The following is a 288,358-nucleotide window of genomic DNA, read 5'->3' on the forward strand; positions in this document are numbered from 1 at the left end:
ACACTAATATCTCTGTTTTTTCCGGTGCCAGAAATATGAGTATGTGTGAAACCGGCCTAAGATTGCAAAGTAGAGGAGACGCTTTGTAATTTGTCTATCCATCTGTGAAAAACACTGATGAGATACTGACGGTAAGAACAATCACAAGGATGGCACACTGATGACCACACTGATAGTAAAAACGGACATGGATGACACACTGATGGTAAAAAAGGACACACTGATGACATTAATGGTAAAAATGGACACACTGATGGTAAATAAAGACACACTGATGACAAACTGATGGTACATATGGACACACTGGTGACACACTGATGGTAAAAATGGACATACGGATGATACATTAATGGTACAAATGTACACACTGATGGTAAATACAGACACAATGATGACACACTGATGGTAAATATGGACACACTGGTGACACACTGATGGTAAAAAAGGACACACTACTGGTAAAAAACAGAGATACGGATGACATATTAATGGTAAAAACAGACGGTCTGATGTTAAAAACAGGCACACGGACAACATACTGATGACACACTAATGGTAAAGATGGACATACAGATGATACACTGTTGGTAAAAACGAACAAACTGATGGTAGAAAAGGACATACCAATGACATACTGATGGTAAAAAAAGGTCACACTGATGACACATTAATTCTAAAAACGAATCTACGGATGACACATTAATGGTAAAAATGGACACACCAATGGTAAAAGCAGTCACACAGATGACACACTGATGGTAAAAACGAACATACGGATGACATATTAATGGTAAAAACCACGCTGATGGTAAAAATAGGCACACTGATAACAAACTGGTCCAAAGCGCTGATGCTACTGGTATAATTTAATCACATACATATTTAAGCACTGACATATGAATGAGATCTACAGTAGGGACATTAGAGATTAAGTACATATTCATTCTTTAGTTCACTTGATGAATATTTTGTGAAGATGTAAAGGCAATAAACAATAACCATGAAAAAAAGAAACACTTTGCACTGTAAGCCTGATAAGTGCGGACTCTACATATCCTTGTTAGAAGTCTGACATTATATACACATAATGCCCCTTCTTGACCTTTTCCGGTATCCATGAATGGTGTGAGAACGTTTCATAGGGTGAACAAGTGGTGTTTAAAGTAAAAATGTCTAAGGACAGAAGTGACAGATTTATGACCCCTAATAACTAAACTGTCCTTACACAAAAATCAGCTAATGTGAAGAAAACACTTTCATCTGTCAGGTGAAAATAAATATGTTCTGCGAGTGTTCATCAGTTACCCTTATCTGTGGAGAGGATAAGTAGAAACTGATCTAGCACTTGGGGTCGCTTGTCCACCACATGTAAAGAGGGTCGTGTTATCTGGTAATGTGCTCGTCGTGACCTTAGCCTGTATACTGCAGATGGTGCATGTAATTGCACTGCACAATCTTCCCATGTGAGTCCAGTAACAAATGAGCACAATAATGCATCACTGCAGATGGAAATAAAATACAAAGAAATCATATATTTTCATATAATATAATTTAAAAAAATAATAATATAGTTTTTCATAAAATAATTAACTGAGCTGTTTCTCTCCCTAGGTCCAGAACTAAATTTCCACCATTGTTCTGGTCTTTGTTGACAGGCTGCAGCAGTAACATCACAATTTTAGTGCACATGACTGCTGCAGCCAATCACTGGGCTAAGCGTCTCATCGATGTAGACAGCCGATCCCACTAGCCCAGTGACAGGCTGTAGTGGTCACATGTGCCGTAATCATGAGGATACTGTTGTAGCCTATCAATAAAGACTGAGGAACCAGCAGAAAGGCAAAACTTAACCTGCGGAGGCTGAGTAACAACTTGTATTCATATTATTTTTTATACATCTGCATGCAATTGGGGAACTAAAATTTTAGCCTGGAAATCCTCAGAAATCTGTCAGTAGGATCAATCCTGCTAAGCCATCCATATGGGCATGTAGGTAATAGAAAACTGAATATAATGATATTTTGATATATGTGATTTGATGTCTAATTCCTGAGAAATCCAAGTTTTTCTTATATGTAAATGTTAATATATATGGGGTGAGATATAAAGGTGGAGAAGTCATCCAAACACCCTCTCTGAAGACTTCTCTAATGTTTTCTATGGACCTGCTGTCTTATTTGACAGTTATGTGGTTTCATATTCAATAGCCTGCAGCAGCTTGTTATTGCCAGCCCAGATGAGAAGGCATAACTGGACCATTTGTACAGGAAACTAGTTCCTGCTACAGGAAAAAAAATGGATCCAGCAAATGTTGGTGCTGGATTCGTTTTTTTCTCATAGACTTGTACTAGCGACGGATTGTGACGAATGGTCTTCCGTTTCATCCATTGTATGACGGATGCGTTGTAAAATCTGCGTCCGTTGGGTGGAAGCAACGCACATAGAAACGATTTTTGTGTATGTCAGAAAATCACGCAGCGACGAATCCTACACTGTCCGTCGTTGGCTATAATGGAAGCCTATGGATGCAGGATCCGTCGCTGTGTTTCAAAAGACGGAATCCAGAGTCAGACTCCGTTTTTTGAAACTGAGCATGCCTGGAAAGATTTCTGATACTTTTCAATTCAGGCGAAATCTCTCTCTCTCAGGGCGCCTGAAGACGTGTTGCCACTGGTGTCGCTCATTGTTGGAATGGAGGGAGCAAAAAAGTGCAAAGAACTGCCCAGCCCACTAGAGATCCAGCCCAGAAGAGCAAATGCCCAGAGGCAGAGACCCAGGTGTGATGGAAGAGAAAGTCCTGCATGCCCAGGAATAGTAATAAATGGTGAGCTCAGGACGGGTGGCTGAGCGTGGAGATTGGTAAACTGACTGGTGATGCAGCAGACTCATCAGAAGTTTTGTTCCCGAAAAGGGAGCCTTTGCTATTACCCTGCTTGCCATCACGATTAAAGTAGCGTGTGAGTCTTGCTGAACAGATGGCATCTGAGGGGTTTGCCCTCTGGACAGCGGAGGACAACAGCGAGGATATGGGGCTGTGTGCCATATTTGCAGAGAAGTAAGCGGTGGAGGCGCTAGAGCAGATCATCATCCCTGGTGTGCACATGGTAGAGGAGACCCGCTAGGCCAGTGATTTTCAACCTTTTTTGAGCCGCGGCACACTTTTTATACTTAAAAAATCCCGGGGCACACCACCAACCAAAATGGCGCAAAATGACACTAAAACAGTACATATTATACATATAGTTAATAATATAGATTCTAAATGTATTTATATTCACTCAGTGTGAAACCTGGGCCTGTTTCGATAAACACAAAAGGGATATCCTAGCAGGAATGGTGGAAAGACACACACGAAGCTCTTCCTCAACAGTTCTCAGTCTCTCCCTGTTTTTAGTTTTTATCACAGTCAAGCTTGAGAAGCCCAGCTCACATAGATATGTGGTCGAAAATGGGAGCAATGTCAAAATAGCTTTGTTGGCCAGAATGGGGAACTCCTTGGCAACAGATAACCAAAAACTGTCCAAAGGAAGATCAGCAAACTTTAGTACGGCCCATACTGTCCAGATCTGTGCCCCCATAACATAATGTCCAGATTTGTGCCCCCATACTGTCCTGATTTGTTGTGCCCCCTTAATGTCCTGAAACACATCCGCATTCCCCCCCATATCATGATATGTTCCCTCAGACCAGTCTTTCATCCAGCTGAGCTGCCTCACCTGCCCCCTTGGCTAAGGCTTCACAGTGACAGTCGTCAGACTCACATTCTCACAACAGTCTGACAGTCTCCAGAGACAGAGTCACAGACATAGATACCGTATATACTCGCGTATAAGCCGACCCGAGTATAATCCGACCCCCTAATTTTGCCACAAAAAACTGGGAAAACTTATTGACTTGAGTATAAGCCTAGGGTGGAAATGCAGCATTTACCGGTGAATTTCAAAAATAAAAATAGATCATTATTTCTCCATAGCTGTGCCATATAGTGCCCTGCACCGTTCATTATTGCCCCATAGCTGTGCCATATAGTGCTCTGCACCGTTCATTCTTGCCCCATAGCTGTGCCATTTAGTGCTCTGCACCGTTCATATTTCCCCATAGCTGTGCCATATAGTGCTCTGCACTGTTCATTATTTCCCCATAGCTGTGCCATATAGTGCTCTGCACTGTTCATTATTGCCCCATAGCTGTGCCATATAGTGCTCTGCATTGTTCATTATTTCCCCATAGCTGTGCCATATAGTGCTCTGCACCGTTCATTATTGCCCCATAGCTGTGCCATATAGTGCTCTGCACCGTTCATTATTGCCTCATAGCTGTGCCATATAGTGCTCTGCACCGTTCATTATTGCCCCATAGCTGTGCCATATAGTGCTCTGCACCGTTCATTATTGCCCCATTGATGTACCATATAAAGCTCTGCCATTGCTGCTGCTGCAATAAAAAAAAAATGCCATACTCACCTCTCTTGCTTGCAGTTCTTCAGCGTCCGGTCCTGGCGTCTCTCCGCACTGACTGATCAGGCAGAGGGCGCCGCGCACACTATATGCATCATCGCACCCTCTGACCTGCACAGTCAGAGCGGATAGACGCCGGGAAGATGGAGCGGTGCCCGGCGGCTGGAACGGGGACAGGTAAATATGCGATACTTACCTGGTCCCGGCGTCCGGCTCCTTCTCACCGTTCATATTTCCCCATAGCTGTGCCATATAGTGCTCTGCACCGTTCATTCTTGCCCCATAGCTGTGCCATATAGTGCTCTGCACCGTTCATTCTTGCCCCATAGCTGTGCCATTTAGTGCTCTGCACCGTTCATATTTCCCCATAGCTGTGCCATATAGTGCTCTGCACTGTTCATTATTTCCCCATAGCTGTGCCATATAGTGCTCTGCACCGTTCATTATTGCCCCATAGCTGTGCCATATAGTGCTCTGCACCGTTCATTATTGCCTCATAGCTGTGCCATATAGTGCTCTGCACCGTTCATTATTGCCCCATTGATGTACCATATAAAGCTCTGCCATTGCTGCTGCTGCAATAAAAAAAAAAATGCCATACTCACCTCTCTTGCTTGCAGCTCTTCAGCGTCCGGTCCTGGCGTCTCTCCGCACTGACTGATCAGGCAGAGGGCGCCGCGCACACTATATGCATCATCGCACCCTCTGACCTGCACAGTCAGAGCGGATAGACGCCGGGAAGATGGAGCGGTGCCCGGCGGCTGGAACGGGGACAGGTAAATATGCGATACTTACCTGGTCCCGGCGTCCGGCTCCTTCTCCCGGACAGCTGGTCTTCGGTCCTGCAGTTCTTCCACTGTCCAGCGGTCCCACGTGACCGCTGAACAGGGAAAGAGCTGCAGCACCGAAGACAGAGTCAGACTGTGATGTCAGCCGCTGCTGGCGCTTCCCTGATGCGGAAGTGCCAGCGGCGGTCTCAGCGGTTGTCAGGGGCACTGAAGGAAGGGACTCACTTGTCTCAGGCAAGCAAGCGAACCGGAGGGGGCACCATAGTTTGGGGAACGTTCCCCGCGGCACACCTGACCATGTGTCGCGGCACACTAGTGTGCCGCGGAACACTGGTTGAAAATCACCGCGCTAGGCCATCGGAAAAGGCCATGGATGACTGGGCAAGTACTACAGTATATTCTCTGTAGTGAGTTCCAGGGGCTCTGCTTCAACTGGGAGAGGCCGAAGCATGTACTGGGCAATACATCTGAAACTGAGGCCTGGATGCCAGCAACACACTCAGTGACGGAGCTTGCCAGCTGCGCTGCCAGTGAGTTGGGAGTGAGGTGGAGTTTTGGGAGGAAGCGCTCTATCAGAAGGGATGAGGTGTGTGACCCCGCAGACCCAGATCAGTGTCCCTTGTCAGCCAGGTATTCAGTGGCGCTAGAATTGCTTGCCTACTGGGAGGTGGAGAAAGGGCAAGTCAGGAAGGCTGGGGCCCCATCTCTCCTGCACCACTCTACGTGGAAGGGCCGAGTTCCAGAAGTTGAGGCCTATGCCAACCGGACAAGGAATGGGACTCCTGAAAAATTTGGTGGACTATACTATGGGGTGAATTGGTTTATCAGAGAGAAGCGAGAGGCCAGCTAATGGGTCGGCAATGGTTTTAGAGATCTTGTGCAATGAACTTTGAGAAACAGTTTTGATATTCAGCGTGGGTTCGGATTCATCTGGGGATACTGGACGATGTTTTTGTGAACCGAAATGAGGTTAAACACGACTATCTCCCACAGAGGATACATAGCCTGTAGGCAGGTGAGACAGTGACCTTCATGAAGATGGATGGACCATGAGGCTGGTATGTCGTTTGTGCTGCCGACATGGAGAAATGGAAGAGAGGAGAAAACTCAAAGGATAGAAAAACGGCCCCGGGAAATGGAGGAATGGGTGGAAGGAGAAAACCGCATCTGCCAGGGTCATCGACAACCAAGAGAGGAGACATGTCTGACCACCTCATCCATGCAGACGAGAACAAGTTATATTCTTCCAATACAGCCAAAGCCATGGAACACAGGCTTGCAACAAACTCAACAAACGTCCAGGTGACCAAACACAGAGTGGTTTATTTGTGTGAAGATCTCCATTCAGACCCACTACTAAAAACAGTAAATCCATACAAAAACATTAGAGAAGTCTTCAGAGATGATATTTTGATAACTTCTCCACCTTTACAGAGTTACCAGTATGAGACATGTAATGACTGACAGTCTGCTCTTCTGACCTACGTCTCACACTGATAATGCCCACTTTCATTTAAAATAAGCTCTGGAGGCAGATTCTCTTCTAGATTTGTGAATATATCATTACATTCAGCTTCCTATAACCTGCTTGCCCAAACAGGAAGGTTAGAAGTGTTGATCCTACTGGAAGATTCTCTTTAAGAATGTCTCAATACCTTGAGGTGCATACCAAAAGTTAAGGGCATTGGGCTGCCTTTATTTCACTGTCTAATCTTCAGTTATATGTTTACTTATATATTAATAAATTGTCAGTTCAGGAAGGCTGCTAAAATAGCATACAACATAAACTCATACAACTCTTCAGAGAAGGAGATTTACTGTCAATGGATTTATGTTAACTGTTATTTTAGACAAATAACTGAAATAAAACACAATCATAGTATAACAGAAAACAAGATGCAGTTATGGTACATTGCCAAGTAATAATCCTGTGGGTATTGTAAAGAACCATAAAATGCTACTGGAGACCAGAAATTGCAATGATCTAGAGATGAGCTGAGCTTTAGAAATTCCAATTAATCAACTTCACCAAATTCTCCCAAATATTTTATTTGCGGTGAATAAATTTGTGCAAATCTCAATCCTGGAAAGCTTTTAATTGCGTGGAAAATACATGTGGAGAAAAGGAAAGAGAGAGAACCTCACTCATTATAAGAACTTACACTCTGCAGGTGAGAGAGTCTAACCAAGTGACTCTGGAAATGGAAAATTACTCTCCGTACAGTTATGCTCCACTGGTTGTGATGGTGCAGGTCCTGACCACCAGTGTACAAGGTAACCAGGTAACCGGTTGTTACAGTGATGTTGCCTTCCCTTCGGGGAGGGTGATATCATGCTTGGAGGCAAGGAGGATTCCCTTTATCAGATAAAGCACCTACATGCAACACATTCTGAACCCAGGCCAGTAGGAGGAGCTCTGAACCCGGATTCAAGGGGAGCTTCCCTCAGACAGGCTCGGACTGGCCCACCGGAGAACCGGAGGATTCTCCAGTGGGCCCAGGCACTGACACCTGCTGGCATGCTGGCCAACAGCTGCCTAGGGCCCCCACTGCTCCAGGAGCCCCCAGCCAGTAGCTATGGGGCCCGAGTCAAGGGGGCCCACCCTGTGCCAGCGTAGCAGCAGCTGGAGACAGGCTCCTGTCCCGATGCTAAAGCAAAATGAATATTCACGCTTCCCCACGCCCCTATGGGCGTGAAGAGGTGTGAATACCATTTCTCTTTAATAGCGGGCAGCGTTAGCCGCAGGCTGCAGCTAACACTGCCCGCATGTAAAGCCCCACCACCGCACCACTCACACAAAGCACCGCACCACATGCACACACACACACACACAAAGCACCGCACCACACACACACACGCAGGCACACACAAAGCACATCCCGGCATCCTGCTTCCTGTCTGAGACAGCCCAGCTGGATAACATCATCATCCAGCGCGCTGTCTCAGACAGAAAGCTGCCAGTGAGGAAGAGGCTTCCGGGATGTGCTGCTGCTGTGGGGAAGTGAGCTGTGCTGTGTGCGGTGGGCAATGATGGTGAGGGGAGGCAATGATGGAAGTGATGGGCAATGATGGTGGGGGGATGCAATGATGGCGGTGATAGACAATGATGGTGGGGGAGGCAATGATGGAGGTGAGAGGCAATGATGGTGGAGGAGGCAATGATGGAGGTGATGGGCAATGATGGTGGGGAGGCAATGATGGAGGTGATTAGGCAATGATGGTGGGGAGGCAATGATGGAGGTGATGGGCAATGATGGCGGTGGGGGGGCAATGATGGAGTGATGGAGGTGATGAAATGGGCAATGATGGTGGTGGGGGGAGGCAATGATGGAGGTGATGAAATGGACAATGATGGTGGTGGGGGAGAAGGCAATGATGGAGGTGATGGAATGGGCAGTGATGGGGGTGGTGGGAGAGAAGGCAACGATGGAGGTGGTGATAAGCACAATGATGGGGTGGAGAGGGGCTGCATTATACTTTCTGAGGGGGCTACATTATATTCTGTGAGGGGACTGCATTATTCTCAGGGGACTACATTATGTTCTGGGGGCTACATCATACTATATGAGGGGGCTACAGTATACTCTATGGGGGCTGCATTATATTCTGTGGTGGAGCTGCATTATTCTCTCAGGGGACTACATTATATTCTGGGGGATTACATCATACTATATGAGGGGGGCAGCATTATGCCCTATGAGGGGGCTACAGTATACTCTATGAGGGGCTGCCTTGTATTCTGCGGTGGGCTGCATTATACAAGATGAAGGGGCTGCATTATATCCTATGAGGGTGCTACATTATTTTCTATGGTGGGGACTTCGTTATACCTGAGGGGGTTGCATTATATTTTGTGGGGTGCTGCATTATATTCTATGAGAGGGGGCTGCATTATATTTTATGAGGGGGGCTACATTATATTCTATGAGGGTGGCTACATTGTATTCTATGAGGTGACTACCCCTCCATGATTCTACACCAACCCCTGCTACATAATTAAAATGTGTACTACCTTATATTATACCCTGATATTAGCATGTTTTACCACACAATTGGTGGTCTTGTATTTATTGCTATGTAGCTACATAGTGGGCCCCAAGAATGATTTTCTCTGGTGCTCCAGTCTGACGCTGCCCCCAGATATATGTATTCTGGTCTGGAGGAGAAGTTAGTTGGTAGGAGAAGTGGAAGAGAGAAGAGAGTGGGGCTGTGCAGCCACGTGTGTGCTGCAGCTCCAGGATCCGAAGATAACCTGAAGGGTTGGAATGTAGTGAGCATCTGAGGAAAGGAGCAAAGGAGAAGGAAAGGGCTTAGAGGGGAACTGTGACCGGGCACCCTCTGAACTGAAGCGCAGGAACCGGGCACTGGGAGCCCGAGGTTGTGTTGAACTCTAGGTCGCACAGCAGAACCGGAGGGCAAAGGACTTTAAGTAATTTGCCTACACACAACCCTGAAGGAGAAGCAATACACGAAGAGCCCAGGTCGTGATAGAGACCCTATAAAAAGGCTTGCACGGTAACTGTCCCAGGACAAGAGAGAGAGGGCTTTGTCAGGAAGCTACATGCTGCAGGGACCTCGCATATGAGCGGGAGTAGAAAGGCTTATGGACCTCACCTGGGAGAGGGACCCACCATCACCTCCAAGCTGGCCAGACGACATCACCACCTGTTGCTGGTACCCTGGACTGTGGCCTGATTCAACCAGTAAACCAGGTAAAGACGTTACAACCCTGTGTCCTCCGTTTATTTGCCGGCATACACCATCCCTGCCCAGCACACCGGGAGACCTGGGGACCCCACTTCACCTGTGGGAAGTGATACAATCTTGCTGCCGTACCATTACCCCCAGAGGACCCCTTTAAGCAGCGCCAGTCACCTCTGACCGAGTACCACAGGTGGCATCACAAACTTTTATTGCTTTACAACTCCCTTTAAAGACCGCCACTTATACTTGGGCGCCCAGGGCCACGGACTCGGTCGCCGCCACCATGACATCCCCTTTAAGCACTGGACCTGGTACCGAGTACCCCTAGGCCCTTGCGGGCGACCCAATAGTCCATAAGATGTCATAGATGCAGGTCATTATAGGAAAACCCGTATGGCATCGCAAAATGATGTTAGCCCGCTCTCTGATGCTTCAGCAGTGCGGAAAATGGTGTTGGGCAAGTTTTTTTTGTGAACCGTGGATCAAATCTGAAATTCGACTCGCAATCTATCTTCTGTGGATCAATCCACTCATCTCTATAGATTCTCAAATTGATTGGTTGACGACTAAGGCTACGTTCACATTTGCGGTTTGCGCCGCAGCGGCATCGCCGCAACACAACGCATGCGTCGTGCGGCCCTATCTTTAACATTGGGGCCGCATGTACATGCATTGTCATGCGTTGTGTTGCGTTTTGCAACGCATGGGTTGTCTTGCCGCACCTGGCAGGGCGCGGCAACCGCAACATGTTGCATTTTTTCGGCGTCGCCTACTTTTTAAAAAACGCATGTGTCGTGTTTGCGTCGTGTTTGCGTTGTCGATGTGCCTAAATCCCCATTGAAGTGTATTGACAACGCAGAGGACGCAAGTACTTGCGTTGTCGTGCGCTGTAAGACGCATGCGTTTTAATTTAAAAAACAAGGAAAAGTGTCTAGACGGTGTCTAGACACTGACAAAAGGTCACTATATATATATAAAGAAAAGGGGTTGGCATTGTCTTTCACTAGGCTATTCAACAGAGAAGAGAGAGAGGAGCAATCTGCTTTCAAAACCTGTAAGTATATACGTAATTTCTCATTGCATTTTTATTCTGTGTTTTATTTCTTGATTTTGAATGTATTTGTGCAATGTTTGGTCTGTGCTATTGTACGGTTATGCCACTGTGTGTTATTATTGAAAATTTATCTGGTTTAATGTATTTCTGACGTTATACGATGGCTTTTCTTGTCTCCGGCCTTGCTGGTTTTTAGATTTGTTTTAATGGATTTTGGGTTTTTCTGGTGTCATGCGGTTGTTCAAAATGATTTTTTCTTGTTTAATTTCTGGTGCATGTCTTGTTATTATTCTGGTTTCTATTTTTTGGGGTAACCGTATGGCGTTTTCTTGGCTCATGTATTGTCTTTGGTGTCTTTTCTTGGTGGTGGGGGGCTACATTTATGATTGGGTTGTTCCGTGCGGCTATATGCCTTTTTATTTTCCATTGTATTGTTATGTTTTATTTTAATATTTTTTTTTTGTTTTCTGTATCTGATATTTCCGGCGTTTGTAACCATATGGCATATATCTCCTTCCTTGACTGTTTGCATTGTAAAGTTTTGAGTATGGATGTAAATTTATTTTTTTTGTTGGTGAGCCTGTAATTTTTATTTTTTTTCATGTTTTTTTTTTCGCTTTGACTATGGTTTATCTTGTATTGGGTTGCTGTAGATTTTAACAGCGGCAATACCATAATGTTTATTGCTTTATATCAAATGGTTTTTATTATCTGTTTCTGATGTATTTCTGTGGTTCTATGTCACAAGATGGTGTTGTTTTGGATCATGTCTTGTTGTAATTGTAAAGTATGGCGTTTTACTCTAGTTTGCTAGTTCTTGGGCCATATTTTTTGTTTTATTTTTTTAAAACACGAAAGGTATGTGTCATTTTCTTCACAAATTTGTACCTAGTGGTGTCTTGTAGCTGAATGTTTTTTGGTCTATTCTGGATGATACTTTTTGCTTTACTCTGCATTGTGTTGTATCTGCTATTGTATTCAATTGCGATGTATGGCGTTGTGGTATGGCTTGTTGAGTTTGCAATGTCCTATGAGTGAATATTCCATTGTGGTAGTAATGGTTTTTTTGTTTAATTTTTTGCTATGTTATTGTATGTGGCAGTGTTTGCTTTTGAATAATTTTTTTTTTTCTTTTTTTCCTTGCAGAATAACTTGCAAGAATGGCGTCGGATTCACCAGAGAGCCAATCGGCACAGGGGAGTGTGGTGAGTAATTATGTCCAGTTGCTTACTATTCGCTGTCATTTGTAGCCTTGGCACTAATTTTAAAACAATTTTTACAGGCTTCTTCAAGTGAGGAGGAAGGGACCCAGCAGGAGCAGCGAGCTTGGGGCCAAGGTGTGGCGTCAAGCGGGCAAGTATTTTTTTTTTTTTTTTTTTATTTCTTTTCTTTACTAACATCCAGCTGTGAGGAAGGATGGCTATTCTTTCACTTGTGATGTTGACAAAGCTTAGGGCTGCAAGTATTGGGGGAAGGAGACATTTTAGGTGAACTCCCAGCACAAGAACAAACATAAATACATAGTAACCAGAGAACAGTTACATACATCAGATGGCATATACTTCAAATACAGGACAGGGCAAAAGTACATATCATGACAGGTGCTGGTGGTTGTTGTTAATATTTTCAAATATTTAACCTTACTGTTTTCCTATTATTCTAGGTTTCACAATGGGGACACGAGAGTATTGATGTTGACCTCCTAATTACAAGCATGCAGGAGCGTGGCCCGTTGTGGGACAGCCGTGACCCCCGGCACGCGGACCAGGTGGTGTTGAGGCGGATGTGGGTTGAGGTGGCAAAAGCGCTGTGGGATGGCTTTGACAGCGCTTCAGCCAAGGACAAAGGCAACTTTGGTGAGTATTGGTGATACGCCGCTATCATCAGGCCAGGAAACAACCGTGTGTGATGTGATCAACGCCTTCAACTTTGCATCACACACGGTTGTGTTATCATTTTTAAATGTTAAATATTTAACCATTTTTGTTGTTTGCATTCACAGTCAAAAAGTTGAAGACCAGATGGCGATCCATGAAGGACCGTTTCAATAAGGGCCTCCGTACTGAGGAGAAGCAAGCTTGCAGTGGTGCTGCTGCGGCCAGGTCTGTGCCCTACAAATACAACAGGGCGTTACAGTTCCTGAGACCGATCCTTGGCCGCCGACAGTAAGTATATACTGCACAATATGCATTTCCACTTACCATATTGCCCAGCCACATAGCATATTGCACAGCCACATCGTACATTGCCCAGCCACGTACATTGCGCATCCACATAGTATATTGCCAGGCCACTATATCGCAGCCACATAGTACATGTTCTAGCCACGTATCCACACAGTATATTTTACAGGCACACAGTGTATTTGCCATCCACGTAGTCAGCGTAGCATATTGGGCATCCACGTAACTTTTTCCTTAGTGGGATGGTATATTGCTAGTGTTGTGCGATAACTTCTGATACTTGAAAGTATCGGTATCGGATAGTAGCGGCCGATACCCGAAAAGTATCGGATATCGCCGATACCGATACCCAATAGCAATACAAGCCAATGGGACACAAAGTATCGGAAGCTATCCTGTATGGTTCCCAGGGTCTGAAGGAGAGGAAACTCTCCTTCAGGCCCTGGGATCCATATAAATGTGTAAAATAAAGAATAAAAATTTAAAATATTGATATACTCACCCTCTGACGCGCCCTGGTTGTAACCGGCAGCTTCCGTTCCTTTGAATGAGCGCTTGAAAGACCTTAGATGACGTTGCGACTTGTGATTGGTTGCGTGAGCGGTCACGTGACCGACACGCAACCAATCACAAGCCGCAACGTCATCTAAGGTCTTTCAAGCGCTCATTCAAAGGAACGGAAGCTGCAGGTTACATCGGTAAAGTCCAGGTTGCGTCGGAGAGGAGAGTATATCAATATTTTTTATTTGTATTTTTTAATTTAATATCGATCCCGATACCGATTCACAATATCACAAAAGTATCGGAACTCGGTATCGGAATTCCACAAAGACTGAGAGGCAGAGGATTGTAATCTATTGTTGTGTGACGTAATTTAAACATTATTATTACAGGATTTGGCGTATGTGAGAGGTTATTATTTGTAGACTAATGTTGCCCTTTTCTTTTCACAGAACACACAGCAGCACCCTCGAGCCTGGCCCATCTGGAGCGGTCCGTCATGAATCGCCATCTGACCCGTCACAGCCATCCCACAGCGCGAGCAGGCCTGTACCACTTTCTGGTGAACCGGCAGCCGGACCATCAGGTGTTCCCCTGCCCGAGGCCTCTGGCGCTCCTTCTTTCGGGTATTCCCGTCAGCGTCAGCGGGCCTCGGACAGGCCGCTAATGCCCGAATTTTTGCATTTGGGCACGGTGTTCCAGAATTGTTTCAAGGCGCTGGGCGATAGAATGGACACTGCTCTGTCCAATATCGACCGGCGCCTTGAAAAAATGGAATCCGACCTCTCGAGGCCGGCAAAACATTTTTTTAGTACCATTGCTACGGGCATGGTGGAACACCTTACGCCGGAACTCCAGATTTCGGTGATGCCGGCCTGCAACACTGCCTATGTGAGGGCTCTGCAGCAGGCTCGGAGAATGCAGTCAGCGACTACAATGCCCGTAGTACCATCGCTGGCTAGCATGATTCCGACTCCTGCTGTAGAGCCGCTCCAGCCATCCCACCGAGGTCCGCGTGCGGAGGGACGTCACCACAGACAACATTACTTCGAGCCGCCGACTCCTGCTCCTGCCAGGCCCTCAACCTCCAGTACCCGTCATGCTGTGGAAGGAAGACAAAAAAAGAGGAGGAAGACTACAAGATCATCATCTGAGTCTCTGGCTGCTCCAACACAAACACCCAGATCTCGGCTGGGGTCGAGCCGGAGCAGGAGCAGCCAGAGCCAGTCGAGAACAAGTGGGAGACTTGTTTTGCCTCCTCCCTCCCCTACAGAGGTTGCTGTCTCGTCGCCAGCATACATTGAGGGCTTTGAATTGCCCTCTAGCCTATTGGAATATGGCTCCACATCCTCATCCTCTTCCTCTCCCCACTCCCAAGCAGAGACTTACCACTCACCCATGATAGCTGAGGTTGATACACCATAGTTTTATTTCCCACCTTTTTTCCTGTTTCCCCAAATAAAACTTTTAGATTTCAAACAATATGTGGTTTTATTGGGCAGTATACTTCTCGGCAATTCACACCGTGCGCCGTCTACACATATCTTGTGTTTCAAAACACCTCATATATATGCAATGTCAGACACAATTTTATCAATTTTACATTTGCCCTTTTTTTGGGTGTCTCTCATTGCTGTATGAGGTGTTTACAAACACTTTATTAGGCCTGTTTCACACGTCAGTGTCTCCAGTACGTGAGTTGACAGTTTCCTCACATACCGGAGACACTGACACACGTAGACCAAATCAATGCATCTGTTCAGATGTCATTGATTTTTTGCGGTCCGTGTATCCGTTTTCCAAACACGGAGACATGTCAGTGTTCGTGGGAGCGCACGTATTACACGGACCCATTAAAGTCAATGGTTCCATGTAAAACACGTACTGCACCCGGACGTTGTCCGTCTGCAGTCCGTGTGCGTGCAGGAGACACCGCTACAGTAAGCGCTGTCCCCCCCCACATGGTGCTGAAGCCGCCATTCATATCTTCCCTGCAGCAGCGTTTGCTGCATAGAAGATATGAATAATAGTGTTTAAAAGAAAGATCTGTCGCCCTCCCACCCCCTGTGCACCCCCCCTGCTGTTCTGAAAATACTCACCCGCCTTCCTCGCAGTGTCCTGTCCTGGGTGCACCTTCTACTGTATGCGAACACGTGGGGCCGCCGATTAGAGTCATGAATAGGCGGCTCCACCTCCCATACTGGTGGACCCTTCTATTCATGACTGTAAATGAGCATCCCCACGTGACCGCATACAGTAGAAGGTGCGCCCAGGACAGGAAGCAGCGACAGCCAACGAGGGACCCGGGTGAGTATTTTCAGAAAACCGGGGGGGGGGGGGGGGGGGGTAAACACAAGCAAAATGGGACGAATTCATCTCTGCCAGGGTATATATACACACAATTACATTACACCCACCCTCTTCTATCCATTGGTAGTCTTTATCTAGTGTCTAGACACAATTTTTTTTTTTTTAAAGAATGACATCAATTAAGGAAAACGCATGCGTCTGAAATTGCTGCGTTTTTTGGTCAAAACGCGATTGTTCAACGTTGCGTTCAACGTTGAACGCATGCGTTACAAAACCATGCGTTTTGCATGCGTTTTCATTGCGTTGTGCGTTGCGGCGACGCCGCTGCGGCGCACACCGCAAATGTGAACGTAGCCTTATAAAGGTGAATTTGTTCAAAAGCTTCAATAGACATTAGAGCAAAATCAGTTTAAAGCCCCCAAAAACATTACGTAGGAAGACTTGGCTCGAGCAAGCATGCCAGTGTTCTCTGTCCTCCTCCAGATCATTGGAGATCTGGTGTGCCACATCCTTCTGTGCCTTGGACATAAGCCGTCTTTGGAAGACTGGGAGGCCCCATAATCATTAGACTGGGTAGATACTGCTGACATCCGCGTTTTTGGCTAACTTTAGACCATGTGTATGGGATCCTTATCCCAGTGATCTCAGTGCATGCTATGTTGTTTTTTTTCTTAGGAACAACTCCCAGGATTTTCCTCATGTCGGATCCTTCTACCCACTGGCATCTTCCTTCAAGAGAGAGTGGGCACGAGATCCAACAAGGGCAGGTTGGCCCACCTGTGGCATTATGTGCATGGGCTCCTCAACCTCTGTGACACCGATAGTTAGTCATTAACAGAATGAAGTCATCCGGATGAACCTGTAGCCTGTTAAACCATTAACTTTATGTTAAAAAGACAGAATAAAGACTTGCTATGAATTCAGAAGCCTTTGGTTGTATTGTTTAATAGTAGTTATTTTTATATGCCTATAAAATGATTAGGTGATCATGAGCTGTGTGTGATCCCTGTACATGGTCGCCTCTGAGACCACCTTTACCCCAGATTGTAGGGATTTCCTGCACTTCACATGCAATGCTGGGCATTTCTCTGATGTAGGGCAATGCTCTTCTATGAGGTGATCACACCTCCACACACAGGACTCCCCTCTCCCCTGTGCCCCCCTGGCAGCGCAGAGCAGAGGGTCCGCCATCCCTGGCTCATGTGCAGCCCCCTCCCCCTCCTGGCCGGATCCGGCACTGCACACTCACTCTGACTCACAGGACAGGAGCAGCACACTCTGCGGAGGGCTGTATCCCCGGGACGGACGCGTGAGCTCAGCACCTTACACATGTGGACGCCTGTGAGGGAGCCTGTGCCCTGACCGCCGCCACCCTGCACCTCTTCTCTGGACAGCTGGCACCAGGTAAGTCACTGACTGCACCGTTATCTGGCTGCTTTACCGAGGGATATGCCGCCGTGCCGCTTCTCCGGGGAGGCAGTATATGCTGCCCGTGACTGGCACACACCGGGCAGGCTGACCCTCCTCTGGGGGCACAATGTGTGGCGGCCACGTTACACGTGCGGTGTCAGAGCCATTATTGCAGCCTGGAAGTTTTTAGGTGAAACTTTCTCCTATTGATATCAGTGTCCTGTACTGATGATGGGGAACGGAGGAGGTGACAGCCGGGCAACATAGAGTTAATCTGTAAGATTCCGGCGAGAATGATTCCTAGTACTCAAGTAATTGCAGAGATTTCCTGATATTGGAGGGTGACGGTGTGGGTCTGGTGCCAGGGTGCTGGGACTGTGGCTGCGGAGCCTGGAGGGCTGGTGTGCTGGGGGTTATAGTACTACACAACCATTTACATACGGGGAAGGGGCTGTAGGGCCTGCAATGTCTACTTACAGGGAGAGGACACATTGGGGTGGCAGGAGGCTGGGGCAGGTGTGTAAGGGGACAACATAGTGTGCAGGTGTGTGGGGGGGCAACATGGTGCAGGTGTGTGGGGACAACATGGTGTGCAAGTGTGTGGGGACAACATGGTGTGTAGGTGTGTAAGGGGACAACATAGTGTGCAGGTGCGTGGGGACAACATAGTGTGCAGGTGTGTAAGGGGACAACATGGTGTGCAGGTGTGTGGGGACAACATGGTGCGCAGGTGTGTAAGGGGACAACATAGTGTGCAGGTGTGTGGGGACAACATAGTGTGCCGGTGTGTAAGGGGACAACATGGTGTGGAGGTGTGTGGGAACAACATGGTGCAATGTGCAGGTGTGTGGGGGGCAACATGGTGTGTGGGGACAAGATGGTGTGCAGGTGTGTAAGGGGACAACATGGGTGCAGGTGTGTGGGGACAGCATGGTGCAATGTGCAGGTGTGTGGGGGACAACATCTTATTATAGACAGAGAGAGAGAAGATGGAAGGATGAATAGATAGATTATAGATAAATATGTGATTCATAGATATTAGATAGATAGATAGATAGATAGATAGATAGATAGATAGATAGATAGATAGATAGATAGATATGGGATAGACATAGATATTTATTGATAGATGGATAGATATAGAGAGGTGGATAATTATAGAAAGATAGATAAAACACATAGAAAATAGATATATAATAGTTACATAGATAGGTATAGAGACAGATAAGAGATAGATAAATAGATAGTTAAACAAGAGGTAAATAGATAAGATAGATAATGTGTACTTATGAAAGAGATAGATATGAGACAAATAGATAGATAGATAGATAGATAGATAGATAGATAGATAGATAGATAGATAAGGGCTAGATATAATAATAATAATTTTATTTATATAGCGCCAACATATTCGGCAGCACTTTACATTTTAGAGGGGACTAGTACAGACAATAGACATTAAGCATAACAATAAACACAGATAAAAACAGATACCAGGAGGAATGAGGGCCCTGCTCGCAAGCTTACAAACTATGAGGAAAAAGGGGAGACACGAGAGGTGGATGGTAACAATTGCTTTCGTTGTTCGGACCGGCCATAGTGTAAGGCTCAGGTGTTCATGTAAAGCTGCATGAACCAGTTAACTGCCTAAGATATGAAATAGATAGATAAATAGATATAGATAGATAGATAGATAGAATATAGTGTGAGGCACAGGCTGAGTGTTATCTCATATGTTTTTCCAGAATCTCCTAATTACACTTGTCAGTGACTGGCTGTATTAGCTATAGCTGGAATAGACCCCTTTCTCTGCTGCTCGTATAGGTGTCCGGAGTGATAGGTCATGGCGCTCCCCAGGTGTCAGTCTCCGCAGCAGGAGACGGGTCATGTGTATGAGGTAATGCTTCTCCCTGCCTCCTCACACAAGTCTGCTGTCTGTTATTCATCGGGAACTAAGAGAAGGACCTTTAATTTTTTTTCTCAGATTATTTATTTTTCTATAATTTGTAGCATTATTGACACATATTAGGTAATTGTTCAGTACTTGTTGATGAATCTTTCTACAGTTGTATTTGTTACAGGGTGGAGTGGATGCTGGATATATTCATGTTGTTGTTTCCAAATTCTGGCCGTTTTAGAAGGTGGAATGTTCCCTGCCATTACCACATAACAAACATTCCTCGTTTCTGGTGAAAAGAGTTTTTAAACTGATAAACTTGATATCTTGACGTCTACTTTCTTCTGACAGCGCCACCACCGCTTTGTTGCTTGTTCCCTGGCATGGTGGTGTCTCATCCTATGATATGACATATTGTGCTGCAGCAATAATGATCACCGAGCCTGTGACTGACAAAGTAGTGGACCAGAACAGAATTATCCAGCCTCTCTGGTTCATATACGGTATATATATATATATATATATATATATATATATACACACACACACATTTATATACCTGTCCACTGAGGTCTACAATCAGGTTCGGAGGGGCTTTCCAGCATTTTTGGTGCCTGAGGTGACGAAAGTGATATGATGTTGTTCCTTTCAAATGGGAGGGAAAAGAGGGCTCAACCCTATGGGACCACTGCCCCTTGGGCTCATGATTTTGTACTTTTGCGCTGGGAACAAACGACAGCTTGCATTAGTTACACCTGACATGGCATAAATACCCGATACATGTGTAGATGTGATTATCTTACTTAGTTAAAATAAGAGGCATATTATAGATTCTCCCAATCAAATATATCTATTTGTCAATGCAAACATATTTCCAATATCAATATTTCATTTTTTAGTAATAATGTTTGTAACTGAGCAGGTTTACAGCTCCTGGGTCTCTGAGCAGTGAATACCCTGTACCAGGCCCCCAACTATCATCTGTCATTTATAGTGCTGATATTGTCATATTCCCTGAAAGATTATGATTTCTCTCTGGAGATTAAACCCCTAATACAAAATTAGCAACTAAAGCCAAATAAACCCCTGACTCATTTATCCTTTATTGCAGGGCTGTGGAGTCGGTAAGCCAAACCTCTGACTCCTCAATTTCCATGACTCCAACTCCACCAAAATGGGCTCCGACTCCACGACTCCCAACTCCACAGCCCTGCTTTATTGTTTGCTTTTGGTTAATTCTGACACTGTCGCAACCTACTCTAAAATACTTAAAATTTTATTCTATGCCAATACTTGCCCTATGTAAGCCACCCCAGGGCTTAATGAGGGCACAAGGAGCATCCAGCCTATGTTACAAGCATTGCAATTTGTTCCTGGTGAAAAAGACCAGCCCACCATTACAGAAGTGAGAGTAGTCACAGCAGAGGCGCGAGCATTCTTCCAAATACTGAAACGTGTGTCCTCTAGGTAAGTGATGAATAATCTGCCAGAGGCTTGAGTATCATGCCAGAGGCAGCAAGGAGACTGGTGGCAGGCAGTGAGGAATGCTGCCAAAGTGCAGGACATTGCTGCCAGGAGAAGTGACCAAGACAGAAGAGGTGTCAAACCCTGTGCTGTACTGCAGGTGAAACAGAGAATGTGCCAAGCTGGAGAAACTGATGCAAAGATTACCATCAGACTGCAGTGACGGTCAGCAAAATTCGCAAACATTTCATAGCTTCATACTCATTAATACTGAAAAAAGATGAAGGGCCATCAAGTTTAACCTAAAAATCAGCCCAATATTGCAAATACCAATTGTCTTCCTCTGTTTCAGTCAATTTGTTATCTTTTTGAAACTGTTGTGGTCACAAAGCTCATTGCCTCATGTAAAACCACAAAAGATGTCATCTGATTCTCGAGGGCTCAGACAATGGAGAAGATAGAGAAATTAAGTTCTCCGTCTTCTCCACACCTGCGCTGTGATTCTCTCATGCGATAGAACTGGATCACAAGGAGTGACACTTTGATCAAACTTGGATCAGAGTTTGATTGGACTGTCATTACCGGGGCTGGACTGGCCATCTGGTAAATGCCAGAAGGGCCTGTCTGGTCATGGGCCGCCTTGTCTGCTACGTTTGTTAACAGAATCCATGTTCTCAAGATACCCATACTGTTAAGAGTTGTAACAGGGCACAAAGTGGCTGACTCAGTCACTTACCCCAGCAGACCACGGGTATCATTAGAAATATTGGTCTTGTAGTAAATCTTCCTTTCCTCCATCCAGGGTAATATTAGTAATAAATCCCATCTGGTGCTTGAGAACGGGGACAACATGGGCCTGTGTGATTTCAAATGCCAGGACTGAATTTCAGCCCCAGTCCGCACTTGGTCATTACCATAATCAATCTGATTCTCTCTCATGATATAATCAATGCTCGTGTGACTCCGGCCTCAAAGTCACACACCGGCTTCTTTCACAATGTCACCTCACAAAGCAGGTCTTAATGGGCATCAACAGTTCAGAGAAGACAAGTGCTCTGTGAGAAAAAGTGGTTCCAAAGATATTTAAAACAGGAGATCCCTGATTTACTGCAGGGGAATTTGCTTGCTCTGTTTTTATCTTGGGTTTCTGCCTGTTTAGTGGCCAGTGTGCACATGCACTTACACGCTGCATGCACACCAATTTATATTCCAGTTCATCCCATTAGGTTTTCTGTTTCAGTCTGGTTGCACCCAGTGCAGATAAAGGAGTGGCCTGCTTTTTCCTTGGGCTGGACATTACATTCCTGTAGTTCCCCATCACTGCTTGTCCACTACCCGGGTTTCAGTCCTTCTCAGTCCTTATCCACACTCATGTCACTTGACAAATGGTAAGGTTTTAGTATTAGAGGTTAGGACCATCCTAAATAGGGTCACCGTGACGTGGTGGGATGACTTTTACATTTTTTTTAATCAAAATTATGTTAACTAACCACCATATATTATTTTCAGGCACTATTGCTGTTTATTTATTGACTGCAGAGTATTTGCTTATTATGTTTTTATCTTGGGTGCTCCTGCACCGCTGTAGACTAAACCTTTTAATTTTTTTCTGATGGCGCAGTGTCTTAATCACCTGACCACTGCTGCTAGTAACAGACTTCAGCGGTGCTGGGGCGGGAAGTGTACATTCCTACATTTATTAAGTTTAATCAATCCATTACTAACGGAAGAATAGTAATGGCAACCCCAATATTGCTTTGGTATATTATTTCGAAGAATTAAACTTATGATACTGGGAACTAATAACTTTATAATATGTAATATAAGGGTGGTTTTGGATGAAATATTAATTTAATAATCTAATAGCATAATATTTGTGCTAGATTCCATTCCAGTTTAGACTTTAAATGGAAAGTTCTAGATTTGCCACAGGAATTCATAACAAGATAAAATAGATGATTCCTTAATTAATGAATTCCCTCTACCCCTGGCGCCCCTTCACTAGCAAGACCAGGATTCAAGCCTTATCACAATAAAATGTGGTTATCACACATGCGAAATGTTGCAATGTATACCGTATACTGAATAACAGTGGTTGAATCTTAGAGGTGAGAAGATTACTGGTAAATAGTGAAAATCTGAGGTTCCAGTAATTCTCCTTGAGTTTGAGAGGTATCATATGCAAATCAGACTGTTGACGCCATCTTTCTTAGGCTTCTTTCACACTTCCATTTTTACAATCTGCACAGGATCCGTCAAAATGTTGAAATGACGGATCCTGTGCAGATTGTAAAAAACGTGTGCACTGGGCCCGTTTTTATGACGGACCCGTCGAGGCTATGTGCACCTGTTGTGTATGCGTCTTCGCAGCGGTTTTCCGCTGCAAAAATGCATACATAACACAACCCATGTTAAAAATAATTAAAAAAATAAAAAATCACAATGTTCTTACCTTCCGGCGTCCCACGCAGCGTCCCAGCAGCTGGCGTTCCCAGTAATGCCTTGTGTGCAATGACCTCTGATGACGTAGCGGTCTCGAGAGACCGCAACATCATCGGGACATTTCGCAATGAATTACTGGGAACGGCAGCTGCCGGGAGCATCGGTAACGCTGCGCGGGACGCCGGAAGGTAAGAATATTGTGATTTTTTATTTTTTTAATTATTTTTAACATTATATCTTGTTACTATTGATGCTGCATAGGCAGCATCAATAGTAAAAAGAGAGAGAGAGCAAGCGAGAGATAATTTCCCGTCAGGGAAATTCTTCCACGCATGCTCAGTTTCAAAAGACGGAACCCGTCGCTGGATTCCTGTGTTTGACAGTCAGCGACGGATCCTGCGTCCATAGGCTTCCATTATAGCCAATGACGGGCAGCGAAGGATCCATGGCTGAGCGATTTTCCGACGTTCCGACGTTTTCCGACGTTCCTCTGTGCGTTGTCCCCACCTGACAGACAGCGATTTTCCGACGGATCCAGTGCACGACGGATGAAACGGATGGCCATCCGTCACAATCGGGCATCTCAGTGCCCTTGCCTTACCCATTCCTCCTACCTTTTGTTGTGTCGATGCTACATTCAGGCACTTTTCTTGGGGAACTTCATCCACAGGCTCAGGTTGTATAGGTCTCCTTTGCCTCCTCATTTAAGGGGATTATCTCTCCAGTTTGGCAAAAGGTTGACACTGTCTTTTAAAGGGAACCTGTCACCTGAATTTGGCGGGACTGGTTTTGGGTCATATGGGCGGAGTTTTCGGGTGTTTGATTCACCCTTTCCTTACCCGCTGGCTGCATGCTGGCTGCAATATTGGATTGAAGTTCATTCTCTGTCCTCTATAGTACACGCCTGCACACGGCAAGATTGCTTTGCGCAGGCGTGTACTATGGAGAACAGAGAATGAACTTCAATCCAATATTGCAGCCAGCATGCAGCCAGCGGGTAAGGAAAGGGTGAATCGAACACCCGAAAACTCCACCCATATGACCCAAAACCAGTCCCGCCAAATTCAGGTGACAGAGTCCCTTTAAGCATTGTTTGGTCAATTTATATGCTGTAATAGCAGATTATGCCTTCTTAGATAGTGCACTATGTGGATTCTATGAGTATTAGGCTCAGGCTATTTTTTGAGCATTTACCTGTTTCTTTTGCCCACAGGGCAGTGCCTTGCATATATTTCTGAGTTGCAACATATTGATAGGAGGATTGCACATAATTTACATATACCTTTTGGGTGATTATTGGTATTGTGGAATTTGTTGATATAAAATCTGTTGTTATATATTTGGGGTGTGGCAAGGGCATGACCCTATTGTGGGTCAATGTATAGCTGTCTTTGCATCATGCAATTTTAAATGTAATCTTTGGTTCCAACTACCGTGTCTTTGTGCGACGCAGAAAAGGTGAACGGATGGACTCTACATGCCTGGTTCCCACCGTGAAGCATGGAGGAGGAGGTGTGATGGTGTGGGGGTGCTTTGTTGGTGACACTGTTGGAGATTTATTCAAAATTGAAGGCATACTCAACCAGCATGGCTACCACAGCATCTTGCAGCGGCATGCTATTCCATCCAGTTTGTGATTAGTTGGACCATCATTTATTTTTCAACAGGATATTGACCCCAAACACACCTCCAGGCTGTGTAAGAGCTATTTGACTAAGAAGGAGAGTGATGTGGTGCTACGCCAGATGACCTGGCCTCCACAGTCACCAGACCTGAACCCAACCGAGATGGTTTGGGGTGAGCTGGACCGCAGAGTGAAGGCAAAAGGGCCAACAATTTCGAAGCATCTCTGGGAACTCCCACTCTTTCAAAATTGTTTGAAGACCATTCCTGGTGACTACCTCTTGAAGCTCATGAAGAGAATGCCAAGAGTGTGCAAAGCAATCATCAAAGCAAACGTGGCTACCTTGAAGAACCTAGAATATAAGACATAATTTCAGTTGTTTCACACTTTTTTTGTTAAGTATATAATTCCACGGGTGTTAATTCAGAGTTTTGATGCCTTCAGTGTGAATGTACAATTTTCATAGTCATGAAAATACAGAAAAATCTTTAAATGAAAAGGTGTGTCCAAACTTTTGGTCTATACTGTATATATATACACATATTTCACCACACTTATAAAACAAAAACCACTGTATATCCTGATATACAGTGGGTAAGAAAAATATTCAGACCCCTTTACATTTTTCACTCTTTGTTTCATTGCAGCCATTTGGTAAATTCAAAAAAGTTCATTTTTTTTCTCATTAATGTACAGTACACTCTGCACCCCATCTTGACTGAAAAATAAACAGAAATGTAGAATTTTTTGCAAATTTAATAAAAAAGAAAAACTGAAATATCCATGGTCATAAGTATTCAGACCCTTTGCTCAGACACTTATATTTAAGTCACATGCTGTCCATTTCCTTGTGATCCTCCTTGAGATCATTCTACTCCTTCCTTGGAGTCCAGCTGTGTTTAATTAAACTGATATGACTTGAATTGGAAAGGCACACACCTGTCTATATAAAGGTACCGTCACACATAACGATATCGTTAACGATATCGTTGCTTTTTGTGACGTAGCAACGATATCGTTAAGGAAATCGTTATGTGTGACAGCGACCAACGATCAGGCCCCAGCTGGGAGATCGTTGGTCGCTGAGGAAAGTCCAGCACTTTATTTCGTCGCTGGATCTCCCGCTGACATCGCTGAATCGGCGTGTGTGACGCTGATCCAGCGATGTCTTCACTGGTAACCAGGGTAAACATCGGGTTACTAAGCGCAGGGCCGCGCTTAGTAACCCGATGTTTACCCTGGTTACCAGCGTAAACATTTAAAAAACAAACACTACATACTTAACCTTCAGCTGTCTGTCCCCGGCGCTGTGCTTCTCTGCACTCCTCCTGCATCCTGTGTCAGCACCGGCCAGCCGGAAAGCAGAACGGTGACGTCACCGCTCGGCTTTCCGGATGACCGGCGCTGACAGTGCAGAGGAAAGCAGAGCACCGGAGGACAGACAGCTGAAGGTAAGTATGTAGTGTTTGTTTTTTTAACGTTTACGCTGGTAACCATGGTAAACATCGGGTTACTAAGCGCGGCCCTGCGCTAAGTAACCCGATGTTTACCCTGGTTACCGGGGACCTCGGGATCGTTGGTCGCTGGAGAGCTGTCTGTGTGACAGCTCTCCAGCGTCCAAACAGCGACGCTGCAGAGATCGACATCGTTGTCGGTATCGCTGCAGCGTCGCTTAGTGTGATGGAACCCTAAGACCTCACAGCTCACAGTGCATGTCAGACCAAATGAGAATCATGAGGTCAACGGAACTGGCCAAGGAGCTCAGAGACAGAATTGTGGCAAGGCACAGATCTGGTCATGGTTACAAAAGAATTTCTGCAGTTCTCAAGGTTCTTAAGAGCACAGTGGCCTCCATAGTCCTTAAATGGAAGAAGTATAGGACCACCAGAAGTCTTCCTAGACCTGGCTGTCCAGCCAAACTGAGCATTCGTGGGAGATGAGCCTTGGTGAGAGAGGTAAAGGAGAACCCCAAGATCACTGTGGCTGAGCTCCAGAGATGTGTGACGCCCAGGAGACCGGGATACCCAGCACCGGACCAATGGGGTCTGTCTCTTGAGGGGGATGTCACAGGTGGCTTGACCCGGTGCTGTGGCCTCAGGCAATGCACAGTGTAAGGGGTATCGTGAGGGGACAGGCACTTACTTGATCAGCAGCAGGTTCTCCCAGCGGTGACGATCCCGATCCTGGATAGATGGCTATTGTCCAAATGAAAGACTGAGGCACTGAAACGTTTAACCAGTTTACTTTAACATAAAAGGATTTACAACCAGTCCTGTCACCAGAGTCTGTATGGGAACTCTGAGTTACTTTGACCCTGCCGGGGTCTTCGCCTCTTATTGTGCGCAATTTCTGTGTGGCCCTGCTGCTGTATGTGAACTGGCTGCCGGCCCAATCTGTCCCCTCCGGGTCCTGGTTCGACGGGCAACCCGAGTCCTTTTATCGGCTTACCCCCTCCGGGAGTACCGCTGAACTCTGTGTCTGTTGCTGCGTCCGGCCCTAGTGAAGCTGATATCACCTCACGTTTTTCCGGTTGCTGTATTATATATAATGAATACAGCCACGGATCCGGTATCCGTCTTTGCGCCTGTTCTGGGTAGTGATTAATGCTACCCGGTTCTCACAATGTCTCTTTTCTCTGTCCCTCTTCTCCTCAGGCCGGTGATTTGGGCCTGGAAACCGTCATAGGGCTGTTAGAAATTCAGCTGTATGACCTCTCACTTTCAGCTCCTTAGCCCAACTGCCATTTCTTCTCTCAGACCAGAATGGATTAAGGGGAGTCTCTGGAGCTCCCGCTTCTGGCCGGAGGTGGTAGTGCAGTTTTGCTATCTTAATATTTGTGTTTAGTGTCAGTAACTATTTTTGTGGCAAATACCCCTAGGGGTGCCACAGATGCATTAAGGATATGGGAGAACATTCCACAAAGTCAACTATCACTGCAGACCTCCACCACTCAGGCCTTTATGGAAGAGTGGCCCGACAAAAGCCTCTCCTCAGTGCAAAACATATGAAAGTCTTCATAAAGTTTGCTAAAAAACACATGAAGGACTCCCAGACTATGAGAAATAAGATTCTCTGGTCTGATGAGATAAAGATAGACCTTTTTGGTGATAATTCTATAATTGAGAAAACCAGGCACTGCTCATCACCTGCCCAATACAATCCCAACAGTGAAACGTGGTGGCAGCATCATGCTATGGGGGTGTTTTTCATCTGCAGAGACAGGATGACTGGTTGCCATTGAAAGAAACATGAATGTAGCCAAGTACAGATATATCCTGGATGAAAACCTCTTCTAGAGTGCTCTGGACCTCAGACTCTCAGAAGGTTCACATTCCAACAAGACAATGACCCTGAGCACACAGCTAAAATAGCAAAAGAGTGGCTTCAGAAGAACTCTGTGACCATTCTTGACTTTCCCAGCCAGAGCCCTGACTTAAACCCAATTGAGCATCTCTGGAGAGATCTGAAAATGGCTGTCCACCAACATTCACCATACAACCTGACGGAACTGTAGAGGATCTGCAAGGAAGAATGGCAGAGGGTCCCCAAATCCAGGTGTGAGAAACTTTTTGCATCATTTCCAAGAAGACTCATGGCTGTACTAGCTCAAAAGGGTGCTTCTACTCAATACTGAGCAAAGGGTCTGAATTCTTGTGACCATGTGGTATTTCAGTTTTTCTTTTTTAATAAGTTTGCAAAAATGTCTACATTTCTGGGGGGTTTTCAGTCAAGATGGGGTGCAGAGTGTACATTTATGAGAAAAAAATGAACTTTTTTTGAATTTACCAAATGGCTGCAATGAAACAGAGTGAAAAATGTAAAGGTGTCTGAATATTTTTCGTACCCACTGTGTATCAGGATATACAGTGGCCTGTGTTTTATAAGCACTTACTGTAGCAAGCATTCCTATTTACCATGTTTTGACAAACCATTTAAAGAGTATACATAATAATTATAACTTTATTTAAATAACGCCAACAGATATGTATAAATAAATATATATATATACATATATATATATATATATATATATATATATATATATATATATATATATATATATATATATATATATATATCAGGTTGGGGGTCCAAAGTTTGCTCCAGGCCCCATCAGACTCTGGTTACGCCACTGAGAACACTTTAAGGTCTAGAAAAATTTGGATAACAGATCATTGTATTAACTAATATAAAGATCTAAGCTACCAATCTTACATATCAATGCCAGAGGAGAACAGAAAATATTATCTGTGTTAAAACATGACTCCTTTCCAATAAAAAGAGCACCACATCTGTCCATAGGTTGTGTATGGTATTGCAGTTCAGCCATATCCGCTGCAGTGGAGCTGGGCTACAATACCATGCACAGCTGTCTTTTGTTCTTCCCTCCATAACAAACCAGTATATGGTAAAGGAGAGTGTAAAGAGCAATTCTATAATATTCATACATTTGATATGGGATTTTGTCTCTGTATGAGCATTTAGAGTATTAAAGGGAATCTGTCACCTCATTTTGGCCCTATAAACTGCGGCCACCGCCTTCAGGGGCTTATCTACAACATTCTGTAATGCTGTAAATAAGCCCGTGATGTAACCTGAAAGATAAGAAAAGCAAATTAGATTATACTCACCCAGGGGCGGTCCGGGTATGATGGGCGTTGCAGGTCCAGGTCTGGCGATGACGTCCTCTGGCTTCTGTCGCGGGTCCTGCGCAGGCGTACTGATTTGCCCTGTTGAGGGCAAAGCAAAGTACTGCAGTGCGCAGTCACCAGGAAAGGTCAGAGAGCCCCAGAGAGTATTACATTACGCTGCCCACGACAGGGCGCAGGAGTCGCGACAGAAGTAAGGAGGATGACAACATCGTATGAAGATGGGAGGCGCTGGACCCGGACCTGCGATGCCCATCAGAACGGACCACACTGGATCGCCCCTGGGTGAGTATAATCTAAAGGCCCCTTCACATTAAGCGACGCTGCAGCGATACCGACAACGATCCAGATCGCTGCAGCGTCGCTGTTTGGTCGCTGGAGAGCTGTCACACAGACCGCTCTCCAGCGACCAACGATGCCGGTAACCAGGGTAAACATCGGGTAACTAAGTGCAGGGCCGCGCTTAGTAACCCGATGTTTACCCTGGTTACCATCCTAAAAGTAAATAAAAACAAACACTACATACTTACCTACCGCTGTCTGTCCTCCAGCGCTGTGCTCTGCACTCCTCCTGCACTGACTGTGAGCACAGCGGCCGGAAAGCAGAGCGGTGACGTCACCGCTCTGCTTTCCGGCTGACTGACGCTCACAGCCAGTACAGGAGGAGAGCAGAGCACAGCGCCGGGGGATAGACAGCGGTAGGTAAGTATGTAGTGTTTGTTTTTTTTTTACTTTTAGGATGGTAACCAGGGTAAACATCGGGTTACTAAGCGCGGCCCTGCGCTTAGTTACCCGATGTTTACCCTGGTTACCAGTGAAGACATCGCTGGATCGGCGTCACACACGCCGATCCAGCGATGTCAGCAGGAGTCCAGCGACGAAATAAAGTTCTGGACTTTATTCAGCGACCAACGATCTCCCAGCAGGGGCCTGATCGTTGGTCGCTGTCACACATAACGATTTCATTAACGATATCGTTGCTACGTCACAAAAAGCAACGATATCGTTAACAATATCGTTATGTGTGAAGGTACCTTAACTTGTTTTTCTTATCTTTGAGGTTAGGTTGGGGGTTTATCTACAGAATGCTGTAGATAAGCCTCTAATGGCAGTGGCTGCAGTTTATAGGGCTAAAATGAGGTGTCATATTCCCAAAGCTGTTGCAAAGAGAAAAAGTGCAGCAATGATCAGATTCCAGTTTTCTCTTTCTAATGCAGGGCTACATACAGCTCCTTTACTGTATAATCTACATTAGCTGTTATTTATTAGGTATGTTCCATGATGGGCTGCAGGGCTTTTTAATAACCTGCAATTATTGGCATGCACAAATGTTTACCCCCTGCACATATTGCAGTGTGCGATTCTTGCTACCTGTTTTCTGCCTTTTAAAAAGAAAGAACTCGGTGGATTCCAACTTTATGCTGAAGATCAAAGGTTTGTGAGCTGTACAATCCTAGTAAGCTTCCCACATCTCACACACCTGTTGTTAATGTTTAACTAAGGAAATGTATTGGCAGCCCCACTCTCAGCTATGCAGAAAAGTAGACTGGAGCAATAATTAAATACCAGAATTTTCTTAGTCATATTTACTGCTCTACAGGAAGGGAGGTGCATTTTTATTGTGTTTCATTAAAAAAAAAAAAGTTTATTAACCCCTTTACCCCAAGGGTGGTTTGCCCTTTAATGATCGGGCCAATTTTTACATTTTTGACCACTGTCCCTTTATGAGGTTATAACTCTGGAACGCTTCAACGGATCCCAGTGATTTTGACATTGTTTTCTCGTGACATATTGTAGTTCATGTTAGTGGTAAAATTTCTTTGATATTATCTGCGTTTATTTGTGAAAAAAATTAAAATTTGGTGAACATTTTCAAGATTTTGCAATTTTCCAACTTTTAATTTTTATGCCCTTAAATCACAGAGTTATATCACACAAAATACTTAATAAGTAACATTTCCCACATGTCTACTTTACATCAGCACAATTTTGGAACCAACATTTTTTTTTGTTAGGGAGTTATAAGAGTTAAAAGTTGACCAGCAATTTCTCATTTTTAGGCTGCCGTCACTTTAGCAGTATTTGGTCAGTATTTTACATCAGTATTTGTAAGCCAAAACCAGGTGTGGGTGATAAATGCCGAAGTGGTGCATATGTTTCTATTATACTTTTCCTCTAATTGTTCCACTCCTAGTTTTGGCCTACAAATACTGATGTAAAATACTGACCAAATACTGCTAGTGTGACGGCAGCCTTACAACACCTTTTTTTTTAGGGACCACATCACATTTGAAGTCACTTTGAGGGGTCTAAATGATAGAAAATACCCAAGTGTGACACCATTCTAGAAACTGTACCCCACATTCAAGAAGTTTGTAAACCCTTCAGGTGTTTCACAGGAATATTTGGAATGTTTAAAAAAATAAACATTTAACTTTTTTTCACAAAAAATTTGCTTTAGCTCCAATTTGTATTATTTTACCAAGAGTAGCAGGAAAAATTGGACCCCAAAGGTTGCTGATACCCCATATGTGGGGGTAAACTACTGTTTGGGTGCATGGCAGAGCTCAGGAGGGAAGGAGCGCCATTTGACTTTTCAATGCAAAATTGGCTGGAATTGAGATGGGACACCATGTCGCGTTTGGAGAGCCCCTGATGTGCCTAAACATTGAAACCTCCCACAAGTGACACTATTTTGGAAAGTAGACCCCCTAAGGAACTTATCTAGAGGTGTGGTGAGCACTTTGACCCACCAAGTGCTTCACAGAAGTTTATAATGTAGAGCCGTAAAAACAAAAAATATTTTTTCACAAAAATGATATTTTTGCCCCCAATTTTTTTATCTTCCCAAGGGTAACAGAAGAAATTGGTCCCCAAAAGTTGTTGTGCAATTTGTCCTGAGTACGCTGATATCCCACATGTGGGGGTATACCACTGTTTGGGTGCATGGCAGAGCTCGGAAGGAGTGCCGTTTGACTTTCCAATGCGAAATCAACTGGAATTGAGATGGGACGCCATGTCATGTTTGGAGAGCCCCTGATGTGCCTAAACATTGAAACCCCCCCACAAGTGACACTATTTTGGAAAGTAGACCCCCTAAGGAACTTATCTAGATGTGTGGTGAGCACTTTGAACCCCCAAATGTTTCACTACAGTTTATAAACAAAGAGTCGTGAAAATAAAAATTCTTTTCTGTCTAAAAAAATTATTTTTTTAGCCCCCAGTTTTGTATTTTCCCAAGGGTAACAGGAGAAATTGGACCCCAAAAGCTGTTGTCCAATTTGTCCTGAGTACGCTGATACCCCATATGTGGGAGAAAACTACTGTTTGGGTGCATGGCAGAGCTTGGAAGGGAAGGAGCGCTGTTTGGAATTCAGACTTAGAAGGAATGGTCTGCAGGCATCATTGCGTTTGCAGAGCCCCTGATGTACCTAAACAGTAGAAACCCCCCACAAGTGACCCCATATTGGAAACTAGACCCCCAAGGAACTTATCTAGATGTGTTGTGAGAACTTTGAACCCCCAAGTGTTGCACTACAGTTTATAACGCAGAGCCGTGGAAATAAAAATTATTTTTTGTCCACAAAAATTATTTTTTAGCCCCCAGTTTTGTATTTTCCCAAGGGTAACAGGAGAAATTGGACCACAAAAGCTGTTGTCCAATTTGTCCTGAGTACGCTAATACCCATATGTTAGGGTAAACCCCAAGAGCTCGGAAGGGAAGGAGCACTGTTTTACTTTTTCAACGCAGAATTGGCTGGAATTGAGATTGGACGCCATGTCGCGTTTGGAGAGCCCCTGATGTGCCTAAACAGTGGAAACCCCCCAATTCTAACTGAATCCCTAACCCAAACACACCCCCTAACCCTAATCCCAACCCTAACCACACCCCTAACCCTAATCCCAACCGTAAATGTAATCCAAACCCTAACTTTAGCCCCAACCCTAACCTTAGCCCCAACCCTAACCCTAACTTCAGCCCCAACCCTAATCATAAGTTTAGCTCCAACCCTAACTTTAGCCCCAACGCTAAGCCTAACTTTAGCCCCAACCCTAACCCTAACTGTAGCCCTAACCCTAACTTTAGCTGCAACCCTAACCCTAACTTTAGCCCCAACCTCAACCCTAACTTTAGCCCCAACCCAAACCCTAATGGGAAAATGGAAATAAATACATTTTTTTAAATTTTATTATTTTTCCCTAACTAAGGGGGTGATGATGGGGCATTTGATTTACTTTTATAGCGGGTTTTTTTTTTTAGATGATTTTTATGATTGGCAGCCATCAAACACTAAAAGACGCTCCACATTTTGAGAGCTATAATTTTTCCATATTTTGGTCCACAGAGTCATGTGAGGTCTTGTTTTTTGCGGGACGAGTTAACATTTTTATTGGTACCATTTTCGTGCACATGACATTTTTTGACCGCTTTTTATTCCGAATCTTGTGAGGTAGAATGGACAAAAACCAGCTATTCATGAATTCCTTTTGGGGGGGCGCATATACCATTCCGCGTTCGGTAAAATTGATAAAGCAGATTTATTCTTCGGGTCAGAACGATTACAGCGAAACCTCATTTATATCATTTTTTTATGTTTTGTTGCTTTTATACGATAACTAGTTTATATAAAAAATAATTATTTTTGCATCACATTATTCTGAGGACTATAAATATTTTATTTTTTCGTTGATGATGCTTTTTAGCGGCTCGTTTTTTGCGGGACAAGATGCTGTTTTCAGCGGTACCATGATTATTTATATCCGTGTTTTTGATCGCGTGTTACTCCACTTTTTGTTTGGCGGTATGATAACAAAGTGTCGTTTGCCTCATTTTTTTTTATGGTGTTCACTAAAGGGGTTAACTAGTGGGACAGTTTTATAGGTCGGGTCGTTATGGACCCGGCGATACTAAATATGTGTACTTTTATTTGTTTTTTTTTATTTAGATAAAGAAATGTATTTATTGGAACAATATTTTTTTTTAAAAGAAGTAAAACACACTGGCGCTCGCCACAATGTGGGCAAGTGCCCGATGCAAGGGAGAATAAGTGACGTACTATATACCCTGGCTGCTTGGATCACTAACAGGATCTGTGCCTATCCTGGAAATAAGTAATGTAATACCACAAGAAAGTGTGATGCCGCGCTTAAGGGTTAAATACTAGGTGGTGCTGGAAGGCGTATAGCCGGCAAATAAGACCCGCAAGTATGAAAGTAACGGAAGAAAGTAGATGTTGATAATAGTAATAGTACTAAATACCCCTTAATAAAGTGACTAAAATGTACGCATGAAACTGCACTGCGAGACGGTGCTTACCCCGCTGGTGGTGCACGTGTAGTCTTGGTGTGATGACTCACAATGCCTCTGGAAGGTGTATCCAGTCGGCGTGGGTATGCGAAGGGGGAAAAGAAAAGATCCGGAGTCCGCTACTTGCTGCTGCTGAGTGTGCAGGGAAGAGGGAGCACGAAGGCGTATGGCAGCTGACGCGACACCTAGGGAGCCCCGGCCGGAGGCGTCCCTGGTTACCGCTGAGAGGAGATGGCTGCCGGCGCCTGCTCGCGCGTGCCTGAACTGTGACGTCACAAAAGGTACGGAGCGGCGTTGGAGCCAAGAAGGAATGACCTAACCAACGCATTTCGAAGGCAGACGGCCTTCTTCATCAGGGCTCCGTACAGCACTTAAATAACAATTAGTCCATCATACTCTTATATGATCTAAAAGTAGGCAACTTAAAAAAAAGTTGACTTTTCTTTTGGAGGAGTTTTGGCTGACTGGATGAGCCAGACAGTAATGTATACGGTGATTCTTAGGAAGTAGGAAGCGTTTTATGTTTAGTTCCCCTGGTTGGCACTAGCAGAGGTGATTATTAGGAATTCTAGGCGAAGATCTTGAAAACCAAATAAAGATGAAATTTATAAATACAGAAGATAGTTTACTAGTATATGCACACTGAGGGTTTTTTTTTTGCTGAGTTTTTGGATCCAAAATTAAGTAAGATTTTAAGAATTTCCACTCAGTTTCTTATTTTAAAAAATCATCAGAAAACTCTGCATGCACATATCCTAAGGCCACGTGCACACCTTGAGTATTTGTTGAGTTTGTTACCTTAGTATGTGTAAGCCAAAACCAGGAGTGGGTGATAAATGCAGAAGTGGTGACATGTTTCTATTATACTTTTCCTCTGATTGTCCCACTCAAGGTTTTGGCTTACAAATACTGACCAAACACTAATGGCCTAATTAGACTGTATTTATATGCAATTTGTTTTTTTTACGGCTCAATAAACCGCTTATGTTTATAAGTAACTTTTAAAAAAGACTGCATGACTAATTTTTTTTTATTTTGGAATTTTTTTGTGTTTTTTTTTTTATTTTCGGATTTTTTTTTTTTTTCAGAAGTCACATGATCTGGGTATAGTGTTTTTTTTTCTTTTTCCTTTCATGTTTTTCCTTTTGGGTTACTTGTTAAACTTAAAAAATTCCTGAAATTAAGTAAACCTTGTTTTTTTTTTTTACAAGCTTTTAAAAGTGCTACAAAATAACGTGTGCATCGACTATTTAGTATAGCTGCTGGATTGTAATCTACTGGCCCTTGCTATGACTGAAATGAAGAAGGACGTTACGGCCAAGCTTTTACCGTATTTTTAATTTGTCCTTTCGACAGCACATAATATCAGCATAAATGTTTCTTCTTCAGCAGTTTTCTGTACCAGACTTGCTCTCTGTGTCATATTAATGTCAGCATCATCTTACTATGATGCCTGGAAATTCAGCAGATATGTCGTTCTCATCAATTCTGCCTCAGATTTTTGACCTGTACTGATATATTTTGATATCTGCTTGCATCTTACAATGGGCGACATTTATTAATATTCATTTTATGCAGCAGACCGCTTGTGATTATACGAAAGGAAACAGCGGGGATTTTCTTATGCAGATATGTTGTGCTGCTGTCTCCTATGAGACATTGTTGCTACCAGCTTGACAAGTCATATTGAATCAGATTCTTTCTAGTTTGAGCTCCAGTAGACATAATGTACCCCCTGTAGCTTTCTCTTACATGCAGGCACAACATTGTTCTACCCAAATTCAATCCTATTAAATGGATCCTTGCTTTATTTGACTGAGAGAAAGCTTTAGTTGTACCATCCATTTATGTTGCCCAAACTGGGAGTAACTGAAGCGTGTCCCTTGTCGACCATAAAGTCTGCAAATTTCTGTAGGTTGATCAGCTTTTGGTGCGCTGTGCCCAATCTTTAGGCTAAAGATTGATTCTTCTCAGTGGGACAAACAAATTAATAATCTGGTAGTTATGATACCTAATAACTAACAAAAATAAAATAAATGCTGATACAAAGCAAACTTTCAAGGATAATTAGGTGTCTTCATCAGGCATGGTATTAAAAAGAATCTGAGGAAGCAAAAATATACATAAAAGGAGCAGGGGCATTACGCCAGGTCTCTGCTCCTTTTGTGTTTTTTTTTTAACTGGCTAACAGGTAACAAAACACAAGTCAGTAATACAGTACAGCAGCCAGTGGTGTGCACTTTTGTGTAATTTTATAAGACCTTTAAAGGGGTGATCCTCACTGGCTCTGATGAGAAATGATGAGCTGGAAAGAGAGTGCACTGTCAACTTACATTTTATGAAGATGACCCTGTGAGCAGAAAAAGCAGAGACCAGCCCCACTCCCAAAAGTGATGTTGGCTTCAGACCCACTCCTTTTTGGAGATGTTTTTGAGAAGTTGAACATATGCATGGCAAAGAGGATTGAATAACAAGTGAGGGTAAGTCATTCGTTTTGTAGAAATGGAAAACTCCTTTAAATACCATGAGAAAGATGGCTGTTGGGCCTGATTCATCACGACCTGCATTGTTCATGCTAGTCTTGATGAGGGGACATGCTGAAGTCAGACACTCCTGATTTATGAACAAGCTCATGCCTCTTCTTGAATCAGGTATATAGAGGTTATTTGGCGTGCACTCAGCCTGTATATGGCGAGGTGCTGGTGTAATGGACCAAAGGCCCGAATACAATAGAGAAACAAAATTCACCGCACTCTCTATGGATCAAATGCAAAAGGTGCCGAAATTTATTAACATAAACTAGGAGCGTAACAGAATATTGCAGTATATGCGATTAACAACGTTTCGGCTCAACCAGAGCCTTTATCACGTATCGCTGTGGAAAGAAAAATACGCAAAGAAACAAACAAAAATAAATAACATAAATAAAATAACATAATAAAATAAAATAACAATGATAAGTCGTCCTTGAGATCAAGAGACATAAGTCCACCAACAGACATATGCGGGTGTCTGGAGAAGTGAAGGATCAGGGATCAGGGTAGGGTGCAAAAAGAGTCCTGCGTATCCTGTGGGTAGGGATAGTATGGTGAGTATACTACGATATAGAGATTCGCCAAAGAGAAAGGAGATAATCTAAATAGATTGTACAAAACATACATACACCCCATAGCATATAGAGCCCATGATCTGAGACAGTCGCAAAGGTGGTTACCTTGTTCCAGTAATGGAATAGAGTGTAGAGTGGGAAAAAAATCCCAGCAATAAAGTGTAAGTTCTGTAGAAGATAGTAAACAAGGATTAGCTAGGATAAGTTAGGAAGAACGTGCCCATAGACACTGATAAAGTACCTTAAGTAATGAGTACGCCTAGAGTACATATATAGAGGCTTCCTACAGGAATTGTGGACCTGTTTAGGGTAAATGGTATGATTGTAATGCCCCTGAAGAGTTAATGAAATAGTGCATAAGAGTAAGACGCTGTGCCCATAGAGACTAACTAAATACCTTGCAGCAATGTTATAGCTACGCTAGTAGCAGCTCAATAATGGATGGTATGGACCTGTTGAAGAAAACGGAATGCTGGTAACTCTAATGGGTTGATCAGATATCTACCAAGAGGAATGTAAGTGGTCTAGGTAATGTACCTGTGTTAGAGCGGCGCTCCCGCGCTGTGCTCTGGTGCCGCGTGTGCCTGGTCTGCAGCTGGGGCGGCATGTGTATGTTAAATGGCCGCCGCACCGGAAATGGAAGGTGCGGACCGGAAGTGACATATCGCTACTCACTAGGATCCTAATGCGCATGCGCAGCCCTGTTGTGACAACCCAGTAGCTATGCATTTGTCTATGGCTGGGAGTACAGCCCTGTGTGGATGAATGAGAGGCTCTGGCGGGGATATAGTATGTATGGGGACTGTGTAATGGTCATAACAGTAGTAACTCTAAGTAACCGCTACAGGATAATAAAATAAATGAGACCAGAACATCTAGAATCAAATGAGATTATAATAGGAACGGATTAAAACAAAGGAGGAAGGATAACAAGAAAGGGGCTGGGGGCAACTCACCCAGTTCAGTAATAGTAGGTCTAATGCAGTCATGAATTATCGGGTCTGAAAGAAAAGGGATATAATTATTCAGTAAGCTACATTAACAAGGCTCATACTGACCAATCAATCTCTCTATTGAGTCCTTTGGGGGTCAGGGTATCTAATTTATAGATCCAGTGGGTTTCACGTGCTTTAAGAAGTTTAATGTGGTCACCCCCTCTTCTAGGGCGAGGGACATGTTCGATGACTTGAAATTTAAGCTGGGCCACAGTGTGTCTGGATTTTGTAAAGTGGTCCGGTAGAGGTAACCAGTTTTTGCCGCATCTGATTGTAGACTTGTGGCTGGCAATTCTATCCCTTATGTGTTGCGTGGTTTCCCCTATATAAAGGAGGCCACATGGGCATTTTATAAGGTATACAACGAAATTTGAGTCACACGTGTGGAATCCACGTACTGGAAAGGACTTTCCGGTTCTGGGGTGGGTTACAGTGTCTGATTTAATGACGTTTGAGCAGGCTGCACAGTTGAGGCAAGGAAAGGTGCCATTACGTCGGGTGCTTAATACTCTCTGCGTAGTAGTAGGCCGTTTACTGCCAGCATCAGCCCTCACGAGCTTATCCCTGATGTTGGGTGGTCTTTTATTGCATACCAGGACTGGTTCTTTGAAAGGAGGGATGGAAGGATAGGATTTGGCCAAAAGAGGCCAGTGCCTCTTGATGATGGAGTGAACTTTTGGTACCAATGGGTGAAATACATGTACGAATGGGATCCTATCTTGTGTGTTTCTCGGAGGTCGGGGTGATGGGGGTGAAAGGATACGTGTTTTTTCTTCTATGAGGAGTTTTGCAGGATAATGTCGTGCTTTGAATTTGGAGGTCATGTCATCCAGTCTGTCACTCAGCGTAATTGGATCGGAGACAATACGTGCTACCCTGTTAAACTGGGAACGCGGTAGACTGTCTTTCAGTGAACGTGGATGGCAGCTGGTGTAAAGAAGGAGACTGTTGCAGTCGGTAGGTTTGCAGTAAATGTCGGTAGACAAGTTTCCGTTAGAGTCTTTGAGGACCATAGTGTCTAGAAAAGGTACAGAATGGGTGTTGTGATGAATGGTAAACTGGAGTTCCGGGAGGATAGAATTTAAGTAGGAATGGAAAGATAACAGTGTATCTGTGGTACCCGTCCAGATGAGAAAGATGTCATCAATGTATCGGTGATAACATGCTACGTGTTGTAAGAAGAGACCACTGGTGAAGACATGGATAGTTTCAAAATGGTTCATAAACGCGTTGGCATAAGCCGGCGCGACGTTCGAACCCATAGCGGTACCGCACTTTTGGATATAGAAAGTATCTTCAAATAGAAAATAGTTTTCATACAACACTAGGGTAAGCAGGTCCAGGCAGAACTCGATGGCGTCTTCCGATAGTGAAGACTGACATAATAGGTGTCTAGTGGCCTCAATGCCTTTGGTGTGCTGAATTGACGTGTACAGGCTACAAACGTCTAATGTAACCAGGGTACTATTGGATGGTATCTTGGCTAGCTGTTTGATGACGTCAAGGAAATGTCCGGTGTCCAAGAGAAAAGATCGAGTGGTTTTGACTAGTGGTGTAAGTATTCTTTCCAGAAAGACCGATAGGGGAGACAAGACGGAGTCTGTTGAGGCAACTATAGGTCTGCCAGGGGGATTCTGTAGTGATTTATGAATTTTGGGTAACACATAAAAGACCGGTGTCACAGGATGAGGGTTAGTGAGAAATGATGCTGTTTTCTGATCGATGGTATATCTGGTCAGATATGTGTCAATAACCGTTTTTATTTTCTGACTAATGGCTGTAACTGGATCTCTGGATATGATGTCATAGGTATTGGTGTCTGCCAGTTGACGGTAAATCTCACCTATGTACTGTGCACGATTCATTACCACAATAGCTCCCCCTTTGTCCGCTGGTTTCACTACAATAGATGTATTAGTATGAAGAGAAGACAGAGCTTGTTTTTCAGTGGAGGTAAGATTAGAGTGTGAAGGAAACAGACCAAGCCGTTGTTGGTGGATAAGAGAATCGACCTCTCGGTCCACCAGAGAAATAAACGTTTCTGTGGCATGATAGATCCTAGGAGGACAAAAGTTGCTCCGATTACGGAGCCCAAGGTTAGTGATGGATAAAGTTGGTAGCATACCATTGTTGGTTGGAGGTGTCGGAGTACCAGTAATGTCCTTATTTAGTCCAAAATGAGTCTTTAATCTGATTGTCCGATAAAAACTCTCCAAATCCTTTTTGAGTTGCAAGGCGTCCCAGTTTGGAGTAGGGCAGAAAGAAAGTCCCTTCTGGAGTGCTGAAAACTCTGCGGGGGAAAGAAGGTGATCCGATATGTTGATCACTGGGTTAGTGGTCTCACCTGTGATCTTGTTATCATTTTTTCGCTTTGCTCGCCTGGTGGGTCTCCTTGGTGATGTCCTCCTCTGGGTCCCTTGGATAAAAAACGCCGGCGACTGGAATTGGTCGAGGAATCGCTTTCGGAACTGTGAGATCCATCCCTGCGTGGATATCGCGATCGGCGCCAGGTGGAGGTAGAGGAATCGGTCCATTTGTAAACCTTGTTGCTGGCGTAGTCCTCAGAGTCGCGTTGGAATTTGAGTCTTTTACGTTCTTGTAGAACCTTCTGGTGATCAGCAAGTGCTTTATCTGTTTTGATCTTGAGGGAAGACCACTCCGTGGAAGAAAGGGTTGTAGAGAGTTGTGCCTCTATATTCTGAATATTCTGTTTAGTCTCCACTATTGCCTTCTGGAGAAACTCTATTGTCAGTATAATTATATCCAGAGAGCACTTGTTGAGAATTTTTTTGTATTTCTCACAATACTCCGGATTATCGGAAAAGAGGGTGGGATGTAAGTTGCACCTGAGCCCCCTTTGTATCTTGTTTTGCCTGTGGTACTCGGCTAAAGTGGTGCAATGTAGGTCGTAGGAGATAAGTCTACGCCTCTCTTTCTCAAAATCCCTGGTCCTCAGTTCATGGACTGGGGTCCGGAGGAATTCACTAGAACCTGTCACATGGGACAGTATGTCAGAGCTAGTGGCCACATCATATGCAAAGGTGTCAGTAGACATGAGAGTACTTGCAATGATGTAAAAGGAAAAGCCAGTGCAACTGCCAATCAAAATAGTATATAGAGGTTATTTGGCGTGCACTCAGCCTGTATATGGCGAGGTGCTGGTGTAATGGACCAAAGGCCCGAATACAATAGAGAAACAAAATTCACCGCACTCTCTATGGATCAAATGCAAAAGGTGCCGAAATTTATTAACATAAACTAGGAGCGTAACAGAATATTGCAGTATATGCGATTAACAACGTTTCGGCTCAACCAGAGCCTTTATCACGTATCGCTGTGGAAAGAAAAATACGCAAAGAAACAAACAAAAATAAATAACATAAATAAAATAACATAATAAAATAAAATAACAATGATAAGTCGTCCTTGAGATCAAGAGACATAAGTCCACCAACAGACATATGCGGGTGTCTGGAGAAGTGAAGGATCAGGGATCAGGGTAGGGTGCAAAAAGAGTCCTGCGTATCCTGTGGGTAGGGATAGTATGGTGAGTATACTACGATATAGAAATTCGCCAAAGAGAAAGGAGATAATCTAAATGTGTAATGTAATATGTCTGTTGGTGGACTTATGTCTCTTGATCTCAAGGACGACTTATCATTGTTATTTTATTTTATTATGTTATTTTATTTATGTTATTTATTTTTGTTTGTTTCTTTGCGTATTTTTCTTTCCACAGCGATACGTGATAAAGGCTCTGGTTGAGCCGAAACGTTGTTAATCGCATATACTGCAATATTCTGTTACGCTCCTAGTTTATGTTAATAAATTTCGGCACCTTTTGCATTTGATCCATAGAGAGTGCGGTGAATTTTGTTTCTCTATTGTATTCGGGCCTTTGGTCCATTACACCAGCACCTCGCCATATACAGGCTGAGTGCACGCCAAATAACCTCTATATACTATTTTGATTGGCAGTTGCACCGGCTTTTCCTTTTACATCATTGCAAGTACTCTCATGTCTACTGACACCTTTGCGTATGATGTGGCCACTAGCTCTGACATACTGTCCCATGTGACAGGTTCTAGTGAATTCCTCCGGACCCCAGTCCATGAACTGAGGACCAGGGATTTTGAGAAAGAGAGGCGTAGACTTATCTCCTACGACCTACATTGCACCACTTTAGCCGAGTACCACAGGCAAAACAAGATACCAAGGGGGCTCAGGTGCAACTTACATCCCACCCTCTTTTCCGATAATCCGGAGTATTGTGAGAAATACAAAAAAATTCTCAACAAGTGCTCTCTGGATATAATTATACTGACAATAGAGTTTCTCCAGAAGGCAATAGTGGAGACTAAACAGAATATTCAGAATATAGAGGCACAACTCTCTACAACCCTTTCTTCCACGGAGTGGTCTTCCCTCAAGATCAAAACAGATAAAGCACTTGCTGATCACCAGAAGGTTCTACAAGAACGTAAAAGACTCAAATTCCAACGCGACTCTGAGGACTACGCCAGCAACAAGGTTTACAAATGGACCGATTCCTCTACCTCCACCTGGCGCCGATCGCGATATCCACGCAGGGATGGATCTCACAGTTCCGAAAGCGATTCCTCGACCAATTCCAGTTTTTTATCCAAGGGACCCAGAGGAGGACATCACCAAGGAGACCCACCAGGCGAGCAAAGCGAAAAAATGATAACAAGATCACAGGTGAGACCACTAACCCAGTGATCAACATATCGGATCACCTTCTTTCCCCCGCAGAGTTTTCAGTACTCCAGAAGGGACTTTCTTTCTGCCCTACTCCAAACTGGGACGCCTTGCAACTCAAAAAGGATTTGGAGAGTTTTTATCGGACAATGAGATTAAAGACTCATTTTGGACTAAATAAGGACATTACTGGTACTCCGATACCTCCAACCAACAATGTTATGCTACCAACTTTATCCATCACTAACCTTGGGCTCCGTAATCGGAGCAACTTTTGTCCTCCTAGGATCTATCATGCCACAGAAACGTTTATTTCTCTGGTGGACCGAGAGGTCGATTCTCTTATCCACCAACAACGGCTTGGTCTGTTTCCTTCACACTCTAATCTTACCTCCACTGAAAAACAAGCTCTGTCTTCTCTTCATACTAATACATCTATTGTAGTGAAACCAGCGGACAAAGGGGGAGCTATTGTGGTAATGAATCGTGCACAGTACATAGGTGAGATTTACCGTCAACTGGCAGACACCAATACCTATGACATCATATCCAGAGATCCAGTTACAGCCATTAGTCAGAAAATAAAAACGGTTATTGACACATATCTGACCAGATATACCATCGATCAGAAAACAGCATCATTTCTCACTAACCCTCATCCTGTGACACCGGTCTATTATGTGTTACCCAAAATTCATAAATCACTACAGAATCCCCCTGGCAGACCTATAGTTGCCTCAACAGACTCCGTCTTGTCTCCCCTATCGGTCTTTCTGGAAAGAATACTTACACCACTAGTCAAAACCACTCGATCTTTTCTCTTGGACACCGGACATTTCCTTGACGTCATCAAACAGCTAGCCAAGATACCATCCAATAGTACCCTGGTTACATTAGACGTTTGTAGCCTGTACACGTCAATTCAGCACACCAAAGGCATTGAGGCCACTAGACACCTATTATGTCAGTCTTCACTATCGGAAGACGCCATCGAGTTCTGCCTGGACCTGCTTACCCTAGTGTTGTATGAAAACTATTTTCTATTTGAAGATACTTTCTATATCCAAAAGTGCGGTACCGCTATGGGTTCGAACGTCGCGCCGGCTTATGCCAACGCGTTTATGAACCATTTTGAAACTATCCATGTCTTCACCAGTGGTCTCTTCTTACAACACGTAGCATGTTATCACCGATACATTGATGACATCTTTCTCATCTGGACGGGTTCCACAGATACACTGTTATCTTTCCATTCCTACTTAAATTCTATCCTCCCGGAACTCCAGTTTACCATTCATCACAACACCCATTCTGTACCTTTTCTAGACACAATGGTCCTCAAAGACTCTAACGGAAACTTGTCTACCGACATTTACTGCAAACCTACCGACTGCAACAGTCTCCTTCTTTACACCAGCTGCCATCCACGCTCACTGAAAGACAGTCTACCGCGTTCCCAGTTTAACAGGGTAGCACGTATTGTCTCCGATCCAATTACGCTGAGTGACAGACTGGATGACATGACCTCCAAATTCAAAGCACGACATTATCCTGCAAAACTCCTCATAGAAGAAAAAACACGTATCCTTTCACCCCCATCACCCCGACCTCCGAGAAACACACAAGATAGGATCCCATTCGTACATGTATTTCACCCATTGGTACCAAAAGTTCACTCCATCATCAAGAGGCACTGGCCTCTTTTGGCCAAATCCTATCCTTCCATCCCTCCTTTCAAAGAACCAGTCCTGGTATGCAATAAAAGACCACCCAACATCAGGGATAAGCTCGTGAGGGCTGATGCTGGCAGTAAACGGCCTACTACTACGCAGAGAGTATTAAGCACCCGACGTAATGGCACCTTTCCTTGCCTCAACTGTGCAGCCTGCTCAAACGTCATTAAATCAGACACTGTAACCCACCCCAGAACCGGAAAGTCCTTTCCAGTACGTGGATTCCACACGTGTGACTCAAATTTCGTTGTATACCTTATAAAATGCCCATGTGGCCTCCTTTATATAGGGGAAACCACGCAACACATAAGGGATAGAATTGCCAGCCACAAGTCTTCAATCAGATGCGGCAAAAACTGGTTACCTCTACCGGACCACTTTACAAAATCCAGACACACTGTGGCCCAGCTTAAATTTCAAGTCATCGAACATGTCCCTCGCCCTAGAAGAGGGGGTGACCACATTAAACTTCTTAAAGCACGTGAAACCCACTGGATCTATAAATTAGATACCCTGACCCCCAAAGGACTCAATAGAGAGATTGATTGGTCAGTATGAGCCTTGTTAATGTAGCTTACTGAATAATTATATCCCCTTTCTCTCAGACCCGATAATTCATGACTGCATTAGACCTACTATTACTGAACTGGGTGAGTTGCCCCCAGCCCCTTTCTTGTTATCCTTCCTCCTTTGTTTTAATCCGTTCCTATTATAATCTCATTTGATTCTAGATGTTCTGGTCTCATTTATTTTATTATCCTGTAGCGGTTACTTAGAGTTACTACTGTTATGACCATTACACAGTCCCCATACATACTATATCCCCGCAAGAGCCTCTCATTCCTCCACACAGGGCTGTACTCCCAGCCATAGACAAACGCATAGCTACTGGGTTGTCACAACAGGGCTGCGCATGCGCATTAGGATCCTAGTGAGTAGCGATATGTCACTTCCGGTCCGCACCTTCCATTTCCGGTGCGGCGGCCATTTAACATACACATGCTGCCCCAGCTGCAGACCAGGCACACGCGGCACCAGAGCACAGCGCGGGAGTGCCGCTCTAACACAGGTACATTACCTAGACCACTTACATTCCTCTTGGTAGATATCTGATCAACCCATTAGAGTTACCAGCATTCCGTTTTCTTCAACAGGTCCATACCATCCATTATTGAGCTGCTACTAGCATAGCTATAACATTGCTGCAAGGTATTTAGTTAGTCTCTATGGGCACAGCGTCTTACTCTTATGCACTATTTCATTAACTCTTCAGGGGCATTACAATCATACCATTTACCCTAAACAGGTCCACAATTCCTGTAGGAAGCCTCTATATATGTACTCTAGGCGTACTCATTACTTAAGGTACTTTATCAGTGTCTATGGGCACGTTCTTCCTAACTTATCCTAGCTAATCCTTGTTTACTATCTTCTACAGAACTTACACTTTATTGCTGGGATTTTTTTCCCACTCTACACTCTATTCCATTACTGGAACAAGGTAACCACCTTTGCGACTGTCTCAGATCATGGGCTCTATATGCTATGGGGTGTATGTATGTTTTGTACAATCTATTTAGATTATCTCCTTTCTCTTTGGCGAATTTCTATATCGTAGTATACTCACCATACTATCCCTACCCACAGGATACGCAGGACTCTTTTTGCACCCTACCCTGATCCCTGATCCTTCACTTCTCCAGACACCCGCATATGTCTGTTGGTGGACTTATGTCTCTTGATCTCAAGGACGACTTATCATTGTTATTTTATTTTATTATGTTATTTTATTTATGTTATTTATTTTTGTTTGTTTCTTTGCGTATTTTTCTTTCCACAGCGATACGTGATAAAGGCTCTGGTTGAGCCGAAACGTTGTTAATCGCATATACTGCAATATTCTGTTACGCTCCTAGTTTATGTTAATAAATTTCGGCACCTTTTGCATTTGATCCATACAGAGTGCGGTGAATTTTGTTTCTCTTCTTGAATCAGGAGCACCAGACTAGCAACATACAGCTATGTGTGTGCCTCGCCACAAATCATACTCTAGCCCCTGCTGCAGTAAGATTTGTAGCTAAGGCCGCTCCTCATCATGAATTAGAGGCGGTTTCCACACCACCATCCCGTCATGAATTTGACTAACAGCGGTCTCCACATCCCCATCCAGCCCTAGATTTGCCAATTTTGTTGGCACTGCGAGAAACTGGTGTTAAAACGTCAAAAGTCTCAGAAATATGGCCCAACTCTAAGTTGCACCTTAATTCTAAATTTTATATCGTTTCAAAGCTTTTACACCACTTTGATGAATGGTGCCCATTGTGTTCCCTGCAGTAACACCTACATCATATAGTATAATTAGTGAGGGGTGCCTATAACAATTGGCATCATTTAGCAATAGCTGGTTATGAGCCTCTGTCCTCTGAATCTGCTGATGCGGAGCACTTTGGAGCGATCATTATTATTATGATACCTATTTGCTCAGCCTGATAATACCTGCAGGCTTCAATTAATACAAGAAAAGATGTTTCTATTTGCAAGCTGTTAAAAGTAGATAATACTTGCTACCCATCTGAACATGAGTCAGTGTGTACGCTGCTCGGTGTTTCGTATCGTCATAAAGCATTTCACCCGAGCTTCTCTTTAGATCAATTGAGAAGACAGACTGCTGCATACAACACAATGGAGAGTGGAGGAATTTCAATGAGCACGTTACCGTGATGAATCACTTTGCCTCTTTTCAGATTATTGAAGATGTTAATTGTCTGTCTGCCAAGCTATTATTCTCGCTCCTCAACAAGTTTGAAAGATGATTTATATTTATTTTGCTCAGTAATTGAAAAAACAGCAGCAGGTAAATAAACTCGACAGCAAATAGAGCTATAAAGAAACAGCAATACAAAGCTGACAGTACATACTAAAGCTGATTGTAAGACCACTTGTCAATAAATGTAAGGGATGCTCAAATTGAGAGGATATGCCACAAATGTCTGACAGATGCAGGATCCCACTAATGGGACGACACCTGTGTTGAGAACAGGGCCCCATCTGGAGTGGAATGGAGAGGTGGCTGCTCTTGCACGATTCTATTAGTTTATTGGGACCGCCAAAAATTGCCAAGACCAGTGGGATCTGCATCTTTTGAACCTTTACGGTGTATCCTTTCAATGTGCCATAAATGTCCCAGATGGGACATCCCTTTAGTGGAGTTCACTGTCAGATATGATAGTGCTTCATCTTCCACAAAGTAATCTTCCAAAATGTATGGAAAATCACTCATTCTCCTAGAAAAAGAATTTCCTTCATGCAGTTTCTTTGCTTCACGTGTGCAAAGTGCCATGAATTTTTATTAGTATTATTAAGCGGTTTTTTTATGTTTTTTTTTTTCTTTTATTCAAACAAGCACTCTATAATTGGTGGCCTCTACCTAGGATACTTTAGGGAATGGCTTCACTGCGGTGACATTATTTTTGGATGCTATCATTGGCATTGCACCCATCAGCTGTAGCTGTCACCTGGAGATTTTTCCGACCTGCATGAAATAGTAAAGACTGAGGTATAAAATTAAGGGCTCTTTCAGACATCCAATGTTCTCACGTATGAGAAAAAGGGCCCGATTATTTCGATCAGACTTTGATCAGAGTTTGATGAGTGTGGTCCAAGTGTTACCAGTTTTTCTCGTACATGGAGAAAAAACGTTTCTCCACCTCCTTTCTGACAGTCCGGGAAAATCGGACAGCACTTGGATGTCTGACATCCAACAATCCAACACCAGTGATTGGCTGAGGCGGTCATCTGTTGAACATTACCACTGCAGCCCAAAAATGCTTTAATGGGATTTATCAAAATATCACATGATATCTTTTTACAGCACAGTATTATGGAAGTATTCAGACTATGCAGACAAATGTGATTCAATACCTCGGCATTATCTGCTGGATCGTGCTGGTAAATGCAGAGGCATTTAAAATAAAAACATCTTTGTCGAGACGTTCCGTTTAAACTTTAGCTTCCCCACAAAGCAACTATCTATCTACCCAGTAGTAAGCTAAGCAAACAAGGACATCCAGTTACAGGAACTTTGGATAGCAAATATGGAGCACAACTGACATTGGTTAGTGTGAAACCAATAAAGGCATAAAAGCATAAAGCTTGGCACACGGCATCGGTGGATAGACTGCCTTGAAGCTGAGAGGGAGTTACCTAACACTCATGCTCTTTGCCAGATTATTACTTAAGCAAACATATTTGTATAATATCATACTCAAATAAATCTTGGGAGAAATTTACACCTAATTGCACAATGATCTGAAGTTGCAGTATTCTAGATGCCGTTTATCTAAAAATCTAGCATTAGACATCATGTACATCGCATAAGCAAGGCATCGATGCCTAAAAGAGTGCATGCAGCATTACAGCCCCGTAGTAGACTGTGTGGATAAGCTCTGCATTCTTCCCAGGATCTTCCGAAGAAGTCTCCACCAGCCTGTAGATATATGTAAGGCCTCATTCAGACGTCATTGAACACAGGGACTGCTGATCATCAGTGATTTGGATCAGAGTTCAGTGTTTGGTCCTTGTGTGTCAGTTTTACCATCAGTGATTTTCATTCTGAAAAAATATATTACACAGCTTGTCCTATACCTTACAGGGTTAATCAGGGACAACACACTGATATCTTCCAAGTGCCGTCCATGATTTTCACTGAGCCATAGACTTGTATGGGTAATTTTCATCCGTGACAGGGATTAAAAACTGACACGTCCTCGAATTTTTTTTTTTGCGGACACAAGGTGTGAACAGCTAAATACAGTGTGTAAATGTGCTATTCGTGAAAACCACAGATAGAACACATACGCGATTCACAGACATCTAAATAAGGCCTAAAGCTGGCCACACACATTAAATATTGACCAAACCTACCAATTTCATTCAAGAGGACCTCTGTAACGTAAAGCACCACTCCAGCGTTATTTTTTATTGCAGTACTGGAGTGGTGCTACTAATGAAAGATTCCTGCACCTAATATTATACTTACCACTCGCCATCTTCTGCTCTTCCCGGCATCGCTCCGATCCAGCGCCGTTATCTTGTGTCTGCAAATCTGACTGTCCAAAAGTCATTGGTAATGCTTACAAGCTCTCAATGTCTGCATTCAATGACCGGCAGGTTACAAACTGCCTCTAGATAAACCAGATCAGGCATTAGACATCAGAAAACGCCAGATGGTTAAGTATGAGATTAAGTGCAGAGGCCTTACATTACTATCACCACTTTAAGGCTGCCGTCACACTAGTAGTATTTGGCCAGTATTTTACATCAGTATTTGTAAGCCAAAACCAGGAGTGGGTGATAAAAACAGAAGTGGTGCATATGTTTCTATTATACTTTTTGCTCTATTTGCTCCACTCCTGGTTTTGGCTTACAAATACTGATGTAAAATACTGACCAAGTACTGCTAGTGTGACGGCAGCTTATCACTGTAACAAAAAAACTCCACTGGAGTGGTACTTTAAAGGGAATCTGTCTCCTAATTTTAGCCCTATAAACTGCAGCCACCGCCATCAGGGGCTTATCTACAGCATTCTGTAATGCTGTAGATAAGACCCCGATGCAACCTGAAAGATGAGAAAAAGACGTTATATTATACTCACCCAGGGGCGGTCCGGTCCGATGGGCATCGCTGTCTGGGTCCGGTGCCTCCTATCTTCATACGATGACGTCCTCTTCTTTGCTTCCTGCTGCGGCTCCGGCGCAGGCGTACTTTATCTGCCCTGTTGAGGGCAGAGCAAAGTACTGCAGTGCGCAGGCATCTTGAAAGGTCAGAGAGGCCCAGCAACAGAAGCAAGGAGGATGACGACATCGCATGAAGATGGGTAGCGCCGGACCTGGAACTGCGACGCCCATCGGACCCGAGCCGAACCAGGACCGCCCCTGGGTGAGTATAATCTAACCTCTTTTTCTCATCTTTCAGGTTACATCAGGGGCTTATCTACATTATTACAGAATGCTGTAGATAAGCCCCTGATGGCGGTGGCCGCAGTTTATAGGGCCAAAATTAAGTGACAGATTCCCATTAAGATATGTGTACAATAGTACTGTTCTCTCCTCTGCCCTCAATGACAACCATTCTCTTCCATTGATGTATTTGTGACCTGTAACCTTCATCTCTCTGCCTTATAAACTATACTCAGACTTGAAAGGTAATGAGAGGGAAGATCCGGATTTACTGCGACGATGAGACACCTGTTCAGAATAGATCAATTTCACAAGGAATCCCATTTTTAGCTTGTCCTGGGAAAGTTCAGGAGGACAAAAATAAGGAGAAATTTGTGCAGATCATCAAAGTGACAGATATTCTTTTAAATTCTGTGTACTTCAGTCTGCATGGCCTTGGGAGAAAATGTACACTCTTATCTGCAGGTTTAGGTTACATATACATAGCTACATCAGAACCACAAGCCCTCTAGCCTTAGGGAAAGAAAACAAGACTTCTTACCTATCAATGTTAGTATATACAACTGACATCAAAATACCAAGTTCAATGCAAAACTGCAAAAATATTCTTTCAATGCAAAAACATTCAATCAGAAGGGATAAAGCGCATTCCCATAATGCATCAGTCTTCCTGTAAAATAGCTATTTGATCAGCTGATTATCCTAGAATTACTTCTGATGTTGTAGAAAAATACATTTCTGGTGAGAGCCTGCGTACAACTTACACCTGAACTCACAAACTCCATTGCCAACAATTGATGTTAACCCATGTGTCATTAATTACTTGTAGTAAACACTGCTATCATTAATCAATTGCAGGAAAACGCACTACTGTTAGCTTTATGATATGGTCATGTTACCGACAAGGTCACACGAAAGGACAAGAAGTGCTATGTATCTCTTAGTTCATGTTAGTACGCAAAATGTTAGGCATGTAACTCACTCATACATGGATAACGGAATACTAAAGTCTACAATGCAGAGAAGCCGCACCCACACCCTACTGCTCCCTGTACAATCTGTCTGTACTAGACAATCCCTAGTCTCACAACTGAAAAAACAACACCTTGGACCTGGCTTCTTAAAAGGCCATTGAGGGGTGTCTTGTACCTACTGAGGAACCAGAGAGGGGCCTCTGTGCTCAGCTAACCAGGAGAGGGAAAGTGTGCAGAGGGATACAAGCAGCGTCGGAGTGGACTATTTTGGGCTCACCAGAGGAAATCTTTTGACCCACCATGCATAAGTGGTACTAACAGCAGAGTCTGCCCTTGTCTTTATCTCACATCTTGTCAAGCTGATAATTGGGGAATGAGAATTCAAGCATTCATAGAAAGTATTGTTCCCAACTATCGACCTGTCCAAAAAATCCATTAATCACCTGACATATTAGCAAACCTTTCATTTCTTGGGTGCAATGATTTTTAAACTTGCTTTAAAATAATCATTCTCAGCAGCATATCGTTCTGTGTGAACAGTAAGTGTACTGCTGCAATGCAGTGCCTGCCAGGGCCCACTGGAGGATCCGATGCTGGATACGAGGACCCAGGGTGAGGAAACTTAAAGCACGTGCATAGAGGGGAAATAGGGAGAACTGAGGAGAATAATAAATGAAAGAAGAATAATCTCCAACCAACCTAGCTGAAAGGCAGAAAGGAAAGGTACTGGGAAGGCAGACAAACAAACACACAGCAGAAACACAGGGAAAATCCATTTACTCAAGAGCTGGCACTCCTTAGCACTAATCCACTTAGACATATAGCCAGCAAGGAAGTATAGTGAAGGGAATATATATAGCACACCCTAAACTGTAATAGGGCAACCAAAATGGGACAATGGGAAACACCTGAAGAGGAGCAAACCCAGAAAGGAAAAATAAAGGCAAAAGGAACCATCCATAAGAACAGGGAAGAGAAGGGCAATAACTCAGCAGACAGAAGAACCAACCAAGGAAAAGAGGTGACTGAATCATATCGACAAACCGAGGCATGACACAAATTTAGAACATATGTATTTCTACCACTTTACAAATCACTAGTCAAATTGTGCAAGGAATATGCAATGCTGTTTTCATGTAGTTTTAAAGGTAATGCTAGAAGGGGATTGTAAGGGAAGGTGGTTGTATACAGGAAAGACATTTCTCTTTTTCTAATCCACTGTTAGTTTGATCTTCAAAACAGCCCAGAAAAAGCTTCCTGAAAAAAGCTGATATATTGGGGAACTATTTAAATAGCATTATCATGATATCGTGGTGTGAATTGACTAACCCCTTTAAAGGGAGCCTGATATGAAAAAAAACGCTTTTAATCTGAAGTTATGGGATTAATCTGTAGGTTGATAGCATTCTGAACCTGCATGGCACCTGCACTTAGAGCTGCACCTGTGACTGAATCCGGACTCATGCCTTAAAAAGTAACGTTAATTTCCTCCTGGCAGGGGGTCTCTAAGTACTGGGCAGGTTTAAAATCCTATTAATCTGTAGATTAACCCATATCTGCAGGTTGATAGCTTTTTTTTTAATGTGACAGGTTCCCTTTAAATGGTAAGAGCTTTGCAACAGGACTGCTGCATTTCTCGGTCTGCGGCATGTTGGCCAACAATTCCGAAATTCCTGGACAGTTTGGAAAAATAGGGCAATTTTTTTACCTATTCCTAAAAACATGTAAAGGCGCTTCATTTTTTGAAACTTGGGAAACCTGTATCGATAATTATGACTGTAATTGTCATCATGTTGAAGTTCATGGTGAATGCAAATAATGTCTGCATATCAGAGTTTTGGGCAGTAAACACATCACTTAGACTCTTAATGATTGTTTATGGTTTGGAAGCCTATTACCTGTGAACCATAGGGTACCGTCACACAGTGGCATTTTGATCGCTACGACGGCACGATCCGTGACGCTCCAGCATCGTAACAATATCGCTCCAGCATCGTAGACTGCTGTCACACTTTGCAATGTACGACGCTGGAGCGATAATTTCATGACGTATGTGCGATGTAGAAGCCATTGGTTACTATGCGCACATCGTATACAATATCGTGCACACCTTTGTTACACCATGCGATCATGCCGCCACAGCGGGACACTAAACGACGAAAGAAAGTTTCAAACGATCTGCTACGACGTACGATTCTCAGCAGGGTCCCTGATCGCAGGAGCGTGTCAGACACAGCGAGATCGCTGGAACGTCACGGATATATCGCTGGAACGTCACAAATCGTGCCGTCGTAGCGATCAAAATGCCACTGTGTGACGGTACCCATACTTAAAGGGACTCTTGTCAGCACAAAATGACTGTTCAAACTGGTAAGTCCTGCAAGTCAGCGAACAGAGGTGTGTCCAATCATGTAAATGCACCTTCTCTCCTACTTGTTTTCCCTCGATCTGCACCCCCACCTCTTCTTTGACAGATCTGGCTTTCTAGCACCAGAGGAGGACGGACATAGTTAGAAATCAAGCAGTTGGGAAGGTGTATATGAATGATCGGCCCCACCATGGGGCACCAAGTGCCTGTACTTGGTTTGCACAGTCATTCTGTGATGACAGAGTCTGTTTAAGCTAGACAAAATTTAGATTGCTATTGCCTAACATGCATGTGTTTTGAATGTGGTCAAAAGGCCAAAAATTGAGAAAAGAAAAAAATGGAGTACTTGGGGTAATTAGTATAAAAAGAGGAGCTCACATTTTAGGGTATGGTTTAATGGTGTGGCCCAGCCCTTATGAATAGGAAAGTATGTAGCATATGTTCCTTTTCTCCTTGGACACTAGTTGACAAACTTCGCCAGAAATTGATGAAAATGGAAACAGTTTTTAAAAGCAGGAAAACTATGTGTTAAATTAAACCATTATCTAGTACAAATCCAAATCTTATTGTTCAACTTTTTATTTTAATTTTAGTACCGTAATTTGTTACTGCTTTTAGCATCACATTTATCAGGTATCATTACATCTTTGGGAGTCATGCCATTGAGTTTTTCCAAGTATCTTTCTAAGAATTATTTTTATGCATCCATTGTGTTTTGAATATGGAAAAGGGAATGGGCCACTGCCAGGCAACTGTGCTGGTAGATTGTCTATACTGATTTATGGGCAGCATGGCAGCACGGCGGCTCAGTGGTTGTTATTATTATTGCTTTGCCTTGCTGGGGGACAGTGGTGATGATATCTGTAAAGTGCCACAGTATATAAGCAAGCATAGTCAATCAAAAGAATCAGGCATGTTGAAATCCAAAAACCCCAATACTTTCCACCCCAGCCACACCCTCAGCATCTGCAGTTGAAGGACAATCGGGATACCGATATACATGGTTGCGAGTTGTAAAGTTTGACATACATTAATGGGTAAGACCACCTATTGACAACAGTCTCCGGCTAAACAGCCTATAAACTTTTAAGGAATTGATGGGGAATGCTGCTGTTTCATCAGGGCTCTACCAGTGGGAACCCCCATGATCTTGAACAGAAATGGATGGCAGTGCTGCTTTGAGATTATGCTACACATTGGTATAATTCAGTCCCCTGCACAACAGAAGAAACAAACAGCTAAGGCCTCTTTCACACTTCAGTCTTTTGGCGTCAGTCTAAAACCGCCATTTTTCTCAAATAGCGGATCCGCCATTTTTTTTTTGTGGATCCGCTATTTTCCCATAGACGTACATTAGTGACGGATTGTGGCGGATGGTCGTACGTTCCATCCGCCATGTGACGGGTCCGTCGAGATTTGGCGGACGTCATCTAGACATTGACGGACATTATAACGTTTTTTGTCTACGCCGAAATGGCGGTTCGCGACGGATCCATCACGTCCCAATCCGCTTTTCCAATTGTGCATGCTCCAAAAAGTAGATACTTTTCCCTGACAACCCCCAAGTAACGGATCCGTCAAAAAAACGGATCCGTTAGAACCGTTTTCTCAACAATTGTGACGGATCCGTCGATCCATCACTATGTCGGAGCAGACTGACGCCAAACAACTCCCGACGAAGCTGTGTTTGACAGCGAAACGCGCGTCGAGGCGTTTATTGCACGGGCGTCATTGACATCATGTTCACAGGTATAGTTTGATATATTGCTTGCCCGCATGTAATTTGTCATGTCTATATAGGGCAATATAGGCTGTCTACGGATCTATTTATGTTATGCAGTAATGGGTATGTGGCCAGTTAGACAGCCTGCTATATTTGGTCAAATTTTGTCATTATATTGATGGATGGACATTTTTAGATTGGTGAGCACTTATGGTAAACACTCATTGATACTTTATAGATATATTGCTTTCACCCAGGGAGTTAATATTTTGTAGTCCATCCAGTCTTGACATGGTATTAGTGATGTCCTTAGTGTAATATTTGGTTTTTGTGCTATGTCCCTCTATATAATGTTATCCATAGTTTATGTATGTATGTTATGATTAAATAAACTATTTGTATTGAATTTTTACATATTGGATCAGTGCTCCTTTTTTCCTCCAGTAGTCTTATTGATAGTTTGGAAGGGATCCCTTGGATATAGTGAGGAATTTGATTGGTATCACAACTGTGTGAAAGAAGCCTAAACAAGCACTGTGGCTTTATTAAAAGAAAATTTGACTGTTCCTGTGCATGAACTAAAGTATTCAGGGGCGTAACGATTACAGTCACAGAGGGTGCGACCACAACCGGGCGAGTGTGAGGGGGAGGCCTGCCTACTTCAGTGCTTATTTCAGCTGAATGCGTGTCCTCATAAGCACATCCAGCTGAAGTGTATTGCATGGGGAACATAAACGCTGTTGGCCAATCAGATGCCAGGATGCTTTGCTATAAGACACGAGGTGACTGAATGACTCTACTTGTCCTACAGTATTCAGTTGTCTGATTTCTCCTATCCAGCGTACTGTCTGAAGGATATTTTCAGTGGAAGCGTGAGGGTGGCTCATCAAGGAATGAGTATATGTTTTTCACGATCATTGTCTTAGCAAACATCTTCTGACTTCTGATTAATTTTTACACAAGAACTAGAACAACATGATGTCACATAATGTTTGCGACTCTCGTACTTGTGTAAAGCCACAGCCCAACTCCTTATAGAGTATAAAATGTCACATTGCTCACCAGTCTAAGCCACATCAAACCGCAACATAGTAATTTAGGATAAAAGAAAAGTGTGAGCTCTGTAAACCTAGTCAGTGTAGGGGTAAAATTAGATCTGAAACCACATGAGACAAGGCTACTATTGTTTAATATTGAGTTAAGGCCAGTTACTGTATATTGCTGTGTTAAATCTCAAGGAAAACTTCATTCGTTTTCCTCCTTTTGCCTTCTAGACATTTGCTCATTTTTTTTGCTGTTTGTTCACCTTCCTTCAACTTTTGCTTTTCTTCACCCAGGTACATTACTTCAAGATGATAAGAAATGTCCCTGCTACCTCAATACTAATAATTGTCTTTGGATTACTGCAATATAGCCTGGAACAATGTGAAGATGCAACCCAGATGTCAGAGATGAATCTGGATCTAAAATACAACTTTAAGTCCTTCACCACTGAAACACCGATACAAAATGTTCTGCAGCACAAAGGCTATGTGTATGTGGGGGCAGTAAATAAAATCTATGTGCTCAATGAAAACCTCGTGAAGGTTTCGGAGTATAAAACTGGACCTGTGCTTGACCATGGAGGCTGTGGGTCACCATGTGAAGGATGTCTGAAAGAGGTGCCTTCATTGAACAGCACCTGGAAAGACAATGTCAATGTGGCACTACTTTTTGAAGACTTCTATGACGATCAGCTTATAAGTTGTGGAAGTGTAAACCAAGGAACATGTCAACGACACATGCTCGACTCTGAGAAACCCTGGGACATATCGACTGATGTTCATTGCCTGTATTCTACTCCGGTTAAAAACATCACGGGCACCTGTCCTGATTGTGTTGTCAGTGAGCTAGGAAGCAAAATCCTGGTGACCGTAAAGGACAGATTTGTCAAGTTCTATGTAGGTAACACTGTATCGAAGTCACAATCCAATATTCATTCCTTGTCAGTCAGAAGACAAAAGGAGACACAAGATGGCTTTGAGTTCCTCACGGATCATTCCTACTTGGATGTCCTCCCACAGTTCAGAGATTCATATCCAGTCCGATATATTCATACATTTGAAAGTGGAAATTTCATTTATTTTTTAACAGTACAAAGAGAATCAATTAATTCTCCAGCCTATCACACTAGAATTATAAGATTCTGTTCTGCAGACCCAGAGCTGCGCTCTTATATTGAGATGCCCATAGTTTGCTTTTATACAGAAAAACGCAGAAAGCGATTGGCCGACAGTGAGTATTTCAATATATTACAAGCTGCATATGTAAGTAAAGCGGGCCGTACCCTGGCAAAAGAATTGGGCTTCAATGAAACTGAAGATATTCTATATGCTGTGTTTGCACAGAGTAATACGGACTCTGCTGAAGCCACCAATAGATCTGCTCTGTGTGCCATGTCTATAAAGATGATTAATGACTACTTCGACAGTGGTGCAGAGAAAAACAGCCAGTGTCTGGAGCATTTCTATGAAAGCGACAACTACCAAGCATGCATCCAAAAAGTAAGTTTCATATATTCCCTCATTCTTTTTACTGTGTTGTAATACAGCTCACTGGCCTGTAGCTGCGCTGGAAAAATGTGTGGAGTACATATATACAAGATAGATCCACGCTTTATTCCACCCCTATATGTTGTACTGCAGAATTAAGCTGGGATTACACACAAAGAATTTCTAATTTTTCTTTTTTCAAAATGTTTCTTTTTTTTGTTACACACAAACAATTGTCACTAGTCAGGCTGATCTAACAGATACTTATTTTTCTCGCTTACATAGCATCATCATATCCGGCAGCACTTTACAGACATTATTGGCACTGTACCCATTGGGGCTCACAATCTAGATTCCCTATCAGTATGTCTTTGGAGTGTGGGAGGAAACCCACGCACACATGGGAAGAACATACAGACTCCTTGCAGATGTTGTCCTTGGTGGCATTTGAACTCAGTGTTAACCATTGAGCTATGCTAGTATTAACCCCTTCCCGACCTGTGACACAGCGTATGCGTCATGAAAGTCGGTGCCAATCCGACCTGTGACGCATATGCTGTGTCACAGAAAGATCGCGTCCCTGCAGGCCGGGTGAAAGGGTTAACTCCCATTTCACCCGATCTGCAGGGACAGGGGGAGTGGTAGTTTAGCCCAGGGGGGGTGGCTTCACCCCCTCGTGGCTACGATCGCTCTGATTGGCTGTTGAAAGTGAAACTGCCAATCAGAGCGATTTGTAATATTTCACCTAAAAAAATGGTGAAATATTACAATCCAGCCATGGCCGATGCTGCAATATCATCGGCCATGGCTGGAAATACTAATGTGCCCCCACCCCACCCCTCCGATCGCCCCCCCAGCCCCCCGATCGGTGGTCCGCTCCCCTCCGTCCTGTGCTCCGCTCCCCCGTCCTCCTGTCCGCTCCCCCGTGCTCCAATCACACCCCCCCGTGCTCCAATCAAACCCCCCCGCACTCCGATCCCCCCCCGTGCTCCGAACCACCCCCCCTGCACACCGATCCCCCCCCCCTGCACACCGATCCACCCGCCCGCACACCGATCACTCTCCCCCATGCTCCGATCCCTCCCCCCCCGTGCTCCGACGCCCCCCCGTGCCCCGATCTCCCCCCCCTGTGCCCTGATCTCCCCCCCTTATACTTACCGATCCTGGCGAGGTCCGTCAGTCTTCTTCCCCGAGCGCCGCCATGTTCCAAAATGGCGGGCGCATGCGCAGTGCGCCCGCCGAATCTGCCGGCCGGCAGATTCGTTCCAATGTGAATTTTGATCACTGTGATATAATCTATCACAGTGGTCAAAATAAAAAAACAGTAAATGACCCCCCCCATTTGTCCCCCATAGATAGGGACAATAATAAAATAAAGAATTTTTTTTTTTTTCACTAAGGTTGGAGTTAGAACTAGGGTTAGGGTTAGGGTTAGGGGTAGGGTTAGGGGTAGGGGTAGGGTTAGGGTTAGGGGTAGGGGTAGGGTTAGGGGTAGGGGTAGGGTTAGGGTTAGGGGTAGGGTTAGGGTTAGGGGTAGGGTTAAGGGTAGGGTTAGGGTTAGGGTTTCGGTATGTGCACACGTATTCTGGTCCTCTGCGGATTTTTCTGCAGCGGATTTGATAAATCCGCAGTGCTAAACCGCTGCGGATTTATGGCAGATTTACCGCGGTTTTTCTGCGCATTTCACTGCGGTTTTACAACTGCGATTTTCTATTGGAGCAGTTGTAAAACCGCTGTGGAATCCGCAGAAAGAAGTGACATGCTGCGGAATGTAAACCGCTGCGTTTCCGTGCAGTTTTTCCGCAGCATGTGTACAGCGATTTTTGTTTCCCATAGGTTTACATTGAAATGTAAACTCATGGGAAACTGCTGCGGATCCGCAGCGTTTTCCAAAGCGTGTGCACATACCTTTAGAATTAGGCTATGTGCACACGGTGCGGATTTGGCTGCGGATCCGCAGCGGATTGGCCGCTACGGATCCGCAGCAGTGTTCCATCAGGTTTACAGTACCATGTAAACCTATGGAAAACCAAATCCGCTGTGCCCATGGTGCGGAAAATACCGCACGGAAACGCTGCGTTGTATTTTCCGCAGCATGTCAATTCTGTGTGCGGATTCCGCAGCGTTTTACACCTATTCCTCAATAGGAATCCGCAGGTGAAATCCGCAGTAAATCCGCAGGTAAAACGCAGTGCCTTTTACCCGCGGATTTTTCAAAAATGGTGCGGAAAAATCTCACACGAATCCGCAACGTGGGTACATAGCCTTAGGGTTAGGGTTGGGTTGGAATTAGGGTTGTGGTTAGGGTTAGGGGTGTGTTGGGGTTAGGGTTGTGGTTAGGGGTGTGTTGCGGTTAGGGTTGTGGTTAGGGTTACGGCTACAGTTGGGATAAGGGTTAGGGGTGTGTTGGCGTTAGAATTGAGGGGTTTCCACTGTTTAGGCACATCAGGGGGTCTCCAAACGCAACATGGCGCCACCATTGATTCCAGCCAATCTTTTATTCAAAAAGTCAAATGGTGCTCCTTCCCTTCCGAGCCCCGACGTGTGCCCAAACAGTGGTTTACCCCCACATATGGGGTATCAGTGTACTCAGGACAAACTGGGCAACAATTACTGGGGTCCAATTTCTCCTGTTACCCTTGAGAAAATAAAAAATTGCTTGCTAAAACATCATTTTTGAGGAAAGTAAAATGATTTTTTATTTTCACGGCTCTGCGTTGTAAACGTCTGTGAAGCACTTGGGGGTTCAAAGTGCTCACCACATATCTAGATAAGTTCCTTGGGGGGGTCTAGTTTCCAAAATGGGGTCACTTGTGGGGGGTTTCTACTGTTTAGGCACACCAGGGGCTCTGCAAACGCAACGTGACGCCCGCAGACCATTCCATCAAAGTCTGCATTTCAAAACGTCACTACTTGACTTCCGAGCCCTGACATGTGCCCAAACAGTGGTTTACCCCCACATATGGGGTATCAGCGTACTCAGGACAAACTGGGCAACAATTACTGGGGTCCAATTTCTCCTGTTACCCTTGAGAAAATAAAAAATTGCTTGCTAAAACATCATTTTTGAGGAAAGAAAAATGATTTTTTATTTTCACGGCTCTGCGTTGTAAACGTCTGTGAAGCACTTGGGGGTTCAAAGTGCTCACCACATATCTAGATAAGTTCCTTGGGGGGTCTAGTTTCCAAAATGGGGTCACTTGTGGGGGGTTTCTACTGTTTAGGCACACCAGGGGCTCTGCAAACGCAACGTGACGCCCGCAGACCATTCCATCAAAGTCTGCATTTCAAAAGTCACTACTTCCCTTCTGAGCCCCGACGTGTGCCCAAACAGTGGTTTACCCCCACATATGGGGTATCAGCGTACTCAGGAGAAACTGGACAACAACTTTTGGGGTCCAATTTCTCCTGTAACCCTTGGGAAAATAAAAAATTCTGGGCTAAAAAATTATTTTTGAGGAAAGAAAACGTATTTATTATTTTCACTGCTCTGTGTTATAAACTTCTGTGAAGCACTTGGGGGTTCAAAGTGCTCACCTCACATCTAGATAAGTTCCTTTCGGGGTCTAGTTTCTAAAATGGGGTCACTTGTGGGGGGTTTCTACTGTTTAGCCACATCAGGGGCTCTGCAAACGCAACGTAACGCCCGCAGAGCATTCCATCAAAGTCTGCATTTCAAAATGTCACTACTTGACTTCCGAGCCCCGACATGTGCCCAAACTGTGGTTTACCCCCACATATGGGGTATCAGCGTACTCAGGAGAAACTGTACAACAACTTTTGGGGTCAAATTTCTCCTGTTACCCTTGGGAAAATAATAAATTGCAGGCTAAAAAATCATTTTAGAGAAAATAAAATTTTTATTTTATTTTCATGGCTCTGCGTTATAAACTTCTGTGAAGCACTTGGAAGTTCAAAGTCCTCACCACACATCTAGATTAGTTCCTTTGGGGGTCTAGTTTCCAAAATGGGGTCATATGTGGGGGATCTCCAATGTTTAGGCACACAGGGGCTCTCCAAACGTGACATGGTGTCCGCTAATGATTGGAGCTAATTTTCCATTTAAAAAGCCAATTGGCGTGCCTTCCCTTCCGAGCCCTGCCGTGCGCCCAAACAGTGGTTTACCCCCACATATGGGGTATCAGCGTACTCAGGACAAACTGGACAACAACATTTGCGGTCCAATTTCTCCTATTACCCTTGGCAAAATAGGAAATTCCAGGCTAAAAATCATTTTTGAGGAAAGAAAAATTATTTTTTATTTTCATGGCTCTGCATTATAAACTTCTGTGAAGCACCTGGGGGTTTAAAGTGCTCAATATGCATCTAGATAAGTTCCTTGGGGGGTCTAGTTTCCAAAATGGGGTCACTTGTGGGGGAGCTCCAATGCATAGGCACACAGGGGCTCTCTAAACGCGACATGGTGTCCGCTAACAATTGGAGCTAATTTTCCATTCAAAAAGTCAAATGGCGCGCCTTCCCTTCCGAGCCCTGCCGTGTGCCCAAACAGTGGTTTACCCCCACATATGAGGTATCGGCGTACTCGGGAGAAATTGCCCAACAAATTTTAGGATTCATTTTATCCTATTGCCCATGTGAAAATGAAAAACTGAGGCGAAAAGAATTTTTTTGTGAAAAAAAAAGTACTTTTTCATTTTTACAGATCAATTTGTGAAGCACCTGAGGGTTTAAAGTGCTCAATATGCATCTAGATAAGTTCCTTGGGGGGTCTAGTTTCCAAAATGGGGTTATTTGTGGGGGAGCTCCAATGTTTAGGCACACGGGGGCTCTCCAAACACGACATGGTGTCCGCTAACAATGGAGATAATTTTTCATTCAAAGAGTCAAATGGCGCTCCTTCCCTTCCGAACCTTACCATGTGCCCAAACAGTGGTTTACCTCCACATGTGAGGTATCGGTGTACTCATGAGAAATTGCCCAACAAATTTTAGGATCCATTTTATCCTGTTGCCCATGTGAAAATGAAAAAAATTGAGGCTAAAAGAATTTTTTTGTGAAAAAAAAGTACTTTTTCATTTTTACGGATCAATTTGTGAAGCCCCCGGGGGTTCAAAGTTCTCACTATGCATCTAGATAAGTTCCTTGGGGCGTCTAGTTTCCAAAATGGGGTCACGTGTGGGGGAGCTCCAATTTTTAGGCACACGGGGGCTCTCCAAACGTGACATGGTGTCCGCTAAAGAGTGGAGCCAATTTTTCATTCAAAAAGTCAAATGGCGCTCCTTCCCTTCCAAGCCCTGCCGTGCGCCCAAACAGTGGTTTACCCCCACATATGAGGTATCAGCGTACTCAGGACAAATTGGACAACAACTTTCGTGGTTCAGTTTCTCCTTGTACCATTGGGAAAATAAAAAAAATGTTGCTAAAAGATAATTTTTGTGACTAAAAAGTTAAATGTTCATTTTTTCCTTCCATGTTGCTTCTGCTGCTGTGAAGCACCTGAAGGGTTAAAAAACTTCTTGAATGTGGTTTTGAGCACCTTGAGGGGTGCATTTTTTAGAATGGTGTCACTTTTGGGTATTTTCATCCATATAGACCCCTCAAACTGACTTCAAATGTGAGGTGGTCCCTAAAAAAAATGGTTTTGTAAATTTCGTTGTAAAAATGAGAAATCGCTGGTCAAATTTTAACTCTTATAACTTCCTAGCAAAAAAAAATGTTGTTTCCAAAATTGTGCTGGTGTAAAGTAGACATGTGGGAAATGTTATTTATTAACTATTTTGTGTCACATAACTCTCTGGTTTAACAGAATAAAAATTCAAAATGTGAAAATTGCGAAATTTTCAAAATTTTCGCCAAATTTCCGTTTTTATCACAAATAAACGCAGAATTTATTGACCTAAATTTACCACTAACATGAAGCCCAATATGTCACGAAAAAACAATCTCAGAACCGCTAGGATCCGTTGAAGCGTTCCTGAGTTATTACCTCATAAAGGGACACTGGTCAGAATTGCAAGAAACGGCCAGGTCATTAAGGTCAAAATAGGCTGGGTCATGAAGGGGTTAAAGCTCTTATATAATTTATTTATTTTTTTGGTTTGTTTTGACTTAATTCCTTTCCTATAAGATGGAGACTCAATTAGCAGAACGTTAAATATTTATAACATGTAAATGATCCATAGTATTCATATTACAAAATAAACAACTTATCGTCATTTTATTAAATTCTTTCTATGTAGGGCTATGGGTCAGCATTGAGAGTAGGTGGAGGGTACAGCTTATTTATGTAGAACTTGAACTCTTAAACTTTACATTTTGTTTGAGAAATGGGACTCTCCTGAAAGTGATAAGGGTACATGATGTGTTCTCTGTGGTAGCATGAAGCTGGCGTATACATCCAACTACATGTATTACTAGCGGTTTAGTCTGCATATAGCCTAGTGACTAAGGTCATTCTCAATGTAATATCAGTCAGGTTTCAGCAGAGTCAACCAATATTGGCAGTATCAATACAAAACAGGATATTCCCCTTTTTATCTTTTTGTTCTTATGTGCAAGTCAGTTGAAGATAAGAGAAGAATATTTAGTAACAAGGGTGAACATAGACAGAAGAGAGACCATGTGCAAGAACAATATATGGGCTTTTTGAAGTCCAGTAGCTCATCATAATGCAAAATTCCTGCTGCTTTGGAGTTAGAAGTGGCTCCCTTATCTCTTGGGCCTCTGTGTAGCTATAGAGGTGGCACCAATGGTATGTCCACCCCTGAGTAACAAGGAGAATCCTTAGATCTTTTGATTTCTTTAAAATGGGTAGCTAGTGACGACAGGGGCATACATAAAAACAATGGGGCCCAATAGCAGATGTTCTAATTGACGGGGTAAGAGAAGAGCATATCTCACAACTTTGCAGCCTTTGCAAAGTAATGTTACTCCTATTGAAGCCTTTTCATTGCACCCATAAAGTATGATGTCAGCAAAAGTGCCCCACAATCACTGTATGACATCCACACAGTGAATTCCTCCACAGTACCCTGCAAATGCAGTGTATGATTACCCTACTGTACCCTATGTCAACTCCCCTGGCAAAGTATGGTGACCTCAACACAGTATGATCCTGTAACTGTGGCCCCCACCCAGCCCTCCATGCAGTATTATTGGACTAAATTCAGCATAAAGGCCTCTCACCTCACCGCACTATATAATGGCCCCCACTAGCCCTCCAAACAGATAAATCGCCCCCACATAGCCCTCTATTAAGTATAAAGTCTCCAATATAGCCGTACAAATACTATAATGGCCCCCAGATAGCCCTCCAAATATTATAATTGCCCCCATATTGCCTTCCATATAGTATAATGCACCTCATAGTCTTTCATATAGTATAATGCACCCCATAGTCCTCAATATAGTATAATGCACTCTATAGTCCTCTATATTATATAATGCACTACCCATGGTCCTCCATTTAGTATAATGGACCGTATAGTCCCTCATATATTATAGTGCACCCCATAATTCTTCATATAGTATAATGCACCCCCCTTAGTTCTCCACATAGTATAATGCACTCCCCATGGTCCTCCATATAGTACAATGTACTACCCATAGTCCTCCATAAAGAATAGTGCAACCATAATCATTTAGTATAATACACGCTTTATAGCCCTCCATATAGTATAATGCACTCCTCATAGTCCTCAATATATCGTAATGCATCCCATAGTCTATGGGACGGACAAAAACGGTTGACTTTGATTTCTTAATTCTACTTTCTTCATCAATTCCTTGAATATTTGTGTAGAGTAATAGTGATCTCTTGAGACCACTGACTGCTCCATTTAAACTGGAGATGTGGAGCCCCAATCCTCGGTACAACCATTTTTATAGTAAAAATCTGTCATGCATACTGTATGTATTTCACTGAGAAGAGGGGAAAAACTGGTTCAAAGGATTGAATATAGGGAAATACAGCATGCTGAACTTACTTTCACCAACATATGTTTGTGACGAACTACTAGGTTGACCCCATAGATGAGCTCCTATTACAGCTTTGAGCTATTGTATTTCCAAAGCAAGAAACAGTCTATGTTTTAAAAAGGATTTTGACCCCAATTCATTAAGACTGAAGTTGTGTATGCCAGTCTTAATGGAGGCAGCACTGGCAAAAGATGTACCAAATTCATTAAGAGGCACATTCCTTTTAAAGGGAATCTGTCACCAGGTTATTGGTACCACATCTGAGATCATCATAATGCAGGAAAACCCTGTAGGAGACCCTGATTCCAGCAATGTGTCACTTAGTTTACTGGGTGCAGCAGTTGTGACACAATGTGAGTTTTTATATGTAGAAGGCAGCAGAGTTGAGAAAGCTGCCCCCGTCCACACCATAGCTTTCTATGTACATTGTCTATTGACAGTGAGCTGCTTATCAGAGGACAGGAGTGGTTGGACCAGGGCTCATGTGCACTATAATCAGAACAATGCTAGTCTCCTAGTGATAAAACCTTCATTGTAAGTGTATAGCACACAGCCTGATAAATCACACATTGCTAAATTCAGTGTCTCAACTGCTACATCATGCTGTCCTCAGATTTAATGCCAACAGATTACCTTAAATAAATTTGGCACATCTTGCAACTCACGTACACCTTGCCAGAAATGTTGCTCCAGCTAGGGACTGGTGCACACTTTTGGTTTCATGGCACTTTTTGGTGTACATTATATTAAATTTAATGGAGGAGCTTCTTCAAGGTAGTTGTTATTGGCATAAAAATGCCAATGTCACAAAATTTTATGCGCTGACATTTTGCAACATTTCAAAGAGAATACTAGTTACAACTACCTGTTGAATTGAGAGTTTCTTCTCTCCATAATAATGTAGCAACTTGGTGAAGCTGTTTGTTAAAGTGAATCTGTCAGCAGGATTATGTTAACTAAACTACAGGCAGTATCAGGTTGGCACTGTTATACTGATTAAAATGATACCTGGGGTGAAGAAATCTGCCTTGTAGTTCTTGTGTAATCAGTGTTAGAAGTTTTCAGTTAATGTGATGCCACTGCTCCAGGGTGGGACTGTAGGCAGGATCCTGCTCCAAGCTAGAAAAACCAAAAAGAGACCTGCCCACAGGCCGACCCAAAGCATGAAAGGTCTGTCTCTATGATGAGGAAGATGTTTGTGCTTCGGGGCGGCCCGTGGGCAGGTCTCTACTTTGTTTTTCTGGCTTTTGGCAGATAGATAAGACTCTGCCTACAGTCCTGCCCTGGAGCACGAGCCTCATTAACTGAAAACGTCTAACACTGATTACACAAGAACTACAAGGCAGATTTCTTCTCCCCAGGTCTCATTTTAATAAGTGTAACAACGCCAACATGACAATGCCTGCTGACAGGTTCACTTTAAACTGTCAAACGTTCATACAAAAGAATAAAACAGAACTGTACTAGAACTTTGATAAGAACTAATACTAGGTTGACCACTAAGAGCATCTCATGATTCTATAGAAGTGCCGATGATATTAATTAGATCCTGAGGTCAGCAGACAAATCAGTGGTGTTATTATAATTCACACAAATTAATCCACCCAGAGGAAGTGCATGAATACTTGAAGCAGATAAAAAACTTTTGTGGAGTACAAGTGAGTACAACCAAAATCAAACGATCCCCTGGTATCCCACTGTGTCTGGTCAGCAGCTGCTGTCCCTGGAGAGTTTATTAAATGATGATAAAACATGTCTTGGGGGAATATCGTGACACCAGTGCTCAGATAAGATGAACCCTTTTTCTTTCCGGCTTACATGGCAGATGTCACATCAATCCAACCTCTGGTTTTGAAGGTGCTCATAAGAACTGACGATTGTGCCAACTTTATGTCTTCTCTTCAGTAGCACATTTAATAACCATGTTTCCGTTCCCTTTATGACAACAGTCCAGTGGCTAAATAATAACCATAATGACTAACTTGATGACTAAAACTCTTTCAAGGCTATACAATAATTCCTCCTAAAACAAAATGTTCTATTGAAGTGGCTTAACTGATGTTATGTCCAGTGGTGAACATTTGCCTGCTAAGGGTTCATTGCTCTGTCTAATTTATTGGCAGAGTTGACCCCATAGGGCTCACAATTACACTTTATTTGATGTACTATAAACTGAATTTTTTTTTTTATTCTTTATTCTTTCTTTTCTCATTCAGTTTTTATGAACTCATTGTACTAACACAGATTAGTAGAAGAAGAGATCATTTAAACAAATCTCCAATAACAACAAGTCTAAAAATTATCACTTCATGATGATATATGGATGGGCAGAAATAGTAAACATAAAAATGTGTGTACGCAGCGAGAACTTTGAAGAGAAAGCAATCAGATTTATAATACACAGATATTAATGAATTATTTCTAAGCTTTGTAACTTTAACTACTCACGCTACTCCTACCTTAGGAATGCGATCCTTTATCTTTCAAAGTACAATTTCTGTTAGGTGCAGTTTTTCTTAGCATAAGCTCTCCAGTGTACAAGATATATTGAGCAAGGCGAGGTGCATGGAAGGATCAGGCTGGCTCCTGAGCTGAAATCATGGAAGAATTAGTGGAAAAATCCAGACACAGCAAAAAAAAAATGTTTTTATGTATAAAACATCACATTTATTTGGATGAGGCTAAAAATAAAGAACAAAATGAAGATAATATAAAATAGTATGTTGGACACTGGGTCTATGTGCAGGGCTCAAAACACGTAGACCCGGTGTCCACCATGCTGTTTTATATTATCTTCATTTTTTCTCTATTTTTAGCAGTTTTTCTTAGGCCTGTGTGGGGTAAAATGAGCATATGAAAAATCGTCCAATATTCATCCAGAAAACTTGGATGATTTTCATCCGTATTGTTATCCGTAAGTCATATTTTATGTCCGTGTGACATTTGTGTGGAATTTGTATTCATACATCAACATTTTAAAATGTACAAGATGAAATACAGTTTCCTAGTTTAATAGTGTATGGGATGTGATTTTTTGTATTTATTTTCCGCACCAATAGACTTGAATGGGAGATTCCGATAAAGAACAGAATAATGCATGCTGCACTTTTTCTGCATATGAAAAAATTATAATCTGAACAGCCCTATCGAACTACATTGGATTGGTCAGAGTGCTGTTCGATTTTTATTCAGATCGCATACATCCATAGTATGCTCTACTGAACAAGCCCGAAATGATGCCCGATACCCTAAACACCTATTTTTGCTCTTTTGCATTACCACCCCCCATTACGCCCGGCTACTTTATAAGTTGGGCTGGGAGGCTACATTTTATTTGTCCAAAATCAATGTAATGAAAGGTAATAGCTGTTGGAGGTTTGGGCCTTTCATTTGCTTTTGCTACCGACGACAGTGCTGAAAATCCTGGGTTTCTGAAAGTTAAGTGAAAATTCAGTCAGGAGAATTAGTTCAATTGAACCTTCTCCTTATTATGTCAGTGATTCTGGTACCGTACCCCAGACCCACACCTGTAGATGTTATGCACCTTCATCTAATGATGTATCATGAAAGATAAGAAAAAGAGGTTAGATTATACTCACCCAGGGGCGGTCCCGGTTCTGTTCTGGTCCGACCAGACCGCGACACCCATCGCATCGGACCGCCCGCCCAGGTGAATATAATCTAACCTCTTTTTCTCATCTTTCAGGATACATCGCGGGCTTATCTACAGCATTACAGAATACATTACAGAACAACTCTGTTCAGACATATGAAATACTTTTTCAGTCACAGCTACGACTAAAACTGAATATTTCAAATGTGAATGGACCTTCACTAGGCGGAATAAAATTGAAAGGTTGCTAAACGCAAGGCTTTATTAACACCGGACATATTGAATTTTAGAAATGATCTCTAAAACTATTTTGAATGTCCATTTTCTTACTTCACTCGCATATAAAAGGAATTAATCACCAGACTTTTGCCAACCAATCTAGGAGGATCATAAAGTTGATACAAAGACTCTGATTCCAGCAATGTGTTACTTATGGGCTTGTTATTGTCATTTTGTTGAAACCGCCGTTGAGCACATATATTAATGAGTTCTGTATAACCCCGCTGCCACCAATGATTGGCAGCTTTCTGCCTATGCACAGTGTACACAGAAAGCTGCCAATCAATAATGTGGGCGGGTTTATACAGAGCTCAGCATTCCTAAAACTACTAGTCCTGCAGCAGGTAAAACAGTGATTTTATCAAAACTTCAGGCAGTGGCTCAATAAGTGACACATCGATACATCAGGTTCTCAACCCTACATTATGCTGCTCTCAGATGGTGTAGCAAAAACCTGGTAACAAATTCCCTATAATTTTGTTCTTTAAAGCCTATATGTAAAACTAGTTAGCTGCACTGCATAATCAAACTGTAGAATGTTATTGTATAGCAACATTTTAAGACAAAACCTTCTTTGTCAGTGATGAGTAAAAACCTTTTCATGCATCGTCTGACTCCTTTGTTTCTTCATTATGATATGCACATGAGGTCTAGATTAGTAAGGAGTTAGTTTATCATATTAGTGACAATCCATGCAATATCAGGAATGTTATATCTTAATATATCTTCTTTTTGTCAAAGATTATACTGTTCCGGGGCAATATATTTTTAAATAGGGGATTTAATGGTTATTTACTGAATTAAGTATAAGACATCTATGAAATACCATAAAACATGTGCAGTGACTTTCACTAGAGTAGTAAATCCTCAGTGTCCGAGCCTTTGTACATTTAAAAAAACTGTAGTTAGCAGTGAAAGTTTATACATGTGTGCTCATTCAGCAGACGGATCATAATGTAGAACTCAAGACTTTTTACATGGGAACCAGTTTGGTTGTGAGGCTCAACAGAGAATAGATAACAAGGCCTGATGACCTAAGAAAGCAAGTGTTCCTTTGTTTTAGGCTATGTTCCCACCATGAGATTTTCGGGAGTTTTTGATGTTGCAGATTTTCTGCACCTAGTAAGTAAATTAGGTTACTTGCATTTTTTCATTGTGTTTTTGAGGGCGTTTTTACAGCATTTTTGATGCTGTGTTTTTGGCCTCTTGTTGGTATGTCATGTTTTAAATAAAGCTGTTTTGTTTTTAATACTTTTTATTATTTTGCTTTGACAAAACTTTATTAATATAGTCATGTGTGGATTACATGCTTTTTTGATGCATATACACCGCGAAAACACACTAAGAGTGCATGTGGGTTTTCTTACCCACAATCTGCAAATAAAACTCAACGAAGACACAAGAGAAATTGACATGTTGAGGATTTGAAGCACTGAGCGCATGAGGTTTCTATAAATTCCAGCCACTTTGCTGAAACTTTGTAAGACACTATGTTTTTGGTGAGTCAAAAACCCATCTTGGGCACACAGCCTTAGAGGCTTCCATGCTTTTAGGCTACATTTCCACAAAGAGCTTTTGATGTTGCAGACATTCTGCACCATTTCTGCACCCATAAAATTAGGTTACGTGCAATTTTTCAAAAATACAAAGTGTAGAAATCTCACCAAAAACACATCATGGGAACATTGCCTTATATTGCCAGATGAAGCCAAGATAAAAAGGAAGTGTTTTACCCAAACGTCTGTCATTTGGATGAATCTGAGAGAGGCTTCATACAGTATATCATACAATCATAGAAAGTTAGAGTTGGAAGGAACCTCAAGGGTCATCATGTCCAATATATGACTTCGGGCCTCATTCACAAGTTCATTTTTCATAAACATGTCCACATTTTTTACAGAATACATATTCATTATAATCCACAAAAAATTGAGATATGCAGAATTGTGATCCATTTCGCAGTCCCACCCATTCAAGTCAGTAGGACCATGACAAAAATGGACACCACACTGATGCAATATACACTACTAAAAAAATAAAGGGAACACTAAAATCCAACATCCTAGATATCTATGAATGGAATATTCCAGTTGCAAATCTTTATTCATTACATAGTGGAATGTGTTGAGAACAATAAAACATAAAAATGATCAATGTAAATCAAAATTAATATCCAATGGAGCTCTGGATTTGGAATGATGCTCAAAATCAAAGTGGAAAATCAAATTACAGGCTGATCCAACTTCATTGGAAATGCCTCAAGACAAGGAAAATGATGCTCAGTAGTGTGTGTGGCCTCCATGTGCCTGTACGACCTCCCTACAATTCCGGGGCATGGTCCTGATGAGACGGCGGATGGTCTCCTGAGGGATCTCCTTCCAGACCTGGACTAAAGCATCCGCCAACTCCTGGACATTCTGTGCGAGACATGATGTCCCAGACGTGTTCAATTTGATTCAGGTCTGGGGAACGGGTGAGCCAGTCCATAACTTCAATGCCTTCATCTTGCAGGAACTGCTGACACATTCCAGCCACATGAGGTCTGGCATTGTCCTGCATTAGGAGGAACCCAGGGCCAACCGCACCAGCATATGATCTCACAAGGGATCTAAGGATCTCATCTCAGTACCTAATCGCAGACAGGCTACCTCTGGTGAGCATATGGAGGGCTGTGCGGCCCTCCAAAGAAATGCCACCCTACACCATTAATGACCCACTGCCAAACCGGTCATGCTGAAGGATGTTGCAGCCAGCAGATCGCTCTCCACGTCGTCTCCAGACTTTGTCACCCCTGTCATGTGCTCAATGTGAACTTGCTTTCATCTGTGAAGAGCACAGGGTGCCAGTGGCGAATTTGCCAATCCTGGTGTTCAGTGGCAAATGCTAAGCGTCCTGCATGGTGTTGGGCTGTGAACACAACCCCCATCTGTGGACCTCGGGCACTCAGACCATCCTCATGAAGTTGGTTTCTAACTGTTTGTGCAGACACATGCACATATGTGGCCAGATGGAGGTCATTTTGCAGGGCTTTGGCAGTGCTTCTCCTGATCCTCCTTGCATACAGGCTGGGGTAGCGGTCCTGCTGCTGGGTTGTTGCCCTCCTATGGCCCCCTTGTCTCATGGTGTACTGGCCTGTCTCCTGGTAGGCCTCGAGCCTCTGAACACTATGCTGACAGACACAGCAAACCTTCTTGCCACAGCTCGCATTGATGTGCCATCCTGGATGAGCTGCACAATCTGAGCCACTTGTGTGGGTTGTAGAGTTCGTCTCATGCTACCACGAGTATGAAAGCACAACCAACATTCAAAAGTGACCAAAACATCAGCCAGAAAGCATTGGTACTGAGATGTGGTCTGTGGTCCCCACCAGCAGAACCACTCCTTTATTGAGAGTGTCTTGATAATTTGCAATAATTTCCATCTGTTGTCTATTCCATGTGCACAACAGCATGTGAAATTGATTGTCAAACAGTGTTGCTTCCTAAGTGGACAGTTTGATTTCACAGAAGTCTGATTTACTTGGAGTTATATTCTGTTGTTTAAGTGCTCCCTTTAATTTTTTGAGCAGTGTATGTTGCTTCCTAGTGCTGTCATTTCTTACTGTCTAATGGCTGGGAGAAGCTTGGAAACTTTATTCTTGCATGCAAGAAAAATGGATGCTAAACTGCTAGTGAAAACAGACACAGACTGAAAAATAGATGAAAATCGGATAAAAACATTGATCAAAATCGGTGACTTTTCATGTATGCAAAAAAAGAACATATAAATGAGGCCTAAAATATTTTTTAATACATGACCCTCTCCTGCCTCACTGTGTTTCAGATATGTTATGAGTTAATTGCTTATGTTGTCATATTAGTTTTCTAATATTTGTGTCTGAGTAGGCTCAAACAAGCCAGAATTTAGGTTTACTCAATGTCCCATTTTAAATGTCCCATGATAGAGTTGCAGAATATTTGTGTGCTGTGTAAATAGAAGGTGGAGAACAAAGTGCCATATGCTACCAAACTGCTAGCTGCATTTTAAACATATCATCGGAAATGATAATGCAAGAAAACTTGACTCTCATAACTCAACCCTCTTAAGATTTGTGATTACATCATTAATGCTTTTGTTAATATTGGAAATGGCATTTATTGGCTTTGGTATGTTAACTAAGATAGGTTAGAATGATCACAGATATACAAGGTCATACTAAGGTTATGTCCCATAGTGTCCTGCACTGAAATTACATCAGAAAAAGCAAATGTGTTCCATGTGTTTTAAAGCTGAAAACGAGTAAATCAAAATACTTTCAGGTCCTCTGGCCCTAAGCTTTATACTTTAATACACTCTGACATACACATGGAACATACTTCCTAAGCCTCAAGTCAGGACATTGAAAATTTATCTTATTATTTAATGACATAATTTTTGACTTATGGGCCTTAAAGATGAAAAGCCATCATGAGCCAGGATTACCGTATGTAATGAATTACCAGTGCTGTACTAATTATCACTGTTTTACACCTTGAATATAAATAGAATAATTTTCAAAAAAACCATTACAAATGCCAAGTCTTATAATGCATTTTAAGGGAATGTGTCATCAGAAAATGACCCACTTTAAAGTCAGGTTTTTATTTATTTTACTTTCTTTTTAAGTTACAACTTGTAATAAAACATAAAATGAAATCTTGTAATTTTGACCCTGACCAATGTGGTCAATTTAGACTCACATCTCCTGTTCCTTACTGAAGACTTTTCAGAACACTCATTATCATCACAGGCAGGATTACAAAAGACAAGTAACACACAGTTGATAACACCTATTGTGATGTAACAGCTCCTCTTGTACTTCCTCCCTTCACAATGACCTTTGCAGCTGCTCATTAGATCCTAAAATACAAAAGAGTCAGTTTGATTCTGCAAATGTACATGTGGATTTTATAAAATGACCAGCCAAATACAGTAAGTGTAGAATAGCCACAGAGACCACTGTGAAAGTTTCAAGATTTTCATTTTTTTTAATGCAGATCTTGATATGAAAAATGGCAAAGAAAAGTTAAAATATAGAATACATTTTTAATCATACATGATTAGTGATGAGCGAGTGTACTCATTGCTCGGGTTTTCTTGAGCACGCTTGGGTGACCTCCGAGTATTTATGACTGCTCGGAGATTACGTTTTCATCGCCTCAGCTGAGTGATTTACAGCTACTACCCAGCCTGAGTACATGTGGGGGTTGCCTGGTTGCTAGGGAATCCCCACATGTAATCAAGCTGGCTGGTAGCTGTAAATCATTCAGCTGAGGTGATGAAAGCTAAATATCCGAACACTAACAAATACTCGGAGGTCACCTGAGCGTGCTCGGGAAAACCCGACCAACGAGTACACTCGCTCATCACTACTCATGATCCTTCCTCACCTAGTGCTGCTTGCGCTTCTTGGGTCCCCTGATGGTCTTCGTGCTTGTTGCTTATTTTTCGAAAACTACTACCATGTGGGCACTGTAGATAATCACTGGCAGTGACCAACAATCAGTAATTGGCTGCAGTATTCAGAACCAAAACAAGGTGGCCACAACAAAAAACTACACAAAAATTGTGGAAAAGGGAGTGCAACAGGTAAATTGTGCAACCCACTTGGGTTCTACCTCTTGTTTTCTAAGGAACGGAAAGTGCTAAATATCAGGAAATAGATTCTGTAAGCTTGGAAAGATGTCACTGATGCAATAAATATTGAGAAGAGCTGCATTAGTCTCCTGATAGCATACCGTAGTTAAAGTAGTGGTTAGGAATACACCAACATGTCATTTTTCTTTGGAGTATAGTGTAAAAAATATCAGCAACTGAAGAATTAGAAACAAGCAAGTATAAACCACTTTAAGTTTATTTTTAATAAAAAGATGATATATGAATTGCATTAGTTTTGTTATGCAGTCTAATTGAAGTATACAATTTCAGAGTTCCATAGGAAAAAACCACAATAGCTCGTCTTGATTTATCTTCCTCTAGGCTTGTCCAATAAGATAAAATAAGCTAAACTAAGACAAATGGTTCCTTGGGGACCTTATCGCTGAATCCCACACATCATTTGGTCTAGTAATTTTGACTAAATTAAAAGTAATAACACAGCTGCATAATAAAAAGCCTTCACACCGATCACAGCCATCTGACAGCAGTAATATAAAAGTTAGTCAAAATAAAAGAGAATAAGTAGAAAAAGAATAATGTTTCAATTTATTAGAGAAGATTAGAAACCTGGTGTTGCCCCCCTACTCGATAACAAATACGCCATATTTTATAAATAAACAAAAGGATGAAAATAACATTTGACAATTAATTTACCAGTACTTCTATCTGGATCTGCCATTCTTATTTAGCCAAGTAAGGCAAAATATGCAGATAGAATGCACATAAAATAGAATCATAGAATAGACTCAGTCATAATATCATCATACAGCAGGATGGTGCCCTTTTGCTGGCTACTCCCACCATTTCCATAGATTGCTGGGTGCTACATAGTAACCAGTATAGATGATTGGATCAGTCCACAGAAGATCGAGTTTGAAATTCACAATTTCACATAGAGTCGAACATTTTAACCTCGAATCGCGGATCACAAAAACAAAATTAAACTTGTCAGACACAATTTCCAACACTGCTGAAGTATCAGAGAGCTGGCTAACGTTATTATGCGTTGCCTTGTCAGCATCCCCATAATGTCCTGCAGCTATGATATCTTTAGTATTATCATACCTGGCACAGTGGTGGTGAGTACCGGGGCAATTACAGCTAAGCAGAGTTGGTACAGCAGAGTCGTTTTCCAGCTTCAGAGTCACTAGGTAAGTCTCCCATTTATGCTTCTTCACATGTACGTTTCTCCGGTAAGTGTGGCATCTGTCTTCACGCTTATTGGAGACACGTATCTACATGCATCCATAATCTATGAGCTGCTATCATGTCCGTGCTTTCACATGCACCGTGTGTCCATGTGACCCACATGTAGACTTGTCCGTTTTTAACTGGCAGCACAGATTACAAGGACCAACATAAGTCCCGGGGTCTGCGTAAATATGTACTGCACATGGATGACATCCGTGTGACATCTGTGTGCCATCCGTGTGATACGTACTGTGTTACACTTACCAGAATAAAATGCATTCAAGAAATTGTTGATTTTTATGTGTTAAAGATGTGCAATGATATTAGGTAGGTAGATAGATAGATAGATAGATAGATAGATAGATAGATAGATCGTCAGATATAATTTGTGCCTTGCATGTGTAGCTTATTGTACACGTACTGGCCAAATAAATAAATTTAAAAAATGATGTTGGGTCCCCCCTATGTTATGTAACCAGCAAAGCCCTGGTGTTAGTAATGGAGAGGTGTTTATCAGACACCCCATAACTAAACCAGTAATAAAAAGGAAACACACAAAAAAAACTTTATTTAAATAAACACTCCCCACACTTGTTAACTGCTTTAGTAAAAAACAAATCCCATTTAGGCCCAAGAAGTGGAATATCTCGTGATGCTCTATTTCTCTGACGCCCATGACGGCACCACGAAGAGAGGGGATCCGCCCACCAAGGACAGGAAACCTACAGATAAAAAGGCGGTACCTCTCTCCCGCATAAGTTGGTTTCCTGTCCTTGATGGGAGACCTACAGACTCACCTTACAGATGACGTCGTCCTGGGATTCCGGGGCCAATCAGTCCGATTCAGGTAGCTGGGGTCCCCCTGCCTCGGCTGTGTAGTGACCCGAAGTGCCACCGCTGGGGCTAGTGGGCCTCTAGGGTGCGCGAAGAGAGGTGGCAAGGAATCAGAGCCACCTCTCTAGGTAAGAGCAGCAGCAGTATCCAAAGGGACTCCCTCTATGGATGGGGACCAGCACACTGCCTCTCCCAGCGTCAGTCTGCCGGCTGAAGCTCCCGGGGGTTTCGGGATCCAGCACAAATGTGGGGCGATGCGCTGTGCCATCTTGGATGGCATCTTCTGTCTGCGCATGCGCAAGATCGGGCGAGATTTCGCGTGGGTCACACTGCCCACGCGCAGCCAAATCGATTCACCGCGCATGCGCGGGATAAGGATCTTGATTGTCGTTCACTGCGCATGCGCGAGATTAAAAATGCGATTACGTGCAGGGTGACTCACCGCACATGCGCAGGCATGCAAAAAGACGCACAATCCACTGCTGTTTAACAGGAGCACACCTGGGCGCAAACGCTTCTAATGGAGGTTGATCAGCGTACGCTGGCCATGAGCGATCTAGAGCAGGCATCTCCCCTATCCAGGTCACCTCCACCGCCACAGCAGCAGCAGCAGCAGAAGCGACGACCCCAGAAAGGACACCAGAATGCTACTGGTAAAGGACGCTCTGGATCACTGCATAGCAAGGAGTCCAGTACAGCGTCCGGCACAAGGCATAAACTGATGACAGACTCGGATCATCCCCAACCGATATTTATGGGTCCATAAGGTGGTAAGTGATCTCTGTGAAAGCTAGTGATAGTAAGGGCCTATATTTGTCTTTTCTTGCTATAGGGGAAGAAAAGCACAGGCAAAACTAAGCATAAGATATGCGCTCTGTGTAGAGAGGATCTTCCATGTACGTGGGAGAAAAGACTTTGCAGTGTATGCATACAACAGACCGTGTCTGAAGGGCTTCCCGAGTTCGCCGCAGACCTTAAAATCCTGATCAGAGACCAGGTAGAAGATACTTTTAGATCCCTTAGAGGGGGGAAAAAGCAAAGGAAGACCAGGCACAGATCCCGACTCCTGAATCCAGCGATTCAGGAGAAGATGTGGATTCAGATACGTCTAATTCCTCCTCATCATCATCTTCATCTTCCTCTGGAGGTCGTAGTTGCTTCCCTCTAGAGGAGACGGACAATCTTGTTAGGCAGCATACAGGTGACCAACAGCACTCAATTGTAGGGGCGCTCGTTTTAAGTCCAGGGAACCCTCCTGGAGAAACGTATATCCAGAAAATAGGAAGAACAGCGCTCCAAATGGGTGTTATTGTCTAAAACAAGAAGTCTTTATTCCAGCCATGGCAGAGGCGTAGCTAGAGCTTTTGCCGCCCGGGGCTGTTCCCGAGTTTGGCACCCCCCCCCCCCCCCCTCGGCTCAATACACACAAAGGTTACCAAAAATGGTTTTCCTGTTTTGTAGAACTTAAACTGGGCCTAATAGTGTCACCCCCACATGCCAAACCTGTGACTTAATACCACCACACCATGACCAGACCACATAGTGACCGAATAATACTACATACAAGGGACAAATACCACCGCACCATTTCCAGACCACATATTACCACCACATAGTGACTGAATACTACAATACTGATCAGTAATAAAAAAAAAAACACAATACTATCACCATAAGTGCCAGTATTCACAGGAGATCTGTACTTAGCATGCAGTGTCTGTGTAGAGGTAATACAGAGATCACTGGTGGTATTATACACAGGAACTCTGTATATAATGTATAGATAATAAAGTGATCACTGGTGACATTATACACAGGACCTCTATATAGTATACAGTGTATAGTGTCAGTGTATAGGTAACACTGACTCACCAGTGACGTCTCTAGGTGAAGTCCTTCATCTTTCATCCAGCACAGACCACCATCATTCCTTCCAGCCAGGACTCGTTTCTGCAGGAAATAACACAGTTATTTCGAGCTCCGCTTGCAGAACACATTACTTAATTTTTCACAACTTCTACATTACACCACATGAAGAAAAAAAGGTGACATAGTGTCACTGCACAGTAACAGGACCGCCCCCTCATTTAAAACAGTATACTCAAAAAATAAAATAAATACATCACTGCAGTAATAATATCCCTTAATTACCCCCTATGGTAATACTATTCCCCACCTTGGCCCCGTTTATCTCATTCCTGGCTCCAGCCATATGTTCTCGCATCCTGCCCTCATGAGTATCCATTCTACCCCATATGATCTCCCCATCCTGCCCCACCAGCCTCCATCGTATCCGTCCTGCCCCATGATCCAATCCTGCCCCATGATCCAATCCTGCCCCGTGTCTCCAATCATGCCCCGTATCTACATTCTGCCCATGCCTCAAGTCCTGCCCCCAGTGTGTCCAGCATATTACCCCCATGTTGTCCAGCATTGCCCCAGTGTGTCCAGCATATTACCCCCAGTGTGTCCAGCAATCTGCCCCAGTGTCCAGCATTGCCCCAGTGTGTCCAGAAATCTGCCCCAGGGTCTCCAGCATTGCCCCAGTGTGCACAGCAATCTGCCACAGTGTGCACAGCAATCTGCCACAGTGTGCACAGCAATCTGCCACAGTGTCCAGCATTGCCCCAGCGTGTCCAGTAATCTGCCTGTTATGATAAGGTAATTCAGTACCACAAGGGACATAGAAGTCAGAGCACATGCAGTGACCTGACAATAACCCAAAAACATAGAACGAGCTCTGAGACGTGGGAACTCTGCTGACCGCAATCCCTAATCCTCTCCAACCACACAAGAGGCAGCCGTGGATTGCGCCTAACGCTCCCTATGCAACTCGGCACAGCCTGAGAAACTAGCTAGCCTGAAGATAGAAAATAAGCCTACCTTGCCTCAGAGAAATACCCCAAAGGAAAAGGCAGCCCCCACATATAATGACTGTGAGTTAAGATGAAAAGACAAACGTAGAGATGAAATAGATTTAGCAAAGTGAGGCCCGACTTTCTGAACAGAGCGAGGATAGGAAAGGTAACTTTGCGGTCAACACAAAACCCTACAAAAACCACGCAAAGGGGGCAAAAAGACCCTCCGTACCGAACTAACGGCACGGAGGTACACCAGAGCTTCCAGCAAGCAAGAAAACAATATTAAGCAAGCTGGACAGAAAAAATAGCAAACAAAATAGCAAAAGCGGAACTTAGCTATGCAGAGCAGCAGGCCACAGGAACGATCCAGGAGGAAACAGGTCCAATACTAGAACATTGACTGGAGGCCAGGATCAAAGCACTAGGTGAAGTTAAATAGAGCAGCACCTAACGACATCACCACATCACCTGAGGAAGGAAACTCAGAAGCCGCAGTACCACTCTCCTCCACCAACGGAAGCTCACAGAGAGAATCAGCCGAAGTACCACTTGTGACCACAGGAGGGAGCTCTGCCACAGAATTCACAACAGTACCCTCCCCCCTTGAGGAGGGGTCACCGAACCCTCACCAGAGCCCCCAGGACGACCAGGATGAGCCATATGAAAGGCACGAACAAGATCGGGAGCATGGACATCAGAGGCAAAGACCCAGGAATTATCTTCCTGAGCATAACCCTTCCACTTAACCAGATACTGAAGCTTCCGTCTTGAAACACGAGAATCCAAAATCTTCTCCACAATATACTCCAACTCCCCCTCCACCAAAACCGGGGCAGGAGGATCAACAGATGGAACCATAGGTGCCACGTATCTCCGCAACAATGACCTATGGAATACGTTATGTATGGAAAAAGAATCTGGAAGGGTCAGACGAAAAGACACAGGATTAAGAACCTCAGAAATCCTATACGGACCAATGAAACGAGGTTTAAACTTAGGAGAGGAAACCTTCATAGGAATATGATGAGAAGATAACCAAACCAAATCCCCAACACGAAGTCGAGGACCCACACAGCGTCTGCGATTAGCGAAACGTTGAGCCTTCTCCTGGGACAAGGTCAAATTGTCCACTACATGAGTCCAAATCTGCTGCAACCTGTCCACCACAGTATCCACACCAGGACAGTCCGAAGACTCAACCTGCCCTGAAGAGAAACGAGGATGGAACCCAGAGTTGCAGAAAAACGGCGAAACCAAGGTAGCCGAGCTGGCCCGATTATTAAGGGCGAACTCAGCCAAAGGCAAAAAGGACACCCAGTCATCCTGATCAGCAGAAACAAAGCATCTCAGATATGTTTCCAAGGTCTGATTGGTTCGTTCGGTCTGGCCATTAGTTTGAGGATGGAAAGCCGAGGAAAAAGACAAGTCAATGCCCATCCTACCACAAAAGGCTCGCCAAAACCTCGAAACAAACTGGGAACCTCTGTCAGAAACGATATTCTCTTGAATGCCATGTAAACGAACCACATGCTGGAAGAACAATGGCACCAAATCAGAGGAGGAAGGTAATTTAGATAAGGGTACCAAATGGACCATCTTAGAGAAGCGATCACAGACCACCCAAATGACTGACATCTTTTGAGAGACGGGAAGATCTGAAATAAAATCCATAGAGATATGTGTCCAAGGCCTCTTCGGGACCGGCAAGGGCAAAAGCAACCCACTGGCACGAGAACAGCAGGGCTTAGCCCGAGCACAAATCCCACAGGACTGCACAAAAGAACACACATCCCGCGACAGAGATGGCCACCAAAAGGATCTAGCCACTAACTCTCTGGTACCAAAGATCCCAGGATGACCAGCCAACACCGAACAATGAACCTCAGAGATAACTTTATTCGTCCACCTATCTGGGACAAACAGTCTCTCCGTTGGGCAACGATCAGGTTTATTAGCCTGAAATTTTTGCAGCACCCGCCGCAAATCAGGGGAGATGGCAGACACAATTACTCCCTCTTTGAGAATACCCGCCGGCTCAGATAAACCCGGAGAGTCGGGCACAAAACTCCTAGACAGAGCATCCGCCTTCACATTTTTAGAGCCCGGAAGGTACGAAATCACAAAGTCAAAACGGGCAAAAAACAGCGACCAACGAGCCTGTCTAGGATTCAACCGCTTGGCAGACTCGAGATAAGTCAAGTTCTTATGATCAGTCAAGACCACCACGCGATGCTTAGCTCCTTCAAGCCAATGACGCCACTCCTCGAATGCCCACTTCATGGCCAGTAACTCTCGATTGCCAACATCATAATTTCGCTCAGCAGGCGAAAACTTCCTGGAAAAGAAGGCGCATGGTTTCATCACCTAGCAATCAGAACTTCTCTGCGACAAAACAGCCCCTGCTCCAATCTCAGAAGCATCAACCTCGACCTGGAATGGAAGCGAAACATCTGGCTGACACAACACAGGGGCAGAAGAAAAACGACGCTTCAACTCTTGAAAAGCTTCCACAGCAGCAGAAGACCAATTGACCACATCAGCAACCTTCTTGGTCAAATCGGTCAATGGTTTAGCAATACTAGAAAAATTGCAGATGAAGCGACGATAAAAATTAGCAAAGCCCAGAAACTTTTGCAGACTTTTCAGAGATGTCGGCTGAGTCCAATCATGGATGGCTTGGACCTTAACAGGGTCCATCTCGATAGTAGAAGGGGAAAAGATGAACCCCAAAAATGAAACCTTCTGAACACCAAAGAGACACTTTGATCCCTTCACAAACAAAGAATTAGCACGCAGGACCTGAAACACCGTTCTGACCTGCTTCACATGAGACTCCCAATCATCCGAGAAGATCAAAATGTCATCCAAGTACACAATCAGGAATTTATCCAGGTACTCTCGAAAGATGTCATGCATAAAGGACTGAAACACTGATGGAGCATTGGCAAGTCCGAATGGCATTACTAGATACTCAAAATGGCCCTCGGGCGTATTAAATGCAGTTTTCCATTCATCGCCTCGCTTAATATGCACAAGATTATACGCACCACGAAGATCTATCTTGGTGAACCAACTAGCCCCCTTAATCCGAGCAAACAAATCAGATAACAACGGCAAGGGGTACTGAAATTTAACCATGATCTTATTTAGAAGGCGGTAATCTATACAAGGTCTCAGCGAACCATCCTTCTTGGCCACAAAAAAGAACCCTGCTCCTAATGGCAACGATGACGGGCGAATATGCCCCTTCTCCAAGGACTCCTTCACACAACTCCGCATAGCGGCGTGCTCAGGCACAGATAAATTAAACAGTCGACTTTTTGGGAATTTACTACCAGGAATCAAATCGATAGCACAATCACAATCCCTATGCGGAGGTAGGGTATCGGACTTGGGCTCATCAAATACATCCCGGTAATCAGACAAGAACTCTGGAACCTCAGAAGGGGTGGATGACGAAATAGACAGAAATGGGACATCACCATGTACCCCCTGACAACCCCAGCTGGACACAGACATGGGTTTCCAATCTAATACTGGATTATGGACTTGTAGCCATGGCAACCCCAACACGACCACATCATGCAGATTATGCAACACCAGAAAGCGAATAACCTCCTGATGTGCAGGAGCCATGCACATGGTCAGCTGGGTCCAGTACTGAGGCTTATTCTTGGCCAAAGGCGTAGCATCAATTCCTCTCAATGGAATAGGACACTGCAAGGGCTCCAAGAAAAACCCACAACGCCTAGCATACTCCAAGTCCATCAAATTCAGGGCAGCGCCTGAATCCACAAATGCCATGACAGAATAAGATGACAAAGAGCAGATCAAGGTAACGGACAAAAGAAATTTTGACTGTACCATACTAATGGTGGCAGACCTAGCGAACCGCTTAGTGCGCTTAGGACAATCAGAGATAGCATGAGTGGAATCACCACAGTAGAAACACAGCCCATTCAGACGTCTGTGTTCTTGCCGTTCAACTCTGGTCAAAGTCCTATCGCACTGCATAGGCTCAGGTTTATGCTCAGATAATACCGCCAAATGGTGCACAGATTTACGCTCACACAAGCGTCGACCGATCTGAATGGCCAAAGACATAGACTCATTCAGACCAGCAGGCATAGGAAATCCCACCATGACATCCTTAAGGGCTTCAGAGAGACCCTTTCTGAAAATAGCTGCAAGCGCACCTTCATTCCATTGAGTGAGTATTGACCACTTTCTAAATTTCTGACAATATACCTCTATCTCATCCTGACCCTGACACAGAGCCAGCAAATTTTTCTCTGCCTGATCCACTGAATTATGCTCATCGTACAGCAATCCGAGCGCCAGGAAAAACGCATCGATATTACTTAATGCAGGATCTCCTGACGCAAGAGAAAATGCCCAGTCCTGAGGGTCGCCACGTAAAAAAGAAATAATGATCCTAACTTGTTGAACTGGGTCACCAAAGGAGCGAGGTTTCAAAGCCAGAAATAGTTTACAATTATTTTTGAAACTCAGAAATTTAGTTCTATCTCCAAAAAACAAATCAGGAATAGGAATTCTTGGTTCTAACATAGAATTCTGAACCACAAAGTCTTGAATATTTTGTACTCTTGCCGTGAGCTGATCCACACATAAAGACAGACCTTTAATGTCCATCGCTACACCTGTGTCCTGAACCACCCAAATGTCTAGGGGAAAAAAAAGGCAAAACACAGTGCAGAGAAAAAAAAATGGTCTCAGAACTTCTTTTTTCCCTCTATTGAGAATCATTAGTACTTTCGGCCTCCAGTACTGTTATGATAAGGTAATTCAGTACCACAATGGACATAGAAGTCAGAGCACATACAGTGACCTCACAATAACCCAAAAACATAGAACGAGCTCTGAGACGTGGGAACTCTGCTGACCGCAATCCCTAATCCTCTCCAACCACACTAGAGGCAGCCGTGGATTGCGCCTAACGCCCCCTATGCAACTCGGCACAGCCTGAGAAACTAGCTAGCCTGAAGATAGAAAATAAGCCTACCTTGCCTCAGAGAAATACCCCAAAGGAAAAGGCAGCCCCCACATATAATGACTGTGAGTTAAGATGAAAAGACAAACCTAGAGTGTTGTGAATTCTGTGGCAGAGCTCCCTCCTGTGGTCACAAGTGGTACTTCGGCTGATTCTCTCTGTGAGCTTCTGTTGGTGGAGGGAAGTGGTACTGCGGCTTCTGAGTTTCCTCCCTCAGGTGATCTGGTGAGGTCGTTAGGTGCTTCTCTACTTAACTCCACCTAATGCTTTGATCCTGGCTTCCTGTCAATGTTCCAGTGTTGGACTTGCTTTTCCCTGGATCATTCCTGTGGCCTGCTGCTCTGCATAGCTAAGTTCTTCTTTGCTATTTGTTTGCTATTTTTTCTGTCCAGCTTGTCTAATTTGTTGCTGGAAGCTCTGGGACGCAAAGGGTGTACCTCCGTGCCGTTAGTTCGGTACGGAGGGTCTTTTTGCCCCCTTTGCGTGGTTTTCTTTAGGGTTTTGTGTAGACCGCAAAGTTACCTTTTCTATCCTCGATCTGTTAAGAAAGTTGGGCCTCACTTTGCTGAATCTATTTCATCTCTACGTTTGTCTTTTCATCTTAACTCACAGTCATTATATGTGGGAGGCTGCCTTTTCCTTTGGGGTATTTCTCTGAGGCAAGGTAGGCTTATTTTCTGTCTTCAGGCTAGTTAGTTTCTCAGGCTGTGCCGAGTTGCATAGGCAGAGTTAGGCGCAATCCACGGCTGCCTCTAGTGTTGTTTGGAGAGGATTAGGGATTGCGGTCTGCAGAGTTCCCACGTCTCAGAGCTCGTTCTATGATTTTGGGTTATTGTCAGATCACTGTATGTGCTCTGACCGCTATGTCCATTGTAGTACTGAATTGCCTTTCATAACAGTACAGGAAGCCAAAAGTACTAATGATTCTCAATAGAGGGAAAAAAGAAGTTCTGAGACCATTTTTTTTCTTTGCACTGTGTTTTGCCTTTTTTTTTTTTCCCCTAGACATTTGGGTGGTTCAGTACACAGGTGTAGCGATGGACATTAGAAGTCTGTCTTCATTTGTGGATCAGCTCTCGGCAAGAGTACAAAAGATTCAAGACACTATTGATCAGAAAGCTATGTTGGAACCAAGAATTCCTATTCCTGATTTGTTTTTTGGAGATAGAACTAAGTTTCTGAGTTTCAAAAATAATTGTAAATTATTTCTGGCCTTGAAACCTCGCTCCTCTGGTGATCCAGTTCAACAGGTTTTGATTGTTATTTCTTTTTTGCGCGGCGACCCTCAGGACTGGGCATTTTCTCTTGCGCCAGGAGATCCTGCATTGAGTAATATCGATGCGTTTTTCCTGGCGCTCGGATTGCTGTACGATGAACCTAATTCAGTGGATCAGGCAGAGAAAAATTTGCTGGCTCTTTGTCAGGGTCAGGATGAGATAGAGGTATATTGTCAGAAATTTAGAAAGTGGTCCGTGCTCACTCAATGGAATGAATCTGCGCTGGCAGCTATGTTCAGAAAGGGTCTCTCTGAAGCCCTTAAGGATGTCATGGTGGGATTTCCTATGCCTGCTGGTTTGAATGAGTCTATGTCTTTGGCCATTCAGATCGGTCGACACGTGAGCGTAAATCTGTGCACCATTTGGCGGTATTACCTGAGCTTAAACCTGAGCCTATGCAGTGCGATAAGACTTTGACCAGAGTTAAACGGCAAGAACACAGACGTCTGAATGGGCTGTGTTTCTACTGTGGTGATTCCACTCATGCTATCTCTGATTGTCCTAAGCGCACTAAGCGGTTCGCTAGGTCTGCCACCATTGGTACGGTACAGTCAAAATTTCTTCTGTCCGTTACCTTGATCTGCTCTTTGTCATCGTATTCTGTCATGGCATTTGTGGATTCAGGCGCTGCCCTGAATTTGATGGACTTGGAGTATGCTAAGCGTTGTGGGTTTCTCTTAGAGCCCTTGCAGTGTCCTATTCCAATGAGAGGAATTGATGCCACGCCTTTGGCCAAGAATAAGCCTCAATACTGGACCCAGCTGACCATGTGCATGGCTCCTGCACATCAGGAGGTTATTCGCTTTCTGGTGTTGCATAATCTGCATGATGTGGTCGTGTTGGGGTTGCCATGGCTACAAGCCCATAATCCAGTATTAGATTGGAAATCCATGTCGGTGTCCAGCTGGGGTTGTCAGGGGGTACATGGTGATGTTCCATTTCTGTCAATTTCGTCATCCACCCCTTCTGAGGTTCCAGAGTTCTTGTCTGATTACCGGGATGTATTTGATGAGCCTAAGTCCGATGCCCTACCTCCGCATAGGGATTGTGATTGTGCTATCAATTTGATTCCTGGTAGTAAATTCCCAAAAGGTCGACTGTTTAATTTATCCGTGCCTGAGCACGCCGCTATGCGCAGTTATGTGAAGGAATCTCTGGAGAAGGGGCATATTCGCCCGTCATCGTCACCATTAGGAGCAGGGTTCTTTTTTGTAGCCAAGAAGGATGGTTCGCTGAGACCTTGTATTGATTACCGCCTTCTAAATAAGATCACGGTTAAATTTCAGTACCCCTTGCCATTGTTATCTGATTTGTTTGCTCGGATTAAGGGGGCTAGTTGGTTCACCAAGATAGATCTTCGTGGTGCGTATAATCTGGTGCGAATCAGGCAAGGAGATGAATGGAAAACTGCATTTAATACGCCCGAGGGTCATTTTGAGTATCTAGTGATGCCATTCGGACTTGCCAATGCTCCATCAGTGTTTCAGTCCTTTATGCATGACATCTTCCGAGAGTACCTGGATAAATTCCTGTTTGTGTACTTGGATGACATTTTGATCTTCTCGGATGATTGGGAGTCTCATGTGAAGCAGGTCAGAACGGTTTTTCAGGTCCTGCGTGCTAATTCTTTGTTTGTGAAGGGATCAAAGTGTCTCTTTGGTGTGCAGAAGGTTTCATTTTTGGGGTTCATCTTTTCCCCTTTTACTATCGAGATGGATCCTGTTAAGGTCCAAGCCATCCATGATTGGACTCAGCCGACATCTCTGAAAAGTCTGCAAAAGTTCCTGGGCTTTGCTAATTTTTATCGTCGCTTCATTTGCAATTTTTCTAGTATTTTCAAACCATTGACCGATTTGACCAAGAAGGGTGCTGATTTGGTCAATTGGTCTTCTGCTGCTGTGGAAGCTTTTCAAGACTTGAAGCGTCGTTTTTCTTCTGCCCCTGTGTTGTGTCAACCAGATGTTTCTCTTCCGTTCCAGGTCGAGGTTGATGCTTCTGAGATTGGAGCAGGGGCTGTTTTGTCGCAGAGAGGTTCTGATTGCTCAGTGATGAAACCATGCGCTTTTTTTTCCAGGAAGTTTTCGCCTGCTGAGCGAAATTATGATGTGGGCAACCGAGAGTTGCTGGCCATGAAGTGGGCATTCGAGGAGTGGCGTCATTGGCTTGAAGGAGCTAAGCATCGCGTGGTGGTATTGACTGATCATAAGAACTTGACTTATCTTGAGTCTGCTAAGCGGTTGAATCCTAGACAGGCTCGTTGGTCGCTGTTTTTTGCCCGTTTTGACTTTGTGATTTCGTACCTTCCGGGCTCTAAAAATGTGAAGGCAGATGCTCTGTCTAGGAGTTTTGTGCCCGACTCTCCGGGTTTGTCTGAGCCGGCGGGTATCCTCAAGGAAGGAGTAATTGTGTCTGCCATCTCCCCTGATTTGCGGCGGGTGCTGCAAAAATTTGAGGCTAATAAACCTGATCGTTGTCCAGCGGAGAGACTGTTTGTCCCTGATAGGTGGACCAATAAAGTTATCTCTGAGGTTCATTGTTCGGTGTTGGCTGGTCATCCTGGAATCTTTGGTACCAGAGAGTTGGTGGCTAGATCCTTTTGGTGGCCGTCTCTGTCGCGGGATGTGCGTGTTTTTGTGCAGTCCTGTGGGATTTGTGCTCGGGCTAAGCCCTGCTGTTCTCGTGCCAGTGGGTTGCTTTTGCCCTTGCCGGTCCCGAAGAGGCCTTGGACACATATCTCTATGGATTTTATTTCAGATCTTCCCGTTTCTCAAAAGATGTCAGTCATTTGGGTGGTCTGTGATCGCTTTTCTAAGATGGTCCATCTGGTACCCTTGTCTAAATTGCCTTCCTCCTCTGATTTGGTGCCATTGTTCTTCCAGCATGTGGTTCGTTTACATGGCATTCCAGAGAATATCGTTTCTGACAGAGGTTCCCAGTTTGTTTCAAGGTTTTGGAGAGCCTTTTGTGGTAGGATGGGCATTGACTTGTCTTTTTCCTCGGCTTTCCATCCTCAGACTAATGGCCAGACCGAACGAACCAATCAGACCTTGGAAACATATCTGAGATGCTTTGTTTCTGCCGATCAGGATGACTGGGTGTCCTTTTTGCCTTTGGCTGAGTTCGCCCTTAATAATCGGGCCAGCTCGGCTACCTTGGTTTCGCCATTTTTCTGCAATTCTGGGTTCCATCCTCGTTTCTCTTGAGGACAGGTTGAGTCTTCGGACTGTCCTGTTGTGGATACTGTGGTGGACAGGTTGCAGCAGATTTGGACTCATGTAGTGGACAATTTGACCTTGTCCCAGGAGAAGGCTCAACGTTTCGCTAATCGCAGACGCCGTGTGGGTCCCCGACTTCGTGTTGGGGATCTGGTTTGGTTATCTTCTCGTCATATTCCTATGATGGTTTCCTCTCCTAAGTTTAAACCTCGTTTCATTGGTCCGTATAGGATTTCTGAGGTTCTTAATCCTGTGTCTTTTCGTCTGACCCTTCCAGATTCTTTTTCCATACATAACGTATTCCATAGGTCATTGTTGCGGAGATACGTGGCACCTATGGTTCCATCTGTTGATCCTCCTGCCCCGGTTTTGGTGGAGGGGGAATTGGAGTATATTGTGGAGAAGATTTTGGATTCTCGTGTTTCTAGACGGAAACTCCAGTATCTGGTTAAATGGAAGGGCTATGCTCAGGAAGATAATTTCTGGGTTTTTGCCTCTGATGTCCATGCTCCCGATCTTGTTCGTGCCTTTCATGTGGCTCATCCTGGTCGGCCTGGGGGCTCTGGTGAGGGTTCGGTGACCCCTCCTCAAGGGGGGGGTACTGTTGTGAATTCTGTGGCAGAGCTCCCTCCTGTGGTCACAAGTGGTACTTCGGCTGATTCTCTCTGTGAGCTTCTGTTGGTGGAGGGAAGTGGTACTGCGGCTTCTGAGTTTCCTCCCTCAGGTGATCTGGTGAGGTCGTTAGGTGCTTCTCTACTTAACTCCACCTAATGCTTTGATCCTGGCTTCCTGTCAATGTTCCAGTGTTGGACTTGCTTTTCCCTGGATCATTCCTGTGGCCTGCTGCTCTGCATAGCTAAGTTCTTCTTTGCTATTTGTTTGCTATTTTTTCTGTCCAGCTTGTCTAATTTGTTGCTGGAAGCTCTGGGACGCAAAGGGTGTACCTCCGTGCCGTTAGTTCGGTACGGAGGGTCTTTTTGCCCCCTTTGCGTGGTTTTCTTTAGGGTTTTGTGTAGAAACGTTACCTTTTCTATCCTCGATCTGTTAAGAAAGTCGGGCCTCACTTTGCTGAATCTATTTCATCTCTACGTTTGTCTTTTCATCTTAACTCACAGTCATTATATGTGGGGGGCTGCCTTTTCCTTTGGGGTATTTCTCTGAGGCAAGGTAGGCTTATTTTCTGTCTTCAGGCTAGTTAGTTTCTCAGGCTGTGCCGAGTTGCATAGGCAGAGTTAGGCGCAATCCACGGCTGCCTCTAGTGTTGTTTGGAGAGGATTAGGGATTGCGGTCTGCAGAGTTCCCACGTCTCAGAGCTCGTTCTATGATTTTGGGTTATTGTCAGATCACTGTATGTGCTCCGACCGCTATGTCCATTGTAGTACTGAATTGCCTTTCATAACAGTAGAGATTAAATAGATTTAGCAAAGTGAGGCCCGACTTTCTGAACAGAGCGAGGATAGGAAAGGTAACTTTGCGGTCAACACAAAACCCTACAAAAGCCACGCAAAGGGGGCAAAAAGACCCTCCGTACCGAACTAACGGCACGGAGGTACACCCTCTGCGTCCCAGAGCTTCCAGCAATCAAGAAAACAATATTAAGCAAGCTGGACAGAAAAAATAGCAAACAAAATAGCAAAAGCGGAACTTAGCTATGCAGAGCAGCAGGCCACAGGAACGATCCAGGAGGAAACAGGTCCAATACTAGAACATTGACTGGAGGCCAGGATCAAAGCACTAGGTGGAGTTAAATAGAGCAGCACCTAACGACATCACCACAATACCTGAGGAAGGAAACTCAGAAGCCGCAGTACCACTCTCCTCCACCAACGGAAGCTCACAGAAAGAATCAGCCGAAGTACCACTTGTGACCACAGGAGGGAGCTCTGCCACAGAATTCACAACATCTGCCCCAGTGTCCAGTATTGCTCCAGTGTCCAGAAATCTGCCCCAGGGTCTCCAGCATTGCCCCAGTATATCCAGAAATCTGCCCCAGTGTGTCCAGAAATCTGCCCCAGGGTCTCCAGCATTGCCTCAATGTGTCCAGAAATCTGCCCCAGGGTCTCCAGTATTGCCCCAGTGTGTCCAGCATTGCCCCAGTGTGTCCAGCATTGCCCCCAGTTTGTCCAGCAATCTGCCCCAGTGTCCAGCAATCTGCCCCAGTGTCCAGCATTGCCCCAGTGTGTCCAGAAATCTGCCCCAGGGTCTCCAGCATTGCCCCCAGTGTGTCCAGCATTGCCCCCAGTGTGCACAGCAATCTGCCCCAGTGTGCACAGCAATCTGCCCCAGCGTGCACAGCAATCTGCCCCAGCGTGCACAGCAATCTGCCCCAGCGTGCACAGCAATCTGCCCCAGCGTGCACAGCAATCTGCCCCAGTGTCTCCAGCATTGCCCCAGTATGTCCAGAAGTCTGCCCCAGGGTCTCCAGCATTGCCTCAATGTGTCCAGAAATCTGCCCCAGGGTCTCCAGTATTGCCCCAGTGTGTCCAGCAATCTGCCCCATGGTCTTCAGTATTGCCCCAGTGTGTCCAGCATTCTGCCCCATGGTCTCCAGTATTGCCCCAGTGTGTCCAGCAATCTGCCCCATGGTCTCCAGTATTGCCCCGGTGTGTCCAGCAATCTGCCCCATGGTCTCCAGTATTGCCCCAGTGTCTCCAGCAATCTGCCCCATGGTCTCCAGTATTGCCCCATTGTCTCCAGCATTGCCCCCAGAGTCAGACATAAAGAAAAAAAAAATCCTCACCTCTCCCGTTCCTAGCGCAGGTCCGGTGCAGCCAGTCAGCGTCTCTCCGGCTCTACAACGCTCAGGACAGAGAGGCTGAGCGGCGCGCACAGTGATGACGTCATCGAGCCCTCTGCCCTGAGACGTCGCAGAGTCAGAGGGCGCTGAAGACGCTGCAGCTGCCGCAGGAACCAGGAGAGGTGAGTATTAGAGCGGAGGGCGGGGGCCGGGGGTGGGGGGAGCCTGGTCTTGGCGGCGGGCGGCGCCGCCCGAAGATTTAAAGTGCCCGCGTCTTTTTTTTTTTTTTTTCCTTCCTCCTCCTGCAGCGCCGGCCGCCCCCCGCATTGTGCCGCCCGGGGCGGCCCGCCCCCCCCGCACCCCTCTTCCTACGCCACTGAGCCATGGTGAGGTAGCAACGTTTCGGCCGCACATCCGGCCTTTTTCAAGCATACAACATAGTGCTGAGGGCTGTCTTAAATAGTGTGCACTCCACGCAGGGAGCCAATCACCATTCAGTGCCAGCCCATCATTAAAACATACAAAAAAATATAAGCAAAAAAATAAAGTGCAAAACAGACATCAGATATATGTAAACATATAAATCATATGCAAATAGGTCACCGCTGTATATGATAGTATAATAATCACTTCATAAATGCAAAACATATAGTGTTTATTTCTGCCCCATATGTTTCCATGATGCATGTTCATCTCCATAACAACCATTTGTCAGTGGGTTCGGCATCATGTCAGACTTCCTGTGTTGTCCCAGTCAGTTGCAGTAGTTGGCGCTGAAAAACTTAAACACCCAATCCGAACTTCCAATACATCGGTGTACAGCCCAAACCACCAATGCAATGAGATCATACATTGAAACATACTTACAGCGTCATCGGTAATGTTCACCCTGGTCTTCCCCATGCTCTTCCGGTCTCAACACAGGGCGCGGTGTGCTTGCATCAGCGCCCCACGTCATTGCTGAGTAACCCCGCCTAAACGGGGAGGAGCTCAGCGCCGGCATGATGCGTCCCAGCAACGCACACCGCAAACCCCACGTGATCGCAGATCACATGGATTGCCAAGGAAACTCCGATGCGCCACTCTGGTCAGCTGTAGTATCCATAGTAACCGCATTACACTGCTAGCACTACATAACCGCAGATCGCATAGGTTGCCGAGGGAACACCAATTTTATGCTCTATTCGGCTATAACATCCATAATTATTATTCAAAGCGCTCGTATTTCACCATAATGTTAGCCCATAGTTTAGTGAAGAGTCTAACCCGCTTATATGGGCATATTAGTACATAGGGTGTAGCTTAATAATAGGAAAACCGCATCTAACTAAAAATAATCAGAGCATATATTCTATCTATATTATCAATAATCCAAAAAGTCTTACAATCATGGAACAACCATAGAGCATCATGATTATTAATACATATATCATGATGGCAGTTCAAATGGGACAGTCGGGGAGAATCCCAGACTGGACAAACCAGAATATTAATATATATGATATAGGACTGTATAAATCCAGTATTTAATCTTAGTAAAGGATCCTAATATTCCATGCACCGACTGTCGCATTCGCTGTCCATCTGGTGACACACAAAAACAAAAAAAGACACATATATGTTAAAAGCAATATCTGTACATAATAAAAACAAAGACGATGGCGATCCTTAACAATCTTGTTAAGGCAGTAAGGAGCACTATGGGGCTAACAGACCCTCATTTGAAAAGATCGGTACAGGGCATAATGTATGGAGGTCTCGACCAAAAAGAAGGGCCTTTCCTCTTAACGAGAAAATCCTAGCATTAATTAAAAAGGAGTGGAAAAACCTATAAGAAAGGCATTACTTACGCCAAAAAGAAAATATCCATTTGATGACCAATCTTGCTCCTTCTGGGAAAAAGCCCCTAAGCTGGATGTTGCCATCGCTAAGGCATCTAAAAAGTATGTCCTTCCACTTGAGGACATTGGGGTCTTGAAAGATCCAATGAACAAAAAGGCAGATGCTTTCCTCAAAAGCTCATGGGAGGCAGCTGGTGGAGGGCTAAAACCGGCGGTTGCTGCCGCATGCACGTCCCGTTCCCTAATGGTCTGGTTACACCAATTAGAAATCCAGCTTAAGAACAGGTCATCTCGTGACTCGATCTTAAAGGGAACCTGTCACCCCCGTTTTTTCAGATTGAGCTATAAATACTGTTAAATAGGGCCTGCGCTGTGCGTTACTATAGTGTATGTAGTGTACCCTGATTCCCCACGTATGCTGAGAAATACATTACCAAAGTCGCCGTTTTCGCCTGTCAATCAGGCTGGTCAGGTCGGGTGGGTGTGTTCACAGCGCTCTTTTCTTCCCCAGCTTTCCGTTGGTGGCGTAGTGGTGTGCGCATGTCCAAGGTCCGAATTCCCTGCGCCTACGTGAAGACACAGCGCGCGATCTGCGCTGTCATCCCTTTCATCGGTGGGGGCGGCCATCTTCCTGGGGCCGCGCGTGCACAGATGGAGTGCTCTGCTGCACGGGGCTTCAGGAAAATGGCCGCGGGATGCCGCGCGTGCGCAGAAGAGATCGCGGCGGCCATTTTCCCAAAGCCGAGATGCAAACTCGGCTTTGGGAAAATGGCCGCCGCGATCTCTTGTGCGCACGCGCGGCATCCTGCGGCCATTTTCCTGAAGCCCCGTGCAGCAGAGCACTCCATCTGCGCACGCGCGGCCCCAGGAAGATGGCCGCCCCCACCGATGAAAGGGATGACAGCGCAGATCGCGCGCTGTGTCTTCACGTGGGCGCAGGGAATTCGGACCTTGGACATGCGCACACCACTACGCCACCAACGGAAAGCTGGGGAAGAAAAGAGCGCTGTGAACACGCTCACCCGACCTGACCAGCCTGATTGACAGGCGAAAACGGCGACTTTGGTAATGTATTTCTCAGCATACATGGGGAATCAGGGTACACTACATACACTATAGTAACGCACAGCGCAGGCCCTATTTAACAGTATTTATAGCTCAATCTGAAAAAACGGGGTGACAGGTTCCCTTTAAACACCTTGCCAGTAATGCGTGGAGCTGCCGCTTTCTTAGCAGATGCCTCCGCGGATTCGATCAGACTATCTGCTAGGTCAGCAGCATTTTCTAATGCTGCAAGACGAGCCCTTTAGCTAAAGTGTTGGCCAGGGGAATTCTTATTTGGACCCACTTTAGATGACATCTTGGAGAAGGCAGGGGATAAAAAGAAATCATTCCCCTCCCTTGGTTTCCCTTCCTACAGGAGGCCCTTTCGGAGCAAGAGGTTTTTCCGAAGGCAGCCGGGGAAAAACCAAGACAAGTGGGAAGATAAGAGAAACAAGAACAAGGGATTCATATTCAATAAGAGCCCTAATGACAACAAAAAGCCCACCCAATAAATGTTTGCCCCAGGTGGGGGAAAGACTGTCCCTCTTTCTCTCGGCCTTGGAGAAAATTACCAGCAGTCCTTGGATTTTGAACATAATAAAATCAGGACTAAAGCTAAAATTTCTCAAACCTCCTCGTCTCTCCTTTATGATGACATCACTGAGGTCTTCGGGGAAGGAGCAACTAGCATTAGAAAAAGAACTCCCCTCTGTTCCTGAGGAAAAAAAACGGACGGGTCATTCAGGACTATCATAAATTTGAAAAGTCTAAACAAATTTCTAGACGTCCAGTCGTTCAAAATGGAAACAATAAAAATGTCAATAAACATGCTGTTTCCACTGTGTTTCATGGCAGTTCTGGATCTGAAGGACGCCTACTATCACGTCCCTATCCACAAAGTTCACCAAAAATTCCTCAGCATAGCAGTCTACATCAGGGGGTGATATACCATTTTCAATTCTCAGCTCTCCCCTTCAGGCTGGCCATAGCTCCACGAATCTTCACAAAATTAGTTGCAGAGGTAATGTCTCACCTGAGGGAACAAGACACCCTGGTTGTGTCATACCTCGACGACTTCTTGGTAATTGGCACCTCTCCCCAACACTGCGGAAGACAGCTAGAGACAATTATGCACTCATTAGAAAACCTGGGCTCGTTGGTGAACTTAAAAAAATCCAGGTTGTTACCGTGCCAAATCCAAAAATATCTGTGTCTTACTTTGGACTCTATAAAACAAGAATGCCGCCTTCCAGCAGAAAAAATCCAAAACATTATGGGACTAGTATCCAGAATGCGAGATCTCCCCTCCATAACCCTCCGCCAAGCTATGTCCCTCTTGGGATCCATGACGGCCTGCATCCCTGCAGTCCAATTGGCTCAGCTCCATTCGAGGGACCTTCAATGGCAAATTTTGTCAGAAGAAGTCTCTCTAAAAGGGAATTTAGAAAGTCGGTTCAGTTTATCTCCAAACACGATTCTGTCACTAGATTGGTGGACATCGCAAAACAATCTTTCTTGAGTCCCATGGGTAACTCCTGTCTCAAAAATAGTAACAACAGACGCAAGCCCCAGCGGGTGGGTGGCACACCTGAACGACCTATTAGCTCAGGGGACTTGGATGCCGGATCTAAAAAAGTATCCTCCAACATGAAGGAACTGCTGGCAGTCAAGTTTGCACTTTTGCAGTTTCTGGGTCCCCTTCAGTCCCACCATGTCAGAGTTATGTCGGACAACATAGTAGTGGTAGCGTACCCGAATCACCAAAGGGGTACCCGTTCTCAGAGTGTGATGGAGGTAACCAAATCGATCTTCCATATAGCCGAGGGCAACCTTCAATCTCTGTCAGGCCTTCATATAAAGGGGGTGGACAATTACAGAGTGGATTTCCTGAGTCGTTCCCGCCTGAAGCAAGGGGAATGGGAGTTAATTCAATCAGTGTTTATCCAGTTTTCAGAAAAATGGGGGGTACCGAGCATAGATCTCTTCGCAAACAATCTGAACAAAAAATGGACACCTTTTGCTCAATAACACCATTGGGGATTCCTGTATCACTGGATGCGTTCCTGATTCCTTGGTACCATCAGCTAGCATATGCCTTTCCCCCAATTGCGCTGATTCTGGCAGTGCTGAGGAAGACTCGGAAGGACGGGGCTCACGTAATCTTAATAGCCCCGTTCTGGCCAAAGAGGCCTTGGTTTTCTTGGATGATGAGAATGTCCATCTCCGACCCTTGGGTACTGCCAGACCTCCCAATCCTCCTCCCCGAGGGCCCAGTTCATCATCCGCAGGTTGCAAGTTTACACTTGACAGCCTGGCATTTGAAAGGGAGCTACTAGAAAACAGAGGATTTTCTCCGGGGCTGGTTTCTACACTATTACAAAGTAGGAAACCCGTTACAACCAAGCAATACGGAAAAATATGGAAAAAATTCCTATCATCCTCGGGCGCCAAAATAGATGAGGGAGTCCCTCTTAAGGCTATACTAGAATTCCTGCAAATGGATTAGAAATTGGTCTGGCCACAAGTACCCTGAAAGTCCATGTAGCAGCTTTGGGGGCTCTATTTAACTATGATTTGGCAGGGAATCGGTGGGTTTCCAGGTTTATCAGGGCAGCCGGTAGATCAAGACTTCTTCCTGTAAAAATTACCCCCTCAGTGGGATTTAAATTTAGTCCATGAAGCCCTGACTAAACCTCCCTTTGAACCATTAGCGGATGTCCCACTAAAAATCTTATCCCTCAAAACATCTCTGCTGGTCGCTCTCACCTCTGCACGTAGAGTTAGCGACATACAGGCTCTATCTTCCCACCCCCCTTTCAGTCAATTCTTGGATGATAGGGTTGTTCTTAAAACAGACCCAGCGTATCTCCCAAAAGTAGCATCCCGATTTCATAGGAGACAAGAAATATATCTTCCCTCCTTTTGTCCTAACCCTAAAAACAAGGAGGAAGAGTCCTTACATATATTGGATGTTAGGAGATGCCTGATGCATTATATAGAAGCCACTAGAGAGAGTAGGGAGGACGGCTCTCTTTTTGTGTGCTTTCAGCGTTCCCGGAAGGGGAGGAAAGCTTCCAAAGGCACTTTGGCAAGATGGATCACGGACGCCATCAGCCTATCGTATTCATCAAGCAGGGTACCCGTCCCGGGAAATATCAGGGCTCACTCAACGAGAGCAGTTGCAACCTCATGGGCGGAGAAGGCCGGAGCCTCAATCGATCAGATATGTAGAGCTGCTACCTGGTTTTCACCATCTACATTCTATAAGCACTCTAGATTGGACCTTATCTCCTCTTCAGACCTTACCTTTGGTAAAAGGGTTCTGGAAGCGGTGGTCCCTCCCCGAATGTACAATCTCTGCAATTCTCCGTGGTACCGTCATGGGCGTCAGAGAAAAATATAGTTCTTACCGATAACTGTATTTCTCTGAGCCCATGACGGCACCCGTACATTCCCTCCCTTCACTTATGGGTGTGCACATTAATATAGTGCCCTATGCCAGTTATTTAAATAGCCACGCGGTATCTCAATTAAGTTTTTAAGTAATGTTAAAATTAAGGTTCTATTCCTTAGGCGCCCATCATTCTTAAACAACTGATGCGGGAGAGAGGTACCGCCTTTTTATCTGTAGGTTTCCTGTCCTTGGTGGGCGGATCCCCTCTCTCCGTGGTGCTGTCATGGGCTCAGAGAAATACCATTATCGGTAAGAACTATATTTTTCTCGGGCAACTGCAGGCTGGTATTTTTAGGTTGTGAAAGATGCAATTACCATGGACAGCCTGATATACCTCTGAGCTCTCTACTTTACCTTTGCTATTTACAAAAAATGGAGGGACCGCACATTATTATTTTCTATTTATACATGTAATGCACAAATTATGTATCTCACATCTATGTATTGACATCTGTTATCTACAGTATGTATTATCTTTGCACATATTTAACACATAATAAATAAGAATTTCTTGAATACATTTTATTTCAGTACATGTAACACAGGTGGCATATGTAGAAGACATGGATGTCAAACAGATGTCACATGGATGATACTATTACACATGTACAGTATACATATATGTCATACCGATGGTACACACATGGGTGGCCAACAGGAAACCACAAAGTAAACTGAATGTCTCATGGGTATGTTTTTTTAAGCGGACGTGTAAACGGGGCCTTAAAATCTAATCTCTTATGGTCAGAAGTGTGCTCTCTCTCCTGTAGAAAGCAAGCTCTTATAATCAGTGGGGTCTACTCTTCTGTAGAGTGTAATCTCTTATGATAAGCGGGATTTTCTCTCTCGTAGAGTGTAAGCTCTTATGGTTAGCGGAGTCCTCTCTCTTGCCTGTATAGTTTAAGTTCTTATGATCATTGGGTTCTACTGTCCTGTAGAGTTTAACCTCTTATGGTAAGCTGGGTCTTCTCTCTCTCACTCGTAGAATGTAAGCTCTTATGGTCAGCGGGGTCCTCTCGCCTGTAGAGTGTAAGCTCTTACTGTCAACAGGGTCCTCTCGCCTGTAGAGTGTAAGCTCTTATGGTCAGCGGGGTCCTCTCGCCTGTAGAGTGTAAGCTCTTATGGTCAGCAGGGTCCTCTCACTTGTAGAGTGTAAGCTCTTATGGTCAGCGGGGTCCTGTCGCCTGTAGAGTGTAAGCTCTTATGGTCAGCGGGGTCCTCTCGCCTGTAGAGTGTAAGCTCTTATGGTCAGCAGGGTCCTTTTGCCTGTAGAGTGTAAGCTCTTATTTTCAGTGGAGTCCTCTTGCCTGTAGAGTGTAAGCTCTTATGGTCAGTGGAGTCCTCTCGCCTGTAGAGTGTAAGCTCTTATGGTCAGTGGAGTCCTCACTATCTCAGCTGTAAAGGGTGAACTTGAATGGTCAGGAAAGTTCTCTTTCCTCTCCCTTATGTGATTTATCTGAGCAATTACAAGCTTTCTAAAATTGAGATTTGTACAAATTTATTTGCCATGAACTGAATTTTGGGCTGGAAATTTGGCAAAGTCAGCAAAGTCAAATTTAAAATATCTGCTCATCTCTAGTAACAAGTCACAACCTGTGTAAGGCTAGGTTCAGATTGCGTTAGTGCAATCCGTTTAGCGCCTAGCGCTAGCGGATTGCGCTAACGCAATGTCTTTTTCGTGGTCGCGTTAAACGTCCCCGCTCTCGCAGATCTCCGATCTGCAAGAGCGGAGGACGGACCGCGGGCGCGCCTCGGACGCTGCAAGCAGCGTCCGCGGCGCGCCACAAAACACCGGCACATCGCTAGTGATGCGCGTCCCCATTGCTGTTAATGGGCGCGCTAACGGACGCGTTGCACGGCGTTAATTTCGCCATGCAACGCTGTCCGTTAGCGCAGTCCCATTAACGCAATGGGAATCTAGCCTAAGAAATGTATTTTTGTCAAATATTTGAAAAATAATTCTAACACTTGGCTCCTGACTTTACAGTAGGGATTGTCCCAACTTTAACTATTCATTGCATAGATGTTAAAAAAAACTAATGGTATATAATATGCATTGTACATATACCCAAAAATATTATTGTATGTATCAATTTGTCAATTATATGCTGTTAAAAAAAATCCAGTGAAGGCTTGTTGTATTTTTTACATCAGTGTTCCCCAACTCCGGTCCTCAAGAGCCACCAACAGGTCATGTTTTCAGGATTTCCTTAGTATTCCACAGGTGATTGAATTCTTTCCTGTCGTGGTGATGCAATTATCACCTTTGCAATACTCAGGAAATCCTGAAAACATGAATTGTTGGTGGCTCTTGAGGACCGGAGTTGGGGAACACTGTTTTACATAGTAGGATACCACCTGGTGTTCAAATTATATAGCAGTGTGACAGTCAACCTAATGGGCCGAGAGCTGCTGGACGCGCATGCTTAGTCATTTTCCCAGCAGTATACACAACCTACTAATAATATACTTGTATTAAGAAAAGTTCTCCAATCTCATGATATCCAAAGTGGAAAATCCCTTTAAAAAATATGGTGTAATATACAGTATATAGTTATTAGATATATAGAAAAATGTGACATATGTCCTCTGATGGCAAATTGGACAATTGCGTTTTATATACAGAATTCATTTTATCAATTGAAAATCCCATTTACATGACAAATATTAATGCTTAGCACTTTTCTGTAAACTCTGACATTTCGCATTGGTGAATCAGGGCATGGTCCATGGATGTGAGTCAGTACCACTAAGCTGCTCTAGGGCAATGCAGATTAATGTAAAAGGAAACCAAATAACTGGATAAGGAAAGAGATAGACAGCACTGTCAGAGCATTAGAATGGTAATGTGATCTATTCTACCCTCAGTAAGATGAATGCTGCCGACATTTATTAGATTAGTGACTGATTCAGCATTTATTATTTTAAACTGCCACAAAATGACACTTTAATTCATTATGCGTGCTTTTACTAATCCGCCAATCAATTATCTGAATGTGTAGTTACGTTATCATAACAGATCATCGTTTTTTTGTTTCTTTTCTTTTTTTTTCCCACCTCAGCAGTAAGAGTATATGACATTCCCATAGTACTCGTCAGTTTTTGGAATTCATATGGACTTAATCCTCTTTCACATCACTGTCCCAACACATCTGGATTTATTAGGTTCTGAAACTTGGTTACGCGGATTCACTACCATAATTGTACGGACAGCCACATTGTCATTGTAAGCTGTAGCATTAGGACTTGCCTTTACCAGAACTCAGACCATTATTGCTCTTCAACTAACCTATGTAGTAGACACTATGAGCCCGATTCATCAAGACCGCCATTGTTCACACCGCTCCTGATGGGGGAGATGGGCAGAAGTCAGATGGTTCTGGTTCATGAAGAGGTGTTTGCCTCTTTAGGAATCAGGATCTTCTGACAAGTGCTGTACACCTCTTTGCGTGCCTCACTACAAATCCGACTCCAGACACAAAAGTCACAACATTTTAGTGCTGCTTTGAGTTGCATGAACATAAAGCGGCTTTTGACAGCTGGCATAACAGTTTTGATGAATCAGGCCCTATGCATTTAATCAAGATGTAAACTGTACAAGGTTTGTTCAGTCCCCTATTCAGTCCCTTCCGACTTGCAATGTGATGCCGACTGCAATGATTTTTTTAAGCCGCATAGAAGATATCACAAAATGAGTGTTTTGCTCATTCATTGGCTGATCACTGCCATGTTTACACAGGTCAATTATCCGAAACGATTCTACTAGTGATGAGCAGGTGTGCTCAGATATCGTGTTATCCAAGCATGCTTGGGTGTGCTCCGGGTATCTCGGGCGTGCTCGAGTAATATGTTCCAGTCCCACAGGTGCATGATTTGCAGCTCTTAAACAGCCACTAAGCATGCAGCCGCGGGGATTCAAACATATTACTCTAACACACCCATGATACTCGGATAACAGTATGGTCAGATAACATGATATACGAGCACGTTCGCTCAAAAGGGCCTTTATCTACAACTTGGCACCAATTTAGTTGAAATGAGCATGTGCTATTAAACCACAGTGCTACAAGTAAGGCTGGGTTCACACTTCAATATGGGCGTCCGTTAGACGGACTATGTTACACCGTGGCATAACGCGGTGTAATGTAGTCCGTTAACGCCGCCATTAATTCCTATGTCGGACGCATCATTGGCGCACGCCCACAATTGGCGTGCGCTTGCGATGTGCCGTCATTGAGTGACAGACCCTGGGACGCGGGCTGCAGCGTTTCCAGGTCCGTCACTGCTAGCGCAGATAGAGCATCTGCTAGTTCTATCTGCGCTAGCGCGATGACACATCTGTACTTGCGCATGTGTTGAACGGGCTGCTGTTAACGCAATGTGAACCTGGCCTTAACTGTATCATACATGGGTATAGGGTGGTAGTCAATTGAAGCTGACATAAGCCATATTTAGTATAATGTAGGGCTGCCCATAAAATCCACAATGATTCTATTATTTATACTGATTTCAAATGGGAAAAGAGAATCCGTCATGTTGGATTTCAGCGGACCATGAAATCTTTTACTTTGATGACCCACAATAATGTGTGTTCCTTCACTGGTATATTAATTTTATAACATTGGGAATCTCATGCACAAATAGATTGAGTCTACACCAGGCTCGCGTGACATTGTATCAGGGAATTGCATTGTTTGCTGCTTCCGATAAAACTATATCTCACAATTAGTTTTCTGCTTATAGAACAAACTAATTAGTGTATTATATTTGTCTGAGTCAATAACGTTTAATTCTGCTGCACTAATCAAATTAGTATCTACAAAAGCGTACATCTCCATATGATAAGCAGATAAATCTCATCACTGTGCTCATGACGTGCTCATTTGTTTTTGGTGATCCTTTGCAGTAATGTGTAAACTAATGTGCACATTCTGAAATAAAATGAAGTGCTGCTCCGTAAATAATCCTAAGTGGGAATTGGAAGGGTGACATGTGAATAGTAAAAATACTACAACATTTTTTCAGGCAATGTACATGGAATTATATAAAATTTTAACTTAAAGGGTTTGTCTTAGTGTGACTTCCATATTCCAAAAATTATTAATGAGATGAGTCTTAGGGCCCCCATGCATATTAGACTGTTGGCCAGACCTGCCGCTATCAATAGGTTCAGCTGAAGTTCTAATTTCTATGGGGGTGCCAACTGAGGGTCCGGTGTGATGTCGATCTTGCCAATCTGATTTTGGACTGCCGATCTCATTGTGCTCACAGAGAGAAGTTGCCGGCCAATAAATCAGCCAGTGTCTTTCTCAAGAAAGTCACGGAAGTGCTTGACCAAACAAGGACTACTGTGTATGGGAGAGTTGGCTGAGATGGCTGTCGGTCAACCAACAACCATCTAATATGTATTGCCGGCTTAAGGCTTGCAATTCTCCTCTGGGAACCAGACAGGAGTCACTAGGTATGAGCAGATCCCACTCTGTCTGGCCAGGCATGTTAAAATATTAAAGTGGATCTGTCATCAAATTTCACAATATAAACTTTATGCATTTTTAAATATAACCCTCAAGCCTGGTGTGTGTGGTGCATTTACATTAGAATTACTGCAAAATCCACACTTTAAAATGAGCATTTTTATGAGTCCAGTTAAAGAGTGAATTCAATCACCTAACACTTATCCTGAAGGACAGCTGCAGAGTGTACTGAGCAGTGTGAGTAGCAGGGAGGAGGGACGATCAGGCTAGGTGAAGGAAAATTGAGTAGAATTTTTTAAAAGGATTTTATAGTTATTCTGAAATATATTTTCAAAGTAAGTATACCAGCCTCATCTACTCTCACATTTTTGTAATTATTTGTGCAGTTTGTATTGTAAAATCTCATAAAAGATTTGATTAAACAGAAAACCACTCATTTGATTTTCTGGCATTTATTAAAAAAAAGCAAAAAACTTTTATTTATATTGCAACAACATATTCCGCAGCACTTTATAATTAAGCGGGGACATATACAGACAATAAATTCAATACAAGGTAGGACAGTTGAACAGTTACAGTAGGAGTGAGGGCCCTGATCGCAAGCTTACAATCTACAAGGAAATGGGGGGAACACAGTAGGTGAAAAGTGCTTGTTATTTCAGGTCTGGCCATTATAATAAACTAGATGGTAGCTCGATTCTAACGCATCGGGTATTCTAGAATATGTATGCGTAGTGTATAGCATAGCCCACGTAGTATATTGCACAGCCACGTAGTATATTGCACAGCCACGCAGTACATTGCACAGCCCACGCAGTAAATTGCGCAGCCCACACAGTACATTGCGCAGCCCACGCAGTACATTGCGCAGCCCACGCAGTACATTGCGCAGCCACGTAGTATATTGCCCAGCCATGTAGTATATTGCCCAGCCACGTAGTATATTGCGCAGCCAACGTAATATATTGCGCAGCCCATGTAGTATATTGCGCAGCCCACGTTGCATGTTGCGCAGCCCACATAGTATATTGCGCAGCCCACGTAGTATATTGCGCAGCCCACGTTGTATATTGCGCAGCCCATGTTGTATATTGCGCAGCCCACGTTGTATATTGCGCAGCCCACGTTGTATATTGCGCAGCCCACGTATATAGCAATGTGGGCATCATATCCCTGTTAAAAAAAAAGAATTAAAATAAAAAATAGTTATATACTCACCCTTCGTTGGCCCCTGGATCCAGGAAGCGGTTACCGACGCTCCTCGTGTGCTCCGGTCTCAAGAGTGCATTGCGGTTTCGCGAGATGATGACGTAGCGGTCTCGCGAGACCGATACATCATCATCTCGCGAGATCGCAATGCAATGAGCGGTTATCGGAGCGTTGCGAGGAGCAGGAAAGGCGCCGGAAGGTGAGTATATGATGATTTTTTATTTTTTTATTTTTAACATTAGATCTTTTTACTATTGATGCTGCATAGGCAGCATCAATAGTAAAAAAGTTGGTGACACAGGGTTAATAGCAGCGTTAATGGAGTGCGTTACACTGTGGCATAACGTGGTCCATTAGCGCTGCGATTAACCCTGTGTGAGCGCTGACTGGAGGGGAGTACGGAGCAGGCACTAACTGCGGGGAGGAAGGAGCGGCCATGTAGCCGTCGGACTGCGCCCGTCGCTGATTGGTCGTGGCAATGGTCGTGGGAGTTTTGCCACGACCAATCAGTGACATGGATTCCATGACAGACAGAGGCCGTGACCAATGAATATCCGTGGCAGACAGACAGAACGACAGACAGAACGACAGACAGAAAGACGGAAGTGACCATTAGACAATTATATAGTAGATAGGTATTTTCATATAAAGCTGCATGATCCGGTCATCAGCCCGTGTGTTTAAGTGCAATTATCATCTGCAGTTATTATGTGCATGGAGGATGAGGAGACAGATGAATAGGAGGGAGCAGGTTCTGAATAATATTTAAAAGGTGGGGACAGGGAAGAGTTAGATTAGTGAGTTGAAGTGATAGGCTTATTTAAAGAGAGGTGTTTTTAAATCGCGCTTAAAAATGGGGCTAGGTAATGTTAGGAGTCGAGTTTCCTCTGCTGCACAGGGGGAATCTCGATCCGTGTCTGCTGCGGTCTCCCATTCTGCATTGGCCGCACTGGAGCCTGCTCAGCGGAGACGTCGCTTCCAGCGTCTCACTGAGACTGATACTATGCAAAGGGTTACTACTGCCTCTCCAGGCTCTGCTATTGTACCCTGCACTGATCTACGGCGAGCAGGCTTTTCTGGGACTAAGTCCTGCTTTGCACACACTGAGCATGCCCAGGGCAAGATCTCTCAGTGGAGATCTAGGGTCACATGCTCAGGTACCACAGCAACTTCCATTGGTCCTTCTTGGAAGGTCCTTGTAGGTGCTAGGACTAAGTCCTGCTTGCACTCTGAGCATGCCCAGGGCAAGATCTCTCAGTGGAGATCTAGGGTGACATGCTCAGGTACTGCAGCAACTCCATTGGTCCTTCTTTGAAGGTCTTGTACGTGCTGCAACTATTTAAGGCTCGCATGGCCGCACGGCCATGCGCTAGTATCTTCCTACGTTATGTGCTTTGCACCAGTGTGGTCATGCATTTGCATGTGTTCAGGGACCCGGCTGAAATAAGCCCCTAGAATGCTGGCACCTCCGGCGAGGAGATTGTGTTTGTGTGTATTCAGGGACCCAGCTGAAATAAGCCCCTAGAATGTTGGCTCCTCCGGCGAGGAGTTTGTGTGCATGCATGACCACTTGACAGCTCTCATTTGGGTAGTTAGCCTGTGCCTCTGTGAAAGTCTAACAGGGCACAGAGCTTTTGCTTTCTCGGCTGCTCTGTGAAGCTAACAGAGCTGGTTCATACCGCCATATAGTGCCGCCATTTACTTAGCAGCAGGTTCCTTCCTGCACGGTGGATCCCGGGTTGCGAACGCACCAATCCCATCTAATAAATATATTCGTGCTTTCCGCCAACCCTAACAGGTAATAGTTGGATTGTTTGGGGTAGTGCATTCCAGAGAACTGGCACAGCACAGGAGAAGAGGTTCGGATTATGGAGGATATTAGTCTAAGATCAGTTTCAGAACAGAGGGCAAGTGTAGGGCAATAGATAGAGATGAGGGAGGAGATATAGGTCGGTGCAGAACTGTGTAGGACTTTGTGGATGATAGATATGAGTTTATATTGTATTCTATATCGGATTGGTAGCCAGTGTAATAACTGGCACAAGATGGAAGCATGAGTGAAGCAGCTGGACAAAAATATGACCCTGGCTGTGGCATTCAGGACAGATTGGAGAGGAGGAAGCTTAGTTAGAGAGAGACTGATCTGTAGAGAGTTGCTGTAGTCCAGATGAGAATGAATAAGAGCGACAGTAAGAATTTTTGCAGTTTCAAAGGTGAGAAAAGGTCGGATTCTGGAGATGTTTTTAAGATGCTAGCGACATGAGCGAGCGAGTGATTGGGTATAGGGAATAAAGGAAAGTTCTGTGTCAAATATAACCCCAAGACAGAGGGCGTGCTGCTTGCGAGTTATGGTTGAACCCTCCAGGGTAATTTCACTGTCAGGTAGAGTTAGGTTAGTAGAGGGGAAAAACACAAGAAGTTCAGTTTTGGAGATTCCGTTTCAGATAGAGGGAGGACATGATGTTAGAGGCAGTGGACAGACAATCCTTGGTATTTTGTATTAGGGTGGGGGGTGCTGTCAGGGAAAGAAGTGTATAATTGCGTGTCATCAGTATTTAATACTGCATTGTCACTGCTGGAGCAGAAATATGTGACCAGCTACAACGTCCACCAGGGATAGCACCTGATTGCCTGGGGGTTCAGCAGCAAAACCCATGTCAAGCATTTGAAAAAAAAGTTCTACATGAAATGGAAAAAAATACATAGTTTATGCTATTATTATATTATTACGTAATGTGCAAAGTTCATGAACCAGACCTCAAAATGGGAACAGCATATTTTAACATGTATACCTATGAAAACAAAACGTCTTATCTGTCCCCTAGAGGGGTATTCCCAGAATTGAAAGTTATCCCCTATCCATAAGGGATAGGTGATAACAGCTGGGGGTCCAACAGCTGCAAAAAGGAAAACATAGCACCCAGCTATTACTGGCAGTCCCATCGGTTCAATAGATAATGAATCTACCAAGCGCTCTAATAAAGACAGGGCTCTGAAATTCTGGGAAAGCTTCTTTAAAGACTCGTCTTATTTCTGTATTTGATGAGCTACTAGAGAACTAGTAAAATCAGCGAAAACCAAGTACTGCATTCTTGTGCTGGTTAAGATCTGTACATAATAGTATAAGTGAATGTGAGCTTACAACAGTAGGAAAAATAGCAAACCACAAGCTGAAGACTGCTTCATTGATGTGTTTCCTCATGAGGACTTCTATACGTGGCCAGTATCATCTGTCTGAAATGAAAGCCAATCATCAATATTAACTACATTACCAATTAATAGATTCCGATTGAATTTTCAGAGCAGTTAACATGCTCAGAGAGGAGGATTGTGAAGCACAATACACTGCTGCAGAATATAAATGAACTGTCTAGACTATATGAGGATGAAACCTATGAAGAATCAAATAAGGCATTAGTGGAGTTTATTGGAGGTGTTTGCATAAAATCACATTAAACACCTGAAAAAATAGCACAAAATGTATCACAGTAGAACTAGTACAGACTAATTACTGAAGTGCTAAAGTGCTAATGGTTTGTTCATAGTTGTACCCATAGATAGATACAGTATATATATAGATATTAATAAGATACTTAGTCTCCACCTTTATAACAATACCATATATTTTAACATTTTGTGGAGTTGGGGAAAAACTAGGAAGACCTCTGCCTTTTGGTCCCCATATAAAAAATAAAAAATCAAGGCATTACAATTATTTATTTCATAAAATTTCGGTAATATTAAATAATTCTGAAAAGCTAGCAAAGTTTGTAACTACTTTTTAGATGAACATTGTCCAAACCACTTATGTTGGCAGTATTGGCCAACAGTCCAATGAGCTAAGTCAGCCATACATATTAAGGTACCGTCACACTCAGCGACGCTGCAGCGATATAGACAACGAGCCGATCGCTGGAGCGTCGCTGTTTAGGTCGCTGTACAGAAGTCAAACACAGCAGCTCCAGAGCGATGCAGTGACGTAACGGCGACTCACTTATCGTTCTCGCTGGTTGCTAGCTCCATGTAAAACATTGCTGGCATCGTTGCTTTTGCTGTCAAACACGACGATACACGCCGACCTGACGACGAAATAAAGTTCTGGACTTCTAGCTCTGACCAGCGATATCACAGCGGGATCCAGATCGCTGCTGCGTGTCAAACACGAGATCGCTATCCAGGACGCTGCAACGTCACGGATCGTTGTCGTTCTCGTTGTAAAGTTGCTGAGTGTGAAGGTACCTTTAGACACATGTTATCCAAACCTACTGATATCGATAGGTTCAGCTGACAGTCTAATGTGTATGGGGATCCATTGTGGGAGTTAAGGATCAGACTTTGGACTGCCGATCCTATTGTTCTCCTGAAGATAGACTGGTGGTTCTCTTAATAGAGGACACGGGAGCTTGACCAAGCAAGTGCTCCTGTGTATGGTAGAGACAGTCGAGGTGGCTGTCGGTCAGATCAGCCAAAACAAACCTTTATTTAGCAGACAGCCATCTAATGTGTATTGCAGACTTTAGTGAGAAACCTACCAAATGGCGAGAAGGATCTGTTTGCTAGATTTCGACATTTTAAATGAAGGCTATGACAAGTTGCTCTGTCTGAAACATGTAAGTCTGTCGGAAGATATTCCTTTTTATAGATTGTTATATTTGCAGTACGGTGGCTCAGTTGTTAGTGCTGTTGGTTTGGATTCCCTTTGGTGCTGATTCCTTTGTTTTTCTGCTGTTGTGACTCAAAAGATGTTTTTAGCTCGGTATATGGCGATTTTACAATTTACAAAGGCAGCACAAAAATATACGGTAACTATATTTACTTATTTTCTGCAGAAATGTTTTATTCTTCTTGAAGTTGGAAATGTTTGAGGTGGATTTGCACCAACTTTACATAAGATCCTGCTGTATATTGTATATGTCTGGTAAATCATTTTTTATTTCCTTTCTAGACTTATTTGAAGAATGTCTCCCACTGTTCATCACCAATTGAAGAGAATCGATTTGAAGTTACCTCGCCAATACAGCGCCTTGATTTATTAATGGGCCAATTTAACAATGTGTTGCTGACATCCATTTCCATCTTTATTCAAGGTGACCTTACCATAGCTAATCTCGGCACTTCAGAGGGACGCTTCATACAGGTAAACTCAATAGACATGATATTACCAATTTACAACAACCAAAGAATTAAGTGTATGTTAAGAGAGAACTACGGTATATAACTTATAAAGGGAATGCGACAATTGAAATAAAAGATTCAAATGGTTTATTTATTAAATAACTTAAAGAAATATATAATCTTTCATTCATGTAATATGTAAAAGACTACACGGAATAAATAAACACAACAGACAGGTGAGCAGAGAGATTGGGTATATGGATATGTAGACAATGGGTAGAGTCAATATCTGTTAATCAATACAATTTGAGATTCAAATTCATGTGTATAATTGTTTAAGTGGCTACAAGTAGATACGAGAAAAATTCATATATATCTTATAATGTAAATTACTCAGTCTTGATCTGATACTTGTATTTATTTTGTTTAAGAATTATATTCCCACCAATTTTGGTGTATGTTATTCAGTATAAAATGCACATAATGTAGAAAAACACACTTAAATAACTTTCACAAGTTTATTTCAAAAATATGAATAGTGGACAAAATTTTAATTATAATTTTTCACAGAAAACACCAAAAAATCTTTTTTTTTCCCAAATTTCACACAAAGACATGAAAACACACAAAAAAGCATAGAAATCTATAGCAAACTAGCTGCAGCTACATTTTTATTCTAACTTTATTTTCTATTATATTAGTCTTCCAAACAATTCTGACATGTTATTTTTTCAGAAGTTTTGTGCAATTTTTGATAAATATGTTCCAGATATAACTGATAGGGGCTAATTTGTCTGTTTCAAACCTCGCTGCACGAGTTCGCTTATCATCAAAGCGAGTGATTCTTCTAATTTCCTCATATCTGCCCACTGACATTGTCGCCTTATAGTGTGGATCAGAAAGTGGGTCCAGAAATAATTCTCATATTGGGACATCATACGATTTTTGACTCCCTGCCAGCAGTAAAAGTCCAATATATGCATAAAGTTCCTCTTTTGAGATATTTTTCCAGGACTTATTTTTTGCAGAAGCGATACATCTTCATTCTAGGTTTGAACATAATAGGACCTCTTCTGCAATATTGTCAGAAAAATAAGTACAGAATACATCTTTAGGGGTAAAGTAACTGGGACTTCCCACAGCTCCTTGAGCCTGTCTCACAATATTGTGTGTTGTAGGATTACTGTCCCAAAAAACATTCGTTTTGGATGTTCTGCTTATCACTTCTTGAGGATCCACTAGATTCACTTCTTCATCATCAGAAGGATCACTGGATGAGGATGTTTGATTAGCTGTTGGCAGATATTCTTCATCAGACAAAGATAGCTCACTTTCATCATCGCTTTGAAACATAATCCGTTCAATCTCTTGGTCAGTCAGACACTTGGAGGAAGAGTGTGCCATTGCTGACTAGATGTTAGCAAACTAAAAGAAAAAACAATGAACAGAATCAGGGTTGTCCACTCTTTGCTTGTGTGTGACACACTGTAAGTGTAATGTCCCCCTTTTTCCTCTCACCCTCAGCAGCTCTTACCTTTTATACTTTAGGTGGTGTACAATTCTCTGGATTTTTGTGGCTCACAAGCTCTAGCCTTTGCAAGCTTCTTAGAAACAGAAATTGAAAATGAATCAGATTTCCTCTCAACAGCTTATCTTATCACAGGTCCTTCAGCAATTAGCTCACAGTGTATACTGTCCTCAGTACTCTATACACAGCTCATTACTGTGTTCTGAAGGACCTGAGGTGATGTCATGGCCTTATCACTCCCTCCAAAAATCACATGACATCCTCACATGTTATTATCCACACCCTGGCCCCTCCACCAGCATTACTGAGTACAAATAAAGTAACTTGAGACACAAACACTACTGAGAACATGATAAAAATAGCAGGGGCCTGAAAGGCCCCCAATTCATACAGATGTAGTTTTCACCAAACAAGCATTGTTACACCATAATGCCTATGAAAAAAATTATATGAACAACTGGATATTATCAACAACGACATACTTGAGGAATACCTGGAGTTTCAAAATTCTAACTAAAGTAATTTTGCAGATAATAGCAAAAATGTTAAGTATGGGGGCCTAAAAGGCCCCCAATATGTGTTCTAGGGTTAACTAGGTCACACTACATACATACTATATATACACAAAAAAACAGATGAAATCTATAAAAAGGAGTGCCAATATTCATGAGTCGGAATACAAGAATTATTGTTTCTCCTTGCGGAGAGTGACATGCTAAGCATGCCGAGATGAGGAGACTTAAAGCAATATTCATGAGTAGAATATACATATGTTATTAAATTACAAAATAAGAGAAGTAAAAAAATTAATTAAAAGAAGCTTCGTGTGAACATGGAGACGCAGTGGCAAAAAGAGTATATTTGACATAACATCCTTTCCAAAGGTGAATAATTAAATGGTAAAAAAGTACATAAAAATTTGTATTCACTCGTCCTGTGGAGAGCAAAGAATCTGATTGTCAGCAGGAAGTGAGTATAATCAAGACAGGAAAAGCATAGTGCTGTAACCTTGTTTAGTAAAACACCTTTTAGCCGCAAAACATCAGAAAAAATGTATCAGACCACAGAATCATCCATAAACCTCTCAACCTTTGTGACTAGATGGGGGTAAATTGTGATTTTTACCATTTAATTATTCACCTTTGGAAAGGATGTCATGTCCAATATACTTTTTTTTCCGCGCGTCTCCATGTTGACACGAGGCATCTTTTAGCTAATTTTTTTTACTTGTCTTAAGATGTATTAATGGCATGCGTACCCTACAAAGCTAATTTTACCATTTGTGTTCAATATATTTCATACCTTGAAATGATGACCAAAGTGTCTCCTTACATGTAGTTCAGAGCAATGTTTCATAGTTACATATGCTGAAAAAAGGCCTAGGTCCATCAAGTTCAACCTTACTCCACCAATTGTATATTTTGTTACTAATTTGAAAGGGGTTGTCAGGTTAAAAATAGAAAAGTCTGCAGTCACTCTGTGTGACTGCAGACTTATGATTGCCGGGATTTGCCAGTTTCAGACCCAGGATTGGAGGGAGTGTATGAGTATGGACGCAGCCTCGCTCTATACACTTGTATTGAGCTGAGGCTGCGCTCCGTCCAACGGCACAGCCGTCTAGTAGGCGTGACAGACTAGAGGGCACGACATCGCTCCATACAAGTGTATGGAGTGAGGCTGCACCCAGCGAATCACCACAGTGCACAGTGCGCTGGGGGGGTTCATACTTCTGCAGTCATACAGAGTGACTGCAGACTTATCTGCTTTAATTGGACAAACCCTTTAACTATAACCCACAATGTTATGTGTACTGAGGAAATCCTTCATCCCTTTTTTAAAAGCTGTTAGGCTATGTGCCCACGTTCAGGAAAGTGTGCAGAATTTTCCTGAGCAAATCCGGACTACTATCGCAGGAAATCCACACGTGTATTTTTCACTTTTTTGTGCGTTTTTTGTGCTTTTTTTGCAGATTTTTCACGTTTTTTTCCCCGGAGCTTTCCAATGCAATAATATAGCGGCAAATCCGCTAAAAATCCGCAAATTTAATGAACACGCTGCGATTTTTGGGCATTCCACAGTCTGACTACTCTAACTGTATACAGAACCCTATAATTACAAAGAGGATCTTTCACCAATTTTAGCATGATAAACTAGGCATATCATGGAATAATAACTGTAGAGCTGAATAAAGCATAGTTTTTATTTTTTATAAATTTCTCATCTCCATTGCAGATATAGTAGTTTGGAAAGCTTGGGTTATAATTTTTGATGAGTCCAAGGGGATTTAATCAGAGCTCAGTTTAGTTGTACTGACCCTTTCCCTAAACCAACTTCTGGAAGATGAAATGTGTGTGTAATCATACACATCTCTGTTCTAAGCAATCTATAATCACACACAGTTCTGCAATGAAATCAGTGAGAGAAAAGCTATGTGTCATTACATGTGTCACACAGGAGAAAGCCTGTTCTAAGCTAGATCAGGGCCGTGGTCTTTCTTCCCCTCTATGTTGCAGTCTGCTTATGATTGATCAATATGAAGTACACACTTCCAAATAAAAATCTCTGGTTATATCCCCTTGGATTTATCATAAATTATAACCTAAACTGTACAGGCTAATATTTCCACAACAGAGGCTATGTTTTACTCAGCTCTGCAGCCATTCATATAGCTTGCAGATTATACCATTATGTGTCCAGTTTAACAAGCTCAAACTGATAAAGATCACCACACATAGTATAAGCCAATCTAGTCGCTTTTTACCATTTGGTTTCATTCATCATTTTGGCCTTGGCAATTACATAATTTTAGATGTACAGTATAGGCATAGCCATTTTTAAAGGCCCATTACACAAAGCTATTATTGTTCATATTTTAATGATTACTAATATTTAGTGATATGAAAATATCGAAGGCTGACAATATCAGTCATGCAGATATTCATGGATGATTATTATTTATTTTTCACTATACTCAAAACTTTTAATGGACAAATCAATATTACTAAAATAGCCACTGACCACTTCATGGCAAGTTACTTTACAGTGAATGTTATTGTCCATTGGCTGATTGAAGGAGAGCAAAAAAATAAATTCACTGTATAAAAACCGGTGTAAATATGATCTAATTGTGATTCACAGTAATATTACAATTGACTTCCACATATTTCAGCTTCTACAAAGCATATATCACACACCCTGATGTAATGTCTGTACTGACAATACGAAAATAAAGCATGACTGCCCAGTTACATTTTTAATAATAATAAAAAAATAAATAGCTACATTATTATGTATTATTATACTCTTATTATTATCATTACATTGAAAAACATTATTTTGTGTTTATATAATTTAATTATAGGTATTAAAATAAAATAATAGATATTACAGACATTCCTCTTAATATATAGAATACTATAGCTTGGAGATAAGGCTTTTTTAAAAATACTTGTTGAACTCCTATATAACTATTTGGCTTATTAGAATACTATGTTGATTGATTTCACAGTGATACAGATGAGTAAAAATTCATTAGGTCTATACTTGGACAGATGGTTTTAGTGAGAAGCCTGGAGATGTTAATAGTGGCATATTTAGTGGGATGTTTTGGCTCCAGAAGTGTTGGGGTCTGTCTTCTGCTCACTAGCAGCTCTTTATTAGACAGTGTGAATATGACAACGTAGACGGGTAATATAGTTCTTGAGGCAGCTGCCAAGTAGAAAGAGGAAAAGAGAAACAGCTTCACTTCCTTCCTATGCTGGACTTGGTGAAAAGCTTTACATGCTCGGTTTTTTTCTGAAACGTTGCAGCTGTTTGGGTTTCTCACATTGTTAGGGTCCGGGCTGCGGCTGGAAAACAGTGCTAGGAGTCCAGCTGTTGGGTGCAAAGTGAATGAGGTATTTCACAATGGGCTTTTTTTCTGGAAAGCGTAAAACCGAGCAGCATTGCCAGTTAACATCACTCCTCCGCTGTTACAAGAATGTCAGCAAGGTAATTAGATATTTCAGCAGAAATGGGAAAGATCCGTCAGTATTTATTTCAGGATGGACTTGTTAAGCTGTAGGTTGGGTCACTTATTAAAAGGTAGCAGTTGTGTTCATTATCTCCGAGAACCAGAGCATGAAGCATAAGAAGCATCAAGAAACGGTAGACACAATGACAGCTTTCTTGCTCAATGAACTTTATGGAAATACTTAAACATGGTCTTCCACCCCCGGACTGGTCTTATGTCTCCTGCTCAATTATTGCAAAGTAGAATTTGCTTGAATTCTACTAAATACATTTCTTAAAATTAAAGAAACCTTGATACACACCATGATGTCACATGCCAAAGTTTTAGAGAGGTTTTCCAAATCTTCCATATAAATAATTAGTACTTACGCATTGCATGCCCCACTGTTCCATCACCACCACCACTCCAGTGGTCCTCAGTGGTGCCAAAAGTGGTGTTGACACCCTTTATATCGGTCACGTGGCCACAGTCGCCAATTATCGGCCTCAGCAGAACAGAATTTTATCACTTACTGTGCCAGGGAGTGTGACCAAAGTGGAACAACAGTAGATTCAATGGCTAAATAATGCGGATTTTTTACTTTATTATATGTCCTGCCCTGTGACAAATTTTGCAAAATCAAGGAAAATCCCTGTAAGTTTTGTCTCACCTTTCTTAGTGTAGATGAACACATGCATATAAGCTATGCCAGAGGTACTGCCAAGGTTAAGGGGGGTCACCAACAAGCTAATTTGTTTGCCTCGGTATCTAACACGTAACATTCCCAGGTTACTAAATGGTTATATTTTCAACTGTTGTAAGCAGCATTTAATTGTGGACAGATATGTTATATGAAATATTAGATTCCCAAATATTGTAAATATGGGATAAGTGTTTGCTAATGTTGCTCCAGATTTTCATTTACAGCATTTATCTACCACTACAGCCCCGATTCATTAAGGTTGGCGATTTTCACGCCAGTCCTGATAAAGGAGCATTGTGGAGTCAGATTTATCTTCATAAATCTGGGACGTCTGACAAGTGGTGAGCGCTTCCATGCACTATGACCAAAATCTTACTCCAGTCACAGACTGGAGTGAGATTCATGACATACGGAACGCTACAGCGGATTATGAACGCCGCCCAATACACTCTCTCCCGCCACAGCTCCTCCGAATTGGGAAAAATTGGTGTGTAACTGCCTAAAGATGCAAAATTTTGTCGCACCCTTGAGTTGAGACAAAATTTGGAGACTTTTCAAAGCTTTTACAACACTTTTTTGGCGTAAAATCTTTGATGAATCGAGGGGCCTATGTGCTTAGTCAAAATATGCATCAAAATAAAAAAATTTCTTCATTAATATGACGTGACCACAAAATGTATTTGCTGTTTTTGTTTTTAGGTGGTTGTTTCACGTTCTAGTCATGCTGAACCCCACGTTAATATTCCACTTGATGCACATCCTATTTCTCCAACGGTACTCATTAATGAAACATCCAAGAATAACGGATACATCTTAGTTAGCGCAGGAATGAAGGTAAGACATCACCAACCAGAGTTCTCCGCTGTGACAGATACCATTGCATACTCAGTATGACAATAGTCTGCATTACTGAAACATCATAATGGATATAATAAAATGCATTGTGATTGATCCGTATATGTCTCGACAAAATGTTTTATTCAAGAGCCATTTCTCTTGATATATTGGATTGCATTCATACAGTTAAAATGATTTTGTACAGTAGGTCACTAATTTCTGCCATGGCAGTAAGTCAGGCATAAACCAATAGTAGGCTTATGTCATCACCACCCTCATTATCACAGGAAAGGGACCATTGTACTTCTTACTGTTTTTATATCTGATTACTGTGAATGTTACTGTGGCAGTATTACTTGGCAGGAAAACTCCACTATAGTAAAACTCCGCTATGTTCACGTTCTCGATTATGTGAAATCAACAGGAGAACAGAACTATTTTAATGTTCCTGCAAACTGGAGCACACCAAGAATTCACACATAGCATTTTCTTGTAACATATTTAGGAGGATTTTGGTTAGTGTTTTTCACACAGCTAAATTTTTTGCAATTAGTTCTCATTAAATATTGTCACCATTTGGCTTTTACAGTCTTCTTTGGCCTGCACATTCAACTTTTAAGTTAATGGGTTGTCCGGTCCAAATCAATAAGTCTGCAGTCGCTCTGTGATGTTATTTGTACATTGAGATGTTACTTTATAAAGTGTTTTTGTTTTAGCTGTCTATGGGATATTTTTCTTATTTTAGTTTTTTTTCTATTTCTTCTTTCTAAAAGTGCACACAAGTAAGGAATCTATTCTAAGTGTTTTTCCCATTGGCTTTTCTATGTGAATTGAAAAAGCCGGAAATAATGCATTTTTAATAAGCTACAAAAATTATAATTCCGAAATATATTATAAAGTAATTGCAATAATGGTGTTAAAAATGCTCAAAGCGCTCAGTGTTTTCATAAGCAGTTTTTCAATATGATGATGGTTACCAAAAACGGCAAATGTAAAAACACTGCTGTGCTATCAGTCTGTGTGCATGGATTAGCCATGATGTCAGCGAGTGAAGGCAGGATCTATTCACTTGTCTATATGTGTATTGCAGATAATAAAGGTGCCATTATTAGGCCTGGGGTGTGAGCAGCACAGGTCCTGCAGCAGTTGCATCTCGACACCTACATATATGAAGTGCGGCTGGTGCAAAGACCATTGTTCCACAAAACAGGACTGTTCTAATGAAGAATGGACTCAAGAAATCTGCTCTCCTGTCGTGAGCAAGGTAAACAGTATACCGATCACACTAGTTACTTACATATGTCAGAATGTAGGTGAGATTTGCATTAACACAATTCTTTTCTGGCTTTATTGTATGTATATTATTTGTTGGAGATGATTTCCTCCCATATTACATGCTTCCTATCTTTCCCCAAAAAATCACTGTAAAATCACTGTTTTATCAGCAGGAGATTATGACTAGATGACTTGTAAACCTGCTGACATGTAGTCCTCCATATTCATGAGCTCTGTATAACTTCACCCCCCACACTTACTGGCAGCTTTCTGCCTTTGCACAGTGTACACAGAAAGCTGTCAATCAGTATTGTGGACTATAGAGCTGAGCATTGAGAGAACTGGTAGATCAGTAGATTGAAGGAATTTCCAGAATGGAGGAACAAAGGAGTAGCTGGGGAAAGGTGGATTGGTCGGAAAGCCTTAAGGATGGATTGGAGAGGTGCAAGAGTGCTAGCAGGGAGGCAACAAAGGAGGACTTTGCAGTAGTCGAGGTGGGAGATGATGAGGGCATGCATTAGCATTTTAGTAGATTGAGGGTTGAGGAAATGTATATAAAGTACGGCCAACACTATAAAGCCCACTACGCAGGCGCACTTCTCTCTTCTCTGCTGAGGGCAGAGCATTGTACTGCACATACACAGGCTTTACCTGCAGGTCATTGTGTTTTTGGTCTTTCTCAGTGTATGTGCACTACAGTGCTTTGCTCTCCCCTTAGCTGGGCAGATACATGGACGCCTGCTCAGGTGTGCGATAGGGTACACTGTGTGGATGATGTAGGACGCATTATCCACATCAAGCAGAGAATTATTATTATTATTTATTTATATAGCACCATTGATATTAGCGAAGGAAATGAGGATGTCGAGTCCATATGGGTCGAAATTCATGGAGGGAAAAATGGTAACAAAATTCTCATTGGGGTCTGTTACAAACCCCCAAATATAACAGAAACCATGGAAAGTCTACTTCTAAAGCAGATAGATGAAGCTGCAACCCATAATGAGGTCCTGGTTATGGGGGACTTTAACTACCCGGATATTAACTGGGAAACAGAAACCTGTGAAACCCATAAAGGCAACAGGTTTCTGCTAATTACCAAGAAAAATTATCTTTCACAATTGGTGCAGAATCCAACCAGAGGAGCAGCACTTTTAGACCTAATACTATCTAATAGACCTGACAGAATAACAAATCTGCAGGTGGTCGGGCATCTAGGAAATAGCGACCACAATATTGTACAGTTTCACCTGTCTTTCACTAGGGGGACTTGTCAGGGAGTCACAAAAACACTGAACTTTAGGAAGGCAAAGTTTGACCAGCTTAGAGATGCCCTTAATCTGGTAGACTGGGACAATATCCTCAGAAATAAGAATACAGATAATAAATGGGAAATGTTTAAGAACATCCTAAATAGGCAGTGTAAGCGGTTTATACCTTGTGGGAATAAAAGGACTAGAAATAGGAAAAACCCAATGTGGCTAAACAAAGAAGTAAGACAGGCAATTAACAGTAAAAAGAAAGCATTTGCACTACTAAAGCAGGATGGCACCATTGAAGCTCTAAAAAACTATAGGGAGAAAAATACTTTATCTAAAAAACTAATTAAAGCTGCCAAAAAGGAAACAGAGAAGCACATTGCTAAGGAGAGTAAAACTAATCCCAAACTGTTCTTCAACTATATCAATAGTAAAAGAATAAAAACTGAAAATGTAGGCCCCTTAAAAAATAGTGAGGAAAGAATGGTTGTAGATGACGAGGAAAAAGCTAACATATTAAACACCTTCTTCTCCACGGTATTCACGGTGGAAAATGAAATGCTAGGTGAAATCCCAAGAAACAATGAAAACCCTATATTAAGGGTCACCAATCTAACCCAAGAAGAGGTGCGAAACCGGCTAAATAAGATTAAAATAGATAAATCTCCGGGTCCGGATGGCATACACCCACGAGTACTAAGAGAACTAAGTAATGTAATAGATAAACCATTATTTCTTATTTTTAGGGACTCTATAGCGACAGGGTCTGTTCCGCAGGACTGGCGCATAGCAAATGTGGTGCCAATATTCAAAAAGGGCTCTAAAAGTGAACCTGGAAATTATAGGCCAGTAAGTCTAACCTCTATTGTTGGTAAAATATTTGAAGGGTTTCTGAGGGATGTTATTCTGGATTATCTCAATGAGAATAACTGTTTAACTCCATATCAGCATGGGTTTATGAGAAATCGCTCCTGTCAAACCAATCTAATCAGTTTTTATGAAGAGGTAAGCTATAGGCTGGACCACGGTGAGTCATTGGACGTGGTATATCTCGATTTTTCCAAAGCGTTTGATACCGTGCCGCACAAGAGGTTGGTACACAAAATGAGAATGCTTGGTCTGGGGGAAATTGTGTGTAAATGGGTTAGTAACTGGCTTAGTGATAGAAAGCAGAGGGTGGTTATAAATGGTATAGTCTCTAACTGGGTCGCTGTGACCAGTGGGGTACTGCAGGGGTCAGTATTGGGACCTTTTCTCTTCAACATATTCATTAATGATCTGGTAGAAGGTTTACACAGTAAAATATCGATATTTGCAGATGATACAAAACTACGTAAAGCAGTTAATACAAGAGAAGATGGTATTCTGCTACAGATGGATCTGGATAAGTTGGAAACTTGGGCTGAAAGGTGGCAGATGAGGTTTAACAATGATAAATGTAAGGTTATACACATGGGAAGAAGGAATCAATGTCACCATTACACACTGAATGGGAAACCACTGGGTAAATCTGACAGGGAGAAGGACTTGGGGATCCTAGTTAATGATAAACTTACCTGGAGCAGCCAGTGCCAGGCAGCAGCTGCCAAGGCAAACAGGATCATGGGGTGCATTAAAAGAGGTCTGGATACACATGATGAGAGCATTATACTGCCTCTGTACAAATCCCTAGTTAGACCGCACATGGAGTACTGTGTCCAGTTTTGGGCACCGGTGCTCAGGAAGGATATAATTGAACTAGAGAGAGTACAAAGGAGGGCAACAAAATTAATAAAGGGGATGGGAGAACTACAATACCCAGATAGATTAGCGAAATTAGGATTATTTAGTCTAGAAAAAAGACGACTGAGGGGCGATCTAATAACCATGTATAAGTATATAAGGGGACAATACAAATATCTCGCTGAGGATCTGTTTATACCAAGGAAGGTGACGGGCACAAGGGGGCATTCTTTGCGTCTGGAGGAGAGAAGGTTTTTCCACCAACATAGAAGAGGATTCTTTACTGTTAGGGCAGTGAGAATCTGGAATTGCTTGCCTGAGGAGGTGGTGATGGCGAACTCAGTCGAGGGGTTCAAGAGAGGCCTGGATGTCTTCCTGGAGCAGAACAATATTGTATCATACAATTAGGTTCTGTAGAAGGACGTAGATCTGGGGATTTATTATGATGGAATATAGGCTGAACTGGATGGACAAATGTCTTTTTTCGGCCTTACTAACTATGTTACTATGTTACTATATGTATGTATGATTCCACGGTGCTGTACATGAGAAGGGTTTACATACAAATAACAGATATCACTTGCAGTAAGCAAACTAACAATGAGAGACTGATACAGAGGGGAGAGGACCCTTCCCTTGCAGTCTTACATTCTACAGGATGGTGGGGAAGGAGATAGTAGGTTGGGGGGTTGAAGCAGCTCCGGTGTTTGTGAGGCGGTAGCTCCGGTAGTGGTGAGGAGGCAGCGGAGTCATTGCAGGCTGTATGCTTTCTTGAAGAGGTGGGTTTTCAGGTTCAGTATGAAGGATCCGAATGTAATTGATAGTCGGACGTGTTAAGGCACAGAATTCCAGAGGATGGGGATATTCGGGATAAGTCTTGGAGGCGATTAGATGAGGAGCAAATAAGTGTGGAGGAGAGGAGGAGGTCTTGGGAGGACCGGAGATTACGTGAGGGAAGTTATCGGGAGATTAGTTCAGAGATATGGATGAGACAGGTTATGGATGGCTTTATAGGTCAGTATTAGCAATTTGAACTGGATACGCTGAGGGAATGGGAGCCAGTGAAGAGATTTGGAGAGGGGAGAAGTGGAGGAGTAGGGACGAGAGAGTTGAATTAGTCTGGCAGCTGAGTTAAGCATGGACTGGAGAGCTGCGAGAGTGTTAGCAGGGAGGCCAAAGAAAAGGATTTTTCAGTAGTCAAGGCAGGAGATGATGAGGGCATGCACAAGCATTATAGTACATTGAAAATTGAGGAAGGGACGGATTCTGGAAATATTTTTGAGCTGAAGACGACATGAGGTGGAAAGAGCTTGGATGTGCAGTTTGAAGGACAGGGCAGAGTCAAGGGTTACTCCAAGGCAGCGGACTTCCGGTACAGGGGAAAGCGTGATGTCATTTATTGTGATAGATACATCAGGTGAGGAAGATCTCTGAGATGGAGGAAAGATGAGTTCAGATTTGTCCACATTGAGTTTGAGGAAGCGAGAGGAGAAGAAGGAGGATATGGCTGGTAGACACTCCGGTATTCTGGACAGCAGAGAGGTGACGTCTGGACCAGAGAGGTAGATCTGAGTGTCATCAGCATAAAGGTGGTACTGGAATCCATGGGACTTTATGAGTTGTCCCAGGCCAAGTGTATAGATTGAGAAGAGTAGGGGTCCTAGAACAGAGTCTTTGGGAACTCCAACAGAGAGAGGGTGGGATGAGGAGGTAGTGTGGGAGTGGTAGACGGTGAATGTGCAGTTGGAAAGGTATGAGGAGATCCAGGATAGGGCGAGGTCTCTGATGCTAAAGGAAGAGAGGATCTGTAGTAGGAGGCGGTGGTCAACTGTGTCGAAAGCAGAGGACAGATCTAGAAGGAGGATTATAGAGTATTGTCCGTTAGCTTTGGCTGTAAGTAGGTCATTAGTGATTTTGGTCAGGGCAGTCTCGGTGGAATGATGGGGACGAAAATCCACCGCGTAGTTCTCGTGCCTCCTTCTCTCCCACTTGTCGGACTGACCTGCCATTCAACACGGGCTTATATATATATATATTCCCTGTTAAACTCACTACAATTTTGATGCAAACTAACTAATCTCTACCGGGGTTCTACCATTTATACCATTTTCGTTACATTTTAGCACACTGATGAAGGTCCATTGCAGACCGAAACGTTTGTGACTACTGTATGTATATTAAACAAACTCCTTTGCATCACATCTATTGGAGTGTGCTAGTTGTTAATATTCCACGTATTAAGGTTTGGGAACCTATTTCTATGCACCTCCCCCTGTGAGGCTGTGCTGAACATTTTTTATACCATAATTTAACAATGCAACCTGACCTAATAATGCATTTTTCTAATGTATATGGGAATGGTTTACATGATGTCTAGGTAGGCAATAGTTAATTTGAATTAGCTATCCCTGCCATGCACGGATTACAGTGCTAGTAGGAAATGTCTATGTATGGTGTATATAAGAGAATTTCCACTGGCAATGGATGTAATTAGGTGACCTCACAGCGCATGCACATATTTAGGCATTGTTTCCTATTTTATACTATTTTTATTAATGGGAATGCTTTAATTAGATTCATTTCTAGATGTAGTGAGAATGATTAATGCAACAAGACAAATCATTTTTTGTGACGATTCATTAGCCGGACTGCTTATATAAATTGCATCTGTCACATTGTGATGACAGGAAGATTTTACTTGCTTATCTCTCAGTATTTTCTCCAAGTCCCTTGAATTTTAACCATTTATGACAACATGAAAGCATTAGAAAGCGTTTTTTCACTACATATCATAAATTGTGAGCCACCTAGAAAATATGTACGGTAATTATTATGTAATCTATGATAAATACATATTGAAGAGGTTTTATAAGATTAGAAAAACAATGGTGTGAAGGTCAAAATTGACACCATGATGGGAGCCCTATAATGAACTCTTAGGCTATGTGCACACGTTGCGGATTTTGCTGCGGATCCGCAGCGGATTTGACGCTGCGACTCTGTAGCTGTTTTCCATGCGGTTTACAGTACCATGTAAACGTATGGAAAACAAAATCCTCTGTGCACATGCTGTGGAAAAAACTGCACGGAAACGCAGCATGTTTTTTCCGCAGCATGTCAATTCTTTGTGCGGATTTCACAACGGTTTACACCTGCTCCTCAATAGGAATACGCACAAAAATCACGGTAAATCTGCTGCAAATTCGTAGTAAATTCGCAGTGTGGTTTACCTGCGGATTTTGCAAAAACAGTGCGGAAAAATCCGCACACCAATCTGCAACGTGTGCACATAGCCTAATATGGGGTCCTCTCGCTTCTTGATAAACTTTTTTTCTCAGACCTGCCTGACTTTGAATGTAAAGATGTTCAGAGAATGCATTCCCATTCTTATGTTGGGGCCACTCGCTAGAGATTATTACTAACAGTATGCATTTACGAGTGATCTTGGGACTATTAAAAAAATTCCAACTGCTTTCTTCCCAAGAGCCCACTGTTAGAGCTGTATTGTGAATGTGTTTATGCCCTTCGGTACTAGATGTAGATTTTGTAGAAGTGGCTGTCTAAACTTCTCATACATGCTTTTAGCTGCTTGATAAATTTGGAACAAGTCATTCACGAGAGTTCCCAGGACTCTTTTATTCAAAGATCTCTTTTACAGCACAATGATAAATCTTGCGCACTGTGTCTTCTTTTGACTTTTCTGAGATGGGAGATTTACCATTATATTATCTGGGTTTCTAAGAACTTTGGTAATTCCCACAAATTTTTGGACATGGTAGTTATGAAATCTTACAATACTTTATTTAGCGGTAGTTATTCCCCTTTACATAATCTACATTGAAATACCATTTCTACGCAATAATTAGAAAACAATTAGATATATGTAAAAATTAAGAAAATAAATGAAACAAAGGATGTTGGTTTATGGCGGCACCATATGATGATGCACAGAATACAGAAGATACAGTGCCTTGCGAAAGTATTCGGCTCCCTGGAACTTTTCAACCTTTTCCCACATATCATGCTTCAAACATAAAAAGATATCAAATGTAAATTTTGGGTGAAGAATCAACAACAAGTGGAATACAATTGTGAAGTTGAACCTAATTTATTGGTTATTTTACATTTTTGAGAAAAATTAAAAACCGAAAAGTGGGGCGTGCAATATTATTCGGCCCTTTTAACTTAATACTTTGTTGTGACACGTTTTGCCGCGATTACAGTTGCAAGTCGCTTGGGGTATATGTCTATCAGTTTTGTACATTGAGAGACTGAATTTCTTGCCCATTCTTCCTTGGCAAACAGCTCGAGCTCAGTGAGGTTTGATGGTGATCGTTTGTGAACAGCAGTTTTCAGCTCTTTCCACAGATTCTCGTTTGGATTTAGGTCTGGAGTTTGACTTGGCCATTCTAACACCTGGATACGTTTATTTGTGAACCATTCCGTTGTGGATTTTGCTTTATGTTTGGGATCATTGTCTTGTTGGAAGACAAATCTCCGTCCCAGTCTCAGGTCTTTGCAGACTCCAACAGGTTTTCTTCAAGAATGATCCTGTATTTGGCTCCATCCATCTTCCCATCAATTTTAACCATCTTCCCTGTCCCTGCTGAAGACAAGCAGGACCAAACCATGATGCTGCCACTACCATGTTTGACAGTGGGGATGGTGTGTTCAGGGTGATGAGCTGTGTTGCCTTTACGCCAAACATATCGTTTGGCATTGTTGCCAAAAAGTTTGATTTTCGTTTCATCTGACCAGAGCAACTTCTTCCACATGTTTGGTGTGTCTCCCAGGTGGCTTGTTGTAAACTTTAAACAACACTTTTATGGATATTGTTAATAAATGGCTTTCTTCTTGCCACTCTTCCATAAAGGCCAGATTTGTGCAGTGTACGACTGATTATTGTCCTATGGACAGACTGTCCCACCTTAGCTGTAGATCTCTGCAATTCATCCAGAGTGATCATGGGCCTCTTGACTGCCTCTCTGATCAGTCTTCTCCTTGTTTGAGATGAAAGTTTAGAGGTACGTCCGGGTTTTGGCCGATTTGCAGTGGTATGATACTTCTTCCATTTCAATATGATCGTTTGCACAGTGCTCCTTGGGATGTTTAAAGTTTTGGAAATCACTTTGTATCCAAATCCGGCTTTAAACTTCTCCATAACAGTATCACGGACCTGCCTGTTGTGTTCCTTGGTCTTCCCTGAGACTATCACAGAGCAGGTGCATTTATACGGAGACTTGATTACACACTGGTGGATTATATTTATCATCAGTAGGCATTTAGGACAACATTGGATCATTCAGAAATCCACAGTGAACTTCTGGTATGAGTTTGCTGCACTGAAAGTAAAGGGGCCGAATAATATTGCACGCCCCACTTTTCAGTTTTTGAATTTCCACAGAAATTTAAAATAACCATTAAAGTTGGTTCAACTTCACAATTGTGCTCCACTTGTTGTTGATTATTCACCAAAAATTTACATTTGGTATCTTTATGTATGAAGCATGATATGTGGGAAAAGGTTGAAAAGTTCCAGGGAGCCGAATACTTTCGCAAGGCACTGTATGTGTACATAGTCCCCAGCAAGGATGGACCCATGGTTGTGTCATGACATACGGTAGTGTTGTGTCATGACATACGGGAGTCTGTTTTTAGAGAAAATACCAAAAAGGTTTACCATATCTCTTGTATGAATATAAAAAAATAAGTAATTTCATAATTTATCATGTAAAATGTGTTAATAACATGGAGTATAATTTATTTGTAATCCTCCTTGGTTGCCTAAGTACTCTTCATTTCATTTAGTAAATTCAGTTAATTATGATGGCAGTCATACATTTTAGAACGGCAGAAATGCTTAGCCGGTTTTCTCATGGCAAAACATGAAGCTGTGATGATGACAGACATGTAAAATTTATTACAAGACATCTGCTATCTGTCTTCTTGTGTTAGAGGTTGCTGCATGTTGGAGGCCAAGGATGAGACAGAGTAATGTGTGCTTCATGTATCATTACCTCCACCATAAGTAATTATGTAGCTCCAAATATATGTATGACGGGAGTGGTGATTTTAATTAATTGTGTGTCTTTGATAACCATCAATTCAGACTAGGAGATTGTGCTAAAGTTTGCTGTCATAATTTTCACGTATTCCATAAACTTTACCTACTAATAGATATCATGGTCTACTCATTATCTATTCATATGTACAAAAATATTTGCTAAAGGAAATCTTATTAAAAAAAAACCTAAATGTAAATAATTAAATCACAATCGTGTTGCGTAAAGAGATAATAACTATAGAATTAAAATCACTGGCAACTTGTTTAACTGAGTTAACTGAGAGAAACCTGACCTATAATGTTAGCATGGGTGCCTGTGTGCATGTGCAGTAAGAAGGAGTAGGAGCATGTGCAGTAGAAATCAGTAGGAGCATGTGCGGTAGGAATCAGTAGGAGCTTGTGGCAGTAGGAAGCAGTAGGAGCATGTTCATTAGGAAGCAGTAGGAGCATGTGCAGTAGGAAGCAGTAGGAGCATGTGCAGTAGAAAGCAGGAGGAGCATGTGCAGTGTTGTGAGCTGGAAATACTTACATTGTTATTCAGTAAGATAGGGCACACAGAAGTGTGAGCGGCTTCTTCTTACTTCAGCACCCCTGGTATCTCCAGTGGTATTAGTGGAGCACATCTTCCTACATATGAACTAGATGGAGCTTCCGACTGCACATGCTCACTGACACCCGTCCCAACATTCCTGGTAAGTTTTTTTCTCAGTCAAACAACATGGCTGTGGCTGCCATTACAATAGTGATTACTTCCTTAGACAAAACTATTGTGATTTGTTAATTAAATGTACTTAGGAATTTATGTATAATTAGATGGTGGCCCGATTCTAACGCATCGGGTATTCTAGAATATGTATGTATATAGCAGCCACGTAGTATATAGCACAGGCCATGACATTCTTGAATACCCGATGCGTTAATACACGCCACGCAGTATATTACAGTAGCCATGCAGTATATAACACAGCCCAAACAGTATATAACACAGCCCACGAAGTATATAAAATTGCCCACATAGTATATAACACTGGTCACATAGTATATAGCAGCCATGTAGTATATAACGCAGCCCACGCAGTATATAACACTGCCCACATAGTATATAACACTGCCCACGTAGTACATAGCAGCCATGTAGTATATAAGGCAGCCCACGCAGTATGTAACACAGCCCACGTAGTATAAAGCAATGTGGGCACTATATGCGTGGTTAAAAAAGACTTAAAATAAAAAATAAACATATACTCACCTTCCGTAGGCCCCTTGAAGTCCTAGCACCTGTGTGCAGTGCACGCGGCAGCTTCCCGTCCCAGGGTTGGTATGGGCGCAGGACCTGTGATGACGTCGCGGTCACATGACCGTGACATCATGGAAGGTCCTTCTCGCATAGCATCCTTAGCACCGGAACCTGCTGCTTGCACTGCCGAGGACAGCGCCACGTCGGAGGGTGAGAATAACCTTTTTTTTTTAATTATTATTATTTTTAACATTAGATCGTTTTACTATTGATGCTGCATACGCGGTCCATTAACGCTGCTATTAACCCTGTGTGAGGGCTGACTGGAGGGGAGTATGGAGCGGGCACTGACTGTGGGGAGGAAGGAACGGCCATGTTACCGCCGGACTGTGGCCATCGCTGATTGGTCGGGGCAATGGTCATGGGCGTTTTGCCACAACCAATCAGCGACTTAGATTTCCATGACAGACAGAGGCCGCGACCAATGGACAGAAAGACAGACAAACGGAAGTGGCCCTTAGACAAATATATACAGTATATATATATATATGTATATATATATATATATATATAAAACGCATTGGGTATTCTAGAATATGTATGTAGTTTATTTATGAAGATTTTAGAATAATACATTGAATACACAGGATTCGGCCGGCCACGACCAATTAGTGAAGTGTGGTTCAAATCCCGCGCCAATTCGCGGCCAGACTGTGCCTGTCGCTGATTGTTCGCAGCCGGCCACGTATTATATAGCACAGCCACGTAGTATATTGCACAGCCACGTAGTATTTAGCACAGCCCACATAGTATATAACACAGCCACGTAGTAAATAGCAGAGCCACGTAGTAAATAGCACAGCCACGTAGTATATTGCACAGCCACGTAGTATGTTGCACAGCCCACGTAGTAAATAGCACAGCCCACGCAGTATATAGCACAGCCTATGCAGTATATTGCACAGCCCATGCAGTATATTGCACAGCCCATGTAGTATGTTGCACAGCCCATGTAGTATATTGCACAGCCCACGTAGTATATTGCACAGCCCACGTAGAATATTGCACAGCCCATGTAGTATATTGCACCGCCCACGCAGTATATTGCACAGCCCACGCAGTATATTGCACAGCCCACGTAGTACATTGCACAGCCCACGCAGTACATAGCACAGCCCACGTAGTATATTGCACAGCCCACGTGGTATATTGCACAGCCCACGTAGTATATCGCACAGCCCACGCAGTATATTGCACAGCCTATGCAGTATATTGCAGAGCCCACAAAGTATATTGCACAGCCCACGTAGTATATTGCACAGCCCACGTAGTATATTGCACAGCCCATGCAGTATTTTGCACAGCCCACGTAGTATATTGCACAGCCCACGCAGTATATAGCACAGCCCACATAGTATATTGCACAACCCACGTAGTATATAGCAATGTGGGCATCATATCCCTGTTAAAAAAAAGAATTAAAATAAAAAATAGTTATATACTTAATTTCTGGAGCCCCCGGATCCATCGTTTACCAATGCTCCTTGCGCGCTCCGGTCTCAAGAGTGCATTGCGGTCTCGCGAGACCACAGCATCAATAGTAAAAAGTTGGTCACACAGGGTTAATAGCAGCGTTAACGGAGTGCGTTACACCGTGGCACAACGCGGTCCGTTAATGCTGCCATTAACCCTGTGTGAGCGCTGACTGGAGGGGAGTATGGAGCGGGCACTGACTGCGGGGAGGAAGGAGCGGCAATTTTGCCGCCGGACTGTGCCCGTCGCTGATTGGTCGTGGCTGTTTTGCCACGACCAATCAGCGACTTGGGATTTCCATTACAGACAGACGGAAAGAAAGACGGAAGTGACCCTTAGAGAATTATATAGTAGATGACATTTCCTTTCGTTTTTACTTCTGCATCATAAATCTACAAAAAAAATTTACTTAAAAGCAGGAAAATTCTTATACTAATTTTATATTGCATCATGTATCTTCTATATTAAGCAATAAAGGCCCTTGTTTTGTCTTTAACAGGGCATCTCCTCAGTATTAACACATCCAGCCTAGAAGATACCTTTTATTTAAATCATAGCTTAAAAAATTCAGCAGAGCAGCAAGAGCCCAAATCCAAACGTAACACCTACTATGAGGATGCTATCAACCACAGAAAAGCATTCGCATGCTTTCTTTAATTTGTGATACTAGTACTAAATGAGTAAAATGTCACACAGCAGTATGGAGAAGGGTAAAGGAAGACAAATTGTGGTATTGGTATTTTTGGGCATCATACAGTTAGGTCCATATATATTTGGACAGAGACAACATTTTTCTAATTTTGGTTATAGACATTACCACAATGAATTTTAAACAAAACAATTCAGATGCAGTTGAAGTTCAGACTTTCAGCTTTCATTTGAGGGTATCCACATTAAAATTGGATGAAGGGTTTAGGAGTTTCAGCTCCTTAACATGTGCCACCCTGTTTTTAAAGGGACCAAAAGTAATTGGACAATTGACTCCAAGGCTATTTCATGGACAGGTGTGGGCAATCCCTTCATTACGTCATTCTCAATTAAGCAGATAAAAGGCCTGGAGTTGATTTGAGGTGTGGTGCTTGCATTTGGAAGGTTTTGCTGTGAAGTAAACATGCGGTCAAAGGAGTTCTCCATGCAGGTGAAACAAGCCATCCTAAAGCTGCGAAAACAGAAAAAACCCATCCGAGAAATTGCTACAATATTAGGAGTGGCAAAATCTACAGTTTGGTACATCCTGAGAAAGAAAGAAAGCCTGGTGAACTCATCAATGCAAAAAGACCTGGGCGCCCACGGAAGACAACAGTGGTGGATGATCGCAGAATAATCTCCATGGTGAAGAGAAACCCCTTCACAAGAGCCAACCAAGTGACCAACACTCTCCAGGAGGTCGGCGTATCAATATCCAAATCTACCATAAAGAGAAGACTGCATGAAAGTAAATACAGAGGGTTCACTGCACGGTGCAAGCCACTCATAAGCATCAAGAATAAAAAGGCTAGACTGGACTTTGCTAAAAAACATCTAAAAAAGCCAGCAAAGTTCTGGAAGAACATTTTTTGGACAGATGAAGCCAAGATCAACCTCTACCAGAATGATGGAAAGAGAAAAGTATGGCGAAGGCGTGGTACATCTCATGATCACAAAGCATACCACATCATCTGTAAAACACGGCGGAGGCAGTGTGGTGGCTTAGGCATGCATGGCTGCCAGTGGCACTGGGTCACTAGTGTTTATTGATGATGTGACACAGGACACAAGCAGCCGAATGAATTCTGAGGTATTCAGAGACATACTGTGTGCTCAGATCCAGCCAAATGCAGCCAAACTGATTGGTCGTAGTTTCATACTACAGATGGACCATGACCCAAAACATAAAGTCAAAGCAACCCAGGAGTTTATTAAAGCAAAGAAGTGGAATATTCTTGAATGTCCAAGTCAGTCCCTGGATCTTAACCCAATTGAGCATGCATTTCACTTGTTAAAGACTAAACTTCAGACAGAAAGGCCCACAAACAAACAGCAACTGAAAACCACAGCAGTGAAGGCCTGGCAGAGCATCAAAAAGGAGGAAACACAGCGTCTGGTGATATCCATGAGTCCAAGACTTCAGGCAGTCATTGCCCACAAAGGGTTTTCAACGAAGTACTAAAAATGAACATTTTATTTAAAATTATTGAATCTGTCCAATTACTTTTGGTCCCTTTAAAAACAGGGTGGCACATGTTAAGGAGCTGAAACTCCTAAACCCTTCATCTAATTTTAACGTGGATACCCTCAAATGAAAGGTGAAAGTCTGAACTTCAACTGCATCTGAATTGTTTTGCTTAAAATTCATTGTGGTAATGTCTATAACCAAAATTAGAAAAATGTTGTCTCTGTCCAAATATATATGGACCTAACTGTATATCTTCTCCCAAAAAATCCAACGCTAAGCTCAGATCTCTGCAAGTTGCTTCTGGTGTATTGCATGGCAAAAAGGGATTAACAACGGGACTCTTTCAGAATTTATACTAAAGCTTCAAATTTGAATGGAAAAAGATAAATCTCATATGAGTTCATAAGAAGTACAGTAATATTTCTAGAGAGACTTAATCAGGCATGTGTATGGCAAATGTGAAAGACAATATTGCAGCCTAAAGTAAAATTCACCTCACAAATGTGAAATTTCTTGCACATGCTCTAGATAAGGGATGTCAAACTCAGATACACAGAGGATCAAAATTAAAAGCTTTGAAAGTTAACCTTGAAATGTATTTAAAAAATTTCTGCACTCAAGTAAGTTTTTCATTATTGTAAAAAATATAACCATTAACTTTTCCATATGAAAACAAACTTAAAGGGGTTGTCCCACTAGCAAAGTACATTTTATTTATTAGATCTAAGAATAAAATATTGGAATCATATCATATGTTATGTAAGAGCAGTAAAAAGCATATGGCCCAATGACCTAATTTAAATATATAATGAAAAATGGTTAAAAAAAAGTTGAATAATATGGATAATAAAGTATGATCCAAACAAAAGTGCCCCTCAAATACAGTAAGAACCACCATAGTACATTCACAGTACCTTCCACACGCACAGTATGATGACCCTGGTGTACCTCCCCTCCCTCAAGTCCATTGAAAAAGAATGGTGACGCCCTCACAGTATGATTCTCCTACTGTAATCCCCACACATCCCTCCATGCAGTATAATGCCAAAAAAAGTGCTCCATACAGTATATTGGGCCCCACATAGTCTTCCTTACAGTATAATGGGCCCCAAAACAGCTGACATGTCCCTGGAAAGATGTGGGCTCACCTCCGGAGCCCACATCAAAGGGAGGGAGTCCGATATCGGCGTACTATTAAAGTACCGTCACACTGACCAACTTCACAACGATATCGCTAACGATCCGTGACGTTGCAGCGTCCTGGCTAGCGATATCGTTGTGTTTGACACGCAGCAGCGATCTGGATCCTGCTGTGACATCGTTGGTCGGAGCAGAAAGTCCAGAACTTTATTTCGTCGCTGGACTCCCGCAGACATCGCTGAATCGGCGTGTGTGACGCCGATTCAGCGATGTCTTCACTGGTAACCAGGGTAAACATCGAGTTACTAAGCACAGGGCCGCGCTTAGTAACCCGATGTTTACCCTGGTTACCAGTGTAAATGTAAAAAAAAAAAACACTACATACTTACATTCCGGTGTCTGTCGCGTCCCCCGGCATTCTGCTTCCCTGCACTCCTCCTGCATCCTGTGTCAGCGCCGGCCAGCCGTAAAGCAATTACAGCGGTGACGTCACCGCTCTGCTTTTACGGCCAGCACTTACACAGTGCAGGGAAGCAGAAAGCCGGGGGACGCGACAGGAATGTAAGTATGTAGTGTTTGTTTTTTTTTACATTTACACAGGTAACCAGGGTAAACATCGGGTTACTAAGCGCGGCCCTGCTCTCTAGCGACCACACAACGACGCTGCAGCGATCGGCATCGTTGTCGGTATCGCTGCAGCGTCGCTAAATGAGGAAACATGCAAATGTTTTGTATTGGCCTACTCAAAGCTCAGACCTTAATCCAATTGAGAATCTGTGGTCAGACTTGAAGATTGCTGTTCACCAGAGGAAACCATATCACTTGAAGGAGCTGGAGCAGTTTTGCCTTGAGGAGTGGGTAAAAATGACAAGATGTGGAAACCTCATAGAGACTTATCCAAAAACAGCTTCTCTTCCTCTACAACATGATGTCTGCAGATTAAAATGTATGTTCATGATGACAGGTTCCCTTTAAGATATGTAATTTATATACAGAGTTTCCCAACTTTATATGTAAATTATATACATATATATGAACTATAACATCTGAAATGACGGTGATTGTAATACTCAAAAATCACAGAATAGTGCATTTTGAGTAATTTCTTCTACTGTAATTATTAGTAATATTAGTATTTTCTACTATGGTAAGACTACCGTGATAGTGCCACATAATGAGCTTTATTGGCACAGCTTTTGTAAAATCATCTACACATGTTTGTATTTTTCCCACCATTGTTATAATTTTAACACAATTTACAATATAGAAAAAGCCCTTCCTTTAATAATTGTCACTGCACAGCTTGGCTTATTTCACTATTTCTATTACAGAAAGAATAGAAGGTAAACAAAGTTCAGAGGAAGAATGGCCATGTGTAGGGGGTGCAAAGAAATCGGAATATGGTTTTTGTCCTATATATACCTAATTGAGCAGCACACATTTGGGACTTCCTTCCATGCAATTCATTGTTTCTTAATGTCTTTTCAGGTTACAGACATTAATTGTTTCATGAATGCAAATAAACATGAAAATATTTGCTGCACAGAAATATATAATGTCTACATATAAATTATATATCTGTATCATATATATCTGTCTATTTATTTCATTATCTATCTATCAATCTATCTATCATCTATCTATCTGTATTATATCTATCTATCTATCTGTCTATCTCATTATCTACAGTGCTGTGCAAATTAATTGAGAGAAAGCAACAACACACCTATTTTTTAATATTTCATAATAAAATGATATAATGCACTGTTACATACTAATTCTGAAAATTACCTTTTTCCACTGGCTAGTTGACCAAGATTTATTGATTATATATTAAAACTGGTTTGAATCACTGACTGGTAACCAACTTACGATTTTACGGTACTTAAAAAATGCTTTGCCCCAATTAATTTGCATGGCACTGTATCTATCTATTATCTATCTATAGATCTATCTATCTATCTATCTATCTATCTATCTATCTATCTATCTATCTATCCCATATCTATCTACATCATATCTATCTATCTATCTATTCCATATCTATCTATTATCTTTCTACAATCTATCCATCCATGTAATTATCTCTCTGTCTGAAATGGACTTTCTCCGAAACACCGAACTACATTTGCATTTGAATGTACATATGCTATAAATACAATATGGAAGATAAGTGAACTACGGGAACTATGTCCTCAACTTCTTTTTTATTTCTTGCTGTATCTTTCTATTTCCCAGATATTTCCAGTGGCAGCTCCAATTGACGGCGGCACTCCCTTAACAATATGTGGATGGGACCTGGTTTCCAGAAAAGATAGTTTTCGATTTAAGAACGCATCAGTCATTATTGGGAAAAATATGTGCAGAATAGATGGAAAAAATAGCAAACAAAACACGTAAGTACTATCCATACTTCTCAGCTAATGAAAACCTTCTCTCTCCATGAATGATAGCATGCGGCTTACCTACATACGATTTTAGTGTACTCCCTTTATTTTGGGGAAATGACAGGCTTCTTTTGCAACCATAGCGTAGGATCCACATAGTCACACACAGTGTATACAGTACTATACAGTATGTAGTAATTCTTCCGTGGTCATTTACTGGACAGGCAACTGTTCTCATGCCGCTAATGACATGTGTAAGTAAGTGATATTAGAAATCAGATGGAAAATCTTACAGTATTCAGTACCACGCTAACTAAAGCGACACATAGCCATTATAAAAAGCATTTTAATAAGTGAATATTGGGAACATCTGTGGGAAAGAATGTAAAATTAAAAAGCCAGTATATTAGTGATCTCCATATAATAGCTTCTCATAACTCACAGCACAGACACCTCTTCAGATTATTACCAGGTCTCATATAACAGAGTGAAATCCCTGTTAGGTGGTAATATGCCACGTACAGATTTTCAGTAGATGCCACGTTTTAGTCTCGGTGTTTGGTGGCATACTGTACTTGCCACTAGCATGGGACTGAAGGTGGGGCAGAGCGCTAATCTATGTTCCCATGCCAGAGCAGAGCTTGACATTTACATTGGGCAGCAATACTTCAGATCTTAGGGGTGGGGAGGTTTAAGGTATGGTTTCTAATTTTGCAGTGAGGCTGTAAAGTACTGTCTGTGATACTATGAGTTATAATCCTATCTGTCACACACACATTTTCCTAGGAAACAGCAATCTACCGAGGTACGTTTTGTGCTACTTCTGATAAATTTAATAACTATATACCAGCGCACTACCAATATAGAAAAATATATATAAGGGGTGCAAAAGAAGCAGTATAGAACCATGGAAAAAAAGGAGAAGACAAAAAAGGAACCGCTTCATATAAATGCACACCACAAAAATGAATATAGGTAAAAAGGTAAACTTTTATTGACACACAAATAAAAACAATTAAAATGGCATCATACCATCATCCCCACACATGCCCGCCAAAACAATACAACATGAACAAATAAAGGCGCAACAAAATACTGAATAACCATAAATAACACAGCACACTAATCAATGTACTGTAAGGCACGACATAAGCATATCAGACCTGAGATAACATAAAGAGTACAACAAGCACCCCCACAAAATGAATGCAGATATAGCCAGCTGTGGGACAAAAGATAGGCCCATACACACTAGTATAGCGTATAAGGACAAAGGGGTTCCTATTCAACTGGACCCAGACCCAATGATGACAGCAAAAAAATGCCCATCCGTGACAATGCCCATGTAAAATGATAGCTACCACATGGAAGGAAGGTGTATCCAGGTCCCAGGTCCGGCCAGACAGAACGCAAGAACGTGCTAAGAAAAAACCCACATGAGGGTATAGAGCGCCAAAGGCAGGGCGGGCGTGGGGAGGAAGCCCAACGCGTATCGCCGTCGCAAGGACGGCTTCGTCAGGGGAAGATGCGCTGCAATGGCCAACACCAGTTTAAATACCTTACATGAGGAAATGCTGAGGGACGAGCTACGCCGGGAGCCGGAACCGGAAATGACGCCGAGAGGGCGGAAGTATATGCAATGGCAGACGTCTCTGCCAATACTACACAATGCGCATGCGCCGGAACTCTCCAGTGCCGCGCATTGTGCAACCAGCTCAGAAATACCACTGATAGCAAAGTGGGTGGGCTAATACCTAGAGAGAACGCCTAACTGGACACATACTAACAGTGAGGAGTCTTGGAGTTGTAAGAAATCCTGGATTGATGAAATAGACATGACATATAACATAGAACACCCAGACAAAACGGAATACATGACGGAATTCACAGGGGGACAAGCATACATAATAATGTTAGGGTATAATGGTACCCAGATACGAACAATGCAAGAAAACATCGGAGAATGATGTATCCATTATAATGTGACAAACAATCAGATGCCACATACCTGAAAAAACAAAATAATAATACAAACAAACAGGCCACATGATTATGAGAGTTTATTCAATATTTTAGAACGCACACCCTGTCGCTCCTGCTAAATATAAAGATCATTTTATAAGAGCACTGCTGACGAAAGATAAAGCAGTATATAGGAGGAGCCTAGGGCACGTACCACCTAGGACAATACCGAAGGATAACGACATGGCCAACGGACCTGGATACAAAACAAAAGGACAAGTAGCACATTGCAGGAAACGTAATAAAACAGTGTGTATGGACCAAAAGGTAAGGTAACACCCCTAAAATGGAACTACCACTCTGTACCGCATCCAGATACAGATGAGGGCAACAAGCCCTCACACGGTAGCAAATTGAATGCCGGTACCCAGGTAAATGATAAATATGGATCCACTGAACACAGTGTAATGCCCAAAAAAGGGGGGAGAAGTCACGTCCCACTAACTTGTAGAAGATAAATCTTCGTCCATATGGAAAGAAACAAATAAAAAAATAAATAAAAAAGATTTCCAGGCACGCCAAGATCCAAAAAGCGCACCAGAGGGTGCCGAGCCTTTATAGGTCTGCCAGATGGATATAACCTGGACGCCAATACCATGGCATATAATAGCGCTACGGTCCTCTAGGAAACATAAACCAAAAATAGAGAGAAATCTTGTTGAAATGTCCAAGCGGTCCACACATTGCTTGTTGCCAGAAACAGAGTCCTCATCCATAAACACAGGGACATATATCAGGGGACTTCTGATAAATTGTGGCTGTGCTGAACATAGGATTTTATTTTATCTTTAAGGTTGGTCTGCAGGTTAAGTCAAGAAGATACTGCAAAATTTAATATAAGCAGCACTGTGTCAAACGGAAGGAAGACCATCCATTTTAACACGTTCTCTTTTGTGGTAAGCGTAATCGGTAATGAAGTACATAACACCTACAGCAAACAATCAGGACCCAAGTACTAAGCAATACAAATGTCTATTGAACAAAAAATAAACAACCAACAAACATCAAAAAAACAAATAAAAGTGAACCTTTATGGACGGCAAAGAGGAGAGCCAAGCCACAACATATACAATAGTTTAAAAGTAAAATACAGTATTGGATAAAAATTGGCTGGGAAGATAATGAAGCCTCAAATAGGGACTTATTAAATGCAACTATTCCAGATGTGGTCAGCAGTATGGCAACGTTAAGAGGGCCAGATTTAATTAATTAAAAAGGAGGCTGTGTACAAAAAAAATGTATATAATAGCAGTTAAATCCAATGCATGAATGCAGATGGCATTTTGCAACATGATTAGAGAAAAGTACTTACATATACTAAATGCAATAGATATTTACAGATTATATATTACTTTAAAAGTATATTTTTTTGTTTGTGGTTCATTTATTTTTTTGTTGTTAAATTCTTTTGGAGTACTTACTGTATTACTTAGTATTTGATTCTCCGTTGTTTGCTGTAGGTGACATTTATATCATTCTTCTATTTGGGGCTGCATGTTTCTGTGGGAAAAGTGTTGTATAGTCAAGTACAGTGCCCATATATTGTTTTATTTCACATATATGTATTATAATGATATGTTTTCCTTTATCAGAATCCCGTGATAGAAAGCATTACACCAAGTTATGGACCACAGTCTGGTGGAACTTTGCTTACTGTTAATGGACATTACTTGAATAGTGGACAAGACAGGACTGTTTACATTGGTAATGACATCTGCACCATCAGGAGGTAAATATGACTTGCCAAACAAGTCCTTTATTAGCAGATTATGATAGGATAGACCAGTCATACATAGTATACTTTTTATATTGGCAGCTTTCTCTTCCCTCACCCATATAAACATGCATTCCATGATAAGCATGCATGACCATTTCCAGGGAAATAACGCCGGCTGTTAGACATTATCAGCTATGTTGAAATCCAACGTTTGCAAATCTTGCCCACACAGAAGTCGCCATACGCATGACATCGATTATCAGATTACATCTGTTACCTATCTTTTATGTCCAGTTATAGACCCGTCGCTTGCCCTGAATCATCTGTTCTGTATTATTTACGTTTTCATTTTTTGTTACCTTTTCCATTTTATTACTCTGGTTTTTCTTCTGTATTTTCTCACGTCTCCTGCAGCGTATCCAGTACAGCTATTGAGTGCTATACGCCAAGAAAAAAAAGTAACACCTATCGGATTATGCTGAAAATTGACAGCGCTCGTCGAGACTCAAGCACTTTGTTTACTTATAGAGATGATCCTGTCATTTCCAAGATACACCCAGCCAAGTCTTTCCTCAGGTAAGTGCGTAGGTGATGGAACAGCTGTCAGAGGTTACGTAGACCCTATCAAGTAGAAATAGATCCAGACATGTTACACGTCGCAGATTCATACTTCTATAACAGGTCATCAAAACGATAATAAAAGTATTTACGTGGTATATCGACAGTAATAATAAATAGAGCAAATTCTGGGGCACACGTCGACAAAAAGATGCTTGTACTGTCTATAAAAAAGTACCATTTTTACGCGTAACTGGGTTTACGACATTTACATGCAACAAACTAGTCAGAGGTGGTGGCACCAAATTTATAATGGTAAAAAAGCTTCGGTATGCGAGATTGTGAAACCCACTGGTGATAGGGACAGATGCAAGGGGGTGAATTTTCTGTAGTATAATCTGTAATCTTGTACTGTATTAATTGTGAGAATTAAATAGAGTGATTATTAAATGGTAATCAGGGAATTGAGCCCAATTTATTTCTGCACACTGCCCGCTATTCTCGCTTCAGAATACTCGGAAGCAGAGAGCAGGCGAGATCTCCAGGATACGGTGTTCACAGTTTACCATCTTATCATCCATAGTTGGAAATAATTGTATTGACGTGAGATCTTCCGCATTTAATCCACTCTGCAGTACTATATCACACTGAGTGAATTTATTGCCGCTGTCATTATCTCTAGACATAATCAATAATTCTAGATGTGAAGGGTGGCCTGTCATTTTGCAGATTGGCAGGAATTTTGGGGGAGGTAATGGACATATCATTCCTGACCTGGGAGGCTATTAGTATCAGCAGATTCCTCCCTGAATAGTTCATGTGGTTGGATCTTCATAGAAATCAGATGAGTTGTGTGCTCAGCTCTCTGCCTGGTGTCTGGAGACAAAGACTAGGCACATGAAAGCCATATCAATCTACAGGGCCGGCATTTTGGGCGTACTCTATATTGTAATAAATTAGATGTTTCATACTAATCATATTTTGCTATCCATATTCTCCGAGTTGGAATGGTAATAACATTATTTACCTGGAAAATATGCTAATGCGACTGGTTTTCTCTCCCACCCACCCTGACATTATATTTAATGGCACCCACAGTGGAGGAAGCACAATAATTGCACAAGGAATGAATCTGAATGTCGTGGCCTCTCCCCGAATGGTAATCCAGTTATCCAAACCGAGCACGCAGTACAATATGGTAAGTACACAGTATTATGGCCGAATGGTATAAATGCTCATGTCTATGTGTAAAGGAGCTGATCTTGTGTAATTCACATTATATTTTGATAATATATAATAATAATAATAACGTGGTGAGTTGTACTCTTGCCCCTCTACCTTTATATACTACCACGGCAGTATACAGAGTATGTGCTGCGGCATTACATACACATTTTAGGTGAGATCGATGTGATGACCCCGAGCTTTTCATTATTTTGTCTCATGATACATGTTTGGATAACTAGATTTTATACTAAAATTGATCAGAAATTCCAGGCGTGTGGTTGCAGAGCAGCATGGCTTACTGAGGATAAGGAAATGTTATTTTAAAAAGACATTTATTCTTTCGTAAATCCACCTTATCCCTCTGTTCTCTTACAATTCCCTGCAATAGAAGTCTCTTATTTTTTGTCTAAACCGATAGCATTTTCATTCTGAACACTGGTGAATATTCATAATGTCAAAACTATATCACTGCTAGAAACAGTGGCACATGGGCAGTGCGCGGGGTCAGGGGTAACCCTGCTGGGCAGAGAATTATACCAGTCAGAATCAAGACAAATCTAATCAACCACTTAGCGCATTGAAATGGCTGCCATACAGGGGCGGATTAAGAGTAGCCAGGACCCCGTCAGTTTAGAAGGCGTAGTCCCTCCAGGTATCATGTGACATGTCACATGATCCCCTTTGATAGATCATGTGATAGGTCATGTGAGTAACACACAGGTGCTCTGGTGCACATCTGCAGATAGAAAAGGACATAGATAGCATATACATAATAGAGCAGGGGTGCAATATTAATTTTCCCAAGGGGCTATATGAGAGACTCTGCCTCATTATAAAGAGGGCAGTCTGGCCATGGATCCGTCCAGAGATTGCCCTCATTATAATCTGCCTATGCTGCCACATTTTCCTTTAGAACTTGATGTTGTAACGGCTTGAATACTATTGACTTCTTTAACTTTATTTAAAAGAGATCTGTCTCTAAGTTTTTGCTGACCACATCCGAGAGCAGCAAAATGTAGAGTCAGAGACCCTGATTTCAGTGATGTATCACTCCCTGGCCCGCTTGCTACAGTTTTGATAAAATCACAGTTTTATCTGCTGCAGATCTACCAGTTCTCTGAGCTCTGTATTACCCGGCCCACTACACTGATTGTCAGCTTTCGGTGTACACTATGCATAGGCAGAAAGCTGCCTATCAGTGGTGGCGGGCAGGATTATATAGAGCTCATGAATATGGAGGATAAAAAAGCAGCATGATTACTAGTTGATTGTGTAACAACTCACACAGAAAATAGGTAAAATGCAAAAAATACAGCAGCTGACCCTGCTGATTCCTGTACAGACTAGAGATTCTGACCCCGCAGTCACTATTGGTATCTACATGGGCTGGAATAGCCCTAACAACAGATTAAAAAATGACAGCTTGGACCTTATGCTGCCTAAAAGGACGTTGAGAGCTTCATGTTCCTCCTAAGGAACCGGAGGGCAGAGCAGAGTGCAATTTACCTACAGAAGAAAAGGAGTGCCGAGATCGAAAGAGATCCCAGAGTAAGTAAAGGAAACCACAAAATACTAAATGAAAAGATAAGGTATGTACTGCTAGACAGTATGTCGCCTACCTCCTAAACAAGAAACAGAAGGTAGGTGCAAGGCAAAAAGCATAATCAGCAGAGCGATAAGCCCTAGCTGGTCTTTCACTGACTGACATAAACAACGGCAGTATGGCTGGACACCCAAATGAGAATATCATCAGCAGGAAATGCCAGCAGGGGGAAAGTATATATAGCTGCACCCAAAAGGTTATAGGGCAGACAAATGAAAAAATGAAAACACCTGTTACCTAAAAAAGACTGAAGAGGGATAACAGACAATAAACACCCAGAGAAAAGGTGTATCTGTTGTGGCTCCGCGGATAGAGAAACTAACCACAAAGCAAAGGCTCTGATAAATTGATAATCTGTTGATGAAACTTTGATTTTATCAAATTATAGCAAGCAGCCCAGTAAGTGGTATATCGCTGGAATCAGTGTCTCTGTCTGTACATTATGCTGCTCTCAGATTAAGAGGCAAAAGTATGGGGACAGATTCCCTTTAATAGAAAGCCGTAAAAAAGTGTAACAAACAAAATGCAATACAAATGCATTTCTGGTGAAATAAAACTAATTTTGGCTTTATATTAATGGAAAATTGTATAGTTGAGTATAGTTTAGAGAATGTATTCAAGGGAATTAGGTGTGTGTGTGTGTATTTGTGTGCGTGCGTGTGTGCGTGCGTGCGTGTGTGTGTGTGTGTGCGCGCACGTCTGATATATATACAGCTCTGGCAAAAATTAAGAGACCACTGCAAAATGTTCAGTTTGTCTGATTTTTCTCTTTTATAGGTATATTTTTGAGTAAAATGTAAATTGTTCATTTAGTCTATAAACTTCTGACAACATGTCTCCAAAGTTCCAAGCACAAAATGTTTTTTTTTTTACAAAGAAAAATGGTCACAATTAACCAAACAGTGCTTTCAAACCTCAAATAATGCAAAGAAAACAAGTTCATAATCATTTAGAAACAACAATACTAATGTTTTACCTCAGGAAGAGTTCAGAAATCAATTGTTTGTGGAATTACCATGATTTTTAATCACAGCTTTCATGCGTCTTGGCATGCTTTCCACCAGTTTTTCACACTGCTTCTGGTGCAAAAATGTAAGCAGTTCTTCTTTGTTTGATGGCTTGTGACTATCCATCATCCTCTTGATTACATTCCAGAGGTTTTCAATGGGGTTCAGGTCTGGAGATTGGGCTGCCCATGACAGGGTTTTGATGTCGTGGTCTCTTAATTTTTGCTGGAGCTGTATATCTAAAACTGACTATTGTATATGGGCATTGTGCTCTTCAATTCAGGAGTCAGCATGATTGCATTTGCATATAGTACAACATGTATATACTATATAACTACTAGATAGATAGATAGATAGATAGATAGATAGATAGATAGATAGATAGATAGATAGATAGATATGGGATATATAGATAGATAGATAGATAGATAGATAGATAGATAGATAGATAGATAGATAGATAGATAGATAGAATTCCAAAAAAGAGGCAGCACTCCATTGTTTAAGTGGAAAAATGTGCAGGATTTTAATCAACCCACATGTCTGGGCGACGTTTTGGCTACAAATGAGCCTTTCTCAAGCCTTTGTAGCCGAAACGTCGCCCAGACATGTGGGTTGATTAAAATCCTGCACATTTTTCCACTGAAACAATGGAGTGCTGCCTCTTTTTTGGAATTCTATGAAGTTTGGATAATTATTGGACGGATGTCTAGGGGTCTTGCACCCGAAGATAAGTATTTATACTGTGCTGTTCCTTTTTTTGTTTCTAGGTAGATAGATAGAGATATGGGATATTATTTGAAAAATGGAGGCAGCACACCATGAAGGGTCCAAGAAAAAAGTGCTTAGTTTAATAACCCATGACAGCGACTTTTCGGCTCATATTGAGCCTTTTTCAAGCCAACTTTTGTGCTGCTCTTATTTTTATGTTTTTAGATATTAGATACAGTCATGGCCAAAAGTATTGACACCCTTGCAATATTGTCAGATAATACTCAGTTTCTTCCTGAAAATGATTGCAAACAAAAATTCTTTGGTATTATTATCTTCATTTAATTTGTCTTAAATGAAAAAAACACAAAAAGAATTGTCCTAAAGCCAAATTGGATATAATTCCACACCAAACATAAAAAAGGGGGTGGACAAAAGTATTGGCACTGTTCGAAAAATTATGTGATGCTTCTCTAATTTGTGTAATTAACAGCACCTGTAACTTACCTGTGGCACCCAACAGGTGTTGGCAATAACTAAATCACACTTGCAGCCAGTTGACATGGATTAAAGTTGACTCAACCTCTGTCCTGTGTCCTTGTGTGTACCACATTGAGCATGGAGAAAAGAAAGAAGACCAAAGAACTGTCGGAGGACTTGAGAAACCAAATTGTGAGGAAGCATGAGCAATCTCAATGCTACAAGTCCATCTCCAAAGACCTGAATGTTCCTGTATCTACCGTGTGCAGTGTCATCAAGAAGTTTAAAGCCCATGGCACTGTGGCTAACCTCCCTAGATGTGGAAGGAAAAGAAAAATTGACAAAAGATTTCAACGCAAGATTGTGCGGATGTTGGATAAAGAACCTCGACTAACATCCAAACAAGTTCAAGCTGTCCTGCAGTCCGAGGGTACAACAGTGTCAACCCGTACTATCCGTCGGCATCTGAATGAAATGGGGACTGTATGGTAGGAGACCCAGGAAGACCCCACTTCTTACCCCGAGACATAAAAAAGCCAGGCTGGAGTTTGCCAAAACTCACCTGAAAAAGCCTAAAACGTTTTGGAAGAATGTTCTGTGGTCAGATGAGACAAAAGTAGAGCTTTTTGGGCAAAAGCTTCAACATAGAGTTTACAGGTATATCGTTCAGTTTGACAGGCAGCAGCGATCAGGATCCTGCTGTGATGTCGTTGGTCGCTGCAGAAAGTCCAGTACTTTATTTCGTCGCTGGACTCCCTGCAGACATCGCTGAATCGGCGTGTGTGACGCCGATTCAGCGATGTCTTCACTGGTAACCAGGGTAAACATCGGGTTACTAAGCGCAGGGCCGCGCTTAGTAACCCGATGTTTACCCTGCTTACCAGCGTAAAAGTTAAAAAAAACAAACACTACATACTTACATTCCGGTGTCTGTCCCCCGGCGCTGTGCTTCTCTGCACTGGCTGTGAGCGTCGGCCAGCCGGAAAGTACAGCGGTGACGTCACCGCTCTGCTTTCCGGCTGCTGTGCTCACAGTCAGTGCAGGGAAGCAGAGCGCCGGGGACAGACAGCGAAGGTAAGTATGTAGTGTTTGTTTTTTTTAACTTTTACGCTGGTAACCAGGGTAAACATCGGGTTACTAAGCGCAGCCCTGCGCTTAGTAACCCGATGTTTACCCTGGTTACCGGCATCGTTGGTCGCTGGAGAGCTGTCTGTGTGACAGCTCTCCAGCGACCAAACAGCGACGCTGCAGCGATCGACATCGTTGTCGGTATCGCTGCAGCGTCGCTGAGTGTGAAGGTACCTTTAGCCTAAAGGTACCGTCTCACAGTGGCACTTTGGTCGCTTCGACGGCACGATCCGTGACGCTCCAGCATCGCACCATTATCGCTCCAGCGTCGTAGACTGCGGTCACACTTCGCAATGCACGACGCTGGAGCGATAATTTCATGACGTGTTTGCGATGTAGAAGCTGTTGGTTACTATGTGCACATCGTATACAATATCGTGCACACCTTTGTTACACCATGCGATCATGCCGCCACAGCGGGACACTAGACGACGAAAGAAAGTTTCAAACGATCTGCTACGATGTTTGATTCTCAGCGGGGTCCCTGATCGCAGGAGCGTGTCAGACACAGCGAGATCGTAAGTATATCGCTGGAACGTCACGAATCGTGCCGTCGTAGCGATCAAAATGCCACTGTGTGACGGTACCCTAACACAATCAACTATCATTGTTTTTAAGTCTACGCTGTTATCACTGTATTTACACATAGAGATAAAAGAGCACTTGAACAAGCACACAGTTCAGTACAGTGAGAGTGATGATGCTGGGTGCCAGGGGATTGTGATTCTACAGGACTGATAAGAGCAGCTTAGTCAGGATCTGAGTGGGAGGGGAAGGGAGATGACCGGGTAATTGTTTTATAGACACCATTTCTATTAATCAATCAATAGGCTGGAGAGAGCTGACTGTTTTTAGGAATTAACATCCCTCCTGGAATGTAACCACTATATACCCTAGGCTAAGCTCCATGAAAACAAGCTGTATACTATGTAAGAGAAAAGCTCTGATTGCAGGATAATGAAAGCAGATAGGACAAGCAAGTGATTTGCAAACCTACTTATTTTCAAGCTAACTACAGTAAAGGCCCCTTCACATTTAGCGACGCTGCAGCGATACCGACAACGATCCGGATCGCTGCAGCGTCGCTGTTTGGTCGCTGGAGAGCTGTCACACAGACCGCTCTCCAGCGACCAACGATGCCGGTAACCAGGGTAAACATCGGGTAACTAAGCGCAGGGCCGCGCTTAGTAACCTGATGTTTACCCTGGTTACCATGCTAAAAGTAAAAAAAAACAAACACTACATACTTACCTACAGCCGTCTGTCCTCCAGCGCTGCGCTCTGCTTCTCTGCTCTCCTCCTGTACTGTCTGGGAGCCGGAAAGCAGAGCGGTGACGTCACCGCTCTGCTTTCCGGCTCCCAGACAGTACAGGAGGAGTGCAGAGCGCAGCGCTGGAGGACAGACGGCTGTAGGTAAGTATGTACTGTTTGTTTTTTTTTACTTTTAGCATGGTAACCAGGGTAAACATCGGGTTACTAAGCGCGGCCCTGCGCTTAGTTACCCGATGTTTACCCTGGTTACCAGTGAAGACATCGCTGGATCGGTGTCACACACGCCGATCCAGCGATGTCTCCAGGGAGTCCAGCGACGAAATAAAGTTCTGGACTTTATTCAGCGACCAACGATCTCCCAGCAGGGGCCTGATCGTTGGTCGCTGTCACACATAACGATTTCATTAACGATATCGTTGCTACGTCACAAATAGCAACGATATCGTTAACAATATCGTTATGTGTGAAGGTACCTTAACTAAAACAATTTCATGGCTAATTATATTTCTAGCAACTAACCGTTCAGTAATCTTATATATCTATGTTGTGGATATGCAGGAGTTGTAGCTGACAGCTCAGTCAGTACTACAACTAGAATTCTATTTTTGCCTTGAACTTTTTCTAAAGACGCTCGATAACCACAAATAGACTTAAAAACTGTGATATCTTAATGTAACATACACGCACATAACCTTCATCCCTACCATTCTGTTCCTTCCTGTCTTACCCCGGGAAGCTGTGGCACACATATGAATAACAATATTTATCACCTACATGACTCTCAATATAAGACAGTGTGAGCAGAACTTGGCCAGACAGAACCTTTTGTTTAGCTTGGCGCAGTTACAATTCTAGAGATTCATGGGAATGTTACTCTCTGGTCCTCTTTGCGGTCCTTGATATTGACAAAAATATAATTTTCAGATTTCTCCTATAACACAAACACGTAGAGGGGAAATTCAGTTTTTCCCATTAAAAGACACTTAATTGAATCATAACCAAAGGTGCTGCTTTGTGGCCAGTATTCTAATTGAGTAGCCAGTAGATTAAATTACCGCATTTCCTCATTGTTCTGCAATCCAATATTTCTTGAAAACTAAAACCATCGTATTCTTCAATTGCTAAAACCAATTTGGAGCTTAAAATGTCATGTCAAATCACATAACAGCAAGGTCATCGCAAATGAGATTTTCCTGCCCCTACCAATCAGTCATATTGCATCACTTCTAAGGAGCATTATTAGATTTTATCATTCCATAAGAGCATCTACTTCACTGACCCGCCTGCTAAAATGTGTGGTCTGCACTCGTGAACCGCTTCTATAGAACAGCCTCAAACAGACTTACATATACCACCATTATTAATTTAAAGGACATCACTACTCTTCAGTTGATAACTAGAGCAATGAATTCACCAATAATACAATAAAAAAGAAGGATTACAGAATATACGAGCCCGATACAGTTCAAGGAACACGTGAACCTCTTCTCAGACGAAAGGGCTTGGTGTCAGCGTAAGGTTTGAAGGCAACAAACCAGAAAAAATGATCTTTCTTTGTGCAGTAGTGTTTGATTTTAAAGTTTTTTAAAACTATTGATTATTTGACAGTTTCACATACCGTAAGATCACAATTAATCCACTTGCACTCAATGGAGACACAGCAAAGAATAACAAATAACATTTCATACTAAAGTTGATTGGAGCAAACTAATGCTATTGTCTATTAGCAATTAATCCTAAGCAAATAGAATTCTCTGTTTTGCCAATTTTTAATTTAGAAATTGCATTAATTAACCTTAATAGATGCAACTGGAGATACATTACCAGATCTGCGAGAATACTGCCACCTACTGGCTGTAGCATACAGTATGATATTGCTTTGATGACCTCTACTGTTAGTCATATATAAACACGCTGACCAATACGTGAAGGAGCTTTGTGGAATTAGATGCCTATAATGGATATAAGTCATCATCCCTCAGTGTGAAAAATCTTGTGACTGCGATGGCCAATAATATACAATATAACCCACAAGCTAAATCCATCCAAGAAAATAAATATGACCATAAAATGACTTATTCAGAAAGACAAAACTACAACTGAAAGACCAGTTGAGAAGAACACGTCTAACATATGGAAGTGTATTGTAAAGTGGCATTTAAAAGTTTGGGCACCTGTGGTCAAAATTACTGTTATTGTGAACAGTTAAGCAAGTCGAAGATGAAATGATCTCTAAAAGGCCTGATGTTAAAGATGAGACATTTTCTTTGTATTTTAGGCAAAATATATATATATATATTTTCATCTCTTACATTTTAACATAAAAAAAGAAAAATGTGCTGATGCTAAAGTTTGCGGAGATTTGTGTGCTCAGATAACTTTTACCAGGGTTTCAGATGTAGTTAGCCTGTTAGAGTTATGGCTTGTTCACTGTGATTGTTTGGAAAGGCCAGGTGATGCAAATTTCCCAGCTTTTAAAAACCCAGTCTCCTTTAACCTTGTGCCAACAAACAGCAGCCACGGGATCTTCTAAGCAGCTTCCTAGCACTCTGAAAATAAAAATGGTGGAGGCCCACAAGGCAGGGGAAGAGAATAAGAAGATAGCAAAGTTTTTTCAAGTTGCCCTTTCCTCAGTTTCAAATGTAGCTAAGAAGTAGCAGTTAACATGAACAGTGGAGGTCAAGATAAGATCTGGAAGATCAAGCAAAAAATTTCAGTGAGAGCTGCTCGTAGGATTGTTAAGGTACCGTCACATTTAGCGACGCTGCAGCGATCTAGACAACGATGCCGATTGCTGCAGCGTCGCTATTTTGTTGTTGTGTGGTCGCTGGAGAGCTGTCACACAGACAGCTCTCCAGCGACCAACTATGCGAAGTCCCCTGGTAACCAGGGTAAACATCGGGTTACTAAGCGCAGGGCCGCGCTTAGTAACCCAATGTTTACCCTGGTTACCAGTGCTAATGTAAAAAAAACGAACACTACATACTTACATTCCGGTGTCTGTCCCCCGTCGCTGTGCTTTCCTGCACTGACTGTGAGCGCCGGCTGGCCAGCGCTGACAGTGCAGGGAAGCAGAACGCCGGGGGACGCGACAGACACCGGAATGTAAGTATGAAGTGTTTTTTTTTTTTTTACATTTACACTGGTAACCAGGGTAAATATCGGGTTACTAAGCGCGGCCCTGCGCTTAGTAACCCGATGTTTACCCTGGTTACCAGTGAAGACATCGCTGAATCGGCGTCACACACGCCGATTCAGCGATGTCTGCGGGAGATCCAGCGACGAAATAAAGTTCTGGACTTTCTGCTCCGACCAACGATGTCACAGCAGGATCCAGATCGCCAGTGTCGGACTGGCCCACCGGGAGATCGGAGAATCCTCCGGTGGGCCCACCCCCCAGGGGGCCCTCCCCCTCACCAGACTCCTGCTCTGTCCTGTATTTTAGCGCATTATGATTGCATGCATGATGCACCCAGCAGTGAGTGTTATTCCATACCTGGTGCCGGCCGCCTGCACTGCTCAGTAACATGTGATGTGAGGTGAGAGCTTTCTCATCACCTGCTGCGGCTTCTACTGATGTCTTGGCGCCGCTCTTTCAGCTGCGCAGTGCTCATGAGATCAATAGAAGCGGCAGCAGCAGGTGATAGAAAGCTCTCACCTCACATCACCTGTTACTGAGCAGTGCAGGTGGCCAGCACCGGGTATAGAATAACCCGCACAGCGCCACTCACAGCACAGAGCCACAGGCTGTGAGACACTGCACACAGCGTCTAGAACGGAGTTGATTTTTTGAGGGCATGATGTCACTGGAAGGGGCGGGGCCTCCTTCAGACCAGTGACCTGATAACAGGAAGCAGCGCTGTGCTGACTGAGGCTGCTGGAGCCCTGTGACTACTAGAGGACCGAGGGGGCTGCACTATAGAACTGTGGGAGGAGAGGAATGAGGGTCTGCACAATGGACCCTCACACAGATAGAAATGAAGACCCAGGACTCAGTGTGAGTGGTCAGAGGATGAATTTATTTGATGTAACTTGAAAGGGGCTGTGTGGAGAAGGAGGGATGCTGAAGGGGCTGTGTGGAGAGGAAGGGATGATGAGGGGGCTATGTGGAGAAGGAGGGATGATGAGGGGGCTGTGTGGAGAAGGAGGGATGATGAGGGGGCTGTGTGGAGAAAGAGGTATGATGAGGGGGCTGTGTGGAGAAGGAGGGATGATGAGGGGGCTGTGTGGAGAAGGAGGGATGATGAGGGGCTGTGTGGAGAAGGAGGGATGATGAGGGGGCTGTGTGGAGAAAGAGGAATGATGAGGGGGCTGTGTGGAGAAGGAGGGATGATGAGGGGCTGTGTGGAAAAGGAGGGATGATGAGGGGGCTGTGTGGAAAAGGAGGGACGATGAGGGGGCTGTGTGTAGAAGGAGGGATGATGAGGGGGCTGTGTGGAAAAGGAGGGATGATGAGGGGGCTGTGTGGAAAAGGAGGGATGATGAGCTTTGTGGAAAAGGGGGGGTGATGAGGGGGCTGTGTGGAGAAGGAGGGATGATGAGGGGGCTGTGTGGAGAAGGAGGAATGATGAGGGGGCTGTGTGGAGAAAGAGGTATGATGAGGGGGCTGTGTGGAGAAGGAGGGATGATGAGGGGGCTGTGTGGAGAAGGAGGGATGATGAGGGGGCTGTGTGGAGAAAGAGGAATGATGAGGGGGCTGTGTGGAGAAGGAGGGATGATGAGGGGCTGTGTGGAAAAGGAGGGATGATGAGGGGTCTGTGTGGAAAAGGAGGGACGATGAGGGGGCTGTGTGTAGAAGGAGGGATGATAAGGGGGCTGTGTGGAAAAGGAGGGATGATGAGGGGGCTGTGTGGAAAAGGAGGGATGATGAGGGGGCTGTGTGGAAAAGGAGGGATGATGAGCTTTGTGGAAAAGGGGGGGTGATGAGGGGGCTGTGTGGAAAAGGGGGGATGATGAGCTTTGTGGAAAAAGAGGTGATCCGGGGCTGTGTGGAGAAGAGGGGGGAGTGAGAAAAAGCCCATTGGTGAGTTCACCGCCTCTGCATTGTGGGACTCTCTCACTGCGCTAGTGGGGATCTCACCAAGGTCACCGCAGTTCAGGGGCCTGGCTGAGAACATAGCCTCAGTGACTTGCCATAACCTCGATGAGGTTAGCCGACGCAGTGACCGGAGGTAAACTTTATACCTCCGATCACAGCTGTGGGCTCACATCATTTGACAGCGTGTGAACATCAGCTGACTGGCGGTAATGATTTTACCGCCGATCAGAAGCAGTGTTTGCTGGTCTGTCTTGCATCTGACAGAGTGGTAAACACTGGATGTATTGGCCCCCCATTCAAATGAATAGGGTCCAGGTACTGTTCTGGTACCCGAACCTGGACTCATTTTTAACTGTTCGGCCGGACCCGAACATCTAGGGGTCCGCTCATCTCTAATCCTGTGTCTAGTGTGTGACTGGTGTATGTATGGTGCGTGAGTGTGTCATGTGGCCAGCGTGTGACTGATGTGTGTGTCACATGTATGTATCCTGTGTCTAGCGTGTGACTGGTGTGTATGTGTCGTGTCTATTGTGTGTATGTGGCACATATCTAAATAATAAAATCTTTCTGTGCTTATAGAATATCATTGTTCTAGGTTTTACATAAAATTATCTGCTGCCGATAAGGGTGCTTAACTAGATGGAAACTACGGCTACTTTCACACTTCCATCTTCAAAATCTGCACAGGATCCATCAAGATGTTGAAATGACGGATCCTGTGCAGATTGTGGAAAACGTGTGCACTGGGCCCGTCTTTCTGACGGTCCCGTCGAGGCTATGTGCACCTGTTGTGTATGCGTCTTCTCAGCGGTTTTCTGCTGCGAAAACGCATGCACAACACAAACCAGGTTAAAAAAAATGAAAAAATCGCAATATTCTCACCTACCGGTGTTCCCGTGCAGCGATGCTCTTGGTAGCTAGCGTTCCTAGTAATACACTGCGAAATCTCGCAAGAAGTCGCAATGTATTACTAGGAACGCTTGCTGCCGGGAGCATTGGCGACGCTGCGCGGGAACACCGATAGGTGAGAATACTGCGATTACTGCATCAATAGTAAAAAGAGAGAGAGAGAGCGAGCGAGAGAGAATTTCCCTAACGGGAAATTCTTCCACGCATGCTCTCTTTGAAAAGATGGGACCCATCGCTGGATTCCTGCTTTTCACAGGCAGCGACGCATCCTGTGCCCATAGGCTTCCATTGTAGCCAGTGATGGGAAGCGCAGGATGCGTCGCTGACCGATTTTCCGACGTGCAGAAAAAACGTTCCTCTGAACCTTTTCTCTGCCCGCGGACCGTTTTTTTTATGCAGGATCCAGTGAAAAAGGGAAGACTCTGCAGCTAGTACCCCTTAACCCCTTAAGCATGGTGGGCCCTTAGAATGATTTTCTCTGGTGGGCCCAAACTACTCCAGTCCGACGCTGCAGATCGCTGCTGCGTGTCAAACACAACGATATCGCTATCCAGGATGCTGCAACGTCACAGATCGCTAGCGATATAGTTGTGAAGTTGGTCGCTGTGAAGGTACCTTTAGAGAGGCAAATCAGAAACCCCGCTTGACTACCCCCTACCTATACTTACAGGGATACTTATAAGGAGAGACTGATTAGTCAAGGAGAAAGGGCAGGGAGAAGCCAAAGGGACCTGCCTCTTTGACTAGTCGCTTCATCCTTTGCCAGGTTACATAAATATTTTTTCCCTGAAAGGCTGCAGCATTTCAGAGTAAAAAATACATGGCTGAAACAGAGCTTGTCTTTGCATTATGCTGCTTATGGTTTGAGCTGCATTAGTCAGCTGTCAGGTTGCCTTAACAGAGGACTTTAAATATCTGGTCCTTCAGTTCTCTATAGATACAGCTGAACAAGTAAAGCACCACTTAGCCTGCAGAATGTCTACTTTGACTTTTCTTACTGAAAACATAATAAATGTAATCAGTGGGGTAACTTGAAGCTCATGGGCCTCAGTGTAAAATTTCCAACAGGGCCCCTTACTATCATGGGGTGTGTAAAAGTATTAGTCTTCGCATATGGGCTAAAAGGACCATTTGGCCTCCTTAGGCTCAAGGGCCCAGGTGCGACTGCAACCTCTCCTCTTCCTCTCTTGCAATTGCTATAATTATGAGAAATGGGGTCCAATTCACCATTTGCTGTTTACATTTTTGTATTTTATTTGTCTTGTGATTGTCTAAGGGTACCGTCACACTATACGATTTACCTACGATCACGACCAGCGATATGACCTGGCCGTGATCGTAGGTAAATCGTAGTGTGGTCGCTGGGGAGCTGTCACACAGACAGCTCTCCAGCGACCAACGATGCCGAGGTCCCTGGGTAACCAGGGTAAACATCAGGTAACTAAGCGCAGGACCGCGCTTAGTAACCCGATGTTTACCCTGGTTACAAGCGTAAAACAAAAAAAAAACAAACAGCACATACTTACATTCTGGTGTCCGTCAGGTCCCTTGCCGTCTGCTTCCCGCACTCACTGACTGCCGGCCGTAAAGTGAAAGTGAAAGCACAGTGCGGGAAGCAGACGGCAAGGGACCTGACGGACACCAGAATGTAAGTATGTGCTGTTTGGTTTTTTTTAGTTTTACGCTTGTAACCAGGGTAAACATCGGGTTACTAAGCGTGGTCCTGCGCTTAGTTACCCGATGTTTACCCTGGTTACAAGCGAACGCATCGCTGGATCGCATCGCTAGATCGCTAGATCGGTGTCACACACACCGATCTAGCGATGACAGCGGGAGATCCAGCGATGAAAGAAAGTTCTAAACGATCTGCTACGACGTACGATTCTCAGCAGGATCCCTGATCGCTGCTGCGTGTCAGACACAGCGATATCGTAACGATATCGCTGGAACGTCACGAATCGTACCGTCGTAGCAATCGAAATGGTATAGTGTGACGGTACCCTTAGAAAGTCTTTGCACCAAATCACTCTGGGTGGGCAGAAGAGGATCTGGAAACCCAAACCCTGCCCACAATGACAAACAGAAACAATAAAATAGGTTAACACAACAAATAGGATTACATTACAACAAGGTACAATTTAAAAGTTAGGAGCAAAAAAAAAACACCAAAAACTAGACACAAAAAGGTGCAAATACGATAATGAATCAGGCCCATAGTTCTCATCCTAGAAGAAACACCAAAGAGAGCAAGCCTAATCTGTTTTTGAACATCAAAAGAAAACTAAATATTCAAGAGCCAAAATAAGAGAGAAAGCAATGAAGACTTGAGAAACGAGCACAACGTCCTATGCAGAAATGAAATGGAGGATGACAAGGGACAAATACATACCGTACATGTTTATACAAAACACCATCTATTAATTGGTTTTATTCATTTTTCATAATGTTTTTGGCTACACACATAAATATCATTCTTCATTGAACTGTGTTTGTCTTTTAAATTATTTCACATGTAATGAATATTAAAATAGATTCTTGTGATTTACTATCAACACTCGTAGAATAAGAATTAGGAAGCCTTCCTACAGCCAGCCAGTTCTTCAAACATCTGAATTATGTGAAATTGATACTGGCAATTAATAAGTGCCCACGCTCTCTACTGTCATCGTATTTCATGAGGCTGATAAAAGTATTTATTGAGACAGGAAATTATTGTGCGTTATTGGTATTAAACTTGTATTAATACTGTATATGTTAGTGGGTGATAAATATGTATGCATAAAGTGTACTGTGCAAACGTTTCAGGCAGGTGTGGAAAAGTGAGAATGCTTTCAAAATAGAAGTGATAATAGTTTTTTTTTAACAATTAAAAGTGAAAGAACAAAAGAGAAATCTAAATCAAATAAATATTGTGTGCAACCATCCTTTTTCTTCAAAACGGCATCAATTCTTCTAAATACATTTGCATGCATTTTTATAGGAACTTGGCAGAGAGATTGTTCCAAAATGCTGGGCAAACTAACCACAGATCTTCTGTGGCTGTAGGCGTGCCCCCACCATGCTTTCTCTTCATGTAATCCCAGATAGACTTGATGATGTTGCAGTCGGAGCTCTGTGGGAGCCATATCACTCCTCATTCTTCTTGGTTCTGGGATTGTGTCACAAACGGCTCCCCATATCTGACAAACTCCTCCCCCAAACCCGACCAATTACCAACCAAATAAAACAACTCACTGCCTGACGTTGGATGTAAAGGCCACAGCAGCCTCATTTATTACATAACAACAAACAGTATATATAATTGTAAATACAAATCAATGTGTATCCATAGCATAAACCATACCATAGCATAAACCACCTAGAAAAGGAGGAGCGGGGAAATTGAAAGCTTCCTTTTTTCAACAAACAGCTCCTACCACTGCCCTCAGCCACACCACACTGGCTCGAAGGCACCCGGCTGAATGTTGCCCATACAAAATGTCCTGCTGAGACCTGAGCTCTGTAGAGACCCGCCCATCCCAGTACAGGGTTCTAACCCTTCCATTAGTGAAATCCATCTCCTTCAAAATCTCCCCTCCTCTTTCTGCATACTGCTGTGCCAAGTAAAACAATCTCCACTCCCTTCTCTTTCTTATTTCCCCTAGATGAGATTCATAACAGAGTGGGCTGGATGTTGAAATTACAGGTACAAAGTTACCAGCAGAAGTCCAGCTGCAGAATAACGGACCCCTCAATATCAGGCCCACCCATCCACCAATCGCAAGCAACCCTATATCTAAACCCACCTATTCTCGTCCCCCTAACGTAACACTTTAACCACCAAAACAAGGTCTAGCATGCCTCTCCAGTCATGACATCCTCCTTTAAGCCCCGGGGGGGCATGCAGTCCGATCTCTTACTTTACTCTGAATATAGTTCTTAATGACATTGGCTGTATCTTGTGATCATTGTCTTGCTGCAGAATAAACCTTATTAAACCTAACAGGGCACACCTGTGAAGTCAACACCATTCCCGGTGACTACCTCTTGAAGCTCATCAAGAGAATGCCAAGAGTGTGCAAAGCAGTCATCAAGGCAAAAGGTGGCTACTTTGAAGAACCTAGAATATAAGACAGAATTCCAGTTGCTTCACATTTATTTGTTAAGTATATAATTCCACATGTGTTAATTCATAGTTTTGATGCCTTCAGTGTGAATGTACAATTTTCATAGTCATGAAAATACAGAAAAATCTTTAAATGAGAAGGTGTGTCCAAACTTTTGGTCTGTACTGTATATATGTATATATATATATATATATATATATATATATATATATATACCGTATATACTCGAGTATAAGCCGACCCCCCTTACTTTGCCACAAAAAACTGGGAGAACTTAATGACTCGAGTATAAGCCTAGGGTGGGAAATGCAGCAGCTACCGGTAAACTTCAAAAATAAAAATAGATACCAATAAAAGTAAAATTAATTGAGACATCAGTAGTTTAAGTGTTTTTGAATATCCATATTGAATCAGGAGCCCCATATAATGCTCCATACAGTTTATGATGGGCTCCATAAGATGCTCCATATTAAAATATGCCCCATATAATGCTGCACAAATGCTGATTATGGCCCCATAAGATGCTCCATACAGACATTTGCCCCGTGTAATGCTCCACAAATATGGATTATGGCCCCATAAGATGCTCCATACAGATATTTGCCCCCATATCATGCTGCACATGGCCACATAAGATGCCCCATACAGATATTTGCCCCCATATCATGCTGCACATGGCCACATATAATGCTGCACATGGCCCCATATAGATGCCCCATACAGATATTTGCCCCCATATCATGCTGCACATGGCCACATAAGATGCTCCATACAGATATTTGCCCTATATAATGCTGCACATGGCCACATAAGATGCCCCATACAGATATTTGCCCCCATATCATGCTGCACATGGCCACATAAGATGCTCCATACAGATATTTGCCCCCATATCATGCTGCACATGGCCACATAAGATGCCCCATGCAGATATTTGCCCCCATATAATGCTGCACATGGCCACATAAGATGCTCCATACAGATATTTGCCCCCATATCATGCTGTACATGGCCACATAAGATGCCCCATACAGATATTTGCCCCCATATAATCCTGCACATGGCCACATAAGATGCTCCATACAGATATTTGTCCCATATGCTGATGCCGCGATTAAAAAAATAAAAAAATTACATACTCACCTCTCCGGCCCCCGGCACTTGCTATAGTCACCTGCTCCCCGTTCCACTGCTGACCGCCGCTGTGTCTTCCCCATCCTCTGCACTGACATTCAGGAAGAGGGTGGCGCGCACTAATCGCATCACCGCGCCCTCTAACCTGAGCGTCACTGCGGAAGACACAGCGGCGCCAACGGTGGAACGAGGAGCAGGTGACTATCGCGCACTGCCCCCGTCATACTCACCTGTTCCTGGCGCCGTCGCTGCACGTCTGTTCCCCGGCGCCGAATTTTCTTCCTGTAGTGAGCGGTCACCGTTACCTCTCATTACAGTAATGAATATGCGGCTCCACCCCTATGGGAGGTGGAGCCGCACATTCATTACTATAATGAGCGATACCATGTGACAGCTCACTACAGGAAGAAGCTGCAGCGCAAGGGAAGCAGGCAGGGACCTGCAGGGACCGCGCCAGGAGCAGGTGAGTATAATTAGACAGCCTCCGCTCCCCCTCCCCTGCCGACCCCTGGGCATGACTCGAGTATAAGCCGAGAGGGGGACTTTCAGGCCAAAAAAGTGGGCTGAAAATCTCGGCTTATACTCGAGTATATACGGTATATATATATATATATATTTATTTATTTAATATGATGTGTGCTCTTCTCTTTTAGCACATATAGTATGAACTATTAAATGTGGCAACTTTGCCAGACTGGAGAAAATCTCCGGAGTTAGAGACGGTCTGCTGGTGCCAAAACATATCACAATGAAAATGTAGTATTTCACAGAATTTTTACATTTTAAGGGCAATGGCTACCTTTTGCTCCCTCTATGACATCTATATGTTCTAATAGCTATAAGTACTAGAGATCAAAAAGATTTGCAGGTCTGTGATTGTGCCCCTCATCCTACCTGCTGGTATTTCCAGATCCTCTTTTGTCTTGTAATTTGCGCAGCATCATCGTTGCGGCGTCATGCAAGCTTGGCTTCGCGCAAGGCCTAAAAATCAGAAGAGGTACTGGAGATGCAAATCTTTTTGCTAAATTCTAAGAAATTCTAATTCTTACTCTAAGTTCTTTTTTTTTAACAGATTGGATTTCTGTCTGCACTGAAAAAACTTCAGTCAGTGAAAGGACAAGTTATAAATAGATGAAAGAGTACACATTAGAATAATCTACCATTTACCACTCACATCAAAACGTTTGATGTTAATACAGACTCCTTCACTTGGCTATAGGTCTCAAAAAGTCAAATTATTTCAAAGAAGTACATTTCCTATGCAGTAGTTCCTTTATGGACTTGTGGTGACGGGTGTAGAGTTTATTTGTATGACTAAGTCATCCTTTGAAACCTTGTACGATGAAATGCTACCTTGTTGATGGCAGCTCCTTGCGGCTTTTTATTGGCAGTTTACAATGTGTCAACCACAGTTTTACATTATGTTGTACTGTACGTCTGATTCATTTTAGAAACACAAGGGGAAAGTGAACCGATTTCATGTTAACCCTATATAACCGTATAGCTGCTCATGATTACGGTAAAACAAAAACGATATATTGTATAATATTTTGGAATTTTAGTTCTACATGTCCAATGGAGAATAGTTCTACCGAAAACATCAGAAAGCAAAACTGTTTTTTTTTTTACTTTTAGAGTGCAAAGGCAAATTGGGCTTATTGCACGTAGGGATTCCCCAGCATGAAAAAAATTGTTAGCAATATGTCCAAAAATGTTATTGGGGTTGCCCAGTCTAAAATTAATAGTTTGCAGTTACTCGGTTATGAATCTCCCCAAGTTCACACACTTTGCACCTCAAGGATTTGCTGGTTTCTGAGCCAGGAATGGCGGTGCTGTATGCGTTATGCATACTCCAGGGCAGAAGCCGTCTAGTGGGAGTGGCCTCACTCCATATACTTGTGTGTGTATATATATATATATATATATATATATATATACACAATGCCTACAAGTAGTATTCAACCCCCTGCAGATTTAGCAGGTTTAATAAGATGCAAATAAGTTAGAGCCTTCAAACTTCAAACAAGAGCAGGATTTATTAACAGATGCATAAATCTTACAAACCAAAAAGTTTTGTTGCTCAGTTAAATTTTTATAAATTTTAAACATAAAAGTGTGGGTCAATTACTATTCAACCCCTAGGTTTAATATTTTGTGGAATAACCTTTGTTTGCAATTACAGCTAATAATCGTCTTTTATAAGACCTGATCAGGCCGGCACAGGTCTCTGGAGTTATCTTGGCCCACTCCTCCATGCAGATCGTCTCCAAGTTATCTAGGTTCTTTGGGTGTCTCATGTAGACTTTAATCTTGAGCTCCTTCCACAAGTTTTCAATTGGGTTAAGGTCAGGAGACTGACTAGGCCACTGCAACACCTTGATTTTTTGCCTCTTGAACCAGGCCTTGGTTTTCTTGGCTGTGTGCTTTGGGTCGTTGTCTTGTTGGAAGATGAAATGACGACCCATCTTAAGATCCTTGATGGAGGAGCGGAGGTTCTTGGCCAAAATCTCCAGGTAGGCCATGCTATTCATCTTCCCATGGATGCGGACCAGATGGCCAGGCCCCTTGGCTGAGAAACAGCCCCACAGCATGATGCTGCCACCACCATGCTTGACTGTAGGGATGGTATTCTTGGGGTCGTATGCAGTGCCATCCAGTCTACAAACGTCACGTGTGTGGTTGGCACCAAAGATCTCGATCTTGGTCTCATCAGACCAGAGAACCTTGAACCAGTCAGTCTCAGAGTCCTCCAAGTGATCATGAGCAAACTGTAGACGAGCCTTGACATGACGCTTTGAAAGTAAAGGTACCTTACGGGCTCGTCTGGAACGGAGACCATTGCGGTGGAGTACGTTACTTATGGTATTGACTGAAACCAATGTCCCCACTGCCATGAGATCTTCCCGGAGCTCCTTCCTTGTTGTCCTTGGGTTAGCCTTGACTCTTCGGACAAGCCTGGCCTCGGCACGGGAGGAAACTTTCAAAGGCTGTCCAGGCCGTGGAAGGCTAACAGTAGTTCCATAAGCCTTCCACTTCCGGATGATGCTCCCAACAGTGGAGACAGGTAGGCCCAAATCCTTGGAAAGGGTTTTGTACCCCTTGCCAGCCTTGTGACCCTCCACGATCTTGTCTCTGATGGCCTTGGAATGCTCCTTTGTCTTTCCCATGTTGACCATGTATGAGTGCTGTTCACAAGTTTGGGGAGGGTCTTAAATAGTCAGAAAAGGCTGGAAAAAGAGATAATTAATCCAAACATGTGAAGCTCATTGTTCTTTGTGCCTGAACTACTTCTTAATACTTTAGGGGAACCAAACAGAATTCTGGTGGGTTGAGGGGTTGAATAATAAATGACCCTCTGAAAAGACTTTTCACAATTTTTTAAAAAAATAAACAAAGAAATAACATTCTTTTTTGCTGCAGTGCATTTCACACTTCCAGGCTGATCTACAGTCCAAATGTCACAATGCCAAGTTAATTCCAAATATGTAAACCTGCTAAATCTGCAGGGGGTTAAATACTACTTGTAGGCACTGTATATATATATTTATATATATATATATATATATATATATATATATATATATATATATATATATATATATATATAGTTAGGGCCAGAAATATTTGGACAGTGACACAATTTTCGCGAGTTGGGCTCTGCATGCCACCACATTGGATTTGAAATGAAACCTCTACAACAGAATTCAAGTGCAGATTGTAACGTTTAATTTGAAGGGTTGAACAAAAATATCTGATAGAAAATGTAGGAATTGTACACATTTCTTTACAAACACTCCACATTTTAGGAGGTCAAAAGTAATTGGACAAATAAACATAACCCAAACAAAATATTTTTATTTTTAATATTTTGTTGCAAATCCTTTGGAGGCAATCACTGCCTTAAGTCTGGAACCCATGGACATCACCAAACGCTGGGTTTCCTCCTTCTTAATGCTTTGCCAGGCCTTTACAGCCGCAGCCTTCAGGTCTTGCTTGTTTGTGGGTCTTTCCGTCTTAAGTCTGGATTTGAGCAAGTGAAATGCATGCTCAATTGGGTTTAGATCTGGAGATTGACTTGGCCATTGCAGAATTTTCCACTTTTTGGCACTCATGAACTCCTGGGTAGCTTTGGATGTATGCTTGGGGTCATTGTCCATCTGTACTATGAAGCGCCGTCCAATCAACTTTGCAGCATTTGGCTGAATCTGGGCTGAAAGTATATCCCGGTACACTTCAGAATTCATCCGGCTACTCTTGTCTGCTCTTATGTCATCAATAAACACAAGTGACCCAGTGCCATTGAAAGCCATGCATGCCCATGCCATCAAGTTGCCTCCACCATGTTTTACAGAGGATGTGGTGTGCCTTGGATCATGTGCCGTTCCCTTTCTTCTCCAAACTTTTTTCTTCCCATCATTCTGGTACAGGTTGATCTTTGTCTCATCTGTCCATAGAATACTTTTCCAGAACTGAGCTGGCTTCTTGAGGTGTTTTTCTGCAAATTTAACTCTGGCCTGTCTATTTTTGGTATTGCTGAATGGTTTGCATCTAGATGTGAACCCTTTGTATTTACTGTCATGGAGTCTTCTCTTTACTGTTGACTTAGAGACAGATACACCTACTTCACTGAGAGTGTTCTGGACTTCAGTTGATGTTGTGAACGGGTTCTTCTTCACCAAATTAAGTATGCGGCGATCATCCACCACTGTTGTCATCCGTGGACGCCCAGGCCTTTTTGAGTTCCCAAGCTCACCAGTCAATTCCTTTTTTCTCAGAATGTACCCAACTGTTGATTTTGCTACTCCAAGCATGTCTGCTATCTCTCTGATGGATTTTTTCTTTTTTTTCAGCCTCAGGATGTTCTGCTTCACCTCAATTGAGAGTTCCTTTGACCGCATGTTGTCTGCTCACAGCAACAGCTTCCAAATGCAAAACCATACACCTGGAATCCACCCCTGACCTTTTAACTACTTCATTGATTACAGGTTAATGAGGGAGACGCCTTCAGAGTTAATTGCAGCCCTTAGAGTCCATTGTCCAATTACTTTTGGTCCCTTGAAAAAGAGGACGCTATGCATTACAGAGCTATGATTCCTAAACCCTTTCTCCGATTTGGATGTGGAAACTATCATATTGCAGCTGGGAGTGTGCACTTTCAGCCCATATTATATATATAATTGTATTTCTGAACATGTTTTTGTAAACAGCTAAAATAACAAAACTTGTGTCACTGTCCAAATATTTCTGGCCCTAACTGTATATATATATATATATATATATATATATATATATACAGTGGGGCAAAAAAGTATTTAGTCAGTCAGCAATAGTGCAAGTTCCACCACTTAAAAAGATGAGAGGCGTCTGTAATTTACATCATAGGTAGACCTCAACTATGGGAGACAAACTGAGAAAAAAAAATTCAGAAAATCACATTGTCTGTTTTTTAACAATTTATTTGCATATTATGGTGGAAAATAAGTATTTGGTCAGAAACAAACAATCAAGATTTCTGGCTCTCACAGACCTGTAACTTCTTCTTTAAGAGTCTCCTCTTTCCTCCACTCATTACCTGTAATAATGGCACCTGTTTAAACTTGTTATCAGTATAAAAAGACACCTGTGCACACCCTCAAACAGTCTGACTCCAAACTCCACTATGGTGAAGACCAAAGAGCTGTCAAAGGACACCAGAAACAAAATTGTAGCCCTGCACCAGGCTGGGAAGACTGAATCTGCAATAGCCAACCAGCTTGGAGTGAAGAAATCAACAGTGGGAGCAATAATTAGAAAATGGAAGACATACAAGACCACTGATAATCTCCCTCGATCTGGGGCTCCACGCAAAATCCCACCCCGTGGGGTCAGAATGATCACAAGAACGGTGAGCAAAAATCCCAGAACCACGCGGGGGGACCTAGTGAATGAACTGCAGAGAGCTGGGACCAATGTAACAAGGCCTACCATAAGTAACACACTACGCCACCATGGACTCAGATCCTGCAGTGCCAGACGTGTCCCACTGCTTAAGCCAGTACATGTCCGGGCCCATCTGAAGTTTGCTAGAGAGCATTTGGATGATCCAGAGGAGTTTTGGGAGAATGTCCTATGGTCTGATGAAACCAAACTGGAACTGTTTGGTAGAAACACAACTTGTCGTGTTTGGAGGAAAAAGAATACTGAGTTGCATCCATCAAACACCATACCTACTGTAAAGCATGGTGGTGGAAACATCATGCTTTGGGGCTGTTTCTCTGCAAAGGGGCCAGGACGACTGATCCGGGTACATGAAAGAATGAATGGGGCCATGTATCGTGAGATTTTGAGTGCAAACCTCCTTCCATCAGCAAGGGCATTGAAGATGAAACGTGGCTGGGTCTTTCAACATGACAATGATCCAAAGCACACCGCCAGGGCAACGAAGGAGTGGCTTTGTAAGAAGCATTTCAAGGTACTGGAGTGGCCTAGCCAGTCTCCAGATCTCAACCCTATAGAAAACCTTTGGAGGGAGTTGAAAGTCTGTGTTGCCAAGCGAAAAGCCAAGAACATCACTGCTCTAGAGGAGATCTGCATGGAGGAATGGGCCAACATACCAACAACAGTGTGTGGCAACCTTGTGAAGACTTACAGAAAACGTTTGACCTCTGTCATTGCCAACAAAGGATATATTACAAAGTATTGAGATGAAATTTTGTTTCTGACCAAATACTTATTTTCCACCATAATATGCAAATAAATTGTTAAAAAAAAACAGACAATGTGATTTTCTGGATTTTTTTTTCTCAGTTTGTCTCCCATAGTTGAGGTCTACCTATGATGTAAATTACAGACGCCTCTCATCTTTTTAAGTGGTGGAACTTGCACTATTGCTGACTGACTAAATACTTTTTTGCCCCACTGTATATACTAGCTGAAGAGCCCGGCGTTGCCTGGGCATAGTAAATATCTGTGGTTAGTTATAGCACCTCACTTCTCTTATTTTCCCATCACGCCTCTCATTTTCCCCCTCACATCTTTCATTTTCCCCCTCCCATCTCTCATTATCTCCCTCACACCTCTCATTTTCCCCCTCACTCTTATTTTCCCCCTCACTCTTATTTTCCCCCTCACTCCTCTTATTCCCCCCTAACACTTGTCATTTCGACCTCACATCTGTCATTTTCCGATCACTCCACTATTTTCCCTCACTCCTCTCATTTTGCACTCACACCTTTTCATTTTCCCCTCAGTATATGCATGTTTGTCATCTCCCTTATATATAGTATACACCCGTATGTCATCTCCTGTATATAGTGTATACCCGTATGTCATCTCCCCTGTATCTACTATATAATTGTCTAAGGGTCACTTCCGTCTGTCTGTCTGTCACGGATATTCATTGGTCGTGGCCTCTGTCTGTCATGGAAATCCAAGTCGCTGATTGGTCGTGGCAAAGCGCCCACGACCATTGCCACGACCAATCAGCGATGGCCATAGTCTGGCAGGGAAATGGCCGCTGCTTTACTGCCCTGCAGTCAACGCTGACCGCTCACACAGGGTTAATGCCAGCTTAACGGACCACGGTGTCACGCACTCCGTTATGCAGCTATTAACCCTATGTGACCAACTTTTTACTATTGATGCTGCTTATGCAGCATCAATAGTAAAAAGATCTAATGTGCCAAATAATAATAATTAAAAAAAGGTTATTCTCACCCTCCGACGTAGCGCGCTGTTCTCGGCAGTGCAAGCGGCAGGTTCCGGTGCTAATGATGCTATGCGAGAAGGACCTGCCATGATGTCACGGTCATGTGACCGCGACGTCATCACAGGTCCTGCACTCATACCAACTCTGGGACCGGAAGCTGCCGCGTGCACCGCACACAGGCGCCTAGACTTCAAGGGGCCTTCAGAAGGTGAGTATATGTTTATTTTTTATTTTAAGTCTTTTTTAACCACGCATATAGTGCCCACATTGCTATATACTACGTGGGCTGTGTTACATACTGCGTGGGCTTTGTTATGCTGTGCAATACACTATGTGACTGTGTTATATACTATGTGGCTGTGCAATATACTACGTGCCTGTGCAGTATACTACGTGGCTCTACAATATACTACGTGGCTATGTTATATACTACGTGGCTCTGCTATATACTACGTGGCTGACCAATATACTACATACCTGTGCAATACACTACGTGGCTATGTTATATACTACATGGCTGTGTTATATACTACGTAGCTCTGTTATATACTACGTAGCTATGTTATATACTACGTCGGTTTTGTTATATACTACGTCACTGTGCAATATAGTACGTAGCCTGTGCTATATACTACCTACATATTCTAGAATACCCGATACGTTAGAATCGGGCCACCATCTTGTATAGTATATACCTGTATGTCATCTACCCTGTATATAGTATATACCTGTATGTCATCTCCCCTGTAAATAGTATATACCTGCTGTATGTCATCTCCTCCTGTATATTGTACGTACCTATGTGTCATCTCCTGTATATAGTATATACCTGTATGTCATCTCTTCTGTATATAGTATATACCTGTATGTCATCTCCCCTGTATATAGTGTATACCTGCTGTATGCCATCTCCTCTTTTATATAGTATATACCTGTATGTCATCTCTCCTGTATATAGTATATACCTGTGTGTCATCTCCCCTGTATATAGTATGTACCTGTATGTCATCTCCTCCTGTATGAGACGTCGTTCACACGTTATTTGGTCAGTATTTTTACCTCAGTATTTGTAAGCTAAATTGGCAGCCTGATAAATCCCCAGGCAACAAGAAGCCCTCCCACCTGGCAGTATATATTAGCTCACACATGTGACTGACAGCTGCCGTATTTCCTGTATGGTACATTTGTTGCTCTTGTAGTTTGTCTGCTTATTAATCAGATTTTTATTTTTGAAGGATAATACCAGACTTGTGTGTGTTTTAGGGTGAGTTTCATGTGTCAAGTTGTGTGTGTTGAGTTGCTTGTGGCGACATGCATGTAGCGACTTTTGTGAGAGGAGTTTTGCGTGGTGACATGCGTGTAGCAACTTTTTGTGTGTCGAGTTGTATGTGACAGGTTAGTGTAGCAAGTTGTGTGCAGCAAGTTTTGCGCATGATGAGTTTTGCGCATGGCGAGTTTTATGTGTGGTGCGTTTTGAGTATGTGCAAGTTTTGTGTGAGGCAACTTTTGCATGTGTTGCAACTTTTGTGCATGTGGCAATTTTTCCGCGTGTGCAAGTTTTGCGTGTGGCGAGTTTTCCATGAGGTGAGTTTTGCACGTGTGGCTAGTTTAGCGTGAGCCTAGTTTTGCATGTTGGGAGTTTTGCATGTGGCGAGTTTTGAGCGGTGACTTTTGTGTTTCGGCTTTTAGGTGGCGAGGTTGGTGTATGTGGTGAAATGTGTGCTGAGGGTGGTATATGTGCTCAAGCACGTGGTGTGTGGTGAGTATCTCATGTCGGGGCCCCACCTTAGCAACTGTACGGTATATACTCTTTGGCGCCATCACTCTCATTCTTTAAGTCCCCCTTGTTCACATCTGACAGCTGTCAATTTGCCTCCAACACTTTTCACTTTTTCCCCATTATGTAGAGAGGAACAAAATTGTTTGGTGAATTGGAAAACGCGGGGTTAAAATTTTGCCTCACAACATAGCCTATGACGCTATCGGGGTCCAGACGTGTGACTGTGCAAAATTTTGTGGCTGCAGTTGCAACGGTGCAGATGCCAATCCTGGACATACACAGACACACATTCAGCTTTATATATTAGATATATGTGTGCATCTACTGGGAATAAACCCCAAAATATATAAAAAGTGACATTTTCTACTGCTTTGACAGACACAAGATGAGGAGCCCACTGGGTGGCAATTAATTGTTTTGCTCTGTGTGTGGCTGAGTGATTAGTTATGCATTAACTGTATGATTTCAGACCCAGCAAGGGGGTTTCCTGAGAATAGGCTGCCGAAGTAAACTTTGAGGCTAATAAAGTAATCACACCTAGTTCTAAAAGCTTCTCATCTGGTGGGAAGTGTCTTTCTAGGTCCTTACAAAGGTAACCAATGAACATTATTGTGATTTATGGTGTCTTTGTGGCCAGGGAAGACGTCAGCAATAGTATGAGATGCCGTCCTACAATGGGTGATCACTAGGAGCACCATTGTACAATGCCTTACATGTTTTTCATGGAAATTACTGCTAACAAGAACCCCTTGCTCATGTGTCCAGACCGCCTGCACTATTGTGCGGCTTGTACAAGGCAGGGCCTCCTGTGTAAGAGGAAAGTACATGTGTAGCAATTACATTCATTAGTGTTTGCCTAAATTACTTATTTGCAGATTTTACAATCCTTATTTGCAATTATTTTTCCTGTATTTTTTCCAGACATGTGTCCATAGATCCTCATCTGAGATGATCTGCTCATCCACTCCATCCCTGAAAGGACTAAATCTGAGGCCACCAATTGTAACCCAAGCTTTTTTCATTTTTGATGGAGCCATATCTGCTTCATTTGAATTTATTTTTGTAAATAATCCAGTATTTAAAGCATTTGATAAACCTTTGCTGATTTCAATAGGTAACATCCTAGAAATCAAGGTAAACTCTCCAGTTATGTATTTTTTATGTTATTGTATGCAATGCATTATCATGTTTCTGTATTAGCTTTCATACAAATGCAATGATACGGTACTTCCAGAATATTCCTCGCACATAAATATTCACATCCCGCCACAAAGGTCAGTGCAGAGATCACGTGGTGGTACGTGGCATTCTTGGTGAAGTAAGAAAATTCATTATAACTGCAGCATTATTAAGTGGCCGAGGTTAGCGAGAGAAAGTTGTAACATGTATCGCTTGGGCCGAGTGCTACATCTTTAATAAGGCTCCACACCTTAAATATTCCATTTTTAATGATATGATATTTGGCAAATACCACACTCAATGGGACTGTGTCATCAGAAATGATCTATTATTTACAACAGGGTTTTGTGTTAAATGCAATTTTGACAGTATGACAATTTTTTTCCTTATCACAAATTTTATTAAAAATTCCAATTTTATACTTTTTTATAATCTAACTTCATTTTGTTTCATAAAATTCGCATGTATATTAGCAGCAATGAATCCTATCTTTTGTATTAAAGTGCATGTGCAATGGTCATTGTAAAGGGAGGGGGATCAGGGTCATCTGTGATATCGCCTATTGTGATTGGTGGCTCCTGTATTATCAGCTGGGTATAGAGGTGTTACTTGTCATCCTAAGCCTGCCTCTGATTAGAAGCCTGCTGAAAGCTCCTCCTGAAAGGTCAGGAATTATTATTCCGATTCATCAAGATCTGCAATTTTCTCGCCCATTATGACGAGGGGGCGTAGTGGAGACAGACACTTCTGATTTTTTGAAGACATGCACACACCTTCATGAATCTGGAGCATCTCCGTGCTTTACCCAAGAAATCTTAATCCAGTTAGGTACTGGAGTGAGATTTCTGGTGTACGGAACACCACACCAACCGAACTGTGTTGTCACACCTACGCTGTGCCCTCATCCCACCCCAGCTCTGTACATTTCGGCTTAGCTGGGAAAAACTGTTGTGAAAATATCAAAAGTTGAGTTTTGACAACTTTTCAAAGCTTTTACACCTCTTTATTTTACTTAAAATCTTTGATGGGCCTGACAGGGCCTGTGAGTCAAAAATATACCACATGACGAGAATGAAAATTGAATATTACTAATATTGTTTTTTAATAAAGATCAAGAAAATAAAACATTGCCAAGTAGAAAATAGGTAATTTTCTTATCATACATTTACTTTAATATTATTAAATTACCATATTACATGGATGCTTTATTAACCCCATAGTTGGTCATTGTGTGTAGGTTTCATTTCTAATTCTTGCTGATCATTTTGGTTTCAGGGAGACAATATTGATTCTGATGCTGTAAGAGGAGAAGTGCTGAAAGTTGGTAACAAGAGCTGTGAAATTATTCAATCTAAATCAGATTTTGTGTCCTGTGCTGTTTCCAATGACTTGATGAAAAGCAACAGTGAGCTGAAAATAGAGGTATGACCCGTTCATTTTGGTCTGTGGAGTTCTGTATAACGAAACTTAGGTTGTCGTCATATATTGGTTTATATATTATTGCTGAAGGTCAACGTGTTCTCTCCTCATAATCAAATTGCGCTGCCTTGTTTGTTCATCAGCCGTTTGGCTACTGTTGATTGAAATTTCCAAATGTTTCTATGCAAATCATGAATAATTAAGCTGCATGCCTGCTGGGAATGATAAACTTTTATCATTTGTAGTTGTGGAAAGCTGCGTTGTAATTATCTGAAGAAGATGCACAAGGCAGGTGCACTTCAGGCTGTTAGGACCCCCCACAGGGCATTCAGACCGATTCAACATGTAGTGAACATATATAACCTGTCACAACGGTTTTCATTAGGGAAATGACATGTAATTGTTGTTTAACAACGTGCTCTAAATAGGATTACCCAGGTTAATCAAGAGCATTGGATGTGGTAGCAGATGTGGATTTGGTGTAGTAGATGAGGTTTTATAAACTTCTGGTAAAATTGTAATATATATGAACGCATGGATAGGAAAAGTTATGTGAGAATTCAAGGGCTTTTCTGATAAAAGTAAGCCTAAGAAGTAATGGTAAACTGACTGAAAGTTGTAATGTAATTGATGCAAATAGGATTAGTTATAATTACGGCTCAGAAACAGAAAAAAACTAATACCTCTAAAAAATATCTTTTATTTATCAAGTCTAAAAAAGGGGATAGAAAAAAACCCCTGACTGAGCAGAAAACTAGTCTGAACTGCTGCATACCAAAAACAACTAACATAGCAAATAGAGAAATGGTTGCACTCAGTTGTACTAAAGCAAGAAATGTGTGATACATGAAATGTGAATAGCATAATGGCTTGTGAAAACTATGAAAAAACACATGAGATGCTTAGCACAAAATTTGGCCAAAAAATGTGAGCGCTTCCACCAACATCAAGGTAATCTCATGGATTGGATGGGTCCCTGACCTGACTGCATAGTGTGAACATAGTGTCAACACTTGCCTCTGGCTAATGTCTTGGTCAAGCCTGTATTTATAAGAAGGTCGGAACCAAATGTGTTTGGATGTAATTAAAATCACAGCATAGTGAAGGGCGGAGTGTCCAAGTCAGAAAAAGTTAAGCAGTTAGATCAGGGACCCAGCCGATCCATGAGATTACCTTGACGTTGGTGGATGGGCTCACATTTGTTGGACACATTTTCTGCTAAGCATGTCATGTGTTTTATCATAGATTTCACAAGCCATTATGCTATTCACATTTCATGTTTCACACATTTACCTGCTTTAGTACAATTGAGTGCAACCATTTCTCTATTTGCTATAAAATTAACCCTAAGAATATCCAAATATAAAAATTAAACAAAAAATTGGAAAACCAGTGGTGTTCATAATGATGTCATCTTATGTGACCATGGTGGCCAATCATTGGCATCAACAGTTGCCTCCATAAATAATATCTGGCCCTTCAAAACCTTTTTTTAGCAAAGAGAAACTAATTATATAATAATAATCTTTATATAGCGCCAACATATTCCGCAGCGCTTTACAATTTAACAGTTTCAAACACAACAGTCATAAGTAACAACGTTAGCAATACAATAATTAAAGCAGAATAAGACGACCCTGCTCATGAGAGCTTACAATCTACAATGAGGTGGGGCAGATACAAAGTACAGGTGTGTATTTACAATTATGTATTTACAATGATGGTCCAGCCATCTTCAGGGGGTGGGGGATAGATGGAAGTAGTGAATGGGTTACACACACACAAGCATAAAATGACTTGATTAGGGAACATGATAGGCCGCTCTGAACACATTTGTTTTGAGGGAGCACCTAAATCTATGCAAATTGTGGATGGTCCTAATATCTTGGGGTAGAGCATTCCAGAGGATTGGCGCAGCACATGAGAAGTCTTGGAGTCGGGAGTGGGAGGTACGGATTAGTGCAGAGGTTAGTCGAAAGTCGTTTGCAGAGCGCAGTGGTCGATTAGGCCAATAGACAGAAATGAGGGAGGAGATGTAAGGGGTGCTGCATTGTCGAGAGCTTTTTGGGTGAGAACAAGTACTTTGATTTGGATTCTATAATGAATGGGCAGCCAGTGTAACAACGGGCGAAGAGCGGACACGTCTGAATACAGATTAGCTAGATGGACAACCCTGGCTGCTGCATTAAGGATGGACTGGAGAGGGGAAAGTCGAGTAACGGGGAGGCCAATTAATAGAGCATTTCAGTACTCCAGGCGGGAGTGGATCAAGGTGACAGTGAGGCTTTTTGTTGTTTCCATGGAGAAAAGGGCAAATTCTAGAGATGTTCTTTAGGTGTAAGCGGCAAGAGCGGGCTAGAGATTGTATATGGGATGTGGAGGAGAGATTGGAGTCAAACATAACACCCAGACAGAGCGTCTGCTTCTGGGGTGTTATTATGCTGCCACCCACGGAGAGGGAAATATCAGATTTAGGGAGGTTAGTAGATGGTGGGAGCAGAAGAAGTTCAGTTTTGGAGAGGATGAGTTTCAGATAGAGAGCCGACATGATGTTGGAGACTGCAGACAGACAGTCACTGGTGTTCTGTAGTACAGGGGGTTAAGGCCAGGGGATGATGTATATAGTTGTGTGTCATCAGCGTAAAAATGGTAATGAAAGCCAAATCTGCTGATGGTCTGTCCAATTGGGGCCGTGTAGAGAGAGAAGAGAAGGGGCCAAGGACTGAGCCTTGAGGTACCCCGACAGCTAGAAGAAGAGGAGATGAAGTGGAGCCAGCAAACAAAACACTGAAGGAGCGGTCAGAAAGGTAGGAAGAGAACAAGGAGAGAGCAGTGTCCTTAATGCCTAGTGACTGGAGAGTAGGAGACGGTGGTCAACAGAAAGTTCAAAAAGAATGAGCAGAGAGTGATCAACATTACATTTTGCTGTCAGAAGGTCATTGGTCACTTTGATGAGCGCAGTTTCTGTCGAATGTAGGGGGCAGAAGCTGGACTGTGAAGGGTCTAGGAAGGAGTGAGTGGAGAAGTAACGGGTAAGGTGGGAGTAGACTAGGCGCTCCAAGAGTTTAGAGATGAAGGGGAGATTGGAGACTGGTCTGTAGTTATTTGTGCAGGATGGGTTAAGAGCGGGTTTCTTTAATAATGGAGTAATGATATCGTGTTTGAAGCAGGATGGAAAAATGCCTGAGGAGAGGGAGAGATTAAAGATTGTAGTTTGGTGAGTTATGACGACTGGAGAGAGATTGGAGGAGATGAGAGGGAATAGGGTCAGTAGTGCATGTAGTTGGACGAGAAGAAGAGAGGAGCCTGGAGACTTCTTCTTCTGTGATGGGATCAAATGTGGAGAGTGAGCCAGAGGAAATGAAGGGAGGGATAGGAGTCACTGAACTTGGAGGTTGGGAGTGGATTTCCTGAAGGATGTTATCTATTTTCTCTATAAAGTGGGAGGCCAGGACATCAGCACAAATGTCTGTGATAGGGGCTGGTGCTTTTGGCTTGAGGAGGGAGTGAAAGCTGTCAAAAAGTTTCCTGGGGTTGTTGAACAGTGAGGAGATCAGGGTGGTGTATTAGGTCTGTTTGGCGAGGTGAAGAGCAGAGTTATAGTTTTTTAGCATAAATTTGAAGTGGATGAAGTCTTCTGGTGTGCGAGTTTTCCTCCATAAGTGTATAGCACTCCTAGAGCATCATTGGAGAAATCAAGTTTGCGATGTGAGCCAGGGCTGTTTCACTCTTTGTATGGAGGTCCTGAAGGTGAGGGGCGCTACTTGGTCCATGGTGCTTCTGAGAGTGTCATTGCAGTGGTGTACAGCCAGATCAGGACAGGAAAAAGAGGAGATTGGGGACAGTGATGAGTGTAGGGAGTCTGAAAGTGTATGAGGGTTAATGGCTTGTAGATTTCATAATGTATAGTAGGTATGAGTGTGTTGGGGTGGGCGAGGATTTGTGAGCATGAAGGAGAGTGTTGTGGTCAGAGAGGGGAAGCGGTGAGTTATTTAGGTAGGAGATTGAACAGAGCTGGACAAAGACCAGGTCAAGGGTGTTACCGTCCTTGTGTGTCTCAGAGGTTGAGAGCTGTGAGAGGCCGAGAGAAGTGGTTAGTGATAGAAGCTGGGACGCAGATGTGGAAGTTGAGCTATTAATGGGGATGATGAAGTCTCCCAGGATAAGGGTTGGGAGTTCTGAGGACATAAAGTGCGACAGCTAGGCTGAGAAATAGTCTAGGAAGTGGGTGGGTGAGCCTGGGGGCCAATATATGACCACTACTCTGAGGGAGAGAGGATAAAACTTCAAACATGTATGTCTAAAAGATTTATTTTTTGCTGTAAGATTTTTTACTTTTTACATGCTGTCGTTATTTTAGCTCCTACAGGAAACGTCCTCCATTGTGATTGGTAAAGTGCGAGTCCAACCAAACCACAATTACATAGGAATTATTTCTGGGGTCGTGTCCTGTCTTGTGCTGCTTTTTATAGTTCTGATGGTTTACATATGTGTAAGGAAGAGAAAGCAGCTGAAAGGTAAAACACTTTGTCATTCAATCAGTTTGGACCACCATCATTATGAGACAACTTGCCCCATTTTAGCAATATTTCTTTACAGATATAGGCAGCGAGCGGGTCCTCTTTGATGGAAGGGTACATACACCTCATTTGGATAGACTTGTGAGTGCAAGGAGTGTAAGTCCTACAACTGAAATGGTATCCAGTGAATCTGTGGACTATCGGTCTACGTTTCCTGAAGGTAGGAGTGATTTATTATTATCACAGCTCATACAGTATGGGTAAACATTAGTCTGAAAAGATTTGTCCTATATAATGTTTGTGTTTCCTCTTCTGATTTTTGGTAATGATATTATAATTCCCTAATATGTCTGTAATATGTCTGGGACCACAAACCTTAAGTGGATGGACAGACAAGAGAATGGAAATCGTCACATCACAAAAAATCTGATGTCTGTGGTGTTAGATCATATGTAGATCTGTGTTACAGCGGTCAGATTATTTTGTTGCACAGTAACCACCCACAATATTTATGTATGGTGCTTGGATCCAATCTAATTTTCTCACATACTGTGCAAATAGCATAGCGTAAAACCAAAGTAATAAGCTGAACACATGTTGGTATACGTGCAATGTATACGTGCACCGGAGCTACCGCCTCACCAACACCGGAGCTCCTGCAACCCTCAACCTACTGTCTCCTTCCCCATAATCCTGTAGAATGTAAGCCCGCAAGGGCAGGGTCCTCGCCCCTCTGTATCAGTCCGTCATTGTTAGTTTGTTTACTGTATGTGATATTTGTAACTTGTATGTAACCCCTTCTCATGTACAGCACCATGGAATCAATGGTGCTATATAAATAAATAATAATAATAATAATAATGTGTAGGTGCACATTCACACTGTAGCGATTTACAAACATAACCTAAGATAAAAATAAATAAGAAAATGCCCTGCAGCAAGTAAATAGTAATAGTACATATAAATAACTTATATGATACTATTTTCATCAATAATGCATAAAACCCATCCCACCGCAACAAGGTGTACTCAATCATGATGGTCCTATCTCTAGCATTAAATCTCTTAATGTGCCAGCAGGCCTCAATAGATGGAGGCAGAGCAGGACTCAGGCTGGACTGTTCAGACACCTTCCTGTGGAAAGCTACAGTATATAGACTATGCGCAGCCCAAAAAGGAGGAGCCATGACTCTGTATGTACAAAGTACAAAAAACTAATTAAATAGTATTAGTACATGTGCATAACATATGATACTTAAATGTCACAATTTTGATCAAAATAGTGTAAAAGCCATTCCATAACAACATGGTGAACCCAATCAGGATGGTACTACATCTAGTATTAAAGAGCATAGAGTACATACTGTAGACCCTTGCTTTGACTTTTCTAAATGCCACATACAGTATAATAATAAACTGTAAAATGTCTCCTACCCATTACATTGTTGGCTACATACAGGGCACAGATTGTACTCTGATGCCATCCATGTGCTGTCAGTGATTGCCATTGACCCACAGACTTCTATGGGTAAATTTGTTTCATGACGCCAATCAAAAGCAAATATGTCTCCATGATTTTTTGTGGACACGTTTCGCAGAAAGAACATGAATATGTGACGCTTAGCACCATAGACTTTAATTAATGTGTTCTATTCGGGAAAATCATGGATTGAACACCCATGACGTCTGAATGACACCTAGGACATAGCCAGTACCCATGATATTGAGGGAAAAACTGGAGTTTGGAGTTGCGAGTAATTGAGAAATAGCCGTTCTACTCTTAATGTTTACTCACGTAGTCGGTGAAAGTGAATATGGCTATCACTCATTACATAGGTGAAACACGTCTGTAATGTTCTGCGCTGGCAGGAGCTCTGCATTAAGTGCATGACTCCTTGGTGAATCAGTATATTTGTTCTTCATGATTCATATTGTTTTATGGATACTATAGTGAATTGCAGCACACCCTCCCCTTTACATATTTTACCCAAGCGTTAGTATCAGTCACCCAATTACATTTTTCACAGTTTGGATCCTAGTTATTAATTACTGTTTTTTTATCTGTAACCAGATGAGGGTTTTCCTGTTCTCGCTTGCAGCAAAGTAAAAGTCCTTGTTCAGATTTTCTCATTAGATTGTCTACTTTAGTTCCATCTGATGGTGGGATGACATATAATATGTTTTATTCTTTCCTTTTCTATCTGCTTCTCTGCATTCCTGATAAGATGAAGATTGCTAAAGAAACTCCCATTCCTAAGACTGCAGGATATGAATCACCTTCTGGCATTTCCTTGGTTTCACAGTTACTGAACCTTGATCGTAAAGCTGAACACACATAATTTCACATCTAACATACAGTCTCCCCAAATGTCTGTTATAATTTTCTACCATCGTACTAAAATCAGGGATATGGGTTATGTAAAACAGGGTTTTTTCCACCTTCTTTACTCCTTTTTCTTTACCGCCGTTCTCATACAATGCCCAGAATTCCTTACAACAAATAACAATATTTCGCTTATGTTTGACATTATCTTGCTATAGATTAGGGTAAAATATACTGGCTTAAAAAATACCTTCCACCAAACTGGGCCTGTCCTTTTTATTTAAGAAAATAAAGGGGCAGCCCCAGACAGGTGATTTTGAGCAACTTAGTGTCGATACCGCTCATAAGTGCCCCTAGTAAGTGGATCCATACAACACATTAAAAGTTGACACATTTCTAACGAAAACTCCTTTATTTTATCAGATTGACGTGCTGAATTCCTCCTTCCTTCTTCGTAGGAGCACTTTCACACTTATATCGCCATTGTGAGGTTGCCCACTCTTTTATTAACTAAAAAGGGCAGTCCGAGATTGCAGATAGGTACTGCATAAAATGTGTTACAGATGTCACAACAGTATGGCTAATGTTGATCCGATTGTTGAACTTTTATGATACATTTCATCTATTAGGTGTCAGAAAGGAGCTATCCAGCACAACAGTAGTCTAATATAAAAAAGAGACTTAAATCTTCCAGATAAAATCGCATTATGTGAATGGGTTGATGCAAGTGAGGCTAATTGCCCTTCGCCATAGCAAATATTTTGTGTTGTCCCAATGTTCCAGGTCATCTAAGATCTCTCCCATGGTATGGCCCCATTAATAACCAGGCTTGGACTGGCCCACAGGGGAACAAGAGCATCCTCCGGTGGACCCCTGTGCAGGAGTGGGCCGCCACCCTCTTATATGAGCATTATTTGGCACAATACAATTCATTCACAGTATACAGACAAAGGCCTCACCTTATTGATTTAACATTTAACCCAATTTATTGCTATATCATTTTGTGAATAAGAATAAAGTCATATTTGCATGTGGCTGAAAAGTGGAATCCTGGAGCTGATGTTACTGGTGGGCCCTTGGCATCCCAGTCCGACATTGTTAATAACTGTGGGTTTTGTGAAGAGGTCATTAAGTTTACAATGGAATGGCATTTAGTGAATCTTTCTCATTAGACCAATGACATTCCTTCAGCTTTCACCAAGTTCACATGATAGCATTGAATAGATTTTAATTCTAGGATTTTCAAAATGTCTACATGTTTATTACCGACACATAGATGTTCATGGCTAGCATTTACCGTGTATTGTGAGTATTTTCCTTCACTGTGTGTTGGCCAAAAACTGTATGTTTTTCACTGTAAAGTTTCTCATTCTTTTTACACATTATAGATCAGTTTCCGAATTCATCTCACAGTGGATCATGTCGAACAGCTCAGTATCCTCACAGAGATCTTTCCCCTATATTGTCAAGTGGAGATTCGGACATTGCCAGCCCATTGTTGCAGACATACGTCCATATTGACTTAAGCGCCCTAAGTTCTGACCTCGTGAAAGAAATAGAGCACATGGTTATTGGCGTGGACCGCCTCTTAGTGCACTTTAATAAAGTAATAGGAAGAGGTACGGATTTGCATGCTCGATTGACAAAAAAAAATGTATGATATAAAATGGAGGTATAAAAAAAAGCTTAATGATAGCCACTTGGGGAACTAAATGACTAGATGTTGGTTTCTTTCAGGACACTTTGGATGTGTGTATCATGGTACTCTCTTAGACACTGATGGGAAGAATTTGCACTGTGCAGTGAAATCTCTAAACCGTAAGTGTAACGGAGAACATATGTTTGCTGGCTCAGGCTATACTATATCGCCGGTATGTAGCTAAATATCTATGGAAATGGTGTGAATTACTGTTAGATATACTATTTACATGAGTTGTTACCTTGATTATGCTAGTCTTTGATTGGGCTTACTTGTTGAACTCATTTTGAAGTATGTTCTTCAGTGCGCGAAAATGGCACATCAAAACTAAAAGACTAAGACTTCTGGCATGCCACTTAAAGGTCCGATGTTATGCAATAGCACCAAAAGTTGTAGGAACCGTACAATTCAAAATCCATTGCAGTATCGCTCAGTCTTCTACTCACCTGCTGCATTTGCAGAGGTCCTGACACCCAATAAAGCTTAAGACACACATGACTATGTCTCTAAATAATGTAAGCCTATCTTAGGTAGGGTAACTCAGTATATATCTAGGTCCTTACTAGTACATGTGCTTGGCTATTGAAACAGTTTGACTGGAGTATAGTGTGGGAATATGACCACGCATGAAAAAAGATAAATCAAGAGGTGTTTTATAATGACAATCGCTTCTCTAAACACAGCTGATAACCAGAGGTCCAGCTCCTCGATCCCATGCCCTGATTAAATCGTTCTACATGCTGGTCACTAAAAACAATGGTCATCTATGGTCTACCCATACGGGAACTATTCTCCCTGTGGGCTGACTACTCAGATCCATGGACAACATGAGACCTCCATTGTGACAGGACACCTGCTGTCTGATGCCCAGATGCCTACTAAGGTATAAGGGCAGGGGTTGCCTTTATAAGACAACCCTTCTAATTTGTTACTCCAAAAACTATAAATATGGAACATTGGAGAAATGGCATAACTAAATTCTCACCTACATTAAATGCTAATTTTCTAAACACCTCCAGATTACCCATAACATGAAAAGCATCTTGTACCTGTGAAGGTATGACGGTATTTCTGGTGTAGTAACTGTATGGAGATTGCACAATAGTTTTTCCATGTTTGCACAATAATTTATTATTTCCTTCCAGTAATTCTTATCTTGTGATTGCTCAACATATGTTAATAAAGGAATCTACTGCTAAAGGGGTTTCCCACTTTACATTTTTTTCACTTAATTTTCCTGGCTGTATTAAAAATAATAAAATCAGATGATACCCACCCTTCCTGGGTCAAGTGCTCTAGTGACTGTGTATAGGCTGCAGCAGTGATGTCAAGTCACCAGCACTGCCGTCAATCCTTGCGCTCAGTGGTAGATGGCACAAGCTGTTGAGCTCAGTGATTGATGGCAGCACTGCTGATGTGATGTCATCGCTGCACCCTGTAAGCATTCACTGAAGCAGCTTAGGAGCCACATCTTTGGACCCAGGAAGGTGAGTACCAGCTGATTTTATTACTTTTAATACTGCCAGGATGGATTGGTGAAAAAAAGTTTAAAGGTGAGAAACCCCTTTAAAACACCACTCCAGCATTTTTTTATTGTAGCGCTGCAGTATTGCTACTAGCGTAACATCAAAGTCAACAGCACAAGAAAGTCAGAGGTGAAACAATTCATACAACAAATCATATGTGAATATACTTATTTTTTCTGCAAACTATCCATTTTTTGCATATCACAGCTATTCATGTATGTCATCAGACTGATACGTTGTAAATTGTATCTTTAAGGTATTACAGATATTGAAGAAGTTTCACAGTTTCTCAAAGAAGGTATAATCATGAAAGATTTCAGTCATCATAATGTCTTGTCCTTGCTGGGCATTTGTCTGCCCACAGAGGGTTCTCCCTTGGTAGTGCTGCCATTCATGAAGCATGGAGATCTAAGGAACTTTATCCGGAATGAAACCCATGTAAGTACATTGGTTACTTATCATGTGCAGACATAGCAAGAGGTCTGGACAATTGGTGGATCCTCTAAAAAATCTAACGACTCTCCCTACACACTATGAGAATTCTCAAAGCAGCCTCCACCCACTGTAGTAATTGCAGCTATACATTTCCAATGTATAGCCACTATACTGACTTGACTCTGATTTACTGCCATACCTTTTACATCTGAGGTCAGTGCCCAAAATGGCTTGTGCAAAGCCATGGAGAGTAAAAACCTAAAGGAATGAACTGGACTATAAGTTGGTGTTCATGCAGTGTGTAAGCGCATCTTCACACTGGTCACTAAACAGACAAAACCTAAAATAAAAACAAAATAAGCAAATACTCTGCAGTAAATATGCAGCAATAGTGCATGAACATAATATAGGGTACTTAACATAATTTTGATAAAAAAAAATGCAAGTGTCATCCCACCACATCAAGGTAACACTATTTGGGATGGTCCTAACCTATGGCATTAAAACCTTACCATATGTCAAGTGACGTAATGTGAATAAGGGCTGAGAAAAACTGAGACCCGGTTAATGGCCACCCAGCGATGGGGAACTATATCAATGTAATGTCTAGCTCAAGGAAAAGGGAGGCCACAACATTATTTGCACAGAGCACAAAAAACTGAAACATAAACCTAAAGTAATGAATTGGAATATAAATGAGTGTACATGCAGCATGTAGGCGCATGTTCATACTGGCCACAAAACAGGCATGGAGAGTACTGTAGCAAATCTGAATCACACCTTCTCCACATTTTCATTATTGTGGGAAGGAACAGAACAGATGATAACGGTCCTGTGTCCAACTAGGGGCATTGAAAGCTTTCCCGCCTTTCCATTGATGTGGGATTGACCAGCGCTAATTATGACAGTCCTGAGTCCATCTTGGGGCAGAGAAAGTCAGAGGAGTCAGTGATCCCCATGCCTATGCAGTGGCTATTTTGGACATAAAGAGTATGGGGTACTAATCCCAGATATGGAGCGGCTTCAAAGCAGGGCACTAGGAATAGTGACTCTACATTAATTACGTAATCAGTTTTACTATGGGTGGGCTGGAAGGTTGCTTTAAATAACAAAAAATGAAGTTAATTGAAATAAACTGCATTAGTTTACTTTATGTGCGTAAATAGTTGTTTTCTAGTACTAACAATGTTGTATCATGCTGGATGACCTTGTATGCCACATGTACCAAAACAATAAAGCATGATGCATGAGCACATCTATAAAACTGTGCATCATACAGTAGCTTGTCGGCCCTGCAGCCATTGTCTAAACCAATTATTCTTGAAGCCTTTCTGAATGAGATCAGTCAGGACCTACAATATGGCAACAGTACATAATGAGTTGATTTAAAGAATCATCACTAGAGATGAGCGAGCATTAAAATGCTCTGATGTTTGTTACTCGTACCAAGAAATTTGTAATGCTAGGATGCTCGTTTCGAGTAACAATTATAATGGGAGTCAAAGGGAAATCCGATCAGCTCATGCCAATTGTCCAGCTTTGAGACCCAATAGCTGAAGGTCGCAGAGGTAGTACGCTGGTTTTCTCGGCCAGGTATTGCTTGACCATCTTTATAAATGTTTCCCTCCTTGTCAAAAATACCTGGTCATCGGGGCTTAGGTGCTGGGAGGGTGTCATGGAATTGGCCCAGGCCTTCGCCCTTGCTGTACTTGATATATGTCTCCCTCACCTCTCCTCCTTGGTTGGGCAAGGAAGCTTGCCACCTGCCGCTAGTGTTGTCTGATGGGAATTTTTTCAACATATATTCCACATTGGACTTCTGTTATAGCACCATTTTAGAAGACCTTTCCACCTCAGGACGAAGAGATGCAAAGTTCTCCCTATAGCATAGGTTTGGCACGATAATCAACCAGTACTCGTTTTTGGCCAAGATGAATGTAACACGAGGATCACTAGAAAGGTAGCAGTACATAAAGTCTGTCATATCTGCTAAGGTCTCTACAGGTAACACTTCCCTGTCTCCACTACAATGACTACTCTCCATATCCTCCTCCAACTCTTCCTCCTCCTCATTTCCCTCCTCAGCCCATCCATGTAGGAGAGACGGGATGAAGCTTGTGTGAGAACAAGCATCTGTTATGCTGGCTAGTTCCTGTTCCTCCTCTTCCTCAGCCTTAACATCCTCATTGTTACACAGTCCGCACTGAGCAGATGAGATGAGGCTGAGGTAGTTAGTATCTCCTTGCCTCATGTCTTCTTCAGTCTCCACCTAGTCCACATGTAAAGCTTTATGTTTAATTGTCAGAAGCAACTGTTTAAGTAGACAGAAGCGGGATCATTGCACTGATGCTGTCTTCATTGCCATTCACCATCTTTGTGAAGTCCTCAATGTCTTGGAGAACCGCACAAATGTCAAACACCAAGCCCACTTTTCAGTTGTTACGTGCGGAGGATGACCAGAATACCGATGGACGTGTTAGAGCTGGTATTCCACAACTGGCCTCTGCTGCTCACAAAGCCTTGACAGCATGTGCAGTGTGGAGTTTCAGTTTGTGGTGACGTCACACACCAGTTGGTGAACTGGCACTTGCATGCGCTGAAGCACTGTTAGAGCGGCAGTAGCAATAGCCGACTTGCGGAAATGGCCACTGGTGCAGAGTACCTTGGGTAGGTTTTCATAAATAGCTGGACTACCAAGTTGAGCACATGTGTCAAGCATGGTATATGTGTGAGCTTTCTAAGCTTCACAGTCGCCACCAGGTTACGGCCGTTATCACACACGACCATGCCACAAATTTGTCTGGTCTGTTATTCCTTTCAATAATTGTGCCATGGTGTACAGTTTGTCTCCCAGACAAATTAGCTTCAGCAGAGTTTGTTACCACTTCCCTGAGGAAGTGTTGCAGAGCTTCCAGCTGATGTGTGCTGTGAGAACATTGGAGATGGAGGATGAGGCGGAGCACAAGGGGCTGTAGAAACTTCTGCAGGAGGTGGAAGAAACCCTAATAGAAGTAGGACCATTAATTCTCGGTGTCGGTAGCTTATGTGCCATGTCAGGGTGGGACTCGGTCCTGACCTTCACAATGTTCACCCAGTGTGCCGTTAGTGAATTGTAGCGTCCCTGGCCGCAAGCGCTGGACCATGTGTCGGTAGTTAAAGCGAAACTGTCATTAGGATTTTGCTAAGCAAACTACAGACACTGTTAGGTTGGCACTGTTATACTGATTAATATGATACCTTGGTTGATTAAATCCTGTCTTTTGGTTGTTGTTTAATCTGTATTTGCAATTTTCAGTTAATGAGATTCTCGTGCTTTGGGGTGGGACTGTGTGCGAGTTTTTTGTGGTGCTCTGCTTTGATATGCATCCTTAAGTGCTTATGACAGGTCACTGATCTTTCAGTGACCTGCCTCATATTTTACATAATGCATATAAATTGTTGGCTTAGAAGAAAAAATTTACATCCAGCAAAATGGTGCTCTTACCGATAGATGCTACTGCACAAGCGCCGGCGCTATTTTGCTGCAGAACATTTTATTTTCTAAGCCAACAATTTAGAATTTATGCTCTCTCTCTCTCTCTCTCTCTCTCTCTATATATATATATATATATATATATATATACTAGATTGTGGCCCGATTCTAACGCATCGGGTATTCTAGAATATGCATGTCCCCGTAGTATATGGACAATGATGATTCCAGAATTCGCGGCAGACTGTGCCCGTCGCTGATTGGTCGAGGCAACCTTTATGACATCATCGTCGCCATGGCAACCATTATGACATCTACGTCGATACTGTGCCCGTCGCCGATTGGTCGAGGCCTGGCGGCCTCGACCAATCAAACGCGGGTTGTCTACTGTCATGATCCCAATGGCAGGGGATCACAAAAGGACAAGCACAAAAAACAAAACAAGCTCTAGGGTGATGGAAACTGAGCTGACCGCGATCCTGAACCTAACACACAACTAGCTGTAGCCGGGGAACGTGCCTACGATGATCCTAGACGTCTCGCTCCAGCCGAAGGACTAACTTCCCCTATTAGAAGAAACACAGACCTCTCTTGCCTCCAGAGAAACACCCCACAGAAATAGCAGCCCCCCACATGTAATGACGGTGAAATGAGAGGAAAGCACATACATAGTTATGAAAACAGATTCAGCAAAATGAGCTAAAGCTAGATAGCAGAGGATACAAAAGTGAACTGCGCGGTCAGCGAAAAACCCTACAAAAAACCATCCTGAAATTACTTGAACTCATGTGCCAACTCATGGAACATGAGGAGTAATATCAGCCCACTAGAGCAACCAGCAAAAAGGAATCACATATCTGCAAGCTGGACTAAGACAAAAATTAAGCAAAACGTGGAACAGGAAAATCAAAAACTTAGCTTGTCCTGAAGATTACAGAAGCGGGAAGCAGAGGTAACAAGACACACTGATTACATTGATAGCCGGCGAGGAAATGACAAGAAAGCCAGGTTAAATAGGAAACTCCCATATCCTGATAGAACAGGTGGACACCAGAGACCGCAGAAAACACAAGTCACCCAGTACCATCTGTAACCACCAGAGGGAGCCCAAAAACAGAATCCACAACAGTACCCCCCCCCTTGAGGAGGGGTCACCGAACCCTCACGAGAACCATCAGGGCGACCAGGATGAGCCCTATGAAATGCATGGACCAAATCAGCAGCATGAACATCAGAGGCAACCACCCAAGAATTATCCTCCTGACCATAACCCTTCCACTTGACCAAATATTGGAGTTTCCGTCTGGAAACACGAGAATCCAAGATCTTCTCCACAACATACTCCAATTCTCCCTCCACCAGCACCGGAGCAGGAGGTTCAAGCGAAGGAACAACAGGTACCTCATACCTCCGCAACAACGACCGATGGAACACATTATGAATAGCAAACGATGCCGGGAGATCCAAACGAAACGACACAGGGTTAAGAATTTCCAAGATCCTATAGGGACCGATGAACCGAGGCTTGAACTTAGGAGAAGAGACCTTCATAGGAACAAAACGAGAAGACAACCACACCAAGTCCCCAACATGAAGTCGAGGACCCACGCGGCGACGGCGATTAGCAAACTGCTGAGCCCTCTCCTGGGACAACTTCAAATTGTCCACCACATGACTCCAAATCTGATGCAATCTATCCACCACCATGTCCACTCCAGGACAATCAGAAGGCTCCACCTAACCAGAGGAAAAACGAGGATGAAACCCCGAATTACAAAAGAAAGGAGAAACCAAGGTAGCAGAACTAGCCCGATTATTAAGGGCAAATTCGGCAAGCGGCAAAGAGGTAATCCAGTCATCTTGATCAGCAGAAACAAAACACCTTAAATAAGTTTCCAAGGTCTGATTAGTTCGTTCCGTCTGGCCATTCGTCTGAGGATGGAATGCAGACGAAAAGGACAAATCAATGCCCATCTTAGCACAGAACGTCCGCCAAAATCTAGACACAAACTGGGATCCCCTGTCAGAAACGATGTTCTCCGGAATCCCATGCAAACGAACCACGTTCTGAAATAACAGAGGGACCAACTCAGAGGAGGAAGGTAACTTAGGCAAGGGTGCCAGATGAACCATCTTAGAAAAGCGGTCACACACAACCCAGATGACGGACATTTTTTGAGAGACAGGGAGATCCGAAATAAAGTCCATGGAAATGTGTGTCCAAAGCCTCTTCGGGATAGGCAAAGGTGACAACAATCCACTGGCCCGAGAACAGCAAGGCTTAGCCCGAGCGCAAACTTCACAAGACTGCACAAAAGAACGCACATCCCTCGACAAGGAAGGCCATCAAAAAGACCTGGCCACCAAGTCTCTAGTACCAAATATTCCAGGATGACCTGCCAACACAGAAGAATGGACCTCGGAGATGACTCTACTGGTCCAATTATCCGGAACAAACAGTCTTTCAGGCGGACAACGATCAGGTTAATCCGCCTGAAACTCCTGCAAAGCACGTCGCAAGTCTGGGGAGACAGCCGACAAAATCACCCCATCCCTAAGGATACCAGTGGGCTCAGAATTTCCAGGGGAGTCAGGCACAAAACTCCTAGAAAGAGCATCCGCCTTCACATTCTTTGAACCTGGCAGGTATGAAACCACAAAATCGAAACGGGAGAAAAACAGTGACCAACGAGCCTGTCTAGGATTCAGACGCTTGGCAGACTCAAGGTAAATCAGATTTTTGTGATCAGTCAAGACCACCACACGATGTCTAGCACCCTCAAGCCAATGATGCCACTCCTCAAATGCCCACTTCATGGCCAAAAGCTCCCGATTACCAACATCATAATTCCGCTCAGTGGGCGAAAACTTTCTAGAAAAGAACGCACATGGCTTCATCACTGAGCAATCGGAGCTTCTCTGCGACAAAACCGCCCCCGCTCCAATCTCGGAAGCATCAACCTCAACCTGAAAAGGAAGCGAAACATCTGGCTGACGCAACACAGGAGCAGAAGAAAACCGGCGCTTAAGTTCCTGAAAGGCCTCCACAGCCGCAGGAGACCAATCAGCAACATCAGCACCCTTCTTAGTCAAATCCGTCAAAGGCTTAACAACACTAGAAAAATTAGTTATGAAACGACGATAAAAATTAGCAAAGCCCAAGAACTTCTGTAGACTCTTAAGAGATGTAGGCTGCGTCCAGTCACAAATAGCCTGAACCTTGACGGGATCCATCTCAATAGTAGAAGGGGAAAAAATATACCCCAAAAAAGAAATCTTCTGGACTCCAAGGAGACACTTTGAACCTTTTACAAACAAAGAATTGGCCCGCAGGACCTGAAACACCTTCCTGACCTGCGGAACATGGGACTCCCAGTCATCAGAAAAAACCAAAACATCATCCAAATACACAATCATAAATTTATCCAGATATTCACGGAAAATATCGTGCATAAAGGACTGGAAGACAGAAGGAGCATTAGAAAGTCCAAAAGGCATCACCAAATACTCACAATGGCCCTCAGGCGTATTAAATGCGGTTTTCCACTCATCACCCTGCTTTATCCGCACAAGATTATACGAACCCCGAAGATCAATCTTAGTGAACCATTTAGCCCCCTTAATGCGAGCGAACAAATCAGTCAACAATGGCAAAGGATACTGATATTTGACTGTAATCTTATTCAAAAGACGGTAATCTATACAAGGCCTCAAGGAACCATCTTTTTTGGCCACGAAAAAAAAAACCTGCTCCCAAAGGGGACGAAGATGGACGGATATGTCCCTTTTCCAAGGACTCCTTAAGATAATCCCGCATAGCAGTATGCTCTGGCACTGACAGATTGAACAAACGTCCTTTAGGAAATTTACTGCCAGGAATCAAATCTATAGCACAATCGCAATCCCTATGAGGAGGAAGCGAATTGAGCTTAGGCTCCTCAAAAACATCCCGATAATCAGACAAAAATACAGGAACCTCAGAAGGAGTAGATGAAGCGATAGAAATCGGAGGTGCATCATCATGAACCCCCTGACATCCCCAGCTTAACACAGACATCGTTTTCCAGTCCAAGACTGGGTTATGAGTTTGTAACCATGGCAGACCAAGCACTAAGACATCATGTAAATTATACAGTACCAGGAAGCGAGTCACCTCCTGATGAACGGGAGTCATACGCATGGTCACTTGTGTCCAGTACTGAGGTTTGTTCATAGCCAAAGGTGTAGAGTCAATTCCTTTCAAAGGAATAGGGACTTCCAGAGGCTCCAGACTAAACCCACAGCGGTTGGCAAATGACCAATCCATAAGACTCAGGGCAGCGCCTGAATCCACATAGGCATCGACGGAAATGGCTGATAATGAACAAATCAGAGTCACAGACAGAATGAACTTAGACTGTAAAGTACTAATGGCAACAGACTTATCAACCTTTTTTGTGCGTTTAGAGCATGCTGATATAACATGAGCTGAATCACCACAATAAAAACACAACCCATTTTTCCGCCTATAGTTTTGCCGTTCACTTCTGGACTGAATTCTATCACATTGCATTGTCTCAGGTGCCTGTTCAGAAGACACCGCCAAATGGTGCACAGGTTTGCACTCCCGTAAACGCCGATCAATCTGAATAGCCATAGTCATAGACTCATTCAGACCTGTAGGTGCAGGGAACCCCACCATAACATCTTTAATGGCCTCAGAAAGGCCATCTCTGAATCTTGCAGCCAGGGCGCACACATTCCACTGAGTAAGCACCGACCATTTCCGAAATTTCTGACAATATATTTCTGCTTTATCTTGCCCCTGAGAGAGAGCCAATAAAGCTTTTTCAGCCTGAATCTCTAGGTTAGGTTCCTCATAGAGCAAACCCAATGCCAGAAAAAACGCATCCACGTTGAGCAACGCAGGATCCCCCGGTGCCAATGCAAATGCCCAATTCTGAGGGTCACCCCGCAGGAAAGATATAACAATTTTGACTTGCTGAGCAGGGTCTCCAGAGGAGCGAGATTTTAAAGAAAGAAACAACTTGCAATTGTTCCTAAAATTCAGAAAACTAGATCTATCTCCAGAAAAAAACTCTGGGATAGGAATTCTAGGTTCAGACATAGGAGCATGTACAACAAAATCTTGTATATTTTGAACCTTAGCAGCAAGATTATTCAGGCTGGAAGCCAAACTCTGGACGTCCATGATAAACAGCTGAGGTCAGAGCCATTCAGGGATTAAGAGGAGGTAAGACGCAGCAAGGCTGCAATTAAAGCTAGGCAGCAAACTCTGAGGGAAAAAAAAAAAACTTCCTCAGACTACTTTTCCTCCTACTTCAGCCAATACGATTACCACTTTTGGCCGGCTATACTGTCATGATCCCAATGGCAGGGGATCACAAAAGGACAAGCACAAAAAACAAAACAAGCTCTAGGGTGATGGAAACTGAGCTGACCGCGATCCTGAACCTAACACACAACTAGCTGTAGCCGGGGAACGTGCCTACGATGATCCTAGACGTCTCGCTCCAGCCGAAGGACTAACTTCCCCTATTAGAAGAAACACAGACCTCTCTTGCCTCCAGAGAAACACCCCACAGAAATAGCAGCCCCCCACATGTAATGACGGTGAAATGAGAGGAAAGCACATACATAGTTATGAAAACAGATTCAGCAAAATGAGGCCCGCTAAAGCTAGATAGCAGAGGATACAAAAGTGAACTGTGCAGTCAGCGAAAAACCCTACAAAAAACCATCCTGAAATTACTTGAACTCATGTGCCAACTCATGGAACATGAGGAATAATATCAGCCCACTAGAGCAACCAGCAAAAAGGAATCACATATCTGCAAGCTGGACTAAGACAAAAATTAAGCAAAACGTGGAACAGGAAAATCAAAAACTTAGCTTGTCCTGAAGATTACAGAAGCGGGAAGCAGAGGTAACAAGACACACTGATTACATTGATAGCCGGCGAGGAAATGACAAGAAAGCCAGGTTAAATAGGAAACTCCCATATCCTGATAGAACAGGTGGACACCAGAGACCGCAGAAAACACAAGTCACCCAGTACCATCTGTAACCACCAGAGGGAGCCCAAAAACAGAATCCACAACAGTCTACGTCCTTTATAACATCATCGTCGCTGTGCCAGTCGCTGATTGGTCGAGGCCTGGCGGCCTCGACCAATCAGAGACGCGGGATTTCCAGGACAGACAGACAGAAAGACAGACAGACGGAAAAACCCTTAGACAATAATATATATAGAAGATAGATATATCCTGTATATATATATACAGTGGGGCAAAAAAGTATTTAGTCAGTCAGCAATAGTGCAAGTTCCACCACTTAAAAAGATGAGAGGTGTCTGTAATTTACATCATAGGTAGACCTCAACTATGGGAGACAAACTGAGAAAAAAAAATCCAGAAAATCACATTGTCTGTTTTTTTATCATTTGTTTTGCATATTATGGTGGAAAATAAGTATTTGGTCAGAAACAAACAATCAAGATTTCTGGCTCTCACAGACCTGTAACTTCTTCTTTAAGAGTCTCCTCTTTCCTCCACTCATTACCTGTAGTAATGGCACCTGTTTAAACTTGTTATCAGTATAAAAAGACACCTGTGCACACCCTCAAACAGTCTGACTCCAAACTCCACTATGGTGAAGACCAAAGAGCTGTCAAAGGACACCAGAAACAAAATTGTAGCCCTGCACCAGGCTGGGAAGACTGAATCTGCAATAGCCAACCAGCTTGGAGTGAAGAAATCAACAGTGGGAGCAATAATTAGAAAATGGAAGACATACAAGACCACTGATAATCTCCCTCGATCTGGGGCTCCACGCAAAATCCCACCCCGTGGGGTCAGAATGATCACAAGAACGGTGAGCAAAAATCCCAGAACCACGCGGGGGGACCTAGTGAATGAACTGCAGAGAGCTGGGACCAATGTAACAAGGCCTACCATAAGTAACACACTACGCCACCATGGACTCAGATCCTGCAGTGCCAGACGTGTCCCACTGCTTAAGCCAGTACATGTCCGGGCCCGTCTGAAGTTTGCTAGAGAGCATTTGGATGATCCAGAGGAGTTTTGGGAGAATGTCCTATGGTCTGATGAAACCAAACTGGAACTGTTTGGTAGAAACACAACTTGTCGTGTTTGGAGGAAAAAGAATACTGAGTTGCATCCATCAAACACCATACCTACTGTAAAGCATGGTGGTGGAAACATCATGCTTTGGGGCTGTTTCTCTGCAAAGGGGCCAGGACGACTGATCCGGGTACATGAAAGAATGAATGGGGCCATGTATCGTGAGATTTTGAGTGCAAACCTCCTTCCATCAGCAAGGGCATTGAAGATGAAACGTGGCTGGGTCTTTCAACATGACAATGATCCAAAGCACACCGCCAGGGCAACGAAGGAGTGGCTTCGTAAGAAGCATTTCAAGGTCCTGGAGTGGCCTAGCCAGTCTCCAGATCTCAACCCTATAGAAAACCTTTGGAGGGAGTTGAAAGTCCGTGTTGCCAAGCGAAAAGCCAAAAACATCACTGCTCTAGAGGAGATCTGCATGGAGGAATGGGCCAACATACCAACAACAGTGTGTGGCAACCTTGTGAAGACTTACAGAAAACGTTTGACCTCTGTCATTGCCAACAAAGGATATATTACAAAGTATTAAGATGAAATTTTGTTTCTGACCAAATACTTATTTTCCACCATAATATGCAAATAAAATGTTAAAAAAAAACAGACAATGTGATTTTCTGGATTTTTTTTTCTCAGTTTGTCTCCCATAGTTGAGGTCTACCTATGATGTAAATTACAGACGCCTCTCATCTTTTTAAGTGGTGGAACTTGCACTATTGCTGACTGACTAAATACTTTTTTGCCCCACTGTATGTATACTAGCTATTGAACCCGTTCTACGCCCGGGTGGCGAGCATTTATATTGGTATATTGTCTCCATCATGGTATGTGCTGCTCCATCCTGCGTCCCCATCCTGTCATGTGCTGCTCCATCCTGCGTCCCCATCCTGTCATGCGCTGCTCCATCCTGCGTCCCCATCCTGTCATGTGCTGCTCCATCCTGCGTCCCCATCCTGTCATGCGCTGCTCCATCCTGCGTTCCCTTTCCTGTCATGCGCTGCTTCCATCCTGCGTCCCCATCCTGTCATGCGCTGCTCCCATCCTGCGTCCCCATCCTGTGATGCGCTGCTCCCATCCTGTGATGCGCTGCTCCCATCCTGCGTCCCCATCCTGTCATGTGCTGCTCCATCCTGCGTCCCCATCCTGTCATGCGCTGCTCCATCATGCGTCCCCATCCTGTCATGCGCTGCTGCATCCTGCGTCCCCATCCTTATGTGCTGCTGCATCCTGCGTCCCCATCCTGTCATGCGCTGCTGCATCCTGCGTCCCCATCCTTATGTGCTGCTGCATCCTGCGTCCCCATCCTTATGTGCTGCTGCATCCTGCGTCCCCATCCTTATGTGCTGCTGCATCCTGCGTCCCCATCCTTATGTGCTGCTCCATCCTGCGTCCCCATCCTTATGTGCTGCTCCATCCTGCGTCCCCATCCTTATGTGCTGCTCCATCCTGCATCCCCATACTGTTATGTGCTGCTCCATCCTGCGTCCCCATCCTTATGTGCTGCTCCATCCTGCGTCCCCATCCTTATGTGCTGCTCTATCCTGCGTCCCCATCCTTATGTCCTGCTCCATCCTGCGTCCCCATACTGTTATGTGCTGCTCCATCCTGCGTCCCCATCCTTATGTGCTGCTCCATCCTGCGTCCCCATCCTTATGTGCTGCTCCATCCTGCGTCCCCATCCTTATGTCCTGCTCCATCCTGCGTCCCCATACTGTTATGTGCTGCTCCATCCTGCGTCCCCATCCTTATGTGCTGCTGCATCCTGCGTCCCCATCCTTATGTGCTGCTCCATCCTGCGTCCCCATCCTTATGTGCTGCTCCATCCTGCGTCCCAATACTGTTATGTGCTGCTCCATCCTGCGTCCCCATACTGTTATGTGCTGCTCCATCCTGCGTCCCCATCCTTATGTGCTGCTCCATCCTGCGTCCCTATCCTTATGTGCTGCTCCATCCTGCGTCCCCATCCTTATGTGCTGCTCCATCCTGCGTCCCCATCCTTATGTCCTGCTCCATCCTGCGTCCCCATCCTTATGTCCTGCTCCATCCTGCGTCCCCATACTGTTATGTGCTGCTCCATCCTGCGTCCCCATCCTTATGTCCTGCTCCATCCTGCGTCCCCATCCTTATGTCCTGCTCCATCCTGCGTCCCCATACTGTTATGTCCTGCTCCATCCTGCGTCCCCATCCTTATGTCCTGCTCCATCCTGCGTCCCCATCCTTATGTCCTGCTCCATCCTGCGTCCCCATCCTTATGTCCTGCTCCATCCTGCGTCCCCATACTGTTATGTGCTGCTCCATCCTGCGTCCCCATCCTTATGTGCTGCTCCATCCTGCGTCCCCATCCTTATGTGCTGCTCCATCCTGCGTCCCCATCCTTATGTCCTGCTCCATCCTGCGTCCCCATCCTTATGTGCTGCTCCATCCTGCGTCCCCATCCTTATGTGCTGCTCCATCCTGCGTCCCCATACTGCCTCTGACCCGCTCGGCGCCGAGTGCTGGGGGGCCTGAGCAGGCGGGGACACCGGCGCGCTGTGGGGGTCAGGTGCCGGTATCGCCGCCAGCTCAGGCCCCCCAGCACTTACTCTACTCACCTGTCCGGCGTTCCATCGCTGAGCGCCGCCATCTTCCCGGTCTCCTGGCTGTGACTATTCAGTCAGAGGGCGGCGCCGGCGCGCATTAAGCGCGTCATCGCGCCCTCTGAACTGAAGGCCACAGACCGAAGACCGGGAAGATGGCGCCGCTCAGCGATGGAACGGGGACAGGTGAATATAGGCCGATACTCACCCTCCTGGCGGTCCCTGCTTCTGCGGTGGAGATCGCGGTGTGTGTTCAGTGTGAACGCACACCGCGATCTCCCGGGAGCGTCGCTCTGTGAGGCCCAGACTGCGCCGGCGCTTGCGCTTGCGCAGTCTATAGAGGCTTCGGACAGAGTGACGCTCCCAGCGTTATATTATAGATATATATTTATTATTATTATTGTTATAGCGCCATTTATTTACATGTGAGGAGTATACATAATAAAAACAAGCACAATAATCTTAAACAATGTCATAACTGGTACAGGAGGAGAGAGGACCCTGCCCGTGAAGGCTCACAATCTACGAGGGATGGGTGAGAATAAAGTAGGCGAGGATAGAGCTGGTCATGCAGCGGTTTGGTCTATCGGTGGTTACTGCAGGTTGTAGGCTTGTCGTAAGAGGTGGGTCTTCAGGCTCTTTTTGAAGGTGGATGGTAGGCGAGAGTCTGATGTGTTGTGGTAGAGGGTTCCAGAGTAGGGGTGATACGCGAGAGAAATCTTGTATACGATTGTGGGAAGAGGAGATAAGAGGGGAGTAGAGAAGGAGATCTTGTGACGATCGGAGGTTGCGTGTAGGTAAGTACCGGGAGACGAGGTCACAGATGTATGGAGGAGACAGGTTGTGGATGGCTTTGTACGTCATGGTTAGGGTTTTGTACTGGAGTCTCTGGGCAATGGGGAGCCAGTGAAGGGATTGACAGAGGGGAGAGGCCGGGGAATAGCGGGGGGACAGGTGGATTAGTCGGGCAGCAGAGTTTAGAATAGATTGGAGGGGTGCGAGAGTGTTCGAGGGGAGGCCACAGAGCAGGAGGTTGCAGTAGTCAAGGCGAGAGATGATGAGGTCATGCACTAGGGTTTTTGCAGATTCTTGCTTGAGGAATGTACGGATTCGTGAAAAATTTTTGAGTTGAAGTCGGAAGGAAGTGGAAAGGGCTTGGATATGTGGTTTGAAGGAGAGATCAGCGTCAAGGATTACCCCGAGGCAGCGAGCTTGTGGGACTGGGGAGAGTGCGCAGCCATTTACTGTAATGGATAGGTTCGTTGGCGGGGTCAAGTGAGATGGGGGAAAGATGATGAATTCTGTTTTGTCCATGTTAAGTTTCAGAAATCTAGTGGAGAAGAAGGATGAAATAGTGGACAGACATTGAGGGATTCTGGTTAGTAGGGAGGTGACATCTGGTCCAGAGATGTAGATCTGTGTGTCATCAGCATAGAGGTGATACTGAAAGCCATGAGATTCTATGAGCTGTCCCAGGCCAAAGGTGTAAATGAAGAAGAGCAGGGGCCCTAGGACTGAACCTTGTGGGACTCCGACAGATAGTGGGCGAGGTGAGGAGGTGGTGTGTGAGTGGGAGACGCTGATTGTCCGGTCTGTTAGGTATGATGAGATCCGGGATAGGGCCAAGTCTGTGATGCCAAGGGATGAGAGGGTCTGTAATAATAGGGAATGGTCCACTGTGTCAAAGGCAGCCGTCAGGTCGAGGAGGAGGAGGACAGAGTAGTGTCGCTTGCTCTAGGCGGTTAAGAGGTCATTGGTGACCTTAATTAGGGCAGTTTCAGTGGAATAGTGTGACCGGAAGCCAGATTGTAAGAGGTAGACGTGTTGTTCCAGTAGTTTGGAAGCATAGGGGAGAAGTGATATAGGGCGATAGCTAGATACAGAGGATGGGTCAAGAGAAGGCTTTTTGAGGATAGGTGTGATGGAGGCATGTTCAAAGCTTGACGGGAAAACACCAGTTGGTAGTGATAGGTTGAAGAGATGGGTTAGGGTTGGGATGAAGACTGTGGTGGGGTTTGGGATGAAGTGGGATGGGAGCGGGTCAAGTGCACAGGTGGTGAGATGCGGTCTTGAGAGTAGAGTGGAGAGTTGATCTTCTGTAATGGTGGAGAAGTTGATTTTGGAGGCAGAGGACTGGGAAGTCGGGAGGAAGGGCTCTGGGGGTTGTTGACCAAAACTGTCTCTGATGTTATCAATCTTCTGCTTGAAAAATGAGGCAGTCTTCAGCTGAGATAAGTGGGGAGGTGCTGGGGGACGGAGGAGAGAATTGAAGGTGTTGAATAACTGTTTAGGGTTGTGAGACAGGGAGGATATGAGAGATGAGAAGTAGGTTTGTTTAGCTATGGCGAGTGTGGTCTTGAAAGTAGTGAGGGACTGTTTGAATGCAATGAAGTGCTCGTTGGAGTGGGATCTTTTCCATCTGCGCTCAGCAGCCCTGGAAGCTCGCCTCAGTTCTTTGGTCAGACTGGTGTGCCAGGGCTGTCTGTTGATTTTGCAAGCGTTCGTGTGTGTAAGTGGGGCAGCAGATTCCAAAGCTACAGCTATTGTGGTGTTATATAGAGCGGCAGCGTCATCCGCATTGTGTAAGGAACTTATATCTGTGAGAGGGAGGAGCAATTCAGAGAATGAATGTAGGTCAAAATGTTTAAGATTTCTGCAAGGGTGTGAAAGTTTGTGGGGTGGAGATTGTAGACATGGAGTGGACAGTGAAGAGAATGTGAGAAGGTTGTGGTCAGAGAGAGGAAGAGGTGAGTTAGAGAGGTTAGATAGGGAGCAAAGGCGGGTGAAGATGAAGTCCAGTGTGTGACCATCTTTGTGGGTGGCTGTAGAAGACCATTGAGTAAGGCCGAAAGAGGAAGTGAGAGATAGAAGTTTAGTGGCAGCTGAGAGGGAAGTGTCAATGTTGATGTTGAAGTCGCCCATGATGATAGTGTGGATGTCTGCGGAAAGGAAATGAAGTAGCCAGGTGGTGAAGTGGTCAAAGAAGGTGGTGGCTGGCCCTGGGGGTGGGAAATGACAGCCAGTTGGAGGTTGGAGGGGGAGTAGATGCGCACAGAGTGCACCTCAAAGGATGGGAGGGTAACAGAGGGTGGCAGTGTGATTGGGGTGAAGGAGCAGTTATCTGACAGGAGAAAACCAACTCCTCCGCCATGTTTGCTGCTGGGGTGGGGTGTGTGAGAAAGATGGAAGCCACCATAAGAAAGTACAGCCGGGGAGGCTGTGTCAGAAGGGGAGAGCCAGGTTTCGATGATGGCGAGGAAGGAAAGTTTGGTAGTAATAAAAAGTTAGATGTAGGAAAGCTTGTTGCAGACAGAGCAAGCGTTCCACAGAGCTCCTGTTAGTGGGACTGGGGAAGCGGGGCTGGGTGAATGGGTATAAGGTTAGAGAGGTTACGGAAGTTTGTGATAGAGCGTGGATGGAAGGTAGAAATGACTGTGGGAATGTGGTAAGGAGGACCAGGATTTGGAGAGATATCACCAGCAGTGAGAAGGAGCAGAGAAAGTGTTAGCAGGTGGGAGCAGGAGAGGGCATGAGGGGGCTGTCTGTGTTTGGAGGCAGAGGATTGTAAGTTAAGGAACAGTTCTGAGGAGGAGATGAGATGGATGGGGAGGATTGAAGCAGAGATAAACAGTTCCTTATTTGGTGTGGGGAGTAGGGGAGGTAGCATAAAGTGAAGGATTATAGGAGTGAGAGTGAAAATAAAGAGAAACATTTTTTCCAGTGACTGGACAGTTGCCTTCAGTACCCTTCAGGTTCAATTCAGGTTTTAATTCTACTGTAATCTTCGCACTTCTAGGACACACTTATAGGAATCACACTTTAGCTATGCAATATAAGTACAACTAAAGGTACCGTCACACTGGACGATATCGCTAGCGATCCGTGACGTTGCAGCGTCCTGGCTAGCGATATCGTCCAGTGTGACAGGCAGCAGCGATCAGGCCCCTGCTGTGATGTCGCTGGTCGGGGCAGAAAGTCCAGAACTTTATTTCGTCGCTGGATCTCCCGCTGACATCGCTGAATCGGCGTGTGTGACGCCGATTCAGCGATGTCTTCGCTGGTAACCAGGGTAAACATCGGGTTACTAAGCGCAGGGCCGCGCTTAGTAACCCGATGTTTACCCTGGTTACCATCGTTAAAGTAAAAAAAAACAACCACTACATACTTACCTACCGCTGTCTGTCCCCGGCGCTGTGCTTCTCTGCTCTGGCTGTGAGCGCCGGGCAGCCGGAAAGCACAGCAGTGACGTCACCGCTCTGCTTTCCGGCCGCTGTGCTCACAGCCAGAGCAGAGAAGCACAGCGCCGGGGACAGACAGCGGTAGGTAAGTATGCAGTGGTTGTTTTTTTTACTTTAACGATGGTAACCAGGGTAAACATCGGGTTACTAAGCGCGGCCCTGCGCTTAGTAACCTGATGTTTACCCTGGTTACCGGCATCGTTGGTCGCTGGAGAGCTGTCTGTGTGACAGCTCTCCAGCGACCAAACAGCGACGCTGCAGCGATCCGGATCGTTGTCGGTATCGCTGCAGCGTCGCTAAGTGTGACGGTACCTTAAGTGCATTCAGGTGTGAAGCAGAGAGGAGTGGTCTCTGCTCATCATGGTCAGAGAATTAAGAGTGGACCAGATGCATACAATCAAGCCAGAGTAAACAATGTAATAAATAACACGGGTGGGGTAAAGCTGGGGCTAGCTGAAAGGCATACCATGTGAATGCTAGGTGCAGAGGCGAGTCTATGTGCAAAGCTGAGTGATGCACTATGTGCACTTCATAGACAGACAGCAGGAGAGCTGGGTGGATGAACATACCTCTCGGAAGAATAGAGATGCTTGTTAGAGTGCTATGGTGGCAGGTAGCAGGGCACAGTCTGTATACATCTTTCAGGTTTTAATTCTGCTGTAATCTTCACACTTCTAGGACACAATTATAGGAATCACACTGCAGACTGAAGTATATATATATATAATCTCCATTTGGGACTTTCGGCCGCTGTCCTCAAATCCCATAAGGCACCACGGCAGTGTCACTTGCGCAGGCATAGTTCGTGGCCGCAAGTGACATACTTGTGTCCCCTGTTCCCACCCATGCGCAGTAACAGCCACAACTGCGCGCTCTACCCACGCATGTGCAATAACGACGTGGCTGTTACTGCGCCTGCGTGGGGCATAGCGGTGACGTCTATGTTTTACTTGTGCAGCCGCAGTAACAGCCTTATGGCCACGAACTGCTCCTGCGCAAGTGAGAGATATACGTCACTGCTATTCCCAGTAACAGCCATAACTGCGTGGTGTACCCGCACATGCTTACTTACGATTTTTGATTACCTCACGCAGCACAAACTTCTCCACAGTCCCATACTGTGTATCAATTTTGTCTACTATCAGAGACACAAAAATACTGTCTAATGCTGGTATGTACATAGTTCATACCACTGAGGCACTGCTTCTGGATTTGCCATTGTAACTGGAATGAACAAAAAAATAACTAAAAATATTAGTCCACTTTGGGAACGGACAAACACACACATACAAACTGCACAAACCAATGTACCACCTCCAATTATAGTCACAACAGCTTGCAAGAGACCAGATAGGGTAAATAGTCACACAGTACACAGGGGAGACACCACATAGCGAACACCGCTCAGGAAACACTACACCAGATACCGAAATACAGCACACAACAAGGAAGAAACAGTGCACAAGGGGTGAAAGAGGTCAAATGACCAAACACATACAATACAAAAATACAGAGGGATGATATAGAACAAATATGTTGGAAAGCACAAACGGTGTGAGATATGTCCGCTGCTCCTGTCAGCACCACTAAGCATACACAGATGTTAATTTCACCGCACTCCGCCTCTTTCTAGTGTAAAATAAGAGGCAGGTCACTGAATACTAAATAAATTGAGAAGTTTTGAAAATTTTGGCAATAAGGGAGAGGAGAGAGAGTATAGATTTTAAGCATATAGGTTGCATAGAACAGCATGGCTTAATCCTGGACAGGGGCAGTTTTTCATATTAAACTTATTTTTTTAAGATTTTTGGTCTTTTCATACTTCTCTATATAACTATATGGAAAAAAAAAACAAAATTGAAATCTTCTAGTTTCCCTTTGAGGCCAATGGGCCTCATGGAAGACTGACACTCATTCTGTAAAGAACAGTCATCATATTATTACTATGCTAGATGATAACATAATATTAGAAAATATAGCATACAGTATCAGAAACAGGAACATATTTGGATTTAATTAGTGAATGCATTCCCCATTACATACAGTACAAACCTGAAAATTTGCATTCAGAAGTAGCTGAACATTTGTGATGTTAAGTTTATGCTATGTTCGCTGACATTAAAAGATTATATTTAATATTTTATTTTAGAACCCAACAGTGAAAGATCTTATAGGATTTGGCCTACAGGTTGCTAAGGGAATGGAATACTTAGCAAGCAAAAAGTTTGTTCACAGAGACCTAGCAGCAAGGAATTGCATGTAAGTATAACAAATAAGTTCACTATTCAAAATAGACTATAATATGCTATTTTCCATTGCATAGGTCCATTGTGTGACCCACTAGGTCTGCAGAGACCAGGACATGTAAATTGGATAACTAGTATCTAATGGAGATGTCTTTGCCTGTCGACAGATGGAGGAAGCTTTATCCTATTGAACTCCTAAACTGTTGCTATGTTCATCTTGTTCTGTTACCATATGAAATTACACGCAGCAAAATTATCCCCAGTCAGTGGTCTTCAAAGCAAGAAATATGCAGCAGGACATTAAACCAGCACTGTCAATCCCACTGCTCTACTCATTCTCATATTCCCATCCTTACATAGTACAACCACAGAAAGCGCACTGTGGTCAGGGCGGGTGTTAGGGTCAGGCAGACCAGGCAGCTGCCTATGGCCCCCAGCCAGTGGCTGCTATGGGGCCCGTGAGTAAGAAGAGCTGGCGCTGCCCCCGCATCATGCATTCATCTTTACAGTTGAAAGCAGTGATAGAGGAGAGCATGTCAGATGACGCTCCCTTTCCCATCACTTCCCCTCTGCCTCTGAACCAGTGTGTGCCAGCAGTGGAGCTGATGAGATGCTCTGCAGAAGCCAGAGCAGCGGTGGAGCGAAGGGGAGACGTAAGTAGTGTGTGTGTAGCATTATACTGTGTGTGGGGGGGCTGCATTATACTGTGTGTGAGGAGATTGCACTATACGGTGTGTATATGGGGGATTGCACTATTCTGTGTTTGTGGGTGCTGCTTTATATTGTGTGTGTGGGGGGGGCTGCATTATACTGCGTGTGTGGGGGGCTGCATTATACTGTGCGGGGGGAGCATTTTACTGTGTGTGGGGGGCTGCACTATACTGTGTGTGGAGGGGGCTGCATTAAACTGTGTGTGGGGCTGCACTATGCTGTGTTTGTGGGGGCTGCATTATACTGTGTGGGGGGCTGCATTATACTGTGCGAGAGGGCTGCATTATACTGTGCGAGAGGGCTGCATTATACTGTGTGGGGGCTGCATTATACTGTGTGGGGGCTGCACTATACTGTGTATGGAGGCTGCACTATAGTGTGTGTGGAGACTGCACTATAGTGTGTGGGGGGCTGCACTATGCTGTGTTTGTGGGGGCTGCATTATACTATGTGTTTGTGGGGGGATGAAGTACACTGTGTGTGGGGGCTGCATTATACTGTGAGTTGGGGGCTGCATTATGCTGTGAGTGGGGGGCTGCATTATACTGTGTGTGGGGGGACTGCACTATACTGTTTGCAGGGGAGACTGCACTATACTGTGTATGTGGGGGGTTGCATTATACTGTGTGTGAGGTATGCACTATAGCGTGTGGGGGGCTGCACTATACTTTGTGGGGCTGCATTATGCTGTGTATGTGGGGGCTGCATTATACTGTGTGTGGGGTACTGCACTATTATGTGTGTGTGGGGGATGCATTATACTGTGTGGGGGGGCTGCACTATGTTTGGTGTGTGGGGGCTGCATTATACTCTGTGTGGGGGCTGAATTATACTGTGAGTGGGGGGCTGCGTTATACTGTAAGTGGGGGGATACATTATACTGTGTGTGGGGGGACTGCACTATACTGTGTATGTGGGGGGCTTCACTATAATGTTTGTGGGGGCTGCACTATACTGTGTGGAGGCTGTAATATAGTGTGTGGGGGTGCTGCACTATACTATGAGAGGGCTGCATTATACTGTGTGTGTGGGTCTGCATTATACTGTGTGTGTGTGTGGGGCTGCATTATACTCTGAGGGGGTTGCATTCTACTCTTAGAGGGGGGCTGCATTACACTGTGTGTGGGACAACCGTATACTCTATGAGGGGGGTTGCAGTATACTCTGAGGGGGGCTGCATTATACTATATCAAGGACCATGGGGCGTGCATTATACTGTATCGAGGACTATCTGTCCCCAACATTTTTCCTTAGCCGGTGTAAAGACGCCGGGAAATAAGAACGACTTCAATATTGTCGATCTCTCTAGTTTAATATGTGAGCATTTGGGGCCCCACTTTGTTTAAAACTGGCCCTGACTGTGGGCAATAGAGAATGAGGGAACATGTTATGACCTAAGGTGCACCATGGTCATTCGATATGATGTATGCCACAAAACAATATTTCATATTATATAAATTGCTGGGCAGCCCCTTTAAAGACTTTAAAGGGGTAGTTCACTACTTGGATAACCCCTTCTCAATTGCTATATTTTTTCTTATAAAATAACAGTCTATTGACTGAGTGAATATTCAAGTCTGCAGCACACTGCTCTGAGCACAGCTTTTCTTCATTTCTTTTTAGTCTAGAAGACCAGCCCAAAATAGACATGCTTTCCTATTAATTAAGGCATAGCAAAAGCTGCTATCATAGCTCTGTGTGTTACTTTTTATCCCAAAGGGATAATCGTTTTTCCAGGAAATGTGAGTGCCTCCTAAAATAGGATTTCCACTCAAACAAAGCAAATTAATTTCAAGGCAAAATTTGATGGTGATATTGAGAAAATTATAGTGAAATCTTAAACGCTAGTTTTATCCGTCTGGCATTAGGAAAGCAAAATCTATTTACTTCCTTTTGAATTATGTCTTGAGTTGCCAGTAAGGAAAGCGTAAAATATGACCGTCATAAAAATTGTGGTTGCGACCATGTCCCAGGGATAGATAGATACATAGATGGATGGATGGATATATAGATAGATAAATAGATAGATAGATATGGGATAGATGATAGATAGATAGATAGATAGATAGATAGATAGATAGATAGATAGATAGATAGATAGATAATAGACACAGTGGGTACAGAAAGTATTCAGACCCCTTTAAATTTTTCACTCTTTGTTTCATTGCAGCCATTTGGTAAATTTAAAAAAGTTCTATTTTTTCACATTAATGTACACTCTGCACCCCATCTTGACTGAAAAAAACCCAGAAAGGTAACAATTTTTGCACATTTAGTAATAAGGAAAAACTGAAATATCACATGGTCATAAGTATTCAGACTCTTTGCTCAGACACTCATATTTAAGTCACATGCTGTTCATTTCCTTGTGATCCTCCTTGAGATGGTTCTACTCCATCATTGGAGCCCAGCTGTGTTTAATTAAACTGATAGGACCTGATTTGGAAAGGCACACACCTGTCTATATAAGACCGCACATCTCACAGTGCATGTCAGACCAAATGGGAATCATGAGGTCAAAGGAACTGGCAAAGGAGCTCAGAGATAGAATTGTGGCAAGGCACATATCTGGCCAAGGTTACAGCAGAATTTCTGCAGTACTCAAGGTTCCTAAGAGCACAGTGGCCATAATCTTTAAATGGAAGAAGTTTGGGACCACCAGAAGTCTTTCTAGTCCTTGCCGTCCAGCCAAACTGAGCAATCGTGGAAGAAGAGCCTTGTTCAGAAAGGTAAAGAAAAACCCCAAGATCACTGTGGCTGAGCTCCAGAGATGCAGTAGGTAGATGGGAGAAAGTACCACAAAGTCAACTATCACTGCAGCCTCCACTAGTCGGGCCTTTATAGTAGAGTGGCCCAACAGAAGCCTGCATAGAGTTTGTTAAGAAACACATGAAGGACTCCCAGACTATGAAAAATAAGATTGTCTGGTCTGATGAGACGAAGACAGACCTTTTTGGTGATAATTCTAAGCGGTATGTGTGGAGAAAACCAGACACTACTCATCACCTGCCCAATACAATCCCAACAGTGAAACATGGTAGTGGCAGCATCATGCTATGGGGTTTTTTTTCAGCTGCAGGGATAGGACGACTGTTTGTCATTGGAGGAAACATGGATTTGGCCAAGTACAGAGATATCCTGGATGAAAACCTCTTCCAGAGTGCTTTGGACCTCAGACTTGGCCGAAGGTTCACCTTCCAACAAGACAATGACCCTAACCACACAGCTAAAATAACAAAGGAGTGGCTTCAGAATAACTCTGTGACCATTCTTGACTGGCCCAGCCAGAGCGCTGACCGAAACCTAATTGAGCATCTCTAGAGAGATCTGAAAATTGCTGTCCACCAACATTCACCCTCCAACCTGATGGAACTGGAGGAGATCTGCAAGGAAGAATAGCAGAGGATCCCCAAATCCAGGTGTGAAAAACTTTTTGTATCATTCCCAAGAAGACTCATGGCTGTACTAGCTCAAAAGGGTGCTTCTACTCAATACTGAGCAAAGGGTCTGAATACTTATGACCATGTGACATTTCAGTTTTTCTTTTTTAATAAATTTGCAAAAATTACCACATTTCTGTTTTTTTTCAGTCAAGATGGGGTGCAGAGTGTACGTTAATGAGAAAAAATGAACTTTTTTGAATGTACGGTACTAAATGGCTGCAATGATAGATAGATAGATAGATAGATAGAGAACGTATTGCTTACTCCAGATTTAGTAATATGGCATGGCCAATCTGTCCTTACTGCAATGTTTTTTGCACCATGCCAGACGGCCCCTCCTTTATCGCCGGTATTCGTAATTCTCAGATGATTGATGCCACATCTGAGTCATTTCTCATTTCGACTTGTAGCAATAAAATCCACATTTAATTAAAGGCAGGTCATTGTACTTAAAAAGTCTTTAAATTTACTATGACATAATGATTTTAATGCCATAGTGCTGTAAATTAAAGCTAAAGTGAATAGGTCAGAGGGCAAACAGGAGAAGTCTATGCAGCAGCAGTGTAACATAATCTATAATGCAGAGAACAATACATTAGAAGTGTTACATTGCTTTTACTGTGACCTGGAAGATTACTTGTTACTAAATAGACATTTGTTATAACAGCACAAAAATGTCCACTTTTGGTTGATGGCCACACATGTTGCAGACTTAATTTGTAAGTTTAGAGTTTGTTTTTTGTTAAAATGTTATTCTAAGGCCGGCGTCACACTCAGCGTATGAAAATGCGGAAATGTTCCCAAAATAGTGATCCATATGTCATCTGTAGGCAGGGTGTGTCAGCATATTTTGCGCATGTCATCCTCCGTATGTAATCCGTATGGCATCCATACTGCGAGTTTTTCTCGCCGGCTTGCAAAACGGACATACAATGGATCCATGGTCTCAAATAATCGTTAAAACATATATACTGTCTATATATATATATATATATGTCAGTGAGACACATATATGTATATATATTAATATTTCATACAGCGCTTGATAGCAGAAAAGTCGGTAATTCAATTGCCGACTTTTGCTATCTCCTTCTCAAACCCGACAGGATATGAGACATGGTTTACATACAGTAAACCATCTCATATCCCTTCTTTTATTACATATTCCTCACTACTAATGTAGGAAGTGTCTTGGTGTAAAATTTGGGGGCTCTAGCTATTAAATTAAAGGGTTAAATCGCAGAAAAAATTGGCGTGGGCTCCCGCACAATTTTCTCCAGCAGAGTGGGAAAGCCAGTGAATGAGGGCAGATATTAATAGCCATGAGCACAGCCGGACGGATGGTAAAAACGGATGCAACGGATCCAGTTTTTCGATGGAACCGTCTAGCGGATCCGTCGAAATTCTGAATCCGTTGCATCTGTTTTTCACTATTTTTGACGCATCTGTCGATACGTCGCGCCGACGCATTGTGACGGATTCAATAAAATGGAAGTGTGAAAGAGGCCTAAGGAATAGATATACTCTGCTGGACGCAGCCTATTCGATATACTCTAATGGACACAATACAATCAGTCACACAGCATATTACATGTAGTTTACTTTCCCTTTATTGAAAGCGCCATCAACATAAAAATGTACTTCTAAGCATAGTTTGATCATAGTTTGATTTTTTTAGCACCCCCCAAAATAAATAGGGTCTTATGGGTGTCAAATGTTTCCAATATACAGAAGTCCCAAGCCTGCTGACCCTGTGTGAAGCATCATTGTTTTTAAGCTATTCCAGAGTTATTCTTAGTTTTATCACCGGAAAGAACAGTATCAATTTCCCATCTGATACATTCCACAGGTGTGCTTTTATCAGGAAGATAAATGTTAATATGTTTATAAGTTCCCTTTGCTTCATGCTAAATGATAAATTGATTTCCTTTGTCACATTTCTACATTTTCATTACCCTTTATATAGTGATGCTAAAAAGATAACTTACACACAAAAGGCCAGTTTTCATCTGCCTGATCTTAGGCATTAATAACATTTTCTAAGTAAGGTCCCAGCTAAAAACGTTTGGTAACGCATTCTAGCATTAACAGATCCATATCATCGTTTTGTCATTTTCGAAGTTGATTAAATGCACTATTATGGAATACTCAGGTAATGTTTGACCAGATGCCGAGGCATGAAAATATATCTGTGAAATGCTGAACAAACACATTGTATACAATACACACTGTGAAAATGGTGAAGCACTCATCCTACTGTGTTTTGTGCTGTTTTGTAACGTCACAGCACACGTCCACCAGCATTATAAACGATACATTCCATAAACATAGGAACAACAAGTGACATGTAGCAAGTAGCAATCAGCCATAACATTAACACCACCCATAGGGAAAATGAATAACACTGATTCCATTTGCTACAATGGCACAACAATATATTAGGCAGCAAGAGAACAGTCAGTGCTTGAAGTCAGTGTGTTAAAAGCAGGAAAAATGGGTAAAAGTGGGGATGTGACAGTTTTCCCCAATCCAACACTTCTCAGGGGTTACCCTGCCGGCACCTGTTCTTCCTGCTGTATCAGGACAGACCTGACAAATGCAGCTCATCATTGGCTTGTGTGGTGAATGTTGGTCACAAGCTCATCCAGGTAGGGCAGAAAGCACAGAGACTTGGAGGGGACCAGAGATCCGTCAGAAAAACAGGGGATTGATAATGTGAGTGCTACTTCTTCTATTACTTTTATCACCATACTTTTTTATTTAAGTGGCTAGGCAACTCTTTTCTTAAGGGCTATGACAGAAATGTTCAGACCCAACACAGATCACTCAACGCATTGCACAGATCACTGAATATTGGGGTGCAGAGCTGCAGACCAGGTGCCCACTGCTAAAAGTGCCTACAATAGGCATGTTCTATATACAACCGCACTCTGAGCAGGCCAAGTGATCACTAAATGTAATATTAATTCAGACCTGCATTACTACGTTTATGACTAAATTTATAAATGTGAGATTCTTATTGCACAGCCTGATCAAATTGTGTGAGCCCATCTGAAAGTGACAAGGTGACCTTTTCTCTTATGAGCCTGGGTCTAGGGTCTAAGGGGTAACGTTTCTCCTTGTGGAGAGTGGAAAGCCAAGCCTTCAGCAGGAGAATGCGTCTCCACAGACCAAAGATTGCAGTGGTTCATGGAACACAACTAAAGGTACCGTCACACTCAGCAACTTTGCAAAGAGAACGACAACAATCCGTAACTTTGCAGCGTCCTGGATAGCGATCTCGTTGTGTTTGACACGCAGCAGCGATCTGGATACCGCTGTGCCATCGCTGGTCGGAGCTAGAAGTCCAGAACTTTATTTCGTTGCCAGGTCGGCGTGTATCGTCATGTTTGACATCAAAGGCAACTACGCCAGCAACGAGCACAGGGCCCCTAGATGTGTGTCGGATCGGTACACTCCGGCTGTTTGACATGGAGCTAACAACCAGCGAGAATGAGAAGTGAGTCGCCGTTACGTCACTGGATCGCTCCTGCATCGTTCTGGTGTTGCTGTGTTTGACGTCTCTACAGCGACCTAAACAGCGACGCTCCAGCGATCGGCTCGTTGTCTATATCGCTGCAGCGTCGCTGAGTGTGACGGTACCTTAAGAGTTTAAGATGTTTACTTGGCCTTCAGATTTCAGCCTGTAGGAATCCCAATCTGAGGATGAGCTAGTTGGATTTAACAATGACTCACCTCACAACTAACAGAATTTTAGAATCTCGGCTTCAGGAAAATGGCCGCCGCGATGTCCATCTGCGCACGCGCGGCATCCCGTGGCCATTTTCCTGAAGCCCCAGGAAGCAGGAAACTCCATCTGCGCACGCGCGGCCTCAGGAAGATGGCCGCGCCCACCGAAAAACCGCTGAATAGCGGCGAGCGCGCTCTTTTTCTACAGCTGCGCAGTGCATTCGGCACTTGCGCATGCGAGAAGCACTACGCCACCAACGGGAACATAAGCAAGATGTGGGGGAGAAACAGCGCTATGACCACGCCCATCTGACCTGACCAGCCTGATTGACAGGCGAAAAAGGCCACTTTTGTAAGGTATTTCGGCAGCATAGGTAGGGAATCGGGACAAAAAATACCCTATTGTAAAGCACAGCTCAGGCCCTATTTAACGGTATTTTTATCTCCTACTGAAAAAACGGGGTGACAGGTTCCCTTTAACATCTAGGTACCAAATACCATAGGCGACATCTTCAGAAGTCTTGTGTAGTCCATGCTTTGTCAAGTGAGAACTATTTTCTTGGCAAAAGAGAGAACTTAATAATATTAGGCAGATGGTTGTAATTTATGGCTTATTGCTGTATATGACAAAGTGAAGTTAGTTAAATGAGTGAGGCTTGCCCTGCATAGGGACTTCCTTAAAGGGTTATATCTTAAAAAAACAAGTTATTCTATTCTCCATCTATAGGGTAGGGAGCATTGGTAATAACTTGCTGTTCACTGGAGTTCTGACAACTGGGGAATCTGTCCCAAGATCGGGGCTCTGGAACCCCGAAAATATGGCTCTGCGGCCTCATCCTGAGTAGAGTGGAGGTTTGCTTGCTCCATTCACTGCAATGAGAAAGCCAGAGCCCTGATCTTGGGTTCATTGCAGTCCCTGTGGTGATATCCCCAGTAATCAGTATGTTATCCCATATCATATCGATAGAGAAACCTTTTGGGGGGGAGTAACTTTTTAATGTTAGTGTTTTACGTGCTCTAATACTGTAGTATGGAGGATAAGAAATAGCAAAATTGATGCCTCCTGGAACATATACAAAAGGACTTCCTTTTCTCATTCTTCATAATATCAGTTAGGATGAGTTTAAGAAAAATTAGTGTCCCCTAAATAGGTCAGTTAGTCGTAGTGTCCAATAAATTCTGCATCATATTTTATGTATGCTGATTTCTACAATGAATAGGGAAGGAATTGACTTGGAGTAGGACAAAGCCAGGAAAGTGATTAAGTTCTTCACTGAATTTTTCTCATGTAGGCTTGATGAAACATTCACTGTCAAGGTGGCTGACTTTGGTCTTGCCAGAGATGTGTACGATAAGGAATACTACAGTGTTCACAACAAAACTGGAGCCAAACTGCCGGTGAAATGGATGGCCCTGGAAAGTCTGCAGACCCAGAAGTTCACCACGAAATCAGATGTGGTAATTATTATCAAATTCATTCATTGTTGTTGAAATGTTTGCATCATTTTAATGCACCTTTTATGTTAAGACAAAGGCCTATGGTATGGCACTATATTGTATAAGAAATCGGACCATGAAAATGTCAATCCCCTTCAGGGGGTCTAAAAAGTAAAATAAAAAAAGTTTGTAAAAATCTAAAAGAAAAAGTATAAAATTTAAAAGTTCAAATCGATCCTCTTTTCCCCATTTGAAAATAAATAAATAAAAAAATAGAATACATTGAGAATCATCACTTTAATAAAAGTTTGATCTATTGAAATATAAAATTAATTAATCTGATTGGTAAACACTGCAACAAGAAAAGAAATCAAAGTGTCAGAAGTGTGTGATTTTTTTTTAAGGGAGGAGTAGTGACCAAAAAAAAAATGTTACATCTAGCCAAAAATTGTATCAATAAAATTGTCAGCTTGTCAAGCAAGTCACTCAACCCCATTCAAGTGAATACAGCACAGATATAACTTCAGCCCTCTTGAAGGATGTAACTCGTATTACTATCATGACATAGGCAGTATATAATCTGTGTGCTGTGCTCCAGGCAGAGTGCGCTTTTGAACTATTCATATATACGGCTACTGTTCCTTTATGCTATGTGGGATCCATTTTGAGATCCCTTACCTATTCCTGCACCCCTATTGCAATATCCATACATATGGACAACGTTTGTGGCAATTCCAAGTTCTAAAGAATTTTAGATGAAGCTTTTCTTTTTCCATTAGTAGAGCTATGCAAGTTTCTCATATTTAAGTTTCCTAGCAATGACAAACAGTTTATCAAAACTAACCCGTGCTCTGTCATAGAATCCCCTGTATAACATGTAAAGCAATATTCTCAGTGGTGTGTGTGTATTCCTGGAAAGCCGCTCGCTATATTACCCTTGTATGACAGGGTTTCATCTGAATGACTCTCGTGTGTATTTGCTAAAGTATATTCATGTAAAGTTATTACCCAGGTGACAAAGCCCTCAGTGGTTTAATGATCTCATGAATACTTCACAATTGCAAGTTTGCGTTAGTAGAATTGGGGAGTCTGCAATTATGATATAAATTACATAATGCTGCCTCTTAACCCAGAAACTGATTGCCATTAGACATCTGGACAGCACATTATTAGATATTCATTCTGTCGAGTCTTGTGTTCCAGAAAGACAACTTTTATAATAAGTATAAAACCTGCAATAGAAGATTGTGATTAGTGGTATAAATGTATTAGTGGCTAGTAATAAATATATCTATGTCAAAAGCCAAAAATCAGCTTTCATGGGTGAAAATTTAGATATTTACTTCAATACAACACAACATTCAAGTATCCCTAATACTTATGTTTTTCATTATTTTGTAGTGGTCATTTGGCATACTGCTATGGGAGTTAATGACCAGGGGAGCGCCACCCTACGCGGATGTTAACTCTTTTGATATAACGGTATACTTGCTACAAGGACGAAGACTTTTACAACCAGAATATTGCCCGGATGCTTTGTAAGTTTCAGATGAACCATGTACTATGTTACAATGTTCAGTATGTTAGCATGCCCATGATAATTATGTGATTTGGTCATATTTATATTTTTAATAATTCAACAATTGTAATAGCTCTTTATAGAGGTTCTCAGAGAATGTGATAAAATTAGTCAATGTCCCATAGTTGAAGCTGCAACCTATGTTAGTCGCGTGTCACGATGGGTTGAAGTCGGAAGAAATACCATTCTAGACATGTATCTCAACTGTCAGAGGAACATCATTGTGAACTAACATACCTGATCTTCTCACTCTGTCACAAAGCAGTAACAGGAGAAAAACTCCAGCGTTGACTAAGTATAATATGGTTTTTGTTCTTCAGCTTCATATTGCTCCTTCCTCATTTATAAACCAATTTTGCTCAGGCAGCCAGAGAGCTTTACAGTAAGGCACAAAGACTGACTGAGCACAATGTAGGACTGAAGCTGGAGAAGGAAAACCTGTTGTGCTCAGACAGCCAAGTTGATCTTTCCTCCTTGTTGATAACAGGAATGTGTGTTCACAAAAATGGTCCTCTGAGGGTTGAGACACATGTCTCAAGCAGAGTTGCTTTAGGCTGCAACTGATACATGACTAGGACAGGTTACTGCTTGAAATATGTGACAGGGGCCATTTTTATCACACTCATGAACAACTCTTTTAAGATTTAGAGACTATAACTATTGAAATACCATATTTCTAATATAATCATAACATTTTGAATGCTTATCTGGCTAAAATTAAGTAGAATCAGAAGGTCAAAGTTAAAGAGTGAAAGTTATTCTACTCACTAGAGATGTATATCCTCTAATTCGGTTTGGTACTGTCTAGCCTGTGCTGGTGACTGGAGGGCTGAAGGAAAAGTACCATAGTCAAGAACCAAGCTAAAGATAGTTACTAGGAAGCTGTCAAGGATGTAACTGACCAAAGGATGAGTGAGGCGTTGAGTCAGGGGATAGAAAGAGTTTCAGTCCACTAGTATCTGGCACTAGAAAGTACTGTAGAGATGTGAGCAACAATGAGGAGTCAAAGCTGTGTGAAAATTATTATTTATTATTATAGCTCCATTTATTCCATGGCGCTTTACATGTGAGGAAGGGTATACAAAATAAAAACAAGTACAGTAATTTAAACGATACAAGTCTATTTAAGGTTTGTCTAGCTGCACTCCTTTTTTACTGAGACTATCTCTATAGGTCAAACCAGGGCTATTATAAGAATATTGACAGCCTAAGCCAGACAATCTACCAACTAATAAAATTATTCCGTTAGTAAGCCCACTTAATTTTCCATATCTATGGTTCATGATGGTAGACTTATGCAAAAGTTGCTACATACAGTTGTTCACTGAACTGGTTAAAGTACCCTGGGTTAATTTTAAAGGGCATCCGTCAGCGGGATTTCACCCCTGAAACTATTTATATGCATATGTATTTCTTGCAAAGACAAGTCCAGCAATACCATTAATTAGACAGTCTGTTGCTCCGTTTGTGAAAACTCAGATCTTGAGTCGATATGCAAATGAGGCTGTAGAAGCTCTTTTCAAGCCTCTGTCACTGCTGCTCTTTTCCATGCCCATTGCTGCTTTCTCCTGCTTGACTGACTGCTCCTTTGTCAAGACATCTCCTTTGAGAGATCCTGGTGACATACTTCCTATAAGTATACAAATCTGTATCAGATTTCTATACCTCATTTGTGTTATACCGATATGGCTTCATGGTAGAGATAGAAATTAATTAGTACATTCTATTGAGTACACCTTCTGCTTCATATTATTAACTGAAGCCACAAATGTCTAAATAAATGTAGTGATTAGGTGCAATCGTTGAAACATTTGCTGAGGTAGCCCTGCTATGTAGTAAGAAGATAAGAACTTGTGGTATGACATGGTTAGAGATATCAGCTATTATACAGTATATCTTCAAGTTTACAATTTAACCAAGATTTTTTCCTGGACACTTTCTTTAATGTTCTGGGGTAATTTAGTAGAAGGACAACTCAAGTCTATCACATAATTAAATGTTAAAACTTATGTTCCTTTTATGTTATTTCCAGACACCGAAAATAGCGAGTAGCTGCATAAGAATGTCTGTAGATCCTCTAAACATTATGATTTTCTTTTCAAAAACAGGTTTGAAGTTATGTTGAAATGTTGGCACCCAAAACCAGAACTACGTCCAACGTTTTCTGAACTGGTCTCAAGAATTTCTTCCATCTTCTCAACTTTCATTGGGGAGCATTATGTGCTTATCAACACAACATACGTCAACATAAAATGTTCTGCTCCCTACCCTTCTTTATTACCAGCTGACGAAAACATGGATTTTAACCTTGCTACGTGATTTTTCACTATTTCAAGAGACGAAAACTTCAATCTCTTCGTGTAGATTTTCAACTAGAGACTAAATATTTGTCTATCTACTTCTTCAATGTGTTTGTCGGCGCTGGTAGCGTTGGTCACAGTTTTTTTTTTTCTTGCACTAGAAGCAGAACTTTTTGTATAATGACAACTACAGACTGATGTCATGAAGATGGTACAAAATAAGCAACATTATTTTTATGTTTTTTATTTAGTCTTCAGTCGCCATGTGTTGAATACAATGAAAACGGCCCATAAAGTAAAAACGGACAATATACTATATGGCTGTTCTTCTCATTGTGAGGACTGTATTTTATGTTTGTCTGTATAGCACTTTTATCTAGGCAGATACTGCCATGTTAAGAAGTGGATTAGTATCTACACTATTTGAAGAAAATTGTGGACAATAAAAACATGCATTGGAAACTTGAAAAGCCAAGAAAGAGGAATGATTGTATAACTGCCGAATAGGTGGTGGAACAGGATATTGTTTGGATGTGATTTCTGCGGCACACCAGAAGATGATTCATTTTTCCTACGATGCTTAGAATAGCCATGGTGGACCAAGATTATATGTCAAAGACATAGTTGTTACTGAGTCACTGTGTTGTGATGTCTTACTAGCATTTCTATAGTCAGTTTCTAGTTTTCAATGAGCAAAAGAGGCGGAAAGGAGTTAAAATGGTTCAGCAATCAGGAATTCTTGTTAAATAACCACATTTTTTTTACACAGAGCATGCTTAGTTTTATGTGCAGATTTTCCCCATACAGTTACATTAAATGAAGAAAATCTGTAGGTAAAAAACACCTGTAATCCGCACATGACTGGGAAAGAAAAGTTTCTCCTGCTCTTTTCCCGGCCCATGGTTGCCTTCTCCTTTGTCATGACAGCTCCTTGGAGAAACCCTGCACCCCTCACATAAAGTCTACTTAACAACGCTATACCTGACGGAAACAAGACAGGGGCATGTTGTCATCAAACTTAGATCATATCTGGGCGTAGTTGATATTCACCTTTTTTTTCTGCTCACGAAACACCCTTATAAATGGTCTTTCCAATGCCTGTTGTGCTGTGATCTCACTTACTGTATATTGAATAGTGTATTGCACAAGTTACACTAACCTCTTCAGAGCGTTACTGATGTAACCTATATATGTACAATAAAAGGTTAAGTATATGTTTTTTACCTTTGTCATACAGTATGTAATTAAACACTGGAATTCAGATGTACATTCCATTAAATGGATGGGCAATGCCAGCCCACTAGCGGCCAGGAAGGTGCCCTTCTTGGACGAGGACTCACCCTGTTACTATATAATCATTTCTCACTGTCAGAACAGAATTGGAACAGTTTCTACCTGTATATATGGTGTATAGATTTCATGATTCTAGACTATCAGTTATGTGAACACTGGAGCAGCACATTTGTAATATAACTTTACCCAGTAACTAAAAGTAAATGCTTGTTCCTGTGGAATTGTTTAATGTTGTACAGATTATTCGGTGTGGGATGTAACTGGACTTGTTCATTTAAAGTATGACATTTAAAGTTTTATATTTTTATAATAAATGTTTATTTTTAATGCGAAGTACAATATTACTTTAATGTGCAATGGTTAAAATATTGTAGAATACATGTGATGTTTTCTTTTTAAAAGTGCTATTAAAGTTCTTAGACGTTACCTTCTTACCAACGTTACGTCTAATTCACATTTGTTGCCTAGTAGAACTATTGCTTTTGCCTGAGTTATTCTTAGTGAAGTACCTAGCGTAAAGCAAGACTATAGTTCCATCACAATGTCACTCGAGAGATGGCCCCGATATTAACTGCTTTCCATCACAATAAAATTGTCGCTGTCATTAAAATGGTTGTCCACTCAGACTGTAGACCTTTAGACCTGACAGCTCCTTTAATGTCAAAGACTATGGTGTTGGGCTATTTTATAGGGCAAATAGCTTCTTCAGAGAGAATGAGGGCAGGAACTTTAATGCCACCTAAAGTCAGTCACAAACCGGAGAGGGCCCCTGTGCAAATATAGTATATGGGCCCTTTGTAGTCCAGTAGCCCCATTACCTCTTCATCCCCAATGAGGCTGCACAGAGTGCACCAATGCAATGTGAACCTCTGCCCTACTGTAGATAGCAATACTAAAATGTCCAACCAGAAACTCCATGTGCAGACTCGTGTTTCAGGGTTTTGCCCCTCATCAGTATAAAGCAGGAGAACAGTTTGGCTGGTGGAGAAGTCTTTGGCAGGGTATCTCAGTGTTAAAGTTTTCCTTGTGAAGACCACCAAGTTTTCATAGACTAGTAGGCGATACAATGCTCGTGAATGTAAATGTGCAAATAGCTTCTGCAGAGAGCAAAGGGAAGGAACTCTAGTGCCACCAATTGGAGGTGGTACTCCTAAAAGTCAATATTGACCCTTTAAAGGTCATTGCTACATGACTTGGGATGGTAATCCAAACCAGAAACTCCATTTACAGAAACATGTTTCAGCGTTTTTGCCAGTCATCAATACAAAGCAGATAAACAAGTTGGTAAACTACAGTATATGCAGAAAAAATAAGCAAATGAGTGATAGAAAATCTGCATAAACATTATATGATCAAATTCTAAGCTGTACAAACTTTATTGGTTTAATGCAGTGTTTCCCAAACTCCAGTCCTCACGGATCCCACGGGGCATGTTTCAGGATTTCCTTAGTATTGCTCAAGTAGTGGAAGTATCATCAAGGCATCAGAAATTGTCTCACCTGTGCAACACTATGGAAATCCTGAAAACATGACCCGTGGGTCCATGATGACTGGAGTTTGGGAAACACTGGTTTAAAGCATCAGGTGATGTGTATCGATGGATCGCAGTGCTAGATGACATATTGTTAGAAAAACGAATGATGACTATTGTCCCTTGTAGAATTAAAAGTCAGGTTTGATTGAATCGATCAGTTTAGAGATACTGCAGCTACAATATTGTACCAATAATGGTACAAAATTATAGTGGATAATATTAATGTATATACCCTTTGTAGGTAGGCGGCTAATAGCTGTTACCCCATTACTTGCCAAACTAGAAATTTTCATTTTACGGATTTTTCAGAAAAGGGCATCCCAATATTCAATTAAAAATGACAATGACATGATTTCCTATTTTGAAAACATTCATTTTACAAACACAACACAAAAAATTGGACCTAATAAAAATTATAAAATCTTAGTTGCTAGAAGCAAAAGATTAGGCGTCCCAAAAAATGGACATTGATAGATAATGGGTTAATATATATGTACGTGGCTGTGGATGAATTGTGATCCATCGGGTATTAGTGGATCACATAATAATTACTGTATACCATGATTCCATATACATCCTACATGGATGTATGGTTACTCTCTTAGTATATTTTACCAAATCTATAATATAACGCTGGGAGCGTCACTCTGTCCGAAGCCTTTATAGACTGCGCAAGCACCGGCGCAGTCTGGCCCCCACAGAGTGACGATCCCAGGAGATCGCGGTATGCGTAAGCACTGAACGCACACCGCAATCTCCACCGGAGAGGCAGGGACCGTGGACGCGCCAGGAGGGTGAATATATTCACCTGCCCCCCGTTCCAGCGCTGCGTGCGGCTCCGTGTCCCGGTCCTCTGCTGTGACGTTCACAGTTCAGAGGGCGCGATGACGCGCTTAATGCGCGCCGGCGCCGCCCTCTGACTGACCAATCACAGCCAGAGGAGCCGGAAGATGGCGGCGCGCAGCGCTGGATCACGGCCAGGTGAATATAGCAAGTGCTGGGGGGCCTGAGCTGCACCTGACCCCCACAGCGCGCCGGTGTCCCCACCTGCTCAAGCCCCCCAGCACTCGGCGCCCAGCGACGATAGGTGAGTATGTTTTTTTTTTTTTTATATATCGCTGCAGCATACGGGGGCATATACTATGGAGCATCTTATGGGGGCCATCAACCATAATGGAGCAGTGTACGGGGGCATATACAATGGAGCATCTTATGGGGGCCATCAACCATAATGGAGCAGTGTACGGGGGCATATACAATGGAGCATCTTATGGGTGCCATAAACCTTTATGGAGCAGTGTACGGGGGCATACACTACGGAGCATCTTATGGGGGCCATAAACCATAATGGAGCAGTGTACGGGGGCATACACACTGGAGCGTCTTATGGGGGCCATAAACCTTTATGGAGCAGTGTACGGGGGCATACACACTGGAGCGTCTTATGGGGGCCATAAACCTTTATGGAGCAGTGTACGGGGGCATACACACTGGAGCGTCTTATGGGGGCCATAAACCTTTATGGAGCAGTGTACGGGGGCATACACACTGGAGCGTCTTATGGGGGCCATAAACCTTTATGGAGCAGTGTACAGGGGCATACACTATGGAGCATCTTATGGGGGCCATAAACCATAATGGAGCAGTGTATGGGGGCATATACTATGGAGCATCTTATGGGGGCCATCAACCATAATGGAGCAGCGTATGGGGCATATTGATGGGTGAAGCAAATTAAAGAATGGTGGCGCAGGATGGGAGCAGCACATGACAGGATGGGGGCGCAGGATGGGAGCAGCACATGACAGAACGGGGGCGCAGGATGGGAGCAGCACATGACAGAATAGGGCAGCACATGAGAGAACGGGGTGCAGGATGGAAGCAGCACATGACAGAACGGGCGCAGGATGGGAGCAGCACATGACAGAACAGGGGCACAGGATGGGAGCAGCACATGACAGAACAGGGGCGCAGGATGGGAGAAGCACATGACAGAACGGGGGCACAGGATGGGAGCAGCACATGACAGGATGGGGGCGCAGGATGGGAGCAGCACATGTCAGAATGGGGGCGCAGGATGGGAGCAGCACATGACAGAATGGGGGCGCAGGATGGGTGCAACACATGACAGAATGGGGGCGCAAGATGGGTGCAACACATGGCAGGATGGGGGCGCAGGATGGGTGCAGCACATGACAGGATGGGGACGCAGGATGGAGCAGCTCATGACAGGATGGGGACGCAGGATGGAGCAGCACATACCAGGATGGAGACCATATACCAATATAAATGCTCGCCACCCGGGCGTAGAACAGGTTCAATAGCTAGTCTAATATATAAAGCTGAGTGTATGTATGTTTGTGTGTATGTGTGTATGTCCCACTCCACATAGCCCCGCCCACTCCGCAACCAATCAGTAAGCATCTTTCATTTCAGCAGAGCTGTTTAAGAGATGAAAGCTGAGCTGTGATTGCTATAAGCAACAGTTTTCCTTAGACACTCCGCCTCCGCATAGCAGGCACAGGCCAAATCTAGCTCCGTCGTGTCTACCATGGAGTTGCTTCATTTCGTGAGACATGACGTCAATGAAAAGGGAGGAGTCTCATGGATAGAGATGTGAGGGGTAAAATGAGAGAAGTGAGGTGCTACTGCAGTATGAGGCTGTGTATAGAGAAGAGTGAGGCGCTGCAGGTGGAGACCACATTCACACGTTCAGTATTTGGTCAGTATTTTACCTCAGTATTTATAAGCCAAAACTGTGGGAGAAAATTACAGTGGTGGTGACATGTTTCTAATAAACAGGAGGAGATGACACACAGGTATATACTATATACAGGAGGAGATGACACACCGGTATATACTATATACAGGAGGAGATGACATTCAGGTATATACTATATACAGGAGGAGATGACATACAGGTATATACTATATACAAGGGAGATGACATACAGGTATATACTATATACAGGAGTAGATGAGACATGGGTATATACTGTATGCAGGAGGAGATGACATTCAGGTATATACTATATGCAGGAGGAGATGACACACGGGTATATACTATATGCAGGGGAGATGACACACGGGTATATACTATATACAGGAGGAGATGACACTCAGGTATATACTATATATATAGGAGGAGATGACACACAGGTATATACTATATACAGGAGGAGATGACATACAGGTATATACTATATATAGGAGGAGATGACATACAGCGCATATACTATATACAGGAGGAGATGACACAGGTATATACTATATACAGGAGGAGATGACACACAAGTATATACTATATACAGGAGGAGATGACACAGGTATATACTGTATACAGGAGGAGATGACATTCGGTTATATACTATATATAGGAGGAGATGACACACAGGTATATACTATATGCAGGAGGAGATGACACACAGGTACATACTATATACAGGAGGAGATGACATTCAGGTATATACTATATACAGGAGGAGATGATACACAGGTATATACTATATACAGGAGGAGATAAGATACAGGTATATATCCAGGAGGAGAGGACATTCAGGTATATACTATATGCAGGAGGAGATGACATACGGGTATATACTGTATACAGGAGGAGATGACATACAAGTATATACTATATACAGTGGAGATTACATACAGGTATATACTATATACAGGAGATGACATACAGGTATATACTATATACAAGGGAGACTATATACAGGAGGAGATGACATACAGGTATATACTATACTATACACTTTTAGACCTAATACTATCTAATAGACCTGACAGAATAACAAATCTGCAGGTGGCCGGGCATCTAGGAAATAGCGACCACAATATTGTGCAGTTTCACCTGTCTTTCACTAGGGGGACTTGTCAGGGAGTCACAAAAACACTGAACTTTAGGAAGGCAAAGTTTGACCAGCTTAGAGATGCCCTTAATCTGGTAGACTGGGACAATATCCTCAGAAATAAGAATACAGATAATAAATGGAAAATGTTTAAGAACATCCTAAATAGGCAGTGTAAGCGGTTTATACCTTGTGGGAATAAAAGGACTAGAAATAGGAAAAACCCAATGTGGCTAAACAAAGAAGTAAGACAGGCAATTAACAGTAAAAAGAAAGCATTTGCACTACTAAAGCAGGATGGCACCATTGAAGCTCTAAAAAACTATAGGGAGAAAAATACTTTATCTAAAAAACTAATTAAAGCTGCCAAAAAGGAAACAGAGAAGCACATTGCTAAGGAGAGTAAAACTAATCCCAAACTGTTCTTCAACTATATCAATAGTAAAAGAATAAAAACTGAAAATGTAGGCCCCTTAAAAAATAGTGAGGAAAGAATGGTTGTAGATGACGAGGAAAAAGCTAATATATTAAACACCTTCTTCTCCACGGTATTCACGGTGGAAAATGAAATGCTAGGTGAAATCCCAAGAAACAATGAAAACCCTATTTTAAGGGTCACCACTCTAACCCAAGAAGAGGTGCGAAACCGGCTAAATAAGATTAAAATAGATAAATCTCCGGGTCCGGATGGCATACACCCACGAGTACTAAGAGAACTAAGTAATGTAATAGATAAACCATTATTTCTTATTTTTAGGGACTCTATAGCGACAGGGTCTGTTGCACAGGACTGGCGCATAGCAAATGTGGTGCCAATATTCAAAAAGGGCTCTAAAAGTGAACCTGGAAATTATAGGCCAGTAAGTCTAACCTCTATTGTTGGTAAAATATTTGAAGGGTTTCTGAGGGATGTTATTCTGGATTATCTCAATGAGAATAACTTTAACTCCATATCAGCATGGGTTTATGAGAAATCGCTCCTGTCAAACCAATCTAATCAGTTTTTATGAAGAGGTAAGCTATAGGCTGGACCACGGTGAGTCATTGGACGTGGTATATCTGGATTTTTCCAAAGCGTTTGATACCGTGCCGCACAAGAGGTTGGTACACAAAATGAGAATGCTTGGTCTGGGGGAAAATGTGTGTAAATGGGTTAGTAACTGGCTTAGTGATAGAAAGCAGAGGGTGGTTATAAATGGTATAGTCTCTAACTGGGTCGCTGTGACCAGTGGGGTACCGCAGGGGTCAGTATTGGGACCTGTTCTCTTCAACATATTCATTAATGATCTGGTAGAAGGTTTACACAGTAAAATATCGATATTTGCAGATGATACAAAACTATGTAAAGCAGTTAATACAAGAGAAGATAGTATTCTGCTACAGATGGATCTGGATAAGTTGGAAACTTGGGCTGAAAGGTGGCAGATGAGGTTTAACAATGATAAATGTAAGGTTATACACATGGGAAGAAGGAATCAATATCACCATTACACACTGAACGGGAAACCACTGGGTAAATCTGACAGGGAGAAGGACTTGGGGATCCTAGTTAATGATAAACTTACCTGGAGCAGCCAGTGCCAGGCAGCAGCGGCCAAGGCAAACAGGATCATGGGGTGCATTAAAAGAGGTCTGGATACACATGATGAGAGCATTATACTGCCTCTGTACAAATCCCTAGTTAGACCGCACATGGAGTACTGTGTCCAGTTTTGGGCACCGGTGCTCAGGAAGGATATAATGGAACTAGAGAGAGTACAAAGGAGGGCAACAAAATTAATAAAGGGGATGGGAGAACTACAATACCCAGATAGATTAGCGAAATTAGGATTATTTAGTCTAGAAAAAAGACGACTGAGGGGCGATCTAATAACCATGTATAAATATATAAGGGGACAATACAAATATCTCGCTGAGGATCTGTTTATACCAAGGAAGGTGACGGGCACAAGGGGGCATTCTTTGCGTCTGGAGGAGAGAAGGTTTTTCCACCAACATAGAAGAGGATTCTTTACTGTTAGGGCAGTGAGAATCTGGAATTGCTTGCCTGAGGAGGTGGTGATGGCGAACTCAGTCGAGGGGTTCAAGAGAGGCCTGGATGTCTTCCTGGAGCAGAACAATATTGTATCATACAATTATTAGGTTCTGTAGAAGGATGTAGATCTGGGGATTTATTATGATGGAATATAGGCTGAACTGGATGGACAAATGTCTTTTTTCGGCCTTACTAACTATGTTACTATGTTACTATATACAAGGGAGATTACATACAGGTATATACTATATACAGGAGGAGATGACACTCAGGTATATACTATATATATAGGAGGAGATGACACACAGGTATATACTATAAACAGGAGGAGATGACACACAGGTATATACTATATACAGGAGGAGATGACATACAGGTATATACTATATACAGGAGGAGATGACATACAGCGCATATACTATATACAGGAGGAGATGACACAGGTATATACTATATACAGGAGGAGATGACACACAAGCATATACTATATACAGGAGGAGATGACACAGGTATATACTGTATACAGGAGGAGATGACATTCGGGTATATACTATATATAGGAGGAGATGACACACAGGTATATACTATATGCAGGAGGAGATGACACAGGTGTATACTATATACAGGAGGAGATGACATTCAGTTATATACTATTTACAGGGGAGATGACCTACAGGTATATACTATATACAGGAGGAGATAAAATACAGGTATATATGCAGGAGGAGAGGACATTCAGGTATATACTATATGCAGGAAGAGATGACATACGGGTATATACTGTGTACAGGAGGAGATGACATACAAGTATATACTATATACAGTGGAGATTACATACAGGTATATACTATATACAGGAGATGACATACAGGTATATACTATGTACTATATCCCGGAGATGAGATACAGGTATATACTGTATGCAGGAGGAGATGACATTCAGGTATATACTATATGCAGGAGGAGATGACATACGGGTATATACTGTATACAGGAGGAGATGACATACAAGTATATACTATATACAGTGGAGATTACATACAGGTATATACTATATACAGGAGATGACATACAGGTATATACCATATACAAGGGAGATTACATACAGGTATATACTATATACAGGAGGAGATGACATACAGGTATATACTATATACAGGGGAGATGACATACAGGTATATACTATATACTATATCCCGGAGATGAGATACAGGTATATACTGTATGCAGGAGGAGATGACATTCAGGTATATACTATATGCAGGAGGAGATGACATACGAGTATATACTATATGCAGGGGAGATGACACACGGGTATATACTATATACAGGAGGAGATCACACACAGTTATATACTATATACAGGAGGAGATGACACACAGGTATATACTATATACAGGAGGAGATGACACTCAGGTATTTATATACAGGAGGAGATGACACACAGGTATATACTATACACAGGAGGAGATGACACACAGGCATATACTATATACAGGAGGAGATGACATACAGGTATATACTGTATATAGGAGATGACATACAGGTATATATTATATACAGGGGATATGACATACAAGTATATACTATCTACAGGAGATGACATACAGGTATATACAAGGGAGATTACATACAGGTATATACTGAGGGGAAAATTACAGGTGTGAGGTCAAAATGACAGATGTTAGGGGGGAAAATGAGAAGAGTGAAGGGGAAAATGAGAGAAGTGAGGGGGAAAATGAGAGGCATGATGGGAAAATGAGAGAAGTGAGGTGCTATAACTAATCACAGTTAGTTAGTATGCCCGGGCAATGAGAGGCTCTTCAGCTAGTTATTAATAAAGGTTATATTTTATTACACATCCCTCTTCCTTCACCCCTTCCCTGTTCAATGATCTAATGGTGGTATACATTGATGTGTGTTTCTTTGTCTAGTTAGACTTGGCATCAATATAATACAATCTATCACCACCCTTTATCAAGTGTGCAGAATTATTAGGCAAAATGGAAAAAAAATGAAAATTTTTTTATTTGACTCTGAAAAGTCAAAAAAAATGTTGCAAGTCTTAAATAGGGATGAAGCACTCTTGAAAGTGCTAAGGCATTGGGGCTGTGATCACAGAGTCATCAAAAGCTTTGTTGCAAATGGTCAACAGGGTGACAAAAAACATGTTGCCACAAATATACAAATTAACTGTCAAAGGTTTGAGAATGAATCAAAAGTGAAGTGACCAGGAACCCATTATCTTCCAGTGCTGTCATATTTCAGAACTGCAACCTCCCTAGAGTGTTCAGAAGTGCAAGGTTTTCAGTTCTCAGACACGGCTAAGGTAAGGAACACTGAATGCTGACCACCACTGAGCAAGACACATAAATTGAAACATCAAGAATATTGCAGAAGCTATTTTGTGGTGAATTTGGATAGTGAGAGCATGTCACAGATCACAGCTTAACAATAAAGAGTGAAAAAGCCATAAAACGACAAATTCTACAGATAGCGCATTTTGTTGAACTGCAGTAATGAGGATTAGAGCACAGTCTGTGAAAAAAATATAAATATTCAATGGATAGTGGGAGAAATAGGAGACCTTGCAGTGATTGACCAAAGTGAGTATATTGCAGAGACTACATTTCAATTACACATTTTTTTCATTCTTTAATTTTTTCATTCATAAGCAAGCCACAAATATTGCTGAGATAAAAAAAAATGCATTGGGTGAGATAAGTATCGAACACTAGTTTTCTAAGTAAATATATTTCTAAAGGAGCTAGTGACATGAAATTCTCACCAGATGTCGGTAACACATCCAATCCACACAGCCAAGAATTCAAACCATAGATATCCATAAACTAAGTTATGTGTAATAATGAAAAATTACATAGGGAACAAGTATGGAACATGCTTACTGAAATTTATGTAGTGCTTTGTACAAAAGCCTTTGTTGGTGATGACAGTTTCAAGTCACCACCTTTATGGAGAAACTAATCGCATGCATTGCTCATGTGTGATTTTGTCCCATTCTTCCACACAAGCACTCTTTAAATCCTGAAGGTTCTGTGGACTCCTTCTATGAACTCTGAGCTTTAGTTTCTTCCACAAATTTTCTATTGGATTTACTCCAAGTGATTACCTGGGCTATTCTAGTAGCTTTGGGTTTTTTTTCTCTGAAAACAATTGAGTTTCCTTGGCTGTGTGTTTGGGATCATTGTTTTGCTTTTGATTTTATTTTCATCATCCTGGTAGATGGCAGTAGATTTTTATCAAGAATGTCAGTCTGTACATTTGTGCATTCATCCTTCTTTCAATTATATGAAGTTTGCTAGTGCCGTATGCTGAAAAACAGCCACACTCCATAATGTTCTCACCTCTAAACTTCACTGATGGTGTTAATGGGTATTTCAGCTGGATGGGTTGTTACCAACATCTGGTGAGAATTTCATGTCAATAGCACCTTTACTAATATATTTACTTAGAAAATTTAAAAAATTCACCCTCTGTATATGGTTTACCAATACTGCAGCCTGCTGATGTTGTCATTTTTTAGGCGTGCCATGTACCTATCATTTCTTGTTCAGTCCTTTTTAAGAAATGAAAAGCGTTTTAAAAGAACAGTATTTATTAAAGAATCATTAAAAAATCGTAACATTAACAAAAAACAAAAGAAGGGAAGACCCTAGAACATACACATCCAAGTCATAAGCACCCAGAAAACGTGTATAACATCATGGTATATATAACCATCAATAATAGCACACAATACTACGATGTATTTACTGGCTCTCATATGGACAAGTGTCCTTCATACATAAAATTAGCAGAGAGACCAGTATATAGTGCATATCAGGAATCGAATTTCTTACCCATGATGAAGTAAATGGTGCTTAATGACTCCGGAGAGCCCCCTGACGCGCGTTTCGCGCGTCAGGGGGCTCTCCGGAGTCATTAAGCACCATTTACTTCATCATGGGTAAGAAATTCGATTCCTGATATGCACTATATACTGGTCTCTCTGCTAATTTTATGTATGAAGGACACTTGTCCATATGAGAGCCAGTAAATACATCGTAGTTTTGTGTGCTATTATTGATGGTTATATATACCATGATGTTATACACGTTTTCTGGGTGCTTATGACTTGGATGTGTATGTTCTAGGGTCTTCCCTTCTTTTGTATTTTGTTAATGTTACGATTTTTTAATGATTCTTTAATAAATACTGTTCTTTTAAAACGCTTTCCGTATAGAACTCCATTTTTTCTTTGTATTTATGTATATCCGGAGTATACGTTATTGTCCTGATAGATACATGGGTGTTGACAAACGTCTTTTCCCTATAACACACCTAGTGTGTGTGTCCCATGTTATTTCTGTGGGTGTATTTTTGTTGCTTTTTAAGAAATGGCCTGGAAAAACTGTTGAAATACAAAAAAGAAGTGAGAAAAAAATCCAGAGATTAAATTGTAACTAACTCATAAAGTGTGCATGCCACAATCTACTGTCTGTGGCTTCTTCTGTCTTATTGGGAATGTGCCTAACATTACTTTTTCAGTTCTTTTGGAGAGGAAGAAAAAACTGCTTTAAAAAAGACAAGAAATGTAAAAATACAGATATTTAACTGTGTGACTGTCTACAAACTACTGTTTTTTTGCCAAACTCATTTATTAGTCAAATGTGATGCTAAGTCATGCCACATCAATACTGCAACCTGTTACACTGCTGTTATCTTGGCATGTACCATGTTCAGTCCATTTTGTGAAAGGGTGAATTATGGAAAACAGTGACAACAGTTCACTCAAGAGTAGCAAAAAAATATGGTAAAAGAAATAACTTCAAAAACAATGAATGACGCAATATTAAAGAAAACAAATTCATACCATTGCATCTTGCAATATTAATGTGGGAGCAGCAAGAGGCTGCATTGCCACCACTGGCGTCAGCCATCCGAGCAGTAATGTTACTAAACGCGGGTCATAATTGTCCTCCTTTGCCCCTGGAAAGTGTACTAGTGGGAAATTGCAGAGGACATTATGTAAATCATATAAAGGCACAGATGATTGGCCTCGGGGAGACCAAAACATCCAACACTGCGGAGACACCATCACGTGTTTCTCAACGCAGTGATTCCAGAACACTGCCCCCATCCCTTATGGGAAATATGCAGATGCAGGTAAAGAAGCTGCGGAGACACCATCACGTGTTTCTCGACGCAAGCAGTGAATAGCCAGGCCTTTCCCCGGGAAGGAAGAACCACGGGAAGGGCAGCATCCTATGAAGGAAAGCCACCTATGCCAAGCATGGTATCCATCCACAGACAGCTGTTTCGGGGTGTTTGCCCCTCATCAGTGTGGAGTAGGAATCTGGCTATTAGGAGCAGTGCCTAGTAAAAAGGCTATAAAGGCACAGATGATTGGCCTCGGGGAGACCAAAACATCCAACACTGCGGAGACACCATCACGTGTTTCTCAACGCAGTGATTCCAGAACACTGCCCCCATCCCTTATGGGAAATATGCAGATGCAGGTAAAGAAGCTGCGGAGACACCATCACGTGTTTCTCGACGCAAGCAGTGAATAGCCAGGCCTTTCCCCGGGAAGGAAGAACCACGGGAAGGGCAGCATCCTATGAAGGAAAGCCACCTATGCCAAGCATGGTATCCATCCACAGACAGCTGTTTCGGGGTGTTTGCCCCTCATCAGTGTGGAGTAGGAATCTGGCTATTAGGAGCAGTGCCTAGTAAAAAGGCTATAAAGGCACAGATGATTGGCCTCGGGGAGACCAAAACATCCAACACTGCGGAGACACCATCACGTGTTTCTCAACGCAGTGATTCCAGAACACTGCCCCCATCCCTTATGGGAAATATGCAGATGCAGGTAAAGAAGCTGCGGAGACACCATCACGTGTTTCTCGACGCAAGCAGTGAATAGCCAGGCCTTTCCCCGGGAAGGAAGAACCACGGGAAGGGCAGCATCCTATGAAGGAAAGCCACCTATGCCAAGCATGGTATCCATCCACAGACAGCTGTTTCGGGGTGTTTGCCCCTCATCAGTGTGGAGTAGGAATCTGGCTATTAGGAGCAGTGCCTAGTAAAAAGGCTATAAAGGCACAGATGATTGGCCTCGGGGAGACCAAAACATCCAACACTGCGGAGACACCATCACGTGTTTCTCAACGCAGTGATTCCAGAACACTGCCCCCATCCCTTATGGGAAATATGCAGATGCAGGTAAAGAAGCTGCGGAGACACCATCACGGGTTTCTCGACGCAAGCAGTGAATAGCCAGGCCTTTCCCCGGGAAGGAAGAACCACGGGAAGGGCAGCATCCTATGAAGGAAAGCCACCTATGCCAAGCATGGTATCCATCCACAGACAGCTGTTTCTTTTTTTTTTTTTTTTTTTTTTTTTTTTCCCTCAGATGGGAAAATCCACGGTCCAGAAATCCAAGACCAAAGAAAAATCCCAAACAGCTGCGTCAAATCCAAAACACAAAAGCTGTTCCCATCATCATCGGAAAATTTCAGTTTAATACAACATCAGAAAAAGCAAGTCAAGACATATTTACAAGGTATCTCCACTTCTTCACCTTCCAAATCCCTTCGGCATCCACCTCCCCCCTTATTCTTTTATCCCATAGAAAACACACATACATCTTCCCCAAAATCACTTTTAGACTATTCTTTACTACAATTTCCTTTCTCTTAAAAACATACACATTCCTCACATCCCATAATACTTCTTTTATACATGCAACTATTAACCACAACACTCTCTCCTTCACTCCATCACACATTCCCAAGCCAAACATGAACAACTCGAATGATAACAAGCTCACACCACACAATTCTTTACACAACGGTCCCATTCTTCCAATCACCTCCCTAGCATAATGACAATTCCAAAACACATGTATTACACTTTCCCTTCCACCACACCCACCTCTCGGACACATATCATTTCTCCCCAACCCACGATTCTTCTGAAATTCTCTAACTGGTAACACTCCATGCAAAGACTGCCACACAATCTCACTCTGCCTATTCGTCATACCGTCTAACCGCACTTTCTTCCATACTTTTTCTATATCATTCCCTCTTACCATGTTTATTCCACACTCTGTCTCTCTACATTCAATCATCCTATATACAGCCTTCTTATTACTCAACAACCTAACATCCACATCACATAACTCATACTTCACCAAAAATTTATAAACCCACACATACCATCTAGGCACGTCAAAAGCAACCGGATACCTCAGATCCCTCTCTCGCCACTTCAAACGAAATAAATACGCCCCAAACAAAAACCTACACAGACAAGAAAACTTGCCATCCATCCTAATCACCCTCAACACAAAAACCACAATATTTACACCAAGAAACACCTCAAGGTTTGGAAAACCCAACCCACCTTTTTCTAAACGTTTCACCAAAACCTCCCTCCTAGCCCTCTCCATTCTAGAATTCCACAAAAACACAAACAGAATCCTATTTAACCCTCTCATACATATATACCCCGGCGGAAAGACCACTGCAATATATAAGAAAATAGGCAAAATCACACTTTTAATAACTAAGATTTTTCCAAAAAACGAAAGACTTCTCATCTTCCAAAAACATAACTTCCGCTCAACCTTTCCTTTTGCATCATCCCAACTTTCTTTCCCATCCAAACTCTCTGAAAATTTCACCCCCAAAACCTTAATAGACCCAGTCACCTCATTCACTCCTACATCCTTACTTAAAACCCCTCCCCCAAAAACCTTACACTCACTCTTCTCCCAATTCACCTTAAATGCTGACGCACCACAAAAAATAGACGCTAATAACTTCACCCGCCTCACAGAATACTCTGAATCACACAACACACACACGTCATCCATATAAGCACTAACCTTCCATTCCCTCCCTCCACCTCCTGGCACTTGTACTCCTCTAATCACTTTATCTTTCCTCAACATACAAAGCAACGGTTCAATCGCACAAATAAAAACCACAGGAGACAAAGGACAACCTTGTCGCACACCTGAAAAAACATTCACTCTTCTACCCACAGAACCATTCATCAAAACACAACTATAAATGTCTTTATATAAGCTCCTCACCCTCCAAACAAAATCAGGCGGAAACCCCATTCTCAATAATACCCGGAACAAAAAACTATGTGATAACCGATCATACGCCTTTTCAAAGTCCAAACTCAAAACAAATACACTCTTCTTCCGACTCATACAGTCCCACAAACAATCTCTCAACATACACACACACTCATGTATACGTCTCCCAGGCACCGCACAACACTGTTCATCCCCAATCACACTCTCTATCACATCACGCATCCTATTCGCCATTACTTTCGCATAGATCTTATAATCGCAATTCAACAACGTTATCGGTCTCCAATTTTTTAAACTCTTCAAATCTCCTTTTTTAGGTATTAACACAACCATACCTGCACGCATACTCTCAGCCACCTCCATACTAGACCACATATACTTACACACATCCACAAAATCCTTACCAATCACATGCCACATCACCCTATAAAACTCTATAGGAAGACCATCCTCTCCTGGAGTCTTATTTAACGCCATGCTATTCATTACCTTCCATACCTCATCACCTGTCACCTCACCCATCACTCTCTCTCTCTCCATCTCACTCAATTTATTTTCTAATACACTTAGTACATCCTCCTCCAAAGCCTCATCCCTCCACTTCACTGCATACAGCTCCTCATAAAACTTAGCCACATGTTCACACATATCCTCCCCACTTACCTCTCTTCCATCCTCTGCATTCAAAACACCCATACTCTGCTTTTTCCCAAAAACCTTTTTAAAGAAAAACCTCGAACACCTTTCATCTTGCTCCATTCTATCAATTTTTGCCCTAAAAATAATACTCTTCCCTTTCTCTTCCAAAAACTCTTTAATTTCTTTTTTAACCTTTTTTATCCCCTCCTCCACCTCCATTCCTCCTTCCCTCAATTTATACAATAAACATAAACGGGCATTCAACTTAACAAACTTTTCCCTCTTAATTGCCGCAAATTCATACCCCACACTTTTAAAAAACTTTTTTGTCTGCCTCTTAACCCAATCCCACCACTCACAAACATTCCCAAAACTTTCCTTACTTTTACACCACTGTTCATACTTTCTCACATACTCCTTCCTCACAGCTTCATTTTCCAACAATTTCACATTTAATTTCCACAAACCCTTTCCAAACACACCACTAACATTAATATCTAACTCGCACAACACACAAACATGGTCCGAAAAAACGACCCTATCCTGCTTATATCCAACAGGAATAATATTTTTAGAAATAAAACAATAATCCAACCTGGACTGTGCTCTTCCACTATCAGAAAAAAAGGTATCTAACAAAGGGTTAACCTTACACACACGCTGCATATCACTCAAATCAAAGTCAGTAACTAACTCCAGCAAAACTTTTCCAGACACATCCACATTCACTCCCCCCACATCACAATTCATATCACCCACAATCACCACAGGCACTCTTCCTGGAACAAAAAGCTTCACTTTTTCAAATAATAACTTACGCTCATTTTTTTCTACTGGCGCATAAATATTGATAACACAAAACTTAGCATTTTTATATTCAAAATTCGCTAAGATACACCTCCCCACCTCCACCACCAAATAATTATTCAAAACCACCTCCTGCCCCTTAACTAAAATACCCACACCATCATTTCTATTATTTGCACTACCAGACCACACAGACGCACCATAAGACCACTCATCCCCTTTCACACCATCCACAATCCCACATTCTTGCAAACAAAAAATAGATGCACTCTGCATAGCTAAAAAATCCAAAATTGCTGCTCTCCTCCTCGCTTTCTTAAAAACTCTCACATTTTGAGAAACTATAGAAAAACCCATACTATAAAAACAAAAAACAATGCAAAAATTACCACAAAACTACACACATTACACAAAAAGCCCTTGACAAAGGTCAAGACTCACAGAAAGGAGAGAAAAAAAAAAAAAAAAACAACAGATCCACTGAGCTTTCATTTTACCCAGTATCACCATTGTCCTCCTCTGCCATTCGGACTGAACAGCAAGTCTCTGAACCACTAGCCCCTTCGTGCTCACTCCATTTTTTTTTAGCTGGCCCAATTTTCCTCTTAGGCATACTACTGCATGCCTCATCACTTTCCCCATCCTCCTCCCTCTGACACTTATTCGCACCCCTGTCCTGATCTGAAGAAAGCCCTCTAATATTCTGAGGATCTGAGGGGTGCACAGGGCTCTCAGCTTCAGAAATACGCACGTCTTCCTCCGTTGCATCCATTGCTTCCTCAAGAGAAAACATTTCAGGCACAGTAGAGTCATCATCTTCTTCCTCATCTTCTTCCTGATCTTCTTCCTTCTTCTTAAACCCCTTCTCTACTTTTTTTGCCGCCAACCAAAACTCCTTATCTTCCTTCTGTGCATCACTCATAGTACCACGGGGTGCTAGCACAATGTCATCTGGAGTCACAGAGCGTCTTTCCCTCTCCCTCTCCCTCCTTTCCTCTCTCTCCATTCTTTCAGTTTCCTTCCTGATAGTCGCCAACCTCCTCCTTCTCTCCTCCTCCTCTCTCCATTCACTCTCTGAGCGTCTAGGCGCCCTCCACGGACAATCCTTATACATGTGGTCACTACTACCACACACGTCACAGGTCTTAGCCATCGGGCAATCACCAGCCATATGCCCCTCCTTCTTGCAGTTTCGGCAACACTGCCCCTTCTGGCAGTCTGCCTGGACATGTCCAAAAGAGAAACATCTCCTGCAAAACAGAGGCTGCCCAGGGTACGTGAGGAAACCCCTATGCCCTGCCACAGAGAAGTTCGCCGGAGGGTGTCTGAACCCACCCACACTGCCAGGATCTCTTCTGAACTTTACACGATATTTGTATCGACAATTGAAGATTCCTAAACAGTTCACTTGCTTCTCTCCCTTTGAAACAAAGTCACAATACTGTGAGAGGAAGCTCTCCAACAATGCAGGTTCAGTAAAGGGGTTATAGACAGTGATAGTCACCTGCCTTTCCTGAAGACCAAACAGTGGTTCACATTTGACTCCCTTCAAACAGGGATCTCCGGCATGATTCCGAAACCACTCATAGACATTCAGGCAATAATGCTCCGACATAAAAGTAACATCGTAGTTACCTTGATTAGGGAACTCATTGATGCTATAGATGTTCTCCCGCTTTCCTCCAGCCTTTTCCTCAATAAGGTCACGTACAATAAAGACCACGCTGTTCCTTGCCCGGATAGATGGCTCCAACGTCACTCGGATGGTGTTCTTCACATAACTCATCTTCAAAGCTGTCGGTACAAACGACCACAGAAAAAAACAGAATTCTCTGCAAAAGGGTCTGGATTGCTCCAGAAAACCTCACTCCAGACAGCTGTTTCGGGGTGTTTGCCCCTCATCAGTGTGGAGTAGGAATCTGGCTATTAGGAGCAGTGCCTAGTAAAAAGGCTATAAAGGCACAGATGATTGGCCTCGGGGAGACCAAAACATCCAACACTGCGGAGACACCATCACGTGTTTCTCAACGCAGTGATTCCAGAACACTGCCCCCATCCCTTATGGGAAATATGCAGATGCAGGTAAAGAAGCTGCGGAGACACCATCACGTGTTTCTCGACGCAAGCAGTGAATAGCCAGGCCTTTCCCCGGGAAGGAAGAACCACGGGAAGGGCAGCATCCTATGAAGGAAAGCCACCTATGCCAAGCATGGTATCCATCCACAGACAGCTGTTTCGGGGTGTTTGCCCCTCATCAGTGTGGAGTAGGAATCTGGCTATTAGGAGCAGTGCCTAGTAAAAAGGCTATAAAGGCACAGATGATTGGCCTCGGGGAGACCAAAACATCCAACACTACGGAGACACCATCACGTGTTTCTCAACGCAGTGATTCCAGAACACTGCCCCCATCCCTTATGGGAAATATGCAGATGCAGGTAAAGAAGCTGCGGAGACACCATCACGTGTTTCTCGACGCAAGCAGTGAATAGCCAGGCCTTTCCCCGGGAAGGAAGAACCACGGGAAGGGCAGCATCCTATGAAGGAAAGCCACCTATGCCAAGCATGGTATCCATCCACAGACAGCTGTTTCGGGGTGTTTGCCCCTCATCAGTGTGGAGTAGGAATCTGGCTATTAGGAGCAGTGCCTAGTAAAAAGGCTATAAAGGCACAGATGATTGGCCTCGGGGAGACCAAAACATCCAACACTGCGGAGACACCATCACGTGTTTCTCAACGCAGTGATTCCAGAACACTGCCCCCATCCCTTATGGGAAATATGCAGATGCAGGTAAAGAAGCTGCGGAGACACCATCACGTGTTTCTCGACGCAAGCAATGAATAGCCAGGCCTTTCCCCGGGAAGGAAGAACCACGGGAAGGGCAGCATCCTATGAAGGAAAGCCACCTATGCCAAGCATGGTATCCATCCACAGACAGCTGTTTCGGGGTGTTTGCACCTCATCAGTGTGGAGTAGGAATCTGGCTATTAGGAGCAGTGCCTAGTAAAAAGGCTATAAAGGCACAGATGATTGGCCTCGGGGAGACCAAAACATCCAACACTGCGGAGACACCATCACGTGTTTCTCAACGCAGTGATTCCAGAACACTGCCCCCATCCCTTATGGGAAATATGCAGATGCAGGTAAAGAAGCTGCGGAGACACCATCACGTGTTTCTCGACGCAAGCAGTGAATAGCCAAGCCTTTCCCCGGGAAGGAAGAACCACGGGAAGGGCAGCATCCTATGAAGGAAAGCCACCTATGCCAAGCATGGTATCCATCCACAGACAGCTGTTTCGGGGTGTTTGCCCCTCATCAGTGTGGAGTAGGAATCTGGCTATTAGGAGCAGTGCCTAGTAAAAAGGCTATAAAGGCACAGATGATTGGCCTCGGGGAGACCAAAACATCCAACACTGCGGAGACACCATCACGTGTTTCTCAACGCAGTGATTCCAGAACACTGCCCCCATCCCTTATGGGAAATATGCAGATGCAGGTAAAGAAGCTGCGGAGACACCATCACGTGTTTCTCGACGCAAGCGGTGAATAGCCAGGCCTTTCCCCGGGAAGGAAGAACCACGGGAAGGGCAGCATCCTATGAAGGAAAGCCACCTATGCCAAGCATGGTATCCATCCACAGACAGCTGTTTCGGGGTGTTTGCCCCTCATCAGTGTGGAGTAGGAATCTGGCTATTAGGAGCAGTGCCTAGTAAAAAGGCTATAAAGGCACAGATGATTGGCCTCGGGGAGACCAAAACATCCAACACTGCGGAGACACCATCACGTGTTTCTCAACGCAGTGATTCCAGAACACTGACCCCATCCCTTATGGGAAATATGCAGATGCAGGTAAAGAAGCTGCGGAGACACCATCACGTGTTTCTCGACGCAAGCAGTGAATAGCCAGACCTTTCCCCGGGAAGGAAGAACCACGGGAAGGGCAGCATCCTATGAAGGAAAGCCACCTATGCCAAGCATGGTATCCATCCACAGACAGCTGTTTCGGGGTGTTTGCCCCTCATCAGTGTGGAGTAGGAATCTGGCTATTAGGAGCAGTGCCTAGTAAAAAGGCTATAAAGGCTTCTTTACCTGCATCTGCATATTTCCCATAAGGGATGGGGGCAGTGTTCTGGAATCACTGCGTTGAGAAACACGTGATGGTGTCTCCGCAGTGTTGGATGTTTTGGTCTCCCCGAGGCCAATCATCTGTGCCTTTATAGCCTTTTTACTAGGCACTGCTCCTAATAGCCAGATTCCTACTCCACACTGATGAGGGGCAAACACCCCGAAACAGCTGTCTGTGGATGGATACCATGCTTGGCATAGGTGGCTTTCCTTCATAGGATGCTGCCCTTCCCGTGGTTCTTCCTTCCCGGGGAAAGGCCTGGCTATTCACTGCTTGCGTCGAGAAACACGTGATGGTGTCTCCGCAGCTTCTTTACCTGCATCTGCATATTTCCCATAAGGGATGGGGGCAGTGTTCTGGAATCACTGCGTTGAGAAACACGTGATGGTGTCTCCGCAATGTTGGATGTTTTGGTCTCCCCGAGGCCAATCATCTGTGCCTTTATAGCCTTTTTACTAGGCACTGCTCCTAATAGCCAGATTCCTACTCCACACTGATGAGGGGCAAACACCCCGAAACAGCTGTCTGTGGATGGATACCATGCTTGGCATAGGTGGCTTTCCTTCATAGGATGCTGCCCTTCCCGTGGTTCTTCCTTCCCGGGGAAAGGCCTGGCTATTCACTGCTTGCGTCGAGAAACACGTGATGGTGTCTCCGCAGCTTCTTTACCTGCATCTGCATATTTCCCATAAGGGATGGGGGCAGTGTTCTGGAATCACTGCGTTGAGAAACACGTGATGGTGTCTCCGCAGTGTTGGATGTTTTGGTCTCCCCGAGGCCAATCATCTGTGCCTTTATAGCCTTTTTACTAGGCACTGCTCCTAATAGCCAGATTCCTACTCCACACTGATGAGGGGCAAACACCCCGAAACAGCTGTCTGTGGATGGATACCATGCTTGGCATAGGTGGCTTTCCTTCATAGGATGCTGCCCTTGCCGTGGTTCTTCCTTCCCGGGGAAAGGCCTGGCTATTCACTGCTTGCGTCGAGAAACACGTGATGGTGTCTCCGCAGCTTCTTTACCTGCATCTGCATATTTCCCATAAGGGATGGGGGCAGTGTTCTGGAATCACTGCGTTGAGAAACACGTGATGGTGTCTCCGCAGTGTTGGATGTTTTGGTCTCCCCGAGGCCAATCATCTGTGCCTTTATAGCCTTTTTACTAGGCACTGCTCCTAATAGCCAGATTCCTACTCCACACTGATGAGGGGCAAACACCCCGAAACAGCTGTCTGTGGATGGATACCATGCTTGGCATAGGTGGCTTTCCTTCATAGGATGCTGCCCTTCCCGTGGTTCTTCCTTCCCGGGGAAAGGCCTGGCTATTCACTGCTTGCGTCGAGAAACACGTGATGGTGTCTCCGCAGCTTCTTTACCTGCATCTGCATATTTCCCATAAGGGATGGGGGCAGTGTTCTGGAATCACTGCGTTGAGAAACACGTGATGGTGTCTCCGCAGTGTTGGATGTTTTGGTCTCCCCGAGGCCAATCATCTGTGCCTTTATAGCCTTTTTACTAGGCACTGCTCCTAATAGCCAGATTCCTACTCCACACTGATGAGGGGCAAACACCCCGAAACAGCTGTCTGTGGATGGATACCATGCTTGGCATAGGTGGCTTTCCTTCATAGGATGCTGCCCTTCCCGTGGTTCTTCCTTCCCGGGGAAAGGCCTGGCTATTCACTGCTTGCGTCGAGAAACACGTGATGGTGTCTCCGCAGCTTCTTTACCTGCATCTGCATATTTCCCATAAGGGATGGGGGCAGTGTTCTGGAATCACTGCGTTGAGAAACACGTGATGGTGTCTCCGCAGTGTTGGATGTTTTGGTCTCCCCGAGGCCAATCATCTGTGCCTTTATAGCCTTTTTACTAGGCACTGCTCCTAATAGCCAGATTCCTACTCCACACTGATGAGGGGCAAACACCCCGAAACAGCTGTCTGTGGATGGATACCATGCTTGGCATAGGTGGCTTTCCTTCATAGGATGCTGCCCTTCCCGTGGTTCTTCCTTCCCGGGGAAAGGCCTGGCTATTCACTGCTTGCGTCGAGAAATACGTGATGGTGTCTCCGCAGCTTCTTTACCTGCATCTGCATATTTCCCATAAGGGATGGGGGCAGTGTTCTGGAATCACTGCGTTGAGAAACACGTGATGGTGTCTCCGCAGTGTTGGATGTTTTGGTCTCCCCGAGGCCAATCATCTGTGCCTTTATAGCCTTTTTACTAGGCACTGCTCCTAATAGCCAGATTCCTACTCCACACTGATGAGGGGCAAACACCCCGAAACAGCTGTCTGTGGATGGATACCATGCTTGGCATAGGTGGCTTTCCTTCATAGGATGCTGCCCTTCCCGTGGTTCTTCCTTCCCGGGGAAAGGCCTGGCTATTCACTGCTTGCGTCGAGAAACACGTGATGGTGTCTCCGCAGCTTCTTTACCTGCATCTGCATATTTCCCATAAGGGATGGGGGCAGTGTTCTGGAATCACTGCGTTGAGAAACACGTGATGGTGTCTCCGCAGTGTTGGATGTTTTGGTCTCCCCGAGGCCAATCATCTGTGCCTTTATAGCCTTTTTACTAGGCACTGCTCCTAATAGCCAGATTCCTACTCCACACTGATGAGGGGCAAACACCCCGAAACAGCTGTCTGTGGATGGATACCATGCTTGGCATAGGTGGCTTTCCTTCATAGGATGCTGCCCTTCCCGTGGTTCTTCCTTCCCGGGGAAAGGCCTGGCTATTCACTGCTTGCGTCGAGAAACACGTGATGGTGTCTCCGCAGCTTCTTTACCTGCATCTGCATATTTCCCAAACCAGGGATTCAAGCTTCAGGAGGCTAATTTGCATATTCCAGGTGCCTTCTGGGAGAAGCGAAGTCTCCCTAAGCTAGAAGATCGTTGGGTACAGCCGGGACCAGCTGCTTCGAAAGCATCACCAAACCAGGGATTCAAGCTTCAGGAGGCTAATTTGCATATTCCAGGTGCCTTCTGGGAGAAGCGAAGTCTCCCTAAGCTAGAAGATCGTTGGGTACAGCCGGGACCAGCTGCTTCGAAAGCATCACCAAACCAGGGATTCAAGCTTCAGGAGGCTAATTTGCATATTCCAGGTGCCTTCTGGGAGAATCGAAGTCTCCCTAAGCTAGAAGATCGTTGGGTACAGCCGGGACCAGCTGCTTCGAAAGCATCACCAAACCAGGGATTCAAGCTTCAGGAGGCTAATTTGCATATTCCAGGTGCCTTCTGGGAGAAGCGAAGTCTCCCTAAGCTAGAAGATCGTTGGGTACAGCCGGGACCAGCTGCTTCGAAAGCATCACCAAACCAGGGATTCAAGCTTCAGGAGGCTAATTTGCATATTCCAGGTGCCTTCTGGGAGAAGCGAAGTCTCCCTAAGCTAGAAGATCGTTGGGTACAGCCGGGACCAGCTGCTTCGAAAGCATCACCAAACCAGGGATTCAAGCTTCAGGAGGCTAATTTGCATATTCCAGGTGCCTTCTGGGAGAAGCGAAGTCTCCCTAAGCTAGAAGATCGTTGGGTACAGCCGGGACCAGCTGCTTCGAAAGCATCACCAAACCAGGGATTCAAGCTTCAGGAGGCTAATTTGCATATTCCAGGTGCCTTCTGGGAGAAGCGAAGTCTCCCTAAGCTAGAAGATCGTTGGGTACAGCCGGGACCAGCTGCTTCGAAAGCATCACCAAACCAGGGATTCAAGCTTCAGGAGGCTAATTTGCATATTCCAGGTGCCTTCTGGGAGAAGCGAAGTCTCCCTAAGCTAGAAGATCGTTGGGTACAGCCGGGACCAGCTGCTTCGAAAGCATCACCAAACCAGGGATTCAAGCTTCAGGAGGCTAATTTGCATATTCCAGGTGCCTTCTGGGAGAAGCGAAGTCTCCCTAAGCTAGAAGATCGTTGGGTACAGCCGGGACCAGCTGCTTCGAAAGCATCACCAAACCAGGGATTCAAGCTTCAGGAGGCTAATTTGCATATTCCAGGTGCCTTCTGGGAGAAGCGAAGTCTCCCTAAGCTAGAAGATCGTTGGGTACAGCCGGGACCAGCTGCTTCGAAAGCATCACCAAACCAGGGATTCAAGCTTCAGGAGGCTAATTTGCATATTCCAGGTGCCTTCTGGGAGAAGCGAAGTCTCCCTAAGCTAGAAGATCGTTGGGTACAGCCGGGACCAGCTGCTTCGAAAGCATCACCAAACCAGGGATTCAAGCTTCAGGAGGCTAATTTGCATATTCCAGGTGCCTTCTGGGAGAAGCGAAGTCTCCCTAAGCTAGAAGATCGTTGGGTACAGCCGGGACCAGCTGCTTCGAAAGCATCACCAAACCAGGGATTCAAGCTTCAGGAGGCTAATTTGCATATTCCAGGTGCCTTCTGGGAGAAGCGAAGTCTCCCTAAGCTAGAAGATCGTTGGGTACAGCCGGGACCAGCTGCTTCGAAAGCATCACCAAACCAGGGATTCAAGCTTCAGGAGGCTAATTTGCATATTCCAGGTGCCTTCTGGGAGAAGCGAAGTCTCCCTAAGCTAGAAGATCGTTGGGTACAGCCGGGACCAGCTGCTTCGAAAGCATCACCAAACCAGGGATTCAAGCTTCAGGAGGCTAATTTGCATATTCCAGGTGCCTTCTGGGAGAAGCGAAGTCTCCCTAAGCTAGAAGATCGTTGGGTACAGCCGGGACCAGCTGCTTCGAAAGCATCACCAAACCAGGGATTCAAGCTTCAGGAGGCTAATTTGCATATTCCAGGTGCCTTCTGGGAGAAGCGAAGTCTCCCTAAGCTAGAAGATCGTTGGGTACAGCCGGGACCAGCTGCTTCGAAAGCATCACCAAACCAGGGATTCAAGCTTCAGGAGGCTAATTTGCATATTCCAGGTGCCTTCTGGGAGAAGCGAAGTCTCCCTAAGCTAGAAGATCGTTGGGTACAGCCGGGACCAGCTGCTTCGAAAGCATCACCAAACCAGGGATTCAAGCTTCAGGAGGCTAATTTGCATATTCCAGGTGCCTTCTGGGAGAATCGAAGTCTCCCTAAGCTAGAAGATCGTTGGGTACAGCCGGGACCAGCTGCTTCGAAAGCATCACCAAACCAGGGATTCAAGCTTCAGGAGGCTAATTTGCATATTCCAGGTGCCTTCTGGGAGAAGCGAAGTCTCCCTAAGCTAGAAGATCGTTGGGTACAGCCGGGACCAGCTGCTTCGAAAGCATCACCAAACCAGGGATTCAAGCTTCAGGAGGCTAATTTGCATATTCCAGGTGCCTTCTGGGAGAAGCGAAGTCTCCCTAAGCTAGAAGATCGTTGGGTACAGCCGGGACCAGCTGCTTCGAAAGCATCACCAAACCAGGGATTCAAGCTTCAGGAGGCTAATTTGCATATTCCAGGTGCCTTCTGGGAGAAGCGAAGTCTCCCTAAGCTAGAAGATCGTTGGGTACAGCCGGGACCAGCTGCTTCGAAAGCATCACCAAACCAGGGATTCAAGCTTCAGGAGGCTAATTTGCATATTCCAGGTGCCTTCTGGGAGAAGCGAAGTCTCCCTAAGCTAGAAGATCGTTGGGTACAGCCGGGACCAGCTGCTTCGAAAGCATCACCAAACCAGGGATTCAAGCTTCAGGAGGCTAATTTGCATATTCCAGGTGCCTTCTGGGAGAAGCGAAGTCTCCCTAAGCTAGAAGATCGTTGGGTACAGCCGGGACCAGCTGCTTCGAAAGCATCACCAAACCAGGGATTCAAGCTTCAGGAGGCTAATTTGCATATTCCAGGTGCCTTCTGGGAGAAGCGAAGTCTCCCTAAGCTAGAAGATCGTTGGGTACAGCCGGGACCAGCTGCTTCGAAAGCATCACCAAACCAGGGATTCAAGCTTCAGGAGGCTAATTTGCATATTCCAGGTGCCTTCTGGGAGAAGCGAAGTCTCCCTAAGCTAGAAGATCGTTGGGTACAGCCGGGACCAGCTGCTTCGAAAGCATCACCAAACCAGGGATTCAAGCTTCAGGAGGCTAATTTGCATATTCCAGGTGCCTTCTGGGAGAAGCGAAGTCTCCCTAAGCTAGAAGATCGTTGGGTACAGCCGGGACCAGCTGCTTCGAAAGCATCACCAAACCAGGGATTCAAGCTTCAGGAGGCTAATTTGCATATTCCAGGTGCCTTCTGGGAGAAGCGAAGTCTCCCTAAGCTAGAAGATCGTTGGGTACAGCCGGGACCAGCTGCTTCGAAAGCATCACCAAACCAGGGATTCAAGCTTCAGGAGGCTAATTTGCATATTCCAGGTGCCTTCTGGGAGAAGCGAAGTCTCCCTAAGCTAGAAGATCGTTGGGTACAGCCGGGACCAGCTGCTTCGAAAGCATCACCAAACCAGGGATTCAAGCTTCAGGAGGCTAATTTGCATATTCCAGGTGCCTTCTGGGAGAAGCGAAGTCTCCCTAAGCTAGAAGATCGTTGGGTCAGCCGGGACCAGCTGCTTCGAAAGCATCACCAAACCAGGGATTCAAGCTTCAGGAGGCTAATTTGCATATTCCAGGTGCCTTCTGGGAGAAGCGAAGTCTCCCTAAGCTAGAAGATCGTTGGGTACAGCCGGGACCAGCTGCTTCGAAAGCATCACCAAACCGCGCGCCTTACGGCGCGCGAATTTTTGCCTGTAGGACATTATTGCAAGAGAGCTTGGCTGAGTAGATTACACAAGAAGGAAAACACACAGCAAGTCAGCAGGATCTAGGAGCAACATGGCAGATGTGACAACCTACATGGTGAGCTGCAGCATGTGCTACATGTTCACAGATCGACCAGAAGAAGAATCCAATTTCACCTGTCAGAAGTGTAGACTAGTGGCCCTTTTAGAAGAAAAGGTGCGGGGTCTGGAAGAAAGAATAGCAACTTTGAAACTCATCAAAGAGAATGAAGACTTTCTAGACAGAACAGAAGCATCTCTACTGGTCACAGAAGGTGCAAAAAGTGTCAGAGAACCTCCAAAAGCAGATGAGTGGAAGCATGTGACCAAAAGAAGCAAGAAGACCATGGAGAAATCACCAACCACACAACTGAAGAACCGATATCAAATCTTTGTAGAGGATGAAGATGGCACACCTAAGAATGAAGCAATACCAGCAAGCAAAAAAGAAAAGGGCACACAGCAACAAGTGACAGCAAAAAGTACAGCCAAGAAGCAACGAAGAGTGGTGGTGGTGGGAGACTCACTACTGAGAGGCACAGAAGCAGCCATCTGCAGACCGGACATAACTGCAAGAGAAGTATGCTGCCTTCCAGGTGCGATGATCAAGGATGTGACCGATAGGATACCAAAGCTCTTCAGCTCCAAGGACGTCCACCCATTTCTTCTGATACATGTTGGCACCAATGACACGGCAAGGAAGGACCTACCGACAATCTGCAAGGACTTTGAAGAGTTGGGGAAGAAAGTAAAGGAACTGGATGCACAGGTAGTTTTTTCTTCTATCCTTCCAGTAGACGGGCATGGCACCAGGAGATGGAACAGGATCCTTGATGCAAACAACTGGCTAAGACGATGGTGCAGACAACAAGGATTTGGATTCCTGGACCACGGTGTGAATTACTGGTATGATGGACTCCTCGCCAGAGACGGACTACACCTCAACAAACCTGGGAAACACACATTCGCCAGAAGACTCGCTACACTCATCAGGAGGGCGTTAAACTAGAAGAAGAGGGGACAGGAAGAAAAACATTAGACTCGAACAAAGACGACCCAGGAAAACATACTCAGAAGGGAGGTAAGAACATTTCTAAAACAATCCACAGTGAGGAGATTGGAACAAAACAAAATCCTCTAAACTGCATGCTCGCAAACGCCAGAAGCCTGACAAACAAGATGGAAGAACTAGAAGCAGAAATATCTACAGGTAACTTTGACATAGTGGGAATAACCGAGACATGGTTAGATGAAAGCTATGACTGGGCAGTTAACTTACAGGGTTACAGTCTGTTTAGAAAGGATCGTAAAAATCGGAGAGGAGGAGGGGTTTGTCTCTATGTAAAGTCTTGTCTAAAGTCCACTTTAAGGGAGGATATTAGTGAAGGGAATGAGGATGTCGAGTCCATATGGGTTGAAATTCATGGAGGGAAAAATGGTAACAAAATTCTCATTGGGGTCTGTTATAAACCCCCAAATATAACAGAAAGCATGGAAAGTCTACTTCTAAAGCAGATAGATGAAGCTGCAACCCATAATGAGGTCCTGGTTATGGGGGACTTTAACTACCCGGATATTAACTGGGAAACAGAAACCTGTGAAACCCATAAAGGCAACAGGTTTCTGCTAATAACCAAGAAAAATTATCTTTCACAATTGGTGCAGAATCCAACCAGAGGAGCAGCACTTTTAGACCTAATACTATCTAATAGACCTGACAGAATAACAAATCTGCAGGTGGTTGGGCATTTAGGAAATAGCGACCACAATATTGTGCAGTTTCACCTGTCTTTCACTAGGGGGACTTGTCAGGGAGTCACAAAAACATTGAACTTTAGGAAGGCAAAGTTTGAACAGCTTAGAGATGCCCTTAATCTGGTAGACTGGGACAATATCCTCAGAAATGAGAATACAGATAATAAATGGGAAATGTTTAAGAACATCCTAAATAGGCAGTGTAAGCGGTTTATACCTTGTGGGAATAAAAGGACTAGAAATAGGAAAAACCCAATGTGGCTAAACAAAGAAGTAAGACAGGCAATTAACAGTAAAAAGAAAGCATTTGCACTACTAAAGCAGGATGGCACCATTGAAGCTCTAAAAAACTATAGGGAGAAAAATACTTTATCTAAAAAACTAATTAAAGCTGCCAAAAAGGAAACAGAGAAGCACATTGCTAAGGAGAGTAAAACTAATCCCAAACTGTTTTTCAACTATATCAATAGTAAAAGAATAAAAACTGAAAATGTAGGCCCCTTAAAAAATAGTGAGGAAAGAATGGTTGTAGATGACGAGGAAAAAGCTAACATATTAAACACCTTCTTCTCCACGGTATTCACGGTGGAAAATGAAATGCTAGGTGAAATCCCAAGAAACAATGAAAACCCTATATTAAGGGTCACCAATCTAACCCAAGAAGAGGTGCGAAACCGGCTAAATAAGATTAAAATAGATAAATCTCCGGGTCCGGATGGCATACACCCACGAGTACTAAGAGAACTAAGTAATGTAATAGATAAACCATTATTTCTTATTTTTAGTGACTCTATAGCGACAGGGTCTGTTCCGCAGGACTGGCGCATAGCAAATGTGGTGCCAATATTCAAAAAGGGCTCTAAAAGTGAACCTGGAAATTATAGGCCAGTAAGTCTAACCTCTATTGTTGGTAAAATATTTGAAGGGTTTCTGAGGGATGTTATTCTGGATTATCTCAATGAGAATAACTGTTTAACTCCATATCAGCATGGGTTTATGAGAAATCGCTCCTGTCAAACCAATCTAATCAGTTTTTATGAAGAGGTAAGCTATAGACTGGACCACGGTGAGTCATTGGACGTGGTATATCTCGATTTTTCCAAAGCGTTTGATACCGTGCCGCACAAGAGGTTGGTACACAAAATGAGAATGCTTGGTCTGGGGGAAAATGTGTGTAAATGGGTTAGTAACTGGCTTAGTGATAGAAAGCAGAGGGTGGTTATAAATGGTATAGTCTCTAACTTGGTCGCTGTGACCAGTGGGGTACCGCAGGGGTCAGTATTGGGACCTGTTCTCTTCAACATATTCATTAATGATCTGGTAGAAGGTTTACACAGTAAAATATCGATATTTGCAGATGATACAAAACTATGTAAAGCAGTTAATACAAGAGAAGATAGTATTCTGCTACAGATGGATCTGGATAAGTTGGAAACTTGGGCTGAAAGGTGGCAGATGAGGTTTAACAATGATAAATGTAAGGTTATACACATGGGAAGAGGGAATCAATATCACCATTACACACTGAACGGGAAACCACTGGGTAAATCTGACAGGGAGAAGGACTTGGGGATCCTAGTTAATGATAAACTTACCTGGAGCAGCCAGTGCCAGGCAGCAGCTGCCAAGGCAAACAGGATCATGGGGTGCATTAAAAGAGGTCTGGATACACATGATGAGAGCATTATACTGCCTCTGTACAAATCCCTAGTTAGACCGCACATGGAGTACTGTGTCCAGTTTTGGGCACCGGTGCTCAGGAAGGATATAATGGAACTAGAGAGAGTACAAAGGAGGGCAACAAAATTAATAAAGGGGATGGGTGAACTACAATACCCAGATAGATTAGCGAAATTAGGATTATTTAGTCTAGAAAAAAGACGACTGAGGGGCGATCTAATAACCATGTATAAGTATATAAGGGGACAATACAAATATCTCGCTGAGGATCTGTTTATACCAAGGAAGGTGACGGGCACAAGGGGGCATTCTTTGCGTCTGGAGGAGAGAAGGTTTTTCCACCAACATAGAAGAGGATTCTTTACTGTTAGGGCAGTGAGAATCTGGAATTGCTTGCCTGAGGAGGTGGTGATGGCGAACTCAGTCGAGGGGTTCAAGAGAGGCCTGGATGTCTTCCTGGAGCAGAACAATATTGTATCATACAATTATTAGGTTCTGTAGAAGGACGTAGATCTGGGTATTTATTATGATGGAATATAGGCTGAACTGGATGGACAAATGTCTTTTTTCGGCCTTACTAACTATGTTACTATGTTACTATGTTACTATGGATGGGGGCAGTGTTCTGGAATCACTGCGTTGAGAAACACGTGATGGTGTCTCCGCAGTGTTGGATGTTTTGGTCTCCCCGAGGCCAATCATCTGTGCCTTTATAGCCTTTTTACTAGGCACTGCTCCTAATAGCCAGATTCCTACTCCACACTGATGAGGGGCAAACACCCCGAAACAGCTGTCTGTGGATGGATACCATGCTTGGCATAGGTGGCTTTCCTTCATAGGATGCTGCCCTTCCCGTGGTTCTTCCTTCCCGGGGAAAGGCCTGGCTATTCACTGCTTGCGTCGAGAAACACGTGATGGTGTCTCCGCAGCTTCTTTACCTGCATCTGCATATTTCCCATAAGGGATGGGGGCAGTGTTCTGGAATCACTGCGTTGAGAAACACGTGATGGTGTCTCCGTAGTGTTGGATGTTTTGGTCTCCCCGAGGCCAATCATCTGTGCCTTTATAGCCTTTTTACTAGGCACTGCTCCTAATAGCCAGATTCCTACTCCACACTGATGAGGGGCAAACACCCCGAAACAGCTGTCTGTGGATGGATACCATGCTTGGCATAGGTGGCTTTCCTTCATAGGATGCTGCCCTTCCCGTGGTTCTTCCTTCCCGGGGAAAGGCCTGGCTATTCACTGCTTGCGTCGAGAAACACGTGATGGTGTCTCCGCAGCTTCTTTACCTGCATCTGCATATTTCCCATAAGGGATGGGGGCAGTGTTCTGGAATCACTGCGTTGAGAAACACGTGATGGTGTCTCCGCAGTGTTGGATGTTTTGGTCTCCCCGAGGCCAATCATCTGTGCCTTTATAGCCTTTTTACTAGGCACTGCTCCTAATAGCCAGATTCCTACTCCACACTGATGAGGGGCAAACACCCCGAAACAGCTGTCTGGAGTGAGGTTTTCTGGAGCAATCCAGACCCTTTTGCAGAGAATTCTGTTTTTTTCTGTGGTCGTTTGTACCGACAGCTTTGAAGATGAGTTATGTGAAGAACACCATCCGAGTGACGTTGGAGCCATCTATCCGGGCAAGGAACAGCGTGGTCTTTATTGTACGTGACCTTATTGAGGAAAAGGCTGGAGGAAAGCGGGAGAACATCTATAGCATCAATGAGTTCCCTAATCAAGGTAACTACGATGTTACTTTTATGTCGGAGCATTATTGCCTGAATGTCTATGAGTGGTTTCGGAATCATGCCGGAGATCCCTGTTTGAAGGGAGTCAAATGTGAACCACTGTTTGGTCTTCAGGAAAGGCAGGTGACTATCACTGTCTATAACCCCTTTACTGAACCTGCATTGTTGGAGAGCTTCCTCTCACAGTATTGTGACTTTGTTTCAAAGGGAGAGAAGCAAGTGAACTGTTTAGGAATCTTCAATTGTCGATACAAATATCGTGTAAAGTTCAGAAGAGATCCTGGCAGTGTGGGTGGGTTCAGACACCCTCCGGCGAACTTCTCTGTGGCAGGGCATAGGGGTTTCCTCACGTACCCTGGGCAGCCTCTGTTTTGCAGGAGATGTTTCTCTTTTGGACATGTCCAGGCAGACTGCCAGAAGGGGCAGTGTTGCCGAAACTGCAAGAAGGAGGGGCATATGGCTGGTGATTGCCCGATGGCTAAGACCTGTGACGTGTGTGGTAGTAGTGACCACATGTATAAGGATTGTCCGTGGAGGGCGCCTAGACGCTCAGAGAGTGAATGGAGAGAGGAGGAGGAGAGAAGGAGGAGGTTGGCGACTATCAGGAAGGAAACTGAAAGAATGGAGAGAGAGGAAAGGAGGGAGAGGGAGAGGGAAAGACGCTCTGTGACTCCAGATGACATTGTGCTAGCACCCCGTGGTACTATGAGTGATGCACAGAAGGAAGATAAGGAGTTTTGGTTGGCGGCAAAAAAAGTAGAGAAGGGGTTTAAGAAGAAGGAAGAAGATCAGGAAGAAGATGAGGAAGAAGATGATGACTCTACTGTGCCTGAAATGTTTTCTCTTGAGGAAGCAATGGATGCAACGGAGGAAGACGTGCGTATTTCTGAAGCTGAGAGCCCTGTGCACCCCTCAGATCCTCAGAATATTAGAGGGCTTTCTTCAGATCAGGACAGGGGTGCGAATAAGTGTCAGAGGGAGGAGGATGGGGAAAGTGATGAGGCATGCAGTAGTATGCCTAAGAGGAAAATTGGGCCAGCTAAAAAAAAATGGAGTGAGCACGAAGGGGCTAGTGGTTCAGAGACTTGCTGTTCAGTCCGAATGGCAGAGGAGGACAATGGTGATACTGGGTAAAATGAAAGCTCAGTGGATCTGTTGTTTTTTTTTTTTTTTTTCTCTCCTTTCTGTGAGTCTTGACCTTTGTCAAGGGCTTTTTGTGTAATGTGTGTAGTTTTGTGGTAATTTTTGCATTGTTTTTTGTTTTTATAGTATGGGTTTTTCTATAGTTTCTCAAAATGTGAGAGTTTTTAAGAAAGCGAGGAGGAGAGCAGCAATTTTGGATTTTTTAGCTATGCAGAGTGCATCTATTTTTTGTTTGCAAGAATGTGGGATTGTGGATGGTGTGAAAGGGGATGAGTGGTCTTATGGTGCGTCTGTGTGGTCTGGTAGTGCAAATAATAGAAATGATGGTGTGGGTATTTTAGTTAAGGGGCAGGAGGTGGTTTTGAATAATTATTTGGTGGTGGAGGTGGGGAGGTGTATCTTAGCGAATTTTGAATATAAAAATGCTAAGTTTTGTGTTATCAATATTTATGCGCCAGTAGAAAAAAATGAGCGTAAGTTATTATTTGAAAAAGTGAAGCTTTTTGTTCCAGGAAGAGTGCCTGTGGTGATTGTGGGTGATATGAATTGTGATGTGGGGGGAGTGAATGTGGATGTGTCTGGAAAAGTTTTGCTGGAGTTAGTTACTGACTTTGATTTGAGTGATATGCAGCGTGTGTGTAAGGTTAACCCTTTGTTAGATACCTTTTTTTCTGATAGTGGAAGAGCACAGTCCAGGTTGGATTATTGTTTTATTTCTAAAAATATTATTCCTGTTGGATATAAGCAGGATAGGGTCGTTTTTTCGGACCATGTTTGTGTGTTGTGCGAGTTAGATATTAATGTTAGTGGTGTGTTTGGAAAGGGTTTGTGGAAATTAAATGTGAAATTGTTGGAAAATGAAGCTGTGAGGAAGGAGTATGTGAGAAAGTATGAACAGTGGTGTAAAAGTAAGGAAAGTTTTGGGAATGTTTGTGAGTGGTGGGATTGGGTTAAGAGGCAGACAAAAAAGTTTTTTAAAAGTGTGGGGTATGAATTTGCGGCAATTAAGAGGGAAAAGTTTGTTAAGTTGAATGCCCGTTTATGTTTATTGTATAAATTGAGGGAAGGAGGAATGGAGGTGGAGGAGGGGATAAAAAAGGTTAAAAAAGAAATTAAAGAGTTTTTGGAAGAGAAAGGGAAGAGTATTATTTTTAGGGCAAAAATTGATAGAATGGAGCAAGATGAAAGGTGTTCGAGGTTTTTCTTTAAAAAGGTTTTTGGGAAAAAGCAGAGTATGGGTGTTTTGAATGCAGAGGATGGAAGAGAGGTAAGTGGGGAGGATATGTGTGAACATGTGGCTAAGTTTTATGAGGAGCTGTATGCAGTGAAGTGGAGGGATGAGGCTTTGGAGGAGGATGTACTAAGTGTATTAGAAAATAAATTGAGTGAGATGGAGAGAGAGAGAGTGATGGGTGAGGTGACAGGTGATGAGGTATGGAAGGTAATGAATAGCATGGCGTTAAATAAGACTCCAGGAGAGGATGGTCTTCCTATAGAGTTTTATAGGGTGATGTGGCATGTGATTGGTAAGGATTTTGTGGATGTGTGTAAGTATATGTGGTCTAGTATGGAGGTGGCTGAGAGTATGCGTGCAGGTATGGTTGTGTTAATACCTAAAAAAGGAGATTTGAAGAGTTTAAAAAATTGGAGACCGATAACGTTGTTGAATTGCGATTATAAGATCTATGCGAAAGTAATGGCGAATAGGATGCGTGATGTGATAGAGAGTGTGATTGGGGATGAACAGTGTTGTGCGGTGCCTGGGAGACGTATACATGAGTGTGTGTGTATGTTGAGAGATTGTTTGTGGGACTGTATGAGTCGGAAGAAGAGTGTATTTGTTTTGAGTTTGGACTTTGAAAAGGCGTATGATCGGTTATCACATAGTTTTTTGTTCCGGGTATTATTGAGAATGGGGTTTCCGCCTGATTTTGTTTGGAGGGTGAGGAGCTTATATAAAGACATTTATAGTTGTGTTTTGATGAATGGTTCTGTGGGTAGAAGAGTGAATGTTTTTTCAGGTGTGCGACAAGGTTGTCCTTTGTCTCCTGTGGTTTTTATTTGTGCGATTGAACCGTTGCTTTGTATGTTGAGGAAAGATAAAGTGATTAGAGGAGTACAAGTGCCAGGAGGTGGAGGGAGGGAATGGAAGGTTAGTGCTTATATGGATGACGTGTGTGTGTTGTGTGATTCAGAGTATTCTGTGAGGCGGGTGAAGTTATTAGCGTCTATTTTTTGTGGTGCGTCAGCATTTAAGGTGAATTGGGAGAAGAGTGAGTGTAAGGTTTTTGGGGGAGGGGTTTTAAGTAAGGATGTAGGAGTGAATGAGGTGACTGGGTCTATTAAGGTTTTGGGGGTGAAATTTTCAGAGAGTTTGGATGGGAAAGAAAGTTGGGATGATGCAAAAGGAAAGGTTGAGCGGAAGTTATGTTTTTGGAAGATGAGAAGTCTTTCGTTTTTTGGAAAAATCTTAGTTATTAAAAGTGTGATTTTGCCTATTTTCTTATATATTGCAGTGGTCTTTCCGCCGGGGTATATGTGTATGAGAGGGTTAAATAGGATTCTGTTTGTGTTTTTGTGGAATTCTAGAATGGAGAGGGCTAGGAGGGAGGTTTTGGTGAAACGTTTAGAAAAAGGTGGGTTGGGTTTTCCAAACCTTGAGGTGTTTCTTGGTGTAAATTTTGTGGTTTTTGTGTTGAGGGTGATTAGGATGGATGGCAAGTTTTCTTGTCTGTGTAGGTTTTTGTTTGGGGCGTATTTATTTCGTTTGAAGTGGCGAGAGAGGGATCTGAGGTATCCGGTTGCTTTTGACGTGCCTAGATGGTATGTGTGGGTTTATAAATTTTTGGTGAAGTATGAGTTATGTGATGTGGATGTTAGGTTGTTGAGTAATAAGAAGGCTGTATATAGGATGATTGAATGTAGAGAGACAGAGTGTGGAATAAACATGGTAAGAGGGAATGATATAGAAAAAGTATGGAAGAAAGTGCGGTTAGACGGTATGACGAATAGGCAGAGTGAGATTGTGTGGCAGTCTTTGCATGGAGTGTTACCAGTTAGAGAATTTCAGAAGAATCGTGGGTTGGGGAGAAATGATATGTGTCCGAGAGGTGGGTGTGGTGGAAGGGAAAGTGTAATACATGTGTTTTGGAATTGTCATTATGCTAGGGAGGTGATTGGAAGAATGGGACCGTTGTGTAAATAATTGTGTGGTGTGAGCTTGTTATCATTCGAGTTGTTCATGTTTGGCTTGGGAATGTGTGATGGAGTGAAGGAGAGAGTGTTGTGGTTAATAGTTGCATGTATAAAAGAAGTATTATGGGATGTGAGGAATGTGTATGTTTTTAAGAGAAAGGAAATTGTAGTAAAGAATAGTCTAAAAGTGATTTTGGGGAAGATGTATGTGTGTTTTCTATGGGATAAAAGAATAAGGGGGGAGGTGGATGCCGAAGGGATTTGGAAGGTGAAGAAGTGGAGATACCTTGTAAATATGTCTTGACTTGCTTTTTCTGATGTTGTATTAAACTGAAATTTTCCGATGATGATGGGAACAGCTTTTGTGTTTTGGATTTGACGCAGCTGTTTGGGATTTTTCTTTGGTCTTGGATTTCTGGACCGTGGATTTTCCCATCTGAGGGAAAAAAAAAAAAAAAAAAGAAACAGCTGTCTGTGGATGGATACCATGCTTGGCATAGGTGGCTTTCCTTCATAGGATGCTGCCCTTCCCGTGGTTCTTCCTTCCCGGGGAAAGGCCTGGCTATTCACTGCTTGCGTCGAGAAACACGTGATGGTGTCTCCGCAGTGTTGGATGTTTTGGTCTCCCCGAGGCCAATCATCTGTGCCTTTATAGCCTTTTTACTAGGCACTGCTCCTAATAGCCAGATTCCTACTCCACACTGATGAGGGGCAAACACCCCGAAACAGCTGTCTGTGGATGGATACCATGCTTGGCATAGGTGGCTTTCCTTCATAGGATGCTGCCCTTCCCGTGGTTCTTCCTTCCCGGGGAAAGGCCTGGCTATTCACTGCTTGCGTCGAGAAACACGTGATGGTGTCTCCGCAGCTTCTTTACCTGCATCTGCATATTTCCCATAAGGGATGGGGGCAGTGTTCTGGAATCACTGCGTTGAGAAACACGTGATGGTGTCTCCGCAGTGTTGGATGTTTTGGTCTCCCCGAGGCCAATCATCTGTGCCTTTATAGCCTTTTTACTAGGCACTGCTCCTAATAGCCAGATTCCTACTCCACACTGATGAGGGGCAAACACCCCGAAACAGCTGTCTGTGGATGGATACCATGCTTGGCATAGGTGGCTTTCCTTCATAGGATGCTGCCCTTCCCGTGGTTCTTCCTTCCCGGGGAAAGGCCTGGCTATTCACTGCTTGCGTCGAGAAACACGTGATGGTGTCTCCGCAGCTTCTTTACCTGCATCTGCATATTTCCCATAAGGGATGGGGGCAGTGTTCTGGAATCACTGCGTTGAGAAACACGTGATGGTGTCTCCGCAGTGTTGGATGTTTTGGTCTCCCCGAGGCCAATCATCTGTGCCTTTATAGCCTTTTTACTAGGCACTGCTCCTAATAGCCAGATTCCTACTCCACACTGATGAGGGGCAAACACCCCGAAACAGCTGTCTGTGGATGGATACCATGCTTGGCATAGGTGGCTTTCCTTCATAGGATGCTGCCCTTCCCGTGGTTCTTCCTTCCCGGGGAAAGGCCTGGCTATTCACTGCTTGCGTCGAGAAACACGTGATGGTGTCTCCGCAGCTTCTTTACCTGCATCTGCATATTTCCCATAAGGGATGGGGGCAGTGTTCTGGAATCACTGCGTTGAGAAACACGTGATGGTGTCTCCGCAGTGTTGGATGTTTTGGTCTCCCCGAGGCCAATCATCTGTGCCTTTATAGCCTTTTTACTAGGCACTGCTCCTAATAGCCAGATTCCTACTCCACACTGATGAGGGGCAAACACCCCGAAACAGCTGTCTGTGGATGGATACCATGCTTGGCATAGGTGGCTTTCCTTCATAGGATGCTGCCCTTCCCGTGGTTCTTCCTTCCCGGGGAAAGGCCTGGCTATTCACTGCTTGCGTCGAGAAACACGTGATGGTGTCTCCGCAGCTTCTTTACCTGCATCTGCATATTTCCCATAAGGGATGGGGGCAGTGTTCTGGAATCACTGCGTTGAGAAACACGTGATGGTGTCTCCGCAGTGTTGGATGTTTTGGTCTCCCCGAGGCCAATCATCTGTGCCTTTATAGCCTTTTTACTAGGCACTGCTCCTAATAGCCAGATTCCTACTCCACACTGATGAGGGGCAAACACCCCGAAACAGCTGTCTGTGGATGGATACCATGCTTGGCATAGGTGGCTTTCCTTCATAGGATGCTGCCCTTCCCGTGGTTCTTCCTTCCCGGGGAAAGGCCTGGCTATTCACTGCTTGCGTCGAGAAACACGTGATGGTGTCTCCGCAGCTTCTTTACCTGCATCTGCATATTTCCCATAAGGGATGGGGGCAGTGTTCTGGAATCACTGCGTTGAGAAACACGTGATGGTGTCTCCGCAGTGTTGGATGTTTTGGTCTCCCCGAGGCCAATCATCTGTGCCTTTATAGCCTTTTTACTAGGCACTGCTCCTAATAGCCAGATTCCTACTCCACACTGATGAGGGGCAAACACCCCGAAACAGCTGTCTGTGGATGGATACCATGCTTGGCATAGGTGGCTTTCCTTCATAGGATGCTGCCCTTCCCGTGGTTCTTCCTTCCCGGGGAAAGGCCTGGCTATTCACTGCTTGCGTCGAGAAACACGTGATGGTGTCTCCGCAGCTTCTTTACCTGCATCTGCATATTTCCCATAAGGGATGGGGGCAGTGTTCTGGAATCACTGCGTTGAGAAACACGTGATGGTGTCTCCGCAGTGTTGGATGTTTTGGTCTCCCCGAGGCCAATCATCTGTGCCTTTATAGCCTTTTTACTAGGCACTGCTCCTAATAGCCAGATTCCTACTCCACACTGATGAGGGGCAAACACCCCGAAACAGCTGTCTGTGGATGGATACCATGCTTGGCATAGGTGGCTTTCCTTCATAGGATGCTGCCCTTCCCGTGGTTCTTCCTTCCCGGGGAAAGGCCTGGCTATTCACTGCTTGCGTCGAGAAACACGTGATGGTGTCTCCGCAGCTTCTTTACCTGCATCTGCATATTTCCCATAAGGGATGGGGGCAGTGTTCTGGAATCACTGCGTTGAGAAACACGTGATGGTGTCTCCGCAGTGTTGGATGTTTTGGTCTCCCCGAGGCCAATCATCTGTGCCTTTATAGCCTTTTTACTAGGCACTGCTCCTAATAGCCAGATTCCTACTCCACACTGATGAGGGGCAAACACCCCGAAACAGCTGTCTGTGGATGGATACCATGCTTGGCATAGGTGGCTTTCCTTCATAGGATGCTGCCCTTCCCGTGGTTCTTCCTTCCCGGGGAAAGGCCTGGCTATTCACTGCTTGCGTCGAGAAACACGTGATGGTGTCTCCGCAGCTTCTTTACCTGCATCTGCATATTTCCCATAAGGGATGGGGGCAGTGTTCTGGAATCACTGCGTTGAGAAACACGTGATGGTGTCTCCGCAGTGTTGGATGTTTTGGTCTCCCCGAGGCCAATCATCTGTGCCTTTATAGCCTTTTTACTAGGCACTGCTCCTAATAGCCAGATTCCTACTCCACACTGATGAGGGGCAAACACCCCGAAACAGCTGTCTGTGGATGGATACCATGCTTGGCATAGGTGGCTTTCCTTCATAGGATGCTGCCCTTCCCGTGGTTCTTCCTTCCCGGGGAAAGGCCTGGCTATTCACTGCTTGCGTCGAGAAACACGTGATGGTGTCTCCGCAGCTTCTTTACCTGCATCTGCATATTTCCCATAAGGGATGGGGGCAGTGTTCTGGAATCACTGCGTTGAGAAACACGTGATGGTGTCTCCGCAGTGTTGGATGTTTTGGTCTCCCCGAGGCCAATCATCTGTGCCTTTATAGCCTTTTTACTAGGCACTGCTCCTAATAGCCAGATTCCTACTCCACACTGATGAGGGGCAAACACCCCGAAACAGCTGTCTGTGGATGGATACCATGCTTGGCATAGGTGGCTTTCCTTCATAGGATGCTGCCCTTCCCGTGGTTCTTCCTTCCCGGTGAAAGGCCTGGCTATTCACTGCTTGCGTCGAGAAACACGTGATGGTGTCTCCGCAGCTTCTTTACCTGCATCTGCATATTTCCCATAAGGGATGGGGGCAGTGTTCTGGAATCACTGCGCTGAGAAACACGTGATGGTGTCTCCGCAGTGTTGGATGTTTTGGTCTCCCCGAGGCCAATCATCTGTGCCTTTATAGCCTTTTTACTAGGCACTGCTCCTAATAGCCAGATTCCTACTCCACACTGATGAGGGGCAAACACCCCGAAACAGCTGTCTGTGGATGGATACCATGCTTGGCATAGGTGGCTTTCCTTCATAGGATGCTGCCCTTCCCGTGGTTCTTCCTTCCCGGGGAAAGGCCTGGCTATTCACTGCTTGCGTCGAGAAACACGTGATGGTGTCTCCGCAGCTTCTTTACCTGCATTATGTAAATCATGGCACATTGCAGTCATGGCTGGATGATGTTAGCTTTGTCAGTCTGAGTCAGTGTTCTGCACAGGTAATGCCTCCTCCACCATAACAGTTAATCTTTACGATTGCAGATTTTCAATTCTGTTAAAAAACACCTTTAGCAATTCTGTCCACTAGTACACTAAGTCACAACACTTTGAGTGTTAGGCTGGGGTCACACTTGCGAGTGCAATGCGAGAAACTCGCGCATCAATACCTGGCACTGCTGCCGGCACTCGGGACCGAAGCGTTCAGCTGCATAGAAATACATGCAGCCGCATGCTCCAGTCCCAAGTGCCGGAGGCAGTGCCAGGTATTGAGTCCATGTTGTAAAACCCCTCATTTTCAATTTTGGACTACAAGTCTTCAACTCTCCCTTTAAAATTATTAGCATTGCCGCAATTTCCCTTGATACAAGTAAACACACCAACCAGGATAGCCTTAATCGTGGGCCTGCTTGCTGCATGTAGAATTGTATTTCTCGATAGGGGTTTAGAAAAAGTAGAGGTTGCAATACCACATTCAGATCATTTCAATTTGAGATCTAGGAAGGAAATTCAAGAATTGTGAAAAACAGAGGTAAATTTCAAACCAAAAGGGATATCATTGATGTAGGATACAAATTCCGGTATGTTAGACACATCACCCCTTCAAAATAAAGAGGAGGTCATCGATGTATCTCCCATACTAGAAGAGATCCAACAAAGATAGATTAGAGGAAAAATATAACAACTTTGACACCCTAAAAAACATAACTAAGTTAGCAATTGAGGGGAATAATTAGCTCCCATTGAGACACCTTTATGTTGAAGAAAAAATTCCTTGCTATACATGAAAAAAATGTTACTCATTAAAAAATGTGCAACATGTATAATAAATTAACTTATGGCAGATGTATAATCAATGAAATGCATCATATAGAATTCTAGTGGCTCACACACTGCATATGGAATGCATGTATACAGGGAGATTATGTCGCAGCTCAGCCACGTACAATTGGAGCACCATTCAATATGTGAATTGATCCAGTATATCCCTTGAGTTGTTGAGAAACCCCTGTGTCCTCTGTACCAGGGGTTGTAAAAGGCAATCAAGCCACCCCCAGATGTTCTGTAACTGAGTCAATGCCAGAGACAATGGGCCTCATGGAGGGAGGGTTAGTGGCCTTATGCACCTTGGGAGAGCATACATGACAGGCAATAACTGGTGTTCTACAATTAAATAGTCCATTTGTTAATCTGTGATTACCCCGAAGGTAAAGCCTTCCTGGATCAATAGATGGGTTCCTTTAAGGTACCGTCACATTTAGCGACGCTGCAGCGATCTAGACAATGATGCCGATCGCTGCAGCGTCGCTGTGTGGTCGCTGGAGAGCTGTCACACAGACAGCTCTCCAGCTACCAACTATGTGACGTCCCCTGGTAACCAGGTTAAACATCGGGTTACTAAGCGCAGGGCCGTGCTTAGTAACACGATATTTACCCTGGTTACCAGTGTAAATGTAAAAAAAAACAAACACTACATACTTACATTCCGGTGTCTGTCCCCCGGCGCTCTGCTTCCCTGCACTGTGAGCGCCGGCTGGCCGTAAAGCAGAGCAGTGACGTCACCGCTGTGCTTTACGGCCGGCCAGCGCTGACAGTGCAGGGAAGCAGAACGCCGAGGGACGCGACAGAATGTAAGTATGTAGTGTTTGGTTTTTTTTACATTTACACTGGTAACCAGGGTAAACATCGGGTTACTAAGCGCGGCCCTGCACTTAGTAACCCGATGTTTACCCTGGTTACCAGTGAAGACATCGCTGAATCGGCATCACACATGCCGATTCAGTGATGTCTGTGGGAGATCCAGCGACGAAATAAAGTTCTGGCCTTTCTGCTCCGACCAACGATGTCACAGCAGGATCCAGATCGCTGCTGCGTGTCAAACTCAACGATATCGCTATCCAGGACGCTGCAACGTCACGGATCGCTAGCGATATCTTTGTTAAATTGTTCAATGTGAAGGTACCTTTAGTTAGAGCAGATAAGGGATTAGAGGAAACCTTCTGATAAGTTTTTTCATCTGCCAACATTTTGATCATTTGGGACTGATAAATGTCAAAATCCATCACAACCCCTAAGCCCCATTTTAACAAACATCTTAATGACAATATTGTCCCTCTTCTTCAACTCCATTATTGCATTAAGCTCCCGAGAGGAAAGATTGAAATGTTTCTATTTGGAGCTGACGGATGAGTGTAAATTCTGTCTATATCACCTCAAGCGGTCCATTGATTCTGTTGTTGATTGAACCAAATAAAAATATGGGTTACTTGTCTTAAAAGCCTGAGCCTGATTATGTGCTGTGTGGCAACTGAATCCTCAATTGTCTGCAATTCTTTCAAGTTAAGGAGTGCACATTGTTCAATAAAGTTAAATGAACGAAATTCATTGACATTGAATAATGCCTCTTCCTGGATAGTAGAATATTCCAGAAAAAAACGTTTTTTTATGGTTAAATTCTTAATAAATCTATCCATGTATAACAGAGTTCCAAAAAGATCAAAATTGTGTTCTGGCGCAAAATTAAGTTCATATGAAAGAACACGGATCTGCTCAGATAGTAATGAATTTTTTGAGACATTAAGGACATTGGATTTATAATATTGAATTAGAATATTTTCCTGAGACGAGTAACCATCCCTGGCATGTTTGCGGTTTTTCCTGCCACTGCATAATTTGGGCTTTTTTTACCATTTTTTATTTTTCTGTTGTATGAAAAATCCCGACAAGAGATGTTAGAATCCAATTCACTGATGTTGCTTTCAGATGTGTCCGGGTTCGCAGAACTAAAACTGACGTGAGGTTTGGGGGAAATTTTCTCACGGAAAATTATATATTGAAGGGTAAGTCCAGCTATCTTAATTTAAACAAACTTAGTATGCTATTAAAAAAAACAAAAGAAGTAATACCCAACTTACTAATTCATGATTAATCAAATAGTGACTTGGGACGGTGGGGGGTATCTGAAGTCTCTTAGGGTACCGTCACACACTGCCATTTCGATCGCTACGACGGTACGATTCGTGACGTTCCAGCGATATCGTTACGATATCGCTGTGTCTGACACGCAGCAGCGATCAGGGATCCTGCTGAGAATCGTACGTCGTAGCAGATCGTTTAGAACTTTCTTTCGTCGCTGGATCTCCCGCTGGCATCGCTAGATCGGTGTGTGTGTGACACCGATCTAGCGATGCGTTCGCTTGTAACCCGGGGACCTCGGCATCGTTGGTCGCTGGAGAGCTGTCTGTGTGACAGCTCCCCAGCGACCACACTACGATTTACCTACGATCACGGCCAGGTCATATCGTTGGTCGTGATCGTAGGTAAATCGTATAGTGTGACGGTACCCTTACGGTATTTACTAATGTCTTATTGCGCTGTAAAAATAGAACAAAAATAAACACGCTGCTGTTAAAGCACACTTTTATTATATTTATAAACCGGCATCATGAAAGCACTGCTCAATGGCTTTTATAAAAAATGGGTTAGGTTAAGATTTGCATGGCAAGGGATCCCTTGTATCTTAATATTATCTCCTGCAATTACAGATGAGTGAATTTATTTGATTGGAAATTAATTATACTCAAATTTTACAATTTGTAGAATACAGATTTTTTTGTAATTCATTTTGTGTGAATTTAGCAAAACAGCAGTCAGATTGGGCTCAACAGTAAAGAGACAGTAAAGGGTTAAAAAAAAGCATGATCACCTTGCCTATCGCCCTTGCTTTGCCCTAGCCACTGTCCGGTCCTCCACACCATTATTGCCTCACAAATCCGGCAGGCTGTTCACTCTAGGCCAGGGCTCCACATTGCGAAGTTTACTGCACATACTGCAGGACCTGCTAGCAGCAGGAAACCATGCACATCGGGCCGGAAATGCGACATGACGGAAGCACAGAGAGAACCCAGGACATTATAAGAGGCAATAAATTCACGGACAATAACTTCTGTTTAAATTGAATTTCCCAGGAAAATCCATGTGAACAGTTGAATTAGAATTTTGCCTGATCAGCTCATCTCTATCCACAATTAACCTTGCTCTTGGCATACAACTGAGATTTCTCTGATCTCTACTTACAGTTAGATCCATATATATTTGGACAGAGACAACATTTTTCTAATTTTGGTTATAGATATTACCACAATGAATTTTAAACAAAAATTCAGATGCAGTTGAAGTTCGGACTTTCAGCTTTCATTTGAGGGTATCCACATTAAAATTGGATGAAGGGTTTAGGAGTTTCAGCTCCTTAACATGTGCCACCCTGTTTTTAAAGGGACCAAAAGTAATTGGACAGATTCAATAATTTTAAATAAAATGTTCATTTTTAGTACTTGGTTGAAAACCCTTTGTTGGCAATGATTGCCTGAAGTCTTGAACTCATGGACATCACCAGACGCTGTGTTTCCTCCTTTGCTCTGCCAGGCCTTCACTGCAGTGGTTTTCAGTTGCTGTTTGTTTGTGGGCCTTTCTGTCTGAAGTTTAGTCTTTAGGAAGTGAAATGCATGCTCAATTGGGTTGAGATCAGGTGACTGACTTAGCCATTCAAGAATATTCCACTTTTTTGCTTGAATTAATTACTTGGTTGCTTTGGCTTTATGTTTTGGGTCATTGTCCATCTGTAGTATGAAACGACGACCAATCAGTTTTGCTGCATTTGGCTGGATCTCAGCACACAGTATGGCTCTGAATACCTCCGAATTCATTCGGCTGCTTCTGTCCTGTGTCACATCATCAATAAACACTAGTGACCCAGTGCCACTGGCAGCCATGCATGCCCAAGCCATCACACTGCCTCCGCCATCTTTTACAGATGATGTGGTATGCTTTGGATCATGATCCGTACCACGCTTTCACCATACTTTTCTCTTTCCATCATTCTGGTAGAGGTTGATCTTAATTTCATGTGTCCAAAGAATGTTCTTCCAGAACTGTGCTGGCTTTTTTAGATATTTTTTAGCAAAATCCAGTCTAGCCTTTTTATTCTTGATGCTTATGAGTGGCTTGCACCATGCAGTGAACCCTCTGTATTTACTTTCATGCAGTCTTCTCTTTATGGTAGATTTGGATATTGATACACCTTCCTCCTGGAGAGTGCTGGTCACTTGGTTGGCTGTTGTGAAGGGGTTTCTCTTCACCATGGAGATTATTCTGCGATCATCCACCACTGTTGTCTTCCGTGGGCGCCCAGGTCTTTTTGCATTGATGAGTTCACCAGTGCTTTCTTTCTTTCTCAGGATGTACCAAACTGTAGATTTTGCCACTCCTAGTATTGTAGCAATTTCTCGGATGGGTTTTCTGTTTTCGCAGCTTCAGGATGGCTTGTTTCACCTGCATGGAGAGCTCCTTTGACCGCATGTTTACTTCACAGCAAAACCTTCCAAATGCAATCACCACACCTCAAATCAACTCCAGGCCTTTTATCTGCTTAATTGAGAATGACATAACGAAGGGATTGCCCACACCTCTCCATGAAACAGCCTTGGAGTCAATTGTCCAATTACTTTTGGTCCCTTTAAAAACAGGGTGGCACATGTTAGGGATCTGAAACTCCTAAACTCTTCATCCAATGTTAATGTGGATACCCTCAAATGAAAGCTGAAAGTCTGAACTTCAACTGCATCTGAATTTTTTTGTTTAAAATTCATTGTGGTAATGTCTAGAACCAAAATTAGAAAAATGTTGTCTCTGTCCAAATATATATGGACCTAACTGTATATAAGGACTGTGGCTGTGTTTCACTGTGCCCATATTTTCTGTGTACATCAAATGAAGTGAAAACTCGAATGGCGCTGCTGCTCATTATAGTGATAATCACACATTCAGGAGGAACGAAATCCCAGTGAACACATCCATTACTCGAGTAAAATAAATTGGCTTATTTATGGAATTTCATGTGGATACAGACAACTCCCTTTAAATCCGGACTGACTCCTTCATCAGGTACATACACTACATTTTACTTCAACCTGAATCATGAAAGTGATCACTAGGCTGGGGGAATATTTTGCTTCCTCCAGAACATGAAGTTATCACCATACTGGACTGGAGTCATTAAAGTGGATCATGTTTTCTTCACTTGATGTACTCCGGACTGAATATTGGAAGGATGCCGCGGCTGCAGCAGTTGGTTTTGTCGATGCAGCTGTAATATTTGTGTACAACGACTCCAGGATACATTTATGTTAACTTGTTTAACTTGCTTTTAGTTTTGGTGATGCCCTAGAGTCCTCAACCTTTGCCTTGAGATGTTGACTTCTGGTTGTCTTCCCCTGCTTTATATTTTATGACACTCTATTGATTTAAGCTCGGCACACATATATATCCCTTGGCAAAAACAGCAAGTGCAAATCTATGATCACTACATAGCACACAGATATGTAAGAATGACAAAAATGTAGGAATAAAACAATATTGTTATAGATGATGCACAATGAAGGCCAGAAATACACATAGCTGGTGTCAGAACAACTGTACCACCATGTGCAGTAAGCGTATTTATAGGGGCATCACTGTCTTTCATCATCTTGAAATAAGCCGTATTACCAACTAGAGTCAAGAGAAAGATCTTGTAAAGTCATTATTTCTGTTCTCATGTACAGTAGCAATGAGCCTCCTCAGAAGCTCCCTGATAAAAGTGTCTTGTATTTGTTGCATCGACCTTTTATCACATTGGCTTGAGTGATTCAGCTCTGTGTTCCGCATGATGGTCTCTAGCTCTGTTTAACAATGCTTGGCAGGAGCAGCTCCATTACTCACGTTACGTTAATTATATTGTCAGTATTCTTCAGCTGGATCAAAGTCATCTTGGAGAAAGCTTGGAGTCACAAGTCTTTGGACTAAAGTGCAGCTGTTCTTCAAGGAAATAAAGAATGATCCTAGTCAAGGTCTTATTGAACCCCATCAATGGGCAGCAAATTTGTTAAAAAGCAAATGAACTATACACCCCTAGAAGCAGCTTTTATGTACTCAGCACAAGTCTGAGAATCATATAGGGAAGCCAAAAATATATATTTAACTATAAGAAAATTCCTGATGATGAATTATTGCATGTTACATTTATTCATTTTTAGGATATTAAAAATACATGGTCTACAGTCTCAGCTGTGTTCTCAATTCAACTTATTATTTATCATCTCTAAATGTGAAAAGTAAAAGAATTTAACCCCTTAATGACCACCAATACGTCTTTTTACTGACCTGCGATATAAGAGACTAGCATCCCCATACAGGTGACAATCCAGCAGCTATCAGCTGTACACTATAGCTGACAACTAGCTGCATCAGACACGATTAGTGTTGGCCAAATTATGGTTGTTTAATCCCTTAAATGCTGCTGTCAACAGTGACCACAGCATCTAGATGGTTAACAGAGTGTGGGGGTTTCCTCTTTAACCCCATTGGCACTAGGAGATCTTGATTGTGGGGTCTTGATGTTTGCCATTGCAATTCAGTGCCAAATAACGGCCTTAAAGTCTGCCGGCTATAGCGGCCTGTTCAGAAGTTATCAAAATTTAGATGGCAAAAATAAACTTTTTCATTTCTGTCATGCCATTTTGCATTAATTCCTGAAAAGCACCCGATGGGTCAGGCTATGTGCACATGTCGCGGATTTTGATGCATTTCTGCATCAAATCCGCAGTGTAGTACACAACCCATGTTAGTCAATGGGAAATTGAGAATTGGTGTGCACATGCTGCGGAAAAATACGCACGGATTTGCAGCGCTTTATTTTCCGCAGCATGTCAATTCTTTTTGTGGATCTGCAGCATTTCTGCACCCATTGACTTCCACTGAGTTAGGCAGATCCACAGCAAAACGACAGGTTTAGCCCCTTTATCCCCAAGGGTGGTTTGCATGTTAATGACCAGGCCAATTTTTACAATTCTGACCACTGTCCCTTTATGAGGTTATAACTCTGGAACGCTTCAACGGATCCCAGTGATTCTGACACTGTTTTCTAGTGACATATTGTACTTCATGATGGTGGTAAAATTTATTTGATATGACTTGCGTTTATTTGTGAAAAAATAAAAATTTGGCAAAAATTTAGAAAATTTTGCAATTTTCCAACTTTAACTTTTCATGCCCTTAAATCACACAGATACAGTATGTCACAAAAAGTACTTAATATGTAACATTTCCCACATGTCTACTTTACATCAGCACAATTTTGGAAAGAAATTTTTTTTTTTAGGGAGTTATAATGGTCAAAATTGACAAGCGATTTTTGATTTTTACAACACCATTTTTTTTAAGGACACCATCACATTTGAAGTCACTTTGAGGGGTCTATATGATAGAAAATACCCAAAAGTTATACCATTCTAAAAACTGCACCCCTTAGGGTGCTCAAAACCACATTCAACAAGTTTATTAACCCTTCAGGTGCTTCACAGGAATTTTAGGAATGTTTACAAAAAATTTAATTCAGATCCAATTTGTTTTATTTTACCAAGGGTAACAGGAGAAATTGGACCCCAAAAGTTGTTGTGCAATTTTGGGCGCATGACAGAGCTCGTAAGAGTAGGGGTGTCATTTGACTTTTCAACACAAAATTGGCTGGAATTGAGATCGGACGCCATGTCACGTTTGGAGAGCTCTTGATGTGCATAAACAGTATAAAAACCCCACAAGTGACACCATTTTGGAAAGTAGACCCCCTACGAAACTTATCTAGATGTGTGGTGAGGACTTTGAACCCCCAAGTGCTTCAAAGAATTTTATACTGTAAAGACGTAAAAATAAAAAATCATATTTTTTTCACAAAAATGATCTTTTCGCCCCCAATTTTTTATTTTCCCAAAGGTAACAGGAGAAATTGGACCCAAAACGTTGTCCAATTTGTCCTGAGTGCGCTAATACCCCATATGTGGGAGTAAACCACTGTTTGGGTGCATGGCAGAGCTCGGAAGAGAAGGAGCACCTTTTGACTTTTTCAATGCAGAATTGGCTGAAATTGAGATCAGACGCCATGTCGCGTTTGGAGAGCCCCTCATGTGCCTAAACAGTGGAAACCCCCACTTCTAACTCCACCCCTAACCCCAACACACCCCTAACCTTAATCCCAACCCTAACCACAACCCTAAGCCCAACACACCCCTAACCCCAACACACCCCTAACCCTAATCCCAACCCTAACCATAACTCTAACCACACCCCTAACCCTAATCCCAACCTTATCCCTAATCCCAACCATAAACGTAATCCCAACCATAACCCTAATCCAAACCCTAACTATAACTTTAGCCCCAACCCTAACTTTAGCACCAACCCTAACCCTAACTTTAGCTCCAACCCTAACCCTAAATTTAGCCCCAACTATAACCCTAACTTTAGCCCTAACCCTAATGGAAAAATGGAAATAAATACATTTGTTTATTTTATTATTTTTCCCTAACTAAGGGGTGATAAAGTGGGGTTTGATTTACTATTTATAGCAGGTTTTTATGTTTGGCAGCTGTCACACTCTAAAAGACGTTTTTAATTGCAAAAAATAGTTTTTGCATCACCACATTTTGAGAGCTATAATTTTTCCATATTTTGGCCCACAGAGTCTTGTGAGGTCTTACTTTTGCGGGACGACTTGACGTTTTTATTGGTACCATTTTCAGGCACATGATATTTTTTATCGCTTTTTATTACGATTTTTAGGGGGCAGAATGAACAAAAACTAGTAATTATTGAATTTCTTTGGGAGGGGCATTTATACCATTCCACGTGTGGTAAAATTGATAAGGCAGTTTTATTCTTCAGGTCAGTACGATAACAGCAATACCTTATTTATACTTTTTATGTTTTGGCGCTTTTATACAATAAAAAATAATTATTTTTGCATCGCTTTATTCTGAGAGCTATAACTTTTTTATTTTTTTGCTGATGACACTGTATGGTGGCTCTTTTTTTGCGACAAGATGACATTTTCAGCAGGACCATGTTTATTTATATCTGTCTTTTTGATCGCGTGTTATTCCACTTTTTGTTTGGCGGTATGATGATAAAGCATTGCTTATTTTTTTCTTTAGTTTTCAATTTAAAAAAACAATATTTTTACATATGCCAATTTTTTTTTATATATATATTTTTACATCGTCCCAGGATGAGACATCACTGTATAAAGTCAGATAGATATAAATAAATAAATAATCTTTATTTTTATATAGCGCTAACATATTCCGCAGCGCTTTACAGTTTTGCACACATTATAGATGATCTGACACTTTGCACTGCACTATATCAGATCAACGATTTGACAGGCAGTAAAGGAGGCTTGCCGGCGCCTGCTCTTAGCATGCACTGAGAAGCCATATCCAGGACCCAGAAGGACTCCGTGGCCATTCTTGCCAGGAGTCTCCATCGAGACATCGTGTTGTTCTGAGGGAAGCGTGCAGGGAGCCCAATCCCTGCGCAATGCTTCTCTATGCCACCAGAACGTTGCCATCTTGTTTGATCGCAGTGTTTCGGGGATTAAAGTGCCAGGAGCAGTCCGTGACCACTCCTGGCACTTAATGCTGGGTGTCAGCTGTGAGAATCAGCTGACACCCGGCCCCGGTCGGCCGCACACCACCCATTTGTGCGGCCGATCGGCTTTGACATACTATCCCATCCATGGTCAGAGGGGCCCAGCCCACATGGATGGGATAGTATTTTGGATGTCAGAAAGGGGTTAAAAAGATCTGCGGTTTTGCTGCAGAGTTGCGTGCAAGAAACACTGCAGATCGGGAGGAGGAAGAGTGTGTGGGCGAAGACTATGTGTCTGGGAGGAGACTATGTGTGTGCGGTGAATATGTGCGGGTGTCTGTGTGCATCTGTGTGTATGTGTGTGTGTGCGGGTGTCTGCGGGTGTGTGTGGAGCTGTGTGTGTGCATGCAGGTCTGTATGTAGGCATGCATCGTCCGAAGGGACTACTAATCCCATCCGGCTATGCCTGCTACAGTGACAGCTAGCCGATGATGGGACAGTAGTAATCCCATCATCAGGCTACTGTGTTCAAGTGTAAAAAACAAAAAAACAAAACACATAGACATATACCGTACATACTCACCACATAGCTAATCCCCAACGCCCTCGATCACCTGTAAAAAAAAGTTAAATAATAAACCAACAGTATACTCCCTGTTCTGACATAATCCATTTAATAACGAGTGTCCCATGACATTCTCCCATGGAGAGCTGTCACATTGGGAGATTCCACCTGTTTGCGACCGCCAGCTATGCTTTTTTCATCCATTATGGCATCGCATTGGGGACATCTCATTTTACTGACATCTCAAAGGCCTCCTGATGAACTCTACAATGGGGAAACGCGTTGGGGCACGTCCTATATTGGATAAGTAATCATTCATCCACTGTCCTATTTGATTAGATGCGATATAGGATGTTTTTTATGTCTTTTTGAATTATTGCATGTATGTTATTGGTCTGGAATGTATCCAGCTGATTGTACTATTGAGTATGTTATAGGTCAAGCAGTCCTTAAGCAATATTTAGGCAAAGTATTTATCATATCCTGTGCCAAAGAAAGATGGGATCAACTGAATAGGGGGATACCCAAATGTTACTGCCCTTGTGAAGTTTGTGATTATTTTTTATATTGTTTTTTTTTTTTTTTTTTTTGACCATTTTTTGCTTTCTTCATTTCTGTTCTTTGCAATATTGTTTTCCCACCTTTATTATAAGGTGAGTTAGGGCAGTGAGGGATAGCCCACATTGAGTGGGGGCGCCAGAATCGTACATCTAGGGTGCCAACCTCCACAGTAAGGCAGGGTACAGATAGGTCTATGGTAGGGTATGTGCCAGACCTTGGTCATTAATTTAATTTTTGCTATTTTTTGCAATGGATATCACTGGGAAGGTGTTTTTTAGTAATTTTAAGAATAAAGAGATTTTTAAGGGGAATTCATGTTCAATAGAGTGTCAAAATTCTCACATAGAATTTAGAGATTAAGAGCGGTTACATCTCCTGATGTGACAGCTCTATAGGGAAGATCATCGTGAGGCACTCATTTTTAAATGGACTAGGTCGAAACAGGGAGCATTTGTGTTGGTTTATTATTTTATTTTTACAGGAGACCGAAGGCGTCACATGGATTAGCAGTACAATAAAAAAGGGAAATTGTGTGGTGTTTTATTTCATTAAAATACTTTATTCTGGCTGTGTGTTTATTTAACCCTTTACCAATTATAGGATTAGTTATGGATTGGTGTTTTATTGACACCTCTCCATTACTAAGCCGGCTTGATGTCAATACAAAGGTGACATCAACCCCACAAATATTACCCCATATGCCACTGCTACTGGGCAGTGGGAAGAGAGAGGCTAAGTGCCGGAAGTGGCGCATCTTAGAGATGCACCATTTCTGGGGCGGCTGAGAGCTGGTGTTTGTAGCCGGGGGGCCAATATCTATGGCCCCTTCCTAGGCTACTAATATCAGACAGCAGCTGTCTGCATAGCCTTTTCTGGCTATTAATTATAGGGGACCCCACATCGTTTTTATGGGGGGTCCCCCTATTTTAATAGCCAGTAAAGGCTAAATATATAGCTGCGGGCTGATATTCATAGCCTGGGAAGCTCCATGGGTATTACCCCCTTCCTAGGCTATAAACATCGGCCCCCAGTCACTGGCTTTCCCTTTCTGGCACAGAAAATTGCGCAGGAGCCCATGCCATTTTTTTTTTTAAATTAAGCAGATATTGCGTTTAAGGCCGGGGTCTCACTTGCGAGAAAATCACACGAGTCTGGCACTGCGTCTGCGGCTGCATGTATTTCTATGCAGCAGAACGCTCTGGTCCAAGTGCCGGTGGCAGTGCCGGATACTGAGGTGCGAGACTCGTGCAAGTTTTTCGTAAGTGTAAAGTGCTGCGGAATATGTTGGCGCTAGGGTTGAGCGAAACGGGTCGGCCATTTTCAGAAGTCGACGACTTTTGGCAAAGTCGGGTTTCATGAAACCCGACCCGACCCCTGTGTGGGGTCGGCCATGAGGTCGGCGATCTTCTGAATCTGGTATCGGAATTCCGATACCGAGTTCCGATATGTTTGCAATATCGGAAATCGGAATCGGAATCCATATTTAAGTGTAAAATAAAGAATTAAAATAAAAAATATTGCTATACTTACCCTCTGACGCGCCCTGGTACTAACCGGCAGCCTTCCTTCCTTAGAATCAGCGCGTGAAGGACCTTAGATGACGTCGCGGCTTGTGATTGGTCGCGCGACCGCCCATGTGACCGCTCACGCGACCAATCACAAGCCGCAACGTCACCGAAGGTCCTTCAAGAGCTGATTCTTAGGAAGGAAGGCTGCCGGAAAGAAGCAGGGCGCGTCCGAGGGTGAGTACAGGAAAGCACAGCGCCGGGGACAGACAGCCGAAGGTAAGTATGAAGCGTTTGTTTTTTTTTACTTTTAGGATGGTATCCAGGGTAAACATCGGGTTACTAAGCGCGGCCCTGTGCTTAGTAACTCGATGTTTACCCTGGTTACCAGCGAAGACATCGCTGAATCGGTGTCACACACGCCGATTCAGCGATGTCAGCGGGAGAGCCAGCGACCAAAGAAAGTGCTGGCCCTCTAGCCCCGACCAACGACATCACAGCAGGATTCTGATTGCTGCTGCGTGTCAAACTGAACGATATCGCTAGCGAGGACGCTGCAACGTCACGGATCGCTAGCGATATCGTTTAGTGTGAAGGTACCTTTAGCCTTTAGTTAGTTATTTAGGTATATTGACTCTACAGACCATGTTTTTGTACCCGAATCAATGGCCAGAAACCCTAGATTTGTCACTACATTTTCGTGCTGTTCAGTAACTGAGGATTCTACGCTACATATAGGCGCTGACACGGCACACAGTGAACTCCAGGAAGGACTTGTGTTTTCCTCTCTGCTCTCTGGAAGAGGAGTCTCTCTGTGCGACAATATAAGATGGAGCAGTGATTCAGTTCCAATAGACTTTGGCCACGGCACCCTCGCTGATATATGTTTGGTTAATTCTGTAATATTCTCCATATAGTCAAGGACGCACTTTTCCTCTAGTTTCTTGAGTTTATACAGGACGGGAGGGGAATGTTTGGTTGAGAAATAGGAATAGAAATATATATTCTTAAGTTTGTGAACTACTGTGCTAGACCACAGGAGAGCCCGCGCTTTGCACTCACTTAATTAAACCAGTTTGCTCTTAGGGTGTAATAAGGTAACAGTGGCCGGTTCTGACAGGCACGGAAATAGGCAAATTCCCATAGAGTAAATAGCAGAAACGGTTCTCTTGGGTGCCGAGATGTCCAGTACAGTGGAAACAGCCTTCTGGCAAAATTTTTGTTATATGTGTTTTCTTCATTTCTAAGTAAAATAGTTACTGACAGTGGGTTGTGTGGAAATTAGTTATTTTCTCGTCTGTGAAAATATCTTGAACAACACCCTCACTATATATAATTTACACTGGTAATGAGAGCAGGCAGTCATGTGATATCCATACTTCCGACTGCATTCCAATTAGACGGTTTCCGGCCTCTCTCAATACACGTGCATCGAGCAAGGTTGTGCCCATCTAGTCAGCATGTGACCACGGGTATGTAAATCACATATTTGCGGCTATTTGCCCACTGCTCCTGTCGCTGGCAGTGAATCTTCACAGCACACAATGTGCCCTATTTGAGGATTCACAAGTCTGCATTCACATAGACTACAGGCTTGTAGCTTAAGACTGGACAACACCGTCAATATAGGTTTGTCAATAAGTTTTGTGTACGCTAAAATGATTCCACGAACAAATCCAACACATAATGGAAAAAAACACTTATCACCACATTTAAAAAAAAAAATTACAGCCCCTGGAACATCACAAAAATGAATTGTTTGGGTCTTTCTGACAAACAATTTTTTTGTCATGCTCCAGGAGATGAGTTGCTTGTTTTTCCCTTATTTCTCTTTTAGAAATAGCCATACAGTTACGAGCACATGCAAGAAACCAACTGTTATTTTTTTAGACCTTTTTGACTATGTCTTATTACAGTCACAATAGATATTATTATCTTATTTTGTTGGGTGGACCTCCTGACCCATGCGATAATGTTAATGTAAAAATGAATTACAATAACAGCCTTTGTGAATACTTCTGTCGCCAGTGCTATTTAAAAAAATTGTAAGTGAATTAGAAAATTGACATACTTTGAATGATTCCTGTTTTTCTTAATAAAATATTCTATTTCACAATAAGGGTTGAAGAGTTCCTATTAACCTGTAAGCAAGTTATTATTGAACTTTCCTAGTACGTATTTGAAAGAAGAAACCTCATTATTTTACTGAATCAATATTATCTAAAAAAACACACTCCAGCATTTCTAACTTGCAGGATGTAGAGAAAACCATAGGTTGCATAATTTAGACAAAGCCCATTCTGTGCATAGCCTTCTTTAACTTGATATCACTTTGCACATTGATTCAAGTAATATTGTTCTTAAAGTCTTTTCCAGTTTATTAACAGTATGGAGACTGAAGTGGTTCTGGGATAACTGAAATAATTGAATCAGATGTACACGATACCCCATATCTATGTCATCAGCAGCTATCCATTGTAATGGTAATATAGCAATCAGGGGAGTTTATATTCTCAGTAAAAAGAAGGTTCCACATACTTTCAAAATAGCAAATAGAGTAACAATCTGCTGTAGTATGTTTCATCCTTTTCGATATACCCTGAAAAGGCAAGTGTATGAACCAAAGATATACAACTACTGAGTACCCAAGTACCAATATTTTTTGTGAATGAGCAAATGTTAAATTGAACCTGACAGCTTATTCATGCTTGTCTCCACTTGCAGACCTGAATTGACAGGTCTCTGCTTATGTATGCATATAGGGAGAGACCTGTCAATCAAGGCCAGCAGGTGGGAAGAAGCCACCAGGGAACCACCTGTCTGACTGGTCTCCAGGGTGGCTCGGTCCCAGACAGCTTTTAAAGTATTTTTCTCTAAAACGCCGCCCCTTGAAGACTATTCATTTGAAGGTGATGCTAGAATCTGTTGATCGGTGCTGGTGTCACTCAATGCTTCTATCAATGCCCACCCTGATGACGATTCATTTGAGGGTGGTGCTAGAAGGTTTGGGGTGTTGCTGCTGTAACTCACTGCTTCTGTCTCTGCACCCTGACTACATCTTGCTTCACAGTTTGAATATACGGTGGCTGAAATAGAAGCAGAATGCCGGCGCTGCACTCACCTCTTCCACAACATTTATCACCATGGATCCAGGTCGTTGGTAGTAAGAAACTGCAGTACCACCACTTGATGGCACACTGTTTCAGGAGGGGGATAGACACTGAGGGAAGTGATAAAATAAAAAATCTCAGGCACAGAAAACATATTCTAAGAAAACAGTCCCCAAACTGTCCACTGCAACTGATACAGGCTATAGCTCTATGGAGCTCCTAACTAGCATTAAAACAAGGAAACATGGAGCGTGTAATTCACAAAACAAATTATCAATATTGTAAAAGATATGTTTTAACCACAAATACCTCATAATCAACAATACAGTGCATATATATATATATATATATATATATACATACACATATATATATATACTAGATAGTGGCCCGATTCTAACGCATCGGGTATTCTAGAATATGCATGTCCACATAGTATATTGCACAGCCCACGTAGTATATTGCCCAACCACGTAGTATATTGCCCAGTCACGTAGTCAGTTTACCAACGCTCCTCGCGCACTCCGGTCCCAAGAGTGCATTGCTGTCTCGCAAGATGATGATGTAGCGATCTTGCATAGGCAGCATCAATAGTAAAAAAGTTGGTCACACAGGGTTAATAGCAGCGTTAATGGAGTGCGTTACACCACGGCATAACGCAGTCCGTTAGTGCTGCCATTAGCCATTAGTGCTGCCATTAACCCTGTGTGAGCGCTGACTGGAGGGGAGTATGGAGCGGGCACTGACTGCGGGGAGGATGGAGCGGCCATGGTGCCGCCGGACTGCGCCCATCGCTGAATGGTCGTGGCAATGGTCATGGGCATTTTGCCACGACCAATCAGCGACTTGGATTTCCATGACAGACAGAGGCCGTGACCAATGAATATCCGTGACAGAGAGAAGTGACCCTTAGACAATTATATAGTAGATTATATATATATATATATATATATATATAGTACAGATCTAAAGTTTGGATACACCTTCTCATTTAACAATTTTTCTGTATTTTCATGACTATGAAAATTGTAAACTCACACTGAAGGAATCAAAAGTATGAATTGACACATGTGGAAATATATACTTAACAAAAAAGTGTGAAACAACTGAAAATGTGTCTTATATTCTAGGTTCTTCAAAGTAGCCACCTTTTGCTTTGATGACTGCTTTGCACACTCTTGGCATTCTCTTGAAGAGCTTCAAGAGGTAGTCACTGGGAATGGTTTTCACTTCACAGGTGTGCCCTGTCAGGTTTAATAAGTGGAATTTCTTGCCTTATAAATGGGGTTTTGTTAAGTATATAATTCTACATGTGTTAATTCATAGTTTTGATGCCTTCAGTGTGAATTTACAATTTTCATATAGTCATCAAAATACAGAAAAATCTTTAAATGAGAAGGTGTGTCCAAACTTTTGGTCTGTACTGTATATACTGTATATATAAGCCTTACGGCGCGCGAATTTTTGCCTGTAGGACATTATTGCAAGAGAGCTTGGCTGAGTAGATTACACAAGAAGGAAAACACACAGCAAGTCAGCAGGATCTAGGAGCAACATGGCAGATGTGACAACCTACATGGTGAGCTGCAGCATGTGCTACATGTTCACAGATCGACCAGAAGAAGAATTAAATTTCACCTGTCAGAAGTGTAGACTAGTGGCCCTTTTAGAAGAAAAGGTGCGGGGTCTAGAAGAAAGAATAGCAACTTTGAAACTCATCAAAGAGAATGAAGACTTTCTAGACAGAACAGAAGCATCTCTACTGGTCACAGAAGGTGAAAAAAGTGTCAGAGAACCTCCAAAAGCAGATGAGTGGAAGCATGTGACCAAAAGAAGCAAGAAGACCATGGAGAAATCACCAACCACACAACTGAAGAACCGATATCAAATCTTTGTAGAGGATGAAGATGGCACACCTAAGGATGAAGCAATACCAGCAAGCAAAAAAGAAAAGGGCACACAGCAACAAGTGACAGCAAAAAGTACAGCCAAGAAGCAACGAAGAGTGGTGGTGGTGGGAGACTCACTACTGAGAGGCACAGAAGCAGCCATCTGCAGACCGGACATAACTGCAAGAGAAGTATGCTGCCTTCCAGGTGCGATGATCAAGGATGTGACCGATAGGATACCAAAGCTCTTCAGCTCCAAGGACGTCCACCCATTTCTTCTGATACATGTTGGCACCAATGACACGGCAAGGAAGGACCTACCGACAATCTGCAAAGACTTTGAAGAGTTGGGGAAGAAAGTAAAGGAACTGGATGCACATGTAGTTTTTTCTTCTATCCTTCCAGTAGACGGGCATGGCACCAGGAGATGGAACAGGATCCTTGATGCAAACAACTGGCTAAGACGATGGTGCAGACAACAAGGATTCGGATTCCTGGACCACGGTGTGAATTACTTGTACGATGGACTCCTCGCCAGAGACGGACTACACCTCAACAAACCTGGGAAACACACATTCGCCAGAAGACTCGCTACACTCATCAGGAGGGCGTTAAACTAGAAGAAGAGGGGACGGGAAGAAAAACATTAGACTTGAACAAAGAAGATCCAGGAAAACATGCTCAGAAGGGAGGTAAGAACATTTCTAAAACAATCCACAGCGAGGAGATTGGAACAAAACAAAATCCTCTAAACCGCATGCTCGCAAACGCCAGAAGCCTGACAAACAAGATGGAAGAACTAGAAGCAGAAATATCTACAGGTAACTTTGACATAGTGGGAATAACCGAGACATGGTTAGATGAAAGCTATGACTGGGCAGTTAACTTACAGGGTTACAGTCTGTTTAGAAAGGATCGTAAAAATCGGAGAGGAGGAGGGGTTTGTCTCTATGTAAAGTCTTGTCTAAAGTCCACTTTAAGGGAGGATATTAGCGAAGGAAATGAGGATGTCGAGTCCATATGGGTCGAAATTCATGGAGGGAAAAATGGTAACAAAATTCTCATTGGGGTCTGTTACAAACCCCCAAATATAACAGAAACCATGGAAAGTCTACTTCTAAAGCAGATAGATGAAGCTGCAACCCATAATGAGGTCCTGGTTATGGGGGACTTTAACTACCCGGATATTAACTGGGAAACAGAAACCTGTGAAACCCATAAAGGCAACAGGTTTCTGCTAATTACCAAGAAAAATTATCTTTCACAATTGGTGCAGAATCCAACCAGAGGAGCAGCACTTTTAGACCTAATACTATCTAATAGACCTGACAGAATAACAAATCTGCAGGTGGTTGGGCATCTAGGAAATAGCGACCACAATATTGTACAGTTTCACCTGTCTTTCACTAGGGGGACTTGTCAGGGAGTCACAAAAACACTGAACTTTAGGAAGGCAAAGTTTGACCAGCTTAGAGATGCCCTTAATCTGGTAGACTGGGACAATATCCTCAGAAATAAGAATACAGATAATAAATGGGAAATGTTTAAGAACATCCTAAATAGGCACTGTAAGCGGTTTATACCTTGTGGGAATAAAAGGACTAGAAATAGGAAAAACCCAATGTGGCTAAACAAAGAAGTAAGACAGGCAATTAACAGTAAAAAGAAAGCATTTGCACTACTAAAGCAGGATGGCACCATTGAAGCTCTAAAAAACTATAGGGAGAAAAATACTTTATCTAAAAAACTAATTAAAGCTGCCAAAAAGGAAACAGAGAAGCACATTGCTAAGGAGAGTAAAACTAATCCCAAACTGTTCTTCAACTATATCAATAGTAAAAGAATAAAAACTGAAAATGTAGGCCCCTTAAAAAATAGTGAGGAAAGAATGGTTGTAGATGACGAGGAAAAAGCTAACATATTAAACACCTTCTTCTCCACGGTATTCACGGTGGAAAATGAAATGCTAGGTGAAATCCCAAGAAACAATGAAAACCCTATATTAAGGGTCACCAATCTAACCCAAGAAGAGGTGCGAAACTGGCTAAATAAGATTAAAATAGATAAATCTCCGGGTCCGGATGGCATACACCCACGAGTACTAAGAGAACTAAGTAATGTAATAGATAAACCATTATTTCTTATTTTTAGGGACTCTATAGCGACAGGGTCTGTTCCGCAGGATTGGCGCATAGCAAATGTGGTGCCAATATTCAAAAAGGGCTCTAAAAGTGAACCTGGAAATTATAGGCCAGTAAGTCTAACCTCTATTGTTGGTAAAATATTTGAAGGGTTTCTGAGGGATGTTATTCTGGATTATCTCAATGAGAATAACTGTTTAACTCCATATCAGTATGGGTTTATGAGAAATCGCTCCTGTCAAACCAATCTAATCAGTTTTTATGAAGAGGTAAGCTATAGGCTGGACCACGGTGAGTCATTGGACGTGGTATATCTCGATTTTTTCAAAGCGTTTGATACCGTGCCGCACAAGAGGTTGGTACACAAAATGAGAATGCTTGGTCTGGGGGAAATTGTGTGTAAATGGGTTAGTAACTGGCTTAGCGATAGAAAGCAGAGGGTGGTTATAAATGGTATAGTCTCTAACTGGGTCGCTGTGACCAGTGGGGTACCGCAGGGGTCAGTATTGGGACCTGTTCTCTTCAACATATTCATTAATGATCTGGTAGAAGGTTTACACAGTAAAATATCGATATTTGCAGATGATACAAAACTATGTAAAGCAGTTAATACAATAGAAGATAGTATTCTGCTACAGATGGATCTGGATAAGTTGGAAACTTGGGCTGAAAGGTGGCAGATGAGGTTTAACAATGATAAATGTAAGGTTATACACATGGGAAGAAGGAATCAATGTCACCATTACACACTGAACGGGAAACCACTGGGTAAATCTGACAGGGAGAAGGACTTGGGGATCCTAGTTAATGATAAACTTACCTGGAGCAGCCAGTGCCAGGCAGCAGCTGCCAAGGCAAACAGGATCATGGGGTGCATTAAAAGAGGTCTGGATACACATGATGAGAGCATTATACTGCCTCTGTACAAATCCCTAGTTAGACGCACATGGAGTACTGTGTCCAGTTTTGGGCACCGGTGCTCAGGAAGGATATAATGGAACTAGAGAGAGTACAAAGGAGGGCAACAAAATTAATAAAGGGGATGGGAGAACTACAATACCCAGATAGATTAGCGAAATTAGGATTATTTAGTCTGGAAAAAAGACGACTGAGGGGCGATCTAATAACCATGTATAAGTATATAAGGGGACAATACAAATATCTCGCTGAGGATCTGTTTATACCAAGGAAGGTGACGGGCACAAGGGGGCATTCTTTGCGTCTGGAGGAGAGAAGGTTTTTCCACCAACATAGAAGAGGATTCTTTACTGTTAGGGCAGTGAGAATCTGGAATTGCTTGCCTGAGGAGGTGGTGATGGCGAACTCAGTCGAGGGGTTCAAGAGAGGCCTGGATGTCTTCCTGGAGCAGAACAATATTGTATCATACAATTAGGTTCTGTAGAAGGACGTAGATCTGGGGATTTATTATGATGGAATATAGGCTGAACTGGATGGACAAATGTCTTTTTTCGGCCTTACTAACTATGTTACTATGTAAAGTCAAAACAATGCTTTATAGACTTACATTAAGAAAACACCTGAGTTCAGATCATGTGGGCCAGAAGAGGACCAGAGTGGCCACTGGTGATCAATAATTATTTCAATACACTTATTCTTCATTATATACACACTTAGGAGGTATTGGGGAATTAATTTGCTGAGACTTCTTTAACTTTTTATGATAAGGAATAAAAAAAAATACTTATGCCATTTTTTATATTTGAAATGTTGTACTATTCTGTAAAAAATGCATTTTTTAAGTCATTTTTTCCTGTGGTTTTCCTTGATATTTTTGCACCAAGTTCTTCAAAATGGTGCACAAAGATCAAAAATGCTATTTCTTTTCTTTGATCCATCTTGCAACATTTTACAGCAAACAGTCGTCCATTTTGAGGAGGCACAAAATTACTTAAAAAATAACTGGCATGCATGAAATCACTTCAGGGGTGAATTTGAATACCTTTGTATTTTGTAAAAAGTCACATATGATGTTTCGATCTATAGCATTTTGAAAAGCCATATGGATGTTAAAGTAAAATACATACTAACTTAAAAAGGGTACAAATTGTTGATGAATTTGACACAAGTCAAAAAGTAATAGAGAGGTATTGACACCAAAAAACTTGTGAAAATGTAATGATGAATCCGGACAAAAGTGTTAACTTTAAGGCGTTACCAAATTGATTTAGTTTTAGTTGTGTTTTATTACTTTTGTACAATAAGTACTCTGAAAACAATTTTTTTTCGTGTTGCTGTATTCCAAGAGCCCAGCCAGGGCTGCCACTAGAAATTTCGGGGCCCCATACTGGCAAAATTTTCGGGGCCCCCTTGAGACTCTGCCCAGGCTCCACCCCAGCCCCGCCTCCACGCTCCACCCCTCGAACTGTCCACAGACCCACCGCTCTCTCTTGGAAAAACTCCACTTCTCACCTATCACACATCAACAGTTCCCATCACCAGATCACACATATAGCCAGCAGCTTTTGTTTTGGCCAAAAGATTTTTTAAGCCGCCACCATAACACGGTAGACACTTTTGGCCGGGCCCTACTCTACTGTAACCTATTAAATATTTGTTAAAATATGCAATACAATTTAGGTATATTTTTATTTATTTTTCAATTTTTAAAATGACCAATAATATCACATACAAGGAACAAATACCGCTACACCATGACCAGATGATATATTACCACCACAGTGATCGGATAATATCACATACAAGGAACAAATACCGCAACACCATGACCAGATGACATATTACCACCACAGTGATCGAATAATATCACATACAAGGAACAAATACCGCTACACCATGACCAGATGACATATTACCACCACAGTGATCGAATAATATCACATACAAGGAACAAATACCGCAACACCATGTCCAGACCACATATTACCACCACATAGTGACTGAATACTACAATTCTGATCAGTAATTTAAAAAAAGCACCATACTATCACCATAAGTGCCATTATACACAGGAGATCTGTACTTAGTATGCAGTGTCTGTGTACAGATAATACAGTGATCACTAGTGAAATTATACACAGGAGCTCTGTATACAGTATACAGTGTATAGTGTCAGTGTATAGGTAACACACTGACTCACCAGTGACGTCTCTAGGTGAAGTCCTTCATCTTTCATCCAGCACAGACCGCCATCATTTAATCCAGCCAGGACTTCTCTCTGCAGGAAATAACACAGTTATCTCGAGCTCCGCTTGTAGAATACATTACTTAATTTTTCCCACCTTCTACACTACACCACATGAAGAAAAAGAGGCGACATAGTGTCACTCTACACAGTAACAGGACCGCCCCCCCATTTAAAACCGTGTCCTCAAAAAATAAAATAAATACATCACTGCAGTAATAATATCCCTAAATTAGCCCCTATGGTAATAATATCCCCCAGCCTGGCCACCGTGTGTCTCATTCCTGGCGTCAGCCACATGTTCTCCCATCCTGCCCTCATGAGTATCCATTCTGCCCCATATGATCTCCCCATCCTGCCCCATATGATCTCCCCATCCTGCCCCATATGATCGCCCCATGTGATCTCTCCATCCTGCCCCATCTTTCTGCATCATATCCATCCTGCCACATGATCCTGCACGATCTGTCTCCAATCATGCCCCATGTCTCCATTCTGCCCCCTATGTCTCCAACCATGCCCCCATGTCTGAAATCCAGCCACTTGTCTCCAATCATGCCCCGTGTCTCCATTCTGCCCCATCTGTCTCCAATCCTCCCCCATCTGTCTCCAGTCATGCCCCCATGTCTTTCATCCTGCCCCGTGTCTCCAATCATGCCCTGTATCTCCATTCTGCCCCGTGTCTCGCATTCTGCCCCAATTTCCAGCATTCTGCCCCAATGTCCAGCATTCTGCCCCCGGGTCTCACAGTCTGCCCCTGTGTCCAGCATTCTGCCCCTGTCACTGTGTCCAGCATTCTGCCCCTGTCACTGTGTCCAGCATTTCTGCCCCACTGTGTCCAGCATTTCTGCCCCACTGTGTCCAGCATTTCTGCCCCACTGTGTCCAGCATTTCTGCCCCACTGTGTCCAGCATTTCTGCCCCACTGTGTCCAGCATTTCTGCCCCACTGTGTCCAGCATTTCTGCCCCACTGTGTCCAGCATTTCTGCCCCACTGAGTCCAGCATTTCTGCCCCACTGTGTCCAGCATTTCTGCCCCACTGAGTCCAGCATTTCTGCCCCACTGTGTCCAGCATTTCTGCCCCACTGTGTCCAGCATTTCTGCCCCACTGTGTCCAGCATTTCTGCCCCACTGTGTCCAGCATTTCTGCCCCACTGTGTCCAGCATTTCTGCCCCACTGAGTCCAGCATTTCTGCCCCACTGAGTCTCCATTCTGCCCCATCTGTCTCCAATCCTCCCCCATCTGTCTCCAGTCATGCCCCCATGTCTTTCATCCTGCCCCGTGTCTCGAATCATGCCCTGTATCTCCATTCTGCCCCGTGTCTTGCATTCTGCCCCAATTTCCAGCATTCTGCCCCAATGTCCAGCATTCTGCCCCCGGGTCTCACAGTCTGCCCCTGTGTCCAGCATTCTGCCCCTGTCACTGTGTCCAGCATTTCTGCCCCACTGTGTCCAGCATTTCTGCCCCACTGTGTCCAGCATTTCTGCCCCACTGTGTCCAGCATTTCTGCCCCACTGTGTCCAGCATTTCTGCCCCACTGTGTCCAGCATTTCTGCCCCACTGAGTCCAGCATTTCTGCCCCACTGTGTCCAGCATTTCTGCCCCACTGAGTCCAGCATTTCTGCCCCACTGTGTCCAGCATTTCTGCCCCACTGTGTCCAGCATTTCTGCCCCACTGTGTCCAGCATTTCTGCCCCACTGTGTCCAGCATTTCTGCCCCACTGTGTCCAGCATTTCTGCCCCATTGTGTCCAGCATTTCTGCCCCACTGAGTCCAGCATTTCTGCCCCACTGTGTCCAGCATTTCTGCCCCACTGAGTCCAGCATTTCTGCCCCACTGTGTCCAGCATTTCTGCCCCACTGTGTCCAGCATTTCTGCCCCATTGTGTCCAGCATTTCTGCCCCACTGAGTCCAGCATTTCTGCCCCACTGTGTCCAGCATTTCTGCCCCACTGAGTCCAGCATTTCTGCCCCACTGTGTCCAGCATTTCTGCCCCACTGTGTCCAGCATTTCTGCCCCACTGTGTCCAGCATTTCTGCCCCACTGTGTCCAGCATTTCTGCCCCATTGTGTCCAGCATTTCTGCCCCACTGAGTCCAGCATTTCTGCCCCACTGTGTCCAGCATTTCTGCCCCACTGAGTCCAGCATTTCTGCCCCACTGTGTCCAGCATTTCTGCCCCACTGTGTCCAGCATTTCTGCCCCACTGAGTCCAGCATTTCTGCCCCACTGAGTCCAGCATTTCTGCCCCACTGTGTCCAGCATTTCTGCCCCACTGTGTCCAGCATTTCTGCCCCACTGTATCCAGCATTTCTGCCCCACTGTGTCCAGCATTTCTGCCCCACTGTGTCCAGCATTTCTGCCCCACTGAGTCCAGCATTTCTGCCCCACTGAGTCCAGCATTTCTGCCCCACTGTGTCCAGCATTTCTGCCCCACTGTGTCCAGCATTTCTGCCCCACTGTGTCCAGCATTTCTGCCCCACTGTGTCCAGCATTTCTGCCCCACTGTGTCCAGCATTTCTGCCCCACTGTGTCCAGCATTTCTGCCCCACTGAGTCCAGCATTTCTGCCCCACTGTGTCCAGCATTTCTGCCCCACTGAGTCCAGCATTTCTGCCCCACTGTGTCCAGCATTTCTGCCCCACTGTGTCCAGCATTTCTGCCCCACTGTGTCCAGCATTTCTGCCCCACTGTGTCCAGCATTTCTGCCCCACTGTGTCCAGCATTTCTGCCCCACTGAGTCCAGCATTTCTGCCCCACTGAGTCCAGCATTTCTGCCCCACTGTGTCCAGCATTTCTGCCCCACTGACAGGTCCCCCGGGCCCCGCTGCCGCCGGCGCTTGCCTCTTCTCCTCTGCTCTGCCGGTCCCCCGGGCCCCGCTGCCGCCGGCGCTTGCCTCTTCTCCTCTGCTCTGCCGGTCCCCCGGGCCCCGCTGCCGCCGGCGCTTGCCTCTGCCCTCTTCTCCTCTGCCGGTGACCGGTCCCCCGCTGCCGCCTGCCTCTTCTCCTCCGCTGGGTCCCTCGTCGTCCGGTGGTCCCCCGCTGCCTCTTCTCTGCTCCCTCGGCCTCCGCCGTCCACGTGGTGTGCCGCCGCACGCTGCTCTGCTCTGGTCCCGGAATGAGGAAGTGGAGCAGGGCAGCGTGTGACGTCACTAACTTGCGGCGGGCGGGCCCATGAATCACCGCGGGCCCGGCCGCCTTAAAGGTACAAGGCTCATTTAGAGACAGCAGGCACAGCACAGTGGCACTGCAGCCGCAGCCTGAATAAAAATGTCAGGGGGGGCCGAGCAGAGCGCGGACCGGACTGGCTGCCAGCGTGCTCGCTCGGGCCCCCCTTTTTGCTCCTCATCACCGGGCCCCATACGGCAGTGATGCCTGTAATGCCCTGATGGCGGCCCTGAGCCCAGCGTTTTACATTTTTCTGTATAAGGGCTTATTTGTTGCATGAGAAGCTCTATTTTACGATATTGTGGTTAATACGACTTTTTAATCACTTTTTAATTATAATTTTTGGTAGGTGAAATGGACACAATTCATTAATCCTTGATTTATTTATTGCTTATACACAACTCATTGTTCTGCATAATTGACATGTTCACTCTATTCTAATGGTTAATAAGATAATGAAAATACCGAATGTATTTTTTTAATTTTTGTTTTCTTTTACTTTATTTACACAAGAAAACCAATTTTTTTTTAAACAAAATCTATTTTTTTTTGTTTTTGTCCTCATTTTATTCTGACACCCATACTATTTTTACTTATCTCTGTGAGGGCTTGTTTTTTTTAGTAGTGAGCTGCATTTTGTTGCTTACCATTTTGAGATACTTTTGATTTTTTTTCACCACTTTTGAGAAAAAATTTTTGTAAGAGTGTTTAATTTTTTTAATAATAAAACCGTTTTTTTTTACATTTTTGCTACTTTTATCTACTTCTTACATTCAGAGTCTCAGTACAGGTCCTTCTCAAAAAATTAGCATATAGTGTTAAATTTCATTATTTACCATAATGTAATGATTACAATTAAACTTTCATATATTATAGATTCATTATCCACCAACTGAAATTTGTCAGGTCTTTTATTGTTTTAATACTGATGATTTTGGCATACAACTCCTGATAACCCAAAAAACCTGTCTCAATAAATTAGCATATTTCACCCATCCAATCAAATAAAAGTGTTTTTTAATAACAAACAAAAAAACCATCAAATAATAATGTTCAGTTATGCACTCAATACTTGGTCGGGAATCCTTTGGCAGAAATGACTGCTTCAATGCGGCGTGGCATGGAGGCAATCAGCCTGTGACACTGCTGAGATGTTATGGAGGCCCAGGATGCTTCAATAGCGGCCTTAAGCTCATCCAGAGTGCTGGGTCTTGCGTCTCTCAACTTTCTCTTCACAATATCCCACAGATTCTCTATGGGGTTCAGGTCAGGAGAGTTGGCAGGCCAATTGAGCACAGTAATACCATGGTCAGTAAACCATTTACCAGTGGTTTTGGCACTGTGAGCAGGTGCCAGTTCGTGCTGAAAAATGAAATCTTCATCTCCATAAAGCATTTCAGCCGATGGAAGCATGAAGTGCTCCAAAATCTCCTGATAGCTAGCTGCATTGACCCTGCCCTTGATGAAACACAGTGGACCAACACCAGCAGCTGACATGGCACCCCACACCATCACTGACTGTGGGTACTTGACACTGGACTTCAGGCATTTTGGCATTTCCTTCTCCCCAGTCTTCCTCCAGACTCTGGCACCTTGATTTCCGAATGACATGCAAAATTTGCTTTCATCAGAAAAAAGTACTTCTGACCACTTAGTAACAGTCCAGTGCTGCTTCTCTGTAGCCCAGGTCAGGCGCCTCTGCCGCTGTTTATGGTTCAAAAGTGGCTTTACCTGGGGAATGCGGCACCTGTAGCCCATTTCCTGCACACGCCTGTGCACGGTGGCTCTGGATGTTTCCACACCAGACTCAGTCCACTGCTTCCTCAGGTTCCCCAAGGTCTGGAATCGGTCCTTCTCCACAATCTTCCTCAGGGTCCGGTCTCCTCTTCTCGTTGTACAGCGTTTTCTGCCACATTGTTTCCTTCCAACAGACTTACCATTGAGGTGCCTTGATACAGCACTCTGGGAACAGCCTATTTGTTGAGAAATTTCTTTCTGGGTCTTACCCTCTTGCTTGAGGGTGTCAATGATGGCCTTCTTGACATCTGTCAGGTCGCTAGTCTTACCCATGATGGGGGTTTTGAGTAATGAACCAGGCAGGGAGTTTATAAAAGCCTCAGGTATCTTTTGCATGTGTTTAGAGTTAATTAGTTGATTCAGAAGATTAGGGTAATAGGTCGTTTAGAGAACCTTTTCTTGATATGCTAATTTATTGAGACAGGTTTTTTGGGTTATCAGGAGTTGTATGCCAAAATCATCAGTATTAAAACAATAAAAGACCTGACAAATTTCAGTTGGTGGATAATGAATCTATAATATATGAAAGTTTAATTGTAATCATTACATTATGGTAAATAATGAAATTTAACACTATATGCTAATTTTTTGAGAAGGACCTGTATATACCGTGATACCCAGATTAGATGCAAATCTCTTGACTGGAACTAAACAGCCTTGTATGATGCTATGGAGTTTGGGTCCATAAATATTTTTAACCCCTTAGTGACCGAGCCTATTTTGACTTTAATGACCAGACCAAATTTTTTTTGTAGTAATAATTCTGGAATTCTTAAACGTATCCCAGTGATTCTGGGATTGTTTTCTCATGACACATTGTTTTGAATTTATTTGTGAAAATATCAGAATTTGAGCGAAATTTAGAAAAATGTGCCATTTTCAAACTTTAAATTTGTATGTCCTTAAACCAGTTAGTCATAGTATACAAAATAATTAATAAATCATTTTTCAAATGTCATTTTATTTTTGTTAGGATGTTAGAAGTTGAGTAGTAATTTCTCATTTTCCTCATTCAGATTTAAATAGACTTTGAGGGGCCTATATACTGGTAATTCCACAAAAATGATACCTTCTTAAAAACTGGATCC

General features: G+C 43.3%; 1 protein-coding gene across 1 annotated transcript; it reads left to right on the plus strand.

Moving 5' to 3' along the window:
• The first annotated feature begins 17,238 nt into the window (after positions 1–17,238).
• Positions 17,239–217,571, plus strand: MET (MET proto-oncogene, receptor tyrosine kinase). The gene is made up of 21 exons (XM_069764843.1): positions 17,239–17,401; positions 57,709–58,914; positions 111,502–111,693; positions 118,593–118,727; positions 119,821–119,994; positions 137,354–137,511; positions 140,318–140,420; positions 141,117–141,253; positions 141,656–141,817; positions 142,898–142,997; positions 170,803–171,015; positions 172,336–172,482; positions 176,840–176,996; positions 177,079–177,219; positions 180,711–180,941; positions 181,060–181,140; positions 182,804–182,985; positions 202,557–202,666; positions 211,829–211,994; positions 213,375–213,511; positions 215,661–217,571. Exons 2-21 carry the CDS (start codon positions 57,724–57,726, stop codon positions 215,869–215,871), a joined length of 4,128 nt encoding a protein of 1,375 aa, XP_069620944.1. The 5' UTR covers positions 17,239–17,401; positions 57,709–57,723; the 3' UTR covers positions 215,872–217,571.
• Positions 217,572–288,358: the final 70,787 nt, after the last annotated feature.

The sequence above is a fragment of the Ranitomeya imitator genome, chromosome 4, assembly GCF_032444005.1.
Source record: "Ranitomeya imitator isolate aRanImi1 chromosome 4, aRanImi1.pri, whole genome shotgun sequence".
In the NCBI taxonomy this organism is placed as follows: Eukaryota; Metazoa; Chordata; class Amphibia; order Anura; family Dendrobatidae; genus Ranitomeya; species Ranitomeya imitator.

Excerpts from the sequence above, each read along its gene's own strand:
- MET (XM_069764843.1), top strand. The coding sequence starts at position 57,724 with ATGATAAGAAATGTCCCTGCTACCTCAATACTAATAATTGTCTTTGGA. Across the intron at positions 118,728-119,820 it reads TAGTTAGCGCAGGAATGAAG|ATAATAAAGGTGCCATTATT; the intron begins GTAAGACATCAC and ends TGTGTATTGCAG. Across the intron at positions 171,016-172,335 it reads GTAACATCCTAGAAATCAAG|GGAGACAATATTGATTCTGA; the intron begins GTAAACTCTCCA and ends TTTTGGTTTCAG.